Source organism: Manis javanica, chromosome 7, assembly GCF_040802235.1.
Source record: "Manis javanica isolate MJ-LG chromosome 7, MJ_LKY, whole genome shotgun sequence".
Taxonomy (NCBI): Eukaryota; Metazoa; Chordata; class Mammalia; order Pholidota; family Manidae; genus Manis; species Manis javanica.
In genome coordinates, this window is record NC_133162.1 from 118,487,819 (window position 1) to 118,776,176 (window position 288,358).

Here is a 288,358-nt window from a genome sequence, read left to right on the forward strand (position 1 = left end):
AGTCCTGTGTCAGATATATGATTTACAAATATTTTTTCCCAGTCTGTGTTTGTCTTTTCATTCTCCCAACTGTGTATGTAGTTTGTAGAGCCAACATTTTTAATTTTAATAAAGTCCGATTTATTTATTCTTTTATGGATTGTGCTTTGTATCTTTTAGTGTGGTATCTTAAAGTTGGATTTTTATATGTTAAAAGGCAAATTTATAGAAAACAGAAGAATAAATTATTTCTAGCAACAATAGATTATCTATAATTAGAACATGAGGTATATCTCCTAAATGTGACATCAAATGAGAAGAAATTAGATAATTTATGGTGGGAAAACCAAATTAGAGTTCTGAAAGCTAGGATCTAATGATATTAATTTTGAAAACACAGAACTAGATTTAGATTGTATACAATAGTAGCACATAAAAACATGAAATAAAATGCTTCATGGAAGTGGCAAATACCTGTCCATTTATTCACCCATTTATCTATTTAAAAAAGTTCAAAGTTATTACTATGAACCAGGCCCTGTGTTCTAGATGGGGATACACAGACAAGTATGATGGGAGACATCTTTGGGAAATAAATCGACAGATAATAATACAATGTGATAAGAACTGTGGTTGTCATACATTCAATGTAAACCAGGCTTCTTTTTGCACAAGTATTTCATCACACATATCTCAGTGTGCAATCATTTATTTGTGTGGCTTGATTTAATGTTTGTCTCTTTCACAGTGTGCTCTAGGAGTATAAATGTGATGCTTTCTTCATTGTGGCTGGCATATAATAGGAGCTAGACTGACAGTTGTTGGATAAGTAAAGTGCTTGCTATTGGAGTACAAAGAGAAATTGCTAATTCTCCCCCTGTCAGTTTTGAAGACTTCAAAACAGGTGACATTTGAAGTGAGTCTCTAAGCAGAGGTAGGAACTTGTTGTTAGGGGCAGGCCTGGAGCTGGGAAGGTAGAGTAGGGCAGAATGCCAGCACTGTACAGTCGTGGCCACCGGCACACGAAATCACATAATACATGTGGGAGAGACAAAATGTTCCAGTGAGGCAGGGGCATCCTGCACAGTGAAGTGTGGGGGGCAGGAGATGAGGCTAACATGGAAGGCTGGGGTTGGGCTGGGAAGGAAAGGCCTTGCCAACCAGGCTAGGTTTGAACTTCACTGCAGTGAAGTTGGGGACACTGAATGATCTTTAATCTTTCAAGTGAAATGATCCCCTTTGTCATTCTTAAAGAGAGATGGCAGCATGGTGGCTGACTGCATAGCAGTGCAGTTAAGGCTTTTGCTAAAATCTGGGTAATAGATGGGATGCGTGTGGCAGTGGCAGTAGAGATGCCGGGAACAGAGGGGGAACAGATCTGGAAGTTACTCTAGGAGACAGAATTTATGGGACTTAGCGATTGATAAGATGCAAAGGGTAGAGGGAGGATTTAATATTTTAGCTCTTCTGATGCCTGAAGAGTAGTGTATGTTGGGAGTTAACAAATTAATTTTTATTCCCCTGAATATGGGCATTTCTTATTCTTTAGATAGTACATTAAAGTATAAAGAAAACAAAAAATCATCTATTAGCACACAGAGATAACCACTGCTGACACTTAGAGTACACTATCATTCTTTTAAAATACACTTTTGAAAAGAGATCCTAAGGACTTCACCAGGAGCTCAGAGTCTCATGAACTGCGTTAGTATATTGAAGTGCACTTTGAACCCAAATATTAACTTTTGACTAAACCATGAGCTGAGCCAATTTCTCAAAAAATTTCTTAAAAAAAGAAACTGGATGAAGGAATCTCTTCCCTGGAAACTAAATAAGTGGCAGCGATGACATCCAGGACATGTCCTCAGTAGTACCAGATTCTAACTCGCATAGGTAACCTGCTCAGCCACGGAGAGACATTTCCAGGTTCAATTTGTTAATTCGTATTAAACTCATTCATCGCGCTGAGCCCTGCAGGAAGGCAGCCCTGCAGAGACCACTTTGCATGTCCAGAGGCTCTAACGGAGTCCTGATTGCTTTGCTCGCTTGAACCTTTGGTTTGTATAGACCTGTGCACATAAACTCCCTAAGGGAAAGGTCCAGGAGCTGTTAATAAAAAATACTTATCTGAGGCTTTTCAAACAGGGGGAATGGGAGGGAAATCTAAAAAAAAAAAGAGTATATAAGGATACTTTAATGTTGAGAGTAGATGACGGGGAGGGGCAGAGGCAGGAAGATTCAGAGGGGCTTGCCCAAAAAGCTCGAATAATAGAAAGTCCAAGGATGAGAGAAAGGGGGCCTCAAAAAAAAAAAAAAAAAGCCACTGGGGCAGGCAGTCCTGCTGACCAGATTCCGTGCTGGGGTGAGGTGGCTGGTGGTGGGGTCCTTGGTCCAGGCCTTCCCTGGCCATCCCCGCTCCCCACCAGCCTCCGGAGGTGCTCAGAGGGGAGGGGTGCAGGCCGTGCTCCGCCTCTGTGGGACCTTTGGATTGAAAAGCCAAGGAACGTCAAACTTGATTTACAACGAGGAAGGGAAAAAGCACTCTCTCTTGACAGGTTGGGGTTGGGGACGGGAATGCCAGTGGGTGGGAGCATTCTGCCCACCAGAACCCGCAAACGGACTCCCACTTCCTCACGAAGACCTGCCTCCCGGGCTCTCGCTCCCGCTCCATGTTCCGCCCCAAAAGTCCGGGTCTTCCAGTGCAAACCACTGTCAGGTGCTGTGGGTCTGCCCTGCGTTCGGAGTTCCACTTGCTCCAGTTTTTGGGGAGGCAGGTTTCGGCGGCCCTGGGGCTGGCGGGGAGTGAGATTAGACTGGGGCCATTCCACGCTGCAGGCTTTCCGTCCCGCAGCCGCTAGCCCGGGTGAGGCGGGCGGCGCAGGGGGCAGCCTACAGGAAGGAGTAGACGCGGCCTGCGCAAATACTCAACTGCTTCAAGGGCGGGCCTCTGACTCTCCCCGTTCCGTCCGCCGGACTCGGCTGACTCCCCGGCCGGAGCCGGCGGCCGGCTCGGGCAGGCGGGAGTTTGCAGACTTGGCGCTCCGGCCCACTCTCCGGGAGTTGGGTGTGGCGCGCCGGCCTATGGGCGCGTCCCGCCGAGGGCTCGGCTCCCCCCGCGAGCGCTGATTGGTCCCGGCGCCCGCGAGGCCGGGCCGGCGGACCGAGCCTGCGGGCGGTGACGAGCGCCCGGCGCGAGGGGGAGTGGCGCGCACCCTCCGCCTTCGCCCGCCCTCCCGCCTCCCCGCTCCCTCCCCTCACTGCCCGGCTCCGGCCGCGCGCTGGCGGGGCTCCGCATTGCACACTCTGGGGGCGCCGCAGTGTTCGTGGGATGGGGCAGCGGGCTGCCGCTGGCGGCCGGAATCCGCGCGCAGCCCGGGTGAGTAGAGGCGGGCTTCCCGGGAGAGCACGAAAGCAGACTAGGTGGTGCCAGCGGCCCGAACTAGTGCTGGGGCCTGGGCCAACCTAGGAGTGGGCTTAGTGCCTGGAACTACCCAGTGCCAGGACGGCACCCCCAGAGCCCAGCGGAGCTAGCGTCCGCCTTTGCATCCCGCTCGGGGGTTTTGCCCCCGAGGGGCAGCCCGCCCTGCGCGCAGCCTGGGCAGGTCCAGAGGGGCGTGTGTTTGCTTAAGTGTAGTGCTGGTGCGTAGGGGCTAGGATGGGAATGTCAGGGGCTGCCAAGTTCAACGCTGGAGGAATCTTTCCCAGGAGTAATTCAGCACCTTCCTAGGGCCAAGGAACTCCAGCCAGCCGAGTGGCTGCGCCCCACATGTTGCTGCGGGCATGAGGTGGGGGGTGGGGTGGGAGGCGGCGGGGGCCCGAAAGCGCTCACCGAGAGCCGCTGCCCAAGGTGCGTAAACCCGGGCGCCTCCATCCATTTCGACAGCGTGCCAGGCCCTCCGACCACCCACCCGGGCTCCTAGGCCAGGGGGCCGTCCGCCCAGAGCCTGGGCTTTGCCTGGGCTTAACTTGGTGACCTGGTTTTCTCTCCGGTAACAGCAGTTCGGTTGACTTACGTTTGGCTAACCAGTCCATTTTAGCCTAAAGCTTTCTGTCCGTGTATCGGACTCATTCTCACCCACACCACAGTCTCACTTGCCCTCCTGCCCTTCCCATTCCCCTGCCCCCAGTATCGGCCCTACTCTTCTCTTCGCTGTTCAAAACTTGCTATTTGAGCATGATTTGATTGCCTGCGGCGTGGTTCCCTGGCATCTTAAGTGTCAAAACCATTTGCCATTTCCTAGGGGACTACAGGACTTGTTATAAATCAGGGGAGTTTGAGGGGGGAGCAGAGCTTTGGTAGCGATTTGTTCGTGGAATAGGAGTGCCCTCCTAGAAAATATGACAAAAAGAACGTTAAGCTTCTCCCTCTGGTAACCTACCTTAGGTGTGACCTCCAAAATTCAATTTTCTTTGTGGGAGGCTAGGGAGTTCAGATTCTCCAGGGGGAAGCTTATTTCTTGTTAAATTGAACTACAGTGACATACACTCTGCTCTGACCAGCCATTGCAGATGCCCTGATATTATTAGAGCAATTTCCTTAAAGCCATTACATTTTCTTTGGAATGAGAGGACTTATGGTAGCTGCTTAAAATTTTGAATCTGCACCTTATTTCTCTAGAAGACATTAATGGTTACTGTATATGTGATCATATGTACCAAGTTTGCAAAAGATATTTGTGCAATCGTCCATGAAATGGCTTAATGCACATCTATGTTAAACCCATTTAAATGTAAAACATCTATCTGTTTTCAATTTTAGTTTCCACCTTGTCCAAAGGCACCAGGCTGAAACAGGACAGGTTTTACAGAACTCTAGTCCTCAGAGCGTATAAATAAGCTTTCTGAGCTTGTAGGAGCAGAGGTGGTTAAAAATTGTGGATTGGTTCCTTGGGTTAAAAAATATCAGAAATGCTTCCAAAGTGTAGACACAATTCATGGGTCTATATTTTGAAGTTGCTGACAGTTTGTAAGATGAAATTTGTATCACAGAATACATAAATAGGGCTGATAATAGGCAAATAATGCCAAGTAAAAAAAAACCATACCATATATTGTTCATAATGCACAGTTTACATGGTATGTTGAGGTCTGCTATTAAAGTGTCTGTGAGCAAGTCATATTTTTATCGTGCCCATTTTATAGGGGGAGCAACCGAGGCTCTCAGGGATTGACTTTTCCAAGGTAAATAGCAGAATTCAAGTTTTTTCCAGTTTTTTTCCCTCCTTTGCTTCCTCCCTCACTCCCTTCTTTCCTTCCTTTACGCTGGGCTACGTTTTGGTGTTTTCCTCCTAATATCTGCACTTCTTTTTATTGTTCAACCCTATGGTCTCAGGATCATTATGTCCCATTCCCAAAAGGCTTTGCTCTCTTTAAATATCACTAAGCTCCCACAAAGATGTAGGTTGATTAAGATTTAAGGAGAAAGATAATAATGATTTTAAGGAACTACCCTTTCCAAAGGGGCATACTATTTTTATTAATGAGTTGTTAAATGTACAAGTAATCAAACCACTAAAGAATGGGGTCCTAATGCTAGTGTTTCAGGAAAATCAAGTGACTAGCAGTGGCAGAGATGTTTGAGAAATATTTAAGTTTCCCACTTAAGGAGAAACACCTCATAAACTATAGACAATCACCATGAAGAACAAAAAAATGATTATTTTATTAGTGACATTCTTACTGTAAAAAGAAGTGACAAAACAGATTACTTAAATCCAGAACTACTTACCAAAAGTCTGGAAATCCTCATTAACTAGTATATAAATGCAACAAAAGACATTGGTTAAAGAGAAATCCTGTTTGTACTCGCATAGCTAGAAATGAAGAGCTTACAGATACCTATTTGATTATTTATTAAAAACCTATCATTTGCAAATCTTCTCTTGGAAAACTATTGCTGACAGTATTTATTTGTGACATTGCATAATATTTATTAAGATGAATAGAATTAATTTTGTTTGCAGTGATGTAGGTAGATGTTTGGGTTCAAGCCTTGGCTTCACATATGCTAATTGTGGAACTTCAGAACTTGACTGAATCTCTCTGTGCTTCACTTTCCTTCTGTGTAAAGCATGAATAATAATGACACCTACCTCATGCAGTTTTTCAGTTTATCTGTGTAGCAATATTTAGTGAGCACCTACTATGTGCCAGCACTGCTGTAAGTGCTAGGGATACATGGACAAAGTCTTTGCCAGTGAAGTTTACAGTCTAGTGCCTGAGAATTAACAAGATGTATATAAAGTGCTTAGCATGGAACATGACACCTAGTGAATGCCCATGACTGTTAGCTGTTGATATACATTTGTTCAGAAGTTCACTGAGTGCCCAGTACATGCAGTGCAGATGGGAGCATATAATGATGAATGATACACATTTCAGCTCAGTTCAATATTCTAATGCATGAGGGGTTCCAAAGAAAGACACCCACTACATAATCAGTTCTCTAAAAGAGAATTCAGTGTAGACATGTGAAAGAAAGAAATGGAAAGAAATACTTTAAAAATCAAGTTACCCATAAGAAAGTGGGAATTTGGGAACTTTATGTTAAAAGTAAAGGTCTTGTATTCAAGCTCTTCGAAACACTAAATACAAAGGAAAAAAATGCCTACTTAGATACATGTAATGAAAAAGGAATATTTGAAGGAATATTACTAAATTGAGCACATAAAGGGAGACAGTTCCCAGGTGCACACTGAAAATGAGATCGCCAAAAATGAATTGGAAAAAATCCTTGTAACGGATTCCCAAAACAATAATGTAAGACTCTTGAACACTATGAAATGACAATTGTATAAGTACTTGGTTTATATCATACTAAATGTATGCTCAGAGAAAAAGAGAACATTGTATAAATGAATTATTTGCTTATGCTTTTTCTAAGTAATATCCCTAAACCCAGGCTTTTTTCAAGCAAAATAAGCACACTGGAAGTAATAGCACAGGAAATGGCAAGTGCTCAGGCTCTTACAGACCTAATCAACACACTAGGTACAGATAAGTTACCGAGACCTGATGGCCATCACCCAAGTGTGTTGAAGAAACTTAGTGTGTAAATGACAGCTCTCCAGGGCACTGGCTGGTGTCCTTGGGGAGCTCCTGTCAGGGGGAAGGGTTTTACTGAGGACCCTTGGGCCATCAAACCAGATCTAGATCCTGGTGGACAACTGGGAGATCAGTATTCAAAGCAAACACAGATTTTATCAAATACAATGTATTTTGTAGAAAGAGGGAGTGATGTATTAGAGTTTAAGGAGAAATGCGTTTGTAGCTACAGTGTTGCAGAAAATGTGGTATTTTTAAACTATCAAAATGCCTGACGTGTTTCACATCCCAGTACCTTCCTATTCTTCACCTTTTCCTTTGGCCAAGAAACAAGAAACAGAGTGGAGACAAATAGACACTAATATGAGTGGACAAATAGGCTCTTCCTGGAAGTAGTTTGGGGATGGTTTTATTCAAACTTTTATAAATGATTACAGATGGTATGCCATTCTTTTGGGTAAGTGAAAACCAAGCTGATAGAGTTGAACCATAGGAACAACTTAAAAGACAACCTAAATGGGGAGAAAAATAATAGAAAGTTAAAGTCATAATGGAAGATTGAAGCTAAATGTACTTGGGAAAAGCAATCCCAAGAGCATTGCATTTGTAATCGTTTTAAATTTTATTCCCACCAGTAGTCAACAGCTGGATAATATTCTCTCTCAGTTGTGTAAAAAAACTTGTCCACCAAGTTAAAGTCAATATTAAGAAAAGCATAGGATATGAAACTCTGTTTTAGTGTGATACCAATTTTTAAAAATATGTAGTTGAGTGAACTTATATAAATCTCTACTTATCTCTTCATCTATCTAGAAAAGAAAAGCATCAACGTATTAAAGTGATTGTCCCTTGGGTATGAGGGGGTTGCAAATGTTTTTGTTGTCTTCTTTTACTTCAGTATTTTCCAAGAATACCACTGGTCACCTGTGGCGTCAGTGAGACTGGAAGGTAGTGGAATAGGAACCACTGCCTGCAGCATCTGTCCATATAGCACAGCTCAGGTGTGAGGAGATAAGATTCTCAAAGGACAGGGGCAGGAGCCCTCCTGGTATAGAAGCCTCATTCACACAACTCCATAGACAAAACTTCCAGTATCCCATAGGGATGTGCCCAGTTTCCAGAGTCATGTCCCTTAGAGATGCTGCAAGTATGATGTCCCCATCAGGTGATTTAGTTTTCTTTCAGTTTACCAACTGGAGGTCATAATATAACTAGTGACTAGTTACATAACTAGGAACCTGCTTGGTATTTTTATCCTTATCAGGTTGCTACAGAAGAGCTAGACAGATAGTGAAAGTCAGATTCTCATGTGCACAGTTACAAATAGAGTGAACTTGGATTATTTTTCATGAAAATGAAAAACTAAAACTAGAACACACCTGTTGATATTTGAAAGCAAGAGATTTTAGACACTAAGTACTAAGCTCAAAGACTATGTAATACCCCATCTCCTGCCCTACATTCCCACCTGCCCATCCTTACTCTCTTTGACCAAGAAGGGATACAGGTTAAAATTAAAACTACATTAAAAAAATGTTTAGGTGTATGTATGAATGATTACCACACAATGGGTGTTAGGTGAAACAGAAGTACCGGGTGTCAAATCTTCATTGTCTGATAGACCTTCTAGAAACCATAGATGTAAGAATTCTTAAGCCCAGGATTGTCTTATCTCTGCCATTTTTTTTCTTTTGAAATCGCAATTGTTACTTGAATTACTAAAACAAATATCTTTAATCATTCTAAATGATTAAATTAAAATACAGTTAATATGTTTGAGTGGTAGGATTTTGGGTGAACATTTAAAAAAAAATACACTTCTTAATATTTTTATGCCCTGAAAAGCAGGAGAAATACATTTGCATTATTCTCATTTCCCTTTTTTCATTTTTCAGGACCAAATAGTATAATAAGTTAGCAAATGTACACATTGAGTTTCCATCAAGACTTGTAGAAATACTAGTTCTTTATGCCATTAAAGCAATTCAGGTAATATATACACTTACTTGCACTTATAATAATAGCATTTATTACCCTCCATTTTTTATTTTGTGTGGCTTTTCATCTACAGGACTCTACCTGCTTGTGAGGGATTATGTTAATTTTCTATTGGCAGAGAGATACTGTGAAGGTGAGAGAGGCCAGGGATATCCTGGTGGTGTAATTCTGGCCCTGCCAGTTGCCAACTTTGTGATCTGGGGCAACTTATTGAGTTTCCTCTGGTTTAACTGGTTACCATTAACTAGCTGGGTGACCTTTAGCAAATAAGTCACCCACTGTCTGGACTTTATTTGCTTGAACTATAAAATCAAGAGACTACACTAATTAAATTTTAAAATCCAAGATGAGTAGAACAAACATACATTTTTTTGACATTTAAGCTACCTGTTAATGCTGATCTAATAAACTCATTTTGAGCAGCTGGTATGTAGTATAGTGTTGGTATTTAGACCAAACCAATTTAGATAAAGTTCTTGGTTTCTAGGAGCATGAGATCTATACTAAATAATTTAAAAGACCTAGCATATCTCCCTGCAATTTGTTCTTTTCTTGCTATGTAGATTTTGTTCTTTGACTTGATTATTCATGCAGAATACATTTAATTTCTTAGAATTCTTCTATTTGAAGAGGAAAAAAAAATCCACTTTCAAGTGTTCTAAAAATATTACCACTTAAAAATACTGATTTTAATACAAGTAGTATTCTGCATTTATGTAGTGTCTATTCATACAAGATCAAAAGAATGGTATTAGAAGTACATGGCTTTTCTGTTATGTATAACTTCATAGAAGAACTTTCTTCTGTGAAATTCTTTGAATTCGTATTCCCAGTCATCTAACTGAGTGAATTCACAGAAATTTTTGCAGCAGTCCTGACTCTTGGTCTGCTATGTCCTTGGGCAGTAGTGTCCTTCCAACCATTAGTTTCCAGTTGACAGTCCTCAAGTCCTTCAAGGCCTAGTTCAAATGCAGCCACCCCAAAGAAGCGTTTTCTCCTGATTCTCCCATCAGTGCAAAATTTACCTTTACTGTACCTGTGTTTTGTACTGCTATATTCTTTTTTAATTCTAGCTTATTATTTGCATGTCTCATTTCTTTTGAATGCTAGCATGAACATATTATCTTGCACAGAGTAAGCCTCAAGATATGTTGAATGGAATTACCACTTTCATAGAGAAAAAGCTACAAAGATCTGGGTTTGGTGGGGAAATGACAGAAATGTGGTTTAAAAGGAAGGGATAGGTTTTGTGGTTTATGACAATTGCTGCCCAATTTTAGTCTCTGTATTTCCACAAAGAAAAACAATACCCCAAGCTGTGACTGTCCTCAGAGACACTTCCCAAGGAATACCTTCTAGTGTCCAGGGTCTTTACAGAGCAGACTCTAAGCTATTAATCACCATGATATAGGACTTCAGAAAGTCGGGTATCCATCTTCACAGGTGGAAATAAAAAGCTGACTGCTTCATACTGCCATACCAAGCTGTACTGTGCTTTTTAAAGTGTATAGATAACATCTATTAAAGAAAAGTTCAAAGAAGAAAATGATCATTCTCCTTCACATCACCCAGATTTAATTATCCATATGTGAAATCTTAATAGTATTCTTTTTCTCTAGGTTCTGTGGTGACTACCTAGCCATGCATGTAGCATATACTCAGTGTGTTTAACCCTTAATCTAATGGAATAATGTAGAGGACAGTATATCAAACTTGCTGTATGTAGGTAAAGATATACAATGTCCTACACTCTTGAAAAGTTCTTTCAAGAACCATCTCCCATATGGCCCTTCTCAGACAAAAGAGTAACACACATAGTTAGGGCTGGCACTTTTTTAAACAGAGAACTAGACAAGGCTAGATCTGTTTAATCTCTACTAGCCAATGTTCTTCCTGTTCCATTGGCATAGACTGAAATCACAGTCATCTGACAACATGTTGTTTTAAGGAGTACCAGGTGAGATGCCGCTGGGTCAGCATCGACTCCACCCAGTGCTGAGAAACAAATCAGGGCTCATCTTCCACGGTTGCCAACATTGTTATTCTTGGGTATAGCCAAGCCAGGCAAGCGAGAATCAACAGGATACAAATGGTGTTTTTCCCACCAAAGCCTATTCAAAGGTTCAACTCTCTAAAATAAAGATGAGAGGTACCCTATAATGGAATAGTATTTTATAGAAAGATACTGTTTATAATGCTACTTTCTTCTTGGCTTGGGAACTGTGAAGGAGAGACCTTTGCTACAAAGGGTAATTCTCAGCTAGAAATATAAAGTGTTATAGCACCTGGAAGACATTGCAGGCAGGTGGGTAGAACTCCTTTCCTATAGCTTTTGGGCAGTACTTATATAGCATGAGAGTTTCAGATCTCTCCAGGAGAAACAGTGTACTGAATAAGGTTGAACATGGGAAATGGAAAGTAAAAGAGTATAGAAAAAAAGGACCTAAAGGACTTATGGGAAGGAAAGGATCACCTACTTTGTAATTGATTTGAGTACACTTTCTGAACCTGTCTGATTCCAATCTTATCTGGGGAATCCCTAAAATAAACAGAAATGAATTGGAGAAGAACCACAAAGTCTGTCTGCCTAATCTGCTGTGTTCCTGCCATGGCCTGCATTAAAGCCAGTGCTGCGAGCGGTCATTTCCCAACTCGAGTCTGAAACATTTTTAGATCGTCCCTGCAGGGAAGGACATGCTTGCTAATGAATGAATCCGTGCTGGTTAACAGCCACGTTATTAGTCAAGTAGGCGTGTGAAAGTTGAGTCTGAGTGAACCAAGACAGGGACGTGGGGGAGGCAACTATTTGTGGTGAGGTACAGATGGGTAAGAGAGATGCTGGGATCTCTGCCTATTTCCGACTTTTATCTACTTTCATCATGTTATTTTCTGATTTATCAATCACTGATTAATTACCAGGTTTTGGCCAAACCAGTTAATTTCTTTGAATGTCAGTTTCCTCAGTGGTAAAATGATTGTACAAGATCAGTACTTCTCGACCAGTGTCTGTAAGAACAGACACTGGTTCTGTGGGATGTTGAAGGAAGAAAAAAGTATGTGATGGTCAAATATTTCAGGAAACAATGGGTTAAACAGTGGGGTTTTTTTTTCCTTTTTTTTTTTTTAACTGCAGGACTTTCCAGAACTTATCATAACTGAATTTTCCCTTTAAATATCTAAAAGGAGGTGTACTATTCAGTGAATCCCAAATGTATTGGATAATGGAACCCATTTAGAAGGTGTGTCGTGAGGGTCAGAGTTCTGTCCAACACAAAATACTGATCTAGTTGATGTCCTGGGTTTGAAATTCTGTGAATCTACAATTAGAAACTTCATTTTCCTTCCTGTTTCTTTTCTAGCTAGCCCCTTGCCTCTTAGCTAGAAGAGTTTTTGTGTTGTGTATAAACCTTTTGATCAAGAATATATTCTGTTAGAAAATCCCTGCATGAATTTAAGAGAAGAGCGCATTGAGATAGTGCAAACCTGCAAGGCATGCTTTTCCCCCTGCTTGTTTATTTCAGACTATGTAAAGTTACAGGCAGTCAATACACAAATAATGAATTACCCCGCCACCCCCCCCACCCCCACATACACACACTAAAAAATATATTGGAATATTTATATTAATAAGAGGATAATATTTAAGGAAAAAACAATTTATAAAAGACTCACATTGTATCCCGACAGAGGCATTTCTGAGCAAAGCAGTGCAATTAATCACAGAGCTGCAACATGAAGATGAAGAAAAGATGAATACTGAATAGATGCAAAGTGTGCCCTGTTCTTCCCTTCTGGATTACAGAAGATGCTAATCGCACCTCGCCCTGCCAGTACCACTCTTGGGTTTTTCTATATGGCTTCTGCCAGAGTCACTCTTGCTTGATGAGGAGCCGGTAAAAGCTGGGGTGTTTTTGGAGGGAGTGAAGTCAGCACGGCTCGGTCTGGGTGTGTCGCCTCTTACTGAAATATCTCCACTTCCAGAGGTTTTTAGATGAGAGGATACATGATGGCCATCTGAAACCTCTTGAGTTAGAAAGAAAGAATAAAAATTCACACTGGCTATTTTTCATAGTGTAATCCTTGCCCTTTATGAATTCTCTAAAATTAGAGTAATCTGAATCTCTGCAGGTAGCTGCTGTCATCAGCCAGCAGACAGTTTACACTGGGCTATGAGTTTGGTTTTTTTCATATGGTTTTAAAGAAATCGTTTATTAAGTATATTATGATACAAAAACCAAAATCTGATATAAATTTCCCTTTAGAATGAAATTCAATTTACACATTCCTCTATTTCTAAGGCTTGGTTGTTTGTCCTCTGCTATTATTTAAAAATTTTAAGAATCTTTGTTAAATGTGTTATGTGAATTCAAGCTTATCTCTGATGAAACATCAATATTCCTATTTAGTTTTTCTTATTAAATAAATGGAATTAGTCATAAACTTTTAATTATCTTTTTAAACTCTAAATTGAATTTTTAAATTTGGCAAACACTTGATAACAGTGTTTTTTCCCCCCAAATATATGATAAAACATATGTTATGATATTGGCTTGATGTAGAAGTCTGTGGCTCCTGAGGACTTGAGTTGGTTTGGTGTGGATTCTACACCACACTGTCTTTGAATTCAGCTGTCTAGTTTTTGGAGGGCACCTTTTCTCTTCCTCAAGCATATGCACAATGCCTTAATTCATAACTCTTCACGAGCCCTGGCATAGAGAGGATGCTCAGGAGATATTTGATGAATAGAGACTCTCCCTGCTCAATCACTGTTGGATCAGTGAACATGTTAGTTAGTGAGCACTGCTTCTGATAATTGTCCCCACAGGCATGCTAGTAATGCAACTGTTACCTGGCTTATATATAACACTCTTTTTGGTACCCATGAAGAGTGAATTTTTTATAACCCACAAACATGATGCTCATTAGTATAATGCTTATTTCCTGTTTTTAAAGACGCACAGGTAAGGGAATTATGCTTAGGAATGTCTGTACAGATTTCACAAAACAGAAGAGCTTTATTCATGCAGTTGGGTCTATGCTGCAGCCACTCCATGAACTTTGGAAGACCTGAGCCCTTTCACGTAGGAATGAGATGCTTTCTATGGGATTCAACCTAAGTTCTGTAAAACCACTAGGTAGAGTTAGTTCGGTGTGTACAGCATTCCTCCTTTGGAATGCTCAGTCATTTTATGGATGAAGGATTTCCATAAAGCATTCTGCATAGTCTTCAAGTCATCTTAAGTGAAAAAGAAGGTAGTTTGCATTTGGTCTGTACTTGGTTGTTGATGTTTTATAGGCAATGCTCTGGGTGTGTAGAAAGATTGAGCCATTTCTTGACTTGTTGACTAGTAAGTCTCTTGTTCCAGGCTAGTTGTTTGGGAGATGACAGGGTACACACCCTTTTCTTTTCCAACAGGGGAGGGGAATGGCTCCTCCTTTCTCTGTTGCATTTTCCCTATTTCTGTAATTCCCTAACAATTTGTCCAGGTCATCACCAACTTAATTGCTTGGCAAACTGGGGTTGATGTATTAAAAGAACTTGTCCATTTTAATAATCAACCTCACAGCAAAAGAACTTGAAATGACTTTTTTCATGTTTGGTATTGAAATTTTTTATTTGCTATAATATACCCATTAAGTGACAGTATTCAGGCTTTCTTTCCCATAATTTTTGGGCAGGTATTTGTGTCACCTTTTTTTTTTTTGGCAGCACTTAAGAAACTGTCTTTAATTGATGATTTTGAGAATTGCTCATACTTGAATAGAGATTATGAGCTTAAGTTTAAATAACTTTGAATTCTTTTAAAAATAGTTACATCTTTTAATGTTGCCATCAACATGTCTACATTGAACATGTCCAACAATTTGAATGAACTAATATTTTACATTTGCCAATGCAAACATAGTAATAATTAGGAAACAAGTACTTTTTCTGGGCCCTATCCAGGGATATAAAAAGGAAGGGTTAGCCATGGCAGCTGTCCTCATAGAACTTGGAACTGGGTCCCCTCTCTGTCTCTCTCTTCAATATGTGAGGACCAACTTGTGCCAATCCCAGTTCCAGGTGAAAACACAATAGCAAATGAAACAGGCAAAGGTTTCTGGGGATGGAGCAGTGACTAAGGGTCACAAAAATCTGTGTCTTCGTGGAGCTTATATTCTAGGAGGGTGGAGACAGCAAGTACGGAAATATTAAGAAGTGAGACAGTGATAAGTGCTGAGGAGGAATTAAAGGGCAGAGGAGGTGCGTCTGAGGTGGGTGGGAGCTGTTGGTGGTCACGGAAGACCCCCTGTGACGTTTCACATGAGCCCTGGGTCAGGTGAGGGAGAGAGCCTTGGGGACCCCTGCAGGAAGAGCCCTCCAGGCAGAAAGGCAATGGTGCCGTGGGGCATCATGCCTCACTTGCCCTCAAAATGGCGAGGAGACCAGCATGGGGAGTGGAGTAAGTGGGGGAGAGAAGGTCATTCTTTGGAAGCAGTGCAGGAGACAGGATTTACTGAAGGGTCAGGTATTCGGTGTGAGGAGGCAGAGGCAACGGTGATTCCATAGTTGGGGTCTGATAACTGGAAGGGAGGGGGGTCATTTACTGAGGGAGGAGCAGATTTGGAAGAGGACCAGGTCAGCTTTGGACACCTTACATTTGAGATGCATTTTAGGCTTCCACTTGGATATATGGAGTAGGTGGGTGGGAATATGCGTTTGAGTTCATGGGAAGATCCAGGCTGAAGAGAGGACTTTGGGAGCCTCACAGAGCTTCTCTGTGAAAGCCAGAAAATGGGAGCGGATCCTCAAGCAGAGGGAGATTAGACGGGTGTGTCAGCACAGAATGAGGACATTCAGTTGCTGTTGTGTGGTTCTTCTATTATTTGTCATAGGAACAGAAGGAAGTAGGAATTTGGGAGCTAGAAGAAATGAAACAGCTTTCATGGAAAGTGTGAGGACTGGTCCTTGCAGATGGGCAATATTTGAAGGGGTAGAAATACCAAGAGGAGGGCATTTTGGTTATAAAGTCCCTGGATTAAACACTTTCCCTGAATAGGTAGGTAGTTAGGGAAAGCATACCAAGGTCCGGATAGAATTTGCTGACACGTGGAAGGGGTAGGCCTTCCCGGCTGTGTGCATTCTGTTTCCTGGGATCGTGCCATGCAAATGGTAAGAGACTTGGGCGCCATTAAAATCCTGAACATTTCCTGACGCTTTGCTAACAGCTTTTCCTCCTTATCCTTGCAGCTGGTGCCACTTTCTATTTTGTAGTAGCTTGAAACTGACACGTGGGGAATTTTAAGTACATATGTTATCAAAACAGATGTTTCACAGACTTTATAGACTGTCAGGGGGTCATCTCATCTTTCAGAAATTTGAATTTAGTTCCTCTCCTAATTTTATGTTCTCCAAAGTAACTATATGGGAAATTTAAAATTTATTAGCAACTTTCTCTTGTTCTTAGATTTTAAAGAGATGGCAATTTCAGTAAACCTGAAAAAAATTATATGCTGTGCTACCTAGAGGCAGATTATTGAACAACTTTACTTGCCTGGTAATAAATCTAAGGCACGTAAGTATTTTAATGCTTTCCTTGGAACTCTGGAGTCGTATTTTATAAAGGGAAAAAAAACCCTGCATTCTTTTTTGATGCAAAGTGATAGTTAAAGCAAAAATGAACTTCATAAAATAATATAAAGGATGCTGAACAGATGGTTAGAGAAATTTTGCCTCTTGTTCGCCCTCTCCCTATTTATTACTAGAACCTAGATGGGAATCAAGTCTTGTTTTTCTCCTGTGTAAAAGTTTCTCATGGAGTTGCAGAGGCTGAGGACTTTGGCAGACCTTTCTGAGGTAAGAGTGAGTTACGTGTTTCTTTGTTTATTTTACTTAAAGAATGCCTTTAAAACAATGTGGTGGTAATTGTTTGAACAACCAGGTATGACCTTTCCATATTCTCATTTTTTTCTTTGGGTTTCGAGGAGGTACAGAATACAACTCCAGCAGGCCTTGACAGCTTACTGGGGAAGACTCGTAGGTGTTGGTTAGAGAGCAACCATCAGTGAGAGGTGCCGCGGGCCCTCTGGCACTGTCCCGTAGAACTTTCTAATCTCTTTTGTGGGGACAGAAATATTCTGTATGTTCCCTGGCCAGTATGGTGGGCACTAGCCACGTGTGGCTACTGAGTATTTGAAATGTGCCTAGTGCAGTTGAACTGGATTTTTAATTTTATTTAATTAACAAATTTAAGTGGCCACAAATGGCTGGTGTCTCCTGTCCAGGACAAAAGAGTTGATGGTTCTTGTTGGGCCTTCTGGAACACGAATGGGCAGATGTGTAGAATGGTCCCCTTGCTGGGGTCTCTCCGCCACCTCAGTGAGTGTCCACAAGCCGATCTTTCGTGAAGGGATACAGCCCCTGTGGCTACTTTTGAAGAATGGATCTAGCACAGGACTTTGGGAAAGAAAACCTCCCTCCTGTCCTCCCGGGGAGTGGGGAGAAAGAATAAAAGAAGGTAAAATGACGTTAAATGAGATGAGGTAATTGTTATGGTCTTAGAGATTCTTTTCTCACTGGGATATTAAAAAAATAGCCTATTTGAATATTTTGCTGCTGATTATGAAAGAAATTATCCTGGGGAGTAATAGTAACATGCTAAGATACTCACTTCACTAGTACCTTGAAAGTAGGAATTCGGTGAGGGACCCCACTTCTTACCCTGAGGAAGATTGGTTGTTTGTCAGGGGCACGCTTAAGGTTTTTATTAATTTTTTCAGAGTACATTATTGAAAGCTTCCTGTGTGCTTTTGCATAAATACTGACAGTATGTCTATTGTTCTGGGTGGGGATCATTAAGGAGAGGGATAAATAGCACAGGTATTAAAATGACATAAACTAGGGCCACTGTAAGGCAAGGAGAAGGGGTGGTGTGTGTGACAAGGACAGACAGTGGGCCCAGCTTCTGGATTCTCAGTTGGAATGTCGCTGTTGCAGTGTCCACGTGGACATTTTCCTCCAGGATCCTGGGGGGTGGCAGAAGACAGAGAAAGGAGGCCTTGCCTCTCACCGCTCAGTTTTTACATCTGAAGAAATTTGACACACTAACAGGCCTACTTCTCCTGTGCTGACTTGTCCACCTCCTGTATGAGAAGTGGTCTCCATTGAATTTGTGGAGAAAGGTGTTTAAAAGATCTGTTGTTTGATATTTCTGTGGTCATCCTGTCACTCTTACTCGTAAAACTAAATGGAGTTGATGTGTCAGGGACTATGCTTCACTTGCCATATAAATGAGGAAGAAAAAAATGTGTACGCGGAAGATGGAAACCAACAGTAAAAACGCTCCAGGATAGATCCCAGATGAGTGGCGCAGACAGTGAATGCCTATCGCACCATCATCCTCACATACAGAAAAGGCTGTCAGTGGGGAGAGGTATTAGACTCACTCTCCGGGGATCCAGAGGCAAGACTAGTGGCATTTTCTTTAATTAAAAGAAGGGGTTTTGAAAGCCTACTTATGCAGAGCACCTTGGGGAGGGAGTCACTGAGGAAAGGACAGGCTGCCTGGAGGTGAAGCTGGCTGCAGGTTGCAGGGACATTCACTTCAGTCAGTAGGAGGGAAAGCTCCAGAAAATAGGAGAGGCTGCGATGAGGGGGTAGCCCCCTTCACTGGAGGTGTTTTCAGGGAGACCCCTGGGGGCTGAGTGGGAAAGAGGGCCCTGGTGCTGGCAGAGTGGGGGTCAGCAATGACCAACCGAGGGCCGAATCTGACTTCCTTCCTCCTTCTGTAAGTAGCTTTATCAGAAGCCAGCCATGCCCATTTATTCCATTTATTTCAGTCTTGTGCATGCAGCTTTCACACCACAATGGTTGAGGTGAGTAGTTATGATGGGACCTTATAGCCTGCAAGGCGCAAGGTGGTTTCTATCTGTTCCTTTATAGAAAAAAAAATGTTGGCCCTAAAGAGGATTGGATGCAGTGATGTGTAAAATCCTTTCTAATTCTCTGAATGGGAGGGGTTCCGAAAAGAAACAAGCCATGTGGGAAGTGTGGGGAAGGATTTCTGCCAGAGGTGGGATTTCAGTTGTACCTTGAAGGACACTGGCTGGTCCTGGCAGAGGGGTGCTGTTCCACTTGACCACTGGTTACATCTCAGGGGTTAGGTCAGTGTTCCTTGGATGCAGTGTACGGACTCACTGTAACATTCATTCATTCATTCTTTATGCCTCCAGCATATCGTTGGCCAAAGTAGACAACAATCTAAAACACTTCTCCGCCTGCTCTTGCTAAAGTAAGCACAAATTCTGGCATGAGCTGTTGGCATATTGATAATAACTTTGCTAGTATGGAAATGCTCATAGAGTTCAGTGTTTGTCATTGAGTTTTATGGAGTTATTTTAAGTATAATGGTCTCACCTAGACACAACTTTGAGTTTATTCACATGTTCTGCTTAATTGTAGGACGTAAGATACGATTGTTCAAAAATGAAAACCTCACTGTCTTCGCAGGAGATGAAGCTCACCCTGTTAAGGACAGGATGCACATTACTATTCATGCCTTTTTAATTGATTAGCCTTGAAGGCTTCTGAAAGCCTTTAAAAGTTGTTTTGTCAACATTAGACCAGCTGCTGTGTAATTATGGTAGCTCTTCTTGCAGTTAAATTCTTTTAATAACATGTTCAATCTGCCAATGCCAAAGTGCTTTGAACCTGTGATATATACTATAGAGAGCTTTTGTTTTTACTTACAGATGGTTGGTGCCATTTTCTGGGCAACTCTGTAGAATTTTCACAGAAATTTTAAAGATGAATTACTTCAAAATGGGAGGCAAGTGAATTTAAACATCAGGTTACTCCTCCTCCTTTAAAAATTGTTCATATGTGACTTGAATTTTGAACTTGACTCATAACAACCTAAATATGCTGATTAAAAAAAAAATCTCCACCTTGAAACCTTCTTAAGGCTTTTTTCCTCTGACTCTCCAGCTTGTAAATCAAAGCTTTCTGGCACCAGTTGGATCGTGGCGTAAGCAGTGGGCTGCTTAATGAGGAACCAGATGTGGTGGGTCTGCGTTCCACACTGGTGGGGGACCTTAGCCATGGAGTTTGCATTTTTTTCATTTTTAAAGGCGTTCTGTCCTGAAGTCTGGTGTGAGAAGGTATAATTAGGGATAGGGACTGTTGTCAGAAAGATGCATGCAGAAGAGATCCTGTGCTTCTTTCTTCCTGGTACTCCCACCCGCTCAGTCTCTACCTCCCCCCGCCACCTGCGCACACACACCCTTTGTGCAGCATTTCTGAAGATAGCCTGCACTGTTGCTTAAGGCAGGTGAGAGATGGGAGCAGTGATGATGGTGGCTATGGAGGTTGCTCCTGGTAGCTCAGGCCATCTAGTAACTTCTTCCCTCTGGCATTTTAAGAAAGGCAAGGATATTTCAACTAGGGGCACAGAACATAGCACCCAGAGGAACAGGAGACTAGATGGAGCTGCTGCTGGCCCTCTAGCCCCTTAGTCCAGTTTGTATTAAGGAATGCTCTGTTATTGGAAAACCATGAAGTGATTCCTTCAACCATTTGTGCTCATCTTTTCTCTGGGGGCTGGGTTAGAAATCAACCCTTTACTATGTGAAAAAGTCTGCTTCAATGTGGAATGGAAGTTCAGGAATATTACTGATCTGCAGAATCTAGAGAACAAGCTAACCCTGACAGTATTGGCTTGTATAATGGCAGGGCCAGCCAAAAATTGCACCTCTCCCACTTGCTCACTCACAGTCTGCAGGTTTTTTTTTGTCTTGGGAGCTTTTGAACCCTGAGAACGGAAGCATTTGGTAGGTTTGAGAAACGATCATGTGTGAGATGTAGGGTACTTGTGTTATAAAGCAGCCTTTAGACACTATTATAAAGAGAACTAGAATTTATTTAATTAAAAGGTGCCTAAATCAATTATATTTTTTCGGTGGGATAAAGTTTGTTCTGGTAAATGGCTTAATCTTTATAAAGTTATATTGAATGTTAACTAAGAGTGTTTTTAGTATTTCAGGCTGGTAGAATAGTCAACTTGGGAGTGACCAACAAAATGAGCATGAATCTTAGTGTTCTGTCTGTAAATATCAAAACTCATTAATATAATCATAAATTTTTTGGTAACGTTACCTTCTGCTAAGGTGCATAGTTTACATAATGTAAATTAAATTACATTACATTTAATTCCTGTAAATAGGATAGGAATTAAAGCTGTCTTCAAGTGTCAATTCTACTTGCTTGCATGAGACCTGATCTTCTTACCAACGTTATCACGAGAACATTTTATATGCTTTCACATGTAATACTTATCCCATTACCATTTTATATGCTTTCTCAAAGTCTTGCGTATTGTTCTTGAAAATTACAGACTTTCAAACTTCTCTGGGGGCTGCAAAATTGTTTTTGTTACTCTCCCACAATGATCTCACATTACCTCAATTTTGCGTTGAATCAGGGAGAGGACATGTTGAATTTAACCTCTGGTGCTAAGACCTGATAGTCGTAAACCTACATACATATGCACATACATATACCCATACATCTGAGTAATCAGTTCCCAAAGACCTACGCTATCAGAGAGGCCAAGGACTTGTGCACGCTCAGGTGGCTGAATGTCATGGAGGTCTTTGCTTCTCCAACAAGTCATCTCTGTAAGTGTCCTGTTATAGTTCCAGGTACTCAGGCATGAATCTTATCTTTTTAAATCAAGTATTTAGATTCTTATTTATAAGCATAAAACTCAACTCAAATTAACTTAAGAAAATTTATTTTTAAAGGATTATCTTATGTGTGGAGCAGAATGTATCTTTTTCTTGCCCCTAACTTTTGGGTTAACTTTTCATTCTCTTTGGACTCTGTAAAGACTGGCCTTTGCATTCTGGGTCTGTGTGCTTAACTAAGAATAAATTTTTATGGTGCTGGGCTGTGCTACTGCTCCCTTACATGATTAGGTATAGTATAGAAGGAAGAGTCAGACAGGAAAACTGGTGGAAGACCAGGGCGTTGGCTGGCCTCCCTGCCGTGCCTTGAATGCATGCAGTACTCTCTCCCTGTATTTGGCTTTCTGTCAGCTTGTTGGCTTCACTGTTTCTTACTGCAGGCCAGGTACAGATAAGATGGGAAAGATAACCTCAGATATTCCGGAGATGTACACATCTCACAGTTTATGGCACTATTGAGACTGATTCATGCTCTCTGTGGAGTCAGTAGTTCTGGGGAAGAGAGCTGACTGGCCAGCTCAGGACAGACATCAGCTTGGACCAATCAGCTATGGCTGAGGCCCCATAGGACAACATTGTACGTGTCACTGGTGGCCCCTTTCCTGGGTATTATTAAAGGGGGAATCAGTGTGCGCTGGTGAAGCTTGATACCACTAAGATGTTTTCCTTCCCCTTAGTAGACACAGCCCCTTTCTCTTTCCAGCTATTATTACTTGACTTCTTCCAGACACCTTGGGTCAGTGGTTTAGAGCAGGTCTCTTCTCGTGTTTTCCCTTCAGCCTCAGTGATGCTCCCCTTTCTTTTTATAAATTAGGGAGAAGTAGCAGTTTGGGGGAAAGCAAATGTAAAGGTCAAATGATAAAGCTCAGAATTTGCTTTTGGCCCAAGAGATAGATAGCATCCTTTTCTAAAGGCTGAATGTTTTCACAGGATGAATCGATCAGTCATGAGTCCAAAATTTCATGACTATCTAAGGAGATACGTGATGCTTTGTGTATGTGTAACATATGTATAAATGTTGGAGAAAATGCATTTATGGTTTTTCTTTACTTCCTATTTGTTTTCATTATACAAACCCATCTGCATATAATTTTTAGGCTAAGAAAGTTTTCCAAACCCATTTAACATGTAACTCTTCAAAAACTTAGCTGGGATTCTTGAGGTGGTTCAAAATGGCAGCATAGAAAGATCCTGAACTTATCTTCTCCTACAGATACAACAAATCTACAGGTACACATAGGATAATTTTCTCTGAAAAAGTCCTGAAAATTAGATGAACAGCACTTCTACAACAAAGGATAAAAGGCCTGTATCAAGATGGATTGGAAAGGCAAAGACATGTGCTCACTAAAAACCTCACCCCAGATGCAGCAATCTGCAATTGGGAGGGAATCTCAAAATAACGGAATTTTTCTCTGAGGAGCGAGGCATTTGTGCCCTGTATCAGCTACCCTAACCCCTGGCTCCTGTCCTGGAGAACTGAGCCCCCAAAATATGAAACCAATGTGGATTATGTCCAGGAGAACCATGGAACTGTAGGGAATGGACAACCTTCTCTTAAAGGGCTCAGCACATGGACTCATTCATGCCAGGATGAACCACAAAAGCAATAGTTTGAAAAGCATCTAGACCATATGGGAAAAAGGCCCACTTATTAATCTGAAGGTGGCTGCTGGAGAGGCAAGAAATTACCGAAACTCTCTCCAGGGATGGAAGCAAGCACTGGTGGGTACAATTTCCGGATCTCACTCTACCTTGCTAATGCCAGTGCTGGCAGTACCATTTTGACAATCTCCCTCTAACTTGCTAGCTTAGGCCGGTACACCCAGATTTCCCATGCTGCAGCTGCAGCCCTGTCACAGCAGGCAGGTGTATGTGGCCCGCAGAGAGGTGCCACCCCTGGAGCACCTGGCTCTGGGCCCCACAGGTCATCTCCTACACAAGGCCACCCCTGGGAGAGGTAGCTGTTTGACCAAAACATAGAAACAAACACAGATAATCAGGCAAAATGAGCAGACAGAGGAATGTGTTCAAAAGAAAACCTCAGAAAAGACTTTAATAAAACAGAAACAAGTAATCTATCTGATCAAGAATTTGAATTAATGGTCACAATGATGCTCACTGATCAAAGGAGAAGAAAGGATGAACACAGAGAAAAATTCAACAAAGAGAGAAAATATAAGAAAGTTCAACACAGAAGTCACAGAACTGAAGAATACAATAATTAACTGAACTGAAAAATACACTAGAGGGGTTCAGCAACAGACTTGATGAAACAGAAGAATGGATCAGTGAGCTCGATGACAAAGCAATTGAACTTACTCAGAGCAGCAAAAAGAAAAAAAGAATTTATAAAAATGAAGATACCTTAAGGGACCTATGAGACAAAGTCAAGCAGAATAACATCTACATTGCAGGGGTTCCAGGAGAAGAGAGAAGGGTCATAAAACTTATCTGAAGAAATGATGGCTGAGAATTTCCCTAGTCTGGGGAAGGAAACCAGATATCGAGGTCCAGGAAGTCCCAGTTCCAAAAAAGATGAACCCCAAGAGATCCACATCAAGACACATTATAGTTAAAATGTCAGAAGTTGAAGAGAGAATCTGAAAAGCAGTAAGAAAAAAAACCCCCAAACCTGTTACATACAGAGGAAACCAAGGTTAACAGCAGATTTTTCAGCAGAAACTTTGCAGGCCATTGGGAATGGCATGATATATTCAAAGTACAGAAAGGAGAAAAAGTTCGAACCAAGAATACTCTACCTGCCAAAGTTACCATTCAGAGTAGAAGGAGAGATAAAGAGTTTGCCAGATAAACAAAAGCTAAAGGAAGTCATTGCCACTAAATAGGCTTTGTAAGAAATGTTAAATGGACTTCTTTAAGCTGAGAAGAAAGGGTGCTAATTAATAACAAGAAAACATGAAAGTACAGGCTGTAAACTCCTTGACACTGGTCTTAGTAATTTTTTTTTTAATCCAAAGGGCAACAAAAGCAAAAATAAACTAACGGGATTGCATCAAATTAAAAAGCTTATGCACAGTGAAGGAAACTATAAACAAAATGAAAACGCAACCCACTGAATGGGAGAAGGTATTTGCAAATGATATATCTGATAAGGGTTAAATAAAGAACTCATACACTCAAATAACAAAAACCCCAATCTGATTAAAAAATGGGCTGAGGATCTGAATAGACATTTTTATGAAGAAGACGTGCAGATGGCCAACAGGTATGTGAAAAGACATCAACATCACTTATTATCAAGGAAATGCAAATCAAAACCACAATGAGATATTACTTCATACCTGGCAGAACGATTATTATTAAAAGAGGATGTGGAGAAAAGCGAGCCTTTGTTCACTGTTGGTGGGAAGGTAAATTGAAACAACCACTATGGAAAACTGTGTTGAAGTTCCTCAGAAAGTTAAAAACTACCAAATGATACAGCTACTCCACTTACAGGTGTCTATCTGAAGAAAACGAAGATGCTAATTTGAAAAGATACATGCACCCCCATGTTTGTTGCAGTATTATTTTAATAGCCAAGGTATGAAAACAACCTAAGTGTCCATCAATAGATGAACAGATAAAATGGATGTTATACACACACACACACACACACACACACACACACACACACACACACACACTGGAATACTACTCAGCCATAGGAAAGAATGAAATCTTGCCATTTTGAATAACATGGATGGATCTTGAGGGTAGTAAGCTAAGTGAAATAATTCAAATGGAGAAAGACACATACTACATTATTTCACATATATGTGGAATCTCAAAATAAAACCCAGGCTCATAAATACAAAGTTAGTATCAGAGATACAAAGAACAGAGTGGTGGTTGCCAGAGGGGAGGAGAATTGGGGGGTTGGAATGGGTGAAGGGGATAAATGGGTACAAACTTCCAGTTAAAAAATAAATGTCATGGGGATGCAAAGTATAGCAGTGGGACTATAGTCAATAGTTGCCTTAACTTTGTACAGTGGCAAATTGTAACTGGATGTATTGTGATGATCAGTTCCCAATGTATACAAATGTCAAATCACTATGTGTACACTGAAATGAATATTGTATGTCAATTATACTTCAGTAGAAAAATTAATTTACTGGGACTCTATGTGTTCAATTAAACTCTTTTTCCCTGTGAATGGTGCTGACCTGCGTTCTGCTCTGACAGCCATTCAGTAGTAATGCATTCCCAAAGGAGTTGCAGTGGATTTATAAACCTTGTGTTTTCAGCTGCTGCCTAGTTATCCTATCCTGATTGGCATATAACCATTGAATTAGGTTTTTCTCCTATTAAAGAGAGCTTTATGAGCTTTAACTTCAAGTGCCTCTATCAGTCTGATGTTTGCATTATAATTATCACCGAGTAAGTACTTTTTGCTGAAAAGGGCATTGTTGCCTAGAATTGAGGGAGGATTTGGACATTCAGTTACCTGACATTCTTTTTCAGGTTTCAATTTAGTGTGCTCAGAGGGGCTCCCTCAGAGAACACGTTAATAACAATCTTACCTGGCCAGGTTTACATGTTTATTTTATTTCTGCCACCACCAGTGGTGGTTACATTCCCTGAGAGCTGTTTCTCTGGGCTTATTCCCTGGTATTGCCATAAATATATCCCTGAAGTGTAAACTGTTTCAGCACAGATGGGAAAAAAAGTAAATGCCTCATTGTTTTATATTATAAATTATAATCCTACTGCTGCATGAAATTTAAAGTGGTAGTAGTGTTTCTATTCATTTTTTTTTTTTTGCATGATGGCAGAATCAATAGAATTTAAAAAAATTAGTCAAACAAGTTTTGCTGGCCATATTGTGCAAATGGTTCATTTTTTTGCCCACTAAATCATGGAAAATATTTCCAAAAGAATGCCACTTTTTTATCTTCTTGCCTTGAATCATTCATAATAAATAACAAAATTTGCCATTTCTAGGACCCCAGGGGGGTGGCCAGGCCCAGTGGGAGAAGCAGCTGGAGGAGAGGCTGGCAGGCATCTGATGATTGTTAGGGCCCTTGTTGTCCCTTTTCAAGCTCTAGCCCTTTATTTGAAAACCAGGACCCATTGGATTTTCTGTTAGTGGCTAATGTCAAGAGTGACTGGGGGAAGTGGTTGAAACTAAGGACAAAATCATGACTCAGATATTAGACTCATATAATGTCAGAGTGAGAAGGGAGCTTATTATCAATTAACCTCCAACCTCTCACTTCACGATGGGGAAAGACTGAGGCCCTGAGAGGATGAGCGACTTGTTCAAAAGTCATAAAGCCAATAAATATCAGAAAAGGACGAGAGCCCAGGTTCTCTGATTCCACATACTGGTTCTTTCCAGATTGTCAGACATGAAGATGTCATTTCTGCATGTGTTTCCTTTTTGCTAAACAAGCGAGTTAGACCCTTAAGGTTCTAATCAGCATTTCCAAATCATACCCCTCCATAAACTGCCCCATCTTTCTCTGTTCTAAGGGCCACTTACTGGCATCAGTGCTGTCTGAGCTTGTAATTTCAGCATCACTGTTGTGTGACTTTGTAGATGTGATTAAGTTAAGGATCCTGAGATGGGGCAATTATCCTGATGATTATTGCGGGCCCAATGTAATCACAGGGTCCTTAATGGGGGGAGGTCAGGGGTAGAGAATCTGATATGATAGGGGAAGCAGGGGAAGAAAGGAAATAATAGAAGCAGAGGTTGAAATAATGTGCTTTAAAGATGGAGCGAGGGGCCACCAGCCCAGGAATGCAGGTGACTACTAGAAGCTAGAAAAGGTAAGGAAATGGATTCTCCTTTAGAGCCTCCAGAAGGACTGCAGCTCTGACACTTGATTTTATCCCACTAAAACCCATTTCCTATTTGTGACCTGCAGAACTGAGATAATAAATTTGTGTCACTTTCAGCTACTAAGTTCATGGTAATTTGTTACAGGAGCAACTGGAAACTTAATGTAGCACCTAACACACACCCAATGTGAAGGAATCAATGTATCTGCATCTTATCTTGATTGAGCAGAAAATTGTTCCTGATCCTCAATCAGTGCCCCCCATAATTATGGGAGTTCATATTTACTGAACCTTTTGCTATGTGCCAGTCTCCATGCTCAGCACTTTATACATGATCCTCATATCAGCCTGTGGCTGGTGAAGTGCTATAACCCCACTTGGCAAATGAGGAAACTGGTGCTCAGAGTGTTTTAATAGTTTGCCCCAAGTCACACTACCCAGGTGAGGGCACTAGGACTTGAGGTAAGCTGTCCGCCTCCCGGGTCTTATTTGAGCCTTTCTATTGTTTAGTCATGTGCTCCTACAACATACATAGAATGTATGTGTGCCATCCTTGTGTGATACAGCGTGAAGAAAACTGGAAGAGCTAGATTTGAATATTGATATCTTTAATAATCAGTTGGCTCTGTAAATGTGGGCAAGTCAACTAACCTAGGTCTGTGTGTCTGTCTTTGTTAAATCTTTCTTTTTCTGTTCACCTTATGGGATTGATGTGAGGATCAAATGATAAGTCACGTGTAAAAGTACTTGGAGAAGCATCAGGCAGTACATGCTGTTTATCACTGTATATTTGGTACTTGTATATTGTCCACAGATTCCCTTGTACCAGGGTTACCTGGCTGATTAGCTATGATGTCCTACTCATTTGGTAAGTAGGTACTTAGAAGTACTTGACAAATGCATATGATAAAAATATTCATTTGTCTTGTTGGTTATCATTCTTATATTCTGGGTCATTGATACTAAAACCCTGAGAATTCACAATTGAGTCTCCTGTGTAGAACTTTATTTTTCTCTCTCTCTCTTTTTTTTTTTAACCATTGCTCATAATTTAATGTATTTTCTTACAGATTTTTTCAAACATATCAGTGTGTGAATAATGTGACATTTTAAGTGCTTCTTTCTTGTTTTTTCATTCATTTTTGTTGGGTACATGGAGTCTTTTTTTTTTTTTTTGAGAGGGCATCTCTCATATTTATTGATCAAATGGTTGTTAACAACAATTAAATTCTGTATAGGGGACTCAATGCACAGTCATTAATCAACCCCAAGCCTATATCTCAACAGTCTCCAATCTTCTGAAGCATAACAAACAAGTTCTTACATGGTGAACAAGGTCTTACATAGTGAATAAGTTCTTACATGGTGAACAGTGCAAGGGCAGTCATCACAGAAACTTTCGGTTTTGATCACGCATCATGAACTATAAACAATCGAGTCAGATATGATTGTTTGATTTTTATACATGATTTATATGTGAATCCCACATTTCTCCCTTATTATTATTATTATTATTATTATTATTATTATTATTTTAATAAAATGCTGAAGTGGTAGGTAGATGCAAGATAAAGGTAGAAAACATAATTTAGTGCTGTAAGAGGGCAAATGTAGATGATCAGGTCTGTGACTATAGACTAAGTATTAATCCAAGCTAGACAAGGGCAACAAAATATCCACGGATGCAGAAGATTTCTCTCAAAACAGGGCGGGTGAGGTTCTAAGCCTCCCCTCTGTTGGTCCCCAATTTCTCTCTTGATGGCCCCCCTGTGACTGTGCCTGTCTTAGGTTGTTCCTCCCTTGAGGAATCTTACCCATCTCTGGCTAACCAGTCATCTTCCGGGGCCATACAGGGAGATGTAAAGTTGGTGAGTGAGAGAGAAGCAATATTCTTTGAAAGGTTAGCTTTTTAATTCTTTGCAGATTTATGCCCTGTGGCTTCTATGCCCAGCATTTGTCTTGAGGTATCTTTACCACTTGGAAGAAATATGATACTCGGTAATTTTTGATATGAGGCACTAATTCTACTAAAGGGTTGTAATTAGGAAGAAAAGCTATAGAAGTAGCAGATGGAAGAAAACATGGGAAGATTGATTATTTCTTTGACATATCTTCTTGTAGAGTAACATAAGCATGTGTAAGTTTTAAACTACTAATTAAATTGTGCACATACATTAACATAATAATACAGCTCCATAACAAAAGCAGACCTATAATTACCAGCCATATCCAGTGAAACCAAGAAAACCAGTTAGGTACCCTAGGCATTTGTGAAAACTTATCAATGATATGATGGATATTGTCTAACTGAATTTGAATAGTTTGAGAAAAATCAGACAAATTAAAACAACACATTCCTGGGAACTGTTCATATCCCATGTGTTCTTTTAACAGTAGATAGTCTATAGTCGCACCATTTTGGAGCACTGCAACTTGCACTTCTCCTAATTCTTGGTTGAGTTCTGACAGTATAGATCCAGTCAAATATGTTGTTTTACTGTATGCACAGGCCAGCTTAGATATCTCCTTCTTCATTCCAATGGCAAGTCCAGGAACCGGTGGGATGAATGCAGCTACAACTGCAGCAGCGCCAGGATCTTTGTTGAATTATTTTGATGTTCATCTTCTGGAATGACTCTTCGGAGGATGTTGGTGTTGGAAGTTCTTCTTCATATCATATCTTAATTTGTTTTCTGTGTAGCCAAATTAGGCTTTGATCCTCTGTATAAACACAAACAAACCCTTTGCCCACACTTTGATATGACCTTTATACCATTGTGAAGAACCTATTGGAGATCACCACATAGGAACTGCTTTTTTTTTTTTAAGAGAAAGGAATATTATCAGAAAAATGTACTTCCATAGCTGATCATCTGACACCCTTTGAAAGATCAAAATTAAGGATATGTAAAGCATGCATTAATTGTTGATTTGCAGTTAGTTTTATCCTATCAGGGAGTAATCCCCCTTTTCTTTCTTTTTTTTTTGTTATCATTAATCTACAATTACATGAAGAATATTATGTTTACTAGGCTCTCCCCTATACCAAGTCCCCCCCACAAACCCCATTACAGTCACTGTCCATCAGCATAGCAAAATGTTGTAGAATCACTACTTGTCTTCTCTGTGTTGCCCAGCCCTCCCCTTTCTCCCACCCCACCATTATGCATGCTAATCATAATACCCCCTTTCTTCTCTCCCCTTATCCCTCCCTACCCACCCATCCTCCCCAGTCCCTTTCCCTTTGGTACCTGTTAGTCCATTCTTAGGTTCTGTGATTCTGCTGCTGTTTTGTTCCTTCAGTTTTTCCTTTGTTCTTATAATCCACAGATGAGTGAAATCATTTGGTATTTCTCTTTCTCTGCTTGGCTTATTTCACTGAGCATAATACCCTCTAGCTCCATCCATGTTGTTGCAAATGGTAGGATTTGCCCTCTTCTTATGGCTGAGTAGTATTCCATTGTGTATATGTACCACATCTTCTTTATCCATTCATCTATCGATGGACATTTAGGTTGCTTCCAATTCTTGGCTATTGTAAATAGTGCTGTGATAAACATAGGGGTGCATCTGTCTTTCTCAAACTTGATTGCTGCGTTCTTAGGGTAAATTCCTAGGAGTGGAATTCCTAGGTCAAATGGTAAGTCTGTTTTGAGCATTTTGATGAACCTCCATACTGCTTTCCACAATGGTTGAACTAATTTACATTCCCACCAGCAGTGTAGAAGGGTTCCCCTTTCTCCACAACCTCGCCAACATTTGTTGTTGTTTGTCTTTTGGATGGTAGCCATCCTTACTGGTGTGAGGTGATACCTCATTGTAGTTTTAATTTGCATTTCTCTGATAATTAGCGATGTGGAGCATCTTTTCATGTGTCTCTTGGCCATCTGTATTTCTTTTTTAGAGAACTGTCTGTTCAGTTCCTCTGCCTATTTTTTAATTGGGTTATTTGTTTTTTGTTTGTTGAGGCGTGTGAGCTCTTTATATGTTCTGGACGTCAAGCCTTTATCGGATCTGTCATTTTCAAATATATTCTCCCATACTGTAGGGTTCCTTTTTGTTCTATTGATGGTGTCTTTTGCTGTACAGAAGCTTTTCAGCTTAATATAGTCCCACTTGTTCATTTTTGCTTTTGTTTTCCTTGCCCAGGGAGATATGTTCAAGAAGAGGTCACTCATGTTTATGTCTAAGAGATTTTTGCCTATTTTTTTTCTAAGAGTTTTATGGTTTCATGACTTACATTCAGGTCTTTGATCCATTTCGAATTTACTTTTGTGTTTGGGGTTAGACAGTGGTCCAGTTTCATTCTCTTACATGTAGCTGTCCAGTTTTGCCAGCACCATCTGTTGAATAGACTGTCATTTCCCCATTGTATGTCCATGGCTCCTTTATCAAATATTAATTGACCATGTATGTTTGGGTTAATGTCTGGAGTCTCTAATCTGTTCCACTGGTCTGTGGCTCTGTTCTTGTGCCAGTACCAAATTGTCTTGATTACTATGGCTTTGTAGTAGAGCTTGAAGTTGGGGAGTGAGATCCCCCCCACTTTATTCTTCCTTCTCAGGATTGCTTTGGCTATTCGGGGTCTTTGCTGTTTCCATATGAATTTTCGAATTATTTGTTCCAGTTTGTTGAAGAATGTTGCTGGTAATTTGATAGGGATTGCATCAAATCTATAGATTGCTTTGGGCAGGATGGCCATTTTGATGATATTAATTCTTCCTAGCCAAGAGCATGGGATGAGTTTCCATTTGTTAGTGTCCCCTTTAATTTCTCTTAAGAGTGTCTTGTAGTTTTCAGGGTATAGGTCTTTCACTTCTTTGGTTAGGTTTATTCCTAGGTATTATATTTTTTTTGATGCAATTGTGAATGGAATTGTTTTCCTGATTTCTCTTTCTATTGGTTCATTGTTAGTGTATAGGAAAGCCACAGATTTCTGTGTGTTAATTTTGTATCCTGCAACTTTGCTGTATTCCGATATCAGTTCTAGTAGTTTTGGAGTGGAGTCTTTAGGGTTTTTTATGTACAATATCATGTCATCTGCAAATAGTAACAGTTTAACTTCTACTTTACCAATCTGGATTCCTTGTATTTCTTTGTTTTGTCTGATTGCCATGGCTAGGACCTCCAGTACTATGTTAAATAACAGTGGGGAGAATGGGTATCTCTGTCTAGTTCCCGATCTCAGAGGAAAAGCTTTCAGCTTCTTGCTGTTCAGTATGATGTTGGCTGTGGGTTTATCATATATGGCCTTTATTATGTTGAGGTACTTGCCCTCTATACCCATTTTGCTGAGAGTTTTTGTCATGAATGGATGTTGAATTTTGTCAAATGCTTTTTCAGCATCTATGGAGATGATCATGTGGTTTTTGTCTTTCTTTTTGTTGATGTGGTGGATGATGTTGATGGATTTTCGAGTTTTTTTCTTTCTTTTTAATGAATTCTTCTCAAGGCACGTCTGAGAGAGTATTTGTATCTTGAAACCCACAGGAGGGTACGACTTACAGAAGACTTGCCGGCATTTCTGCAGCTTTTCAGTGGTGTTTTTCAGAATAAGGGAACAATCAGTCCCTTGAGAATGCTTGTTTGTGGTGCAGAATCTTAGGCTTCTGATGAGCTGTAAATCCTGGTGAGTCTGGACTGAAGAAGATGGGGAGTTGAAAAAGAAAGCCAGTGAGGTGAATTTTATTCCCTTTCTCCCTATCCTGCCTTTGCCTACAATGTTACTTGTTCTTTTAAGATGCTTTAATTGCTAATCGCCTGCCATTTAATTTTGAAATAATTTGAGATCACCAGGATGATAGAAGGCTAAGATCCAACCTGACCAGACCTGAACTGATGGGCAGGTTCTGAACTTTTTGAAATATTCATGAGCTGCAGAGAGACTGGTTTTGGTTGAGATGACACCTGCCTTTTTGCAATTCCTTGTTTTGATTTACTGTTTCTTTCATTTACCTGTCAGATGTTCCCCCCACAAGATAGGGTCTACAGAGCACAAATGTTGTGTGCATGTTCCAAGAAAGTCAAGGCATCCTAAATGGTATGATAGCCAAATATAAAAGGATACTGTGATAGGAATCCTTATGTATATATTTTTGTTCTCTTTTTGATTATGTCCTTGGGTTGGGTTCTTAGGCGGAATTAATTGAGCAAGGGTATAAACTTAAAATAACAATAAAAAATGCAATAAGACAAAAAACTTCAATACTTATTAACAAATTAGTTTTTCTAAAGACTGTATTAGTTTACACTCCCACCAGTAGCTGATAAGAATGCTTATCTCCCTGCAGCCTTGTCACTGCGCACTTAGTAAATATTTATGGAGTTCTCAGAATCTTCCCGGTTCAGATATTTTTCAAGTTTTCAAAAGCGCCTCAGGGCATTTGAAGGGTAACCAGTCAAAACTGCAGGTTTGGTTGATGGGAGGATGATAAGAAAGGAGGTCTTCTCTCTTCTCTGTGGTCTGAATCCCTCTCACTATCCCTTTAAAATAGAGTGGATGATTCGCATGAGGTCATCCCTGTTTTGTTTTAGGACACATTAGTCCTCACAAGCAGCACCTTCATTCTCAGTCTAACACCACCCGGAAGCAGGAACTCACAGTAGTGTCAACTACAGGCTTATTAATATGATCCATCGCCCCTGCAGTGCTTTCCAGGGTTCAGATAATTCTGCTGGATGGTGTTACTTTTCAACTGAACAGCATCTTATTTGCAAAGTGCTTTGCTAGTATTATCTCATTTAACTATTGCAGTGACCTTGTGAATCTGACATTTTCGTTCTTTTACAGAAAAGGAAAAACCACAATAAGAAACTTTCCTCTAAGTTCGCACAACTTGTAATCATGAGTTAGGAGGTTACTCAACGCAGGTGTTCTGACTTGAGGGTCATAGTTTCTGATGTGTCATAAGCTGCCTTTGGAATTCTTCTAGTTCCTCTTTGGTCTTAATACATAAATGGGTCTGGTTATTAGATCGTTATTAGGGTTATTTCATCCAGTGTCTGCAGGTTTTAGTGAGCCTTTCTGATGCTAATTTTCTTCTCTATATGTTCATCTGGAATTCTAAGCATCCAGAGTAGTGTTTTTCAACTTCAGTTTTCATTCTCTCTCCCTCTCCAAGGAAAAAAAATTAATTTGAATTTTTCCTAATGAGAGAAATTAAATACTAAGGAATAAGATCTTGTCAAGTAGGATTGAGCTTTAGAGGGCCACAGACTATTTTTATGTGTAAGATTTTTTTTTTCGGTCTCCTAACAACGAATTTTCTTTTTCTTGGGGCTTACAAATGTTGTTAAAGGATGAACCAGTTCAGATGACTTTAACCCTGGCTGTTAAGGCAGAGAGGTGGGTTGTAGGATTTACACATGGAACTGGCATGTATGTGTAGCTAGTGGGATGCATGTGAAACTGACCTAACTCCTTAGCTGAAGGCTGTTCAGAAAGCTACAAACCAACTAATGTCTTAGGAAGCAGCACTGCTTTAGTATGCATCACTAATTATTTAAACATGCATTCTGCATGATCAAACCACCTGGAATTTCAAACTTGCCTTTGTTGTCCATAGACTGTATAGTCGCATAGATTATGTCTTTCCCCTCCACCCTTGCTGCTCTTTTATGAGCTTTGTATGGGCTGTTGTCTGCTTGTTACAGCTCTGCGCAGAACTTCCAGATTTATTAGTTTCAGATTTGTGGTAGTTGCATGTTTCCATTTCTAATTGTAGAGAAATAAATGCTGGGGTGTTCAGAGATAGAAAAACGCTGCACTGGTAGATAAGGGCCACTGCTTGCTGGATTTGACTGGCTGCCACCAGCTCTGACATCCTCTGACCCTTAGCATGGAAAGAATGTAAATGAACAGGAATCAAATGCCCCAGGTAGCTTCTGTTTGTTTTTGCAAGAGAGCCAGATCTAGGTGATCTGAGAGGATGCCAGATTTTATAAACCCAGAGCTAAAGAAAAGAACAAGGATGGTAGGGAGGGGCCCAGGAATTGGGGAGTTGTATTGCTGGCAGGGAGTAGAGGGTGGTGGAAAATGAAGTTTTCATTCATATTTCTATGGCTAGAATTTTTAACATGCTAATTTCTTTATTGAAGTCAAACAAGATTTTAAGTCATTTATCAGGACTCATAGAGTGAATGCCTATTTATAGAAGTCAGAATACGAGTAAATGAATCATGAATGCTAACATGCATCCAGCAAATTTAATAAGACTTAAAAATCAAATAAACTGATGGAGCCTGCAGTTTTCTCCAAAGCCCCTTTACAAGTTTTAACCTTGTTTCTTCCCCCGACCCCTTCATTTTACACACTGCCTTGTGTGGATTCTTTTAGCCTCAGCTTTTAAAATACTAACACTTGTTTTTAGAGGAAATACCATATTTTAGTTAGACTTAAAGTTGATGATGGCCTCCTATTCAACCTGATGAAAAATGGAAGTTTTTTTTTTTTCCAGGTAGCTGGACTTTCATTAGGGATAAAGGAGATTATATTGGATCCTCTGTTGCTTAGCAAATTACCACAAGTCGGTGGTTAAAAACGTTGACTGTGGGGTATGGTTTGGAGGGAGTTTTGTTTCAGGGTCTTTTACAAGGCTCCAATTAGTTGTTCATGAGGGCTAGGACCCTATCAGAAGGCTCCAGTAGGGAAAAATCCATTTATTTGTAAGTTCTCATGGTTGCTGCATAATTCAGTTTCTTAGGGGCTTTTTGGATTGTGGGCTTTGTTCCTACTGCTTTGGAGGCCATCTTGACTTCCTTATTACATGGCCTCCCTAACTTTGCAGTTTTGCTTCATCAAAGCCAGCAGGAGATACAGTCTGCTCTGAAGACATCCCATCACCTTTCCCATATTCTGTTGGCTTGAACAAGTCACTAGACCTGCCCACACTAAAGAGGAGGAGATTACACAGGGTGTTACTTCCAGATGGGGCCGCCCTAAGATCCTATGCCAAAAAGATACATGCCTCCATTCCAACAAGCTTTTAGGATCTTGGTTTTTTTGAGGAAAGAGACCTTATCTTTTGGAGTTAGAACCTTTGCTAGGTGGTGGTCAGCACTTTTACTGAACCATGTTCTGCAGTCCTGGGCCAGCACTGTGCAGGGTATGACAAAAACCACTCTGTACAGAGAACCACCTCCCAAGCAAGAGAAAGGAAAAGCTCCAGAGTGCTATCAGAACAATGGCAGAAAACATGCCCTCATCTTTTCCTTCTCATTTTCAAAGCTGTAACAGAAGGCAGAGAATGTATTCTTATTCTAGAGATTCTCAGTTTTTTTCTGTCATTAATTCTCTGTTGGGTGGCCCAGGACAAGATATCCAGAAAGCCTATTTTGAGTGGAGGCACTGTAAATACTAATATAAGAAAAATACCATCTCTTCCCTGTGGAAGTTCCAGTCTTGTGGACAAGTCATATATGGAAATGGATGATTACTAAATGGCATCAGTGGCCTGTGAAGAAGTTATGCACAAGAGACTGTGGGAGCACAGAGGCTGTAAACTTAATCCCAGCCTGCAGGTGGGTGGGTGTTAGGTGACATTCACAGAAGCCTTCCTGGGAGAGGTGATACTGAGCTGAATTAGTTGAGTTAGGCTTTGAAGAAATGTGGGCAGGCTTTATGGGGGGTGGGGAGGTGGGCATTGGTTGTGAAGGCTCAGAGGCTGGGGGAAGTTTGGGACCTCAGGGAACTGTAAGTCATTCAATGTGGACAGAATTTAAGGGCCCATTGGGAAGTGGTAAAAGATGCAGCTGGCATGGTCAGCAGGAGTCAATCATTATCAGAGTTCTTGGCTGTTGTTCCAAGGAGTTTGGACTTTACTTTGAAATAATCAGGAGATAATCCTACCAGATTTGTGTTTTAGAAATAGAGGAGGATAAGGGGTGTTAGGAGATAAGAAGGCCAAGGATGATTAAGTGATGGGGGTCTAAAAGACAAATGAAGTCAAAAGGGAGAGGAGAGGATGTGTTCAAGAAACACTAAGGATGCAGAATCAGTAAGATGGTGCCTTCAACTACTTGTGGAGTGTGCAGCAGAGGGCGAGTGAGGCTTGCCCCATACTTCTGACTTAGGTGGCTAGGTGGCTAGGTGGATGGTGGGGTGATTCCTCAACCAGTATAGAAAGTATGAGAAAAATGATAGGCTTGAGTTCAGCTTTGTAATTATTAATTGCAGGGGTCTGTGGGACAGCCAAGCAGAGATGAGCAGTGTTCTGGGGTGTACAGGTCAGGAGCTCAGAAAAGAGGTCTGGCTGGGTAACTTAGATTTCAGAGTTATTGACCTAGAGGTGGTAGTTTAAGCTGTGGGTGGGGAGATCATTGAAAGAGGATACAGATCCAGAAGAGAGAAGAGATAAGGGTGGAGTCCAATGCCACCTACAATTAGGAGGGAGAGGAAACTGGAAGAGGGGAGGAGAAGGAAATGGTATGGCAATCAGAGTTCCTCTGGTTGCAGGCCACAGGAACCAACTCAAGCTAGCTCAAGCCAGAAAATAATTTTTAATTATTTAATAATTTATCAGAAGGCCAACAAAGTATCTGAGTTACTTAGGGCTCTAGAACTAGTGACTACAAAGGCACTAGGAGTGCAGCCTGACTTGGTCACTCTTAGTTTCTGAGACCTCAGTAAGGCCATTTCTTTTTTCTGTCTAAACGCCATCTTCCTCTGCTGCTCTATGCAAGTGACAAACCCACATAGCTCTCAAGTTTAAACCTTTCCTGATGAGATCACCGGTCTGACTGCTTCTCAACTCCATTTCCACGATTTTGGGAGAGTTAATCTAGTTTTTCTTTGTATCTTGGGAAGGTACCCATGAGGCCATCCAGTACAAATATGGCTAACAAGGGTCCACTCCTGCTGGGGTCAGCCTATAGAGAAAGAGCAGTATGGTAAGAATTATGTATACTGGGATCTGCCCAAGAGACAGAAGACAGCTAGTAGAAGGCAGGGTCAGGAGGGCCAGACAAGGAGAGCCTTTCAAGGAGGATGACGTGTCCACAACATTAGATGCCACTGATCCCACAGAGCGGCAGAGCTGGGGAAGAAGATGACAGTGAGTTGATGACTTTGAGTAGCTAAATCTGTGAGAATAAGGGAAATCTTTCATTGGTTGGCTGGTTTTTACTTAGATGAGAAGGCATAAATACACTTCTCTGTGGAGGAAGAAAGCCATCAAATTGGAATTGAGAAGAAACAGCTGAAAGAGGGCTGTGTTACTGAGGGATGAGGGTCTGCAGAGCAGCTGGGATGGACCCAAAGCTCTCACCAAGGTGGGAGGGGAAGAGGGACACAATGTAGATAATTTGGTTGGTGGGAGGAAGAGGCTGGATTGCCAAGAAGTACAGATCCTTGTATTGTGAATTATTCACATGCCCTACAAAAACCAGGGTTCTTCTCTCTTACTCTTTAAATGCATTGAATGCCTTTGCCAGCATTTGTACATTTGGTATTGGAATTTGGTATTCTGTACACCAGGAGATATACGCAGAGAGGTGCAGCCAGGACTGGGGGTCCTTACAGGAGTTTCCAGGTGGGCCCAGTGTCCCTGTCCAGTGCAGATGCCCCTACATTCCTCAGGAAGCCCAAGAGGCTCCCCTGGGGAGCAAATATAACAATGCGAATGAAGATATGGTCAAGGGCTGGTTGCAACTGTACACGTTAAAAACCTTAGTTTGTCTTCTCCTGTCTCCTCTGCATGGTTTTCTCCCACACAGGGTTGACTCTTAATTGCATGAAGGCAGTACAGGGCTGGGATCCTGTTTTAGGTGGACTTGCCTCCAAGTTCCTCAACAGTCATTGTTAAAGAACATAGCTGAGGATGTCTGGCCCTGCCTGGGACTCACCCTCCCACCATTGCTTTATTTACTGAAGAATCTGCAAGGTTTTTTCCATGCATCTTAAGCCAGGCTAAATGAATTTACTAACATAGGGGTTCCAGGGAAATTTAGGCAGAGAGAAGAGAAAGCAGACTTATGTTCTATGTCATTAAATTCTTTAAAAAAATATGTGTATTTTTTCCTCTGGGAAGTTTTCCACTTTAGTTCATCAAAAAAGAATGGGATGATGGTGATTTCACCCAAATTACTTTCTTATCCTCTGCTTCCCTCCACCATCCCAACACTTCCAACTGAAGAGCGAACAATTATTTTTCTCTTTCACGTTTAGGAACCAAAAGTACAGTTGGTGGGGATTCCTTCACAGCAGCAGTCACCACCGTGTTTTTAGTGCCTTGCATGTCAGGAGTCATGCCACCAAAGCCCATGCTTGCCACTTGGCCGGTGTCAGCAGGCCTCCCAACTGATGCATTTAGTAGATGTTTAACTGTTTACTCTGCTGCCAAAGGGTGCAGAGTAGGACCCTGCAGCAGGGGGCTTGGTGAGGAGTGTTTTATCAGCTCTACAAGACTTCTGCTCCCCAACCCCCAACAAAGGCTTCAGAAATTCCAAACTCTGGGTGGTCGTCTCTGGATTTCAGGTGGCAGAAGCTCTCAGGAGGGGCTGATGCATTGCAGGGTCCTCTGGGCTGTTTATTGGAATTGGTTCTTATTCTGGACAGAGGGACAAAATCAGGGACTTTACCTTAATAATGCGCATTTGATACCCTTCCTCCAGGGTGAAGTTATATGTTGAATGGATACAGGTGAGGCTTTATCTGGCTTTAAGCTGCCTCACCACAGTCCATCATTAATTCCTAACACTCGTAACACAACTCTCCTGGTAAGACCGTAAGCCTGATAAAGTCCCTTTCCTCTATTAAGAATGTAACTGTACACTTCTCTTATGCTGTCACATTTTGGACACTTTGAAGTCTCTGTTTGAATCGAAAGAGTACTCTCTTTGACTGAATTGGCCTGGCAGATTAGTTACCAGATTGGCTGGAAGTCCATAGTAGCCCCTGTGTCCTCTTAAATACTTAGGGACAATTCATGGGGACTTAATCTGGAGTGCTCTGGGGATTTTATTCTCCCTTGTTAATTAATAAACTCTTTCGGGGAATTGAAACCCTAGACCTGGTTTCAGGTCAACTCCGCCTTCAGGTGACCCCAGGATGTTATTGTCTTAAAGTTGGTCTAATCATTAATTTTCAGGAGCATTTGAAAAGTTTGCTTTAGTTAAAAAAAATTTGTCTCTATAAGCCGATTTATATGATGTTCAAGAACAGGCAAAACTAATCTATTGTAATAAAGGCCAAAATAGTGATTCCCCCTGGAGAGGGTGAGGATGGGGCAGGGGCCTGAGCTTTTTGGAGTACTGGAAATGTTCTTGGGTGGGGGTTACACAGGGGCATATGCATGTGAACTACACCTCGGTGAAAAAGATACAAAGTGCTCATCTAGGAGTTCTCATTCTTCAAGATCACAGACTTTGTTATAGGTCCTCAGCCTAAGCCTCTGGAGGGTTTTAAGATGGTGCAGCATTTACACACTCAGATTTGTACTTTGAAGAGCTCTCTCTGATTGTTGCTGGAGAAAGGATGGGAAGAAACCAGTGTTAGAGCAGTGACCGTGGCTTGGGAGGCGGATGCAATGGTCCAGCAAGACACAGTGGGCTCTTGGATTGGAGGGTGGTGGGGTGGAGTACGGGATAAGGAGATGTTGAGGATAATCAAGAATTCAATGGGATCAGTAGTGTGGATGGAGCAGCTGTTGCCTGGAAATCAAGAAATTAGCTGGAGACCATGTTGTTTTAGATGACTTGTGATCCAGCCTTAGAGTGACAAGTAGGTAGTTCAATAAATGAGTCTGGAGTCAAAAAATAGGTCTTGACTGCAGTTATGGATTTGGGAGTTGCTGGCATAGTATTTAAAACAATGTGAATGCATGCGTTCACTTTGAGCCAGAGTGGAGAGTTGGAAGAGAAGAGGTTCCAGGACTCTACATGGGGAATTGCCATGTTTAGAGGTCAGACTGGGGAGGCTGAGGGGAGTGTGCAAGAGGTAGGCGGGCCACGGAGTGCCTGCATTGCCACTGCATTGGGAAGGAGTGTCCACAGAAGCAGAGTGGCCAGCTGTGGTGATGCTGTTCAAAGTCAAGGTAGCTGATGACTGAAATTCTCAACTGAATTTAGTAGAATGGAGGCTATTGGTCACCTAAACAAGAATGGTTTATGTAGAGATGTGGTGGTAGAAGCCACATCAGAGCAAGGCAAAGATGGATTTTTTTCTCTGCAGAATATTTATGGGTTTAGTTGTATATTAAAAACATCAACCCCTAATGTAGCATTTAATTGTGTAACATTTAAATTGAATCTTAATTGTACAGCACAATGTAAAAGGGATTAATTGAGGTCCCAGTTTCTTAGTTGTTTGAATCAAAGAAATTGAATTTAGAAAACACTGTAGGAAATTATTTTCAAGTCCATCTATTTACTTGGTAGGATCTTTAGAGATCATTTTCATGGCCCATTCCTGCCCCCACACAGAAATGAACTATGAGATATTTGATTCCTATTGCTTTAAAGGGCAAAGTATTGAGTGAACTTTTTTGGGAAACTGAGAATTTCTCTAGCTGATGTTGAGGCTAAGTATCCCCGTAGGCTAAAAGACCAGCATCTTTCCTTAAACCTATTACAGAAATCCTGATAATGGAAATAAGCCAGGGTGGTGAGTGCTCATGTCACATTTCAGAAGTCAGACCTACTGTTTTGTTGACTTAAACACACAGATTGAGAAAAAAGAAAAAGGAAAAAAAAATTCTCAAAATTATGCCCAGGTGTTTGGTGTAGCAAGCGTTTTGTGAATATGATGCCTTGTCTTGCTTTGGTTGATAATGATGAAAAGTACAGGGCAGACGTGTGACTCATATCCTGGAGAGAGTTCCAGGGACACCTGGCCCTGGATCTGAAGGGCTTGACAAGGCTGGGGATGAAGGCAACAATCTGAGTATTAGAGCCCAGCAAGTAGTGGATGCCCAAGGGATATTCAATTGAATAATATTAAACTGAATGGAAATCTGTCCTTGACACTCTCCTTCCTCTGTCTTTCTGAGTCTCAGGCTCTTAAGAGAAATGATCTGCATTAAATTTCTTATTCTTCTTTCACTTAGGAGGTTCTGCTGAGAATTACAAGGTCAAATCTAGAGTAAGGTTCTTTATACACTGGTGTCAGGCGGAGGAGAGTTAACTACCTGCTTGATGGGAAGGTGGCACATAGCCGACTTCCACTATAAGTGGTTAATATTTTTAGGATGAAATTTGATCTTACAGTAGTCATATTTATGAAATGTTTCATGTAGTCATATATAGGAATTCATAAATATATATATGAATTTCTATATATATGCATATACATGATTTTTTTCTTTTTTTTGCACATTCTAGAATGACCAAGGAGAGAAAGTAATAAAGAGCTTAATTGGTTCTGGTACTGTGCCGTGGGTTTGGGGGAGGTTGGATGTCTGGCTTGGTCCAAGTAAATGTGAGTCTTCAGGAATCTAGAGAAACTTAGGGGAGTGTCCGTGACCCAGAATACACAGGCCTCAGGGTTTAGTTTAAATTAGAATCATAGGACCTTTGTGCATCTTTCTGAAATGGGGGTGGTTACGTATGGATTTATTTTGGGGGTTCCCAGAGCAGGACTTGCTTTGATTTCAGGATTTTTCATCAGTGTGGAAGAACCTTGGAAGTAGTGCCCCTATGTATGGCATGTGCATTTTTTGTGTATATTGCCTTATAGGTATCAAGCTAAATTGTTTGAGGACTTGTCAGGCTGCATCATGGACCTGTTGGAGGTAGCTGTGGGTGTGGGTGGAGAGAAACGAGCGAGAGGTTCCTTTTACTCTGAAGGTTAGTTTATGAAAACAGTGTTTACTGGTCTTTGATCACCTGCTGAAGATGAGATGTATCTCTCTATCTTGGCATGAAGGAAATCAAGCCCAGAAAATTCATGTATTTGTTTGACCCCAGGGGTTGCAACAATTCAAACAAGATTTAAATAGCATACCTAAACATATTTAAACAACATATCTTAACAGAATCAGGAAAGTGGAGTTCCCTGCTATTTGTTCTTTTATACTCTAGTTTCTCTGCCTCTTCCACCAGGCTTTCCTGTAGGCTTGTGGCTCTAATACCGAGACATTTGAAGTTCCCTCCCAAGTGCTGTGAAGGGACCATTTTGTTATTATTATTGCTGCTGTTGTGATTACTACTGTTGGGGCAAGAGAGACAAGGAATTGGGGTTGAGAGGTGGGAAGGGATGCTCCCAGCAAGAGTGTGGCAGGGCTGAAGGGAAGCCCTAGGGCTGAGATAAGCAGGAGTCTTGTGGGAAGTTACAAAGGACAGCAATGTCATCAATATGCAAAGCACAGGGGATTGAGCTCCAAAAACTGGCAGAACTACCATCCCAGCATTGTCTTAGCACACACGCCAAGTGTTACTTTAGCCTGAGAGGAGGCAGGTGAACTGGAGATAGTGAACACACTTCAACAAACCTGGCCCTGATGGAGCTGCAAAAACAAAAAGGCTGCCTGCTGGCCAGGAAACCGCCTCAGGGCTGAAACAACAGAGGCTGGAGTTTGAACAGTGTCTGCTTGGCATGTGTGGTTAGCCCTGGGTCTGTTTGGGAGGCCTTGGGAAAATAGCTCTACAGATAAACTCTCCACATTTGCAATCCAAACCTGTACAAAAGAAACAGCTCTCTGTAGTTGGCAAGGTGGAAGAGTTTTCTGGCCATTGGTGTGTGTTATACAATCTGTTTGTCTGTCCTGTGGTTCATCTGAATACTATTAAAATAAATACAGTGGTCCCTCACCCACCCCACAACAACATCAGCAGTTTTTTCTCATTACCTCTGAACTCTTCTGCTTAGGAAGGGCCCTTTCAATTTGGAAAACTCACTAGAGGAAGGACTAAAGAACAAAGACATGGGTCAGAAGAACCTGGCCACCCCCCTCCATAAAATGCTGCTAATGGTAATGCTATTAGGTGGGGAAGTTGTGAGAAGTGCATGCAATTCATTGTAGTGCTAAAATGTAATGTAAAAATGTGTTATTAGATGCCATACATATGTAAAGGGTTGAATGACAGTACATTACCAGTGCTCACAGTGTCCTACCCACTGTCTGGCTGACTTCATATGCAGTACCTTTTTTGGGGTAAGCAACATAATCCAAGAACACACAGCTCATGAGGAGCAGAACTGAGATTTGAAAACCTGAGAACTGACAGCAGAGCCCCCATGTAACCACTGCAGCCATCCCCTAGTTTGGAATCGGACATTCGCTAGGTGCAATACTGAGTACATTCACTTAATTAGATTCAGAATAGTCCAAAGCATGTGTGTCCTTTTCTCTTGGTTTCTTACAAACTGTCTGCAGTGCAGTCCCCAAACACCGTTTCTTATCTCCTTTGTCACACTGGTGCCATGAGGTGGCATTAAATCAGACTTCTATTGTACATGGTTATGCATATATGAGCCATCCACTATAGGATTCCAGTATTCCAGTATCTTAAACTGGGTTTTAGACCCCTGCTGCTAAAAATGATGGCCTCTGGTATAGAACTTTGTCTATAAGAAAGATGAAGAGTCTGTTCTACTTTGAATTAGGCAAGTGATTTTTTCTGTGGCCAAGTAGGTGATTTACTTTCTTTTCCTCTTTTGGGAAATGTGCTGAAAGATGTAGTCTCTTGGTTCTGTCAGCAGGATTTGGTGCAAGGAGATTATGCAGAGATCTGCCTGCTTTGCTTAATGACATGAGAAAGCCACAGTGGCTGAACAAGGCCCAGGTTGCACACGGGAGCTGCTTCATTGGACATTAAGGGGTACTGCAGGACCGTTGGACTTTAAGGGGTACTGCAGGACACAGAGTCCCTCTCCGACGCGTGCACTCTAACCTTGAAGGCACACTGGCTTTCACAGGCCCCATAATGATGTAGAAGAGCAAAGCAAGGCAAACTATGTGAGGGACCCCCCATCCTTCCAGTCCTCGTATCAGTGTCTTTGTTTGCTGGCTTGGCCATTACTTTTGTCCCAGAGCCTCCCTTGGCCTCTGCATTCATTCATCACACATGCCTGGTCTCCCGTGAGAGAGGGAGGCCCTCAGCTGGACCCTGGAGATCTAATAGGACACAATTCCTGCCTACCTTTTGTCTCTTCTTTTTTCTATGCATCTTTTAAAGCTGGTGATGCCTCATTTTACCTGTTCTTAGGACTAACTCTCCTAGCTATATCTAATTCATAGTGAGAATCAAGGGAGCTTATTTGATCAAACTTTTCATAATTGTACTTGTCCTGTCATTCCACTTCTTGTTTTTAAGTAGTCAATTTAGCAGCAATATTTTAACTTATTCTAATGTTCATTGATTTATTAACAAATACTTCTTGAATGCCTAATATCTGCAAGATGCAATATGGTTCTTGTTTTTGATGAGTGGTTATTTCGATTTGCACAAAACTTTTAAATGGGATTTTGCACAAGGTAAAAGGGAAGTCTTGCACTCAGCAATTTGCCTTGCATTCAATAAGCCAGCCACCTTATTTTGTCCCCTCCAACCAGAGCTCCTTAGCTCACCCTGCAGTTGGCACATGCAGCCTTCTCTGACTGGCCCCGCGGGGTGTGACGAGGTTGTCTGCATCACGCAAGTGCACTCCTGCCCTGGTTATGGAGCACTTCTTCCCACCTTTGCATTCATTGGTTTGTCTTGCAAGGTATGTCTTACTCCCTCATCCAGGAATCTCATGCCTCCACCTTTGTCTTCTCCACAGTGTTTAGCAAAGTGTCTTGCAGAGAATAGAGATACACAAAAAGTGCTGGCTGCATGATTAAATGATTTTTGTAGGAGAGTGATTCTGTTTGAGATCACTGAGTATTAGTCAGCATTTTTGTGGTCATCGTGGGCCATTTGAAGAAGATGCTTATTCCCTGAATTGACTGAAACCTGCTATCTCGGGGGCTCTTAGGCATTTTGTAAATCAGGGTTGGTGCCCTGTTGAGCAGGCAGGAGGCGCTCACCTGTGCGTAGCGGCTCTCTCAGCTGCCACTCTTCCTTACATCAGGGAGTAACCTCAGGCTGTAGGTGGGCTGGTGTCAGGTGAGTAGCCAGGACTTGGGAGCCAGTGGGAGCTGGAAGGCTCAGGCCCCAGAGGAAGAGAAAGGTTAGTGAACAGAGACCTTCAGGGACCACCCAGACCTGTGCACCACCATCCGCCTTGGGCCTTTCATACGAAGCTGGTAAACTGTCAGAAGCCTAATCTTTACAAACTGCTCACCTTCAATGTTTAATAGTTAAAGTATGGGAATAAAAAATATCCTATCTAAGGATGGATGCCTAATGCCTGGTGGGGTGGAATAGATCTCCACTGAAAAACTGATATTTGAAAAAATTCTGGCTCAGTCTCATATCAGGTTTAACCAGAATCAACAGTGAGGCATTTATTCTCTGTTTGTGGTTACGCCTATCTGCGCTTCAGTGTCTCCTCTGTTTCTTGAGAGGCTGGGGCTGCAGGAGCGCTGCCGAAGCTCTGCTGTGTCCCCTGTCAGCTGGGCTCCTTGGGGGTGTGCTGTGGTCCTTTTGGAATCAGTTATATCATTTAGAATATGTGAATGCTGTCTTCTTACTACCTCAGAGGAAGGGCATTGACTAGATAGCTGAAATTCCTATAGCTAATAGCTGTGATTCTGTAATTCATTAATTCAACAAGTATTTATCAAGTATAACCTACTGAGTGCTAGGTATATAGCAAGGAACAAAAGAATCCTACCTTTGAGAAGCTTACATCTACAGGATGAAGGGAGACAGCCAGTAAGCAAAATAAATGATATGTGATGTTGTATTTTAGGTGAAGAGTGAACAGTATAGAGAACTACCTAGAAATAAAACAGCAGTGGGAGAGGGAGAGATTCGCAGCTTTAAGTAAGGTCAGGGAAGACTTCACTGAAAAGGAGACTGCATACAAATTTGATGGAGTTGAGGAAGCAAACCATCTCTGGGGAACATTCCTGACAGGAAGGAGCACATGCAAATGCCTGAGGCAGGAGCTTGTTGGCAAATTTGAGAAATAGCATGGTGGGGTAAACCAGGTGAGAGCGGTAGGAGATGAGATCAGAAAGGTAACGACACAAGCTCTATTACATAGTATCTTGGAGGCCTTTGTAAAACCTCTGGATTTTACTCTGTGTGAGAGAGCGAGCCACAGGAGGGTTCTGATCAGTGGGAGGACATTAACTGATGTATCTTTTATAAGAATCATGGCCTGCTCTGTTGAGAAGAGATGCACAGGGCAGAGGGTGGGTGCTGGGAGACCAGGTGGGAGGTGGTTGCAATATTCCAGGGAGAAGGAGATGGGGCAGCAGAGTGGTGAACAGAGGTCAGAATCTGGATGTATTTTGGAGATTTGCAGATGGATAAGATGTAAGCCTGAGACCAAGAGTGGAGTCAAGGAGGCAGAGTGTTTAGATACAGACTCAGACAGGTGGGTAGAGGTGGAGGTGAGAATGTGTGGGAGTTGTTTTCTGATTTCATCAGATTCCTCAGTGAAATGAGAAGACAGATCACCAATGGGGAAGGATGCTAGGGAAGAGAATGGTTGAAGTTGGAGGAGAAAAAAGATGGAAGATACGTTGTCACCCAGGACAGTAGGAGCACAGGTGGACTAATGTCTAATACTGTGGACTCATCTCTAATGCTGGTGGTGGTTTTCATCATCAGCTTAATGTGCATATTTCGGAGTTGTGCCATTGACCAAGTGTTTTCCCCTGTGCTCTCTGTCCCAACAACCCTCTGAGGGACAGAGCAAGTTCGGTGTTCCAAAATCATGGAGATTGAAATTGAAATGTGGGACTCAAAACCAGGTCATCTGAATTGCACTCTTGAATTCTTCTCCACTATTAAGCTAATTTTTTTTTCAGTTAATTAGTGGTGATTTCTAGGTATGAAAGTGCTTCACAGAATCTCTATTTATCCTGTGTTTTACTGCTCTGAATACGCCTACTGAGAAAAGATCAGATTAAATGTTCTTTGTCCACAGCTATCAAATGTTGAGTTTCACTGTCTATGTAGTCCAGTGTATAGCAAATTTAATGGTGAGAAAATCTTTGCAGAACTTAACAGTGAAATCTACTTAACTTAATAGGAAAAACATAGACTTGTTAATGGAAATTCTGGTTGCTTTCCAGATCATAAGTATATTTTTAGAAATACTTTTGTTAACATAGGAAGTTATAATTTTCTTAAATGCAAAGTCTTATAAATAGAAATGAGGTATGAAATTATTCTTCCTATGTTGCAGTCACATCTCATATGATGCTAATTGTGCCATATGCATAACTAATTTTGGGGTGAAACATCTCTCATTTTCCCTTAGGTCTGATTAGCATTTCTAAGGTAGAATTGATTATTTTCCTATTGTACTAGAAGTGGTTTAATCAATTTTAGCTGCTGTATCTCCTCCCCAAAATGCTGAGTCTTAAAGGAACTCTTCAGTAGCCTCCACCTTCTTTATATTTGCTCACTTCTTTTCACCCATTTTTAGACCTGATTCTGCAGCCCTCAGTCAGGTTTGTGAAGATCAATCACATGACATCAGTCAACATCTCAGCTCGGTGTTACTGATTATATTGGAAATCACTGGAGTTCCTAAATCTTTCAACAGCTTGGTTCAAATCTTGGATAAGGTGTAGTTAGTGTCAAAACAACTTAACTATGCACAAATTTTGGTCATACATTAAAACCATAGGAATGGGAATCATTCCAGAATGTCTGTAGAAGAGTAGTAGATACTCAAATTGATAATATGGTATAATGCTGCAACTTCACTAATTCAAGAGAAAGTTATGAATATATTGCAGACTAACCTCCTCTAGTATTCTTTAAGACAGACTAGGTTTCTTATATTGTTAACCCTTTACATATGGTTTTGCCTGTTCATAGGCAATAGGCTTTAACTAGAGTCTGATCATCTTTTAAAATATTCTCCAAGGAAAATGGGAACAATAAAAAATTTTGTCAATATCTGGTTTATAGAGAAAGTATTCTAATGAGTGCTTTTTTTAAATTGTGGTAAAATACCTGTAACAAAATGGATTTTAACCATTTTAAAGTGCACAATTCAGTGGTATTAATTACATCCACAATGTGTGCAACCATCAGTGCTATTGTACTTCCAAAAGTTTTCATCATCCCTAGCCCAATGCTTTTTAAATTACATGAAAATATTAAGTTTTCTGTATCTGCTCACTCACCGTGCAAAACATCTCAAGCTTTAATAGGTCTGTAAATGTGTTTGGGGTCATAAACTATCCGATATGAGTGTTCATTTTGTAATATGCACTTTTCTTACTAGGCTGACTTTAACCACATCTGTGGTCCTGTTGATTATTGTTAAAATTCAGTGTTTCAGTTCAGGTGATTGCTTTCATGAACCTTCCCCTAATCCCTTTATCAAAGTACCACAAAATTAAACTCTTCATCTGTTAGTTTAACATCAAAGAGATTTGACTATCATCTATTACCACAGGTACAGTCCAAAGATTAAAGTCGATTTAGTTTAAAGATACTGCAAATAATAGATGACTAAAGGAAGCATACATGGGAAGCAGAATGAAAGAAACATTTATCTTATTAAGTCATTATGAGTTGGAATCTTCCATGAATGGTATGACTACCATAGAAAGGAGTCGGTTTGGTAAATTACAGTGAACTGCATATACTTTGTGCAAATTTATACAATTCCAATTTAAAGCATTGGTGCCCTTGATTCTGGGTAACAGTGGTGATCATTCCTAGTAACTGGTCATACATACCAATAGATAATACAACTGAGTTTCTCCACTTCTGGTGTGCTTACTATGACCTACATACACTTCTTTCTCTACCTATAAAACATGTATTCATCTTTAAGGACCTAAATTAAATGCCATTTCTTTTGTGAAGGCTTCCCCAGTTCCCATAGACAGTCATTGAATCTTCCTTTATGATCCAATAATATTCTGCAAAAAATCCATATTGTGGCAAACATCACATTAAATTCTCATTTCTTCTACTCTGTCAGCTTCTCAGGAAGGGAGGCTATGTCTTATTCCTACTTGCATTCCCGCCATAGTTCTTAGCACACAATGGAAACCCATAAAATATTTGTTGACTGGCTGAAGTGAATGCATGAATGAATCAGTCTAAGCATCCATGTTGGAGTTTTCATTTTTTGACAGTGTCCCAGTTATAAGATATTTTTATTTTGTTTACTAAGACGGTTGGCAAAATATATATGCAGGCTCCAATTGTATGTGTCAAGGTAGCAGACATTTCCAATTGTGACATAAACTGAAGACAAAGTATTCTGATTATAAACTCCTGGACATTTGCCAGTGACTGTAGGAAAGCCTGTAGAAGTCCCTGGATGGTGGTGTTTGTTGTCGTGGAAATTGAGAAGGCACCAGGGGACATGTCTCCAAGTCCTCTGTGCCAGATGTGGAATCTCCATTGTCTGCTTTGTTCCTGTGTAAAGGCCCAACACTCCCAGTCAGGGGCACTGGTCAGGGAAATGTTCCACATGGCATGGCGCTTGCCACCGTTGGGTGGTTGCGTTGGAAGTGCAACTAGCACCAGAGAGGAAACAGTGCAGAGAGGACAGCCTGTCTTGAGGTGTCACCGTGGATTTCTGTGACTGACAATGGAAGTGCCCTTGCTGTTCATGAGGCTCCGTCCTGGTGCAAATACAGTATCCTTCTACTTTCAGGTGGCTTCTTGAGACCTATTCCTTTCATTTTCTCTCTCCTTTGCTTCTCTTTTGATCCCTCCATTGCCCTGAGGGAGAGCTCATGAAGTTCTAGGTAGTGGTGGCAGAATGTTTTACTCACTGTGCATAAACTTAACCAACCCATCTCACAGTCCCTCTCTGCATATGGCGTTCAGAGCAGAAGCATCTGAAGAGCACATTTTTTGCCCTAAGCCTCCAAGAGGACAAACCCAACAAGGCCACAACGGATTTATCTGAGTTTAACGGTATTAGTCAGAGATGAGCCCTGGTGTGCAGAAGAAACAGGTAATTTGGATAACTAGCAAGACTCCTAGTATCAGTCATGGTTGCATAGGGCTGCCTGGTGACCATTTTGTTAAGAATTCGGAGACTTAACTGGTCTTCTCAGCCAGGCAGTTGGGGAGATTGACTTTCTTTTTTTTTTTTTTTTTGGAAAAAGAATGCTTTTTTATTATTGTGTGAGCTTAATACATGTAAATTTCATTTAGCATGTTTAGAATTCTCAAAATATTTACCATCATTGCACTTTAAAATAAAACCATCCAATGAAAGTAGCTCCTAAGACTGTATTAATAGGACTGTATTAATGGCAACATACTTGTCTTGCCTTTATTGGATTATGTTAAGTGTATTTTGTAAGCTTCGGGCTCCATAAACGAAAGCAGGATTCGGTTCACTCCCCAGCTGCTAACAATTTCTAGGTGCTGATGTACTAGATGCTGGTGGGGACAGTAGGAGACAAAGGTTTTCAGATATTTATATCTGTATGTGCACTCATTTGAATTATTCATATTTTTCAAACGGACACCCGACCATGTCTCCTCTTGCCTACAGGGCAGCGAGAGGGCTCCAAACCCAGGCAACATTGCCGACAAAGCCACTTTGCCGGCTATTTACAGAACACCATTGTCCTCAAAATAGCTGCATAACTCAACATAACTTGCCTGCTGCTATGTGGGCACAAAAGGGGTTTTCTACACTTAATGTCTGTCTTTGCTTCTCAGCTAAACACTTGCCCTCAGTTTGGGTCAGATGCCAGGGAAATTTCGGATGAACTCAGCTGTTTCACTGCATCCGGGTGACCAGGCAAGCTGGCCTTTTGGTTTTTCTGATGAACAAAACTGACTTGAAAATGAGAGTGTCCCTCACTTCTGCACAAGTCCACCAGCGACAAAACAAATGACTAAAATCGGGCTTGTGGAACTGCTTATAAAATAACTCTGAGGAAACCTTTCTAGACCCAGCTGAGAAAAAGTTCTCAAATGCCTTTTCTTTTTCATTTAAAAAAACTGAACTAATCCAATGAATGGGCATCTCCCTTCTTGGGCCAAATTCCTCGCCATGAATTCTGTTCCTGAAGGGTGGATTCTCAGAACCTTCACTTTCTTCTTTCTTTTTTTACTTTAAAACACACTTTAATATATGTAACTTGACGGGTTTGGGGATAATTATATACTTGTGAAACCATCACCACAATCCATGCCATAAACATAGCCATCACCTCTGGAAGTCTCCTCTGTTCTTCTTCTTATTATTATTATTTTAATTTTGGTATCATAATCTACAATTACATGAGAAACATGTTTACTAGACTCCCCCCATCACCAAGTCCCCCCCACAAACCCCATTACAGTCACTGTCCATCAGCATAGTAAGATGCTGTAGAATCACTACTTGTCTTCTCTGTGTTGCACAGCCCTCCCTGTGCCCCCACACCACATTATACATGCTATTTGTAATGCCCCCTTTCTTTTTCCCCCTGCTATCCCTCCCTTCCCTCCCATCCTCCCCAGTCCCTTTCCCTTTGGTAACTGTTAGTCCATTCTTGGGTTCTGTATTTCTGCTGTTGTTTTGTTTCTTCAGTTTTTTCTTTGTTTTTATACTCTACATATGAGTGAAATCTTTTGGTACTTATCTTTCTCACCTGGCTTATTTCACTGAGCATAATACCCTCTAGCTCCATCCATGTTGTTGCAAATGGTTGGATTTGTTTTCTTCTTATGGCTGAATAATACTCCATTGTGTATATGTACCACATCTTTATCCATTCATCTACTGATGGACACTTAGGTTGCTTTCATTTCTTGGCTATTGTAAATAGTGCTGCGATAAACATAGGGGTGCATCTGTCTTTTTCGAACTGGGCTGCTGCATTCTTAGGGTAAATTCCTAGAAGTGGAATTACTGGGTCAAATGGTATTTCTATTTTGAGCTTTTTAGGAACCTCAATACTGCTTTCCACAGTGGTTGAAATAGTTTACATTCCCACCAGCAGTGTAGGAGGGTTCCCTTTTCTGCACAACCTCGCCAACATTTGTTGTTGTTTGTCATTTGAATGGTAGCCATCCTTACTGGTGTGAGGTGATACCTCATTGTGGTTTTAATATGCATTTCTCTGATGATTAGCGATGTGGAGCATCTTTTCATGTGCCTGTTGGCCATCTGAATTTCTTCTTTGGAGAACTGTTCAGCTCCTCTGCCCAATTTTTAATTGGATTTTTTGCTTTTTGTTTGTTGAGGTGCATGAGCTCTTCATATATTTTGGTTGTCAATCCCTTATCGGATATGTCATTTATGAAGAATATATTCTCCCATGCTGTAGGATGCCTTTTTGTTTCTCTTGGTGGTGTCCTTTGCTGTACAGGAGCTTTTCAGCTTGATATAGTCCCACTTGTTCATCTTTACTTTTGTTTCCCTTGCCCGGGGAGATATGTTCTTGAAGAAGTCACTCATGTTTATGTCCAAGAGATTTTTGCCTATGTTTTCCTCCAAGAGTTTTATGGTTTCATGGCTTACATTCAGGTCTTTGATCCATTTCGAATTTACTGAGATTGACTTTCTTGAGATAAAATGACCAGTGAAACAATTAGACTGGCTCTGTACAGACACTGAAATTTTTCTTTTTCCATGATTATCAAACAGAGAAATTGAACTTTGTGCTCTTTCCAGAAGAGAAGAGCTATGTTTCCAGGTGCAATGATGGGGGAAGGGTTGACTTTTCTCTGGCATTTAAAAAAAAAAGTACACATTTGTCTTTATATATACAGAGAGGGCACAGGAGATGGGGAGAGATCTGCCTCTTTGGAGAGTGGGGTGGCTTGGGATTCCCTTCCCAGGAGTTGGACGATTAAGGCAGCAATTGGGTCTAAAATATTGCCACTGTTCCCAAGTCACTCTTCCCAGGTGCGGCTGAGTGAACCCGTCTTGGCAAAGATGAAAAATTTACCCCCAAACATGTAATTAACCATTAATAATTGCCTGTGTTTTCCAAAATGAAAATGTCCTTAAAACTTAAGCCATGTATTTTAAGCTTTGAGTCTTCTGTAAAAAGGTAAGTAGCATGTGGGGAGGTTATCCCTTTTTGAAGAATGAAAACTAACCTCAACTTCATTCTGATTATAAGGAAAGGAAGAGCTTCAGAACAGTAATGTAGGGTAATAGGTCTTGCTTCCTATTGCACTTAGATTTAGAATAGTTTTGTTTCCACTACACATGCCAGGGATTTCCCCCTCTTCATAAGATGGTTTTCAGATTTCTTGTCTACCATGTGCTTTAAATTTTAATAGTGTTTATTGACATGGAAGGTCCTCTTTCTGCTTCACACTTACATCATCCTCTTGTTTTCAGCTGGTTTTCAAACTCTTCTCTCTAAAAGAAGCCTGACTGTAGTACTTAGCCTTTGGCACCCTCCCAGAAGATGGAAACAGATCCTTTATTATCGGACTCAGCGTTGAGACCTGAATACCTACTTCTGAGGTGGAAACTGATGGCTTTGCTTACAGATGTGTTCTCAACCACTGAAAACAGTGAGGCAGTTAGCACAGAATGATACTGGCAGGAAGAACCATGCCTTCTCATTTAGCAAAGAGCAGCAACTCAGAAAATAGGCATTTTAGAACAAATCTGAAGGCTAATGGAATTTCTGCAAAGGGAGAGAATGGGTGTAAGGTATGCTGTAGTCAGCCCTGAATGGGAGGTACTGGTACACCAAAAGTAATGTCCCCTTTCTGTAAGGCATCCTGATCCCAAGCAGCAGATGGCTACATGTTCTTCATGCACATTATAGCTTCCTGTTGAGTATAAACAATGAAATAAATCGAGAACATGGGAAGATGTTTTTTTATCAAGCTTTAGAGTCTCTTCCAATTATCTTACATGTTAATACACAAAGACAAGGCTTATCTACCAGTTTCCCAGCTATGAAGACCTTGTGCTCTGCCCTGGCCCCATCATAAGCACAGGACCTGTGTTTCCTGGAGAGGCTATGGGCTGCAGTGGAAACTGATGAGAAAATCTCAGTGCACCCAGCATGATAGCGACACTGTGCCTTCAGCAACACTGAGATGCTCCTCTGAAAAGCCAACTACTTCTTTACTTTGAGATTCTTTATTTTGGTATTAATGCTCAGTTCCCATATGAACATCTCAGTAGTACATTTCTTCAAAATGACTAAAATCAAGGACAGACAGATATTGGGATTGAATGTGGATAGTGGGAGAAGGAAGAAAATGGTTTAATACGTGTAATTCCATGAATTTAGTTGTCTTCATGCTTCTCTCTGGCCTCATCATTTTGTGTCACAGAGATCCTTGGTTGGGTTGCAGAGAGAAGGAAACAAACTGGCCTGTAGTCCGTGCCCTTTCTCACCTTGCCCTTTATTCAAGTAGCACTGACCAATGTAAGTTAACTTTACTGATTCATTCTTTTATTTATTTAATAAATATTCACATAAGTGTTACTACATGGGAGGCACTGTGTTAGGTGCTGGTGATGCAAAGGTAAATAGGACTGGTCACAGGCTGGAGGAGCTCCTGGGGAAGTTCGGGGGCTGGCACACCAAGCAACAGCTATAGCCCTGCATGCTCTGAGACTGGCCTTAGGGAAGAGTGTGCAACTCAGCAGGAAAAGATGGGATAATTTTCAAGGGGGAACCTGCTTGGGCTGAGATGAAAGGATGAAGTTCACTGGGCAGATAATGAGGATGAGACACTCTCAGCAAGAAGAGGTCAAGCAATAATGGCAGATGAGAGACTGTAGGGGAGCCGTAAGTATAAACAATGAAATAAATTGAGAAAATGGGAAGATTTCCTTCATTAAGATTTGGCACATCTTACCAGTCATGTTTGCATGTAGTGCACAAAGTCAGGGCTCATCCATCAGTCACCCTTCACCCGTGCAAGGTGGGGTCTAGGTTGCTGATGGCCTTGGCTCTATACTCAGGAGTTTGGATTCTTTCTAAGTCCTTGATAGGGAGTTTTGAAGGATTTGCATTTAGAAATTACAGGTCCATATTTTCATTTTGGAAGGTGTTCACTTATGAATGACTGAATCTAACTTAAACTGTTGTATGCTAAAAGAGGATTTTTTTTTCCCCTCTCATACAAGTGGGAGGTCTGAGGGTTATATTCTGGCTTCAGTGGAATCTAGGGGCTAAACTGGTATCATCTGAACACTATTTCTGTGCCTTTCTCTCCACATGTCTCTGTCATTCTCAATTCCCTTTCAGCACCTCTTTCATATGAATTGCTTGATTCTTTGGAGGCCTTCTTTACATGTTAACAAAGATGGCCACTGACTTCTTCAGATATATATATATGTATGTGTGTATGGGTGTATATGTGTGTGTTTGTGTAATAGCAAGATAGGAGCAAGAGCTTTGAGATAAAAGGTCCAAAGTGCTGGGGAGTTCTTTGTAGTTAAGGAGATAGATATTCCATCTGGGTCTGGGTCAGATGCCACCCCCTCTACAGGTGTTGGAGAATTAACCCACTACTTGTGATGGGTTTCCCACTTGGCACTGGGTTCTGTCAGTCACAAAAAAGGCAATAGGGAAGTAGCAAAAATTCTACCTTCTGCATTCCACTAGGGTGTAGAGAGGGATGGAGGGGAAAACAGGGAAAATAATTAAACTTGAAATACTCTCATTCTTCTAGATGTTCCCATATAATAACTTCAATTTTATTTAAATAATTGAATAGGGTGAACTATGTTTTCTCTCACCTTATTTTTTTTTTTAGCTGATACACAAAGACAGAGGAAATTGAAAGTTTGAGAGAATTTCCATGGGAATAGAGGATAGTGTAAATTGATGCTCATATTGCACCATGATGCACAAATCTGTAGGATTGACTTGGTACAGCTTCCTGAAGCCATTGTTTCATATGAATCCAGAAAACACATTGCTTTGTATGAAAATGGATGAATATTTTCTGGAGTAAAATGCAATTGACACCAAAAAATTAAACAGGAGGCATCAGGGAAATTTCTACTTTCTGCTTTAGGCTGGATCTTAAGCCCCTTAGGTAGGTATTTGCCCTCCTGTACGATTGGGGGTAGTTAAGAGAAGAAGGTTGAGAAGTAGGGGGCTCCATCTTCCTGAATTAATGAAGTCACACACAGTGAAGTACTCATGCAACAATGATGTGTCAGGAAAACATATCTGGGAATTGGTTAATGCCTGTGAAATTTTCACAGCTCAATAGCAAGAGTGAGGGGCTGGGGAGGTGGGGGAGTCGGGTGTGATGCGACAGGGGAGGGACAATCATGTAATTCTTGCCTGGATGCTTGGGTTTCTTTTTGTAAGGTGATAATGTACATTTGAAATCTGTTCTTCATATAGTCTTAGCTTCATTGAAGTCACATCTCTTTCCTCTTCTCTGTGTTGGTATTTTATGAATTGCTCAACTAAACCTGCTTTCAGTAACTTTCAAGTTAATGGTACTATGACTTACATTAAAAGGAAGATTAAAAATTCTCAACAGCCTGGTGAACTTAACCCTTCCTAATGCTAGGCACATTATCTTTCTTCTTTGCAGAAGGACTGGGAAAGTTCCACAAGGTTCCTTGCCAAACAGAGTGGTTTAGTGCTGTTCTGCACACTTTGTTAAACTTTATGTTGAACATGGTCAGATCCAGTTACAGCCTAGGACTTGAAGGTCAATTAGGCCATAAATTTAGGGGGAAGAGGGGAGGGTGGCTGGGAAGGAAAAAGTATCCTAAGCCTTAGCCTTTAAAGACTTTGAAATTGTAATTGCTTTGTGACATTTGATCCATCACTTTTCTTAATTTCCATTCTGATAACAATCTCCCTCACCTTTTCCTCTGAAGCTCTTTTGTGGCAGAAACACTGTCCTGTGTGCTCCTGAACCTGGGCCAGTTCTACAGGGTGGGGGACAGTGGAGGAACCCTGTGTCTTTGAATTGATTTGCAGGTGTTTTCCTGAATTTATTGAAATCAAGACACCTGAAGAAGTTAACATTTTAAGATGTAAAAATGTAGTCACAGCTAGGCATGGAACTGGCTTCAGAGAAAATGACTGAGTTAGGCATTTAGAGGATGAGAACCAAATTAGAGAAATATGAAGATTAGAACTAGAGAAGTCAAAATGGCCCCATACATTAATGAATGGCCTGAGGGCACATCTGTGCTTGTCTGCTTCTCGGCTTACAAACGAAATCAGGCACATTGTCATCACAATAGTTGCATGTGAATAGCAGTGAAGGTCACCTGGATTATGGGGTTTGACCTGTTACTGCAGTGGGGCTTTGCTTGGTATCTTTATTTTTCTTCTGTAAAGTCTTTTCTTCGATGCAAAGTTGATCTCCCCCTGAGACAGGCTTGAATGTAGGTGGGCCAGCTTCATATTTCAATTAGTCCCTATTTCTGCTCCTTGCTGCTGCTGGCCTTTTAGGACAGGAGCCCCAAGCCCCCCTCTTTGAGGCTGTGGTGCCAGGGGTGTACCCCAGGACTGGACTGGTGTATTTGCGGGGCTAGCACAGTGGCTCACCCTAGCACACTCCCTGCCTATCCCTGGCTCATGACCTGTTGTTAGCAGTTAACCTAGCACTTCCTCAACTGGAACAACATATATATAAACACTTTGAAAAGCATTCTATGCTGCTTGTTAATTAAATAGAACTGATCATAATTATTTTGCTTTGAATTCCTTGCTAGTAGACATTCTATCTAGATAGTTCACTCATATTTGGGACCTTGAGTAGTTTTCAAAAATGCTCTATGTTGAAGATTTGAAAGAAGCAATGGCCATTTTCGAAAATCTTTAGCCTTACAGCAACACTCTTTAGTCCAGCTTTCTGGTCTCTTTTCTCAGCACTTTCTTAGTTCACCTGTGATTTGAATAATCTCTTGTCCATTCTTAGGACCTACCCTTGTCCTTTAGGCAAGCCTGTACACATCACAGCTGTGAAGGCCGGTAGGGTCTACTTCTCCCTGGTTTAGGAGCTTTCGAGAGGCACAGCTGCTCTTCTCCTCTTCTGTCTGTCCGGCACTTCCTGTGGCTCCATTTCATTGCACACTTTCCCATTGGCTCATTCTTACCTTGCTTCGTGGCTTTCTGCACTCTTTTGACTTTTTGGAAAATTCTTGGGTCATTGCTACTTGAAATTGTTGCAGTAGTGCGTACCGCCTCAGCCAGGCAGGCGCTGGCTCTAGTGCTCTCACCCAAGACATCAGGGTACATATTGTAGCCTGTCTTTTAAATCTCAGGACCTGAGGTCTTATTATAGCCAATTCTACTTCTTCTAAGTACTGTGGATCATTGCTACCCAGCACAAAGTGCAACTGACCCTTGAACAACAGGAGTTTGAACTACGCAGGTCCACTTAAAAGCGAATTTTTTTTTCAATAAATTTGTAGTATCTGTAATTGGATGTAAGGCAGCAGATTCCATGGGTGAAGTGGTTTATAGAAATGGAAAAATGTTCTATATAGTGGCCATATACAAGATCAAACCTGTGGCTGTGGTTTTATTTGCTCTGCACTCTAATCAAATGAGCTAACTGGCCACTCTCTGAAGCACAGAGAAATACCAAGGTTTGGGAGGCGCAGAGGAGCTGAGGCCTTGTTGGGCAACTCAGAGGAAGGAGGTAGAAACCTTTGCTCCTTCCAAGTGCTCCTCTTCCAGCCCAGGCCTGATCCACCTGCAGGCAAGTGTCAACCCTGGTCAGGACAGTAGGGCAGCTAGTTCACCCTCTGCTGGCTCTCTTTCTCTACTGGACCTTGCCGCTCTCCCACTTCTTTTCTACCTCTCTACTCTTTGTTGCATCTGAAGTTAATTGACCTATTTTACAATATAGTAGACTATTAGTAATTAAGTTTGGAGGAATCAAAATTTATACTTGGATTTTCAGCTGTAGGGGGTAGGGATCAGGGCCCCCAACCCACACATTATTCAAGGGTCAACTGTATTATGAGCCATTAAGTTAGTAGACAGAAATTCAATGGAAGTATTGCTAGATGTAGTTTATAGGTGATGAAGAGGTTGTGACATGATGTTGTGAGTATAATTGGATTCATACATATACTCTTGTTTGGAGATTATCTTTAATAATAGCAACCTTTATTTGTTGAACTCATGTTGTATTAGCCAATACTCTTCCTGTTTTATGTTTATTTCCTCCACATTCACAACAAGCCTGCATGGTGAGTATTGATACCCACATTTTACAGATGAAAGATTTGAGATACTTGCTCAAGATGAGTGGCAGAATCAGTGTCATTGTGCAGGTATGTCAGACTTCATAGCCAAAGCTTTCCATTATGCCACCCTGCTGTGTATTTAAAAAGAAGAATATTGGAATGGTCATTAGTTACCCACTCTCAGCAGGAGAAAGTGTTTTTGGTCATTCTCTTGAATATGGCAACACATTTATTCATTGAATGATTGACTCTTTCCTGCTATGTGCCAGGCACAAAAATGGATTCTAGAGTTTTAAAGGTGAGTAGAACTTCTCCCTTGTCTCTCACAGTCTAGTGGGGGAACCTCTTGTTCAGTGTCACTGAATTGGTGTCTGGTGTAGAAAGTCTTTGAACTTTCTGTGATGCCAAACTTTTTTCCTGATGATAGAGAAAAACTCTTGCCCCAAAGTAATTTGATGGCGTAGGGGATGGCGAAGACTATTATGGACCTCTGTATGTTTGTATGGAACTTTAAAGAAATTATTTGTTTCTGGAGATGTTACTGGCTTCTTACATTTAAGTTAGGTTCCACAAAAGGAGCTAGGATAGCTTGATTATGTTTTACACTTATATGGCCTCTCACAACCTATAAAATGCTTTCCAGGCACATTATTTGCTTCAGTCCTTGTAAGGGAAGCCCTTGATCTCTGTTTCACAGAAGTGACTCTCAGAGGCCACTCAGGAGCGTATGATGAGCCTGTGTGAGCCTGCGCTCTCGGCTCGTGACACAGCACGCTTTCAACGGGAGGAAGAGGTGTTGCTGGTAGAAATAGACTTTCTGAAAGGAGAAAAAGATATTGAATAGCAGGAAATGTTATTATAAATATCTTGACTTGTGTGGGGAAGTGGAGAACAAGGAATCTGCCTTCAACAGGACAAATGCTCTACCTGACTAGAGTCAAGGAACTGAGAGAAGGAAGCCATGGAAGCAGGCTGTCTAACCTCGCTCGGGCTGCCGTACGGAAGTACACAGCCTAGGGGCCTCAAGCAACAGGATTTGTTTCACGACATTCCTGAGGCTGGGAAATCCAAGGTGAAGATGCCCGCCGATGCAGTTCCTGGTGAGAGTCCTCTTTAGATTGTAGGTGGCCCCCATCTTCCTGTGCCCTCACATGGGAGAGGAGGGCAAGCACTGCGGTGTGCGGTCTCTTATAAGGACACTCATTGCATCTGAAAGCCCCACCCTCATGACCTCATCTAAACCTAATATTCTCCCAAAGGCCCCACCTCCAAACACCATCAAGTGGGGATTAGGGCTTCAGCACAGGAATTTGGGGAAACAGCTCAGTCCATAGCAGCAGGTGTGATGGTGGAGAGGTTAGAACATGAAGAGAAGAGCTCAATCTAGGTCAGGCGGGGTGCAGTGTGAGTGGGTGAGTATGGGTGGAAAGCCTCGTAGAAAACCATTTCTCCGCGGTCATTTGGACTGAACGTAAGAGGAGGGTGGGGCACATAAACGCTCCGCATACTTAAGCCTTTCTTACAACGCCTTTGAAATCCACGTGGTGATTATCAGTCCCCCTGAGGAAAAGGAAAGCTGTGACTACATAGCAGTGAGGGTTATCCCCATATAAGCAGGGTGCACCCCTGCAGAGGTGTTACATCTTCTTTTTCAGGCTGTACAAAGGTCTTGACTATCCATTCTGTTGAAATCTTTTAGCTCCAAATTTGACCCCTGGGGAAACTTCTGTATGAATGAAAGAATGTTCCTAGAGGACCCCGCTAGAAAACGTGAGCACACTGGCTCAGGGGCCTGGCGAAAAGTGTATGGTCTTGTGTCCATTTGAGATGCCTGCCTGATTCAGGTGGAGTCTGGCTTAAGGCTTTTCTTACTTGTGAAATTTGGGTGAGTCAGTAATAGCTATAAAAACCCTTTCTCATGGTAATTATAATCAGAGTTCTGAATACACTTACGTATGCATCTGTAGCTTTTCAGTTTTACACTCACATAGATGTCATCAGAAGTATTTTGAGGGCTGATTTAGCTTGAAGAGTTTCCATTTAAAGTCCATTCTTATGTTTCTAGCATTTTCAGCAGCAAGGCCAGTGAGGTCTGTCTGGTCATAAATGACTGGTGAGTGGATGAATTCGATACTCTTCATAGTATGCAGATGGTATTATTTCCTACTCACAATTACAAAAGCATACATTTCCAAAGTATATAGCCTCATACTTCCTCATTTAGGATATCAGAAGGTACTCAATAACCAGTTCATTGAGAATTCAGGCTGGGTAGTGGGTATAGTGGATGGAGGTGGGGCAGGGCAGCCTCCCTAGGAAGGGGTTAGAGCCAGGTGTGGTCAGGGGCACCCTGTGCGGGCAGCTGGCAGACTGCAGACCTAGGGGTATGTCAGCGAGCTGCCGTTCTGGACACAAATTACTTGAACATCGGAGGGTATTTTGCACAAATCTGAGAAAGATTAAGGGATCTGGTTGCACTGTACCATGAGAGAAGATGAGATTAACTTTCCCCAGCTAGAAAGACTGATACATTTTAAAAAGTGTTTTAACCACAGGGATTTCTAAATTCTCCTGGAATCTATTACCATCTATTAGCTCCTGGGGCTTTGGAATGCTGACTGCTAAAGATAGGGCAGTAACAGGGTCTTTTGCTTTCCTCTGTGGTGGGGCTCAAATGACAAGGTGCCAAATGAGCCTGTTGGTGGAGGTAGAAGATGTTACACAAAGTGTGCCCATAAATCGGGTGGCTTGTCAGTCTAGAAAAAAAAAGTGCCGTCATCAGCTTACACCATCTTCTTCCTATCAGGATGACAAGAGTACTTAATACCTTCTGTTTGGAGTCAAAAGCAAATGTTTTTGCTTCAGTTCTTAATTCCCATCAAAATCATCTCTTCTCACTGTACGGTTGTGTTGAGACAATCAGCTGCTATTTTTTTCCTCTGTATGAAAGTGGTTTTAGAGCCTTTCGTGATTCTCTAGCTTCCTTTCCTTCTGGTCCCTGACGTTGAACTTTCACTACAACTAGACAGAATTGTCATCAGATGACCTCTAAACTTGTGGAATTAATGGTAATAATAGTGATCATTATCCTGTGTGTCAGGCATGTACTATGGGCTTTCATTCTCCACCTTAAGCTTCACAGAAAAAAATATGAAGACCATCTGACTTAGCATCCATTTAAAATATGTTTTAAAATTAAATTTATATCCCAAAACTGATGTTTCCTAACTTTGAGCTTTTTGATAATAAAATTAAGTTATTTTTCCTGATTATATAAAGTAAAAATCATCTGAAATTCATGCCTCTGTGATAACCACAAATACCATTTTGGTGCCCATCCTTTCTCTTTCTCTCCCTCTCCCAACACAAGCACACTTGTACATGTATGTGTGTGTGCAAATAATTCTTCCCAAGAGTCTGTCATGTTGTACATTCTGTATTTATTGTGGATACCTTTTAAAAACTACATTGTTTGTTCCTTCCCTCTCTTCACATCCACGACTCCTTCACTCTGCTGTCAGCCAGGGTTGAACAACCTGGCTTATGTATCTTCATATTTTTCTCCATATGTTATAACCAGTTGCAAATATATATATATATATATATACACACACACACATACACACACAAACATTTATGCTTTGTTTTGTACAAAGAGTCACCCGCCATAGCAGCATTAATCATGTGCTCTGGATGCATGTGCTCTGGATGCATTCGCCATAATTCTAAATGGCAGCCAAGACATTCCAAAAATAAGGAGATTATTGTAACATGTATTTTCTGAATTTTACTTTTCTTATTGATCAATACGTCACCGGCTTCCCTTCCTGAAATAGCATACAGCGAACTCACTCTGTGTAAGGAATTCGTAATAGGGTGTGGGGCAGGAGCCACACCTGTCTCTCTTCTCCATGGGCATTGTCAGTCAGTCGTGCTTGTGCCATTTACCAACAGCTGTCCTCTCCACAGGGGTTCACAATACTCACTTTGTCATCTAGAAGTTTCTATTCTAAGAATATTGACCATGATCAAATGGGATTTTCTCCAGAAATGATACTGGGATTCATTTCTGGGTTCCTCAGTCTGTTCCATTATGTATTCACAGGCCACATTTTGATTATAATGGATTTAAGTCCAGTATGCCCCACCCCTCATTATTCCTTTTCAAAAATTTCCTGCCAGGTTTTGGTCATTCAGTCTTGCTTAAATATTTATTATATACACTTAAAAAATTTTGGATTCTAATTGGCAATGCAATAAATGTATATATGAACATGGAATTTATATGCTTATGTCTAATTTTCCTTTTTATTTTTAATGCTATTATATATTTTAAAATTTCCATTGCAAATATGAAGAAAAGTTCTCAGCTTTTCCCACCACCTGATCAAACTCCTTCATTGATTCTGGTAGTTTTTATTTTAAAACTGGAGTTGGAATTTCTAGGTATATAAATGTACTATTAGCAAAAGGGAAAATTTCAACTCCCCGTCTATTCTACTTATATTAACTAATTTTTCCCCCTCAATTCACTGTTGAATTATAATGGTAATAGCAGGTATCCCATCTAATTCCTGGCATTTGATTTTTTGGAATGATGTTTGCAATAGCTTTTCAATAAATAGGTATTTGTACATTCAAGAGGTTTCTTTCTGTTTACGTCTTACTTGGAGTTTTACTGTTGAATTTCACTGAATGTTTTTTTAGAGCCTATTGATAACCAACCACTTTTCCTCCATGCATTCGTTACTGTGATGAATAATGTTAATGGGTCTGCTGGTGCAGAAGCTGCCTTTTTGGTGTAAACTTCATTTGATCATTGGCAATATTCATTTCATCTGATTTTGGGTTTACTTTCTAATATTTTAGTTAGGATTTTTGCATATATTTATAAGTAGGATTGCTCTGTAGTTTTCTTTTATTGTACTACTTTTATCAGTTTTGGTTTTAAGGCTAAATTGGTTTTATAACATGGATTTAGGGATATTCTCTATGTTTTTATAGTTTTGAATCATTTAAATAACATTTCTATTCTTTATAAGTTATATGGAGCTCACTATAAAATCATCTGTTCCTGTTCTCTAAAAAAAGAGAGGAATTTAACCTATGGTTAAAAAAACCAATAGGAATGTAACCACTTTCCCAATCTCTCCTGTGAATATTGATCTATTCAGTTTTCTATGTGAGTCAGTTTTGTTCATTTATAACTTGCAGAAATTCATACCGAGAGCTTTAGAATGCATTTACTTTTTTTTCTCTTCCTTTTGATTCTAGGCTTGCTCCTTCCCAGTTCCTATGTTTTCTTTTGTTCTTATCTATTACTATACCCTTGCAATTTGTCTCTTATTTCAGAAACCTCTAACATTTAATTTACGTGTTCCCAGTCATGGTGTCCTTAGTGGCTTAGATCCCACAATACATTTGCAAGATATACTTCTGACCACTGTTTTCTCTTCATTCCCTTTTCCTCTATCTTGAGGTCTGTGCTCTGATGTATTTGTGTTCATGAGTCTTTCTTAATGTTTTTTTACATATGAAACATGAGGCTTCTTTATTTTTGAATCTTTGCATTTCTCCAAGAATTTTCTTTCTAGCTATATAACCTTGAGGCAAGTGATTTAACTTAACTGGACCTCAGTCTCCTTATCTGTAAAGTGGATATACTAATAATAGCTAACTCATAGAAATGATTGAAGATTAAACAAGTTAGTATAAGCATTCTGTGTATCTATTGTTATATAATGAACCAACCCAAAGAAACAATGTAATAAACAATGTATTACCATATCTCATGGTTGGGTGTGCTTAGCTGGGTAACTTTTGTTTAGGCACACTCAGGTGATTGGAGTCAGATAGCAGCTGGGCTGGAACTCTCTGAAGGTTCAGCTAGGCTGATGCCCCAGATGCCTTTTTCACTCCCATGCTTCTTGTTTTTTTCATACAACCTCTCTCTCCATCAGAGAAGCCAGGTTCCCTTACATGGGAACTCATAGCTCTAAGAGATGGAAGGGCTGACAGACTTCACAATGTCTTGGCTTAGAACTGGTACCGCGATACTTCTGCCGGATTCTATGAGGTGGGAGTTGGAGGAGTGGCATGAATGGAGAGGGAGGGAAGGAATTAATGACAGCCGACTTTGTCTAGACAAACTATCACAGTAAGTGAAATGCTTAGAATAGAGGCTGGCTATGTGAGTATTAACAATACTATTGCTGTTATTAAATCACCTTCAGTATATCCTTTTACTGTAAAAGTTGAAATCACCTGTGAGTATAGAACTCTGGAAATGTCATTCCTCTCTTTCAGTCATGCACAGAGGAAGCTTGATGACAGTCAATTCTTTTTCCTTTATAGGTACCTTGTTATTTTTGTCTTAGAAGCTTTCAAGATTTTTTGTTAAAGTCTAAAATAAGACAGGTGTTACCATTTTTAACAGACTTTTGGAGAGTGTAGAATGTAGAAGACAAGAAAAGAAGAGCAAATATTGAAAAAAGTAAAGATAAAATTTCCTCTTTGAGCTGATGATTATTTTTAGAGAACCCAGGAGACTGTATTAAGAAGAAAAAAAACACAAACTTTAATGAAGGAGGAAATATGGTAAGATGAGTGATTACAAGATAAACACATAAAAACAATAGCTTTTCTCTGTTCTAGCAAGTAACAGAGTTTGCACTGATACATGTCTTTTGTAATCTTCTTAGCTTGGAACTGGACAAACTCTTTCAGCCTGCCAACTGAAGTCTTTTTGCAAAGTAGGGAAAATTTCCTCTATTGTTTCTTCAGTTTTTGCCTCTTCTCCATCTGCTTCCTTTTTCCTTCATGTTATTATTTACATGATGATGTGCCAACTCCCTTTTCTTGGAAAGATGTATCCTTTTATTATGAGGTTCTAATTTTCCTGTTGTGCAAGATTGTCCTTTATTTTGTGGTATGATAAGGATGGCAGAAGGTGGCTGTGTGGGGGGTCAGGGAAGGGGAAGTGGGGTGCTGTTTTTCCTTATGGCTGTCCTGAAAGTGCTTCCACTGGGACTTCAGAGGACAGCTGTTTTCTTCTCATCAGAATACTTTCTTTAGCTACTAAGGGGGCTGGGGGTGTGGGGGGCAGAGAAGTTATTCTGGGGACCTCAACAGAAGACAGACAGCTGTCCAACTGGACCTATCCCAGGCTCATAAATTGTCCAATAGCTCAACCTGAACTCAGATGTTGAAAGCAATGAGAAAGCCATGAAAACCAAGATAAGCAACGGGAGAATAATAAGCAGGAGATAATTGGTGCTAGTCAAATAGAATGGATGGAAGAGAAAGATGATAACTTTTTTAAAAAGTAAATTGCATGGAGTCCGTTGCAAAAGAAAGTTTTCTAAAATTTAAACAAAGTGCTTTTCAAAAGAAACATTCAGTCTATGGCAAGGGTACACAAGAAATTGTTAACAGGGATTGTCTCTGGAAAGAGGACAGTGGATGGCTATGGGACAAGGGTGAAAAGATGACTTCCTGATCATTGACATTCACCCGTAGGTCAAAATGGCACATCACATATGTTTGTAGTTATACAGTTGAATGGAGAATATCATGGGCTATAAAAATCAAGTCATGGTATTAGGGTGGAAATTTTCTCTTTCTGGTTTTATAGGAGAATATAACATTTAATTTGGAAGGAAAAATGCATCTTTATTTTCATTATCTTCCAATGAAACCATAAGAGGTTAGTGGTTCCTGTGACTTTGTCATCAATAGAAATAAAAAATATTTTTATATAACTTTAGAATTGTTGCAGGTATCTTAAAATATGTGTGTTTATCACAGCTTGAAATGATAACCATTATGAGTATGACCACTAGAGCTTGATACTTACTGTCATAATAAGCATATATATTGCTATATCATGAATTTGTATATTATAGTATTTCGATATTGGTATTTAAATGTAATTGGTTTTCTTTATATTCTTATGTATTTCACTTAATGCATTTAAAAATACTGTTTGGGAAAGAGTCAGTAGGTTTCCCTAGACTGCTGAAAGGATCCATGTCCCCAAAAAGGGACACAGGATATAGAGGCTGTTGGGATGAACTACTGGTCTGGAAGATCAAGTGGAAAAATATTTCAAAATATAAAATCATTAGAGGGACATTACACGATTTGGTGGATAGTACTAACACTTACAAAATGGGCAGAGTAGAATCCTTCATAAAAGGGCACATCTTCCCAGTAAAGGTGGTTGGAAACATTGTGTTTATTTTGGCTTTTGTTATTGCTTCGTTTGTGTGTCCTTCTCAAGGAAAGCAACACAGGTAAAGCTTTGTTGGACTGCAGTCTTTTGTTTTCTTTTTCTTTTTCTTTTTTCAAATTTTTTATTAAGGTATTATTGATATACACTCTTTTGAAGGTTTCACATGAAAAAACAATGTGGTTACTACATTTACCCTATTATCAAGTCCCCACCCATACCCCAGTGCAGTCACTGTCCATCAATGTAGTAAGATGCCACAGATTCACTGTTTGCCTTCTCTGTGCTACACTGTTTTCCCTGTGACCCCCCACACCATGTGTACTAAACATAATACCCCTCAATCCCCATATCCCTCCCTCCTGACCTGCCTCCCACACCCGTCTCCTTTGGTAACCAGTAGTCCCTTCTTGGAATCTGTGATTCTGCTGCTGTTCTGCTGCTTTAGTTTTGCTTTGTTATTATACTCCACAAATGAGGGAAATCATTTCCCACTTCTCTTTTGTCACCTGGCTTATTTCACTGAGCATAACACCCTCCACCTCCATCTATGTTGTTGCAAATGGTAGGATTTGTTTCTTTCTTATGGCTGAATAGTATTTCATTGTGTATATGTACCACATCTTTATCCATTCATATATTGATGGACACTTAGGTTGCTTCCATATCTTGGCTACTGTAAATAGTGCTGCAATAAACATAGGGGTGCATGTGTCTTTTTGAGTCTGAGAAGTTGTATTCTTTGGGTAAATTCCTAGGAGTGGAATTCCTAGGTCAAATAGTATTTCTATTTTTAGATTTTTGAGGAACTTCCATATTGCTTTCCACAATGGTTGAACTAGCTTACATTCCCACCAGCAGTGTAGGAGGGTTCCCCTTTCTCTGCATCCTTGCCAGCATTTGTTGTTCTTACTCTTTTCGATGTTGGCCCCTTACTGGTGTGTGGTGATATCTCATTGTGGTTTTAATTTGCATTTCCCTGATGATTAGTGATGTGGAGCATCTTTTCATGTGTCTGTTGGCCTTCTGAATTTCTTCTTTGGGGAATTGTCTCTTCATATCCTCTGCCCATTTGTTAATTGGGTTATTTGCTTTTTGGGTGTTGAGGCATGTGAGTTCTTTATATATTTTGGATGTTAACCCCTTGTCAGATATGTCATTTACAAATACATTCTCCCATACTGTAGGATGCCTTTTTGTTCTGTTGATGGTGTCCTTTGCTGTACAGAAACGTTTTAGTTTGATGTAGTCCCACATGTTCATTTTTGCTCTTATTTTCCTTGCTCACGGAGATGCATTCAGGAAGAAGTTGCTCATGCTTATATTCAGGAGATTTTTGCCTGTGTTGTTTTCTAAGAGTTTTATGGTTTCATGACTTACATTTAGGTCTCTGATCCATTTTGAGTTTACTTTTGTGTATGGGGTTAAACAATTATCCAGTTTCATTCTCTTGCATGTAGCTATCCAGTTTTGCCAACACCAGATGTTGAAGAGACTGTCATTTCCCCATTGTATGTCCATGGCTCTTTTATCATATATTAATTGACCATATATGGTTGGGTTTATATCATGGATCTCTAATCTGTTCCATTGGTCTGTGTGTCTGTTCTTGTGCCAGTATCAAATTGTCTTGATTACTGTGCCTTATAGTAGAGCTTGAAATTGGGGAGCATAATCCCCCCAGCTTTATTCTTCCATCTCAGAATTGCTTTGGCTATTCGGGATCTTCTGTGGCTCCATATGAATTTTAGAACTATTTGTTCTAGTTCATTGAAAAAGTCTGTTCATATTTTGATAGGAATTGCATTGAATCTATAGATTGCTTTATGCAGGATGGCCATTTTGACAATATTTATTCTTCCTATCCATGAGCACAGGATGTGTTTCCATTTATTGGTATCTTGTTTAATTTCTCTCATGAGTGTTTTGTAGTTTTCAGAGTATAGGTCTTTCACTTCCTTGGTTAGGTTTGTTCCTAGGTATTTTATTCTTTTTGATGCAACTGTGAATGGAATTGTTTTCCTGATTTCTCTTTCTGCTAGTTCATCGTTAGTGTATAGGAATGCAACAGATTTCTGTGTATTAACTTTGTATCCTACAACTTTGCTGAATTCAGATATTAGATCTAGTAGTTTTGGAGTGGCTTCTTTAGAGTTTTTTATGTACAATATCATGTCATCTGCAAACAGGGACAGTTTAACTTCTTCCTTGCCAATCTGGATGCCTTTTACTTCTTTGTGTTGTCTGATTGCCATGGCTAGGACCTCCAGTACTCTGTTAAATAGAAGTGGGGAGAGTGGGCATCCTTATCTTGTTCCTGATCTTAAAGGAAAAACTTTCAGCTTCTCGCTGTTAAGTATGATGTTGGCTGTGGGTTTATCATATATGGCCTTTATTATGTTGAGGTACTTGCCCTCTATACCCATTCTGTTGTGAGTTTTTATTATGAATTGATGTTGAATTTTTTCAAATGCTTTTTTAGCATCTATGGAGATGATCATGTGGTTTTTGTCCTTTTGTTGATGTGGTGGATGATGTTGATGGATTTTCAAATGTTGTACCATCTTTGCATCCCTGGAACAAATCCTACTTGATCATCATGGGTGATCTTTTTGATATATTTTTGAATTCGGTTTGCTAATATTTTGCTGAGTATTTTTTACATCTATGTTCATCAGGGATATTGGTCTGTAATTTTCTTTATTTGTGGTGTCTTTGCCTGGTTTTGGTATTAGAGTGATGCTGGCCTCATAGAATGAGTCTGGAAGGATTCCCTCTTCTACTTTTTGGAAAACTTTAAGGATGATGGGTATTAGGTCTTCACTAAATGTTTGATAAAATTCAGCAGTGAAGCCATCTGGACTATGGATTTTGTTCTTAGGTGGTTTTTTGATTATCAATTCAATTTCATTGCTGGTAATTGGTCAGTTCAAATTTTCTGTTTCTTTCTGGTCAGCCTTGGAAGGTTGTATTTTTCTAGAAAGTTGTACATTTCTTCTAGGTTATCCAGTTTGTTGGCATATAACTTTTCATAGTATTCCCTAATAATTCTTTGTATTTCTGTGGTGTCTGTAGTGATTTTTCCTTTCCCATTTATGATTCTGTTTATGTATGTAGACTCTCTTTTTTTCTTGATAAGTCTGGCTAGGGGTTTATCTATTTTGTTTATTTTCTCAAAGAAGCAGCTCTTACTTTCAATGATTCTTTCTATCATTTTATTCTTCTTGATTTTATTTATTTTTGCTCTAATCTTTATTCTGTTCCTCCATCTACTAACTTTGGGCCTCATTTGTTCTTCTTTTTCTACTTTCATTAATTGTGAGTTTCAAGTGTTCATATGGGATTGCTCTTCTTTCCTGAGGTAGGCCTGTATTTCAATATACTTTCCTCTTAGCATGGCTTTTTCTGCATCCCAGAGATTTTGTGGTGTTGAATTACTGTTGTCATTTGTCTCCATATATTGCTGGTCTCTGTTTTTATTTGGTCATCGATCCATTGGTTATTTAAGAGCATGTTGTGAAGCTTTCATGTGTTTGTGAGATTTTTCATGTTCTTTGTGTAATTTATTTCTAGTTTCATACCTTTGTGATCTCAGAAACTGGTTGGTACAATTTCAATCTTTTTGAATTTACTTAGGCTCTTTTTGTGGCCCAGTATATGATCTATTCTTGAAAATGTTCCATGTGCACTTGAGAAGATGAATTCTGCTGCTTTTTGGTGTAAAGTTCTGTGGATGTCTGTTAGGCCCTTCTAATGTGTTGTTCAGTGCCTCTGTCTCCTCACTTATTTTCTGTCTCGTTGATCTGTCCTTTGGAGTGAGTGGATTGTTGAAGTCTCCTAGAATCAATGCATTGCAATGTATTTCCTCCTTTAATTCTGTTAGTATTTGTTTCACATATGTAGGTGCTCCTGTGTTGGGCACATAGATATTTTTATAATGGTTATATCTTCTTGTTGGATTGACTCCTTTATCATTATGTAACGTCCTTCTTTGTCTCTTGTTACTTTCTTTGTTTTGAAGTCTCTTTTGTCTGGTACAAGTACTGTGACTCCTACTTATTGCTCCCTATTAGTTGCATGAAATATCTTTTTCCATCCCTTCACTTTTAGTCTGTCTATGTCTTTGGGTTTAAAGTGCGTCTCTTGTATGCAGCATATAGATGTGTCTTATTATTTTATCCATTCACTGACTCTGTGTCTTTTGATTGGTGCATTCAGTCCATTTACATTTAGGATGATTATTGATAGGTATGTACTTATTGCCATTGCAGGCTTTAGATATGTGGTTACCAAAGGGTCAAGGTTAACTTCCTTGCTATCTAAGAGTCTAACTTAACTCACTTGATATACTATTACAAACCCAATCTAAAGGTTCTTTTTTTCTCCTCCTTTTTCTTTCTCCTCCATTCTTTATATATTAGGTATCATATTCTGTTCTCTTTGTCTATCCCTTGATTGACTTTGGAGATAGTTGATTTAATATCTCATTTGCTTAATAATTAACTATTCTACTTTCTTTACTGTGGTTTTATTACCTCTGGTGACAGTTATTAAACCTTAGCAACACTTCCATCTATAGCAGTCCCTCCAAAATACACTGTGGAGACCATTTGTGGGAGGTAAATTCTCTGAGCATTCGCTTATCTGGAAATTGTTTAAGCCCTCCTTCAAATTTAAATCATAATCTTGCCGGACAAGCTATTCTTGGTTCAAGGCCCTTCTGCTTCATTGCATTAATGGCGTCACGCCACTCCCTTCTGGCCTGTAAGGTTTCTGCTGAGAAGTGTGATGTTAGCCTGATGGGCTTTCCTTTGTATGTGATCTTATTTCTCTGTCTGGTTGCTTTTAATAGTCTGTCCTTATCCTTAATTACTATATGTCTTGGTTTTGTCTTCCTTGAGTCCCTTGTGTTGGGAGATCTGTGCACCTCCATGGCCTGAGAGACTATCTCCTTCCCCAGATTGGGGAAGTTTTCAGCAATTACCTCCTCAGTAACATTGTCTATCCCTTTATGTCTCTTCTTCTTCTTCTGGTACCCCTATAATGTGAATATTGTTCTGTTTGAATTGGTCACACAGTTCTCTCAATATTCTTTCATTCTTAGAGATCCTTTTTTCTCTCTGTGCCTCAGCTTCTTTGTTTTCCTCTTGTCTCATTTCTATTTCATTTATCTTTTCCTCCACCATGTCCAATCTGCTTTTAATACCCTCCCTTGTGCTTTTCAATGATTGGATCTCTGACGGGAATTCATTCCTGAGTTCTTGAATATCTTTCGTACCTTCATGATCATGATAATGATTTTTATTTTGAAATCCCTTTCAGGAATATTCATGAGGTTGATTTCATTTGAATATTTCTCAGGAGTTGTATTTTTAATTTGACTTTGAACCAGGTTTCTTTGGTGTTTCATATTTGTATATGGCATCATCTAGTGCCCAGAAGCTCCACTCTCTGGAGCTGCTCAGCCCCTGAAGCAATGTTGGGGGTTGCAGGGGAGTGGTATTGGTGCCTGAGGGGAGGAAAGAGCTGCTTCCTGCTTCCTGGCTGCTATGCCTGCCTCCACTGCCAGAACCAGTGGACTGAGCACACAGGTATAAGCCTCTATGCTTTGCGTTTGTAGTTCCTGTAGATGGGGCTTCCTTCTGGCTGGCCTAATGCCAGGGTAGGGTTTGCCTGTTTGCAAGCCAGGTGGGGCTGGCCATAAAAAAGGCACAGTAGGCTGCGTATCATGGAGGGGGTCCTTGGAGCTGTGTAGCCAGCCAGGGAGCTGGAGTGCCTGAAGTTTGAGAAAGTCCCCAACCTGCTGGGAAGAGTGCACCTGAACAATTTTGTCTACCTGTCCTTTCTCCTGAGCACTAAGCTCTGTGCAAAACTTGCCCCTTTAGCAGCTCTCTTGCCTTTAGGTAGTCCCTCAGACTGCCCACCTTCCTTTTTCCCAGAGCAGCCAGATATGGATCCCTTCTTTTCACAAGTGGCTGGAATCTCAGTCTTTCCAGGTATTCTGCCTATCTTAGCTTTCCAACCCCCTAATTGCAAGAGTACCATGAAATGTAGGTTTGTGCTCCCAAAGCAGATCTCTGAAGCTAGGTATTCAGCAGTCCCAGGCTTCCATTCCTTCCCTACTCCATTTCTCTTCCTCCTGCTGGTGAGCTGGAGTGGGGGAAGGGCTTGGTTCCAGCTGGGCCTTGGTTTTGTTATGTTACCCTCTTCTGTGAGGTTTATTCTTTTCTCCAGGTGTATGCAGTTTGGCGCAGCCCTCCTTCCTGTTGCTCTTTCAGGATTAATCATATTAATTGTATTTTTGTATTATATGCAGTTTTAGGAGGAAGCCTCTGTCTCACCTCTCACACTGCCATCTTTGCAGTCTTTTGTTTTCAAGGTTAATGTTACTGGTCCAGACAACCCCCTGTTTCAGCATCACTGATGCAGGTTGGCCCTTTGATGGACAGGCCATGCCAATGTGACTGCCCATGGGGAACAGGCATGGTCAGGATCAGAGCCAGTGCTAGGCCATTCCTGCCCCACATCTGCTGAAGGAGGGTCCTGATATGCTCGTGGGGAAATCTTGGGACAACCACCTGATGCATTTATATGTGAAAGAACATTCAGGGCATTGTCCCTGAAGGGGCAGCGGCAGTGTGTTTTACTGGGGTGATAGAGAAACATATTTTAAAATACTTGCCTGGCTTCCTGCTGATGGTAGTTGTCAGATGCTGCTTATGGAGCAAAAGGGGAGCAACATCCATGTTTGAGACTGCAGAGCGTGTGTGAGGGAACAGGAGGTGTGTGTGTGTGTGTGTGTGTGTGTGTGTGTTTGTGTGTGTGTGTGTGTGTGATAGTCCATAGTTCTCTATCTGGGAAATGAGAGAGGAGCACATCTTGTTTAAACAAATCTTATGTAAGCCCTGGGATTATGCATTCATGTGAACTTTTTGGGAGGAAACTTCCAAGTTACTGGCCTTTGTAATCTTATTTTATCAGCTCTTGATTCAATCATACCTAAATTTTCTAGTAACACTATTGTTAAGTGTTTGCCACTTAATTATAACAGCATTTAAAAAAAAATTGTCAGGGTTTCCGTAATGTCATGTGTTGATAAAAGTAGAGGATTCAGAGAGTTTGGTTTTGGACACTAGCATTTGCTTGAAGGTTTGAGGTCTTCCACAGAATATGCAAAGAAAGAAATACTGTAAATACTAATGCATAAAAAGTGTTACCAATGAGTATGAGATAGGTTTCTTTGCATACATCTGGGTGCATCCTCACTTCAGGGACCTTACCCAAAGAGGGATTTACTTTTCTCCATAACAAGAAGACTGGAAGTAGGTAGTTGAGGGCAGATGTGACAGCTCTGAGGGGCCAATCATCTTCCGTCTTTCCGCTGGTCAGGCTCCCCAGAGCAACAGCCACACTCTGGGCTTCTTGTCCATATTGCAGGCAGGGAGAAGGTTGAAAGGCAGATAAAGAAAACCAAAAGCAAAATGTGAGCTGTTGGCTTTCTTAGAAGCACCACTGTGATTTCCACTTATATCTCATTAGCCAAGAGTGTGTCACATGATCTCCAGGGCTGTAGAAAAGTCTGGGAAGTATATTCTGATTCAGGCTAGATGCCTCTCTGAACAAAATTGAATTTCTATTTGTAACAAAAAAGGAGTGGTTGGATTTTGGATATGTAACCAGCAGCCTGGCACAGGATCCCTTGTCATAACCCTCTGCCTTCATTCCAACTGTTTGCTGCTCATCTGTCAGGTCTGTCTTTGTCTCCTCCTCCAGGAAGCCCCCTGGAAGCTGAAGAAGGGTTAAGTGGCTTTGAGCAGTGTTTAGCCACACCGTTAACATATCACCCAAATTATCACTGTCATCTGGAACTGTCTGTTTTATATAAGTGCCTCCTTAGAGGTACCATCAGAGTAGGGCTTATGTCCAACTTTTAGTCCCAGCTGCTAAAACAGTACTTGTCATAAAGTAGGTGCTTATTTAAAGTTTGTTGAACTAAACTGTTGTAAATGACTTAGACTTACTAAAATTCAGGGATCTCAGAACACATTTATTTTTTTAAATTCGTTTTTATTCCTCCCTTTTTTGAGGTATAATGTATACCTTTCTAAATGCTTCTATTGGATACATTTTTAGATGTTTTTTGTCTTGGCAACATATTGTTTGGTGGTGCCGATGTATGTGGGTATTATGTGTGTGTGCATATGTGTGTGTGTGTGATCATTACCTGGTGCACTGTTAAATATCGCAGTTATTTCCGTGGTACCAAGCATCTAGACAACCATGACGCAAGGAGGGTCTAGAGACAGTGGCCTCAACCATAGACTTCCAGTACTGTAACAAACGTGCGGTTTACCCCCAGCCAGGGATGTTGAAAGATGCATAAGGTGGTTTTTCTGAAAAGTGTTTTGAACTCTTACTTCTCCAGGAAAAAGGTCCTATGTTAATTTCTGGTATAGTTAATCCTCTATTCCCCAAGTCAATAGGGAAAAAAAGAGTGCAGGTTGTCTAAAGGTCATTGAGGCTTGCTTTCAGAATTGAATGATAATATAGTAAGGATGTTGGCAGGAGAGACCAGCCTCCTGCTTTGGGTGAAATGAGGTTATTGTTAATGCGAGTCAGTAGTTCATGAGTTTGCATTATCCCCTCTTATCTAAGCCCCGTTAGGGGCAGGCGATGGGAAATGCATTTATATCAAGAAGAGCCAAGGCATGTGCAGTGCATTTATATCTATGGCTGTCTCAAGTTCCATCATTGTTTTCTGATTAGAGCATAAGAAAGCTGTATACTTGGGCCCCAGTGACTGTATTAACACTTTCTCTGGGGTTCATTTCAATGTTTTACTAAAATGCTTATTTGGATTGTATCTCTGGATCTTCATCAGAATTACCAATGAAGTCATTAATCATTGAGGGTTAATGCGTAGTTGGGCTTCAATCCCAGGGTCCCAAAATGTGGTCTTGGATCAGGAGCATCTGCATCACCCAGGAAGCTATTAGAAAGGCATAGTCTCAAGCCCCACCCCAGACCTGCTCAATCAGAAACCATGCTAGTGGGGTCTAGCAGTCTGTGTTTTAACAAGCCCCTTCGGGTGATTGTCATGCAAGGTCGAATTTGAGAGCCTAAGGCCATAAAATCAAGATGTTTTCAGGGTGTCTTGCTTCATGTCTCTGAGAATTTAGCACCAGGTAAAAAGTCCTCTTTGATAAACAGGCATGAAATCCTTTTCTAAACAATGAGAATGATATCAACCATTGTGTTTTCATTTTCACCTTTTCTTTCAGGAAATTTTGAGCTGTGCTGAATGCTTGGTTATAGTCAATACCTTTCCTGGGCTTTTTATTTCCCCTTCCTTTCCATGAATTTTATTTGATTCTTTTATTTAACAGCCTTACTGTGAGTCTTTTATTATAGGCCTTCTCAAATCCATTTTGCTGGTAAGTGGATTGGCAGTGTGGGAGGGATATAATTTGACATAAATTGGCTCACTCACATAGTGATTGATGGTAGAAGTATTTGACTAAGAAATGTACTAGATAGTAGGGGAAGCTAGTATGGAATTAAACACATCTTTCAGAAAATACCATGCATCCCTTGAATTCCTTATATGGGTAAGAAAATGCAAAGCGTATAGGAAGATGTAAAGGGAAAGTAAAAACTCCCCTCGCTTTCCCAGCAAAGGCCCTCTCCCCAAAGATAATCATTAACAGCTTCTTGGGTATCTTTTCAGAAACTGAGGATTATGCATAGAGCCCATATATATATGTGTGTATGTACATATATACATATATATATATACACACATATATATGTGTATGTATATATGTACAAATATATGTACCTGTATTTATGCATTTCCCTTTTTAAAAATATGGAAAAGACTAGAGTGTACATTCTCATGTGCATTTTGCTTTGTTTTTTCCTTCATAATAGGCCAAACGGACTTTTTTTCTTTTTAAAAGGTATATAATATTCCTTTGTTATGTTTAATTTATAAACTACCTCTTATTACTAGATATTTAGGTTATTATGAACATTCTTGCCTATCTTATCTTGGCCCACTTTGAAATGTATCTGCTAGATACACTGTTAGAAATGGAATTTTTGGATTAAAGAGTATTCAAATTGAAAAAAAAATGGTAAATACTGCTTTATTACCTTCCAAAAAAATTCATTTACTTCTCAGATGAGATTGTCTCTTTTCCTGCATACTCATTAACATAGGGTACTATCAAATGAAAACATTTTTGTCAACTTCATAGGTAATTAATTATATTGTTTTGAATCATTGTTTTGATTCACCTTTTTAAAATTCTGATAAGGTTGAGCATTTAAAAAAGATTTAGTAGCCAATTTTTTTTTTTAACTGTGGTTTAGAGGTGACATTTATCCATGTTTTTGTTGACCTAATCCCAAAGTTCCCATACCTGGAAATCCTTAAAATCACCAGAGAAGTTTTTAAGTACAGACTTTCTAATTCTACCTTAGACTTCCTAAGTCTGTTTTGCTAATAGACTACTTTTTAAGATGATATTGATGATCAGTCAGGTTGGGACTGTGATCAGTGAATGCTGTAAACACAGTGTCCAGGAGCAGTCTCTCACATCAGCAGTGTTTCTGCTATTTTTATTCAGTCAATAGAAAATAAATATTGGATATTACACTGTGAGCACTATTATAACTGGAAGCCAAAATAGTCTGCCAACCTTTTCCTTTATTTAATCTAAAAAGGTATATGTAGAAAGTCATTCTACATTAGGATGCAAACTGTCTTTTGTGGTGGGCCAGTAAATGGAAGACAGCAAATAAATATTTCCGGGAGAATTTCTGTTTGTGAATTATGTGCCAGTGGAATTTGCTTCTTTCACAATCATTAGCTCAGTGTGCTATCCATACGGCCATTCGAGTCAGGGAGCCCAGGGCTCAGTTTTAAGATCAATCACGGTAACAGTATTTTTCTACATTTCTGGCATTTTTAATTTGCTCTGAATTGCTACTGTTTCTGACAATGTCACATTCGTCTCAGGAAATCTCTCCTGTGGCTTGCATTTTCTCATCTTTCTGACTTTATAAAGTATTGATATAAAGTAAATCATTAGGCTTCATCCAACAGTTAGTTTTCTATCTTCACACAAGTCAAACTGAGGATATTTAGGGCTCCAGTGAGTCCTCCAGACACCCGCCAGCGCTCAGGAACCCTTACCCCAGCGTCCTTGCCATGCAGCCTTTCTTTGCCCAGGTGAGACTGGGTAGGGGAAAGAAGAGGAAGAGTTTATGTGTTGCTAGATATGTTTTCTACCTTCTCATTTATCATGGCATATACAGGGAAATAGATGAAGAGAGCAAACCAGCCCAAATTTTACCATGTGTGAAGAAAAATGACACTTGATTAGGAAAAAAAAATTCATCTTTCTTCTATGTTACAGACTTACCAAAGCACAGTTTCTATGGCCCAGATTCTTTCAGTTGTTCATATCCCACTTAATTTTATTCTCCTTTCCTACCTCACTTCTCTGAGATTTGCACTTCCCATTTGTTTTTGAAATCAGGTAACAGTTAATCTATCCCCTGGCATGAGGGCTTCCTCTGGGAGTTTGCCAATTGTTCGGCCTTTTAATCCAGTTGCTAGAATTCTCCCAGTACTCACTGACACAGAGCAATTTCAGTTTGGGTGTTTTAAAGTGTTGGCCAGGGTCATTAGGAAAGTGAGGTTCACATACTTGCTTTGTGGGCCTTGCACAGCACCAGGCATTCGATCTGTAATATGACTATGGGCTTCAGGGGGAAGAAGGACAAAAGGTATTTGGAAGAGTTGCTAAGACCATTGTAATTCTGGGCTCCATCCACACACTACACTTTACCTCACAATAAGAACGCACTTTGGACCAGGTTAGTGCAGATGTGCATAAGTTAGGGACACCGGCCAAGGGATGGTCAGTTGTATCTTTACAATGTATAGATGGGGCTTCAGCAACCCCAGAATGTCTGGCCAAGTTTCCCCAAAAACTATTTCTGTGTTTTTACAAATTACTTCACTAGAAATAGGATTTAATAAGCAATAGAAACTTGGTGGGATAGATGTTCAGTTAATAAAATTATAGTAGACTTTTTGTTTTCTTTCTCCAAATTAGTTTGTTTTATGCCACTAGTCAGAAAAAGAAATCTCAGAGTGTGGGAATGAGGAACAATTTTCAAGTGATGTTTTTAATGTACTTACTAAGTATTTATTAATATTTAAAAAATGCTTACTATTCACATTTCCTCAATCTTTATTTACTTTCTGCAACATTGTAATGAAAATATTTCTCATCCATTAAAACCATTCAACTATCCAGGTTATGGTTTAAGGTCTTTCCTGAAATTCTATTTTCTTTTTGTTACATTTTTCTTTTTTAAAAAAGATGTTGATATTCTTTGAGAAATCAAGATGTTTGTCTTTAGTAGAGAATGAATGTATTAATAAAATCTACTCAAATAATATAACATCATACTTTTTTATACTTCTATATTTCCTATTTAATTATTATGATTTTCTTGAGGATACAGGCTGGCTCTTCAAATCTGAACCTCTGTACTTAGCATAGGGCTTGGCCCATGTTAGGTCCTCAGTAAATATTTGTAGAACAAGAAAGTGAATTAGGTGCTGCTTTGGTGAGATTACTATGCTCTGCAGTAGTGTGGGGGTTTTGAAATACTCCATGGACTGAGAGGATAAAATCAAAAAAAACAAAATGTTTTAGTTTCTTAAAAGACAGAGTAGCACAGCTCCTTTGAGGCATCCCCGTGCACTGAGCTTCCAGCATACTGCTGTGCAGGGTGTGGTCCATGAGGGTCATGGTCAAGGTCATTAAAGTGTTTTAGACCCAAGCTGGCAGGCAGGCATGAACCATAGCAGTCAGTGGATATGCTTTGTGTACCCTCCTGTTTTGGGTTTTGTTTTAATTTTGAATCGGTTAGTGACCTTTAAAATATCATAATTCACAATAAACATCTGCATTTCTTAGTTTTCTTAAACATTCAACAGATGTCACTTCACAAGCACTCATGGTAGCATCCAGCTGGAGTTCGCTGGTGGCTGTTCCTTATAGATGGACTCACTCTAGACTCTATCACAGTCTAGTGGGAAGAAGACACTTTGTGGAATACGTGTCATGTGGGACATGGAGCCGTGCCCCTTGGTATAGGATATGGAGGGATCTGTGCTCCGTGTTCAGGCAGATCCCTTTGAACTGGTCATGTGAAAACAGAAATAGTGAAAACAGGGCCAGGCCAAAGTCTGGTGCTTATAAAGGCTGCCAGACCTCAGTCCCTAGAGAGAGCCAACTGGAGAGGGTATGTTAGACAGACGTAGTGGTATGGACTTTCTAGGCTTCCATGCCTAGGAAAGGAGCATTTGCTTCTGTGTGGTGTCTGCGGGCACACAGCAGGCAGGGGGCGGCTGGCAGGAGGGAGGGGCTGAATCTAGAGAAGTGGTACAGGCAGATGATGAAAGATGATGGAGCAGGTACTCAGATGGGATTAACAGTGCAAGAGATCTATTGCACATGTGGGTGGGAAATGGAGCTGGAGCTGGGGGAGGCTGGAGGCCTGCACCATCCCGATGCAGGACAGGCCTGGCCCTTGTGAAGGAAGGAGGGAGGAAGGAATTTTAGACCAAATACAATTCCAAGGAAGTTTAGCAAGAAGATGGGGAGTCTTTGAGCCACAGTCACCTATCAGAGGACTCCCATGTCTTCCCAGAACAGCCTGCTTTAGACCCCTGCCATGCTCAGTCATTGGGTAGGAGCAGCCATACAGAAGTGTGGCCTCAGTACGCATGGTGATGGATTTTGGAGCACAGGAGCTGGGTCCATAGCCTAATTATGCTACCCACAGTCAGAAATAAGAATTCTTATTCTCATGGCTGCCTCAGGCTGCCCTATGTGGCACACAGACCTTCTCCACACAAGTTCAATGAGCAGCACCTCTATGGTTTCTGTGGACTGCTGCTCCTGAGAGGGGACTCAGAAGACAAAGGTTAGTGGGGAAGCTATATCCTGTCCTTGCTGAAGTTCATTTTGGGGCTGCAACTGATAGTCATTGTCTCCTTCCTACAATGTCCATTCTTAGTTCCTCCCATTCTTTACTGTCACCTTGGTAGGTCTTGATGGTTTGCCTAATGTATGACTCAAATCTTCTTTCCTGGAGGGTCTGGAACCTAGGTAATCATGCCCTTCAGAGGCTGGGATTGCTGCATATGCCTACTCACAGCCACAGAGGGGTAATGGGGTATCAGGAAGCACCTGTTTGGACCACCTGGTTTTGTATGGTTTTTTGGATCTTCCTGCCTTCATTGTGTAAAAACAACCCTGCCTCTTCTTCCTCTTAGAGCCAGTTACCCCTGGCAGTATGGCATTCTGTTGGTCCTTGGGCACAAAGAATCCAAGGTGCCCTGGTGGCAGCTGAAATTTGTAGTTCAGTGGGACCCTTGCCGTGTGCTTTGGCAGGAGTGTGCCCCCTTAGAGACTAGGACCTCCAACATTACAGAGCTCAGAGTGCATGGGCCATTGGGGGTGATGGTAAGAGGCCACTCCCACTTCTACTCCTTGTTTTTTGGACTCATGTTCTTCCTGTTTGGTACACAGCATCATAGGGATGTAATACACGAGCTACATCCTGAAGGATGGTACCCCATCCTTTCACAGTATTGCCTCTGAGCTGGTGCATCAGCTGCACCTGTAGAAGCTATTCCAGCGTGTATGCCTGGTGAGGCAGCAGCTGCTGGGTGGTGCTGTGTGCCGATATGACAGTGGGGCCCGTGATCTTGGGCCCAGTGCTGCACCCTGTTTCTGTGAAGTGGGTCCTGGTTAGATGCTGTGCTGGGCAGGATTCCATGCCTGTGGACCAGACAATCTTCCACAAGTCCCCATATACTGCCAGCTGACACTCTTGTTGGGTATGAATGAGTTTATGAATGGTCAGATCCAAAACAATAGAGCCCAGGCCATAAAGGGCAGTTCCAATGCATGAACCCTAGTTATCACATGAGTTGTAATACAACTGTGAGTTGTGCCATTCACAGCAAGGGAGCCATTCCTGTGAGGACACCCCCACCCCAATTTAGACCTGTGGATGCTGCCCCACGACCTCCACCAAAGTCCATGTAAAGACTAAGTCCTTAAAGACTGGAGAAAAGCTGTTCTCTGGGAAAACAATAAAATGGAAATTATACTTAAAAAAAAAAAGCATTCTGTCTTAAGCAGGTTTAGTAAAATGACAAGGGGCTGTTTTTCAACAGGGATATACATCTGTACTGCAGATGGCATGGCCTTTATCCAGAATCCCAGGGGCCTGTTTTGATTCTCCCACTGGAACTCTACGCTGCCTTGCGTGTACTAATAAAGAATTTAAACAATACCCTGCAAGCAGTGGGAACCATTTGCAGTTTCTAACTGTAGTGCTATATGATTAAATATCTGTTTTGAAAACTGTGGGACAGAAATATTGAAAAGAAATAGGAGGCAGATAGCCCAGTTTACAAGCTACTGCAATGCTCCAAGCATAAATTAAGGACCTGAACTAAAATTCTGGCAAATATGACAAAGAAAGTGGCACTGATTTGAAAAGTTATTTAGAAAGTAGAATCAGAAAAAATAGGGGAAATTACATGTTGAGAGGGAAAAAAAAAGGTCCAGAACAATTCTGTGGTGTTGGGATCTATGTGCTGAGTAATTAAAAAATATTTTCATGTGTTACATTTTTGTTGTTCCTTTCATGGTGAAGAGACTCCAAGGACTATACCACTAAAAGAAACTGCACTGTGCTCAGCCAAAAATGGGAATGAGCTACATTTAGTCAGCCAGATCTTGAACTGAACCCCAATATTAATTTTTGTTGAATCAGTTTTTTCTTTCAAAAATACTGAGCTGGGATAAAGCAGAAAGATACTGAGCCAGGATATCAAATATTGTTTTCATCTGTTTTGTTTACTCTGTAACCCTGTAATGTAGAACAATACCCAATACATATTAGATACAGTAAATATTTATTAAATGAATGAATTCTCTCAACTAAACCAATAATTACTTTGGAGTTTATAATGTGTGTGTGTGTGTGTGTGTGTGTGTGTCTTTTTTTTTTTTTTTTGCTACATTGAGAAAATGAGTGATGAGTGGGAGATTTGAACATGCAGTGCAAAGGAAGATTGGAAAAGTACCTCATGTTCAGAAGGCTTGTAATAAGTGGAGATGAGTTGTATTAAGTTACGGGAAACTCAATGTTTCCTTATTGTACTTGGGCTTGATATTTTTGGCTTCATCAAATTCTACAGGAGGAAAGAAGCACGAGAGATTTTTCTTTTTCCCTCTTGATTGCAAACAGAGGAAACCAAAGGATCCTGGGAAATAACCTACCTCATCCCTTTGTGACACAATTCCAGGGAAGGGAAACCCTCAGCCATCTTCTGGCCCACCCAATATAAGCCAGGGTCCCTTCATTTCCTTTTTTCTATGTCTAGGAGTTTAGTCTAAGAAATCATGGGGAATAGATCATGGAATGTCGTAGCAAAATGCTACTCGCAATATTAATTAGACTACAAAAATTTGGAACTCTCTGAAGTGGGCAATAATGGAGGATTGAAAGAGGGGGACATAGCCCTTTTAGAATTACCTACATTTTGTTCTGTAAGGATAAGATTTTATGGTTAAAACAGTCAGAGACCAACTCTTAACATATAATAGAAACACTTCCTTCCTCACGTTCTCTAAGACTTAAGTATTTTTTACATCTCCATCTGCGGTCCTTGCCACTGACTTTAGTGATCTGAAAAGAAACCAGGAGATTTAGAGAAGATTTGGGAAAATGGCTGATTGGCAAGTGGGTCTTCCAGAGCACTGGTTTCCAGGTCTGCTTCTGTCTCTTCAGCCTCCTCCTTCAGTGGCCAGTGCTCACATGCTTCCTTTATACTTCTTAAAGCTGAAAGGACTGTTTTCCCTTCATGGGCCACAGTCTTTGTGTGTCCAGGATACACTGAGCATGCCAGCCTCCTCCCAAAAGCAGTTCTCTTATTCACTATAACTTCTAAATTACTGGTGGCTCTCCGGAGCATGGCGTATGAAGCCAGACTGCCTGAATTCCGGGGTCCACTCCCACACTTTCTACCTAGGTGACCTTGGAGCAACGGACTTATCCCTTATCTTCTTACTTTACTCACCTATAAAAACTGTGATTAAAAGAATACTTCATCACTGGCAGAATCAAATACAAAGCATATAGAACGATTCTTACCACACAGTAATGTTTTCAGGCATCAACTGGAAATAAAATAAAGATGAGAGTAGAGTGTTTTTTTTGTGTGGAACTCCTCAAAATATGACACCTGGGTCTATTTCATTTCCTTTTTATCCCCTCTGACTTCAGCACCAAGGATCAGGCCAGGAGTTCCACAGAAGCAGTTGTGCCATGTTTTCTGATTTGATTTAATTAACACTGATGTGTTGGTACTGAGCTGGTTAATCATTCTGTTTCACCTTAATCTTAATTGGTCCAGAGGATACAACTTCAAATAACTATTTTTCATTTATTTATCATTAGTTTAGTCCTCTACTCTCCTATACTGTACTGTAGCCACTGTTCACATGTGGCTATGTAGTTTTGATTACAATTAAATTAAATTCAGTTCCTCAGTCACACATTTCCATTGCTCAATAACCACACGTGGCTATTGGCTCCCCAATTGGGCACACCGATATAGAACATTTCCTTCATTGTGGGAGGTCCTACTGGACAGTGCTGACTCAGACTTTTGCCTTTGCTGTGTATATAGAATCATTGTAGCATTTATTCTCACTACTTACTATACTCCTGGGCACAAACAGGCTGGCTAGAAACTTCAGATCCTTATAAGCATGAAAACAGGAATTGGAGTACCCTGTCATTCTGTATCAAATCTCAATCTTTTTCAGATCTTTGATCCAGTTCCTTTGCCTCTTGCAAAACAGTTCTCTACAATATGTGCTTACTTGATTTTGTTTGTTTTATACCACCCCTATGAAAAAAGACCTGGGAGGATACAGTGCAACTGTATAAGTTGTATGGTTTTGATATTGGAACTACGTTACTGTACCTTTACAGAGTGAAGTCAGGATGAATGTATGACAACCCTATTTCCAATTACTTGTATTTGTTCCCTTTTGCCTTATTTTCTGCCCTGCTTTCCTTCTATGAATAATGAATGAGTGACTAAAAAGTCAGAGAAGACAGAAAATTTGCCACCTTAAAAGGGATGAGGGTCAGTTAATCAATTAGCCTCCAAGTCTTAGTCACACTGGAAGAGCTGATGTGGGGCTCCCAGTGAACGGAGGCACCTCAGTGTGTCCGTGCAGAGGAGGAGATGGAACTGCAGGGGAATTCCCTTGCTCATGTTCACATGGCTCTTAGGAGAGCAAGAGTTTAAGCACAAGGCTGCTGTCTGCAAAAGCCATTCTCTTCCTATAATCCTGGGCTGCCTCTGAAAATTTTGGGGTATTTGTTTCCTTTATTAAAAACTCTCCCATCTCTCTGGCTACCATTGGAATATGGTTATGAGTATATCTTTGTCCCAAGAGAGGCCTCAAGACAACCTCTTTTGTTGTCATAAAAGTCAAGTGTGCCAGGTTAGAACAGTAGAGTGCACCTAACTTGGGAGCACTTGAAGGCTAACACAGGACAGTAACTTCATCAAGAGGATGAAAACCACTTTTAGGAAGTTATTACCAAAGAAGCCAGGAGACACCTGTCACATTTGGAGCCAGGTCATTGTAGAAACCAGGTGAGAAGCGTGGTCATTTTATAGGTCTTGGCCTGCTGTCTCACATGAGGGTTTCAGCCCCAGGCTGGTTCACTGTGGATTTGGTGATACCAAGAAATGACAGTGGAACGTTCTTGGGGTAAACGGGTTTATACCCAGCTTCATTCTCCTGTTGGTAGATTGAGCACTGGAATCACGTCTGCATCCAGCAGTCTGCAAGTCCATAATCCACTTCTGTCTTTGCCTCTGTCCAGAGCACAGGGAAGTGACTCAATAAATAATAGTTTATTGCCGATGCTTGTGGAAGCATTAGCCTAGCAGTAGGCCAATTGCATCATCAAATAGTTTAGGGTTAGGTGAGGATCCTGGCCATAGGGACTTCCTTTGCCCCACACCTGCCCACTTCCTTTCCCCAGTATTCTGAGGAGCCTTGGAAGGAGAGACAGAGAAGACCTAGTGGAATGAATTACACTAATTATGTTGCATTGCTTAATAGTTCCTCAGTTGAGTGCTCTGGAGAAATTTCATTGCTCTTTGCAGTGCCCATGGATGAAGGGAATTCATTTTTCTAGGCTCTTTCCTTCCACCGTCAACTTGCAGAAGCATGATCGTTTCCCAGGTTTTTCTGCAGCTTAGAATCACCTGGAGAGTTTTTAAAATCCCAATACCAAGGTCACACCCCATACCAATGACATCATAATGGGAGAGAGCCAGTGGTTCCTAAGGAGCCCAGGTAATCTTAATATGCAGGAACTTTAGAAACCTTGGCCCTTTTTTCACACCCTCCACTCTCTTACTTACCCTCTCTTCTTTTGTCATACTTTCCTCTTATCTGCAGGTTCTCACCTTAAGTATTGCTGCCCGAGCTGGCACCTGTCTTCCTGGGGATACTGACTCACAAAGCCCTCTTTCTGCCCCACCCAGAACCAAAACAAAAGGAAACCAAGTCAAGGTGGCCTTTGGTTGCCCCTTCCATCCGGGACCCCCATTTTGGCATCCTTCTAGTGCTCACTGACTGCCCTGAACTCCTTTGTGGGTCTGGGTCTTCGTCCATCACTCCTTCAGATGCCGCATGCCTTGTAGGTCAGAGCTTCCCATAGTTATATCTGCTTGCTCCTGGGTTTTTGCAGATGAACCCTTGGGCACCTGCCAGTTCTATAGGAAATTGTGAAATGTGTGGCTTCATCTTTTGGTGACCCAGTTTTCTCATCTGTAAAATGGGGGCAATAATGCCTACTTCACAGTGTTGTGGGATTAAAGAAAGCACTTATAGAGTGTCTCTCACATGTGGAGTTGAACCATATGAAATTGCCATTTTTTTGGGTCAAAATGATCCAAGAGTAGCAATTTTATACTGCTCAACCCTACAGTAAATGCTCAATAAATCTTATCACTGTTATTTTCTATTTTAATGTATTTAATTCGAGTGTAATTTCATTTATATTAGGTAATCTTTGTTTATCTTTAAAACGGTTACATGGGGCTTTATGCAAAGGCACTTAAACCTAGTTTTCTGTGTATATGTAAGCACTATGATGATGCTAATTAGAATTAGTTGACAGTAAGGGCAGGAGAGGTTCAGTTTGTGAGACGTTTTCTCTTTAAAGGGGAAAGTGTTTTTCAAATTTGAGGAATACTGCCCTAAACCTTCCCCAATCTGCCTTACTTAATTCATCTGCCCTGTGTTTTCATCCTCACTGTAGGGTGCTGGTCTTAGTTGGGGATTGTTGCTGGGCAGCTGTGTCTGGGGAGGTCTCTCTCTGTGCACTACGTGAGACCTCTACCCAGGGAAGGACTCTTGACTCTGATTCTCAGCCAGGTCGGGTCCAATGAGAGTAGTTAAGGAAGGAATTCATTAAAAGAAGAGTAGCAGGGAATGGCAGCAGCTGTGCAGACAGCAGAGCCCAATGAAGAACAGAGGGAGGAAAGGGAAGCTCATTGAACTCCTGCTCAGCATAGGGCACATCCCTTGCCAACTCCTGAAGCCAGAGTCACTTGGTGTCCAGTGTGCCCTTGAATCTGCACAGCATGGGAACTAAGCCCCTACCACCCTTGGGTTTGGGGGAGCTATGGAGCACTGGATGAAGTGAGATTATATTCTGAGAATTTCCACTTCCCTACTGGTCTGAAATAAAACAGGGAGAGAGAAAAGGATTGTGTTAAGACTAGAAAGCTGAATGAAATATCAAAGTGACAAAGACATTTGCCACCACAGGTGAAGGTCAACAAGTTCTGGTATTTATCATGGAAAAGAGTTCAGTGACAAGTGCAATGGGCTTATGCAACAAGAAAGTTTATTTAATATAAGATAGTACATACTCAGATGGGCGTGAGGGAGACCTCAGAGAGGAGACACGCCTAAGGGTTTAGGGTCTGGGGTTTTATATGGCCTTTTGTGTAGGAGTCAGCATAAGGCATGATGTATACTGGTGATTCATAATGCCTTTGAAGTTTTATCTTAAGAATAGGATTATTTAGGTGACTGTTGATGATCCGGATCTCAGCATTCTTTATCCACATAGGTTCATTTACACTTCAGAGGTCTATCTTTTGTCTTGTTACCAAGTTACCTAATTGATTAAGGGGCGGAAAGAAGAAGAAGAACAGCATATAGATTAAGTTGAAGAATAAACTGGGCCTTTTTTGCAGGCTAAGTAGATTTTACAATGGCATGACCCTTTTCCCATTTCCCTGCTCTATCTCAGGATCAGCTAGAAAATCTGACAAGCAACCTGGGCTTTTTATTTCTCCTAATAGAATGCGGCATTCCATACATGCGTTTTTGAACACCTTCCACACCTCCTTTCTGGGCTGGAGAGCAGGCGGTTCCAAACCAGCATCTTGACCCAAATGAGTAACTGGCTATCTTGTGAGGCCACTTGGAACTGATATTGAGAATTATATTAGGTAGCAGGGACGTGCTAGGTACGGTTCAAAGTGGTTTATGTGTATTACCTCCTTTAGTCCTCAAAAGAGCTCTACAACATACATGTATGATTGCAGGTGAGAAGCTGAGACACAGAGAAGTTAGGAAACCTGCCCAAAGTTATACAGCTATCAGCAGCAGTCAGAATGAGAGCCTGGTCTAGCTGCAGAGCGGGCTTTTAGGACTGCTTTGCAGTCTTTGCAGGCATTATCTGTTTGTCCTCACAGTGCCCCTGGGATGTAGGTAAAGGGGTCTATGGTATGCCGGGTGCAGGAGCTGGCACTCAATGCCCTCTCTGCACTGTTGCCCAGGGCCCGGTCAGCCCCGTGTGTGGCTTCTGGGTGTGGCCATGTCGCTCCCCTTAGAGTGGCCTCCTTTGCAGTCCCAGGGGCTCTGCACCTCCTTTGGATGATAAGATAAGGTGGTTTCTCTGACACTTCTTAAAATAGTTAAAAAAAAAAAACAGATGTTATCTAAAGCTAGGGCTTTTCTTTTGCTCTTAATTGCCCCTTTGCTCCAGGGGTGCCCCGGCCTCCTTTCCCCACTGAGTGGTCCTGGGAGATGTACCCATGGGCAGTGCTGGAGGAATGGTCCCAGGGGGATGGGCTTGGTCCTGGGAGATGTGCCCGTGGGCGGTGCTGGAGGACAGGCCAGAGGGGTGGGCTTGTTTGATTGGGTGGTTGTTTCCTCTGTCTCTGATCCCACTTACTCAGTTTTGAGAAGGCCTTCCTTTGTTAGTGGGCTGCCTTTCCCTTTTTTTACCCTTTCCACGAGAATGAAAGAATCTATTTTCATTTATTAATATAACTCCTCTCAGAGAAAAGGCAAGAATATTATTACTAATAGTAAAGATTGTTTTTGGATTATTATGGCCCAGGTTGGCTGATCCAGGCTTGAGGGAAGAGCTCTCCTTAAGGAACAGAATACAAGAACTACAATCCTAAAATCAGGAACAGGGCCTTGGCAGCAGGACCCCGAAGCTAACCCTTCACTACCTGATAAATCCATATCTAGCTACGACACTGGAATTTTTATCTTTTGTTTTCTCTAATCCCTCTTATTTCCTGTGTTCTATTACTATTGTACTTATTTGATTATTCCTATGAACCTAGAAGTTAACTGGATCTTTATAAAATGCAGTGGATCACCCCTGTCTGCATTTCTCCCTTCCTTTCTTTTTCCAGATAAGCTGTCCTGATTAATAAGAAGGAATATGCACCTCTTGTTGGGTTCCATTGATAATGGACGTGTGATCCCCTCCCCAGAGAGCCTGTGTGGGGTTGGTGCAGTCATTGAGTTTCCTAGTTCCTTTACTTGGCATCTTATAAATATGTACCATTTGTTGTAAAGACAGCAGGTCAAATCACACCATGATTACTCTTGACTAAATGACTCAGAAGTGCAGCATCTCTCCCCTGTAGGCTGGGCAAGTCAGCATTTCCTCCCACGTGTTTAGCCTTTATGGGGATTTTAAAGAATCACACTACTGCTTTACTAACAGGGATCAAGAATTTGGGTATTAAAGCTGGACTCTTAACAGTAACATGTAGAATAGATAATCTATACCTGCCTCTTAGAAGATGATGAATGAATGAACAAGTGAAAAAGAAAGCAAGGAGGACAACTGAGGAGCAGAAACAGGAAAACTCAGTAATAAGGAGGAAGGGAAAAGAATCTTAAGTGGCTCTTTCAGTTTCAGCAGCCAGAGAGTGGTTAGATTAGATACCTACATTTGTTTATCCACAAGAGGCTACTTAGTATTTTTTCTCCTAAGAAGAGAATTAATTTAGATGCAAAAACAAAAAGTTTCTATTATTAAGGACAGTCTTCTTGTATCAATAACTCCTGCATCTTTTTCTGCCTGAATGAATACTGTGTAAAATCTTATTATATTCTGTTTTGCTACAATAATAGACTTCTTCAATAACCATTATTTATGGGAACTTGTAAATGAAGATAGTGCATCACAGAAGAATTCCTACCTCAGTGATACAGAGTCAGGTCATCTGATACATTCCCTTGCCTTCAAACCTAGGAATATGTTCTTCCTCAAAATAATTGTGCTAATTTGTTAAGTGTACTTGAAAAGTCAAATTAGAATTTAGAATGTGAGTTTTAGCAGACCCTAACACCCTCTCACAAATGAAGTTGTGATGGGGTTTGAGCTGCCAGGAGACATAACATCTATAGCTCAAGGTATTGGTTGATCAGAAATTTGGAAGTTGAGTGCATGGATAGATTTTTTTAGAGCATGTTCTTTATTAAATGAGATACATTGGTTAAGATTTGGTAGTTAGCTACTAAGGACCCCAGTGATTTGAAAAAATACAGTTATAGGGTTTTACATAAGCCATTGTTTTGATTTGTTGGTTATTTGATTCTTTTTTTTCTTTTTTCATTTTTCCCCCAAGAAGAGCAAAAGCAAGGCAGGTCAGAATCCTGAAAGGGCTCTTCACGCCAGCAAAACTAGCAATTACAGATTTCTTGAACTTGAGTTTAAATGGCTAAATGTAAACAATGTTCAAGGTCTTTTGACAAAAAACTTGGTTAGGATTCTTGGAAGCATGGGCAAAATCTACTTCATGCAAGATAGGAAATGATATTTAATGTTGATTGGTTCTTCTCAGTCCTGAGTGAGAATTAAGGTTAGGTTAAGTGATTGTTAATAGCTAAAGGTTGGCCATATTGTTCATATTCTCCGAATACTTCCTAATAGCCACAAGGACAGGTGGTTTTAGCCTTTGAGGTGAAGAGAGTTGTTTGAAGAGGATGAGCAATGACTTCAAGCTGCAGTGGAAAGGGGAGGATTTTTGGTTTCCTGCTTCCCGGATGGATGGGACACCCTCCAGTGTAGATAGTTCAAAGGCAAGTGGTATTTTCCTATGAACCAGCTTGAGTCAATACACAAAGCAATGGAAGGAATATTTCATGAAGAGGTTAGAGATGTCCGAGTCATGAGTCATTTGTTTACATTTGGCTTTCAGAGAACTGGCCAGGGGCGGCAGGAGGTGCAGAAAGCACTCAAGAATGTGGGTGAAATGTCAGTGCTCAGGGGGTGATATGGAAGAATTAATAGGCCTCAAGGGCTCAAAACGAATCTTTACACCAGGTCTCTAAAACCAAAACAAAGTGGCCCAAAACACCATGCGGTGGTCTCTGCCAATAAAACTTAGTTTAAATACTGCAGAACATCTCTGAGATTCACAGAAGGCATGTCTGCTTTATGACTGATTATTCCTTGCACTTCTTTCTGGTTTTTGAAGTTTTGAAAACACTCCAGATTAGCTGAGGAAAGATGAATGCACCACTCTCAATACTACCTCTGTTAAAGTTCCAAGATAACTCTTGGAAGTTCCAAGATGGAAGGCATATGCCTAGTTATCTAAATGTTGGATTTGAATCTGGGTTATTTTGAACACAAGAACAAATGTGTTTGTGGTTTAATCCCCTTATAACTATCCTTGTTTCTGAGTACATTTTGTACTTCCGCATCTTTGAAAGTCTCTAGGATGAAAATTCCTAGAAATAACAAAATGAAAGCATGACATTCTTAAATATATAGAGGCATGAATAAAAGGCAAAAAAGCAAACTTTTCTCCCAAGTAAATAAAAAATGGCAGCTAACTGAAATGTACCCAGTGTTCTAGTCCTACCTGGAGGGCTCTTTGACTCCACCCCGTATGGCTGTTTGTACTTCAAAATGCCTTCTCATCAGTTCTCTAGAACCTTAAAATTATTAGAGGAAGAAAAGAAGATACAGCCAACAAGCAGAAGAGAGTACAACAACTTTGTGCATATACTGCTAGGCATACTCAGTCAGACATCATTTATCCTTCAGGAGTTGAAGCATTTTTTATGCAATTAACCTTTAAATCAGATAGAGGCAAGGTAGAAAGGCAGCTTTTCCTTGTAACTCCAGTCTTGCCATAAGGTTCCAGAAAAAGAAACACACATTTTTTAAAGTATTGATTTTATGCAAACAGATCCTCAGTACAGATTGCGAATATGTGAACATCTATCTCCCTATAGGTTATAAAAATGAAACATCAGTGTCTATGAGGTCTGAAAGAGGTCATCTTTGACTAGTTCTCTATTACTGACATTTTCAAAATCAACTCTTGTTTGATAAGCCTTAAATAAGTATTACACATTTGTTATAAAGGAGATTTTAAGCTGGTGGCTGGATGCTTTTGGAAGACTCTTAACTTCATCAGAGCTCCTAGTTGCCAGGGACAGAAAGCCACCTCCAATTAGCCTGGACAAAAGGGGTTTCTGTTGGATGGAGACTGAGGCCCCTAAGGGAAGAGTGAAAAATTGGCCCAAAAGGCAAGGGTTGCACACAGCTGGGGCTCTTCTCTACATCGCCCATCTCTTTCTTTCTCTGCCAGTAAGCTTCATTCTCTTATTTCTTCTCTTCGTGGGGAGGAACATGGCCTTTACATGTTCCTGAGGTTTATTTCCTGGGAACTTCTGTACCAGAGAGAGGTGATTGTATTTTTCCAGTTCTGACTTGAAAAATACCCAGCAAGAACTCTGATGGACCTTGCGTGGATCAGATGTCCAACCTGGTCCAAACAACACTGGCCTGTAGGACAGACATGTCAGAACATGTTACTCCCCTAAGGTGACACATGATGGTTGTCAGTAAAAGAACCATCCCATAATAAGAGGGGGAGGGTGTAGGGCAGAAGTGATTCTAAATGCCCAGTAGGACTGTTGTTTCAACCTGATATTTTGATCTGTAAATTTGTAATGGAGTGGTAATCTTTTTTTAGAGAAGAAAATAATGTCAGTAGGTTACTCCCCACCTCCTGGCATTTGCAGAAATATCTGAGCCACCGTTAGCTTTATTCTGTACTTCCAGGCTACTGAGGTTGTTTAGGAGCCTGCACTATTCATTGTAGGGATATCTATGGTTTTCATAGCCCAGCATCCAGTCCTTCTTCAGGTGACAACACCTAGACTTTCCTTTGGGAAGCCAGTACTTCCTCTATTCTCAAACCATGTGTTTTCCAAGAAGTTGACACTATATGCTTGACCCAGTGACATGCAAGTAACCCAGCATTAGTTGAATTGAATTGCCACATTCCCTGGCCAGTTATGGTCCAATGATGGACTACTCTCCTTTTTGGGGGGCTTTTTCTGAAACAGTTTTGGGGCAACAGTCTATCAATGCTCCTGAAGGGGCCAAAGGCCACAGCCTGAAGAGACATGAATGAGAATAACACAAAAGAGGGGACAAAGCAGAGTTGAATGGAGGATTCCTCATAATAGGGTGAAAAGTCCAACCCTGTCCAAACTAGAGAGTCAGGAAAAGCAGTAAAATTCCTCCTACTCATACCTTCCCTTCAGTTTTTGTTACAGCCATTTTGATTTGGATTTCCATATTTGCAATCAGTGTGAAGTAGAATTATCTTCATGAGCAGAACTGTACTTCCTAGTTAGCTGTCCTAATCGAGGTCCTTATGTTTCAGATACATATTGCTGCATAACGAATGTAGTCACGTAAAGCAGTAACAATCACTGTATCTATCTCTCTTAGTTTCTGTGGGTCAAGAATGTGGGGAGGGCTTGGCTAGGCAGTTCTTGCTTGGAATGTCTATGCAGTTACAGTCAGACAGTAGCTGGAGCTGGAATAGAGGGAAGAGGGGGCTGGAGCAGCTGGGCCCTCAGGTTAGCTCTCTCTCTCTTGAAGTCTCAGTAGCTCTGTGTCGACCAGTTGGGCTTCCTCACAGCGTGGCACCCACATCACTCAGACCACTTAGGTGGCTTCATTGTGAGTATTACAGAGCACTGTGTAAGTGAATTACCTTCTAAAACCAAAGCTTTAAAAGTCACACAGTGTCATTTCCACCAAAGTCTGGTTCAACTGGAAAATAAGGTTGACCTTGAATCAAGGGGAGAGGATGTAGATACCACTTCTCAATGGAGACATGTCAACAAATTTGCAAACATATTTTAAAACCACCACCCTATGAAGGGCAAATTTTAAATGGTGAGAAAGCTACTGCGGTCAAAGTGATATACTTAAGTAGACCTCGTTTTGGGAAGACATGCCTTTAGTTTATACTTTTTGGGACTGAATTGGCTTTTTTGGGTCAGTGAGGCACCACCAAGCTTGGTCTATAGATATTGAATATTAAATCAAGATTTGTCATGTTTCAGGCCTCAGAATTTCATTTTGCTGTTGTATCAGGCATTTCAAATTTCAATGTGAATAGCATATTGAAAAATATTTATGTTTGCACTCGTTCTTTACTTCATAATTGCTTGCATACTGATTTAGGACAGAGGTGTTGTAATTTAGTACTTGGTACTGTAGTCAGTGTAGCTTCCAGAGCTGCTTAATTGTCTTCCAGTGACCAGTTTGAGCTGGGAATATGTTGTTTTATGGACTCTATATAAAATAGCACTTAGGGTGTAGATTTGTTAAACTTGACCTAGGTTGTGGTTCAACACTTCAGCTGTCTGTCTGGTGTAGAGATCCGCCTTTATACTATCTAGTACTATGGAGTGAAAATCAAAATGCAACTCTTTTCAACTTTCAAGTGGAGGAAGTCTAATAGATCTCAAACTTATTTTTTTTTTTTTAGTGTTTCAGAATGTAGCAAGTAATCCATTGGACTAAAATCAGCAGTTGAGTAACTCATGCAAAGGTAATTTAGAGCACAAATTAAATCTGTCAGAGTGGTATTAGATTTGCAAAAGCTCGTAAATAACAAATGAAAGGTCATAGCACTGTGAAAATGAGAGTGTACTTCTTCATAAAGAGAGCCGCAGTCAGAGATGGAATCCTTAGTTCATATTCAAATAGCAGCACATAAAATGGAAACGCAACATCTTTTCTAAATGTCTAGGACAGTCCAAAGGCACAGTGGACTCCCGGGAAAGCATCAAAGTCCTGGAAAAGACCCTTCATGTTATCTGAGCATGTCCAGCATCGTATTTGTGAGGTTTAGGGATTAAAGCTCAATCAACTACAGAGAAGCTGCATAGAAAAGATAGCCCCCCTTAGCGGAGCCCATATTTCAGTAACTGTTAGACTAATTGTGAATGTAGGTCACTCACATTTCACTTTTCAGTCCCTAGAAAATATTAATAGAGTGAGTGATGATTCATGATTTACTATAGGAATGTAGGCAGTTCGTGACATTAATAAACAGTCCTGCCCATCCTGTTTTTTTCATGGAGAAAAGAGGTGGAAAATATAACCCTGGCTACTACACAGTAGACAAGTTCTTTTACTGTGCATTGTATCTGTATCTGTGTTTTAGTGCTTGACTTGTATAAAGGAACAAAATGTATATTTAGTCCTTGCATAAAGGAATGAAATCTGTATTTCTGAAAAGCAATATGTGGGCTTCATCAAAATTAAAAACTTTTGTGTGTTAAAGGATACCATCAAAAAAGTGAAAAATCAACGTAGAGAAAGAGAAAACATTTGCAGTTCATATATTTGAAAAGGGTCTAGGGTCCAGAATATAGAAAGAGTTCTTATAACTCCATAATAAAAGACAATAACCTGATTAAAAAGTGAACAATGGATTTGAATATACATTACTCCAAAGAAGATATAAAAATAACCAGTAAACATATGAAAAAATATTCAACATTATTAGTCACTTGTGAAGTGCAAATCAAAACCACAGTCAGATACCACTTCACACTCCCTAGGATGACTATAATACAAAAAAATTAATGAAAATAGATGTTGGTGAGTATGTGGGGAAATTGGGACACTGATATTTTGCTGATGAGACTGTAAAATCATATACCTACAATCAAAAACTAATTGGCATTTCCTCATAAACTTTAATATAGAGTTACCTTAAGACCCAGCAATCACCCTTAGTATGTACCAAAGAAAATTGAAAACATATACTCACAGAAAAATGATACATGAATGTTAATAGCATTATTCACAATGGTCAAGAAGTGGAAAATACCCAAATGTCTATCAACTGATAAACAGATAAACAATTATGGTATATCCAGATAATGAAATATTATTCAGCCACAAAGAGGAATGATGTACTGATTTCATTATACAACACGGATGAACCTTGGAAACATTACATGAAAGGAAAGAAGCCAGAAAACAAAGGCTATGTGTTGTATGATTTCATTTATCTGAAATGTTCCAAATAGGCAAATCCATAGAGACAGAAAGTAGACTAGTGATCACCAGGGGCTCAGGAGAGGAGGGAATTGGGAATGACTGCTAATGGATATAAGATTTCTTTTTGGGGTGATGGAATTGTTCTGGACTAGATGTTGGTTGTACAATACTGTGAATATACAAAAAGCACTGAACTGTATTATTTTTAAATGATGAATTTTATGTTGTATAAATTTTAAAATCAATATACTTTTTAAACATAAATAACAAGCCCTAAAAAAAACCACTATGTGTTGCTTCCAAGGATTAATAACACGTGCACTGGAGACAAACCTTGGGTATTTTCTCAGATTCCTGTGACAGGCACCATCTTTCTCTTGCTTGGTCAGAGGTTCATCCACATTGGGTTGACTCTCCACTCCAGCTGCTGTGATGTAGGGGAGTGAGATTCTTTGTGGAGTGAACCTTGATCAATGACAGGAAGACACCAGGCAGCTAAATTCTCCGTCCTTGCTTTCCTGGACTTACACTAGTGTGCAGGTCTTCCTTGCGATCCTCTGTCTCTTTGTGGTTTGCTGTGAAGTGGTGAGCAGCAGAGTGACCTAGGATCACATTGCTTTATATTTCTGCTTTCACTCTACCTCTCTTTCGCTTTTTCCTTTACCCTCATTGTCTTGGGCTTGCTCCTCCCAGATGAAGTCTTAGCATCTTTAGTCCTTGCCCCAGATTCTGCTATGAAGAGCTCCTGGACTAAGGACACTGAGAGGAGGGCAGGTGAAAGGAGAGAACAAGAGAACATCCTATCAAATATTGATTCTATTATTTTAGAAGAGACATGGGTATGTTTGAGGCCATATTCATTGGTTTTAGGTGAGAAGCTGACTTTTTATTTGTGCATTAAAAGTGAAATTATCTATTAAACTCATTCTTTGAAAAGCATTGTTTTTTAAAAACTGTTTTCCTCTTTACAAAAGTAAAATGTGCTTATCAAAAATTTTTGATCATTTAAATTAAGCAAAAAAACATAAAAATCAATGGAAATCCTACATCATTTTGATGACTATCCTTACAGTCCTTTTTCTAGTCATACATAAGGCTAGAAATACATACTTAATTTTTCTAAAGAAGGAACACTTTCATGTGTACGATGTGTTGGGATGATACATTTTCAGCTATTTTAAGAATTTAGAAACTGTCCTTTAAATATATGATATTCAAGGTTAAAAACTAATTGAACCCCCAGAATTTGAAAACTTGTGCTAAACAAATCAGGCCTACAGAATTGAGCTTGTGCTTTGCTGTAGTAACAGTAGAGCCAATCTCTTTTAATGTATGAAATGGTTGCTGTAACTTAATCCAGACTATTTCACCCTGCTGCTTGCATAGAGTATGTGAGTGTGAGCACCAGGGAACGTGCCTTCAAAGGGAAACAGATGATGCGCTCAAGACCTGTGCTCTCTCATCATCTTATATACAAGTAAATCTAACTAAAGTGGATATGTAAGTGGGTAGTCTTGGGGAGGTACAGGACAATATAGAAAGGCAGAACCCACCTGTTCGCTTCATTGATGAGGGATGGCAGGAAGTCACCTGGGGCTGTGTGAGCCTCAGCAATACTGGAATGTTGTGGCAAGAGATACCATTCCCTTCTTCAACTGCTTTGTCCCTGCTTGGCTGGCCTTGGGGCAGATGTTGGGGTAGAGGAGACGTATGGGTTGTGATTTGTCATTCTTAGTAGTTTTGGGACTTGTTATATTTTTCTGATTTAGGGAAAGACAGCTGGGTATTGAACCCAAGTAAATTGTACCATATTTACTTTCACTTAGAACTCTACATTGACATAATATTGACTTTCACTTAGGAAACTACATTGACTTCAAAACTACATTCAGAACAAAACAATAGCAATAAAAAAATTGGGAAATATTACACAGCACTCACTGCGTGACACTGTTCTCAGTGTTCTAATATGTTAACTCACTTAATTCTCATGATAAACTTTTGAGGTAGGTAGTGTTATGATCCCCATTTTTCAGATGAGGAAACTGAAGCACAGAATGTTCAAGTAACTGGCTCAAGATTGCACAGCAAGAAAACAGTGCAGCTAGGTTTCCAATCCAGGCACCGAGCTCTTTATTTTTGTAGGCTACTCATATATCGCCAACACAGGCTGCGAAATGAAGGGTAGCCATGCCACAGAGGTTTCACAAAGTTAATTTCAGATGATGTTAAATAATGTGTAATACTCAGTGCAAGGGCTATGCAGAGGGAGACCTTTAAACCAGTATCCACTAGGAATACTGTGGTTCAGAAATGCTTTTAAAAAAATGTGCCACTTGAATTGTGTGTGAAGAAGCACTGGTGTAGGTATCAAGTTGCATTAAAAAAAACTCAGGTTGGCAACTTGTTGATATTTAATGTTAAATTAAGTCAAAGTGAAACCAGATAGCTCTCCTCACTGAGCCGTGCTGCAGCTTTAGAGGAGGTGGGGGTGTCCATGTGGTGCAGGGAGTCCCCTCAGGGCACTGTGCCGACCCGTTCCTCAGGTGTAGCCACCTCTGACCGGAATGGTGTGCCCTGAACCACTGCTGCATTCACTTTCTGTGAGATACCGTTTGTCTCTGTCACTCCAGGGAAAGATATTGTTGATACTTGTGTGTTTTCTCATCCTATTTTTCAAACAAGTGCCTAGTCCCGTGCCTGGCAGTCACACTTATCAAGTAAATAAGCAGCCCATTCTCTTCTTGAATGCAAATTTGCTCGGGGAACCAAACTGTAAACAGAAGATGGGATAGTAAGCATCAAATTGTAAGGCTGGCATCATCCAGCTGATAAGAATTTTACTCTTATTTGCTAAAGTTTGCCTATTTTTTAAAACTAATGAACACACTGGAGTTAATTTTTAGTGTTCCTGCATTGTTTGGCTTTAGTTAATCTTTTTCACAATTTTTAATGACATTATAATACTATTCGTTTAATATTTTCCTCTTCTGTAATTTTGAAAAATTACTTGTATCATATAAATAGTTGGGTCCATTTCCAAGCTCCTTTGAGTCTCTGTTTTCTCTATTCATTTTTTACTTCCTATTATTCTGCTTTGATTAATATTATTCTGTAGTATATTCTAATATCTGATTAGTCCATATCAATTTTCTCCTTTTGTAATATATTTACTCTTGGTCTATTTGTTTTGATAAAATGGTTTAGAGTTATTTTGCTATGCTATTTAAAAATTCTCATTGAGTATTTGCATTAGAATTTGTAAACAAAATTATGTCTTTTTCAGCCACTTTAAGATAAAGTGAATATCTAACTTGACCCCTTGTGTGGGCAATAGAATGATGGTATTTGTAAAAAAGAACATGAGGAACAGACTCTATAGGAAAGCAGTAAGATGTCAAAGCAAATAGCACATACAAATTAAGATCCATATCCACATTCTAAGTAAGCTGGCAGTTCGACCCTAGTAAAAGATTTTACTTCCCTCAATATTAATTGAAAAGGACACAATCAGAAGAAAGGATAGAATGATGTTGCTTAGTGCTAAGTGATACTGTTATTTCATTTCCTCAGTTTCTGTTTATACCCTTGGAATCAGTCCTTGAACAACACAATATGACCAAGTGTTTAAAATGTAGACTCAGTGGCCAGACTGCCTGGGTCTGAATCAACTGTTCTACTTCAGTTTACTCAAAATGGGGTGATAACAGTACTTACCTTCGAGGGTTGTGAGGAGAATTAATTGATACATGTAAAGGACTTCAACAGTACCTGGGCAATAATGTTAGTTAAAGTAAGGAGATTTTGAGCTGTAAAGAGATTTTTTGCTTCAGGAGAGGCCAATTTACCTTTATTTCCCTTTTTCCCCTAATCTGAAAGTCTACCTTCTAAAGGTTTGCCTGGGCAACATGAGCCAGTAAGGCCCTCAGACCCGGACTTCACCATTAACAAGGAAACGCTTCTGAGCTTTTGTACCTGACTTACTTATTGTTGCATGCTGGCAGACATCCCCTGGCCTCCAGACAAAAGAAACTGGATTTCATTAAAATTCAATCTCTCCTGATACCATCTCTGCTGAATCCTAGAGGGGACGGCTACCAGTGGAGCTTTAGCAACCTGATTAAGAATAGATTTGGCCTGGAATGTTCTTAGTGCTCTAACGTGACTGTTTATGATGTTTCTCCCCATGTGCTCACTTCCATGTGTTCTGGGCTCCCTGTCCCTCCCCAGCCCCTCCTACCTACATAGGAGCACAGCCAAGGGGCTCGCTTCCTCCACCCGGACACTGAGATGCATCTTGCTTCCTATTTCAGGTGCGAGTTCTCTCCCATCGGCCCGTCCCGGCTCCCAGGCCCCCTGTATGAGTGACGCCTTGGTCTGCCATGGACCCTGGCCCTGCCCTGGCCTGGCTCCTGCTCCTGAGCCTGCTGGCCGACTGTCTGAAAGCTGCTCAATCCCGAGACTTCACAGTGAAAGACATTATCTACCTTCACCCTTCAAGTAAGCCTCTGTTCTCTTCGCTGCAGAAATGCCACTTTGAATAAGATGTGAGTTGAGAAACAGCCGGGAGAAGGCGGCCTTCAATGCAGGCCACGCCTGTGATTTAACTGGGGGGTGCAGACACTACCAAAGAGGCTGTGTGTTTTACCCTCACCTTTCTGTAAGGTGTTTATTTCTTACTTTAAGGCAAATTATTAGGCTTGTTTTCTCTGTTCCCTGCACATGGGCTCTGATTCTGAACTCCCTTTCTTTTGGCTCTTGCCAGCCCTCCGTTGGCTATCAAAGTGAAATGCCTGTCCCAGGGGGAAGGTGTTTGTAACAGATCAGTCCTTTATAGGCAAGATAATAGCTGGTCTTCCTGTCTGTGCATCTAATGCTCAGTGTCAGCATAATTGTCTTTCACAACTTCCCTATTCCTTATCCCTTTAGTTTCCTGTGTTTAAGAATTATCCAGGGAGTGCATAATAATGTAGATACCCAGATCCCTTCCCTGGGGTGTCTGATGGCATAAATCTAGGATTGCACCCATGGATTTTGCTTTCAGCAAGAACTTCAGGTACTTCTGATGTGATGTTCTAAGGATCACACTTTGGGAAACAGCAGTTTTATGCCCTCTTGGATCTCCAGCTCTGTATTTATCTCATCTCTTTTATTTTTGTTCAAATCCTCTTCTGGATTGTCCCAGTGGTAGTGAGAGCTGGGTATATTTTGTGTGCTTTGACCTTTAGCATTTGCCCCAAGGCATATTACTCTTCTGAAATGTTCTGTTCAACAAACATTTTCTGATTGTCTACAGTGTGTCTAGCATTTTGATAGGCATGAAAGGTCTAAAGGGAAAAAGAGCTAAGTTTCTCCTTTTGAGGATCTTAACAGCCCAGCAAGTGGGGCAGCCACTCAGACTCCTTCAATGCCACAAGATTAGAATATTTAACATCTCCATGTTCTGGTTTAGAGCCGAGGTGGTCCAAAGAATGCAGAGGGCTTGGAGTTCCCCTGGCTTTAGGTGGATCAGCTCAGCTGCTTTGGAACCTTCTGACTTGAAATGAATTCCCAACTTTGTGAAGATGAAATAATGTATACAAAGCACTTGGCACTGAATACCAAGCCATAGTACATGCTCAAGAAATATGAGGGGAATTTTGAAGCGTTCATTTCCACATGTCTAAAATGGATAAAATAATATATACCCTGTAACATTATTTTGTGGACTAGAAATAATATCTGAGAAACAGGCACATACATAATGGCAATCATATGCTGTTGTGCATGATCTTGCTGCAGTTGGCTTAGATGGTAAAATGAGGGTGATCAAATACACCACTCCAATTTTTTATCTCTGAATAATCCTTTTGAGAGGCAGCAGATAGTTCCTTTTGACTTACTGCTATTTTATGCTCTCCCCAGTATAGGCCAGTGCCTAATGGTTAATTGTGTAGATTAACCTTGCTGCTTGATTTTGCAGGACTGTTTCCTTTAGTAACACTCATGCTTTAAACTTGCTTTGTTTTCTAGGATTGTGTTTTGTCATACTTGGGAACAAAAACCCAGATTTCAGTCTCTTAGGTTTGATTGCCAGGACTTTCAGCTTCCATGGGGCCTCCAAGTCCGTTTCAGAAGGGGATCTGGGAAGGATGAGCTCTGCCAGGCCAGAGGCCCATCACTCTTGCTCTCTAGAATATGGTGAGAAAGTTCTGTTCTGTGACCTGCATTAATTAAGTAGAGCCATGGTCTGATTAAAAAGAACTTACAATGGAGAAAGAATTGGTGGGGTTATCTGATATGATTTTGAAATGTGGAGGATAGAAGATGTTGTCCCTAAACCAAATTATACTTAGACAATTCACCAGCAGGTCTAGGCTGACTTCTCTTTTAGAATCTCCGGGACTGGTCGTGGGGAATAAAAATCCTTAAAGTTACTGCCACTGGTTCCTACTTGGCCAGAACTTTGTTTACTCTGCCCACTTTCAAGCAAAGTTAACTTCACCTTTCTCTGCACTATTTCAGAAGCCCTTGGTGTTCGCTTGTTATCGCACTGATTTTTTAACTGGTCGTGGTCCTCCGTCCCTGAGCAGCATCCGGCAGACCAGGTTTAGATGGAGTGATCTCTCTTCAAATAAGCAGGTTTCTGTAAAATGTAGACTATAAAAAATAGATGAGGAAAGTGTGGGATTATTTTGATTCTGAGTTATTAACACAGTCGCCTCACTTTGTAGATAGATGCACAGACAGCTTTCTTAGAGTCAGTGAGTGAGCCAGATTCCATTAATGTGAGAGCTCAGAACCCGCCCGAGGAGAAATGCGATGGTGCTGGAGACGTAGGAAGATGCACAGGTTTTCTATACCAGACAAACACGTTTCTCACGGGCCCTGAACAGCCCTGAGAGATAGTAAGTGGGGTGTGATAGAAGCCCTGGTTGGGGAAGTTCACATCCCGTGACTAATCTGCTTTGCTTTCTGGTTCCCTAATCTTTGAAGTTTCTAAACCTTTAAAGGAAAAAAAAACTTTATGGCTTTCAAAGTTGAGGCACTGTTCTCAGCGACATACTTTTCTATAATTTGTATTTTTTTTGTTTTTTTCATGTGAAAAATGATTGATTTCTTCCCACCCCATTATTAAAGTGCCAAAGGCTAATAAAAACCTTCAAAATAGGAGTTAATGGTAAGAGAAATGGAGTGACTCTTTTGGTTGTTAGACATCCTCTGAGATCACAGAATTTAACATCGTAACTGGCTCAGCCTGTTCTTGGCTTCCATTTCTTTCCTGGTAATAGAAACCTTTCCTGAAAAATTCAGTTGTTATCTGTATATTCGGAATCTTTCCTTAGTCATGTGGATCAAAGAGCTATATACCTGCAGGAGGCTTCTTTACGCCCAGACTGAGAGCAAGTGAAGTTTTTCATAATTCTGTACTACTTAAGTCTTAGGGAGTAAGGGAACTTTCTGGAAAGATAACAGGAAATGCATTTCTATCAGAAATACATTCATAGTATTGAAATGGTACTGACATTATGTTTGTTGTGAAATGGATAGAGAAGGAAGATTAGTTTAATCAATTTCTAGAAATTTTATATTTGCATCCAGTTTACAGAAACAATGGGAATTAATAATTTGGCAAGAGTAAAAAAAAAGGATGCATTACATGTCAGCATGCTTTTTAAAACAGGATTTTCTTCTCACCATGGTTTTGATAACTGAAGGCCTTTGTCCAGGCAAGAGATCCAAGAGATGGAAACAAAGATGAAATCTTTTCCGATGCCTTACAAATGAATTATGGTGGGTTGAGCTATGGCTGACCATGAGGGTTAATGGACGGATTATGTTACAGGAAGTAACTGGGCACTTTAGCATTTCTTTTTTTCTTTACAATCACCTTCTCTTGAGGGACCAAGGACTTATGCTCTGAAATACAGAGTATTAAGCTTATTAACTCTGTGATCAAGAGCCAGATTAGATTCATTCACAACTGGGGCTACAATGATTTGAAACTCCACTTAAATGGATTTTCAAATACTTTGAAGTAACAAGGAAGAAAACAACAAATCTCTTAGGAAACTCTTTCCATCCTTTTTTTTTTTTTAAAAAAAACAACAACTTCTTTATCAGATGCAGTATCAGTTAGCAAGTTACTGAAGACAGTTGCTCATCTATAGTTCTTATTTTTAGTTCAATATTTGCAGAAGGAAGAATTTAACTATTTGCTTGTGAAAAATGATTGTGCTATAATCAGCCACTTAGAGCTAAGTCTGTCTGAGAGATTGGTCACTGAAAAGGGCTTGATTAGTCCCTGATCAGTACTACCTAACAAGATGCAAATGCATATTCCTATAAGCAAATATTACTGTGGCATTGTTGAGAAGGCACACAGTTATGATGTTGTAGCTTTAAAACTAAAACACTCCAAAAATGAGATTATTTGGTTAATTGCTGATGGTACTAATGATAAGACATTGACATAAATGATTTGAAACAAAGCTTTATTTTGCTACCAAAGTGTTTTAGCCCCATATCCTGTATAAATTCTGTATCCTCTGGGTTAATTTCAGAGTATAGGCCTACTTATGTAAGAAGTGACAGTGTTTAACTTAACATGTCACTATTCTTACAAAAGATAATTTTGAAGAGTCTATAAAATAATCCCAATTTGGTAACACTATAACTTGTTAGTGACAGATTCTCAATAAGTTTATTCTTGGAGTGGTTGGATCATCAATCTTATTCAAAATTCTTAATTAATCTCTTTGATGGGAAAGCTTCCAGGAAATATGAATCCAACATTCCAGCTAAAAGTTTCAACTGGCTGCAGTGACAGACAGGTAAAATTGGGTGCTCTAGTGAATGAATCATGCAAACTGAAGTAGTCTGACTAGCTTGCCAGTCATAAACCTTGGTGAATATGATCATTTTTTGAGAAATCCTGTTCTTTAACAAATCATTTACATCATTCTTTCAAAACTCCTGCTTTGATAGTTCTTCAGATTTTACAAGCTGTTTTAACTTCTGTCCTTTCAACTTATTTATATATTAGATATTTAAAAACTGATAGTGAAGTTATTTTTTCTGTGTCTCCAATCAGGAGTATTTTGTATGTTTTTTCTCATAAAATAAAAGATTAAAAAAAATAAGGCATTTTGAAAAATAAGCTAATTAAAAAGTCCATAAGAATATTGAATGGCTTGGGAATTTGAGAACCTATTTGTTTTAAGTTCTCCAGGCATGTACTTACCTAAATAGAATCTTTCAACTCAAATGTCATCCACCTAGTTAGGAGTTGAGATGTGGAGATATAAAAATTATTCGTATGTAGTGTTAAAAATAGTGTATTTCTGTTTCATTAGGATTATATGATAGAGCATGGTTCCTCAGACTGAAATTTCTTCACTGGGGAAGAAGTGGTTGGCTTGCTATGTCTAACCTGTTTTCCATCCCCCATGTTCTAAGACAATCCATGCCCTCACTAGCATTGGGTTGAAATTTGAGTCACCAACTACTTGGAGGAACTTGGAACTCTCAAACTGTCCCATAAAAAGGTCCAGTTACCTGTGTTCTTTAGACACTTTATGACGTTTGGTCATCGCAGGTGGTTGTGCATCGTCAGAGTCAGCTCTGAAATATTGCAAGCGGGCGCAAGGAGGGGCAGCTGTTCTAAGCAAGGTGAAAATCAAAGTTATATCTGGCCTATAATTCTGGCCTTAAGTTGCTGCCTCCTCCTTCATTTATTTTTGATAACATCCTTAATTGGTTCCATGTGGGCAAAGCCATTTACCCTGAGATGATTATTTCCACCAGTGGGATATGTAAGCTCAGCCATCTGTGAGGGAGAACAGTTGGCTCCCGCAGATGAAGTGTTTGAGTGTTTGCAGCTTTCAGAGAGGCCAGGTAATTTTACAAATGAAAAAAAAAAACCACACACAAGTTTTGTTTATGAAACTTGCTAATAAGCAGCGAGTAAAAGCATATCAGTGAAAAGGATGGAGACAACCCAACTTGACATTCCTTGTGGATCCTTGTCCTTAAATGCCACAAGGCCCTGGGTGTGCTGGGCACTCTCTAGAGCATGACCTCCACCACACACCTGCTTGCCTGAGAATAAATGCAAGGCAAGGTGACGAGTACCTAGGGGACAGTCCCTTCGGCAGGCAGGAAGGGGAGGGTAGGAAGGGCTTCCTGGAATAACACATCCCGTGGGCCCGCACCAGAACCCTTCGTGCAGCCACATCCATGTGGGCCTGAAAGACCCCACAGGACAGTTACCTCTGCAGTGGCAGCGCATGTTTTAGCAATGAACACTCTCTTCTTAGCAGATACTTAGTATCCCCAGGAATTTTTAACCATGGTCTGACCAGATAAAAGTGTCAGATTGAACTAGAGAAACTGCCCCTTTTATAGGTCAAAAATGGCCAGGTACCAGGAAATATTTAATGATTCAACATAATATTTATATTTACATGTTGATATGTCTATATAAGTTGACATATAAGAATAATCATTAGAAACCCAGAATGCCTTTCTTTAATTGAAATTTTTATTGAGATAAGTGTATATTCATAAGCAGATATAAGAAATAATCTAGAGATATCTCATGCTTACTTTACCCAGTTTCCTGCAAAGGCAACATTTTGAGAAACTATGGAATATTATCACAGCTAGGTTATTGCTCTGATGTGATCAGTTCTCACAGGTCTTATTCAGACTTTTGCAATTTTACTTGTGATCATTTGTGTGTATGTGTGTGTGTGTGTGTGTGTGTGTGTATGCATGCATACTTAGTTCTACAGTTTTATCCCATGTGTATGTTTGTGTATATACCACCCAATCAAGACACTAGACAGTTTCAACAGCACAAGGATTCTTCCTGTTGGCCTTCCTTGCACACAGCCATTCCCATCCCAGACCCCCAGCAATCACTAATCTTGCCTCCATTTCTAAAATTTTGTCATTTTAAAATTGTTATATAAATGAAATCTTACAGTATATAACTTTTTAGGATTGACTTTTCTTACTCAGCATAATTTCCTGAAAAATTCATCAAGTTGTTGAATGAATTGATTGTTTCATTATTTTATTTTATTGCTGACTAATATTGCATAGTATGGACATACCACAGTTTGTTTAACCATTCATAGATATTTCCAGGACTTCATAGGACTTCATAGATATTTCCAGGTTTTGTGTTTATAGGTAAGGTTGTTGTGAACATTTACATACAGATTTTTGTGTGAATATTAGTTTTCGTGTCTCAGGGACAAACAGATGCCCATAAGTGCAATTACTAAGTCATATGGTAGTTGCATGTTTAGTTTGTTAAGAAACTATATTGAGAATCCTCATTTTTAAAAAAAGGTCTAATGTCACAATGCAGGTTTCTGTGCTCAGTCTAAATAATTCATCTTTTCCCATGATTCTCTTTGTAGCTACTCCCTATCCTGGTGGATTTAAGTGTTTCACCTGTGAAAAGGCAGCAGACAATTATGAGTGCAACCGATGGGCTCCAGACATCTACTGTCCTCGAGGTAAACTCTCAGTAGACAGGTTGGGGTCCCCAGAGCTGTCCAGGAGTGGACAGCCCTGTTGACTTTGATGCATGTACAGAAAGAGGAATGCTTACAATCTCAGCTGCTCTCTTGTCTAAGGCTATTAGATCTTTTATTATCAACTTATCATCAAAGACTCTTAGAGATATAAACTGATCATAGGATTGCCCCTTTCTCATAAAACATATGTTGGCACTTCAGAAGAGGTAAGTGATACTTCCCACCCTCAGGCCCAGTCAGCTGCAGGATGAGAAGGGAGCAACGAGCCTGTTGTCCACTCTTGGAAGCATTAGTCATTGCATAGTAACTTCCTTTATACAATGTATGAATCGATGTTCATATAAAGATTCCATTTATTACATATCTTGCCAGAGGCTTCTATCCTGAGACTGCATGAAAGCCAGAATTCTAAATGTCATCACTGCACAAATAAAAACCCTGAGCTTTTTGAACTATTAAGTTCTCTTTGAAGGATGAGTTGGATGCCCATTCGAAGCATGACATTTTGGCCCAAAGACCCATTTCAAAGGGAAGTAGATGCTTCATATTCAGATTCACATCTCTTTTATCCTATCTAGTAAAAAAGATGGTTATATTTGGCTACAGAGTCACTGTTAATTGGCTGTATTAATTTTGGAGCAAAGTCAGTTCTTTTGATGGGGAGATGATGAGGTTTGGGCATTTCATTGACAAGTGTCTGAGTGAGTAGTTAGATGGGCTTTGCTGCTGATCTAATTCTCTTGTTAAAATGATTGAACACACCAGCACCACATTTGTTGTGGTATGAGGCAAGAGCTCTCATATTCACCAGGGGAAAGGCACTCTCGCAGAGGATTGTGCATTGGGAGAGCATGGAAACAGCAACTGAGAGAAACGTGCCGGCTGCCTAAGCCAGTGCTGTTTATCCCATGAATCTGTCTGGGTTGCCCAGTAGAAACACCTGTGTGTCTTTTCAAAGTGACTGGAACCTGTGTCCTGCCTGGACCAATGTTCTCAAACTTTAGCAGTCTCCTCATTCCCTAGTGGGCTTATTGAAACAGATTTCTGCCCCTACCCCTGCTCCTCTCCTTTGGTTTCTGATTCAGAAAGTCTGGGACAGGGCCTGAGAATTTGCATTTCTAAAGAGTTCCTGTGTGATGCACATGCTGCTGCTCTGGGGACCACGTGGTAAGAACAACAGCTGTGCACAAATGGAGCCAGTAGGTCTGAGATGAAGGCCGTGTTGTTGTGCTTAAATACCCCAGGTGATTCTTAAGAATAGTTAGGGGCAAGAGCCTCTGGGAGCTCCTCTTCCCACTAGTAGAAAGTGATAGCCAGTATTGTCATTTCTAGATTCCATTTGTTTACTTTTAGGTAGAGGTGCTAATGGGGTGCCAGAAGACCACAGGGAAAAGAAAAACATAGAGATGCTAAGGATTGGCTTAATCACAAGCTAGACATCCAGCCGTCTGGGTAGTGAAAGACAAGTCCTGTCCACATTGCCTTCTGCACCCATGTGCTCATTTCAGAATGAGCTGCTATTATTCTGACTTGACCACCACAGAATAAACACTTGGGTAGGTTCCTGAGGGATCTGGTTTAACCACTGCTTCTCCAACGGGGCAGCACGTTGAAATCAGTGGGTACAATTTTAAAACCCTGCTGCCTGGGTTGATTCCCAGAGATTCATAGGTAAGTGCTTGGGGGTATGGCTGAGAGAAGGATTTCTTTAAAAGCTCCCTAGATGGTTCTAATATGCAGCAAAATGTGAGAACCACTGTAAAGAGTCATTCTGGATAAAAACAGGATGATTTGCCTGTGTAGCCAATAAACTTTGGACTGGTTCCTGCTGGGACAAAACTGGCAGATTAGCTTTGAAACTCTTGCCGCTGGCCAGAGCTGAGGTTCAGGAAATGTGGCAGTGGTTCTCTGAGTATTATCCAGCAGAGATGCACAGAGGAGGAGGGCTGGGCACTGGTGCTCTCCCAGGCTACGGGCTCTAGTTCACAGGGGCCCAGTCCAAAGCTGGTGGTGTACAAGTGTACCCTGTCATGGAGACAAAAAGGTGACCAGTAGCATTCTGCTTGAATCCTCAGGAAAATGGGAAGATTCATCTCAGTGCTTTCTTTTGAGGTCAAATTTATCTTTCCAAAGTATAGTTATCTGAAATTATCACAAGTGTTTCCACAATTTCTCCTTTTCCCTTCCCCCCCGCTACTTTATTGTTTTGGTCTTCAATTTTATAGGGTTAAATGCAAAGTGATGCCCTGAGGTTCACGGGCAGAGAACAACTGTGCCAGGCCCTGTGGGGGTTCGTGCCATAAAAGATAGCAATCTGGTGTCTTCTTTCAAGGAGCGTTTTGGTTTAGCTGGGGAGATAAAATCTGAACATATCAAATGTCAGAAATAGCAGGACTGAGGCAAGCACCAAATGAAATGCAGCGTTAAATGCTATGGAAGCTGAAGGGGAGAATTGCTATGGGGGCTGAGGTGGCCAGTGGCAGCATTGTGGGCTTGGGGGGTAACAGCCCTGCAGGTGGGCAGTGGAAGCGGAACGCTGAAGGAGCACATCTTTCAGAAAGTCACCCGGGGCCGGGGCCGAGGTGAGGGAGACAGGAGTCCCACGTGGACTCAGCGGCAGGGAGAGTGATGGTGTCATGTAGGAGGGCAGTAGGAGAAGAGTGGAGCCTGGGTCCTTTGGGGACCTTGAGCTTCAGGCAAGGAGTGGGGAGTAAAGCTGTACATAAGCTGAGAAGAGATGAAGCCATGCAGCGTCCTTGACCAGCCTCATTTCCCACGAGCCATCTATCCTCTCCTCTGGGCTTTCTCCAGATTTTTCTGTCCTGGAAATGATGTCAGTATCATTAGAGTAAAAGAGAAAATGTGTCTACGGAAAACTACAGACTAACCCTAGGTTTGCTTTTTCTGTTTATGACTAGTTGGAAGTAGCCGTTGGACTCCCAACAGGCTTAGTGAGGGCAGTTCAGGAGCTGCTGTGGTAAGACAGCCGGACTTTCTGCGACATCCCTGGTTTTTGGTTTGTTTATTTTGTGACGTGTTTAGTCAGGTTTCAATTATCACCTGATGTGAAAATAACTTGTTGAAATGGAAAAAAACTCTTTCACGTAAATATATAATCATATCTCTCTGAAATAAGCCCACATCCCATACTGCTTTGGGGATTGCCTGATTTTCCAGAGTTTTTGAAAGCTACACTCAGTCATGTGGATGTATAGAGACATATTGTATTTTAGCAGCTCAGACAAGCTTGCTTATAGATTCAACAGCCTTACTGTGAGTCATTATTTGGTCAAATAAGCATCAAGGAAGCTTTGCCCTAACTGGAATCATTCTGATGGGCAGTGGTGGCATCAGCCAGCCACCTCTAGTTGACTGTTTCCTGTCACTCTTTGGAAATGTGTGTTACATCAGTACTTCCTCCTCCATTACTTTGTTATCACCTCTGGTGCTCACAGATTCCAGTACCATACTCCCTCCCTAGACCTGAGAATTTCAGGCACCCTCCATAACTATCTCTCATTGCTTCACTTGCTCGACTTCTGTTTAGCCTTTGGTCTGTGAGCGCTTCCTTTGCAATAGCTGAATGGACAAGGCTCTTGAAATCATATTATAGGAGGAACCAGTTCAAGGACCTGGTGAAGGAAAACAAGAAGTGAATGTCATTTACTGAGATCCATGTGGTGATGCCGGTGACGTTTCTTGGTAATGCCAGATTACAATCTCCTTGACAGTGGGGCCGTATAAGTGTTTAAAACAAACATCCTGTGGAATTAGATGGCAAGGCACAGACATTACAGTTTTGAAACAGGCTTTTGGTATGGAGGGTACCTAAGCCGCCAAGCATTTTGTTTCTCCTTAATAATGAAGTGCAGTTGCCTCCCTCTGAGGCAAAAATCTTCATGTGAAAGGATTGTTGGTATAAATGAGATCAAGAGAAATCTTGCGATAGAGGGACACATACCCTTTCGGCTCCAGCTCCTGTACTGCTCACTGCTTCTCCGCGGAAGGCAAGAAGAAGCGGGGCGTGTCCTTGGAGGACTCTGTGTCTGTTATCTGCTACCAGCAGGAAGTGTAAGTGTGATTCCCAGATCAACGGAAGACAAGCTTCATGGTTACAGATTTTCAGGAAAGACTTCTTTCTTGTTGACTTTTCTCCGGCAGAGTGCAGGTTGACACCAACAGCCTTTTTGTTTTACTTTACCTAAGGGTGGATTTTTTTCTCTTTTAGGCAATCTTACACTTAGGATCTAGCCCTTCAAGATTTCTGCCATTCTACAGAGGCCACTGTTCTAGCCCTAAACCCCATAAGGACCCCAGGTCTTGCATCTCTTTTTATAGTTTATCTACTAACCTCCCTTCCCCCAAGGTAGAGAAATTAGGATCTTACCCAGTATTGGCCCTTGGTATTTACCTTACTTTCTGGAGAGTTCATTTGTACATTTGCAGAAGGTACTAGTTTACGTTACCCAACACTTCTGGCTGCTGCATAATGAAGTGGTGTTCAGGTGACCTATCTTGTCCTATTGCTAAATGGAAGTCTTAGACTTCCTCCTTTTTTAAAAAGTGAAAGGTGAAATTACAACATATGTTCTAGAAATTGAATATCCTAAGTGTACAGCTCATTGGATTTTCACAGTGAACATGTTAAGCAGTAGAACCCTCGAAGGGTCCCCAGTCATTACACCCCACCTCCAAAGTCCAGAACTGTGGCTCCTGTCATTGAACTTTATTTAAACAGAATCATACAGAATACACTCTTTTCTTCCCCACATGCTATATGTGAAACTCATCCATGGTTTTTGAGCAACAAAGTCATTCTCACAGATCATTATAGGAACATACTAAAATTCCTCCATTCCATTCTTGATGGACATTTGGAGGGTTTTCAGTTTTTGAACACTGGGTGCATTCTTTTGCACACATCTTTGGTACATGTGTACGTGTGTTTCTGCTAGGTCTTCCCCAGGAAGTGGGGCTGCAGGGCCCACAGCATGTATGCTTTGGCTTTCGCGATATTGCCTAACAGGTTCCCAGAACAGCTGTACTGACTGACACTCTCCCAGCAGTACCCGGGAGTGCCTGCTGCTGCCCAGCCTTCCCAACACTAGTATTCACAGCATCAACGGAAGCTAAAAGTTAATGGAATGACATTTTTTAAAGTGCTGCAAGTAAATAACCTCCCCTGGAATTCTGTACTAAGACTGCCAGCTTCTTTCTCTATATTTCCCTCCTTTCTCGGCTGCCCACTAGCTCTGAATTCCTCTCTGTGCCTTGCAGTGCCCTTGAGACCGACAGAGGCTCCACTCCGCTTCTCTGGTAGCAGGGCTTTCTGCTCCACTTCTCAGCCTCCATCTGAGTGACTTTTGAATCAGCAAGTGCCTGAAGGGGAGAAGAGGTAGAGAATGTCAGGCTCAACTCAATGCGTTGTGCGTTTCACTGATATCTTGCTCGTCAAATCCTATCCGCCTTGGTAGCTGCCTACGCGTTCATAGCAAGGTTCCTTGTGTTTTAATTGTATCTGGTTATTTTACTTTTATTCTACTGTTTCTTGGTAAGGGGGTAATTCTAGTTCATTTTAGCTGGCATTATATTTCTCAGATTTACTCTTTAATTGAAACTTTTCTATCAGTTTTTAAATAAGAAGATCTTCTACTAGGAGCCTAAACAAGACATTTTTTTTTTTTTTGGTGCCTTGAGAGCATCTAACCTACTCTGATTCACAGTGTTTTTGCCCAAGTATTTTCTATTAACACAGTTGCTCAAGAAACACCTATTTATGCTTTTGCCTTAACACTCTTATTTTAACTACTGTCTGCTGTAAAATCCTGTTCATCCTCATTACCTTTATGTACCTTCCCAACCACCTCTTTGACCTTTGGCTGGGAAAAAGCACATTGCTTTCTGAATTTCAGTGATTTACTGTAAAAGAGAGTTTCCTCAAGTGAGTGTGTCACCTGTCCTTATGGATAGGTTAAAAAACAGGTATGGATGAGTTAAAACACAAAATGAAATGGGAAGTATCTGTTTGGCAGTTTCTTCAAGAGGTGCTGACTTCAAGGTAAAGGAAACATGAATCAATCAGGTTGATAAGTATTTATTATTTTTAATTTCTTCCTTGAGGAGTTTTACATGGTGCAGGAAAAGCAAAAAATGTCTTTTCAGGGGTGTGTAGGGAGTAATTGATGAGTCCCAGAGAACCAAGAGATAAATCTGATGCCTGGATACCAGAGACCGTGTGATAATTCCTGACTAGGGTGCACTTTAAATAACTGAGCTTATCTGCCACACGATTTGTAGCTCATCCTTTCCATAAGTCTATTTTCTTTAATCTTGGATTCTTCTTTGTTTCACTTTCCACTTTACTGAACTTATGATTGACGTATAACATGTATACAGAATAGTGCGCAGCATGATGAATTTTCACAAATTGAACTCACCCTGTGAGCTGCACCAAGATTAAGAAACCGTTTTCAGCAGCCCAGAAGCTTCTCACATGTTTGCTTTCAGTTGCTGTTCCTCCCACTGCCTGTTACAGGCTGAGCTGCTGCTTCCTACCACCCACCCAATTAATATGTTGAAGTCCTAACCCTCAGTACTTTCGAGTGTGACTGTGTTTGAAGATAGGGTCTTTAAAGGGCTAATTCAGGGTAAGTGATGTCATTGGGGTGGGCTGTCATCCAGTGTAACTGCTGTCCTTGTAGAAGAGGGATTTAGAACACAGACATGCCCAGAGAGAAACCAGGTAAAGATACAGGGAGAAAATGACCATCCATGAGCCAAGGAGCAAGGCTTTAGAAGAAATCAACCTTGCCAATCCCTTGATCTTGGACTTCCATCCTCCAAAACTGTGAAAAAATCAGTCTGTGTTATTTAAGTATCCAGTCTAAGGAACTTTGTTATGGCGGCCCTAGCAAACTACTGCGGTCATCCTCCTGATTTCCAGTGCATGGGTTAGTTTTGCCTCTTACTGGGTTCTTTATACAAATGGAATCCTACAGGATGTGCTATTTTGTATCTGACTTCTTTCACTTGATCTTATGGGAGAGTCAGCCACTTTGTTAGGTCTGCCTCTAGTCTGTTAATTTTCATTGCTGTGTGAGTATGTGCCCTAATTTATTTCTTCTACCATTGGGCATTTTTGTAGTTTCCAGTTTTTGTTTGTATGAATAGTTCCTACATGAGCTTCTTTTATCATTCCATGAACTTAATATTTATCATTTCTGTTGAGTATATATTTAGTGGTGGATTGTTGATTCTTAGAATATGAATAAGTTTAGATTTAGTAGATCCTGACAGTTTTCCAAAGTAGTTATACTGTGTGATAGTTATACTGTTAGTAAAGGTGGTATTATTTCCTTTTCAAATTTGATGAGGCTATTTGAAATATAGAAATGCAAGAGATGTTAATTTTTTGAACTAAATTAAAATTGTTTAATTTGGTTCAACTTTGAGTTGAACAGCTGAAATAGCTGACAAAGAAAACCTATTAAAAAAAACCCATTGCTAACATGCTTAATAGTGACAGAATGTTTTCCTGTTAAGATGAAGGACCTGTGTGCTGAAACTAAAAATGCCAATGAAAGAATTCAAAGAAAATCTAAATACATGGAGAGACTTATCATGAACGTGAATTGAAAGACTCAACATAGTAAAGATGCCACTTTTCTCCAAATTTATATACAGATTTACCACAATTTCAGCAAGATTGATGCTAGATAGAGACAAGATTGTTGCACAATCTATATGGAAAGGTGAGAAACCAGAATAGCTGAATCAATTTTGGAAAAAAGGAACAGAGTAGGAGCAATCAATCTACCCTCTTTCAAGATTTGATATATGGCTGCAGTAATCAAGGCTGGTTTTGGCAGAGGGTTAGAAACAGATGACTGAAACAGAATAGAGACCTAAGAAAGAGACCCCCAAGAATATATCCAACTTATTTGGACAAGAATACAGTCCAATGGAGGATTTTTAACAAATGGTGCACAGCCATTGTAAGTCCATGGACAAAAAAATGAACCTTGGCCTGAGTCCTACACCTTTTACGAGAGTTAACTCAAAGTAAATCACAGACTTAAATGTTAAATATAAAACTACATAACATTTTGAAAAACACACAAGAGAAAATCATTGGAATCTTGAGAGGCGAAGAGTTCTTAGACTTGATATAAAAAGCACAATTCATAAAAAGCAAAAATACTGGTAAAATGAACTTTATCAAAGTAAAAAGTTTTGCTCTGCATAAGACCAAGTTAAGAGAATGAGAAGAAAAACTACAAACTGAGATAAAATATCTGCAAATCATTTAACTGACAGAAGACTAGTTACTAAAATATATGAAGATTTCTCAAAACTGTACAGTAAACAAAAACCAGATAAAATAATTAGGACAAGGGTAAAAAACACATCAACAGATACTTCACCAAGGAAGATAAACAAATAAGCACATGAAAAGATAGTCAACACCATTACTCATTAGAATAATACAAATTAAAAACACAAGATATCACTATCCATCTATCAGAATGGCTAAAATAAAAAAAAAAGTAGCAACACCATAAAATTCTCATAAGAATTAGAAGATAGGTCACACATGCATTGCTGGTGGGAGCATAAAATGGTACAGTCCCTCTCAAAAACAGTATGGTAGTTAAACAACTAAACATTCAACTACCATACAAGCCCAGTTATTCCACTTCTGAGCATTTATCCCAGAGAAATGAAAAATTTTTGTTCACACCAGAATCTCTACACAAATGTTGATAGCAGCTTTATTAATAATATCCCCTACCTATATATCCTTTCAGTAGGTGAATGATTGAACCAACTCTGGTTCATCCATAGCATGACATATTTTCAGCAATAAAAATTAAACTGTTGGTAAACACAACAAGCTGGCTAACTTGGAATTAGGCTAAGGAAAATGCGCAATCCCCCAAATTTACATATGGTGTGGTTCCATTTTGATAACATCCTTGAAAAGATGAAATTATAGAAATGGGAGCACACATTGGTGGTGCCAAGGGTTATGCAGAGGGTGGGAGCAGGTGGAAGAGGAGGTGAGTATAAGGAGTCAACATGAGTGATCCTTGTGGGCACAAGTGTTCTGTATCTTGACTGCGTCAGTGTCAATGTCCTGATTGTGATATTGCACTATCGTTTTGCAATATGTTACCATATTTTTTTTCAAGGAAAACTGAGTAAAGGCTACATGAGGTCTCTCTGTATTATTTCTTACACATGCATGTGAATCTACAATTATCTCAAAGTTTAAAAAACAAAATCAACCAATAGAAAAAAATTGCTAATTGTGCCAAGGTTGAGAAACTCTGATCTTCTTAGAAGGAAAACCGGACATACCAAATAAGAAAACTGAGAAGAGCTGTGAATCTCTTTAGGAGGTAAATCAAGGAAGATTTCAGAACTCAAAGCATTTGGGTTGGACCTTGAAGAGCATCAGGTTTCTGTGAACAGAAGAACATCAAGTTTCTATGAACAGAAGATAGGAGAAAAATTTTGTTGTGAGGAGTTGTCAAAAGTGGTGGCATGGTGTCTTATCTAGTAGGCAATGATGAGGTAGCCTGGGGCCTACCTTGAGTAATAACAGTGCTGAGTTTCAAACGCTGCGCTCTGAGGAATTGACGCTTCTAGCCAGGAAGCACAGGTACTCTTACACTCTTGACACACAGCCTCTGGAGCAGAGAGAGAGCAGCAGACCACCTGCTGGTCACTGAGTTCGGTGCCATTCGTGCTTTCATAGGCAGTGAGTGGCCTGATCTGACCTTGGTTTCAGTCATCTATCAGTTAATTTTCCGGCACCTGTATTATAAAGGGAAGAGGTCAAAGACAACACAGGAAAAGATGAGGTCCTGCATTGGGAAAATGGAAAATGGAACAGGAAAGACTAGATGGACAATGGAGACATTTTAGAGGACTTGGAGACACCCAGCTTGGGAAGGGAAGTCTGAGCTGATTTTGAAGTTTCTAATCCAAGACAGAGGTGCCACATCTCAGGATGTCCCCTCCTGAGATAGAAACATAGGAAGATAGCAGATGGGAGAGGCACAGAGATAATGTGATGTGTGATGTGTTTAACACACATGAGGTGTGAGCAGTTGCTGGCAGTGTCCAGGAGACAGTTGGAAATTTGGTTCTATAGACAAGGAGAGAGAATCAGACAGAAGATAATGTCACTGGAGGTTAGATAAGGTCCCTTGAGTGAGAATCAGTTCAAGAATGTGAAGAATATTGACATTCAGGTTAGGGTAAGTTGAAAGAGAAGAGAACAGGGATGCAGGAGAAAATCTAGAAGACAAAACTATGAAGTCCAGAGTGGGGAATCCCACAGAGATTATACATAGTATAGCCCAGAGCTGCAAAGAAATCCTTCGGGATCAGACATGGGATAAGGGTGAGGGATTGGACACATGGGTGAACAGTCATTGCAGAGGACAACCTGGAAGGAGCAGGACAAGACATGAAGGAATCACACAGGGAGTGTGTCGGCAGATGCCACTAGCCTTTTATTTTTCACTATAATTTGTGATACTCTGATTAAAATCATTTTCCTCCCATTCATTTTCTTGCACCTGGTGAATTGTTCCCTTGCATCACTTTAATCACTATATATGTTTGTAAAGAAACCAGAACTAGCCGAGCCCCAGAGAATCACTGAGTGCTGAGAAAGCCTTTTACCAGAGAGTTGGTCATTTTTAATTCAAATCATTTTATGTGTATTTTCTTTAAATATAGTTTCTGTTATTGGAAACTGAATCTTGATGAGTAAATGGAAATTTACATTTTATCTTTGAATCTGTTTTTGGTTTCAGAACCAAGTTATGGAATTTGTGTGTGTATGTGAATTTCATGGAAATTATATCTTGTGTTTTCCAATTTTTGATTAAGCCCTTATTAAGCTCTGACTTTAGTTGCATGCCTATATGACTCTTACAGTAAAAGACTTTTCTTTCACAGCCTCTGGGAATACCATATAGTTGCAGAATATGAGATTTTAAAGGCCAAAACTAACCTGGTAGAAATTCAAATCCATCTTTTATCTTTTAGATAAAAGCCTTTGAAATCCTTTTAGTGTGAAGCTATCAGCAGGTTTGATTCTCATATAACCTCATTACTAACTCAAGGATTATTCAAAATGCATGGAGAGCAATGCTCTGTGGCTGAAACTCAGTTTTTATCAATTCCTCAGTCCACTGATAAGCCACATGCAGTCCACCTAGTTCTGCTTGGGAAATTCTGCCTGCTGTCCCTGCCCCTCTTGAAAAATCACAATACAAATTCAAGGCTCTCCTAAGTTGTGCTCTAAAGAAACCTGTTTGACTTTGAGTATTTTTCAAACTTATTTAACCACAGAACCTTTTTCCATATGAACATTTCATAACTCACCTAGGGGTTTTGTAAGATAAAAGGTGGAATGGATACTTTTAAGGAATGAATGCTTCGGATCTGAGTTCTGTACTTCTGGAAGTGAAGGGTGTTCTCAACCTATCTTTGTTTTATAGATTGGGCTTGATGAAGTGTAAGAGAAAAAATTCTTATCCAGCCTCATCACTTATTGCCCTTCTCCCCTGAGAATAGCAAGAATTGGCTTATTAGGTATTTGGTTTTTGCATACATTCCTGAAAAAAAATGTTCTTTAGTCATTGTCTCTACTTTTATTAATGGAATAAGCTTCCAATTAATAAAAGAGACTTTGTTATGGACATTAAGTATGAACAAGAAGCAATTCTATCAAGTTCACCAATTGTTATATAAAGGCTTACTTAAAACAAGAGAATTCAATACTTAGGGGACAAACTTAATTTTCCAAGCTGAAACCATGTAATAATGATTTACTTATTGCATAAATGTCTGATCTTATCTGCTCAGATTTACATTTGGAGCAATAAAACCTCTGGCAGCTACTCTTGGTTGTCTGCATGAAGAGGAGACAGGAGATAAGAACATTCCTGTTTTTATTGCTTTCTTAAACATCTGAAGTTGGGCCTGGAGTGGGAAAGGTGTATTGTGGCCATAAATGCCCGAGTCTGATACCAAAGAAGTAAACCAGTCCTTATAGGAAGATGTGGTAAATCTCGCAGGCCACTGGCCTCCATTTATTAAAAACTCCCAAAGGCTTAAAAAGATAAGAAATCAGAGGAGACCTGCCATCTCTTCTTCATCAGGAAAACAATCACTCTAATTTAAAAATATTAAGGCTTTAAGAGAATCATTGCCAGGTGTAAAACTTTCAACTTTTCTGATGAGCCCATAGGGTGACCTTCCTTACCCCACTCCCAAAGAGCTCTCTGGGACCCTGAGCAAGCTAAGACTGCCTTGACCAGGTCCCAACTAACAAAATTCTGGTTAGGGAGCAATGTGCGGGCAGCATTTGGAAGGGGTGTATTCACACAGGCTCAGCCCAGGTACACCCAGCAATAGTGTAACCACCGGGAAAGCCTGCTCTTAACGGGACTGAATTAGAGGCCACTCGGGTCCCCATCAGGTGGGGGTGTCTAAGAAAATTACTAAAACACCTAAATTTTCATGACCCCTAAGAAGTGTCAGTGTGCTTTCTATTAGCTCATTCTGAGGGCCGAAAATTTTTAAGCTTTTGTCTTTGAACATTAGTACTTTGGTTAAAAGCTGCCAAAGTTGTGACAAAAATCTCGTGGTGGAGGGGATTTTTTATTTCCTAATGAATAATGTCACAGAAGGTCATAATTCCTTGTTAGCCACTGAATATCCAAAATCTATAAAGCGTGCAAAGTTGATTCCAAGATATGGATGAAAAACAGCTCAGGGACATACCTTAAGAATTATTCATTTTCTTTTTTAATCTGAAAGTAGAGTAGGAACATTCTCCTAAATTCCAGTCTTAGGAAGCTGAACACCGCCTAGAGGCCTTAAAAATTACATTGACAAGGACGTTTTTCTTTAGTCTTTAAATTACAAATAGAAAATTTCTCCACGGAATTTTGGACAAGACTCCTAAGACTTAGTGGGACTTCTAGAAATTGACATTATCGTCTTCATCTGCCATCCTAAAAAGACACTGAAATCCTGCTATGGAGAAATGGTCTCCTCAGTTTTGAAACACCTTCATTGTTGGGTTAGTTTTCGTCTGTGATGAATTCCAGGATTCAGTTATACCCACTGGCACAAAGTTCTTTCTTTTGGATGAAAAACATCTATTTTCATTCCAGATAAAATTAACTGTTCTGCCCTTACTTGGGAATATCTGTTTCAACACACACACACACACACACACACACACACACACACACACACACACACACACACACACCATTTCCTTGAAGATCGTTGTTACCTGCCTAGCTTTTATCAACCCTGTGTTGTTTGTACTTTTTCAACCTTTCATCATCTTGAAAGTAGCCATGACACCCTAAATCATTCCTCCAAAACTCTGCGCCCCCAAAGAATAAAAATCAGTCCAGTGGCAAAATTTGTTGAACGGCGAAGAGTGGTACCACTGCATCTTTGTTTGTGGGGATCACAACAGGCAGAGACCGTTGTTGTTCAGAAGGCCCTCCTGCCACCGTGACGTACATCTCTCCAAGGACACCTTTGGGATTGGACGTGAACTCAACCCCATGTATATCCCATGTACGTCGGATCTTTCAAGACTTGTAGTGTTTCACTCCTGTTGTTTCCCTTTCAGGCAGGTTGGGCTGATATTTACTGTCTCAACTGAAATATATTTTCTCTGTTGATAGAGACGAGATACTGCTACACTCAGCACACAATGGAAGTCACAGGAAACAGCATCTCTGTCACCAAACGCTGTGTTGCCCTGGAGGAGTGCTTGTCCACCGGCTGCAGAGACTCCGAGCATGAGGGCCACAAGGTCTGGGCACCGAAGCAGCTGGTGCGGCAGAGTCAGGCTTCCTTCTCCCCAGACCCCTGCCCGAGCTCATGAGTGAATTCCTACTTCCCCTCTCCCACCCCACCCACGTAGGCTGGCTTTCGATTGTCTTTATACCATCATGAGAAGATGCTTTCTTTTCTGTTGCTCTGAAAGGTTAAAGATTTATACCAGAGCTTGGGACAGCTGCTGTAAATTATGTAAACCCAACAGTAAATGGGAATTGAAAATTACTGTAAGCCCTTTCTTCACTCCCAAGAAAGTGATAAAGCTACCAGAAGGAAGAGGAGCAGGGAGCCTCTCCCGTCCCCCTGGTAAAGCATTGCAGATGTAGTGACGATTCATGCAGCTGCAGAGGGCCAAGTCCGTTTAGCTTTGATAACTGTCTATAAAGTGAGGCTCATGTCTTCACTGGGATGCTGATTTGGAAGGTGTCCATTGGCTCCTAAGTCAGTTGAGCAGATAATGAGAGGACCATTTCCTTCTGGGTTTCCTTAACTCCATCTGGTGCTGGATAGAAGCACTCAGTATAAAACAAACTTTGTGGCCTTGAAAGAGAATATAAAAAAACAGGGAAAGGGGGCCCGACTCTCCTGCTGGGAAGAGCTGGCTCTATGTGTGGTCTTGTATGTCAGACCTTGGCCTTTATTTGGAATCTGCCCACCTGTCATGGAGCTGCCTTCCTGGTGTTCAGGGACAGCCCCGCTCTCAATACCCTGGAATGGCACTGTTAGTTGAGGCGTCTTTCTCCTAAGATACCTAATTTTCAAGCAACTTGTTGAATACACTAAGAAATAAATTAAAGATATAATCTGTCTACTTGTTCCTGTTTAGAAATATAAAAGGTAAACCAAAGGGTTTATGTGAACCCCCACCCCCAGCAAGCTAGGCTTTGCTCTCTGGCACCATGGTAGCTGCTTTACTAAGGAGGAAGTTACAGATCAGAGAAGTGACATCATCTGCTCAGGTCCCACAGCTCATCAGTAACAGAGATAGAATTCAAACTCACTTCTGACCTCCAGTTTCTCTCCTCAACATTACAATGTCTTCCTAGCCCATGTCTTCTGTGACCATACTCACATCTCTGCAGGATAATGACCACAGAGGATGTTAACCATTACAGAGTTTTCCAAACATTACTGTGCATCTGAACCACTTGGGGATCTTACTAAAATGCAGATTCTAATTCACTAAGTTTGAGGTGAGCTTTGAAATTCTGCATTTCTAATAAGCTCCCAGTTGATGCTGAAGTTGTAGATCTGTACTAAATAATTTCTGTCAATAATCTTTTGGGTTTCTTCTTACCCATGAATAAAGTGGTATAAAAGAGAAGTAATTGCATTAATGAAATCCCTTCAAACTTTAACTCATCCATGAGCATGGAGATAATTTTGCTGGCAGTTCTAATGAAAGTAAATACTTAAGTTTAAATTTCCCAGTTGTTGCCACTTCACTTTTACTGTGAAAACTTAGCAAGTGAAAGTTTACCCTCTTAACGGCTGCCTCAGGTAGGCAGAAAGGGCCTCTGAGCTTTGAACAAGGTAGGGTATTGTGATCCGCATTTCACAGGTGGAGCAGCTGAGACCTAAGAAGGCTGTAAAGCTGTGCCGGCCCTATGGGATGTCGGAAACAGAACCCATGCTCCTTAACTGAGCCCAGGTGGTTTTCATTTTGACCACACTGCTCCCTGTTGAGATTTCTATCCCCCAACCCCCACCCCGGCCCTTCAGTGTAGTGTTGGGGTCTCTTCTGTAGAACAGGTCCTGTCGTGAGGGGGTCCATTCCTTCAAAGCTCCTTGCTTATTGCAAGACCTGCCCGCTTCTCCTCACTCTTCTTTTTCTCTTCCTTTCTTTCAGGTCTGCACTTCCTGTTGTGAAGGAAATATCTGTAACTTGCCACTTCCCCGAAACGAAACCGATGCCACGTTTGCCACAACATCACCCATAAATCAGACAAATGGGCGCCCACACTGTGTACCACTGATAGTGACCTGCCTGTGGGTGTTGTTGGCAATCACGTCATAGCAGCTGAAAGGCGCCATGTGTGGTCACAATCCCAGGGGTTCTCAGTGGTCCATGTTGTGCATGAGTCGTTGGCCTGACAGTAGTCACACATGTGAACCCACAACACTTTGTCAATGTCTTCATGGCCCAGCTTTCCCACTTACGTGTCAAGCATTGCTTCAGTGCACTTAATTTCAAGTCCAAGACCTTGTCAAAGCCAACCTGCCCTCAAAATACCCCTGAGTTCTATACCACACACCTTTGGTTTTGCTCCAGGAAGTAGTTCTGCATTTATTGAGATCTGAGGCTTTTAATTTAGAATACATGCATGAGCCACAGGAGGTCCTGGGATCCTCAGAGATCTTATGCGATGTAATATGGACATGCATAGATGTGTGTTTTTGAGGTAAAAGATTAAGGAACACTAGTTTAAATACAATCATAATTCATTTATAGCTTTGGAATTTTAAAACTTTGATTTCAAAGTGAATGGAGTATTTCCTTGGAGATTCCGAGTCTCTGGAAATGTAGTAAGCCATTGTCCAATTTAATTTTCCCAACATTCTTCTACCAATGGAGGGACTCATATTCCCTGTACTCTGTGTGGGAGATAAAAAGGCAATCATAAAAGTTTTTTGTATGGGGGCAGGAGTGGCTGGAGAAGGATTTTTCCCAACTTAATGAAACTAGCATCCATAAAGTAGCTGCTTATCCTTTCATGTAATTGGTGAGATTGGCCTTGATTGGCACCTAATTGTGCTATATGAGAGCATTCCAGGATGCCACCTGGACCAATGGGTGGCCAAAGAGTTCTAAAGATGTGTAAAGTAAAATGGGGTTATTGTCTCCAGTCATAGGGTTCTATTCAGGCATAGCTAATCAAGATGAAAGAGAGGATTGCAGAATGGAAGAAAGGAGATGTGTGAAGGTTGATTCTAGTTCATCGTGAGGACCTAGAAAGTGGCTTAGCCAGGTTTTCTTCCATCTGCTGTTCATACTGCCAAAGAGCCCTCCCTGTTCTTCCTCTTTCAATCCCCAGTGACTTTAGGGAAAAGGTTCTGCATGAAGTTGTCTTGACACTGATAAAGAAGACAGTATTCTAGGATGAAAAGTAGGGATGGTGAGATTAGTAAGGAGACCCAGTGGGAAGTTTTTATTTCTCTTGGATGATTGCTTTTGAAGTAGATGATAAAATTTCCACCATCCTTCCTATATTTTTGGCATTCATGTTACAATTTTTCTTTTTCCTTGTAAGTCATTTATACAATATTTATTTTTGTATGGCATAACTAGAAAGTAAAATATATTGTAAAAAGTACTTTATTCTGAACAAAACAATCAAATTAGAATACTTATTTTTCAACAGTGGTAGAGCTTGTAATATATGTTTGTTGAAAGTATCTATAATACTTGCACCAGTGTTGAAAAAATTAACTTATGTTTGAACAAGAGTAATGTGTTGGGCTCAAGTTTTTTACTCATTGTTTTCCTCAATGGTGGTGTCCCAGAAGTATTCAGGTGGTCACCATCACTGATATGAGTTTCTGTGCAAGGTTATGCGACATATTTGCATGAAATTTGGTAGAGTCATTGCTGATGAGAAGAGTATTGTCAGGGTCTCTCTGCCCTGCACAGGAAAGTGTCTCTGGCTCATAAAATGAGACCCTCCTCAGAGACCAAATATGAGCTGATGGGAGGAACACTGATATTAGAATAAATTGCATCAAATGGCCTTAAATCAGAGTTTGAGAAATAGTTAACACATTATCAATATAATTGGGGTTGCTTATAATTGGGGTAGGGAAAGTAGAGGGAGAGAAACAAGACATTTATTCAGCACCTCTTATGTGCCAGGCACTATGCTAAGCACTTTACCTACATTAGGTCGGATATCCCTGCAAACACCCTGTAAGGAATATTACTAGTATTGACACTTTACAGATGAAGGTACTGAGGCTCTCAGAAGCTCAATAACATTAAGCCTTTTCGTTCCCCCTTAGGTTACATAGGATGAGGTGGGATGGAAGAGGAAGGGGAGGTGGAATTACTACCTCTAGGGAAACTTCCAGCCTAACCATGGCATGTGTCTGTCTTATCATGTGAAGTTTGTCTAGTCCCGCCTCTGCAGGGTGCCCTTTGCGTGTGTTCTCTAGATGGTATTTTTTTCTTTGGGGAGGTTGGGCGTGCAGGTATGGCTTCCTCATTCATTCCTCTTGCTAAAAGAGGAGATGGGTTAATCTCCCATCTAAAGAAGCTATAAAACAATGAAAAATTGATGTACATATCTACAAGTACCATTTTTCTGCATGATCACTCTCCACTGACACCTTCCACATATTGCATGCAGTTTGAGTGACACAAATGTTGGTTCTTACTGAGAAAGTGACCACCTCGAAGCCGGTGTGCAGGACCCAGGTCCACCATGATGTGGACATACCTGCCACCCAGGGGGTCACAGCAAGCTCCACACAGATGTGGCTGCATGTACCCTGTGTGTCTCTCACAATGGCTGGTGTTTCATTCTCTTGAAAGAAAGTGGTTTGCTTGCCATCCCCAGCTCAAGGAGCCGAGGCATGGCCATTCATGTGGAAGGCCCAGAACTTGTATGCATCTGACTTTTCCACCACATTAAACTTTCCATTAAATCCCACCACTGGGGGCAGCTCGAAGTGTAAAGAGCCGTGGTGTGTATATTAACCTATGTGCCACTTATTTATTTTTAGACTCCCCATAGCACTCATTTAATAAGGGATTAATGCCTAAATTTTGTAAATGTTGTATATTTTGTACATCAATGAATAAAGGTTTTAAGTGTATCTCACCAGGCTCCTCCCTGAAAATGTGCATGTCAATCAATGCTTAAGATGCCCAGGTTATATATAAGGCATAAGGCTTACCATCACAGCAAACTTGTTTCTAGGAGCTCACTGTGCAGTTGTACAGACAAGAAATACATGCACCAAAACATTCAAGACAATTCACCCATGCCAAATAATTCATATAGACAGTGATGCAGAAAATCAAAGGGAAGATTACCAGATTTTTCAATCAGGTTTGCAGTTTCCCTAGAACATTTTTTTTTTGTTAAATCGGGAAATAGAAAAGGCTGTGTGTGTGTGTGTGTGTGTGTGTGTGTGTGTGTGTGTGTGTGTGTTATCTATATATCAAATACTACCCTGTTAGCTCTTTCTTTTAAACTTTATTTTATTTTGGGGTAAATTATGTCAGTGATGATACAACAGACAGCATTTTGGTCTTGATAGTTTCTACTACAACAGGAAACAAACATTTGAATAGTATAAATGTCATTTTTATACAATGAATTGATTGTATTTTTCTTAGTGAGCTGATAGACATTGAGAGTAACCATGAAAATCTCCAGCTTGTTTGTGATCCCTGGTTATTCTAATTTATTTTTTTAATTCTGAAGTGTTTTAAAAATTGATGTATAATTGACATATAACATTATATTGATTCAGGTGTATAATATAATGATTTGATATTTGTATATATTGGAAAATGATTACCGTAAGTCTAGTTAACATCTGTCATCTTACCTAGTTATAAAAATATCTTTTTTCTTGTGATGAGAACTTTTAAGATCTACTCTCTTACTTTCAGTATGTAACATAGTATTACTATCTATAGTCACCATGCTGTACACTACATCCCATGACTGCATTTTATAACTGGAACTCTGTACCTTTTGACCCCATGTACCCATTTCTTCCACCCCCAGACCCATCTTTGGCAGCTATCAGTCTATTCTCTGTACCTATGAGCTCAATTTTTTTGGGTTTTGGCTTTTTTTTTTTTTTTAGATTTCACTTATAACTTAGATCACACAGTATTTTGTCTTTCTCTGATTTACTTCACTTAGCATAATGCCCTTGAGTTCCATCCATGTCATTGCAAATGGGAAGATTTCATTCTTTTTTAAAAGGCTGTATAATATTCCATTGTGTATATGTATATATATCACTGTTTCTTAATCTAATCATCCAATGGTATATACTTAGGTTGTTTCCATATCTTGGCTATTGTAAATATTCTGCAATGAACATGGGAGATACATCTTTTTGTCTTAGTATTTTTGATACCTTCCAATAAATACCCAGAAGTGGAATTGCTGGATAATATGGTAGTTCTACTTTTAATTTTTTTGAGCAATCTCCATACTGTTTTCCATACTGGCTACACCAATTTGCATTCCCACCAACAGTGCACAAGGGTTCCCTTTCCTCTGCCTCCTCACCAAAACTTGTTATTTCTTGTCTTTTTTATAAAAGCCATTCTAACAGATGCGAGACAATACTTCATTGTGGTTTTGATGTGCAGTGCCCTGATAACTGGTGATGTTGAGCATCTTTTCATGTACCTGTTGGACATTGGTATGTCTTCTTTGGAAAAATATCTATTCATATCTGCTCACTTTTAATTGGATTGTTTATTTTTTTGCTATTGAGGTGTGTGAGTTCCTTATATTTTTGGACGTTAATCTCTTACCAGATATACAATTTGCTAATATTTTCTCCCATTCAGTAGATTGCCTTTTCATTTTGTTGATGGTTTCCTTTGCTGTGGAGAAGCTCTTTTGTATGATGTGGTCCCACTTGTTTATTTTTGCTTTTGGTGTTTGATTCAAAAAATCATCACCAAGACTGATGTCAAGAAATGTACTGTTTATGTTTTCTTCTAGGAGCTTTATGGTTTCAGGTCTTATGGTCAAATCTTCAATCCATTTTGAGTTAATTTTTGTGTATGCAATCCAGTTTCATTCTTTTGTATAGAATTATTTGTTTTCATTATCATGTATAGAAATACAACAGATTTTTTTACAAGGTATCCTGCAAGTTTACTGAATTCTTTATTCAAATAGGTTTTTGGTGGATTCCTTAGGGTTTTCTATATGCAACATCATGTCACCTGCAATAGTGCCTGTTTTATTTCTTTTCTAGTTTGGGTGCCCTTTTAATCTTTTTTCTTCCCTAGTTGCTGTGGCTAGGACTTCTGGTGCTATGTTGAATAAAACTGGGGAAAGTAGCCAACCTTGTCTTATTCCTGGTCTTAGAAGAAAAACTTCGAGTTTTTCAGCACTGAGTATGTTGTTAGCTGTGGGCTTGTCTTATATGGCTTTTATTATTCCCTCTGTATCCACATATTAAGAGTGTTTATTATAAATAATGTTGAATTTTGTCAAATGCTTTTTCTGTACCTATTGAGATGATCATATTATTTTTATCTTCCATTTTGTTAATGTGGTGTATCATATTGATTGATTTGTGGATGTTGAACCATTCTTGTGTCAGTGGAATGAATCCCATATGATCATGGCCTGTGATAATTTTACTGAATTGTTGAATTTGGTTTGTTAGTATTTTGTTGAAGTTTTTGCATCTATGTTCATTAGAGAAATAGGCCTGTAATTTAATTTTCTTGTGGCATCCTTATCGATTTTGGTGTCAGGGTAATCCTGGCCTTGTAAAATGAGTTTGGAAGTATTCCCTCTTCTATTTTTTGGGAAGAATTGAGAAGGATTGGTATTAATTATTTGAATTTTACCAGTGAAACTGTCTGGTCCTGGATTTTCATTTTTGGGGGGGAGGTTTTGATTACTGATTCAGTCTCCTTGTGAGTAACCATTCTGTTCAGGTTTTCCATTCATGATTCAGTCTTGATAAATTACGTTTCTAATAATGTATTCATTTGTTCTAGGTTGTCAAATTTGTTGGCATGTAATTATTCATAATAGTCTCTTATGATTCTTTGTATATCTGTGGTATCAATTGTCATAACTCTTTGGTTTCTGACTTTATTTATTTGTGTCCTCGTCCTCTCTTTTTTTCCGTAGTGAGTCTAACTAAGGTTTTCAGTTTTGTTTATCTTTTCATATAGCATTTTAGTTTCCCTGATCTTTTCTGTTGTCTTTTTTAGTCTCTTATTTGTTTCTGCTCTGATCTTTGTTATTTCCTTCTTTCTACTAACTTTGAACTTTGTTGTTCTTCTTTTTCCAATTTCTTGAGTTGTAAAGCTAGGTTGTTTATTTGAACTTTTTTCTTGTTTCTTGAGGTAACATTTATTGCTATGAACTTTACTCTTAGAAGTACTTTTGCTCTATCCCATAAATGTTGGTATGTTTATTTCCCTTTTTGTTTGTCTCAGTTATTATTTTTTTTTACTTCTCTTCTCTTTTTGGACCTCTCAGTTGTTCAGTAGCATGTTGCTTACTCTTCACGTATTTGTGAATTTTCCTGGTTGTTTCTCAAACCTTTGTTATTGTCCAAGCAGTCTATTATATATATTTTAATAGCTCCCAGTAGTTGAGAATTTTCCAAGACCTGTCAGTGTCCCATGAGGGAGGATCTCACTCAGTCAGCATCTAGACACAGACCGAATGGAAGCTGGACCCCCTCAGGAAGCAGTTTCTAAAGTGTGTGTATATGTGCAGTTCTGTGGAACTGTAAGCATATGCCCCTCTGGCTACCAGAGCCAGGCAATCTGGAAGGTGTCTTCTGAGCAGCAGTCAGAAAAATTGGAGTGCCAGTCAAGTGTGTAAGCTCTTTTCTGGGACTAACCAGTGAACTGGAGGCCAAGTGGAGGGAGAATGCAAAGACCCTGGCCTACATTCCTTGGGACCACCTCCAAGCGCCTCTAGCGTGTGGCAAGCCTAAAGCCTGTCCCTTAGGGCAAACCCTCCAGGACAAGCAAAGAGGCTTCTTTCATAGAAAACCTGGGTGTGTATCTATCTGCGAAGTGCCCTGGAGGTGGTAGCCAGCCAAGATCTCTCTCTTTCTCTGATTGTTACAGTCCCATGGGACCCAGGAACACCAGTGCCCGCCGGAGGTCAAAGGGAATCCCCTCGGGGGCAACCACAAAAACCAGGACACCAGACATAAATCCTGGTTATTCTGTAATACCTTATATTTTGAAATTTTCAGTGAAGTACATGTTTTCCTCAAAGTTAAAGGTTCTCTGTTAGATTCTGAATCAGTGATGTGGTAGGTGCTCCTGAAAGTGTTAACAAACTTACATGAAGATAGCCCTTTTTACTAATCTCTGTAAATAGCTCTGTGTATTTAATGTACACAACACTGTGGGTAGTCTGTGCTTTTAGAAAATCTGATTTTGAAAGCAGACTTACATGGTAACCCAATTTGGGGGTTTGAAAGCATTCTTCACTTTATAAACACATTTTATATCTCTTTCCTAACACACTCATAAGACTGTATTTACAAACAACATTTAGGGTATATCAGGTATGAAGAGCCAGATGTGGTACCTTGGCTGCAATGTGGTAGCTCTTATCTGAAATTCCTAAAGTACTTGCACAAATGTTTGAAATAAACTACCTTTAACTTAATATGTGAAAAAGTTGAGTATCTGTTATTTATCTGCATTTAGCCTGGAGTATTCTCCATTGGAATCTTCTGGAAAACAGGTCTCTGATATTTTTTAAATATAAAAATACCTAAAATAATTTGGTGTTACAAAACCAATGCAGATTTCCAAAATGTCTTTGAAATCAAGCCTTCATTTTCAGCAGTTACTTTCTTCAGTTAATTTTAAAATCACAGCTTTTCCCATTAACAAATGACTATTGTTTTGCTATTGCCTTTGGCAACTTTCAATGCCATTACAGTTGCAGGAATTGGATGGGGCAAGCAGGAAAAATCTGTTGCTATATTATAGACCTAAACTACAGAGGATGAGTAATAATTCTTGAGATGGAGCCTCTTTGCTACTCCCTTAACAGGAACCCCTGGTTCTTTCATAGAATTTTGTTTTCAAGGGCCTTTCATGTCAACATGTCCCCATTTATACCTCTCACAGATAAAGCTTTGGAGTGGTTAAGGGAGGGCCTGCTGATATTGTCCACAACAAGGACTTTGCTTCCTGATCCAGGACTCTGTTCCACACATACTCTTTAACAGGGTGACAGATGGTTCCACCCTTCTCTGGCACTTTTACCAAAAAGCCATTTCTCAGGTTACAAAGTTAGAGGTGAATGGGACTTTTGACAACTTCTAGTCTACCTCCTGTATATTTTTTTTTATTAAGGTATCATTGATAAACAATCTTATGAAGGTTTTACATGAGCAACATTGTGGTTATTATATTCACCCATATTATCAAGTCCCCCACAGACACCCCATTACAGTCACTGTCCATCAGCATAGTAAGATGCTATAGAGTCACTACTTGTCTTCTCTGTGTTATACTGCCTTCCCCGTGACCTACCAATATTGTGAGTGCTAATCATAATGCCCGTTAATCCCCTTCTCCCTCCCTCCTGCCCCTCCCCACCCCCAGCCCCTTTCCCTTTGGTAACCGCTAGTCCCTTCTTGGAGTCTGTGAGTCTACTGCTGTTTTGTTCCTTCAGTTTTGCTTTGTTCTTATACTCCACAAATGTGTGAAATCATTTGGCACTTGTCTTTCTCTGCCTGGCTTATTCTCCTGAGTATAATTCCTTCTAGTTCCATCCATGTTGTTACGAACGGTAGGATTTGTTTTCTTCTTATGGCTGAATAATATTTCATTGTGTATATGTACCACATCTTCTTTATCCATTCATCTACTGATGGACACTTCACTTCCTGTATTGTACACAGGAGGAAAAAGAATCCCAGAGAACCCAGACCTTTTATTTCGAGAAAGCCACACTGCTTATGATACAGAAAAAATAAAACTCATCAAAATGTTCCTTCTTTGGCACTCAAAGTAATTAAGATATGCATAGTGCAGACACAGGTTAGAGGTTTTCTCTTGCTTCACACTCACTGTGGGATCGCTGGTACCACCAGCACCATCCACACGATGGTCTCAAGGGCGGAGAATGAATCTGGAGAGGGAAGACTCCAGCCAAGAGAGCAAGCCGCTGGCAGAAACAGTCATTCATTCTGACTTCAAAGAAAAACATTCAGTGGAAATAATCATCTTCAGAATCATGGCCTAAAAAAAAAATATGATTTGTCTAAATCAGAGATTCTCAGTTATTCAGTAATGGTTTTCTCAGGGTTATGGAATGTCTGTTATCAGAAACTGGCCTCAAAAGCTATATTCAGGCCTAGAATTCAGGCCTCCACTGAAGCCCTTATATATGGAGGTGACAGGGATCATTTTGTCAAAGCAGGGAAAGTGCATATGAAAAACAACTCTGTTGAGTCTGACTTTAGGCAAAATGGACAAAACATCCCCAGACATAGCCATGATGCAAAAGGAGGGGCTAAAAATAAGTCATACTCTCAATAGATCCATTTGTCTTTGAGAAGTATTCAGAATCGGCTTCCTGTCTGACTCCTCTTCTCTACGAAGGAGTGGTTTGGGTCACGGGGATGGGGAACCTGCTCCCAGAGTCCAAGCATGCCCCACAGTCTGTCTGCCTTTCTCAGATGTTCCCTGGGCAGTGGCTATTGGTCCAGCCTCACAGCTGCCCACCGACTCGGCTTTGACTCCACCCCAGCCTCTCCCAGCAATAAAACAGGGCTGAATGAGCAAGTAGGAGCTGCATCACACCCCGGCAGGTAGAGACAAGTCGTGTGAGGACGAGGATCATGTCTGCTGTGTCCTGGGTGGAAAGGTGCTGAGTAGACCTCAATGGTCTGATGGTCTGAGAGAACACATTTGGGCTTGCTTGTGACTCACTCCACCCAGCTTGGTCCTGGCACATGTCAGAACTAGGCTTATCCGTACCTTTAAAGTCTTTTCAAGGCACATCCTTGACTTTAATTTTGTATTTAATTAATTAATGGCCCTGTGTATGTTTCGCCACTGAACTAAATACGAAATGTACTGTGGAGAGACACACCCTCCTTGATGCAGAACAGCTCAAGACCAGTGTGAATATACGACCAGACCTCCTCGGAGCACTGTCTTCACAGTCAGATGACCTGAAGAACCACAAGGTCTATTTGGAGTGTTTTAAGTTTGGGAGGAAAGCATAGGTGGTGTGTTTAGACCAGGTTAGGGTTGAACATGAGTATCCACTCAAATTAACTGGCCCATGGCCACCTTCCTTTTACGGGGCCGGCACAGTGAGGGCCTCTCTATGTACCCACCTTGGGACCTCCAAGCCACCGAGGCAGCCTATTAGGAATCTGATTTGTCCTGGGGTCCTCAGGTCCCTCTGCAGTTGTTATATCCACTGAACAAACAGGGTAAATAAACCCTGCCTCAAATTCTCAGATGATGGGGAATTCACCCCGTGGTGTAGAAGGAAACGTTTGGCTTAGCCTGGAAAGTGTTTCTTTTGAGCATGACCGTGGATACTTTCACTTCAACATTTTCAGCCTGGTACCCGGGCGCTTTATTCCTGGCACGGTATCACATGAAGGGGATGCTAAAGTTGAAAGAACAGGGCAGAGTGTGAGCGGCCTAAGAGAGCAGGTTGCTTAAAAGGTTGTGGATCACTGTAAATAATAAAACTCTTGCAACTTCGGGAGCAGTGGAGAGAGCATCAGTGGGGGGGCAGCTGAGGACACACGTGACACACGCCCACCAGCCCTGCTGGAGACAGTGACAAAGGACTCTGCCAGGAGGGGGGCAGGGTGGATGGGTGGTTAGAGTTCTTGTAACCAGGCAGGGCTATGAGGCCCAAATTACTGAGATTTTGTGCAAATTTCACAGAAAGAAAGAGCAAGAGCCTGTTCAAACTCAAACGTTTGCAAGAATTGAATCTCTCTGACCTGGTGGAAGCAGGAGTGCCTGGCAGTACTTGAGGGAAGAGGGTGGGGTTGAGGGAAGCAAATGCTGCTGGCCTAATTCTGCATTCCGCCTCTGAGACCTGAGATCTGATATCCTGAGACCAAACACCAGGTCAGCGATTCTAGTCTAGTTGGTCTGGGTGCCATAAAGCACTACACAGTTTGTAATCACCCTCTGCCCCAGGCGACTCTAATGGGCAGCCATTAGCTAACACATGAAAGGCTAAACATCCATCAGGGATGATCAGTAATCTCAGAGGCAGCCTTAGTGACAACCCATCTAGAGAAACCTAGAAAAATAAACCATAAACTAGCGCACTGGCACCCAACTTTCAGGTTATTGTCATTCACAGCTAATTACCAACTTCTCCCAAGTCTGACCTCATAGCTTTCCTAAAATTCAGTGTTCACAACCCATTGATGCCTACCGCCTCCTTACAAGCTAATTCTTTTCATAGCCAAACACCTACTAATTTTCAGGTCTTGAAATAAACTGATTTTTCCTGAGGAGTCTTCTCTTACCTCTAACTGCTATAGTGCTCTAAACTTCTCCCTCATGATACTTTACTCACTTGTAGTGATTAATTATTATTATTATGACTCCCCACTTTATTATAAGCTCCATGAAGAGCTTATAAGTATTATATTATAATATAATATATTTATATTACTATAAATATATTTATATTTATATAAATAAATATAAATTTATCTAGTATCTCCTTAATATTTTCTGCTCTATTCCAAGTATCTGTTACACAGAGGACACAGAATAGACATTTACTAACTTACTTGACCAAACTGATGCCACAGGACCATGGCTATATAATATTCTCTGTGAATCTAATCCCTCCAAAAAAAAAATAAAATGATCTTGGCCAAGTTTATGCCACAAGAATTGGAGTTATCCCATACTGGTCCATCCTGCCCAATGATGGTACCAATACCAACCTAGCCTAGAAGGACGAAGTAAATCATTTAACCTGGGTTATTGAGCAACAGATCTAAGAAGTAGGCTGGGGAGATTAGAGGTTCTTCTTTCCCTTAAGTGCAAAGATCTTGTCTAAGAGGTTGAGTTGCCTTATAAGGACTGTCCTGTAGAGCCCACCTCAGTCCTCAGCTTCCACCAACACTATGCTTTCTCAGGGTCTTCTACTTGGAAATTGCAGGCACTCGGGGCCGGAGGACTTTACAAAGTTCATAGTCCAACCCCTTCCCTCCACTGTCTTCACCCTCCAGTGTCCCCTCATTTTCCACAAGTGGTGCTCCTACTTCTTTATACAGAGGAGAGAAGCAATAGAGAGCACCTCAATTTATTGCCGCCCAAGTACTCGCATCCCTGCACACTCACTGATGCTCTCTGTCCCTCCAATGACGTGGATGGGGTTAATCCCTCTTTCTGTGCACAGGATCCCCTGCCTCCACCCTCCTCACTGTATAGAGTACTCCCCACATCTTCAGCTTCTTCCATGCTACTGTCTCTTTCTTATCCACACTCAAATATAAAAGCAAAACAAAGCAAAATCTACTTGAGCCCTACTTCTCCAGCTACCCTGTCTCTCTGCTATGCTCCACAGCCAAGCTAGAACTAATCTAGGCTAGAGCAGAAATGATCATGAAGGGGAGAAACCCTTGCCTAAGGACCTGTGTGTTTGGGGCTGTGCAAGAGCATATGTTGTGGAAGAGCTAGGTTAGAGAAACCTCAAGGCTGAGCCCGCAAGAACATACCGCATATCACATGGGCTAGATGTCAGAAGGAGAGTCCATTTTTAAAATTTGTCCTGAGCCTTAAATGTCTGATGACTATGAGAGATAGAAGACGACTAGGCTTGTTGTCTTTGTTTTCTCACCACCCGTCACTTCTTGCCCCACTCCAGTCGGTCTTCCGAGCCCTCAGTGGATTCACTGAGGAAGGACAGTGTTACTTCTCAGGCTCTTCTCACCTAACTTCTCAGCAACAACATTTTAACTACTGCCTCCTTGTTGAATTGCTTCCCTTAGCTTCATGATTCACTCTCTCCCAGAACCTTTCCAACTACCCTTGTTTCTGAATCTCTTTTGATGGATTATCTTCTTCCACCAAATTTAAATGTCATAGTTTCTCAAGGTTTGGGAGCACAGAGGCCCAGCCCCCTCACCCCACCTTGGAATACCTCTGAAGGCAGATCCCATTTCCACAGCTGCACATGGGGTTGGCTGTGGCCGCAGCCCTCCTCCGCCCTCTGCCCAGTCCTGCGTTCATCTCCCTTCCCCATGCGTACTCTAATCACTCTCTTGCACACTAATTTCCATTTCAGAGTAGGCTTCCCAGGAATCCCAGCCTACAACACTACTGTATTCCCAGTGCTGAGCATTGTGTCTGGAACCCAGTAGGTGGTCATAAGTATTTGTGAATAAATACATGAAATGATGAAAAAAGATTAAAGGAAAATCTCAAAGCATCACTGCTGGTGAGCAATAGAGTAAGAGTTAAAATCACGGTTTCTCTCTGTCAGTCCTGACCTACTTCTGAAACATGTTCACACACTAAATTTGCAACTGAAAATTTTATAGTATCAGATACTGCAAAACTAGCATCTCTTGCTGCTTGCAGCATAAATTGTTAAAGCTCTTTTGCAAAGCAATTTGGCAGTATGTGTTGAGGGGCTATGAGAATGGACTTATCCTGACCCAATAACCCTACTTATTTAAATGGTCTAAAATGTGGAAACATGACTGTGAACAAATTTGTTCCCTGTAGCATTATTTATAACCCAAAGAAATAAAATAAAATTTCAGGAAAACCTATATGTGCAAGACTTAGAGGGATAGTTAAGTCAATAACAACCCACTGACCATAGCCACCAACATATCCATTTAGTATCATCAGAAGTGACTGGTCTGAGGACATTTTCAATGTCAAATGAAAACAGCAGCACTGAAGTCAGACATCCAGTATGTCATACTATCTAGGAAATCCAGGAAGTGAATATATGCATTAAAAAATACTTGGAGGAAATAAATCAAAATACTCATTGCATATTATGGTAATAGCTTTTTGTTTTCTTTTAAAAAATGTTTTCCAATTTTATGTAATGTGGTCATATTATTTTATAATGAAAACCATAAATATAATAGTTGAAACTATATATGGTTAGCATAATGGTTGTTATTAATCTGGAAGTTCTTTTCCAGTGTTGTTAACCCAGGGCAGGCCTCAGAGACCTAGAATCTGATTCTCAGCTTTGGCTGCCCACTGTGGTCCCTGGGGTCCTTTAAAAGCCACCGATGCCAGGATCCCACCCCCCGAGATTTTGGATGGTACTGATCTTAGATGAGATGATCTGGAGAGCATATTTTTTAACCTTTATTTTTAGCTGTTTATTTCAAAATAATTCCAAACTTACCGAAAACTGTCAAAGATTCATTAATTTTAAAATTTTGCACATTTGGTTTATCCTTCTCTTTCCAGTAATGTAATATTTTTACCTTCAATATTTTTTACCTTCAAACCATTTTAAGGAAGTTTGCATATATACATAGTGCTTCTTCACCCTTAATACTTCAGCATTTCCTAAAACAAATTCTCAACTCAGTGCAGTTATCAGAGTCGAGGAGTTTGACATGGGTACTGTCCTTTCATTTATAATCCATGTTCTGATTCTGAAATAAGCATTTGACAAAGAAAGCACTTGTTATGGAGGAACTGGTCGTCTCCTAATAGTAACATTGTCGATAAAATGAAAAGTTACCAGGCAGTGGGAAAAACTAATCCTTATTATGCTGGGAGCCAGCCCTAGCCTTTCTGTGGATTTCTACCCTCTCTCCAATTCTGTGAGCTCCCCTCTATTCTCATCCATTTGCTTTTGTTCCAATATAGTCCTTCTGGTAGCTGAGATCAGCTTCTGTCGCTTGCCGCCTGGGACCCCTGTTGGTCCCAAGTAGTTGAGCTGGGACTTTATGGAGTCCTTGGCCCTTTCTGAGGTTCTTCAGGCCTCTATGGGCTATTCCAGGACACTTCTCCCTCTTCTTTTTAGGACACAAAGGCTCCATGATAAGGAAACAGTAGTAGGCAAGCATTATACCTAGTCACAGGACAGCACATCTGTCTGGTCAGAGCTCCAAGGATCAAATCCTGACTTAAGAAAAATCCTGACAAGCTAGGGCTAGGAGTAAGCAGAAAGCATCGCTGAACACCTGCTTCTCCCAACCCCTGAGGAAGCCATAGCCTGGGACCCCCTCCAGGCTCATAAACTTCAAAATCTACTGTGTCAGCTTCTGGTGCCTGGAAAGCCCACCAGATGGGAGCCCAGCAGAGGTTTATCAGGTTGGGACTGTCACTGACACCCCCTTCTGGTCTGAGTTGGAGGGAAATTAGTGTCTGTGGGCCCAGGGGATGCCACCTGTCTTCCAGGCACGATGTCAGGAGCCTGCCTTTGTGTGTCATTCCAGCGCTCAGACTTTCAGGGCCAGGACTCCTGCCTGCTCTGTGACGAGGGAATGTTGGACCAGGGAACTTCTGTCTCAGCATGTCTGCTGAGTTCCTGGAGTTGTGAGCTTCATATTTCCCTGGAGAAAGAAAGGTGCTAAAAGATGCATTTCCTGCTTCTCTGCTTCTCACTCTCTAACCTGTGTTGGCTGAATATGTTGTGCTTAGAAGGAGGGGAGGTTTTAATGCTCCAATTGAATTCTAAAGCATTAAGCAGTTTCTCCCTCCTTTCTGCTCCTCCTTCTCTCAAAAGTTTGTAAACTCTTGCTCAAGAATGATTCAAAAGACTCGTTAAACAGAGAAAGACTTAGACTCAGATTTTGCAAATAGAATGTAATGGAGAAGGCAAATGTATGTTATTTGTAGTTGGTTTAAAATGTGGTTTCATCAATGGTACATCTTACAGTCATTGCTACAAATCCAGAAAATACAATATATGTAGCAGAAAAAGGGAGAATCATGAAATGGAGGGAGCATCTGCTGTGGGTCAACAGGCTTGGACCCAAATCACAGTTCAGCCACCAAAAAGCTAAGTGACTTCAGGCAAAGTTCTTCACATTGTTTTGAGAATCAGAAGAGATCACCGGAGGCTCTTGGTGCTGAACCTAGCACACAGTGAGCTTGTGACACAAGTTACTAGATTTGTCTGTGTGGATCTCTTCTGGCTGCCTTCTTGAGGACTGGGATCATCAACTTTAAACCTTCAGCATCTGGCATGTATTTGGCACACAGTGATTGCTCATGAAATTTTTGTTGACTTGAACTGAATAAATCTGTAGTAGTGTCATCTGATTTAGGTTTTAAGTTCAGAGAATATTTGGCTTGTTTCAAATAGCATGGAAATGGGTTAGACTAGGAGGGGACCTGACCTGGCTTTTCTAGTGTTCGTAGATAATTCCTAACTTTTATCTTATTGCAAAAGAAGTGATCTAGTATCAGTGTTGGTGGTCTACATTAGGGGTAGGGCTGAGGAATGTTTAATGTCACACAAGAATTATCATGATATCAGGGTTTCTGCCCAGTGGAAATTATGTTTTCAGACCGGACATCAAATAGAGGTTTAAAATGCCATTCGTGGGAAAAGAGAGCAGAACACTTGGATCCCATGGGAAGATCATAAGTGGCAAAGAAAATTCAGATACAAATGCAGAGTCTTAACAGATCCAGAGCTACCTCATAGTCCATGCACACCAGCCCAGCCCTGCAGAACATGGCAAAAACTTCCTTAAAAGTCAATGGGTCAAGGCTTACAGATTGTTCTTTGATTAAGTGTATAAGCAGGATTTGTAAATGTGATTAAAAATGGATATTCTAACTCAAACCAATCCTAGAGGGACCAGAACAATGTAGGATAGGAGAAGCACATCACTCATTTATTCATATAAATAATTGTATATTATTCATATAAATGAGTGATTTATGTGAGAAAGGTTGTAAACTGCAAAAGGTATTGCACTTTAAGCATTATTATTTCCCTACATCCCTCTGAGGATGTCGTAGCAAGCCAGTACCCAGAACACACATGTCTGGGCCAATAGTAAAAAAAAAAAGGTGGAAATCCAACAATCTAGCAACACCTGGCTAGCTTCTCAGTCTTGTTCCAATTTTGGCTGCTGGCATGTTGTCTTGGGATGTCTGACATCCTGCCACAATGTCTTGACTATGCTTGGCAGCAGATCAAATAGAAAGGAATCCTACTAACTGGGCCCTCACTAGGCCATTGGCTCAAGTCAAAAGGACCCATATGCAACTAATCACAACCAAAGGCTGAAATGTTTGCACCTTAGGCTGGAGAGGAGGAGGACTTTCCCTCTATTCCAGGGTAGAGAAAAACTTTTGTAATTCTGCAATGAAATAGTGCATTGGTAGACTAAAGAAAAGCAATGTTTTTCACTTTGCACAAAACTGAGCAGCGTAATGCATTGGATGGCATTAAACTGGGTCACAATGACCACTTTCTTAGGAATTTAATATACCTGCTCAGATGAAATATAGACAGTTGGAGCAAGAACTGGAGTTGAATTGCTTTGAGATGTGGAGAGAACAGTGATTTTGGATGCCCCACAACTACTCATTGTTGTATTGCACTGCTGATACTGCGCCAGAGGCTTCTCTCTCCCTACCTGGGGGGCATTTATGACTTGGAAATATTGTTCTTAGGCCATCAGCATGAATAGGCATGGAATTCTCACTTCCCGTGCCAAGAAACCAGTTTTGTTCCCCTGATACAGAGGCAGTGACTCTGGGTCCTGCCAGAGCTTTCCAGCTTATACTGTATTAACAACATGGTTAAGCCTTAAGGAGTGTAGCTTCCATATATTTTTTTATTAGTTTTATTTTGGTATCATTAATCTACAATTACATGAAGGGCATTATGTTTACTAGGCTTCCCCCTTCACCAAGTCGCTCCCCACATACCCGTTCACAGTCACTGTCCTTCAACATGTAGCTTCCATATTTATACTTATGTTATCTTCCCTCATGGCCTTGCCAGAATGGTGAGCTCAATAGCATTAGCCCCTTTGAAAGATGGGAATATTAAAATACAAAGAAAATAGGTGGGAAATACAAGGTGGTGTCAGGTTCTTCAGACAAAGAGCCTGTGGTCTTAAAGGAACCCTCGATTCCCTCAAGACCTTAAGGCCATCATCTACAAAGGAGTTGAGATTGACTCAGTGTTTTAAATCTTTTCTGACCACCATCTATATCTATACTAATATTTTGCAGTACAGCTCAATGCCCACATTTTTATATAGATAAAAATAGAACTGCCATGTTTCACAAAAACATTTGCACCTTCACAACATGCATTATGCCTAATATTTTTCTGCATTCTATTCTATTCCTACTCAGTATTTTTTTTTAAATCCTAATTGAGATTTGCCACATTGATTTCATGACCCACTCATGCATTACAACTTACAGGTTGACAGCAGTGACCTATGTGATCCCTAATGACCCTTCCAGGGCTTATTTCCTATTGTATACGTGAAGTCGAGAGAACAGGCCGCAGGCCCTGGTCTGCAGCCCATTTGCCTGCACTGCTCACATGCTGTGAAAGAGTAAGGATTTCTCCCTGAATTAGGGGAGTTTCCTACTTCCTGTCATACTAATTCAATCTGATGTAGGCCAATAATCTTTCTGTGATTCATTCTATCATTTTTTTAATTTGTTGATTAATTTACTCCATAAACTTTTTAAGGAATACAAATCTGGGTTTGAATCCAAGCTTGGCTAGTTAAACACCCTCCCTAATCTTCAATCTCCTTGCTTGTAAAATTAGAATAAATGAGGTTGTGAGGATCACCTATAAACTATAAGCCCTCAGCAGAGTGCAGCCACAGAGAGAGCATCAAATAAATGGTACTTTTTGAGATGGATGTGCTGGGCCCCTGGTATTATGAAGAACTCACCTGAAGTGTGTCCTTGAGATACTGCAGTGGTCCTCTCACTCACCCTTTTTCTCTTTTTACTTTGTAAACTGCTTTTTAAACTTACCAATCCATCTCAAATATTTTTCCATTGGCAAGTAGAGTTCTGGCAGATCATTTTATTTTATTTTTTTTTTATTTTTATTTTTTTTTGAGAGGGCATCTCTCATATTTATTGATCAAATGGTTGTTAACAACAATAAAATTCAGTATAGGGGGGTCAACGCTCAATGTACAATCATTAATCCATCTCAAGCCTAATTCTCGTCAGTCTCCAATCTTCTGAAGCATAACGAACAAGTTCTTACATGGTGAACGAATTCTTACATAGTGAATAAATTCTTACATGGTGAACAGTACAAGGGCATTCATCACAGAAACTTTCGGTTTTGATCATGCAATATGACCTATAAACAATCAGGTCAAATATGAATATTCGTTTGATTTTTGTACTTGATTTATATGTTGATCCCACATTTCTCCTATTACTATTATTATTTTTATTTTTAATAAAATGTTGAAGTGGTAGGTAGATGCAAGATAAAGGTAGAAAACATAGTTTAGTGCTGTAAGAAGGCAAATGTAGATGATCAGATGATCAGGTGTGTGCCTATGGACTAAGTATTAATCCAGGCTAGACAAGGGCAGCAAGACATCCACGGATGCAGAAGATTTCTCTCAAAGCAGGGGGGGTGAGGTTCTGAGCCTCACCTCTGTTGATCCCCAAATTCTCACCTGATGGCCCCCCTGAGACTGTGCCTGTCTTAGGTTGTTCCTCCCTTGAGGAATCTTACCCGTCTCTGGCTAACCAGTCATCTTCCGGGGCCATACAGGGAAATGTAAAGTTGGTAAGTGAGAGAGAAGCCATATTGTTTGCAAAGGTTAGCTTTTTACTTCTTTGCAGATTTATGCCCTGTGGCTTCTATGCCCAGCACTTGTCTCGAGGTATCTTTACCACCTGGAGGAATTATGATACTCGGTAAATTCGATATGAGGCACGAATTCTATTTAAGGGTTGTAATTAGGAAGGAAGAAGAAAAGCTATAGATGTAGCATATGAAGGAAACATGGGAGGATTGATTATTTCTTTGACATATCTTCTTGTATAGTACCTTAAGTATGTATAGGTTTTAAACTACTAACTAATTTGCACACACATATTAACATAATAGGAATACGGTGACATAAACAAAGCAAATCTATAAATACCATCCATCTCCAGTGAAGCCAAGAAAACCATTTAGGCACCCTAGGCATTTGTGAAAATTTATCTATGATATGATGGATATTGTCCAACTGTACTTGAACCATCAGACAAATTAAAGCAGCCCATTTCTGGGATCTGTTCACATCCCATATGTTCTTTTAACCATAGATAGTCTATAGTCATGAGATTTTGGAGTGCTACAACTTGCACCCCTCCCAACTCCTGGTTGAGTTCCAACAGTACAGATCTGGTCAAATTCGTTGTCTCACTGTATGCACATGCCAGCCTAGACATCTCCCTCCTCATTCTTATGGCAAGTCCAGGAGACGGTGGGCTGGATGCAGCCACAACCGCAGCATCGTCCGGATCCCTGTGGAGGCTTTTTGAAGATCATCCCCCGGCACGAGTCCTCCAGAGAGTGCTGATGCCGGAAGCTCCTCCTCATATCGTATCTTAGTTCATTTTCTGGGTATCCAAGCTAGGCCTTGATCTTCTGCGTAGAAACAAACAGACCCTTTGCCCACACTTTGACATGCCCTCTATACCACTGTGCAGAACTCATTGGAGGTCAGCACACAGTAACTGCTTTTTTTTTTTTTTTAATTAAGAGAAAGGAATATTATCAGAAAAGAGTACCTCCATAGCTGATCATCTGACACCCTTTAAGTGATCAACATTAAGGATATTTAAAGCATGCGTTGATCTTTGATTTACCAATAGTTTTATCCTGTTAAGGAGTAATCCCCCTTTTCTTTCTTTCTTTCTTTTTTTTTTTTTTTTTTAATTTTTAATCTACACTTACATGAAGAATACTATGTTTACTATGCTCTCCCCTATATCAGGTCCCCCCTAACAACCACATTACGGTTACTGTCCATCAGCTTAGCAAAATGTTGTAGAGTCACTACTTGTCCTCTCTGTGTTGTGCAGCCCACCCTCCCCTTTCTCCCTCCCCCCCATGCATGCTAATCTTAATACCCCCCTTCTTCTGCCCCCCCCCCTTATCCCTCCCTGCCCACCCATCCTCCCCAGTTCCTTTCCCTTTGGTACCTGTTAGTCCATTTTTGGGTTCTGTAATTCTGCTGCTGTTTTGTTCCTTCAGTTTTTCCTTTGTTCCTATACTCCTCAGATGAGTGAAATCATTTGATATTTCTCTTTCTCCGCTTGGCTTATTTCACTGAGCATAATACTCTCCAGCTCCATCCATGTTGCTGCAAATGGTTGGATTTTTCCACTTCTTATGGCTGAGTAGTATTCCATTGTGTATATGTACCACATCTTCTTTATCCATTCATCTACCGATGGACATTTAGGTTGCTTCCAATTCTTGGCTATTGTAAATAGTGCTGCGATAAATATAGGAGTGCATCTGTCTTTCTCAAACTTGATTGCTGCGTTCTTAGGGTAAATTCCTAGGAGTGGAATTCCTGGGTCAAATGGTAGGTCTGTTTTGAGCATTTTGATGAACCTCCATACTGCTTTCCACAATGGTTGAACTAATTTACATTCCCACCAGCAGTGTAGGAGGGTTCCCCTTTCTCCACAGCCTTGCCAACATTTGTTGTTGTTTGTCTTTTGGATAGCAGCTATCCTTACTGGTGTGAGGTGATACCTCATTGTAGTTTTAATTTGCATTTCTCTGATAATTAGCGATGTGGAGCATCTTTTCATGTGTCTCTTGGCCATCTGTATTTCTTTTTTGGAGAACTGTTCAGTTCCTCTGCCCATTTTTTAATTGGATTATTTGCTTTTTGTTTGTTGAGGCGTGTGAGCTCTTTATATATTCTGGACGTCAAGCCTTTATCGGATCTGTCATTTTCAAATATATTCTCCCATACTGTAGGGTTCCTTTTTGTTCTATTGATGGTGTCTTTTGCTGTACAGAAGCTTTTCAGCTTAATGTAGTCCCACTTGTTCATTTTTGCTGTTGTTTTCCTTGCCCGGGGAGATATGTTCAAGAAGAGATCACTCATGTTTATGTCTAAGAGGTTTTTGCCTATGTTTTTTTCCAAGAGTTTAATGGTTTCATGACTTACATTCAGGTCTTTGATCCATTTTGAGTTTACCTTTGTATATGGGGTTAGACAATGGTCCAGTTTCATTCTCCTACATGTAGCTGTCCAGTTTTGCCAGCACCATCTGTTGAAGAGACTGTCATTTTGCCATTGTATGTCCATGGCTCCTTTATCAAATATTAATTGACCATATATGTTTGGGTTAATTTCTGGGGTCTCTAATCTGTTCCACTGGTCTGTGGCTCTGTTCTTGTGCCAGTACCAAATTGTCTTGATTACTATGGCTTTGTAGTAGAGCTTGAAGTTGGGGAGTGAGATCCCCCCTACTTTATTCTTCTTTTTCAGGATTGCTTTGGCTATTCAGGGTCTTTGGTGTTTCCATATGAATTTTTGAATTATTTGTTCCAATTCATTGAAGAATGTTGCTGGTAATTTGAGAGGGATTGTATCAAATCTGTATATTGCTTTGGGCAGGATGGCCATTTTGACAATATTAATTCTTCCTAGCCATGAGCATGGGATGAGTTTCCATTTATTAGTGTCTCCTTTAATTTCTCTTAAGAGTGACTTGTAGTTTTCAGAATATAAGTCTTTCACTTCTTTGGTTAGGTTTATTCCTAGGTATTTTATTCTTTTTGATGCAATGGTGAATGGAATTGTTTTCCTGATTTCTCTTTCTATTGATTTGTTGTTAGTGTATAGGAAAGCTACAGATTTCTGTGTGTTAATTTTGTATCCTGCAACTTTGCTGTATTCCGATATCAGTTCTAGTAGTTTTGGAGTGGAGTCTTTAGGGTTTTTTTATGTACAGTATCATATCATCTGCAAATAGTGACAGTTTAACTTCTTCTTTACCAATCTGGATTCCTTGTATTTCTTTGTTTTGTCTGATTGCCGTGGCTAGGACCTCCAGTACTATGTTAAATAACAGTGGGGAGAGTGGGCATCCCTGTCTGGTTCCCGATCTCAGTGGAAATGCTTTCAGCTTCTCGCTGTTCAGTATAATGCTGGCTGTGGGTTTATTATATATGGCCTTTATTATGTTGAGGTACTTGCCCTCTATTCCCATTTTGCTGAGAGTTTTTATCATGAATGGATGTTGAATTTTGTCAAATGCTTTTTCAGCATCTATGGAGATGATCATGTGGTTTTTGTCTTTCTTTTTGTTGATGTGGTGGATGATGTTGATGGATTTTCGAATGTTGTACCATCCTTGCATCCCTGGGATGAACCCCACTTGGTCATGGTGTATGATCCTTTTGATATACTGTTGAATTCTGTTTGCTAATATTTTATTCAGTATTTTTGCATCTACATTCATCAGGGATATTGGTCTGTAATTTTCTTTTTTGGTGGGGTCTTTGCCTGGTTTTGGTATTAGGGTGATGTTGGCCTCATAGAATGAGTTTGGGAGTATTCCCTCTTCTTCTATTTTGTGGAACACTTTAAGGAGAATGGGTATTATGTCTTCTCTGTGTGTCTGATAAAATTCCGAGGTAAATCCGTCCGGCCCTGGGGTTTTGTTCTTGGGTAGTTTTTTGATTACTGTTTCGATTTCTTTGCTTGTAATTGGTTTGTTTAACTTTTGTGTTTCTTCCTTGGTCAGTCTTGGGAGGTTGTATTTTTCTAGGAAGTTGTCCATTTCTTCTAGGTTTTCCAGCTTGTTGGCAGATAGGTTTTCATAGTAGTCTTTAATAGTTCTTTGTATTTCTGTGGAGTCTGTCGTGATTTTTCCATTCTCATTTCTGATTATGTTGATTTGTGTTGACTCTCTTTTTCTCTTAATAAGTTGGGCTAGAGGCTTATCTATTTTGTTTATTTTCTCAAAGAACCAGCTCTTGGTTTCGTTGATTTTTGCTATTGTTTTATTCTTCTCAATTTTGTTTATTTCTTCTCTGATCTTTATTATGTCCCTCCTTCTGCTGACTTTAGGCCTCCTTTGTTCTTCTTTTTCCAGTTTTAATAATTGTGATGTTAGACTATTCATTTGGGATTGTTCTTCCTTCTTCAAGTGTGCCTGGATTGCTATATACTTTCCTCTTAAGACTGCTTTCGCTGCATCCCACAGAAGTTGGGGCTTAGTGTTGTCGTCGTCATTTGTTTCTACATATTCCTTGATCTCTATTTTGATTTGTTCATTGATCCATTGATTATTTAGTAGCATGTTGTTAAGCCTCCATGTGTTTGTGAGCCTTTTTGTTTTCTTTGTAGAATTTATTTCTACTTTCATACCTTTGTGGTCTGAAAAATTGGTTGGTAGAATTTCAATATTGTGGAATTTACTGAGGCTCTTTTTGTGAGCTAGTATGTGGTCTATTCTGGAGAATGTTCCATGTGCACTTGAGAAGAATGTATATCCTGTTGCTTTTGGATGTAGAGTTCTATAGATGTCTATTAGGTCCATCTGTTCTAGTGTGTTGTTCAGTGCCTGTGTGTCTTTACTTATTTTCTGCCCGGTGGATCTATCCTTTGGGGTGAGTGGTGTGTTGAGGTCTCCTACAATGAATGCATTGCAGTCTATTTCCCTCTTTAGTTCTGTTAGTATTTGCTTCACATATGCTGGTGCTCCTGTATTGGGTGCATATATATTTAGAATGGTTATATCCTCTTGTTGGACTGAGCCCTTTATCATTATGTAGTGGCCTTCTTTATCTCTTGTTACTTTCTTTGTTTTGAAGTCTATTTTGTCTGATATTAGTACTGCAACCCCTGCTTTCTTCTCACTGTTGTTTGCCTGAAATATGTTTCTCCATCCCTTGACTTTTAGTCTATGCTTATCTTTGGGTTTAAGGTGAGTTTCTTGTAAGCAGCATATAGATGGGTCTTGCTTTTTTATCCATTCTATTACTCTATGTCTTTTGATTGGTGCATTAAGTCCATGTACATTTAGGGTGACTATTGAGAGATATGTACTTATTGCCATTGCAGGCTTTAGATTCGTGGTTACCAAAGGTTCAAGGTTAACTTCTTTAGTATCTTACTACCTAACTTAGCTCGCTTATTTAGCTGTTATATACACTGTCTGGAGATTCTTTTCTTCTCTCCCTTCTTATTCCTCCTCCTCCATTCTTCATATGTTGTGTGTTTTGTTCTATGCTCTTTTTAGGGGTGCTCCCATCTAGAGCAGTCCCTGTAGGATGCCCTGTAGAGGTGGTTTTTGGGAAGCAAATTCCCTCAGCTTTTGCTTGTCTGGGAATTGTTTAATCCCACCATCATATTTAAATGATAGTCGTGCTGGATACAGTATCCTTGGTTCAAGGCCCTTCTGTTTCATTGCATTAAGTATATCATGCCATTCTCTTCTGGCCTGTAGGGTTTCTGTTGAGAAGTCTGATGTTAGCCTGATTGGTTTTCCTTTATAGGTGACCTTTTTCTCTCTAGCTGCCTTTAAAACTCTTTCCTTGTCCTTGATCCTTGCCATTTTAATTACTATGTGTCTTGGTGTTGTCCTCCTTGGATCCTTTCTGTTGGGGGTTCTGTGTAATTCCATGGTCTGTTCGATTATTTCCTCCCCCAGTTTGGGAAAGTTTTCAGCAATTATTTCTTCAAAGACACTTTCTATCCCTTTTCCTCTTTCTTCTTCTTCTGGTACCCCTATAATACTAATATTATTCCTTTTGTATTGGTCACATATTTCTCTTAGTGTTGTTTCATTCCTGGAGATCCTTTTATCTCTCTCTATGTCAGCTTCTATACGTTCCTGTTCTCTGGCTTCTATTCCTTCAATGGCCTCTTGCATCTTATCCATTCTGCTTATAAATCCTTCCAGGGATTGTTTCACTTCTGTGATCTCTTTCCTGACATCTGTGATCTCCTTCCGGACTTCATCCCACTGCTCTTGCATTTTTCTCTGCATCTCATCCCATTGCTCTTGCATTTTTCTCTGCATCTCATCCCATTGCTCTTGCATTTTTCTCTGCATCTCTGTCAGCATGTTCATGATTTTTATTTTGAATTCTTTTTCAGGAGGACTAGTTAGGTCTGTCTCCTTCTCAGGTGTTGTCTCTGTGATCTTTGTCTGCCTGTAGTTTTGCCTTTTCATGGTGATAGAGATAGTTTGCAGAGCTGGTACAAGTGACTGCTGGAAGAGCTTCCCTTCTTGTTGGTTTGTAGCCTTTTCCTGGGAGAATAGCGACCTCTAGTGGCTTGTGCTGGGCAGCTGTGCGCAGACAGGGCTTCTGCTTCCTGCCCAGTTGCTTTGGGGTTTATCTCCGCTGTTGCTGTGGGCTTGGCCTGGCTGGGGCTGTTCCTCCAAAATGGTGGAGCCCCGTTGGAGGGGGAGCGGCCGGGAGGCTATTTATCTCCGTAAGGGGCCTCTGTGCTCCCTGCTGCCCAGGGGGTTAGAGTGCCCAGAGATCCCCAGATTCCCTGCCTCTGGTCTAAGTGACCTGTCCTGCCCCTTTAAGACTTCCAAAAAGCACTCTCCAAACCAAAACAACAACAGCAACAATGAGAGAGGGAACAGACAGAAAAAAAAAAAAAAGGAAAAAACACGCGATTTTTTTTTTTTTTTTTTTGTCCTCAGGTGCCTGTCCCAGGCACCCGCTCACTGGTCCTGCTGCCCTGTCTCCCTAGCACCAGGGTCCCTGTCCTTTCAAGGCTTCCAAAAAGCACCCACCCACCAGTCCCGCAGGGAAGGAACGTTCGATATTCTTTGTCCTCAGGCGCTGGTCCCAGGCACCCGCTCACCAGTCCCGCCGCCCTGCCTCCCTAGCACCGGGGTCCCTGTCCCTTTAAGGCTTCCAAAAAGCGCTCGCCAAAAAGAGAGAAAAAAAGGGGAAAAACGTGCGATTTCCTCCGTCCTCAGGTGCCGGTCTCAGGCACCCACCTACCGGTCCCACAGGGAAAAACGCAGGTTATTCTTTGTCCTCAGGTGCCAGTCCCAGGCACCCGCTCACCAGTCCCGCCACCCTGCCTCCCTAGCACTGGGGTCCCTGTCCCTTTAAGGCTTCCAAAAAGCGCTCACCAAAAAGAGAGAAAAAAAGGGGAAAAACGCGCGATTTCCTCCATCCTCAGGTGCCGGTCTCAGGCACCCACCTACCGGTCCCACAGGGAAATACACGGGATATTCTTTGTCCTCAGGTGCTGGTCCCAGGCACCCACTCACCAGTCCCGCAGCCCTGCCTCCCTAGCACCGGGGTCCCTGTCCCTTTTAGGCTTCCAAAAAGCACTCGCAGAAAAGAGAAAAAAAAAAGGGGAAAAAACGCGCGATTTCCTCTGTCCTCAAGTGCCGGTCTCAGGCACCCGCCCACCAGTCCCGCAGGGAAAAACGTGGGATATTCTTTGTCCTCAGGCACCGGTCCCAGGCACCCGCTAACCAGTCCCGCCACCCTGCCTCCCTAGCACCAGGGTCCCTGTCCCTTTAAGGCTTCCAAAAAGCGCTCGCCAAAAAGAGAAAAAAAAAGGGGAAAAACGCGCGATTTCCTCCGTCATCAGGCACCGGTCTCAGGCACCCGCCCGCCGGTCCCGCAGGGAGAAACGCGGGATATTCTTTGTCCTCAGGCACTGGTCCCAGGCACCTGCTCACCGGTCCCGCCACCCTGCCTCCCTAGCAACGGGGGCCCGTCCCTTTAAGGCTTCCAAAAAGCACTCGCCAAAAAAAAAAAAACCGCTCCGGTTTCTTTCCACCCGCCGGGAGCCGGGGGGAGGGGCGCTCGGGTCCCGCCGGGCTGGGGCTTATATCTTACCCCCTTCGCAAGGCGCTGGGTTCTTGCAGGTGTGGATGTGGTCTGGATGTTGTCCTGTGTCCTGTGGTCTCTATTTTAGGAAGATTTTTCATTGTTATATTTTCATAGCTCTATGTGTTTTTGGGAGGAGATTTCCACTGCTCTACTCACGCCGCCATCCTGGCTCCGCCCCCCTCTGGCAGATCATTTTTAATGGTTGGTCAGTATTACATTTTTATGGTTGTATCAATTTATTTCACCATCCCCTCTTTTTATTTAGATGTTTCTAGTTTTTTACTTTGAAAAATTTGTACATGAAGCATGATCATTGAAATGTGAGGTAGTTAAGTAGGAAAGTTTTTAAGGAGAAAAGTAATATCTTCCTTTTGACTCACACCTTTTTCCATTCTGCACAATAGCCTCTACTAATAATTTCTTGAGTACACTTTTATATATTTTCTAATGCATATACAAGCAATTTAAATATAAACAATTATGTGAATGGTACTATATGTACATGTAGGAAACAATTGCAATATGCCTTTTAAAACAGGTGCTCCTGGGGTATCTTTTTGTTGTCAGTACATGTGGATCTACTTCATTAAGTGGCTGCATAAATTCCATTGTATGGATGGATAGAATAATTTGTCTAACCCACCCCCTTTTAATCCACATTCAGCATATCCTAAAAGCTGTTTCTAGATTTTGTTCTCATAAACAGTTATGCAATGAACACCTGTGCACCCTCCTAAGATAGCTCTGGGGTAACTGGTAGAAGAGGACTGTTTGTATGCATTTAAAACATCTATAGTACCAAATTTTTCTTCACAAAAGTCTGTCAATTTAGGCTTATACCATCAGTATATGAATATCTATATCTGTATATTATCGCTAAATTTGGTATTATCGATATTATATCTTTGTATCTCTCCTTTTCACTTATTAAGAAATATTAAGAAGAATTTTTAATTCAGTAAAGGAAAGTAGGAGGTGTGTGGATAAGGGGGATGGATGCCCTTGCCAATCCTAGGATAATCTGGAGGGAGAGCTGCTCATGGGGCAAGTCACTTTACCTTTCAGGAGACATTTGACTGGCCATTGGCTTCCTGAAGGACACACTGTTCTCTGAAGCTTTGAGGCACCCACCATGTGTGAGACCGTGCCTCTAATGGCATGAAACAAGTTTGGATACCAATTCTCAGCTCTGTCAAACTTGGTCTATGCTGACTTTGATGTGACTGATTTTATTTCCTCCCCTTTATTCCACTAGCTGAGAGGTAAATATAACACCACCGCTTTTTGTTGCCTAGGACTTGGCTTCAGAAGAAAAGAACTTGGGGAACACAAAGGGAAATTGACACTCTTGCCTTTTGCAGAACAGATGCTGAAATTCTGTTAAGAGTAGCGTACAGTCCTCTGGCAATGTGGATTAACTTACTTGCCATTTACAGTCAGAAGAAAACCCACCTCCCACCTCATATCCCCTACCCTGCAGCCCTCCACTCAAGTCTGCAACCCAATATTATGGACTTTCTTTTTTTTTAAGTCTACAAAGTAGGATCATTATCATAGGGGGAAAAAAGGGCAGCTGTTGGATAAGACAGAATACATATTTTCAAAGCCCAAATTTCAGTAATAGTAATAAAAAGAAATGGCAAAAATGGCTTAAGAATGCTAGAGCACAGTGGGTGGGAGGCACGGGCAAGGCAGTATAACAGAGAAGACAAGTAGTGATTCTATAGCATCTTACTACACTGATGGACAGTGACTGTAATGGGGTATGTGGTGGGGACTTGATAATGGGGGGAGTCTAGTAACCATAATGTTGCTCATCTAATTGTACATTAATGATAACAAAATAAAAAAAATAAAGAATGCTAGAGCAGATTCAAATAACCAATTGATATGTATAGAATCAGGAAGGTCCAAAGTTTCAATGGACCTTAGAAATAATTAAACAAAAATTCCTCAGTTCATTTTACAGATAGGGACATACACCAAGAGGTTACGTGACTCATGCCAAGTCACACTGCATGTTGGTGGCAGCACTAGACCTCAGCCCTAACCCCCGTTGATTCTAACCTCAATGACCTTTCAGCTGTACCACTGGCCCTCTTAGGGTTCAAGAAGTCAGATGGATGGTGGAGGTGGCAAACATATACCAAGCAGAGAAGATCGTGGCTGTCCAGACCAGAGGGTGAGGGATAGGAGAGAAGGAAAGGAAAGAAAAAGGGGGAAGAAGAATGCAAAGGATGCAAGTGGAGGAAGCCCAAAGGAGGGAGGCGGTGCCAGAGGCAGATGATTTGCCGTGAAAGAGCACGTCCTACCTCAATTTCTAAAGAAGCTGAGGTGCTATTTGTTATTTAGAGTCTAATGATACTAAGTAAAATTCTAAAGAGCAATCATGTTTCTGCTTTTTGCTTAAAATAAGACCCTATGTTAACAGCAAAGAGGAATGGCTTGTTGAAATCTCAGCAGCATATACATGTTTAGTATTGAGAGACAGTTATTTCGATACAAAGGATGTTACTATGAATAAAATGGTGTTGTGATTCTACTAAAATTAAATGGATACAAGACCTCACTCATTCCACATTTTCAGTGTATATAGAGCATTTTTATCCCCTTCTCTGGTCAGTCTGTTTCCTCCAGAACAGCACACCTGCTGAGCACCATGTCTCCGTGAAACTCTGCTTCCCCACCTCTTTCTGTAACTGTAAAGCTCTTCTTTTACTCCTATACAAAGTGGATGACCACCGGCAGGCTCTAGATACACCCACGTTCACGGAATATTTGATGAAAAGCCTTCTATCTTCCTGGAGAAAATGCTGAGATCAGTAATGGCAAAATCAATAGGAAAAAATTACCCTAATTTGGGAAATTCTAGTTTTTCCAACTAGTGATGCAGAAAAGATAGGAAATAATCTATTCTGCTCAAGCAGCAGTGGTCACTTGCAATTGGGTTAGAATTTGTTAAAGATCTCCCCTCCTCAGGCAAGGGAAACAAAAGCAAAAATAAACAAGGGGGACTACATCCAACTAAAAAGCTTCTGCACAGCAATGAAAACAAATGAAAATGCAACCCACTGAATGGGAGAATGTATTTGCAAGTGCTATACCTAATAAGGAATTAATATCCAAAATATAAAGAACTCATACAACTCAACACCAAAGAAAGCCAAATAATCCGATTAAAAAATGGGCAGAGTGGATTAATACTTAGTCTATAGGCACACACTTGATCATCTACATTTGCCCTCTTACAGCACTAAACTATGTTTTCTACCTTTATCTTGCATCTACTTACCACTTCAGCATTTTATTTTAAAAAAATAATAATAAGGGAGAAATGTGGGATTCACATATAAATCAAGTATAAAAATCAAACAAATAATCATAATTGACCTGATTGTTTATAGTTCATGATGCGTGATCAAAACCGGAAGTTTCTGTGATGACTGCCCTTGCACTGTTCACCATGTAAGAACTTATTCACTATGTAAGAACTTGTTCACCATGTAAGAACTTGTTCGTTATGCTTCAGAAGATTGGAGACTGTTGAGAATTAGGCTTGGGGTTGATTAATGATTGTGCATTGAGTCCCCTATACAGAATTTTATTGTTGTTAACAACCAAATGATCAATAAATAAGAGAGATGCCCTCTCAAAAAAAAAATGGGCAGAGGACCTAAATAGACATTTTTCCAAAGAAGACACACAGATGGCCAACAGACACATGAAAAGATGGTCCACATCGCTAATCATCAGGGAAACGCAAATCAAAACCACAGTGAGTTATTACCTCACACCCATCAGAATGGCTAGCATCAAAAAGACAAGAAAAAAACAAGTGGGTGAGGCTGCAGAGGAAGGGGAACCCTTGGCACTGTTGGTGGAAATGTAATTGGTACAAACACTAGGGAAAACAGTATGGTGGCCCTCAGAAAATTAAAAATAGAAATACCATATGACCCAGTAATTCCTCTTCTGGGTATTTACCCAGAGAAAACAAAATAATTAATTTGAAAAGATACACGTACCCCTATGTTTATTGCAGCATTATTTACAATGGCCAAGAAATTGAAGCAACCTAAGTGTCCATCCATAGATGAATGGATGAATAAGATGCCATGGAATATTACTCAGCCATAAAAAAAGAATGAAAGCTTGCCATTTATGACAATATGGCTATCATAGTAAGTGAAATTAGTAAGACAGAGAAAGCAAATACTATGAAATTTTGCTTATATGTGGAATCTAAGAAAATAAAACAAATGAACAAGCAAAAGATAAATAGACTTGTAAATACAGAGAACAAGCTAATGGTTGCCATGAAGAGGAGAGGGTGCCAGGAAAAACAGGTGGAGAGAATAAAGAGGTACAATCTTCCAATTATAAAATAAATGAGTATGAAAAGTACAACATAGTGAATACAGTCGATAATTTTGTAATATCTTTGATGACAGAGATTAACTGCACTTATTGTGGTGAGCACTTCATAATGTAAATAATTGTTGAACCACTATGTTATGTACCTGACACTAATGTAATACTGTATATCAACTATACTGCAATAAAAATCTCCCTACTGAGTTAGGTGAAACACTGGAACTTGTTCTGGACTCAGAAAATTCTAGATCTGTGAAGTGAATTAAGGAAAAAAAGAAAAAGCCCCACAAGGTTTCTTGGCAGCTTGTATACCAGAAAGAGAATATTTGCTACAACTGGCCTTGCAGAAGAGCAGAAGCACCTATGGTAAAGTTCCCTCTCACCTTCTACAAGGCACCTGCTCTTGGTGGCAGAGAGGAGGCTGACCAGCATCCTGGTGTGGGGCATGTTTTTAATTTGTTCTAATTTTTTTATTGGCCATCTGTTATCTCTCAGTAGGTTATGCCACAGTAACGAAAAACCCTAAAATCTTAGTGGCTTCAAAAACCAAGTGTTTTTGTTTTACTTTGCTTTTCCTCTTGGCTCAACATATGTCAGCTGTCAGTTGGCTCCATGGATTTTCTGTATTCTGGAATTCAGGCTGAAAGAGCAGCTTCTTTCTGCAACAGGCTGATTGCTTGGTAGAGGAAAGGAAGGTAAAGATTGCTGAAGGACAGCTGCCACGCCTCTTAGTGCTTTCTGCTGGGATCACAGGCTGTCACGTCCACACACATTTCATTGGCCAAAGTGTCTTACGTGGCCAAGCATTGCCCATAGCAGAAGGCAGTATGCTGTGCCCACATGGCTCTGCAAATCTGTGACTCTGTAAGTCCATGGCCCCACAAGGGGAGTGTGGGAAGAGCAGTGAACCCTGGGAAACCACGAGGCAACCTACTGCAGGGTCTTAGAGTCAGCTGTATGCCTGAGTCCCAGGAATGTTGTGATCCTCAAAAACCAGAATGCAGCTCCTGCCTTTAGATATGTTCTGACCTGTAGCTCTCAAGCCAGGGGGTATCAATGTTAAGTTATGGTTTCAAAAGTAGGACTGGGTGAAGGTCAAGCTTGATGGGAGTATGGTTTTCATCTCCCATGTTGTGCTCATTACTTACAACGGGTGGTCTGATGTCGTTTCTACATTTTCCAAATTTGGACAAGATGGGAAAAACAGGAAAATGTCTATAGGATGTTTTCCACAGGCTGAGCCTTGGCTTTTTTTATGTGGAAAACTCTTTAGTGAGGGATTTTGGGTGGTTGTTATAAAAGAAAAAATCCAATTTTGAATGATTTCTGGGCCAACTTTCCCTACTTGTGTGTTCAGATAAAATGAGGAAAGGCAAGCCTGATGATAAGCTGCTTTTTAAAAATTGAGTGTGCCCTTTTTTTTCCCCATAAAAATTAGCTTCAGACATTAAAGACTCTGAAATGCAAGTTCAGCTTCAGGCAAAAGGTTTGTCTTGAATATTTCCTACTGGTACCTTCAGGCATCCGGTACCCTCTTTCTGCCCTCTGCCAGCAAAGAGCCTCAAGGCAGTACCCTCGCTGGACTGAGAATCTACAAAATTCAGCAAAAGTGTAGGAAGCATGTTCTCAGCTGGGTGCAGACTGACAGCTGGAGTTGCCAGAGCCTAAGGAGTCAGCAGTCTCGGAGGAGACACAAACAAGGAGACAAGAAATTATAGCAGGTGATAAATGCTGCTGGGGTGCAGCACACACAGAGACCTTTCAAGTACAAAGAGGGGAAGTATAACTCATACAAAATAGGAAGGACTTCCTTGGAAGAATGATGTATAAACTGAGACATGAGGATGAGGTGAAGCCAGCCAGGTGATGGACAGCAGCAGAAAGTCATGCAGCCTGCAGACCCCTGAGCAGGAGAACAGCGAAGGGCCTTGGCGTGTTCCTGCCCACCACTGGGCTTCACGGAGCTGTTCATGATGGTGGATGCCATCCTGTCAACAGTCTTAAAAATACCCATGCCAGCTCCAGATGTAGTACTTTTAAAAATATTTATGAACTCTCAGAATGTATTTTTTGTTTTGAAAAAATAATTTAAACATCACAAAGTTCTTTAAAAAGGATAAGATAAATACTCCTGCAGCTACCACTCAGAAGTAACAAAGATTAATATTATGTCCTATTTTATCTAATATTTTAAGAGATAAACTATCACCAATAAAGCTGAAAGTCCTCTATAAACTTTTCCCTGGTCACATTTCTCTTCATTCCCCTCTCTTCAGCGTTAACTGCTACTATGAATTTTGTGATTCCAGTCCTTGTTTTTGTATGTTTTCTAAATATATATTAACAAACAACATAGGTTATTTTATGTGACTGTAAATTTTATGTAACTGATTTGCTGTACTATAAATAATCAACAACTTAAATGTTTCTCAATATTAAGTTTTCAAGGTTACTTCTCCACTGATGAATTCCATCATATAAATATACTAAAATTCATTTGGCTGTACCGCTGCTATGCACACATGGATTGGCTTCAATTTTTTGCTCTTAACCAAGAGGACTGCAATAAAAACCTTTGTATGAAATTTATCTATTTACTTATGTTTACATATTTCACTTGAGTTTTTACCTGAAAAAGTAGTCTCTGGGTCACTGAGAATACACATTTAAAATTTTGTTAGGTGTTAATGTCTCTTATTGTAAATTATTACTTTTTAGTTATTTTCTAACACTCTGGGTGGGGATATTCTTTTCATTTGATCTTCAGTGATTGTTTGAAGGTCCCATGTTAATTTCCTTTAATTTGCAAATTCTCAGGTGCAGGAAGACCTATACAGATACACGTTTTTGTCAAATGATTGCGTATGTCTTTTCTCACCAACCCCTTCCCTTTGGTTTTATTGAATTCATTTCTCACATCTGCAAATCCAACACTCTTGCCCCTCCCCACCTTCCATGGGTGACTTCACTTCTTTTTCACGGAGGGAACAGAACAAACTGATATGCCACCTCCAGATTTACTGACACGCTGCTGTTGGTATCCTCCACCTTCCCTGCGGTTGCAAACGGAAAGTGTCCTGCTCCTATTTAAGGCTGGTGCCTCCACCTGCAACCTGGGTCCCTTCTCGTCATTTCTTCAAGACCATTGTTCCTCCAATTTTCCCCTTATCTCCTTTATCGGGACAGCAGGGTTTTTCTGTGAAGGGCCAGATTGTAAGTATTTGAAGCTTTGTGGGCCTAATGATATTTGTCACTGTGTTCCAATGAAACTTTATTTTAAAATGTAGTCAGAAGTCTGATTTGGCCAGCAAGAGTAGTGTATCCGTCCCTGGCTTATACATGACCAATAATCGCTCCAGCTCTACTGCAGTTTTGCCCTCAGTCTACGAGTAATAGCACCCATCTTAGTAAATGTTCTTTCCACTGTGGAACTTGTCACACTTTCTCGCCTGAGTGAAAATGCACTGAAAATCCACATGGCGAAAAGGAAAGGAGGAGAACTGGCCCTCCCTTCTACTTCTGATTCAAAAAGAAAAGAAAACCCACAAACCTAGACCGCGTCCTCATTGGCTACCACCCCCTCCTCCTTCGTCCACAGCAGGGCTTCCTTCCAGGTGGCCTGTAGTTGCTGTGCCCACGGCCGCTCCTCCCTTCCTCCCTTGGAGCTGCCCTCCCACCAGCTGCGGGGCAGTCTTCCGCGGACCATTCTTTCCAAGGTCCGTGGCCTCTGTGTTGCCATCTCCAAGGACCACTTCCCAGTCCTTGTCTCCATCTCTGAGCAGCCTGTGGCACCCGGTCTGCCCTTGTCTTCTGGAATATTGCCCTCTTCCCGATTCCCTCCCTACTCCCCGCCTGTTCCCGTTTCCCTCCCTGACCAGATGTCAGAGTGCCTGGGCTCAGGCCTTGGTCTCCTTCTCCTCTAACCTGCCCTGCAGTCACATGGCTTCAAATCCCAACTCTACGCTGGTGACCACCAAAGTCATGCCTCCTGCCCACATCTCTCCCCTGAGCTATATTCTCTCTCTCTCTCTCTCTCTCTCTCTCTCTCTCTCTCTCTCTCTCTCTCTCTCTCTCTCTCTCACACACACACACACACACACACACACACACACACACACACAGCCTTTGAATGGATGACTTAAGGAGAGCTCAAATTAAACCGGAATCCAAACCAGAACCTTCATTTCTACCTTCTAAAGTGCCTTCTCCCGCAGATTTTCCCATCTTAATATATGGCACCGCTGCTCCCCCAGCTGCGCTGGGCCAGAATCAAGGAGTCATCCTTATAATACATTTCTTTGCTTATCTGCCACATTCAATTCGTCAGCAAACCTTCTCACCTCTGCCTTGAAAATGTACCCTGAATGTAACTACTTCTACCACCTGCATCAAATGCTAGTGTTATGCATGGTGCCTCTATCTCCTGCCTAGATCACTACAGTCGCCTCCTAAGTGGTTTCCTTCTTCTACTTTTGTTCCTGTTCCACAAATTCTCAAAACAGAGGCCATGATAATCCTTAAATGACATAAACTTGATCATTTCATTCCCCTTTTCAAAACCCATATCATACATAGAATAACATCCAGGCCCACCATTACCTGCTGCTCCCTGGCTGCCTATCTTCTCTCTTCTCCTGCCATCTCCCCCTTGATTATTCTGCGTCACCCACAGTCTCTGAGGGTACCTCTGCTTCTGTGTTTTTGATTTTGCTCTTCTCTGTTATGCTCTCCCTTGGCCTTCACAGTGGCCTCCTACCTCATTTATGTCAAGTTTCCTCAGATATCAACTCCTCAGGCCTTTCTAGACCCTATCCCCAGTTCTTTTTTCAGATGTACTTTTCTTCACTGCACTTAATGTTAAGTAGCAACATTTGTTTTTTATTTATTTGATTTTCCACTTGCAGGTAAGCTCCTTGAGGGCAGGTGTGTACCCAGTGCTGAGGAGAGTGTCAGGTACATAGTAGCCACTCAATAAACATTGGCTGAATGAATGAATGATTTTACCCTTGAAGGATGGAAGGATTTTTTGCAAAGCTCCAAGGCCAGTTCTTCATATCCCCCATGTTTCTGTCCAGTGTGGCTCTGCTGGGCTGTAGTAACGTGCTCTGACACTATGCATCTCTGGAATCCATGAAATCCACCGCTCCCTGCATGCACAGCTCTTACTGCCTTCATCGCTGTTAGTCGCCCCCGGCCCCTTTTATTCCCACCATGTTTGTGGCACAGAGACAGTTCCCTATTTCTCTGGCTGATTCAGCCCTTGCCTGCTGGGCCAGGGACAACCAGTAGGGATGGTCAAAAGGGCTGCCAGATTTGTTCTCTTTCCAGAGGTGAAGAGCTAGAAATGTGTTTCTCAGTCCAATTCCAGCATCCTTAAAAGGATAGTTCATAGAAATTCCTCCTAGATTCTGGCAAGAGCTTCATTATCAGTACTAGCTCTGTCCAGTGTAAAACATTCACATTTCTCTCTGGGTTTTCTGGGATTTTAGTGGAAACTTAGAAGAGAATGCATGAGCGTTTTCAAGCCATATTCTGCTGTCAAATGGAATTTCCTTTCTCTTTATTTAGAATCAGTAACCCAGTCAATGAATACTTTTGCTGTCCTCCCCCAACATCTCTATATCTAGAAACTAGAATTCAAAGATAATGGCTAATTAGGCAGAGTTTATAATTTTCATTAAAATGTTTACTTATCCACACTTTCAGAAGTATGAGGTGTGCACTAAAAGGAAGTTAATTCTGAAGCTCATGTTTTTATGATTCTAGGGTTGAACCGAGCACACTTAGATGGTAGGAATGTGAAGTGACAGGTGTCACTTTCTGGGGAGGCAGGCTGCATGTCTGCCTGGTTGTCCCTTGCCATTCCTACCCCCAACCCTAAATAGAGCAGCTCTGTCCTGTAAATATATATGACAAGCAGAGACACTGCCTCTTCTAGGCCGTGACCCTGAGGATTTCTCCAGCCATGGGTGCATTTCTGCAGCTGCGGCACCCAGCACAGGGAAAGGCAGCTCACTCAAGGGGAACAAGTTCTTCTGTTATAATCGGTCTGGAATGTAGACATGGGATCTGTCAAAGGAGCTTCTCTGTTCCCCACACTGACAGCTCGTGCTTGCTCCATGACACGTGTGCTGCAGAAACATGACCTGAAACTGATGTGTTCGGCAGAAACAAGCTCGGAGAATTCAGGCTCTTTCTCTGCTTTTTCTCTTGCCTGAAATGTTGAAGGGGGAAATGGGCATGTAACTGTCAGAAGAGGCTTCCCAGCCCCACCACGGAAGCCAGCTCCACAGCCCACTAAATCCACATGAAGGGTGTTGCTGGGATTCTTGGGAGATAATGCAGCTATGTGCATTGGAATTGTATTACATAGCAAATAAACTCTGGAATGAGATAGCTGCAAAACAGGGACTGAAAGAATGGAAAAAACAAAACCAACTTTGTAGACACAAGCAAATGCGATAACTAAGATAATAAGACAATGACCCGGTGATTCAGTTCAATATACACAATCAGTTTTGATGTTGGAAGATAAAGAACTTATTATGGTCAGGCTTGATTATCTATATTGATAAAATTGAACTGTCTCTGTACAGCTTTACAATTTCTTTCTGGGCGTGAGGGGAAATGAAATTTTGCTTTTAAGAATTCTATGCAGGTCATCAAGCATTATGTTAATACATTCATTCAACAGATGTTAAAGAGTACTTGCTCTGTGTCAGGTACTGAGGATGCAATGGTGTAGAGGAGAAGGATGATACCCATGGGGCTTATCTTTATCATAGGCAGACACGGATCAAAACAAGTACACAAATCAAATAATTGCAAAGTCTGATAAGTATATGAAAAGAAACAATGAGGGGCTGAGAAAGAGAGTATGAATGAGGGGTAGGAACTTCTTGAGTGGACCTTCAAGATGAGCTTCAAAGGATGTGAAAGGGATAGTCACATGGGGAATGGGGGAGGGTATCTCAGGAAGGGGAGAGTAAACTCAAAGGCCCTGTCTTAGGAAGGAGCATGATTTGTTCAAGGAACTGAAAGAAAAGCAGTGTGGCAGAAGTTAGGTGAGAGAGGTAAAGGGGGCTGGAGACATGATCAAGGGAGAACATGCATGTATGCATGGTAGAGAGTTCGGATTTTGTTCTAAGTGTTATGGAAAGCCCATAAAGAGTTTCAAGCCATGACATAACCTACACACACACTTGTTTTTAAAACAATGTCAAGCTACAGCATTTATTCCAAAACCACTTGAGATTACATTGCAATATGATGCCCTATGTTAATCACTTATTGCTGTGTAACAAATTATCCCAAAATGTGGCTTAAAACAACCTTTACCATCTTAGAGTTTCTGAGGGCCGGAATCTGGGTGTGGTTTTGCGGCTCCTCTATGTCTCTCAGGGGCTGCAGAGGAAGTGTCAGCTGGGGCTCCGGTCTCACCCGAACACTGGAATGTAGGAACAACACTTCCAAGCTTGCTCAAGTGGTTGTTGGCAGGATTTGGCTCCTCAGAGGCCTGCAGTTCCTTGCTAGGGAGTTGGTTCTTCACGGGCTGTTGGTAGGAGATCTCACACAGTTCCTTGCCACGTGGTTCTCTCCAAAAGGCCACTCACAACATGGCTGCTGACTTCTCTCAGAGTCAGTGAGCAAGAAAAAGGAGAAGGAGCATCCAAGAGAGGAGCCACAGTCTCTTTATAACCTAGTCTCATAAATCCTATGCTGTCACTTTTGCCATATTCTATCAATTAGAAGTCAATCACTAGGTATAGACCACACCTAATGGGAGGGGATTGTACAAGGGCATGAATATCAAGAAATGGGGATCATGGAGACCATTCCATCCTAGAGGTTACCTACCACATGACCCAGCACCCCACACCGCTTACAACAAGGTTGTTCTCCTGTTAACCACAGTGTAATCACAAAAACTAGGAAAACAAAATGGATACATTACTATTATCTAAATATCAGACCCTTTTCAAGTTCTGCCAGTTTTTGCAACATTCTTTGTAGAAAAAGCATCCAGTCCAGAATCATAAAATCATGCTTTGCTTTTAGTTGTCATGTTTCTTCAGTTTCCTTGAATTATCTGTAGTTCCTCAACCATGCCTTGACTATCATGATCTTGACACTCAAAGACTGCAGGCTAATTACTTTGTAGACACACTCTCAGTTTGGGGTTTTCTGATGTTATTTTATGCTTGGATTCAGGTTCTGCATCTTGGGTAGGAATATCATAGAAGTGAGGCATTTTATCCTATCAGGTGGCACATGGTTTTGATCAACCCATTCATTGCTGGTGATTTTAACTTAATCACCTGATGAAGGTGATGTTGGCCAGGCATTTCCACTATAAAGTTACCTTTTTTCCTCCTTTTTAATTAATATTCTGTGGAGTGGTACTTTAAAGCTATGTAAATTTCTCATTTGTCATGAAACATTCAGTCTATCCATTAATGATTTATATCACTATGAACTAATAAATTTTCATTTTATTCAGTGGATAATTATTTATTACTATCACTATTTATTTTGATGTTAGATATTCCAGATTTGGCTGATGGGAACCCCTTCAAGCTGGCTTCTATGTTCATCTGATATGTCCCCATCATTTTTTGAGCACTTCCTTAGTTTCTGACACAATACATGTTCCAGGCTTATCTTATCCTTCTGCTATCTGAGCCTTGGGATCATCCATTTCACTAAGCAGTTCCTGATTCCTTTTAGTGGAGAATGGTGTTTAGAAACCAAGAGATGTGCTTATTATTATGTGGGTGTTACTGCTCCCAGGCTTTCAATGGACAGAGCTAGGGAGGTATATATGTCTGTACATGTATGTTTATACACATTTACATCTGTGTTTATTTTTATGTCTACTGATATATACTGGAAATCATGAATTCATACTATCTCCAATTCTAATGCAATAACACAGGATAAATTTGATTTTTCTACCTTTCTATATCTACAGCTCCCTTCCCCCACAGTGAGAACCTGACTTCCATTATCCTTAATATATCTTCTTGTTTGGTCAGTGTCCTTGCATGCCACCAATTCCCCATTTCTGCTACCAATCCTCACCTCCCAGATGGATGACCTCCTCCCTCTGCTCTGGCTCCAACAGCCATGCTGGGTCATCACCATCTCTTCCCCTCCTGTGCGGATGTCCTCATTCATCCAGGCTGAGGCACTATGTCCACACCATCTCCCTGCATGGATGCCCTCCTCAGCCCTGCTTAGACTGTGATCCTCAGTCCTGGGTCATTGTGGCTGATCCCCTGCCGTGGATCCCTTCCTTGTTCAGCACCAATGAATGGCTTTGGGGCTGAATTTTTTTTCCAGTTTTATTGAGATGTAATTGACATATTGCCCTGTGTATGTTTAAATTGTGCAGCATAATGACTTGATTTACATATATCGTGAAATAATTGCCTCAATAAATTTAGTTAACATCCATAATCTCATATAGATAGAAAGAAAAAAAGAACATGTTTTTTCTATGTGATAAGAACTCTTAGGATCTACTATCTTAACAACTTTCAATATACCATACAGCAGCATTAACTGTGGTCTCGTTGTACATGACATCCCCAGTAACTTAACTTAAACCTGGAAGTTTGTACCTTTTGACCATGGTCATCCAAATCCCTCACTCTCAACCACCTGCCTCTGGTAATCACAAATCTGATCTTCATTCATTCACGAGTTTGTTTGTTTTGTGTTTCACCTGTGAGTGTGATCATACAGTATTTGTCTTCTTCTGTATTATTTCATTCAGCATAATACTCGTGCGGTCCATTCACATTGTCACAAGTGTCAGGATTTCCTTCTTTTTCAAAGAGCTGAATTGTTGAGGAAAGATAGGGGAAAAGCAGAGAAAGACAAAGAACCCTAGCCAGTATCTCTTATCATTATATGGAGTATGGATTGGAGAGGGCAGGAACTGCAGCAAATAGACCAGTCGAAAGATTCCTACACAAGGTTAGGTGAGAGGTGATGTGGCGTGACTTAAAGGAGCTAGCAGTGGGGTGAGAAAAAAGACATTTGGGAAGTCGAAATCACTTTCTCTTGGTTGTATGTGGGAGGGGAGAAAGAGGTAGAAACCTAGGCATCTTCCTTGGTTTCTAGCTTAAGCAACTAACTGACACATGGCATCCTTAGTAAAACAGGAAGGAATTAGGGTTGAGGGTATAATGCACTGAGAAGACTCAATCATTATTTTTCAAACATGTCAAGCTTGAGCAATATGTGAGACATTTAAAAGATGTTAAGTAAGCACACAGATATGGGAGTAAACTCAGAGTAGCTGTCTGGGCTGACAGTAAAAATTCGAAAGACATGGACAGAGAAAGAGTAGGGAGAAAGAGAGCGTCCAGGACTGACCCTCGGCCAACTCCAACAATCAGACTCCGGAAAGATGTGGCAGCCGAGCAATAGAGCTTGAAAAGGAGGCCGGTGGGGTAGGAGGAATACCAGAAAATCATAAGTGCTACCAAGAATTAAGAGTGGAATGGCTGGGGAAGACACCAGATTGGATTAAATAGTTAAAGAGATCAAAAGAAACATAAAAGTTGTGGGAGACAAACTCTTTTGAGAGGTTTTCTCTGAATGATAAGAGGGATGGTAGCATAGCTGGAAGAGCATTTGGGGTCCAGAATGAGTCATTTTAAGATAGACGATGCTGGCATCTGTTTGTAGGCTGAGGGCAGTTATCTCAGAGGAAGAGGCTGATAACGCAGAGTGGAGGGGAATAAACGACACAGAAATCCTTGAGGGTGACAAGGGCTGTTGTCACAGGACAAGTGGAGGATTGGCCTTCAACGTAACTGTCTCAGTGGCAAGGGCAGCAGAAAGATATGATGGATTAACAGATATATTTGAGTGGAATAAATCAGATATTTATAAAACAAATCCTGATATATTTTTTCTTCTCTTTCATCTTCTGGTGCTGACACTACTAGAAGGTTGTAACTACAGGAGGAAAATCCTGAGGCAACATACCTTTGAAACCAAAATCAGTCAAAAGGAGAAATAAAGTGGGAGCTTACAAGCCATCCACTTCTGCTCCCCCATGTCTCCCATGACCGGGCAGAAGAAGAGGCCCCCACCCAACCCCTCCGGTCCAGATAAGCTCTCAGCTCCTCCTTGTAATTACCTATTGATAAGGAGATACATGGACTACTCCTCTCCACGTCCTGGAAACATCCATTGTATGGAGATGCACTAAAGCCAGGAGAGAGATTCTGGAAATATTGCAATTTTACCCACAAAGATTAAATCACAAATCTTACTGACCCCAGAAGAGGAAGGTACTCTAAGAGGGGAAGAAGATGATATGAGGGGAATTCCTGCCAGGCAGACAAAGGAAGTACAAAGGGAGGAGAGACCAGAGAGAAGGGGAGGTTCGAAATAAAGAATCAGCCACCGACCCCTCTCGAGGTCTAATATGACAGTAGGTTATATTGGAAAGCTTCAGATAGATTTTCAGGAAACAGTCTGAATGGCTGGTCCTTACCTTCCTGGGGGATAGCTGGGGTGGCTGAAATCCTCTCAAGTAAGCCCTGTGTTTGGTGCAGTATCACATCCAGCAAGGCACAGGAATGGAGAGAAATCAGGCTGCAGGAGACGCTTTCAGCTGCTTCATGGAGCCTCTCCGCCTACACAAGCCCACTCCCCAAGTGGGAGAAAGCAGCTGTTTCCAGCTCCCTGGAGGGACGGAGGTGCTGAGAGGCACAGAGGCTCAGAATAAACCTGAGGTTGGGATGAAGAGCCTGTGATGTGGTGAGAGTCCAGGGCGTCGTCTGCAGGTGCCGCAGGACAGCCAAGAGCGGATTAGAATGAGCCAACCCCTAGCAGGGATCAGCGAAGGCTCAGAGGACGGCTAGTGGACCAGAAGCTTCTCCCCCACTGCGGTAAATACACATGAGCTTCCACATGGCCAGATACTACCCTGGGAGAAGAGAAAGACAACAGGAAATGGAAAACATCTTGAAAGACTGAGTAGTTACTCCAGAGAGAATATGTAACCAAAACTTCTTTTAAATGGAAAGAAACTAAGTGACTTTTAATAAAGTTTTTTTCATTTTCCCCAGGACAATGGGAACGCTGGAGAAAAGAGAAATCAATTAGCAAAAATTGAAAAAGTCACTATTTCTCCAAATGTTGTCTGTAGAATATATAGTTTGACAGCAATTGGGTAGGTTTGTTGGTGTGAAGATGAGTGAGGTTGCATCAGATGGCTTCCATGTTGCCCATGAAATAGGAGAGTGAGAGTTAAGAAGGAGATGTGTGCATTTGAGAAAAGAGGAGATGGTATAAAATGATCTCAGGAGGATCCAAAATGCACATCAGTATCAAAAAATCTCTAAGATGCCCTGTTTTATAAAAAGACACCTGTTCACCAAGAATGGACTAGTGGTTACCAAAGGGAAGGGGGTGGGTGAGGGTGGGTGGGAAGGGATGGATAAGGGGATTAAGGGGTATTATGATCAGCACACATAATATAGGAGGGGCATGGGGAAGGCAGTATAGCACAGAGAAGACAAGTAGTGACCCTACAGCATCTTACCATGCTGGTGGACAGTGACTGCAATGGGGTGTTGGGGGGGACTTGATAATATGGGTGAATGTAGTAACCACAATATTGCTCATGTGAAACCTGAGCATAAGATTGCAAATCAAAGATACCTTAACAAAAAAAAACAGACACCTGTTCAAATTTATAGAGTAGCTGGAGCAAATCCAGGTTTGGTTGTTCTCAAGCTTATACAATTTGAAGGCTCTCTTTAAGAAAAAGGAACACACAGTTACAAATGCAAAATTCAGAAAGCAACTCATGAAAACAGGGGTCTCTGAAACTCTAATTTGTTAGCTCTACCTCTGTCTACATGTTAAGTGACGTATTTGCTCATGAGAAAACTTGTCCCTGCCTACGTGCTGGCAACACCCAGAATAGGCTTTTAACATCAGGCTGGGCTGGGTAGATGTAGACTCTGTGGCTTCTCCAGCTTGCCTCTCTTCTTCCATCGCTCACCTCTCTACCTCAGACACAAATACAGCATTCCACAGCTGCTCGTTAATTTCCTAAAATGCCAGCCTCATACCCACAGTACATATCTCTTCACGACTTAGCTTCCAACCTCTCTAGATGGGTGCCTTTCTGATTTCTTAGACCACAGACCATGAGGAATACATTTTATATTGTAACCCAATACTACCCATTCATATCACTAAAAAGGTTTGGTAAAAATGCATTTTAGGTTTTCTATGTGCAATGCACTCTAATATTTTCTAGCTTATGCATTGACATTGCATATTTAAAAATAATTCTGGCTGCGTCACTCTCAAATGATTCTCACAACCGGCAGGCTAAGAAACACACTCCGGCTAGCGTTGTTTCCAGCTCTTTCATGCTACCACTCCCTGCTTATGCGGCTTCCTCACTCTGGATTGCCCTTAAACTCTGCTATGGTTTGGGAGATCATTTTCATCAGTTTCAAATACAACTCTACCTTTTATATAAAGCCATTCTAAGAGGGGAAGAAGATGATGTGAGGGGAATCCCTGCCAGGCAGACAAAGGAAGTACAAAGGGAGGAGAGACCAGAGAGAAGGGGAGGTTTGAAATAAAGAATCAGCCACTGACCCCTCTGGAGGTCAGGTTGCTATGGCAAATACTTTATTCTGCTTTTGATTAGAGTTAATTACTTAAAATCCAGTCCTCTTTACTCGATTGTGCAGCGCGTCAGGGCGAGACAGTGCCTGATTCTGACACGGCTACTTCTATGACTCTTAGAGCACCTAGAACCTGCAAATTTGTGGGAAGTGGGAGAAAATAATGGTGGCTCAAAGCTTTGCTGTGAGGATTGAGATAATACATTTAAATAATAATGGGATAACTAAAATTTATTATATCTTGTTTTACAGTTGAAGTAATTGGCTTAAGGTCACATAAGTAATAACTGGTGTAGGCAAGACACAAAGCAAGCCCCACACTCTCAGCCACCAGGTTGTTCTGTCTTAGTTACTTGCTTCACCCATAGGAAGCTTGTCTGTAATTGGTAACTATTGTCATCGCTTAACAAAAGGGTGTTGGACCAAACCTGAATGAATGACTTGGCAGAAATGGAGGATTATCTGTAATTGCCTTTGTGCCTAGAGGGTAATTCTGTTCCTCATGCTGCTATTAGTTTGCTATGTAATCTGCTGTTTTATTTTTCTGTGTGAGTGGCAGAAACTCTAGGATTAAAAATCACCAGATCAGGAAAATGAATTTGCTGTCTTCAGTAGTGTGAAAGACCACACCAGATTAACTGCAAGCCGGATTCAACTATGCAGAAATTAGGTACTTAAGTAGATGAAAAGAATCCACTATGACCAAAAAATGATTTTGAGACTGCATAGATCAAACTGATTTTCTTCCTTTGTGCAATTCAGTTCAATTCAAACCTTCAAATACAGAGTGAGGCACTTCAGGGGATAGCAGGAAAAATAAGCACCATCCTTTGTTGCCAAGGAGTTCATAATCAAGTATGAGTATCTTGGGGGTAGGGGTGGAGGGAATAAGACATCTATACGAATAACCCTAATATAAAGCAGGCTAAGATCCGTTTCATGAGGTTTCAATAACTGCTGAAGTTCCAGAGGAATGGATGATTTCCCCAGTGAGTTCACTGTGGAGAGGAGAGGTATTGAAAGGCTCTAGCTCTCAAAATGAAGGTGTTGAGGCTTTTTCTTCACTGAGATTAGTGTTAATTTCAATGATTCTTAGTAAGATTCTAGGATTACTTATTAGCAGGATGCTGGGGAGAGCTTATATACAAAGAGAATCTGTTGATTGCTAAACACTGAAGAAGTGCTATCAAACTAATCTTTTTCTCAGAGGGATCATGGTTATTTAATTGGTACAAATGAGAAATATGATATATACATATAGAGCAGCCAAATTTCAAGGAGAGCCTTGGGGACAAAACAAAAGAAAAATGAGGTACATTAAAATTGATGAATTGAACAATTGTATCCAAAAGATGCTGATTAATAGAGAGATGTTACCCTGAAGGGCACTCTTTAGTGCCTTTTCATAGGCCTCTAACTTTAACACTCTTATCCATATTTAATCAGAAACTTGAATAAAGACATAGAAGACATGTTGATTAATCTGCGGATGAACTGGATCTGGGAAGAATGACAAACAGTGACAAAATCAGGACCTACCTTCATTAGGTTGAAATGTAGCTCAAATCTACCAAGATAAAGCACAGTAGTCTTAATCTTGGTCTAAAAGCCAACAGCACATGAAAAAATTGGTGGAGATAAGATTTAGTGACAGCAAAACAAGCTTCCAGTCCTAATTAGTTGACTGTGATGAGTCAATAGTATTACATGATCACTGAAACAATCACCACCTTTACCATCTTCACCACCACCTCAACCACCGTCCCCACCATCATTAGCGCCACCATATAACAACAACGTAATGTGTTTCAGGCTGTGATCATGGAAAGACGGTCTCTGGAGTGAGAGGGGTAGTGCCATGAATCACATCACACTTAGAGCAATGTGTGCAATTCTGTGTGCCAGATGCACGACCTAGAGAATGTTCAGGGGTTTCCAATGGTTTGGAGAGTTTCCGAATTGTCCAAGGGCTGTCATATGGGGAAAGCAATTTAATTTACTTCTTCTGTAAAGCTTCAAAAGGCAAGGCTAGAACCAGTAACATTATTGTGGGAATATAGATTCCTGCTTAGTAAAGAATTTACACAGAGCAGAATGGTTTAAAAATGGAATGGGTGCCTCCTGCTGTCGTTTCTCCTACTGCCTAAGTATGAAAGTATGGGAGGGTCACTCACCAAGAGTTCGGCCCAGGAGTTCAAGTACATGATAGGTAGCTTGAGTTTGGCATTTTTAATCCCTGGACTGGTATGACTGGTCACCGTGGGAACGTGGAGGCTCTCAGGGAAGGTTGGTGAGAAGATCTGGTCCTTAGACGGTGGCCCCACCAACCGAGGCATTGAGGAGGAAAGGCGAGGGGATGCTCATGTGAAGGTGGCTCGTGAGGAATCTGTGGGTCCTGCTCAGGGCCTGGTGACGGTGTGCAGGATGGGAGGAGGGGACAGAGTGGTGCCACCGGAGAGATTCCCCACTGTCATGGAGGATAAAGGGAAAGGCAGATCTTAGGAGAAAATATATATGGAGGAAAGTTTGATAACCCCGGAGGCTGCCGGAGAACAAGGCACAGGAAGCGGCCTGAGAGAGACAGGAGAGGTTTGAAGCGGGGTGTTGTCCGACGTGGAAAGCCTGGGAGTCCTGGAGCAGGTGCAGGGGAGTTTGGAGCTGGGGCAGCAATCACAGAGGATGAGAGTCACAGCGGGGTTGGAAGGCCAGGCTGAGTGTTATGCAGGCAAGAAGTGGGGTGTCAAGAGGCAGGATTTAGTTTATGGAGATGCCTATACAACTATTTCCCATTTCCCTTGGTGTCCATACAGCAGGAAGGTGGGGCCTAATTGTACCAGGTTGTAAAGTACTGTGAACTTGTGGCCTGTGTAAATACTGGACCAGAAAGCTTCAGGGGCTTCCCCTCCTTCTCTTACAGAATCCGTATTGGCTGTGCATGAACTTGCCATTCCCAAAACCAGCCACCTTCTGGCTGTCTCCCCTTATCCCTTTCCCACTCTACTTCCAACAGACACAGATCATATGATCTTAAGTGCTGGACTTAAGGCAAATTTCTATGCCTGAAGCATAGATTCTGAAACAAGAACTCACAAGTAAACAGGATTTTTCTTTTCTTTGCAAATCATGAGAAATTCTGTCCTAACCGTAATTGGATTGAGTAGCAAGTAGGGGATGATTGTATCCTGCCCCTCTTAGAGGGGTGTCTAAAACCTCTACACTTTAACATATACATAGCTTCAAAAAGCCCTCATGCAGTGTATGGCTTCGTAAAATAGCAGACAGGGTGCTAGAAACTGCTCAGATGGCACTTACTGGGAAATGGAATTTTCCTCTCATATTTGATTTGAGCTCAATTCTTCCTGGCCATAGGGTAGAATTTGCCTACTTTGCTAAATAGCCATGTTTTGCTTGTCACAGAATCTGAAATAATATTACTCTGTGAACGACTGTTTTGCAGTTGTCTTTGACTTTACATTTTCTTTAAGACACTGTTTCTTACAGATTGTTCCCATTATTCCTGTGTCCCCAAAGAGTCAAGTTTAAAAATACAGAAAATTGTATGAAGACCTTTTGTCATTTTAATTTGTCTTTGGAAGTTGTTTACATAAACACTTCACAAGGATATTCTAGTCTCTGTACAGAGCTGGCTGGGATCACCATACCTGCTTGGCTGTTTGGAACAAAACATTTTTCCTAATGTCACTGCTTCCAGCAGAGCAAGGACAGCACAAAAGATGACTTCCTGTCTCCCTTCCATGTGGGCGTTTTTTAGTGACGGAAGGTCATTTTCTCCTGTGTGGCCCAGACTATGCACACTAATAGGAGCAGCCTGCACGTATTCTACCTATCACTGTGTGTCCACCACCTGGCCTGGGGCCTGGCACGTAGGAGGCCTTGAGTAATATTGTTTATGTACAGGGAATCCTCTAGATCAGGTTCTACCCAGAGGAGCTTTTTTGACTAATTAAGAAACTATTTCCATTATTAGATTTGTATGAAAACTCATGAAACTTCACTGTGAGAGCGAGACTTACTTAATCAGAATCAGAGAGGCCTGACTTGGAATAAGCCTAATAAATACTGTCCCACACAGCACATGGCCTGGTGGGTCATTACGTTGAATCACGTGTGACTGCTGGGGAGCCTGAGCGGCACATGTGGGAAGAGCCTAATCAGACAGATAACAGGGGAGCAGGCAATTTGATTAGACAGACAACCCTGTCTAATCAGAAAATAAGCACATAGGCTGAACACCAACCTGCTGTTCTCAGCTGATTGCTGTTGGAAGTCCCTCCCCATGAGGGTTTTTTTCCCCACTTCATCTCCACCTATTTTCTTTCTCTTCCATTCCCTCTTTCTCTTAATATCCTGGTCTTAGATTTCTCTACCCAACTTGGCCTGTGATCATTGTGATTTTGTTACAAGATGCAAATGAAATCCTGGCTGTGTGCGGGGCTACAAAAGACACCTGTGTAAATATGTTGGGATTTGTAATCACATCCCACCTCCAGCCTGCAATTTTGATAGGATTAACTGAAAGACTAGTACCCAGGTAAGCTGGCGCTGACCAAAAACTGTGTGAGCCCCTTGTGCATTAATCAGACAATTTTAATCAGGTCCCCAAGCAGGAGTGCTGTGTACTGTAGAGAGCACTGGGACGTGAGCAGGCTCTTTGTGCAGAGGGGGTAGAAATAACCATAGACAAACTTCAGTCTTTTATCATTGGATCATTTTCTGAAATGAACCGTGTGCAAAATGATCCAGAAAAGCTGGGAACCAAGCTGAACTGTAGGTTAGATTGTAGCCAGGGCTGAGGGTGGTTTAGCATTCTGGTAAGTGCAGGAAGCCTATAGCTGAGGCAAAGCTGTTGGCCAATCTTCTCCAGCCAGAGATGGCAGCGATGGGCTTGCTGGCACAGGTGAGCCTTTCTGCACCTGCCCCCGCTTACTTAGTACATCTCCCACTGCAGTGGGCAAGCAGTGGGAGGGCACAGGGCTTCCTGGCATTGAAGAGAACCTGGGTCACAACAATATCTTAATGGCTTGTCGTGCCTCTGTCAACACCCATCAGGAAGGAAAAGCAATTTTACTATTCAGATGTATCAAAGCCCCCGGGGTCTATTAATTGCAATATCCAGTTAATAGACCACCAAGAGGGATCAGGGTCCTGAGTTACCTGGGCAACTGCCCCTTCTCTCAGGATGTACAGATGTGCTGATTGGAGGGCACATGTTCTAAGCTGCCCACTCAGGCCTGGACTGCAGTGCTTGTTAGAGAGCTGGCGGTGGTTGCCAGCAGGACCCCGCACCCCAAGAGAAGACCTGCCTGATGCCTTTCATAATCGCCTTGTGTGTTCTGACTTAACTCACTGGAATGGGATTTCTCTGTGACTTTGGACTCTTGATTGAAATCCTGCTTGTAGAGTGGATTCAGCTTAATAGGACCTGAAGCTTATACAATTGCAAGGATTCTCTTTAAGAAAAGATTACAAAATTGAGTTCTAATAAAGATAAACATGCCCCTACTCTGATTTAGCAATTTCACTCCTAAACCCAAGAGGTTAGCGTATGTCCATAGAAAGACTAGTACCAGAATATTCCTGGCAGCTTCATTCTTAATAGCCCTAAACAACCCTGGGAAAATGACCCTAATGGCCATTAGCAGGCTAATGCATAAACAAAAGAGGCATATCGCAGTGGAATCTACTCAGCAGTAAAATAGAATGAACTACAGGTACATGCAATGAATGGCAGGAGTGAATTTTGCATATGTTATATTAAGTGAAAGAAGCCAGACAAATGATTCCATTTATGTGATGTTCTGGAACAGGCAAAATTAATCTATGGCACTATTAGAATGAATATATTTTTTAAAAATCTAGAACTCTAGTGGGAGTGCCAAAGGGAGTAGGCACTTTGGAAAATAGTTTGACAGTTTCTTATAAAGTAAAACACAGACTTCTACACAACCCAGCAATCCCACCCCATGCTACTTACTCAAATGAAATGAAACCTCTGTTGACACAAAATCCTATACATGAATGTTTAAAGTAGTTTACATAACACCTAATAACTGAAAACAATCTAAATGTCCCTCAGTTGGGGAATGGACAGGCAAACTCTGATACACCTATATAATGGAATGCAATTGGGTAATAAAAATGGACGATATGACGGATTTGTGCAACAAAGTGGGTGAAGTTTACATGCTTTATGTTAATGAAGGAAACCACATCCAAAAGGCTGAATACATACTCATGATTCCATTTATATGACATTCCAGAGAAAACAGACGCAAGAGGCTGAGGGAGCAAGGAGGGGCTGGTTATAAGGGCCCTGGGGGAAGTTTGAGGAATCGAAGTGTTCTGTATGTTGATTGCGTAGTAGTTACATGACTCTGTTCATTTATCAAAACTCACAGAAAATGTGGCTTCAACTTTCTGGATGTGTCTCCTTCAGCTGAAGGTTGTATGTGTTGAAGAGAGCATGAGTTGAACAGCCTGGAGAGAAAAATCAATGAGTTAGATACAGGGCAATATTCACCAGGACTCTGAGACATGGGCATCCATGTAGAACTCCTCATCTCTTAAAATCAGAGACTCTTGGGGCTGACAGTAGTAAGGAGCAGTTTCCTTTTCGCTCCAGGAATTCTACCATGTGACTCAGCAGATGGGCATCTGCTTATTAGCTGGTGGGAATCATCCCTCTTGGCTGAGAGGCTTGGCTCTAAAGGAGATCATTCCCTCTTATGAGTCCTCTTAGATTAAAGTGAGGTAAGAAATAGCTCAAATACTGAATGGCTGCATACAGTGGAAGTCCCCTAAAGCTCACCACATGGCCACTCTGAACCAGAAGGGACACTGTGAAATGAAGTCTAGGTGTGTGCCAAGAAAATGAATTTCGGTGGACAGCTAGTGATCACTTTCACACTCTGAAACCATCCAAGTTGACACCTTCAACTGCTTTGCTTTTCAAGGATTTGGCTTAAATCTGAGCAGCTACTCACATCTCTATTGATTTTCTCAGTTTTTTGGTAAAAAGATGAAGGAAAGGGCAAAGAAAGTGAAAAACCATAAACAAGAGAAGGTTTAATATCAAAGAATCTAGCAATTATGGGCTTGAATTATTTGTGGGCTTAATGATGACATAGGTCTCTTTATTCTTTATGATCACAGATAAGTGAGGGGGATTGAAAATTATTGGCAAGGCTACATTTTTGTGATACAATACTGAAAAGGCAAATCAAGAACTCCTAGTTATAGCTGCCTTTGAGTTGACCTGAGCTCAGATGGCAGAATAGGACGAAATCTTCCTGACAGTATGATGCTAATCACTGAGATCTTTCTAGTCTTTGCACATGGTTTTTAAAAATGTCAAACACATTTCAGTATGAGCCAAGGGAAGGTAATGGCCTTGGGGGAAAGTTCTCCCAAGGAGTGATATAGACCTAAATCCTCAGGCATTAATTTGGAACAATTCTAATAACAACTACTGTCAGTGTATAGTAATCAGGTATAGTTGAACCAAAGACCAACAAAATGTAGGCCATCGTTAGCCAGAGCTGCGGGAACAAAACACAGATTGCTACCCTATCTTTGCGTCAAAATATGGAAGTTGGTAGCTGGGGCCCTGTGGAAAGTTCTAGATGCAAATCATTGAGAAAGACATGATGCTGCCTGGGTTGGCACAGGTAAGAACCAGCAGTAAACCAGGAGAGGCAAGTGTGGCCCTGTGATGGGAAACTGCCACAGCAGAGTGCAGAACTTCTTAGTCATCAGGGAAAGGTGCTCAACAAATGTTTATTTAATAAATATGTAAATGAATCAAATCCTGTAGGGTATAGAACACAGCTTGGCTCACCAAATACTGGAAGTAGGGATTAAAGAGAGAAATTGAGCATCACGAAGCAGGAAGAAGCACTTTCCAGAACAGTAAACCTAAGGAACTTGTTTCCGTAAGAGGCAGGGCGTGAAAAAATTAGTAGACTGAGAATAGTTAAATAAACTCGTGGGTAATTTATTGCTAATGGTTACTAAGGGAAGCAAGGGATACTAGAGGGTTATCTTTTGAGATGGCTGCTAAAATGTAATGTAACCTGGGGGCAATGCTCCAAACAATGCCTTTCTACAAATTGTCCCTTAATGTCACCTTCAGGAAGAGGATGATGGGATGAGTGGCCCAGGTGTCCGCCATGCTTGTTCCTTTAAAAAAACCAGCATTTAAAGTAAAACCAGACATGAAAAATAGGCAATCGTTTCTCTTCAGCATTCTTGGATTGAGCCTGCCTGCTCGGACATGCCGAGGTGGTCTGTGATTGATGACCCCCAATCTACAAAGACATCTATGATAATGGAGGGGTGGGGCCACTCAAGAATTGTCTGGGTGCCCGTCTGTGTCACAAGACAGTCACAGAGATAATTGTGATGGAGTTTCTCCGGCCTGGGGGTTGGGGTGGTGGTGATTAATTAATGTTCAGAAGATTGAGAGTAATTGCACAGTTATTTTTGGTTACTCTGTCTTTCTGGAGTTAGAGGGCTTAATGGGGAAGAAGCAGGAGGTGGAAAGAAAAGGGGAGCTAGCCCCTCAGGGCAAAATGCTAGATTGCCTACAAACAGGAAAATGCACACAGCGTCTGGGAGCACACACGCCGATGCTGGAGGATCACAGCCACGGAAGGTCCCCATGGCATCCTGGAAGAGCCGCGGTGGGACTGTCAAAGTAAGGGAATGAAGCTGGCCTAATCTGCACAGCTCTGGTGACATCCTTTGAAATCTGGTTTCCGTTCTGAGATTTCCTCTTTGATCTCTCCGTTGAAAAGTCCGGTCCCGACAATGCCCAAATGCCCTCTGTGGGTAGACACTGTGCCATTTATCCAGTTCTTCAGGGCACCTTGTCTGGGACAAATGTGTTGGCAATGACTGTTAGCAGGCTGACCCCCAGGCCTTCCTGGCATGAATGGCTACGCCTCACTTGGATACTGTGTCGGGTAGACAAATGTGCTCCTTTTCTCCTGCTCGGGGGCTTACTGCTGTTTGTTCTCTGCCTTTCTCTCTGCGCACCCGTGTCTCCTTCTCCCTCCCTCCCCTTCTGCCTGCCCTCTCTCTACTGCTTGCTCATGCAGGACATTTTTCAGGCTACGAAATGTAGCAACACATTTATTACCCCTAGGTAACTCCACAAACAATCAAGAAAATGCATTTCAGCATGATGAAGTGTCACGAACAATGAATGTATAGCAGAATAAATTACTCTATAAATGAAGAAAAACATTTCACTAATGTGGAGTCCAGGAATATCTGAAGGTAACAATTTACTTCAATTAACAATGATTTGAAGAAAAAAAAAACATGAGTCAAAACCAGCTATTTATAAAAGGTTTTAGACTGGTAAAGGGCAATTATTCAGCATGTGGGCTTGTTAGGAGGGAGGCTGGCTGCCATTGTTGAAGGCTTGCTGGTCTGTCGTTTATGGCAGAGAGACTTCTGGGACCCCAGACCTGGGATACCCTCTGAATTCTCATTAGCCGGGTACAGAACTTTATCTTGGGCACATCATTTTGGGATTACCCCAGTGCATGCACATGCATCTCTGACTAGATTGCAAGAATCCAGGGCAGTAGGTAGGCCCTCAGAAGATTGAACTCTGCATCCTGGGCACCTGGCCCAGGGTCTTCAGCATGGTAGACAATTAATATATGTTTGATGAATAAATGAATGAATGAATAACTGATATTGACTCCACAATTTTGACTGATCTCTGCAAGATGGCAAGATGCAAAGGCCAGTGTGTGACTTCATGCCTCCTTGTGGTATGAGAAGCCCGCCAGGCCAAGTGTTCAGAATGATCCACTACCTGTCACAGACTGCCATTCTGCAGCCTCACATTGGGTGGGGCTCAGCAGCAACCTTTTACCATGTGTCCATGTAGCACTGGGTCACCTTCTAGTCTGCACTTGAATGCCACCTCCGTGAGGGCCCCTCTGGTCACCCTATTTACAGTCCACCCACACCAGGACCCCTGATTGCTCTTACCTGCTCTTCATTTTCCTCTGTAGCTCTTATCTCCTTCCAATATCTGATATAATTTATTTACTCATTGTGTTTATTAGACACTGTTGGTCTTTTTTTTTTTTGAGAGGGCATCTCTCATATTTATTGATCAAATGGTTGTTAACAACAATAAAATTCTGTATAGGGGACTCAATGCTCAATGCACAATCATTAATCCACCCCAAGCCTAATTCTCATCAGTCTCCAATCTTCTGAAGCATAACGAACAAGTTCTTACATGGAGAACAAATTCTTACATAGTGAATAAGTTCTTACATGGTGAACAGTACAAGGGCATTCATCACAGAAACTTCCGGTTTTGATCACGCATTATGAACTATAAACAATCAGGTCAAATATGAATATTCGTTTGATTTTTATACTCGATTTATATGTGAATCCCACATTTCTCCCTTTATTATTATTATTATTGTTTTTAATAAAATGCTGAAGTGGTAGGTAGATGCAAGATAAAGGTAGAAAACATAGTTTAGTGCTGTAAGAGGGCAAATGTAGATGATCAGGTGTGTGCCTGTAGACTATGTGTTAATCCAAGCTAGACAAGGGCAATAAAACATCCATGGATGCAGAAGATTTCTCTCAAAACAGCGGGGTGAGGTTCTAAGCCTCACCTCTGTTGATCCCCAATTTCTCACCTGATGGCCCCCCTGCGACTGTGCCTGTCTTAGGTTGTTCCTCCCTTGAGGAATCTTACCCGTCTCTGGCTAACCAGTCATCTTCCGGGGCAATACAGGGAAATGTAAACTTGGTAAGTGAGAGAGAGGCCATATTCTTTGAAAAGGTTAGCTTTTTACTTCTTTGCAGATTTATGGCCTGTGGCTTCTATGCCCCGCATTTGTCTTGAGGTTTCTTTACCACTTGGAGGAATAATGATACTCGGTAAATTCGATATGAGGCATGAATTCTACTTAAGGGTTGTAGTTAAGAAGGAAGAAGAAAAGCTATAGAAGTAGCAGGCGGAAGAAAACATGGGAAGATTGATTATTTCTTTGACATATCTTCTTGTAGAGTAACTTAAGCATGTATAAGTTTTTAACTACTAATTAAATTGCGCACACACATAAACATAATAGAAATACAGTTACATAACCAAAGCAGATCTATAATTACCAGCCATCTCCAGTGAAGCCTAGAAAACCAGTTAGGCATCCTAGGCATTTGTGAAAATTTATCTATGCTATGATGAATATTGTCCAACTGTACTTGAACAGTCTGAGAGAAATCAGACAAATTAAAACAACCCATTCCTGGGGACTGTTCACATCCCATATGTTCTTTTAACAGTAAATAGTCTGTAGTTGTAAGATTTTGGAGCGCTACAATTTGCACTTCTCCTAATTCTTGGTTGAGTTCCAACAGTATAGATCCAGTCAAATTTGTTGTTTTACTGTATGCACAGGCCAGCTTAAATATCTCCTTCTTCATTCCCATGGCAAGTCCAGGAACCGGTGGGATGAATGCAACTACAGCTGTAGCAGTGCCTGGATCTTTGTTGAGGTTTTTTTGATGATCATCTTCTGGTATGAGTCTTCCAGAGAGTGCTGATGTTGTAAGTTCTTCTTCATATTGTATCTTAGTTCATTTTCTGGGTAGCCAAATTAGGCTTTGATCCTCTGTATAAACACAAACAGACCCTTTGCCCACACTTTGATATGCCCTTTATACCATTGTGTAGAACTCACTGGAGGTCACCACACAGGAACTGCTTTTTTTCTTTTTTTTTTAAGAGAAAGGAATATTATCAGAAAAATGTACCTCCACAGCTGATCATCTGACACCATTTAAGTGATCAAAATTAAGGATATTTAAAGCATGCATTAATCGTTGATTTACAGTTAGTTTTATCCTATCAGGGAGTAATCCCTCTTTTTTTTCTTTCTTTTTTTTTTGTTATCATTAATCTACACTTACATGAAGAATATTATGTTTACTAGGCTCTCCCCTATACCAGGTCCCCCCTATAAACCCCTTTACATTCACTGTCCATCAGCATAGCAAAATGTTATAGAATCACTACTTGTCTTCTCTGTGTTGTACAGCCCTCCCCTTTCTCCCACCCCCCATGCATGCTAATCTTAATACCCCCCTTCTTCTGCCCCACCACTTATCCCTCCTTACCCACCCATCCTCCCCAGTCCCTTTCCCTTTGGTACCTGTTAGTCCATTCTTGGGTTCTGTGATTCTGCAGCTGTTTTGTTCCTTCAGTTTTTCCTTTGTTCTTATACTCCACAGATGAGTGAAATCATTTGGTATTTCTCTTTCTCCGCTTGACTTGTTTCACTGAGCATAATACTCTCCAGCTCCATCCATGTTGCTGCAAATGGTAGGATTTGCCCTCTTCTTATGGCTGAGTAGTATTCCATTGTGTATATGTACCACATCTTCTTTATCCATTCATCTACAGATGGACATTTAGGGTGCTTCCAATTCTTGGCTATTGTAAATAGTGCTGTGATAAACATAGGGGTGCATCTGTCTTTCTCAAACTTGATTGCTGTGTTCTTAGGGTAAATTCCTAGGAGTGGAATTCCTGGGTCAAATGGTAAGTCTGTTTTGAGCATTTTGATGAACCTCCATACTGCTTTCCACGATGATTGAACTAATTTACATTTCCACCAGCAGTGTAGGAGGGTTCCCCTTTCTCCACAGCCTTGCCAACATTTGTTGTTGTTTGTCTTTTGGATGGCAGCCATCCTTACTGGTGTGAGGTGATTCCTCATTGTAGTTTTAATTTGCATTTCTCTGATAATTAGTGATGTGAAGCATCTTTTCGTGTGTCTCTTGGCCATCTGTATTTCTTTTTTGGAGAACTGTCTGTTCAGTTCCTCTGCCCATTTTTTAATTGGGTTATTTGTTTTTTGTTTGTTGAGGCGTGTGAGCTCTTTATATATTTTGGACATCAAGCCTTTGTCGGATGTGTCATTTACAAATATATTCTCCCATACTGTAGGGTTCCTTTTTGTTCTATTGATGGTGTCTTTTGCTGTACAGACGCTTTTCAGCTTAATATAGTCCCACTTGTTCATTTTTGCTGTTGTTTTCCTTGCCCGGGGAGATATGTTCAAGAAGAGGTCACTCATGTATATGTCTAAGAGGTTTTTGCCAATGTTTTTTTCCAAGAGTTTAATGGTTTCATGACTTACATTCAGGTCTTTGATCCATTTTGAATTTACTTTTGTATATGGGGTTAGACAATGGTCCAGTTTCATTCTCCTACATGTAGCTGTCCAGTTTTGCCAGCACCATCTGTTGAAGAGACGGTCATTTCACCATTGTATGTCCATGGCTCCTTTATCAAATATTAATTGACCATATATGTTTGGGTTAATGTCTGGTGTCTCTAGTCTGTTTCACTGGTCTGTGGCTCTGTTCTTGTGCCAGTACCAAATTGTCATGATTACTATGGCTTTGTAGTAGAGCTTGAAGTTGGGGAGTGAGATCCCCCCTACTTTATTCTTCTTTCTCATGATTGCTTTGGCTATTTGGGGTCTTTGGTGTTTCCATATGAATTTTTGAATTATTTGTTCCAGTTCATTGAAGAATGTTGCTGGTAATTTGATAGGGATTGCATCAAATCTGTATATTGCTTTGGGCAGGTTGGCCATTTTGATGATATTAATTCTTCCTAGCCACGAGCATGGGATGAGTTTCCATTTGTTAGTGTCCCCTTTAATTTCTCTTAAGAGTGACTTGTAGTTTCAGAGTATAGGTCTTTCACTTCTTTGGTTAGATTTATTCCTAGGTATTTTATTCTTTTTGATGCAATTGTGAATGGAATTGTTTTCCTGATTTCTCTTTCTATTGGTTCATTGTTAGTGTATAGGAAAGCTACATATTTCTGTGTGTTAATTTTGTATCCTGCAACTTTGCTGTATTCTGATATCAGTTTTAGTAGTTTTGGAGTGGAGTCTTTAGGGTATTTTATGTACAATATCATGTCATCTGCAAGTAGTGACAGTTTAACTTCTCCTTTACCAATCTGGATTCCTTGTATTTCTTTGTTTTGTCTGATTGCGGTGGCTAGGACCTCCAATACTATGCTAAATAGCAGTGGGGAGAGTGGGCATCCCTGTCTAGTTCCTGATCTCAGAGGAAATGCTTTCAGCTTCTCGCTGTTCAGTATATTGTTGGCTGTGGGTTTATGATATATGGCCTCTATTATGTTGAGGTACTTGCCCTCTATTCCCATTTTGCTGAGAGTTTTTATCATGAATGGATGTTGAATTTTGTCAAATGCTTTTTCAGCATCTATGGAGATGATCATGTGGTTTTTGTCTTTCTTTTTGTTGATGTGGTGGATGATGTTGATGGATTTTCGAATGTTGTACCATCCTTGCATCCCTGGGATGAACCCCACTTGGTCATGGTGTATGATCCTTTTGATATACTTTTGAATTCAGTTTGCTAATATTTTATTAAGTATTTTTACATCTACTTTCATCAGGGATATTGGTCTGTAATTTTCTTTATTGGTGGGGTCTTTGCCTGGTTTTGGTGTTAGGGTGATGTTGGCTTCATAGAATGCGTTTGGGAGTACTCCCTCCTCTTCTATTTTTTGGAACACTTTAAGGAGAATGGGTATTATGTCTTCTCTGTGTGTCTGATAAAATTCCGATGTAAATCCGTCCAGCCCAGGGGTTTTGTTCTTGAGTAGTTTTTTGATTACTGTCTCAATTTCTTTGCTCATAACTGGTTTGTTTAACTTTTGTGTTTCTTCTTTGGTCAGTCTTGGAAGGTTGTATTTTTCTAGGAAGTTGTCCATTTCTTCTAGGTTTTCCAGCTTGTTGGCATATAGGTTTTCATAGTAGTCTTTAATAATTTTTTGTATTTCTGTGGAGTCTGTCATGATTTTTCCGTTCTCATTTCTGATTCTGTTGATTTGTGTTGATTCTCTTTTTCTCTTAATAAGTTTGGCTAGAGGCTTATCTATTTTGTTTATTTTCTCAAAGAACCAGCTCTTGGTTTCGTTGATTTTTGCTATTGTTTTATTCTTCTCAATTTTGTTTATTTCTTGTCTGATCTTTATTATGTCCCTCCTTCTGCTGACTTTAGGTCTCATTCGTTCTTCTTTTTCCAATTTTGATAATTGTGATGTTAGACTATTCATTTGGGATTGTTCTTCTTTCTTCAAGTGTGCCTGAATCACTATATACTTTCCTCTTAAGACTGCTTTTGCTGCGTCCCATAGAAGTTGGGGCTTTGTGTTGTTGTTGTCATTTGTTTCTATATATTCCTTGATCTCTATTTTAATTTGTTCATTGATCCATTGATTATTTAGGAGCATGTTGTTAAGCCTCCATGTGTTCGTGAGCCTTTTTTGTTTTCTTTGTAGAGTTTATTTCTAGTTTTATACCTTTGTGGTCTGAAAAATTGGTTGGTAGATTTTCAATATTTTGGATTTTGCTGAGGCTCTTTTTGGGAGCTAGTATGTGGTCTATTTTGGAGAATGCTCCATGTGCACTTGAGAATAATGTATATCCTGTTGCTTTTGGATGTAGAGTTCTATAGGTGTCTATTAGGTCCATCTGTTCTAGTGTGTTGTTCAGTTCCTGTGTGTCCTTACTTATTTTCTGCCCGGTAGATCTATCCTTTGGGGTGAGTGGTGTGTTGAAGTCTCCTAAAATGAATGCATTGCAGTCTATTTCCCCCTTTAGTTCTGTTAGTATTTGTTTCACATATGCTGGTGCTCCTGTGTTGGGTGCATGTATATTTAGAATGGTTATATCCTCTTGTTGGACTGAGCCCTTTATCATTATGTAGTGTCCTTCTTTATCTCTTGTTACTTTCTTTGTTTTGAAGTCTATTTTGTCTGATATTAGTACTGCAACTCCTGCTTTCTTCTCGCTGTTGTTTGCCTGAAATATGTTTTTCCAACCTTTGACTTTTAGTCTGTACATATCTTTGGGTTTGAGGTGAGTTTCTTGTAAGCAGCATATAGATGGGTCTTGCTTTTTTATCCATTCTATTACTCTGTGTCTTTTGATTGGTGCATTCCGTCCGTTTACATTTAGGGTGACTATTGAGAGATATGTACTTATTGCCATTGCAGGCTTTAAATTCGTGGTTACCAAAGGTTCATGGTTAGCCTCTTTAGTATCTTACTGCCTAACTTAGCTCGCTTATTGAGCTGTTATATACACTGTCTGGAGATTCTTTTCTTCTCTCCCTTCTTATTCCTCTTCCTTCACTCTTCATATGTTGGGTGTTTTGTTCTGTGCTCTTTTTAGGAGTGCTCCCATCTAGAGCAGTCCCTGTAAGATGCCCTGTAGAGGTGGGTTGTTGGAAGCAAATTCCCTTAGCTTTTGCTTGTCTGGGAATTGTTTAATCCCACCATCATATTTAAGTGATAGTCATGCTCGATACAGTATCCTTGGTTCAAGGCCCTTCTGTTTCATTGCATTAAATATATCATGCAATTCTCTTCTGGCCTGTAGGGTTTCTGTTGAGAAGTCTGATGATAGCCTGATGGGTTTTCCTTTATAGGTGACCTTTTTCTCTCCAGCTGCCTTTAAAACTCTTTCCTTGTCCTTGATCCTTGCCGTTTTAATTATTATGTGTCTTGGTGTTGTCCTCCTTGGATCCTTTCTGTTAGGGGTTCTGTGTATTTCCATGGTCTGTTCGATTATTTCCTCCCCCATTTTGGGGAAGTTTTCAGCAAGTTTTTCTTCCAAGATACTTTCCATCCCTTTTTCTCTCTCTTCTTCTTCTGGTACCCCTATAATACGGATATTGTTACTTTTGGATTGGTCACACAGTTCTCTTAATATTGTTTCATTCCTGGAGATCCTTTTATCTCTCTCTGTGTCATCTTCTATGCATTCCTATTCTCTGGTTTCTATTCCATCAATGGCCTCTTGTGTCTTATCCATTCTGCTTATAAATCCTTCCAGGGTTTGTTTCATTTCTGTAAACTCCTTCCTGGCATCTGTGATCTCCCTCCGGACTTCATCCCATTTCTCTTGCATATTTCTCTGCATCCCTGTCAGCATGTTTATGATTTTTATTTTGAATTCTTTGTCAGGAAGACTGGTTAGGTCTGTCTCCTTCTCTGGTGTTTCTGTGATCTTGGTTTGCCTGTAATTTTGTCTTTTCATGGTGATAGGAATAGTTTGCAGAGCTGGGACAAGTGACGGCTGGAAGAACTTCCCTTCTTGTTGGTTTGTGGCCTTCCTCTCCTGTGGGAACAGCGACCTCTAGTGGCTTGTGCTGGGTAGCTGCATGAATACAGGGCTTCTGCTTCCTGCCCGGCTGCTATGGAGATTATCTCCACTGTTGCTATGGGCATGGCCTGGCTCAGGCTGCTGCTCCAAAATGGTGGAGTCGCATTGGAGGGGGAGCGGCTGGGAGGCTATTTATCTCCGTAAGTGGCCTCCATGCTCCCTACTGCCCAGGGGGTTAGAGTGCCCAGAGATCCCTGGATTCCCTGCCTCTGGACTAAGTGTCCCACCCTGCCCCTTTAAGACTTCCAAAAAGCACCTGCCAAAACAAAACAACAACAACAACAAAAAAAATGGCCGCTCGTTTTTCTTTATTCCCCGGCGCCAGCCTCAGGCACCCACTCACCGTCTTGCTGCCCTCTTTCCCTAGTATTGGGTTCCCTGTCCCTTTAAGACTTCCAAAAAGCACTCAGCAAAACAAAACAACAACAGCAACAACAACAAAAAATGGCCGCTCGCTTTTCTTTGTCCTTGGATGCCAGCCTCAGGGACCCACTCACCAGTCTTGCTGCCTTGTTCCCCTAGTATCCAGGACCCCCTGCATGCACTGTGTCTGTGCTCTGGTGCGGATGGCTGGGGCTGGGTGTTCAGCAGTCCTGGGCTCCCTCCCTTTCCTGCTCCAACTCCTCTCCTCCGGCTGGGAGCTGGGGGGAGGGGCGCTTGGGTCCCTCCGGGCTGGGGCTCGTATCTTACCCCCTTCATGTGGCACTGGGTTCTTGCAGGTGTGGATGTGGTCTGGATGTTGTCCTGTGTCCTCTGGTCTCTATTCTAGGAAGAATTGTCTTTGTTATATTTTCATAGATATATGTGGTTTTGGGAGGAGATTTCTGCTGCTCTACTCATGCCGCCATCTTGGCTCTGCCCTATACTGTTGGTCTTTCCCACCATGTAAGTTCCACTGTTTGCCTGGCGCATAGTAGCCACCCAACATATGTGTGCTGAATGAATGAGTACTTGTGGCACTGGCTAGGATATACAAACTGCAGCCTAAAGCAATGGAATTTTTGTCTGGGTCCTGTGGAAAATAGAGTTCCACCAAGATATTTCTGGCTGAGGGAAGCTGAAAGGGAGACTAAGTGGGTGGGATGCAGGGGATCCTCCCTTGATACAATGACTTTTCTGTGTTCCATTTATTGAAGTTTTACAAAATATTTCTTTCGAGAAAGGAGTTGTACTGCTTCTAAGAAAACATGCTTGACAACTCTTTGCCTCCTGAGGAGGTAGCTGAGATTTTTTGTCCTTGTGCTCTGTCTGAGCGGGGCTGGGGGGAGATCTGTGCGGTCTACCTGCCCAGGCTGTCATCTCTGTCTTCCTCCAGGCAGACAGACTATGCCGAACCCATCAGAGCTCCAGGCCTGGAAGCACAGAAGCCAGTTCTCTGGGGAGCGCCCATGGGAAAGCTGGGGTGCTAGATGCACATACCAATACCTTCCTTCTTCTAGGTGAAGCCAAACACTGTTCAGACTTTAAATAGAAGGAAATTCTGCCAGCTGGGACAGTATGGTGAGCCTTGAGGACATCAGGCTAGGTGAAAGAAGCCAGTCACAGAAAAATAAATACCACATGATTCCACTTACATGAGGTATCTAAGGTAGTTAAATTTACAGAATCAAAAAGGTAAGGGTGGTTGCCAGGGGCTTGAGGAAAAGTGAAATGGAGAGTTGCCTGCTAATCAACAGGCATGAAGTTTCAGTTAAGCAAGATGAATAAGTTCAGAGAACTGCAGGACAGCACTGTGCCTATAGTTACACTGTAGTGTACTGTATGAGGCTAACTCTCAGGCTAAGTGTTCCTATCACAATAAAATAAAAAAAATTTAAAAAAGGAAACATGTTTGAAAACCCTCCAATTTCTAGCAAAATATACATCATTTTGTATTTAAATAAAAATGCACCATGGAGGAACTTTATTACCTACACCCTGAACCTTATGTAAAAATAGAATGAGTTCTTATTTATTGCATGTCAAGGTCCACCACAGTTTTTCTAAGCTTTTTCTGTCTAAAACACGGGGGTGCAAAGACCAGCAACAATAGCATTGTGTGGGGGCTTGTTGGAAATGCGCAGTTTCAGGCCCCACCCAGACCTCCAGAGTCAGAATCTGCATTTTAACAAAATTGCCAGGGGATTCTAAGCTACCTCCAAGGACTGCGTTTTGGCACTGTGATTTGTTGCTCTTCCCAGGGTGCTGTGAATACAATGGGCAGCGGGACTTGGCTTGTGCTGTCTTACTTTTGGTAGAGTTAGTGACGCATGGGACTGCCGACAAAGTTGGGTGGCAGGCAGAGAAGGGGGAAGCAGGGAATGTAGGCATCCCACACTTAGAGAATTAGACTTAATAGTTGACTGCATGCCCAGGACTGGATTACTTGGCTAAAGAACAGAGTGGAAGCCCAAGTAATTGAAATATACCATTTTCCCTGAACTTTATTTCAGCCAATACTTTCAATCTCTTCCTGTAATAAATCTTCTATCACTGCAGCTAGCAAGAGGTAAAATGAATGGAATTAAGTTTTGGCTCCCTTTTTTTCCTCCCCTGCCAAGTGGAATTCCTAACAAGGGATGACATATCTAGAAAATAGGCAACAGAAAAAAAAGTAGAAAAAGAAAGAGAAGTAGAGGGCCTCTGTAATCCAAAAACCTGATAACCAGGCTAGGGGCTCTGAGAAAGGAAGGGCTGACTGCACGTTAGTCTGAAATCACACACACCCTGAAAGTCAAACTTTGCTAATTAATGCTTGGAAAAAGAAGTTTAGTAAGGCAGCCCTTGCTTTCACCCACAGGATATTTTTAAGCTGTATGCAATCAAGCAGAAAGAAACTTTAACATATTTTGAACAATTGCAAAAGATCCTATAAATACATTTTAGCTCCATTTTATCTTCCCTGTAACTTAGGGTTGTGGTTCTTGGTGATTTTGTACCTTCCTATACGATTTTGATCATACCATTTAGCAGCACTGTAGGCGGGCACTTACGTGGTTTAGCTCTGAAACTACCCATTAAGAGATGAATAAAAAGTCAACAACATTATCCACACCATTAGCTTATGTAATAAAGAGTGATTAAATACAGCTAGCTTTCAAATGCATGTAAAATAGATCTAGCTGAAAGTGTAAGTTTTTATAATGTTTGTGTTCTGCTTGCTTTGAATTACCTGAAATACAGAAAATCACCATCCTACCTCACTGATAGCCATCAACACCGAAGTCACTGTTGGGTCATGGAAATTTTTGCAGAAATGGCTGGACAATGCTAGAATTTACATTGCTAGTATTGTAACACATCTTACTGAATAACTGCCCCCACCTAAACTGACCAGTTGTGTCTTCAGCACATGAGCTTTTGGGTTGCAGAGGTGGGTGTGGGCTGTGAGAGAGAAGGAAAGCTAAACTTACTATTTAAGAAATACATATGTTTTTGTATGACCAAAAGATTTGGCAAGTAAGATGTGGGTGTTTCCCTTTCGAGTTTAGGGACTGCCAGAAGTTATGGGGCATTCCCCACTTGTTTCTACATCCCTAGCCTGTGAACGGAGGTTCTGGAGAGGGAGGGCCCAGGGGACTGTGGGTTTGGAAACTCCGCCTCTGGGGCGCCCGAGGGTGCTTGAGTCATGCCTCATTAGAGAAGCTGCTTGGAAGGCCACCAAGCCTCAGTTCCCTAGTCATCCTTGGGGACTCCTTTTAACATCCACAAACTGTCTTCAACAACAGTCAATATTCAGACATTGTGCTCAGATGGGCGTTTTGTAATTTAACCTACTTACGGTTCATATTCACCATGGAATCATATCAAATTTTCCCAGTCAACAGCTTCCAGTCTTTATCTTTAAATGGCTTTATAGCAGATTCCCAACCATCCCTCTCTGTCGATCGCCCCCTTCTCTTTGAAACACTCCCGTTCCGTGGTTTTCAGGACAGAGGACCATCCTGGGGCTCCTTGTGTCCTCTGACCGGCCCTCCCTCTCTTCTTCTCTTACGGTGACTCATTCTTCTCGATCTGACTGTTAGGCATCCATGTTCACAAGTTCATTGTGGCCATCTGTAGTCCTAGCCTGGTGCTGTGTGCCTCTTACCCCCGTCTCTCGCCCTAGGAGGTCTCATTCACCCTGTGACTTCAGTGCCTGTTTGTATGATAGCGACCCTGATACTGTCTTCAGCTCGGAGCTGCTTACTGGGCAGCAGTCTCGTGTACACAGCTCTCTTCTTCATGGCTCTGATTGGATTTTGACAAACACCGTTTCCTCCTCACAGTGGACTTCTCCTCCATCCCATTCAAAGCATCACAATCCAATAAAGTAAGCCAGAAAATAAGGCATGTGCCTGGCCATCTGCCCCTTCCTCACCATCCCTGTTCAAGTACCACCAGGTAATAATTTTGTCTAGGAAATCTCTCCAACTACACTATCATCGTCCTAGTGTAACATTTTAATCTCCTACTTATATTATTTTGATGCAATCCACATCATTCTCCACACTATAGCTGAAGTGATCTTTTACAAATGCAAATCTAATCATGCCTTTCCCTGTTTTATAGCTTTGTGTTGTTAGGTTAAGGACGCAGCCTGCTTAACTGCCCTTCCGGGGCCGCCTCTGCAGCCTCGGCCCGTCTCAGCTCCCCCCAGCTTGCCTCTGGACCCTGACACACTGGCTTATACTACCGTTCTTTGTACATGTCACACTCCTTCTTTCCTCTGGCCTATTTCCAAATGGTTTTTCTTTCTGGAATTTTGTTCTCTCTCTTCCTGCCATCCTATTTCTTAAGATTTTCTCTTCAATGTGACTTATTTTCTTTTCACTTTCTCACTCAGTGTTTATCCATTTCTATGGCTCTCACAATCATTTCTAGAATAATACCCAGGTATACCTCTGCTAAAGCTGCAAATGGGCAGTTACTATAACGGATATTTACACCTAAATGTCTCATAAATGTTTTCACTCCGATATGTACCAGACCCATCTTCCCCCCAGATCAGTTCCCCCTTATGTCTTCTATATCCTGGTAATAGTATCATGGTCTTAAAGGCATTTACTTTTAAAAATAACATCTTTATTGAGATATAATGCACATGCCATAAAATTTACCCTTTTAAAGTGTGCAACTCAGGGATTTGCTATGTTCCTGGTGTTGTGCAGTCATCACTGCTATCTAATTTTAGAAAAACTTCATCACCCCAAAAAGAAACTACAAACCCATGGACATGCCTATTCTAGACACTTCAGATAAATAGAATTATATGGTATGTGGCCTTTTGTGTTTGGCTTCTCTCATTTAGCATAGTGTTTTCCAGGTTTCTGGGTAAACATATTTTTTCAGTTCTCCTGAGCATATTCCTAGGAGTGGAATTGCTGGGTCTCCTTCTCCTTTCCCTGTTTCTCCTCAGTTTAGCTCTGCCTGCATCAAATCAATAAGAGCCAAATTAAAACTCTAATTCTGTCACCCAAGTGGTCAAAAATCCCTCAATGAATGTCCAGTGCCAATTGAATTAAGCCCACTCCTTGGATGGATATTAGGAGCCCCCCATACTATGGTCCTGGCCTCATACTTTGGTCTGAATTTACTCTTTGTAAAGCCTTTCCCAAACAATCCCAAGCATACCCCAAATTAAAACCAGATGGGCTTTACTAATCCTTTCCAAACTAGAATACATAGTAGGTACTCAATAATTAGGTGGCAAACAAATGAAAAAATATGAATGAATAAATGTTTGTTTCCATGTCTCTTTCCCACGTGTTCACTGAATTCATTCAAGACCATTTCTCGGGCAATAAATCTGAAGGAAAGAGCTGCATCTCGGATACCTCTGAATCCTCATCTGGTAACATAACAGTTGGCATATACCACGGTTTCAATAAGTGCCCACCGAGTGGCTGCATTGGTCAGATGACTGCATCTCTAGGATGCCCTGGCAGGCTGTGTGGAGGGGCCTTGCTGTCCAGTAAGGCTGTCTGATTAACTGTAAATCAAAGGGGAAAAGGAAAAAGGGAATGACTCGTGCCACCATAATGTTGATGTCACTCCTCTCTCTGTAGGAATCATTTCTAAAATTGCTAGATGACAACAACAAAATGTCGTAATGTTATGCTGTAACGATTTATCATGTTCAAACAGATGCATCTTCTGAGGCCAGGAAGATGAAAGGAAGTGCTTCATAAAGTATGTAAGTGGCTGAATTAGTCTACTTTCCTTTTAATAAATGAGGATTTCAGACAGTCCCTGAAGTGACTGCTGCTGGTTCACACATGCCATGTTGATTTATTTTGCTGGCATATTAATTTACTAGAAAAAGTTTATAGTTCCTTTCTTTTATTAAACACCTTTACTTTGTTGGGTGGAAGGTGTATTAGTTTTTTTATTGCTAACAATTACCACAAGCCTGATGACTGAAAACAGTACAAGTTTATTTTCTTACAGTTCTGGAGGTCGGCAGTCAAAAATGGGTCTCCCTGGGCTAAAATCAACATGTTGGCAGGGGTGATTCCTTCTGGAAGCTCTGGAGGATGGTCTGTTTCCCTGCCTTTTCTGGATCCTGGAGGCTGACTGCATTCCTTGGCTCCTGGTCCTCTTCCCTGTTCAAAGCCCGCAGTGAGGGGTCTGAGCCTTTCTGACTTAAACCTGTGTCATGATACTGACTCTTCCCCCTCCCTCTTCCACTTTTAAAGGCCCCTCATGATAACAGTGTGCCCATCAGATGATCTCTTTATATGAAGTCAGCTGGCGAGCAACCTGATTTCCATCTGCAGCCATAATTCCATAATTCCCTTGCCATGGCGCATACCATATCCACAGGTTCTGCGGATTAGGATGTAGGCATTCCAGCAGGACCATTATTCTGCCTACTACAGAGAGAGGGAAAGATTTTCACCAATATTTCTTACTCTTCTTGTGAGTTTCTTATCCCCATCTCTGTCCCCAAAGAAAAGTACTTTTTTTTGTGGCTGGAATGCCAAGTTCAACACTCTTCTTTTAAAAATGAATAAAATGAATCCGAGAGAGGGTACACAATTTGTCCAAACACAACTGTGTGAGGTCTCCAGGACTGAAACCTATGCTTTCTAACTTTGAACCCAGTGTCTGCCAACACAGTAGCCATGAGGCTGCTACTATTCAGCTGGGATCCACTACAATTCTACTTCTATGTTTGACATTCAAGTCTTGGTCTCTTATGTGTTATAACTCACTATTTAAAGTGATACTTACTTAATCATGCACATAGATTTAAAAAATATGTTTTTAATTGAATAATGAGTAAATCAACTATTTGAAATAAAGTTGCACTATTCCCTGGTCCTTGGAAATGCTCTGAAATGTACCATTTTTCAATAAGTATTTGTAGAGCACCTGTTATATATTTAACAATAGGCTAGATAAAAAAGAGGATGTGAATAGATACAAAATGCTGCATCTTTGATAACTTAGGACTCATGATTTTTGTGGGGGAGACAAAACAATAATACTTTAAAGAGTTACATCATAGTGCAAGTTACATAATACTTCAGTGACTTACATCATAGCCTAAGGCAATGTGGGTTTAGTTGCGAAATGAAATGATCCAGTCAAACGTTGGTATTGATGACGTTCAGCAGAATATAACAGTATGGCCTCTTTACAGAGGGTTGTTTGTGAGCTGGATCTTGTTGGAAATGCAGATAGGAAATGCAGAAAAGGAGGCCTGGGTGCACTCAGTGAGGGAACTGTGTGACCAAGGCCTGGATGTTAAAGCTTACGTATTGGTTGGAAATCAGTAAGAAGACTGTCTGGCCTGGAGGGAGAGACTGGGAAACGGTGGGTGACAAAGTTGGATGGAGAGCATAGGACAGTCAGTGAACTCTGAAATCTGTAGCTTGACTTTTAGTCAAGGAATGCTAGGCTTGTTTTTGTAAATTTGGGGGCTGATTTTCATTTTTTTCCCAGCAACAGCAAAATGTTTTACTTGCATTGAGAAATTCCAGAAAGGCTCAAGTTTTGACAAAATCTGTCTCTCATACACACCATACAAAACACAGAAAACTATACACTGTTAAAAGAACACAAAAAACAAAACGGTACACTATATAAGTATATATACATATTTCTAAGCACCAAGCAGCATTGAGAAATAAGGAGTGGGGATAATGGATATGGTATATTTTAGGGAAGGTTTTTTGAGATAGACCAACTCATGCCTCCCCAGTTCTTGGAATCAATATCTCTGGAACCTTGTCTTTACTGAGTGTGGTACTCATAGCAAGGGGATTGTTAGGGGGAGGGAAGATTATCTGGAGGGAGCAATATCTGTGAATATGAATATGCCTGATGGAAAAAGCAGGAGAAGAATTCCAAGTAAAGGGGAGTAGATAAGTCAAGGAAAAGCTCTGAGATATGAATAATTAAATTAGGATTGTCAGCATAAAGGGTGGCCTGAAGGCTTTTAGAAGATAAAACTGAAAAAGTAGGCAGGAGGCAGGTGGTGGAGGGCCTTACGCACCATGCCAACCACTCTGGATGTCACCATGTAGGGCAGTGGGGCTGTGGCCCTCCTATGGGGGTGCTGCGCAGGGCTGTGAGGGAACAGAAGAGTTTGCAACTCTCCTCTGCTGCTAACCAAGGCTTAAGATAAGAGTATTTTATTTGTGTGTGTATGCTCCTACATAAGTGAGTGAACAAAGGTTTGCAAGGCCAGATGATTAAAAACTACTCAAGGCAAAAAGGAAGCCACTGAAGGATTTTGAGTAAGAAAATCAAGCGAATTTTAGGAACATCACTCTGAATCCAGAATAGAGCATGAGTCTCCACCCTCGAACAGCAAGTACATTGTGTTGGATCGGTTGTTGTCAGCTGGTACCAAGTCTAGTCTCTTCTAAGGCTGGGAAATACATTTCCCTTTAATTGCCTGCCCAATGGTTATGCATTAGTTTTCTGATGAGAGGAACCTGGGGAGATTTGGCAGGCACAGGTGAAGCCAAACTCATTTGATCAGAAGCTCGGCCTGGGGATGGTCCCACCCAGCAGCCTCCTGCCCCTCCTCAGTGGCTCCCATTTCGGGCCTCTGCGGTGGTCAGACTTGCTTCTCAGATCCCTGCAGGCTCCGGCTTTCTACTTCAGTTGAGGCGGTGGCTGTTTCTCCAGTTCTCTGATTTCGCCCTTGGAGATGACCTTCCTAGGTCCTCCCTTGTTCAGGTAAGCTGTAATTCTTATATTAGCCCCCTTAGTCCTGTATGACTTGCATCCCTTATTGTGACAGGACCCACCCAGACTGGTGCATGTGCTTATGGAACAAGTCACTGGGCAGGGAAGAGCATTTAGAAGCCCCATTTACAGCTATGTCTTAACCCCTCCATTTCAGACCATGTTACGATACCTGTAGTGGTGAAAGAGGAAGTACGCGTAACATAAAGAAATCAAAGTGAGTGTATTGAGGGGTGTGCTACAGTTTTTTCACTTTTAAGTGAAATTTTAAGTTTCAGAGTATTGGGAGAGGGACAAAACTGAAGGCAGAAGGTTCAGTAAGGAGCTGCCACAGAAGCAGCCCAGGACAGGATTTATGGAATCAGCCAGTGGCAGGGCCAGTCCTGATTTAAATGGTATTTATGATGTAAAATAAACAGGAGGCAGTGCCTGATCACTTTGAGGAGGAAAGAGGACACTTCAAAGATGCCTCTTAGGTTGGCAACTCAGACACTTCCATTCACAGACCAAGAGATCCTGGGTTTTCTTTTTTCTTTTCTTTTTTTAAAACTTTCACCCAGCTCAACAATTTAGAAAACAACCATTCACTCAAACCAAGTGGGAGTCATCTCAGGAATGTGAAGGGTGGTATGAGGAAAACTGGCACCCCAATTTTTTGTATAAAAGTTCTGAGAGGAAACTTGATTACGGTGGGTACAGCTGTCCACCCACTTCTGTGTTTCCCATTCCACCGTAGGGAGCTGATGCCCGGGAGTAGCACCCAGATGGCCCACATGACTAGTTCTTGCCACAGGAGTGTGGGTGGCGGTGATGAGGGTCACCTCTGGGCCAAAGCTTTTTACAAGGCAGGGGTGCTTTTTCCACACTGCCTTCCCCTTCCATCAGCAGAATTTAGACAACAGGGAGGCCCTACAAGCTCGTATAGCCACAAGATTGAAGGCATCTGGGTGGGATTACCTTATGGAGGAGCGCCATCTGCCTTAGTGTTACATGACTGAGAAATAAGATTCCATCATGTTAGACACCAGAATGTGTATCAGCTCAATGTGTTATAACAGTTCAGTCTACTTTAAGCACTACAAGGATGTCATAGTAGCAGCTCCAAAGCATGCAATAACAGTAAGGAATCGTTGCTGATATAAACCTGTAGAAGGCAGATTAGTTACGGCTTTCTTAATGTGGGGTCCATGGACCCCAAGGGATCCATGCACAGAGTAAATTTGGCTGGGAAAAATTTTTATTTTCACTAACATTCATCTGAAATTTAGCATTTCATTTCATTATGAATACAGGCAACAAATCAAGTGTTATTAACAGTTCCCGTGGCTTGTCACCAATAGAAAACACCCATCTTTCCCTATCACATTACAGATCTTCCTCAACTTATGATGGGGTTATGTCCCCAATAAACCCATTGTGAGTTGGAAATATCATAAACCAAAAATGTGCTTAATACATCTAAACTATCAAACATCTTATCCTCCCTTGGGTACCTTAAATGTGTTCAGCACACTTACATTAGCCTACAGAGGGGCAAAACCATCTAGCGCAAAGCCTATTTTATAGTGAAGTGTTGACTATTGTGTGTAAGGTACTGGGTACTGCATGGAAGGAGGGAACACAGGCCGGACGGGTCCCGAGTGGGCATGAGCGTAGGGGTGTTTGTCCCCCTGATCGCGGGGCCGACTGCGAGCTGTGGTTTTGCAGTAGCAGCGTCAGGAGAGGATCGTCCCATGTATTGCTGGCCCAGGAAAAGATCAAAATTCAGAATCTGAAGTACGGTTGCTACAGAATGTGTATCATTTTTGCACCATGGTAAAGTTGAAAAATGAGTAAGTGGAACTTCTACTAAGTCTGCCTAGTTGTGGCAATTGTCCTTTAATACCATTTACAGTTACCATGAATTCAAAATGATAGCACCTATTAGACCTGCGAGATCTTATAATTTAAAGCATTAATAAAACACACATATATTCTACCACAAATTTAAAAAATATTTTGATAAAGGTATTTCTAAATAATTGGCTTTTTAACACTCTATTTTTTTATGCATTTAAAAACATCCTGTAAAGGGGCCCATGGCATGAAAAAAGGTTAGAACCCCTGATATGTATTTCCTCAATTTAACAATCAAATACCTACTTAGAAACAACAGGGCTGCTACTCCCAAACTTTATATTTCTAGTTTGAATACTAGCTAAGATATGATAAACACAGATAAAATTATAAGTTAAAAAAACTCATAGTATTAGTATTCTTAGGCATCAGAATATTATTAAACAATACCAGCAATAAAACACACTTGTATATATTTGCATATGTTTGGACACAGGCACATAAATGTTTGTAATCTTTTTCACTAAGGGCAACCTGACCATTTAAACCTACCAAGACTACCTTTAGGATGTTCGTTTCTAATTTATTCATATGATCATTTTATAAACAATAAAATTCTGGTTGAGGTATTTATAATCTTGATCTTCACTCAACCATGTAAGCAGGTGCTCTGAATAATATAGGAATTATGTAAGAATAAAGATATTCCACTTTATTCATAAGTCATGCTGGGGATTGCAATATTAAGAATTTTAATTTCATTTAAATCTTATTAGTCAGTTTAAAAATAGTGCCCTGTTTCTAAAACTAGAACTCAAAGGCTTCTTGAACTTTTAGTTTCCAAAGGCAGCAGAACATATTCTGAACCACCTGTCATATAATCTTGTACCATCAAGTCTTTCCATTTATGACTTCTGGGTACCTAAAAATAAGTCATTCCCCAAATCACTGTAAAGTACATTTAAAACTGAACAAAATGGCAGTAGACTCCTAGACACTGAGAAGTGACTGATGGTTACCATGGGGGGGGGCGGGTAAGTGGGTGGGGAGGGTGAAGGGGACAAAAGGCACAAAAATTCTCAATATAAGTTGATCATGGGGATGGTAGCGCAGCGTGGAGAATACAAAGATTCTGTAACACTTGCTATGTTGACAGATAGTAACTGTACTTGGGGGTGAGGATTTAATAATATGGGTAACTGTGTTGTATAGTTGAAACCAATATAAGATTGTGTATCAACAATACTTCAATTAAAAAAATAAATCAATTAATAAAATTTACATTTAAATAATTTCCCTATAATCAACAGCCCTTCCAATAAAATATCCAAAAGCTATTTCTAAATGTGAGAAACCTGACTAATGATTTTCACAAGGCAATGCACTATGAAAGACTGGGACCCTCATATGAACAATACACAGGTTTGGGTTCCTAGTCCATTACTTGAAAGCTTTGTGATCTTAAACAATTTCTTATATTTTTCTGAGTTTCAATTTCCTTCTCATGAATTGGAGACACTGTCACTTTTACCCCATACTGTTTTTGTGAATACTGAGGAATTTATGTAAATTTCAACAGATTACATCATGCAAAAAAAATAATTCTAATCTTTTACTGACCTATAAATGGAGTCTTCATAATAAATGTGCAGTCTGACCTTTACAATGACTTGGCCAAATCTCCACATAGGGAACTATTTTGCACCAGGGTAAGGCTTTTTAAGACTTGACTATGCAAACACATATCATGTCACTATAAATAGTATTTTTAAAATCTCTACTTTCCTCTCTATGTATGTAAGTATCTTTCCACATTTTTGAGGCTGAATTCTGTTGGATCCAGTGTTTTTTGAGTTTTGAGTTACTATCCACCTAACTTAAGGAAAACTATTGCAAATGCCAATAAAAAGTTTCTGACAAATGTTCCTGGGCATGTAATGGCTGATTAAGTCTGAAACAGTGAATCCCTTGATTACCTAAGTTAACACACTATGTATGTAATAAAAGCGAGTGGGAGTATTCCATATATTTGTTTTGGATGTTGTGAATTATGATGTATTCTTTTTTCTTCTCCAAAGTTGTGGTTAGATTAAGTACTAGAATGTTCCACCAAACACATCTCCTCTTGAAATGGATTGCATTATAGCTTTAGGGAAATACATCTTTTGGGTTATTTTTGCTGTTTAGATATCTACAAAATTTGTACAGATTCAGAGATCAGATTAACCACTAAAATTTACTGACTTTTTCCATAGGAAATGGTAACAAATGACTTGCTTGTTATTTCCCCTAAACCTTAGAAACTCCTCATTACATGAGTGTTATCAGAGACAGAATGTCACTTGTCGAAGGCTAGAAAACTTGTAAATGGCAGAACTGAGATCCAAACCTGGTTTTCCAAAGGCCGTTCTTTTTCTGTTTAGTCACAGCGCTATACTACTCTTTGGTTTCCTGATGAGGGTCTGGATATCTCAACTCAATGATATTTCATGGTGTGTTGTAACGTTGAGAATTTAGAAGCCTGAACAGGTTGGAACTTTTTGAATGAGAATGAAAATATTGTAAGCCACCTTCTAGGAAACCAAAACCGCTGATTTCCTAGAACGAAATGGCAATGAATATAGTACACAACTAAATAGCAAATTATTGGAATGCACATGAGAACAAAAGTAGAACATTACTCCTGAGAGTTCTGGTAAGGATGTCTGTTGGCACTATTTCCCATGTGGCTGAAAAATATTGTCTTGATCTTACCCCTAACATACATATCCCCTCCCCTGGACTGTGGAAAACCAGCGGACTAAATTCTGATTTCAAAATCAGTAATGGGGCATTTCAAATATTCAAGTTAGTTGAGTGAGGTACACATAGCATTCAAATCTGTATCCTCATACTGACTATTCTCTGAATTCTAGGTGCCCATCCCCAAATACCTGCTAGATATTCCCAATTGGCTATTCATCACCACTGCAGTTCAACACATCTAAATTTAAGAGGGATTTAACCCACGAATTAATACTTCTTAATGAGGCCATCAGGAGAAGCATGTGACTCTGGGGTCAGGTGGCTCATCTTCCCATCCTGGTGTCTCTCACTCCATGTGTGACTAACCACATCAACTAACCGCTCTCTGCTTCAGGTTTCCCATCTGTGCAATGGAAATACTACTACTTATTCTGTGGAGTTGTTAGGAAGATTAAATCAGTTACTACATGTAAAGTACTTAGCTAAGTGCAGGGCATATAGGAAGCACCATGGACATGTTGGCTATTACTATGATTATTATTATATTACTATTCTTAATCAGCCTGGCTAAAAACTGCAGTGTTTTGTTTAGATTGCTAAAAGGGGGGAGTCTGGGGGGGCAAGGGAAAGGCAGCAGCTATCAGCAGCTCCTTTTAATTCTTTGGAATATTTCTCTCATGTTCACCGGCCACCACCCTAACTTAGGTCTCTAATCTTTGATCTCCATTCCAATAGATGCCTCCTTGTGGCCAGTTACTTCTCTCCAACGATTTGTGTGCTATACCACCAAGAAAGCTACCTTTTTGGATGTTGATTTAATAAATTTATTCTCCTACTCAAAAACTCTCAATGTCTAATGCTCTAGAATATAGTGCAAGCTCCTCATTCTGGGACAGAAAAAGCCCTCCACTCCAGCCCCAGCCTATTCCCTAGCTCATCTCTCATGTATGTCAGGGAAGCTCTAGGCAAACCAGTCCGCTAGCCACTATGTGTTCTTCACGCACCATCCCTCAGGCCTGCACCGTCCTCTTTTTACTGTCCTACATGGCCCTCATGTGCCAGCGCAGAGCTCCTCTCCCCCAAAGACTGGACATCTTAAGCTCTGACTTGGAGCAGACATAAAGGGCATCAGAATAAAAAGTGCAACTTTACTCAATCAGAGTGCACATATATTGGGGATAAGTAAAAACCAAAGGAAGGGCATGGGGTTGAAAAATACTCAAAGAATTATAAAATATTAAAACTTCAGTTATTTTTATATTTAGACAGTGATAAATATAGTCAAGCAATGATGGAAATAACTAGCAAAGGGTTTCTGTAACCTACCTTAATATATCTCCCTGTGTATAAAAAAATGTTTGAAATCACTGTTCAAGAACAAATTAAAGCCCTCATCTCACTGGTCCATTCACCTACAGTGTGACAGTTCCAGGCTTAAGAAATCTTGCATGTTCAAAAAAAAAAAAGAAAATTCAACGTAAAACAGGAGTTTCAGATTCATAATGTTTGTTGAGTAAGGAATTTCAACAATAAAGGTGTTTTACAGCCATAGATGTGTAATTATAAAGCCTAGACATTACCTAGCAAATCCAGTATTTTATTACATCAAAGGTATTGGCCTTTCTTTTTCTATTACTTTTACCACCACTGTTAGACAGAACTTACCATTCCTATCATCACTGATATGATAAATGTAGCAGAGCTGCTCAGATAAAGCAGGGGTACTGGTTTCCTCGTTGAGAACAGGGAAGGTTCCTAATTAAGACTGCATTACAAATAGATGACTATGTAATGCAAATTGATTATTATAAAAGCCCATACTGTACTTGAAGATACTCTTATAGAAAATATTAATTTCAAAGCCACTAGCTGAATTATCTGATATGGCCAATGAGAAAAGTAGTTCAACCCACATTAAGACTCAGGAAATCTGGATTCTAAAGTGACCTTGGGTAAAATCACTTAACTCTAAAGCTTGAGTTTTCTCATCTGAAAAAAAAGGGTAGGGCTAGAGGATTTTGAAGACCCCAAACATTTCAATATTTCTATGTCTTTTTCTTTTCTTACCTACAAGGCTATAAATTATTTGTGTAAGGTTTTGCCACTCACTTACCAAACCTTAAAGTCAATGAATGTCTATTCCCATATACCTTACTTCACGAGGAATTAGAATATAAATTCTTAATAATTATAAAACTTGAACTTTCCTTTATGATTCAAAAGACACTTTGAACTTTGAATACTGTTCCAAACACTGCAAGGTAACATGAAAAAGTTCAATCTATTCATTTTCTTTTTTTGTATTTCACACAGTATTATATATTTTTGGTGACTCTAAAACCATAATGCATCACTACATTTCCAAAGGTCAATAGTTTACCTTTATTAACTTTTTACTTACATAATATTCAGGGACAGAGTCACTTTTATTGGGGACAGGAAGCATCAAATAATTGTCCAATAACTGGACATTTGAGACTGTATCAGATCTTTTGGATAAACCTTGGATTCCCTGACTATTCCGTGATTTCTGGTTGTGTTGTTGGTGAGGATAGATTTGAGCACCTCACACCAGGTCTCACTGCTGTGCTTTTCTTCAGAGTAGCTAGGAGTCCTTCTCCCCATTCATCTTATGTGATTCAAGCCACTAGATTGCATGGTGACATATACATTTATAGGAATTCACAATTTAAAACATGGAAAAAAAAAGAATGTATGTATGTATTGAACAATGTGACTCACTGCAATGGAGATTCATTTTCCATTTTAAAGATAAATATAATCAATTTCATAGAACAAATAATGGCATATGGGTAACAGCATTAGAAAAAAATTAGAATACAGGACATGTATTAATAAACAGAATAGTTTTTAAAATTTTAAACTGCCAAAGTTGGTAAGGTAGGATATTCTTCACAAAATTAGAAGCCCCAAATTCTCTGCAAAACTACTAGGTCCAAATCTGAGGAATTTGTAGGTAATCAGGTGGTGACATCTATTGGTTAAATGTTTTACTGCAGCCTATCGTTTTAAATGGTAAGCAGAGGGTTGAATAAAGTTGGCAAAGTCCCGTGTGCAAAATTAGAGGTTCTTATCTTGAGATATTTACATTGTGGATAAATTCCAATGTAGTATTTTAAATTAATTCATACATTAGATAAATGTATCTCACGTAGCAGTTATTTTGTTCTTAGAAGTTTTGTTCACAAGATATAAACACACACATATATACACATACAAGGTGTATATATGTGTGTGTGTGTGTATGTATGTATGTGTGTGAAAGGACACTTCTTATTAGCATTAGCTTATTCTGCATTATGAAAAGGAGTGGTATAGAGGGAAGGCCAGCAGCTAAAGGCAATCCTGGACTTGCACAGCTCCTGCTGCTGGTTGGGACTAAACCATCCAGTATAAACAGTAGATATTTACTACCAGAAATACTGTAAAGTAATGAGATTGATTTGTACATATAATTTATGGAATTAACTAAATCTCAGTGCTTTTCGGTTATCCTTCATAATTCAATGTCTAGGAAAGTGGCTATATTAAGTCTTCATAATTCAATGTCTAGGAAAGTGGCTATATTTACAGAGTCTTTAACTTGTGAGAATATACTTACTTTTAAAATGGAAAACAGGATTAATCTGAGAAGCTGGTCATGAGTTCTGATTGCCCTAAATAGTGTATCGCATCTTTTTCACTTCATTGCCAGACCTCTGATTTGCTTGGAGGAACTTGTGTTAACTGCTATAAACAAAACTCCCATAACAAAATCCATAAATCTTTTGATAGTCTCAAATTTAATATTAGTTGTGTCTCCATTGTACTTTCCTTGACAGACTTACAGGTTTTTTTCTAGTATGTTAAAACGACTTTTGCCACCTAGAGAAATTATCATCTTGAATCAGTGCGGAGTTTTGGGCTTACCTGCATATGATTACGCTGCGTGATCTACATTTCATTCCGAGGGAACTACAGAGAGCATCTAAAAGCCAGTGCTCATCCATTTAAGATTCATTCCGTCTTCCAGGTCACTAATTCATATTCCAGTATCCCAGGAGAATTAATTTATTTCCCATGAGTAATGACTTGACTATGAGATGGTATAGGACAAATTACTGTAACTTAGTTACAAGGCAATAAACATAGTTTCCTCTTTCCTTTCCCAACTTGTTTACTCAGTGCAAGAGTTAAGTCTTCCTTTTGACCCTGCTAGTGACTGAGGTGTTGAAATGGCTCCAAACTGGTCATTTAGAATAAAGTTTTATGTGATATTAGAAATGGAATTTGTATTATTTGAAACAAATTTAAATAAGGGCAAATGAAGTCATATGCTGTGTAAGTAAATGACAAATGGATCTCATGTCCTTCTGTAATCAAATAGGAATGTGGAGAACAACATTCTTCTAAAAAATACTGATTACAATGTTAAGGAGCTAACTTGGTTTTAAAAATGAATAGGAAAAATTTAAAAAAAAGCAGTCGATTAGCAGTAACCAGAAACATCAAAGGCAAAAACGTGAAATAAAAAAATAATTATGAGTCACGGAGGCATTCATTTAACCCTGAAAGTGCTGATTTTTCAGTGTCCTCAAAGCTTGTACCCTTTTCAACTTTAATAGGTATTTGTATGTTAAAAAACATTTAGCTTCGTATTCTATTAAAGTCTCTCCACTATCTCAACATTAAAAATAATTATTACAGTGATAACTATTACAATGATAGCAACCTTGTCATTTACAGAGTCACCAAATTTAGCAAATAAAAATTCAGGGGACATTCAGATAAAGTTGAATTTCAGATAAAAAGCAAGTAGGTTCTTAGTATAAATATGTACTATGCAATATTTGGGAGACAGGCAGTGTATTTTGCTAATTGTTCTAGTTGTGCAGCAATTGTAAAACAGGTTGAACTAATCTGAAACTTACTGGGGATCCCTCCTACACAAGATTTTTGGATTAAAATGGACACAAAGTTCCTTTTCTACTCCATATCTGGATTACTGTTCTGCACCGTCATTGTATTAGTGAGCACCTGTTTCACAACACCTGTTACTGAACATCCGTGTGACACTGTGCTAAAGCATTCTTCCAGTAATAAAACTGAACCTTTGACAGGCACTTTTTCATGAAGTTTGTAACAAGGATAGCTTTTTACTATTCAAAAACTGCTAAAAGCTCAGTTTACAGGAAAATGGTCTAAGTTGAGTACAAATCAGTATTTAAAATGTTTAATGCCTACTTTTGTATCCTTAAATTGCCACTCATTTTAAATATAGGAATACTGCTTTTTATACTAGAAAATGTAAGAAGTTGCAACTTAAATACAATCTTACACAAAACGAAATTAAGGTAATTAGACCTTCTATTTTTATATAGGACAGCAAGATCAAAGCATTGCAACCTTATCTGTTTAGCCTGTTTGCATTTTAAGGAAACAAATTCAATGACTACAGCATTTCCTGAAAATACACTGAAGTAAAATTGCAAATGTGACAAAAATGTTAACATTTCATGAAATAACTAAGTATGAAGAAACAACTGTTAGACTGATCAATGATCAAAGAGAGAAAAGCTACAAGGATGCCTCAGTGTTAGGAACTCTAAGAGAATGATTTAACTACCCATGGATTAAGAGGTTCTTGGAAAACCAAGGTCTTGGCAACACTCATCATGCTATACAAAGTGTACAATGTATCTAATAATATAATATTGTAAGAAAAATGAAATGCTTTGCAAACTTGCTTTGTTTAATCTAAGTATTAGTGCATAGTTATTTAAATAACTGAATATGTAAAATATTTTAAAATATTTCAAAGAAAAACCATAATTTGGTTTCAAAATTTTCTTCAAGTAACTATACATTTTATTTTATTTTTTTATTTTGGTATCATTAATCTACAATTACATGAAGAACATTATGTTTACTAGGCTCCCACCTTCACCAAGTTCCCCCCACATACCCCTTCACAGTCACTGTTTATCAGCGTAGTAAGATGCTGTAAAATCACTACTTGTCTTCTCTGTGTTGTACAGCCCTCCCTGTGCACCTCCCCCATTATACATGCTAATCGTAATGCCCCCTTTCTTTTTCCCCACCCTTGTCCCTCCCTTTCCACCCATCCTTCCCAGTCCCTTTCCCTTTGGTAACTATTAGTCCATTCTTGGGTTCTGTGATTCTGCTGCTGTTTTGTTCCGTCAGTTTTCCTTTGTTCTTATACTCCACATATGAGTGAAATCATTTGGTACTTGTCTTTCTCTGCCTGGCTTATTTCACTCTCTAGCTCCATCCATGTTGTTGCAAATGGTAGGATCTGTTTTTTCCTAATGGCTGAGTAATATTCCATTGTGTATATGTACCACCTCTTCTTTATCCATTCATCTACTGATGGACATTTAGGTTGCTTCCATATCTTGGCTATTGTAAATAGTGCAGCTATAAAAAAAGGGATGCATCTGTCTTTTTCAAACTGGGCTGCTGTATTCTTAGGGTAAATTCCTAGAAGTGGAATTCCTGGGTCAAATGGTATTTCTATTTTGAGCATTATGAGGAACCTCCATACCGCTTTCCACAATGGTTGAACTAATTTACATTCCCACCAACAGTGTAGGAAGGTTCCACTTTCTCCACAACCTTGCCAACATTTGTTGTTGTCTTTTCGATTATGGTGATCCTTACTGGTGGGAGGTGATATCTCATTGTGGTTTTAATTTGCATTTCTCTGATGACAAGTGATGTGGAACATCTTTTCATGTATCTGTTGGCCATCTGAATTTCTTCTTTAGAGAACTGTCTTTTCAGCTCCTATGCCCATTTTTTAATAGGATTATTTGCTTTTTGTTTGTTGAGGTGTGTGAGCTCTTTATGTATTTTAGATGTCAACCTTTTATCGGACCTGTCATTTATGAATATATTCTCCCATATTGTAGGATGCCTTTCTGTTCTATTCATGGTGTCCTTTGCTGTACAGAAGCTTTTCAGCTTGATATAGTCCCACTTGTTCATTTTTGCTTCTGTTTCCCTTGCCCAGGGAGAAGTTGCTCATGTTTATGTCCAAGAGACTTTTGCCTATGTTTTTTTCTAAGAGTTTTATGGTTTTATGACTTACATTCAGGTCTTTGATCCATTTTGAATTTGTGTATGAGGTTAGACAATGGTCCAGTTTCATTCTCTTACATGTAGCTGTCCAGTTTTGCCAGCACCAACTGTTGAAGAGGCTGTCATTTCCCCATTGTATGTCCATGGCTCCTTTATCGTATATTAATTGACCATATATGTTTGGAGTCTCTATTCTGTTCCACTGGTCTGTGGCTCTGTTCTTGTGCTAGTACCAAATTGTCTTGATTACTGTGGCTTTGTAGTAGAGTTTGAAGTTGGGGAGCGAGATCCCCCTGGCTTTATTCTTCCTTCTCGGGATTGCTTTGGCTATTTGGGGTCTTTGGCAGTTCCATATGTATTTTTGAACTATTTGTTCCAGTTAGTTGAAGAATGCTGTTGGTAATCTGATAGGGATTGCATCGAATCTATAGATTGCTTTGGGCAGGATGGCCATTTTGATGATATTAATTCTTCCTAGCCAAGAGCATGGGATGAATTTCCATTTGTTAGTGTCCTCTTTAATTTCTCTTAAGAGTATCTTATAGTTTTCACGGTATAGGTCTTTCACTTCCTTGGTTAGGTTTATTCCTAGGTATTTTATTCTTTTTGATGTCACTGTGAATGGAATCGTTTTCCTGATTTCTTTCTATTAGTTCATTGTTAGTGTATAGGAAAGCCACAGATTTGTGTGTATTAATTTGGTATCCTGCAACTTTGCTGAACTCCAGTATCAGTTCTAGTAGTTTTGGAGTGGAGTCTTTAGGGTTTTTTATGTACACTATCATACAGTTTGACCTCTTCTTTACCAATCTGGATTCCTTGTATTTCTTTGTTTTGTCTAATTGCCGTGGCTAGGACCTCCAGTACTATGTTGAATAACAGTGGGGAGAGTGGGCATCCCTGTCTTGTTCCCGATCTCAGAGGAAAAGCTTTCAGCCTCTCGCTGTTCAGTATGATGTTAGCTGTGGGTTTATCATATATGGCCTTTATTATGTTGAGATTATTGCCCTCTATGCCCATTTTGTTGAGAGTTTTTTCATGAATGGATGTTGAATTTTGTCGAATGCTTTTTCGCCATCTATGGAGATGATCATATGGTTTTTATCCTTCTTTTTGTTGATGTGGTGGATGATGTTGATGGATTTTCGAATGTTGTACCATCCTTGCATCCCTGGGATGAATACCACTTGGTCATGGTGTATGATCCTCTTGATGTATTTTTGAATTTGGTTTGCTAATGTTTTGTTGAGTATTTTTGCATCTACGTTCATCAGGGATATTGGTCTGTAGTTTTCTTTTTTGGTGGGGTCTTTGCCTGGTTTGGTATTAGGGTGATGTTGGCTTCATAGAATGAGTTTGGGAGTATTCCCTCCCCTTCTATTTCGTGGAAAACTTTAAGGAGAATGGGTATTATGTCTTCTCTGTATGTCTGATAAAATTCCGAGGTAAATCCATCTGGCCAAGGGTTTTGTTCTGGGTAGTTTTTTGATTACTGATTCAATTTTGTTGCTGGTAATTGGTCTGTTTAGATTTTCTGTTTCTTTCTGGGTCAGTCTTGGAAGGTTGTATTTTTCTAGGAAGTTGTCCATTTCTCCTAGGTTTCCCAGCTTGTTAGCATATAGGTTTTCATAGTATTCTCTAATAATTCTTTGTATTTCTGTGGGGTCCATCATGATTTTTCCTTTCTCGTTTCTGATTCTGTTGATGTGTGTTGACTCTCTTTTTCTCTTAAGAAGTCTGGCTAGAGGCTTATCTATTTTGTTTATTTTATTGAAGAACTACCTCTTAGTTTCATTGATTTTTTCTATTGTTTTATTCTTCTCAATTTTATTTATTTCTTCTCTGATCTTTATTATGTCCTCTGTTGCTGACCTTTTTCCAATTTGTTCTTCTTTTTCCAATTTCGATAATTGTGACATTAGACTATTCATTTGGGATTGTTCTTCCTTCTTTAAATATGCCTGGATTGCTATATACTTTCCTCTTAAGACTGCTTTTGCTGCGTCCCACAGAAGTTGGGGCTTTGTGTTCTTGTTGTCATTTGTTACCATATATTGCTGGATCTCCATTTTAATTTGGTTGTTGATCCACTGATTATTTAGGAGCATGTTGTTAAGCTTCCATGTGTTTGTGGGACTTTTTGCTGTCTTTGTACAATTTATTTCTAGTTTTATGCCTTTGTGGTCTGAAAAGTTGGTTGGTAGGATTTCAATCTTTTGGAATTTACTGAGGGTCTTTTTGTGGCCTAGTATGTGGTCTATTCTGGATAATGTTCCATGTGCACTTAAGAAGAATGTGTATCCTGTTGCTTTTGGATGTAGAGTTCTATAGATGTCTATTAGGTCCATCTGTTCTAGTGTGTTGTCAGTGCCTCTGTGTCCTTACTTATTTTCTGTTGGTGGATCTGTCCTTTGGAGTGAGTGGTGTGTTAAAGTCTCCCAAAATGAATGCATTGCATTCTATTTCCTCCTTTAATTCTGTTAGTATTTGTTTCACATATATTGGTGCTCCTGTATTGGGAGCATATATATTTATAATGGTTATATCCTTTTGTTGGACTGAGCCCTTTGTCATTATGTAGTGTCCTTCTTTATCTCTTGTTACTTTCTTTGTTTTGAAGTCTATTTTGTCTGATACTAGTATTGCAACCCCTGTTTTTTTCTCCCTATTGTTCGCATGAAATATCTTTTTCCATCCCTTGACTTTTAATCTGTGCATGTCTTTGGGTTTGAGGTGAGTCTCTTGTAAGCAGAATATAAATGGGTTTTGTTTTTTTATCCATTCTATTACTCTGTGTCTTTTGATTAGTGCATTCAGTCCATTTACATTTAGGGTGACTATTGAGAGATATGTACTTATTGCCATTGCAGGCTTTAGATTCGTGGTTACCAAAGGTTCAAGGGTTGCTTCTTTACTACCTTACTGTCTAACTTAACTGACTTATTGAGCTGTTATAAATGCAGCCTGATGATTATTGCTCTCCCTTTTTATTCCTCCTCCTCCATTCTTCATATGTTGGGTGTTTTGTTCTGTGCTCTTTTTAGGAGTGCTCCCATCTAGAGCAGTCCCTGTAGGATGCCCTGTAGAGGTGGTTTTTGGGAGGCAAATTCCCTCAACTTTTGCTTGTCTGGGAATTGTTTAATCCCTCCTTCATATTTAAATGATAATCGTGCTGGATACAGTATCCTTGGTTCAAGGCCCTTCTGTTTCATTGCATTAAATATATCATGCCATTCTCTTCTGGCCTGTAAGGTTTCTGTTGAGAAGTCTGATGATAGCCTGATGGGTTTTCCTTTGTTGGTGACCTTTTTTCTCTCTCATGCTGCCCTTAATACTCTGTCCTTGTCCTTGATCTTTGCCATTTTAATTATTATATGTCTTGGTGTTGTCCTCTTTGAGTCCTTACTGTTGGGAGTTCTGTGTACTTCCGTAGTCTGAGCAACTATTTCCTCCTCCAATTTGGGGAAGTTCTTAGCAATTATTTCTTCAATGACACTTTCTATCCCTTTTTCTCTCTCTCCTTCTTCTGGTACCCCTATAATGCGGATATTGTTCCTTTTGGATTGGTCACACAGTTCTCTTAATAATGTTTCATTCCTGGAGATTCTTTTATCTCTCTCTGCATCAGCTTCTATGCATTCCTGTTTTCTGGTTTCTATTCCATCAATGGCCTCTTGCATCTTATCCATTCTGCTTATAAATGCTTCCAGAGATTGTTTCACTTCTGTAATCTCCCTCCAGACTTCATCCCTTAGCTCTTGTATATTTTTCTGCATCTCTGTCAGTGTGTTTATGATTTTTATTTTGAATTCTTTTTCAGGAAGACTGGTTAGGTCTATCTCCTTCTCAGGTGTTGTCTCTGTGATTTTTGTCTGTCTCAGAATCTGCCTTTTCATGGCGATAGAGATAGATTGCGGAGCTGGGGCAAGTGACAGCTGGGAGAATGTCCCTTCTTGTTGGTTTGTGGCCTTCCTCTCCTTGGAGAACAGTGACCTCTAGCAGCTTGTGCTGGGCAGCTGCATGCAGATGGGGCCTCTGATTCTTGCCCGGCCACTATGGAGTTTAGCTCCGCAGTTGCTGTGGGCATGGACTGCCTCGGGCTGCTGCTCCGGTATGGCGGAGCCACATCAGAGGGGAAACAGCTGGGAGGCTGTTTATCTCCGTGAGGGGCCTCCGAGCCACCCTGCTGCACAGGGGGTTAGGGTGCCCAGAGTTTCCTGGGATTCCCAACTGCTGGGCTAAGTGTCCCAGGATGCTTCCATTCAGCTGTGGGGTCCCTGTCCCTTTAAGACTTTCAAAAAGCACTCACTTTTCTTTGTCCCCGGGGTGCTGGCTGCAGTGATCCACTCACAGGTCTTACTGTCCTGTTTCCCTAGTTTCCAGCACTCCATGCACGCACTGTGTCTGCACTCTGGTGCAGATGGCTGGGGCTGGGTGTTCAGCAGTCCTGGGCTCACTCTCCCTCCCTGCTGACTCCTCTCCTCCCTCCGGGAGCCGGGGTGAGGGCCGCTCAGGTCCCGCCGGGCCAGGGCTTGTATCTTACCCCCTTCGCGGGCGCTGGGTTCTCACAGGTGTGGATGTGGTCTGGCTGTTGTCCTGTGTCTTCTGGTCTCTCTTTTAGGAAGAGTTGTATTTGTTGTATTTTCAAAAATATATGTGGTTTTGAGAGGAGATTTCCGCTGCTCTACTCACCCTGCCATCTTGGTTCTGCCCCAAGTAACTATACATTTTAATTCCTTTTTAAAAAAACGGATTTAGCTCAAGGGCCTTTTTATGGTACTAGCTATCTTTGAATATGTTCTATCACTATTGTAACAGATCTGGTTATATTTAAAAATTTTTAATTGAAGTATAATATACATACAAGATAGTGCACACTAAGTGTACAACTGGAGTCTGCATAATCAAATTACCCATGCAATCAACACCTAAATTCAGAAAAAAGAAATTACCAACACCCCAGAAGCCTTGTCCTTCCTTTTAGTCACTACCCTTCCCTTCCCAAGGGGCATCATCCTGACTTCCAGCAGCCTAGTGTTTTTGTACTTCATATTAATTGAATTATGTAGTATGTACTCTTTTGTGTCTGCCTTCTGTCACACATTATGTTTATTAGTGTCAGTTTTGCTGCAAGTAGTCAGAAAGCATTAATTTTCATTATATAGCATCCCGTTATGTGCCTATTCCCCAACTGGTAACATCCATTCTTGTGTTGACAGGCATTTGAGAAGTGTCCTACTTTTAACTATGGTGTGTGTGTGTGTGTTTGTGTGTGTGTGTGTATATATATATATATATATATATATATATATATATATAGTAATGGTATAGACTTTTATAGTAGTACATGCCTTTTGGTGAACAGATATGAGCACTTCTGCTATGTCTCTAAGAGTGGAATTGCTAGGTCCTAAGGTATATTAAGCTTTCACATTGCCAAACTGTTTTCTAAAGTGTTTATACTATTTATTTTTCCATCAACAATAGCTGTAGTTATTCTACATCCTGGCCAACACTTGCTATCTTCATTTTCATTTTAGCCATTCTAGGGGCATGTTGTGGTATCATGGGTTTAACTTGCATTTTTGATGACAAATGAAGCAGAGCACATTTTAATGTCTACTGGCCATTTGGCTATCTTTCTTGTAAATGTCTTTTTGTAAATGTTTTATTTTTCTATTTTTTTTTTCTTACTGATTTTGTAAGTTCTTTATATATTTTGGATGAGTTCCTTCTTGGATATACATCTATTGCTGGATTGTTGGACATGTATATATCATTAGCTCTTTTGGTTGTCTTCTCTTTCATGTCTGTTGATGAATTAAAAGTTCTTAATTTTAATTTTTAATAATTTAAAATTTTCCCTCTTGTGTGGTTAGTGTCTTGTCCTGTTTAAAAAAAAAAAAACCCTTGCCTACTCCAAGGTCACAAAGATCTTTTTTCCCCTAAAAGATCTAATTCTTTACATTTAGATTTGCAACCCATCTGGAAATGATCTTTATATAAGGTACAAAATAAAAGCAAAGATACATTCATTTCCTGTATGAATATCCAATTGACCAGCAATATGTAATGAAAAGATCCTTTTCTCACTGTCCTGCGGTGTTCACCTCTGTCATAAATTCAGGAGCCACTTATGTGTCTGTTTCTTTGACATTTTTTTCCTGTTCATTGGTTATTCTATTCCTAAGCCAATACCTCTGTTAATTACTATAGCTTTATAGCAGCAACATGGTTTTAAGTGGCTATACCATCTAATAACATGATTGGAAGCCATATGTCAAAGCCTGAATTTTAATCTTCTGGATAATTAAGCTATAGCTTACATATACGATATTGACACAAAGGAGGGAAGGCAAAGAAAACTTATGAAAAAATTGAAAATTATCCTGGCTAGTACCAAGATAAGAATGAAGATTATTAGTGCATGTTTAGTGCTGTATTTGTTTAGTAGGGAATTGGACACCTTATTTCCAGGTATGGGAGGAATAATTTAAGACAAGAAAAATATAAAAGAATTGTGTACAAGCATGTAATCAAGGGTAAAATGTTGATGTAAACCAAATGCTACACAAATGAAGGGAAAGAAAACATCAGTGAGGAGTGTAGTAGTTAGGAAAGGCTTCATAGAGGAAGTGGGCCTCGAAAGAATCCTTGAACTGATTTGGGTTTGATTAGGTCACTCTTAATGCAGAACACAAGCACCTTTATTTTTGTTTCCTGTATCTCTTTAATACATTAAACCATTACCATATCCTTCTTACTTCCTTAGATGTCTCTTTAACCTACTGAGTTTCAAAACAGACTGGTTTTAACCTTGACTACACATCTGAATCACCTGGAAAACTTCAAAAAAATACTGATACCAAGCCTCATCATCCTAATGAAATCAACCTTTGGGTGTGTTGGGGTTGGTCAAGTCATGTGCATGTTTAACTGATCTTTCAGGTGATTCAAACAGACTAAAGTTGAGGAACACCGAGTTAGGAGATGCCTTCAATCAGTAGTTCTCAACTGTGTTTGATTGTCAGATGAAATATGGGAGCCTGGTTAAATACTTTTCAGATGAACATTTTGCCTCCAGGGGAAATCTGGCAACGTTGGGAGATACTTTTGTCATGCCCAGGGGTTGCTATTGGCATCTAGAAAGTAGAAATGTCAGTAATTGCCAAGGTGGATAAGTCCTGCTTTGGAGCAACAAGAGAACAAGTCAGAAGAGGAGGAACAGTTGGAACTAAGCAAGATTTTGTTCAAACATAAGGATTATATTGCTGTTACAAGAATCCCAAGGAAATGAATGTTTTAAACTTGAGGCCAGAGGACTACCATTTGAAGTGTAGCATCTGTAATTAAATTTTTAGACATGTCTGAGTAAATTATCAAGAATCCAGGGCATGCAGAATTCAGTGGAATTAGTTCCAAAGTTTATCTATGAAATGTGGCAGCATGTTCTTTCAGCTTAAATTCTAAGACTCTAATATTTTAAATCACTTAAAAAGCTTCTACATGACTATGAAGAGTCAATACAGATATCTATATCTATATCTATATCTATATCCATATCCATATCTATATCTATGAGTATCACACCAAGTTCCAGCACTGGGTCTAAACATGAGCTGTGTGACTTAATGCAAACTCCGATGTGTTTCCCATTTTGTCTCCTATAAAATGAGGGCTGTGGGTCAAATAAGTTGACAGAACTATTCTAGCATTTAACTTCTATACAGTAACTACTAAGTTCTTGTCAAAATACAAATTTTACAACAAAAATGTATTTTTCAGTGACAGGTCTAAAAACTACTTCAATGGCTCAGCCTAATTTCAAAAGGTAGCAAATTTATGTTAACAGTGGACAATTTTCCAAATTCTTTTTTGATGGGGCTCCTGATCAATGGGATACAATGAAACTGATACCCAAGTTGTTTTCTTACTACAGTACGTAATAGTCAACAACTGTCTATAATGATCAGTAAGAGTCCCTTGGGTTTTATTTCCTAAACCTGAATCTTGCCATAACATCTCAGAAAAAATATTTAATTGGCAGTTACTACTACTCATGCTCTTTGTTTCTGGAAATCCCATTGGAAAGCAAGATGATAAAAGGAGCCCCATCACCATGTACTCTACCCCGACCCTGTCCCTTGCAATATAGCACACAGACATAACCACCTGTAGGGAGTAATATCGTTTTCAACCAGTACATGGAAGCTCAGAATTGTTAAAGCAAATGGTGAAATTTCAAGAGATCATGGCTTAAATAGTGGTGTAGGGTAGAAAATGCAGAATATGGAATATGCACATTAGAAATGGTGAGACTGGCGTAAGGCGTTGGCCCAAATCATTCTGTGTTTCAGAGATGACCTTTGCACTGTAGGCTTACTCAGCAGCATCCTTGGCCTTTACCTTCTAGATGCCAGCAGCACCGTCACTACCCCAAGGTGTGACACTCAAAAGTATTTATCTTTGACAAATTTCCAGAGGCAAAACCGCCCCAATTCAAAACCACTGAGAAGGCAAAAGCTATGCAAATAGGTGATCTTTAAGTATGCATAGCAGTAAGGGTTAATCTCACATTGCTGAGTAAAAGAGTCAGACACAAAAGTGAATATACTATATACGGTTTCATACATATAAAGCATCCAAACAGACAAAAGCAATTATGTCACAGGAAATCAGGACAGTGGTTACTCTCGGGAGGGTCAAGTAGAGGGACGAAATGCCTGGAAGGCAGCAGGATTGGCCTCTGAGGTGCCTGCCGCTAATGTTCTGTCTTGATCTGGGTACTGCTTACACAGATGAAAATTCAGTAAGTACTTATGGTCGTGTACTTTTCTGCATATATACGTAAATATGTTTTTTTCAAATTGCCATGGGAAACACATTTTTCATAAAGAATGAAAACTTTGTAGCTCTTAATCTATATATCAAGGTACATGTTAATTAAACAGTTTTAAATCAAGTTGTGAACAAAATTAAAAAATTTCTCATGTTCCTTTCAAAAACAGGCATTTAATTTAAAATACACAGAAGAAATCCATTTCAATTAATTAGTTTGGTGGAAATTACTTCCTGAGATTTGTCTCTATTTCTATTGGCAAAAGCCTAACTAATCAAAGATGACTTTTTAAATATAAAATGCTGTAAAAACAAGCTCTGTCACAAACGAGGCATTTTGGTAAAGTTTTGCAGTTTCCATCTATTGCTAAATTGGAGAAATATGAGTTAGTTCAGGCAGTTTTGTCTGAAAATAAACTACATTTATTTGTCTCAACACAGGTGTTCAAAATTATTTTTTTAGCAAGTATAATGATGAGATTTATATGCTTTTATATATAAAGGCATAGTATTTTTTTTGGTATCATTAATCTACAATTACATGAAGAACATTGTTTACTAGGCTCCCCCCATCATCAAGTTCCCCCCCCCTCATTAGTCACTGTCCATCAGCGTAGTAAAATGCTGTAGAATCACTACTTGTCTTCTGTGTTGCACAGACCTTTCCGTGCCCCCCCCATTATACATGCTAATCGTAATGCCCCCTTTCTTTTTCCCCGCCCTTATCCCTCCCTTCCCACCCATCCTTCCCAGTCCCTTTCCCTTTGGTAATTGTTAGTCCATTCTTGGGTTCTGTGATTCTGCTGCTGTTTTGTTCCTTCAGTTTTTCTTTGTTCTTATACTCCACATATGAGTGAAATCTTTTGGTACTTGTCTTTCTCTGCCTGGCTTATTTCACTGAGCATAATACCCTCTAGCTCCATCCATGTTGTTGCAAATGGTAGGATTTGTTTTCTTCTTATGGCTGAATAATATGCCATGGTGTATATGTACCACATCTTCTTTATCCATTCATCTACTGGACACTTCAGTTGCTTCCATTTCTTGGCTATTGTAAATAGTGCTGCGATAAACATAGGGGTGCATCTGTCTTTTTCAAACTGGGCTGCTGTATTCTTAGGGTAAATTCCTAGAAGTGGAATTCCTGGGTCAAATGATATTTCTATTTTGAGCTTTTTGAGGAACCTCCATATTGCTTTCCACCATGGTTGAACTAATTTACATTCCCACCAACAGTGTAGGAGGGTTCCCCTTTCTCCACAACTTTGCCAACATTTGTTGTTGTCTGTCTTTTGGATGGTGGAGATCCTTACTGGTGTGAGGTGATACCTCATTGTGGTTTTAATTTGCATTTCTCTGATGACAAGTGATGTGGAGCATCTTTTCATGTGTCTGTTGGCCATCTGAATCTCTTCTTTGGAGAACTGTCTGTTCAGCTCTTCTACCCATTTTTTAATTGGATTATTTGCTTTTTGTTTGTTGAGGTGTGTGAGCTCTTTATGTAATTTAGATGTCGACCTTTTATCGGACCTGTCATTTATGAATATATTCTCCCATATTGTAGGATGCCTTTCTGTTCTATTCATGGTGTCCTTTGCTGTACAGAAGCTTTTCAGCTTGATATAGTCCCACTTGTTCATTTTTGCTTCTGTTTCCCTTGCCCAGGGAGAAGCTGCTCATGTTTATGTCCAAGAGACTTTTGCCTATGTTTTTTTCTAAGAGTTTTATGGTTTTATGACTTACATTCAGGTCTTTGATCCATTTTGAATGTGTATGAGGTTAGACAATGGTCCAGTTTCATTCTTACATGTAGCTGTCCAGTTTTGCCAGCACCAACTGTTGAAGAGGCTGTCATTTCCCCATTGTATGTCCATGGCTCCTTTATCGTATATTAATTGACCATATATGTTTGGAGTCTCTATTCTGTTCCACTGGTCTGTGGCTCTGTTCTTGTGCTAGTACCAAATTGTCTTGATTACTGTGGCTTTGTAGTAGAGTTTGAAGTTGGGGAGCGAGATCCCCCCGGCTTTATTCTTCCTTCTCGGGATTGCTTTGGCTATTTGGGGTCTTTGGCGGTTCCATATGTATTTTTGAACTATTTGTTCCAGTTAGTTGAAGAATGCTGTTGGTAATGATAGGGATTGCATCGAATCTATAGATTGCTTTGGGCAGGATGGCCATTTTGATGATAGTAATTCTTCCTAGCCAAGAGCATGGGATGAGTTTCCATTTGTTAGTGTCCTCTTTAATTTCTCTTAAGAGTATCTTATAGTTTTCACGGTATAGGTCTTTCACTTCCTTGGTTAGGTTTATTCCTAGGTATTTTATTCTTTTTGATGTCACTGTGAATGGAATTGTTTTCCTGATTTCTTTCTATTAGTTCATTGTTAGTGTATAGGAAAGCCACAGATTTGTGTGTATTAATTTGGTATCCTGCAACTTTGCTGAACTCCGGTATCAGTTCTAGTAGTTTTGGAGTGGAGTCTTTAGGGTTTTTTATGTACACTATCATACAGTTTGACCTCTTCTTTACCAATCTGGATTCCTTGTATTTCTTTGTTTTGTCTGATTGCCGTGGCTAGGACCTCCAGTAGTATGTTGAATAACAGTGGGGAGAGTGGGCATCCCTGTCTTGTTCCCGATCTCAGAGGAAAACCTTTCAGCCTCTCGCTGTTCAGTATGATGTTGGCTGTGGGTTTATCATATATGGCCTTTATTATGTTGAGGTTCTTGCCCTCTATACCCATTTTTGTTGAGAGTTTTTTTCATGAATGGATGTTGAATTTTGTCGAATGCCTTTTCACCATCTATGGAGATGATCATGTGGTTTTTGTCTTTCTTTTTGTTGATGTGGTGGATGATGTTGATGGATTTTCGAATGTTGTACCATCCTTGCATCCCTGGGATGAATCCCACTTGGTCATGGTGTATGATCCTCTTGATGTATTTTTGAATTTGGTTTGCTAATATTTTGTTGAGTATTTTTGCATCTACATTCATCAGGGATATTGGTCTGTGATTTTCTTTTCTAGTTGGGTCTTTGCCTGGTTTTGGTATTAGGGTGATGCTGGCTTCATAGAATGAGTTTGGGAATAATAAAGGCATAGTAGTATTATTACTCTTCTTGCACATAAATTATTTCAAAGTAATACTTAGAGTAGAACTAGAATACTTAAGAGGTAATAAAAAAGAAAACTGAAGTTCAATCTACATTGAATCTAGAATTCTCAATTGCACTTATTTAAAAAGATTGTATACGTTTCTTAGGAATAGTAAAGAACTGTATTTTAAAAATACTGCAATGAAAAAGCACACATTATCATAACCAAATGTGTGATTTATTGTCAGAGAAAAATAGTAGTATGAGATCATACCCTGGTTACATCTTAATTACTGCATTCTGTACATTTTGGATGTGCTCAGCATGTAGTCAATCATAATATGAGTGGACATGTGAGATTTAAAGATCACACACCACCTGCCAATGCTGTAAATTCATTGATATTGAAATAAATACCTAAAAATAAGGAAACTTTAAAAACTGAAGCCTTTGACAGTATTTAAAGATCAAACCAAATAGTACATACACTAGTATGCCAAATAAACTGACATTATTGGTAGTTTCCACTTAATTTCTTCATAATGTGACTGTCCGGTGTTGCATTAGTGAAGATACTTCCTACAAACACATGGGTACCCCAGAAACTATGACGAATCACTTTGCAGCAGCCAAGATCATCAACAGAGAATCCTAAGTGTCGATAGCGTTCATCTGTCTCAAAAAGAGTGTTGTTTGTATATGGTCCAAAAAACTGGAGGAAATGAAAAGGGAAGTCATATTTTCATTAGCAATAGAGACAGTGGAGTTACAATTTTTTTGCTAACATGAACACTATCTATTTTAATTCTCCAAATATTTAGAAAATCAAGTAAGAAATAAAATAGTCACATGTAACACCTAAACAAATACTTCCTCGCCAACCAATACTTATGCATAGTGGAAATGCAAAATGATTTAGCACATTTCATGTTATCTAGGACCAAATGCATAATATTACAAGACCTTTAGAAATGGAGTAAACCTTAGACAATCATTCATGGTTTACCGTCAATCACTTTTTAGGTAGGGAAACTAAAGCCCAGAGGTTTTCGTTCTAATCTATTCTGTATCTTATTTGACTTTGAAAAGAAACTGTATATATTCCTACCTTATGATCCAAAAAATAAAGTTATTATTTATAACTGAAAAAAATACTCAGAATTTAAGATGTGACAATAATGATTCAGGTATTATCTTCGAAGTATAACTTTATAAATGTTAATTTCCAAAAGTTACTTTTCTAAAAATTTATTTTCCCATACATAATTTCTTAATTCTAAAAAGATTGTTTCATTGTTAAAGTAACTACTGATGGCCGATTTGTCACTAAAAAATAATAAACACACTAATTTAAGGAAAATCAAATAATATCTACTAGTGAAGATGGTAAATTTTTACTATTTATAATAAAAAATTTTTAGTGATAAACTTAACTGTAATAGTGTTCCCTCAAAGTTGTGAATGCTTCTTTGGGTAAAACTGTGAGGATTTAAAAAAGTCTTAAACAATACAGTTTTACCAAGGTGTAATTATAAACATTTTGTAATAACAATTCCTAGTTCAAATTTTATAATCTAGCTTTCAAAATTTATTTAATTACTCACTGCTGAACCAGATGATGGGTCAATAAAGTCAGCCCAATAGCCTTCAGCTCGAAGAGCATAGCAAATTTCCTTAGCACCAATGATGAACTGCAGAGACACAAATAATCTCAAGGTAGTATCACTACAGATTCTTTTGCTGCAGAGAGAAGACTCAATAAGGTTAATAAAAAATTAAAACAATGATAAATTAGACTGTAAAAAGCCACTAGATTATTTTCAACAGTTGAAAAGATTAATGGTTCATATAACACTTTCATTTGTTTCAAAAAGACTAAATTATATATTTTTCTTCTACATTATTTCCTATTTTAGGAACTATTTCTAATCATTGCTGTGCTATTAAGTCCCAAATTGGTCATGAATTATACACTATAGTTGCTATTTTGTGCCATTATGTTAATATCAGAAATCAGGTAAGAAGGTGAAACAAAATATTCATAATGAAAAATACATGAACCATTCATTAGTTTGAATAAAAGTTGCTTAAAAACATTTACTTCTTTGTGTGTCCTTCAAAAACTACTCAGTCATGAAACGTCTCTGAAAAGACACATAAAAATACTAGGATAAATGGATAGAAGGGGTACAGGGTTGGAAAGGGTACATCTTACTACATATCCCCCCCGTGTCTTCTGTATAGTTTATAATCCTTACAGAGCATGTATATGCTATTACCAATTAAAACCTTAGTTTTACCATCCTAATTCCTAGGATGTCCTTAGTAGCTTCATCAGAAGTCTAAGCAGTGAGAAAGACAGTAACAAATATTAGGATGTTAAAAAAAAAAAAGGACCAACCATAAAAAGTTAAAAACAAGGACACAGTTCCACTTCCAGCCATAACAGTTATAGGTACCAAACTGCCATCTGCTGAAAACTATAAAATTGAACAAAATATATGAGGCAGTTGTTTTTGGATCCCAAACAGTAGTCAGACAAAACTGTAATCTTTGAGAGAAGGGAAACAAATGAGGTGATTCCCATATTGCTAGCTTTCTGTCTGGTGACACTTTCTTGCTGCAAGGCAAGGAAGTGGAGTCCAAGCAAAGGGATGGTGTCACTGTGCAGAGAAGGGAGGAAGCAAGAGTTCCTGACTGCTGATGCACCTGTTGTGGGGTAAAGTATGGGAGAAGGGAAAGACATATGTGCAAATGGGGCTCCTAAGTAGCTTGCAGAGCAATCTGCCCTGGTCTGGTAGTCTAGGGCTGACCTATGCATGCAGAAGGTGAGATTCCATGGGTGTCAGCTGTGGGGCTGAGAGCTGAATGGTGCTATTAGGGGTCATGCAATTCTAGGTTAATATGTATTTCTGGCCTGCCAAGTTTCATGAGACCTCGCTGAGCACCTCTGCCATACAGCTGAGATCCCCAAAAGTCCAATTTTAGGAATTTTGGACATATCCTAAAATATGGGGTTAGCAAGCTACTGCCCAAGGGCCAAATGGCTGGCTGCCTATTTGTGTAAGTATAGTTTTACTGGAACACAGCCATGCCTGTTCACTTATATACTGTCTATAGTTGCTTTAACAGTACAAGGGTAGAATTGAGTAGCTGAGACCCTATGACCTAAAAAACCTAAAAATTTATTATTTGGCTCTTCACAGAAAAAGTTTGCTGACCCATGCTATAGAGGTATATAACTTATGCTAACTTACTTTTTCTCAGTACTTTCTTGTAAACTAATGAAAAACATTAATAATGTATTCTTTAGGTGTTTTCATACTTAATACTTTTTGCTGTATTTCATTAATTCTCATTAATTTTAAGAATAGGAAAACTACTGAATATGGTCTAGGAAAGTCATTAATGAACAAATGTACCATATACAAAAGCTACAAGGAGAACAAAACAGTGCAATCAAATGTTTGCAAAGGTTAAATAAAGGAATCCCAAATTATCACAAAAAACCAGTTTCAAGCATTTTGCTTAAGATTTCTGCTCATCAAGAGCAACACTGACATCTGGTGGAAAAATTAGAATAGATTTAAACCATAAACAAAATATCTACTTCAACAGTAAGCTACATGTGGTTCTAACATAATCACTATAATCAATAATCAATAATTGAATTAATTAAAAATTAAAATAATAGCATTTTTAAAATAGAAGGACCTGATTTTATCATAGAAAACAAAATAGCTTCAGTCATTATAAAATTGAGAATCATATGATACAGCATGTTGCCATTTTTGAAAGCTCTGAAATTTGTTACAGAAAATTGACTTTTCACTATATTGGGATCAGTATCAAATGATATGCTCAAAATTTTTAACATCAAATATTAGGACCATTAATGCAATGCACGTGTGTACTCTAGCAACTTCATGATAAGTATACATTTACCAAGCACTGTCTAAATAACTCAGTAAACATTTTCTATTTACATAGTGCCTAATTAAATTTCAACTCTCTAGATTCAGGTCTCTTTAACATCTGAGGGAATTTCTAATGTATCTCTGTAACTTCCTTGTTAACTAGCATATAATTTGCTCATGATTGTTAACTACTATTTGAAATTTACTATCAAAGCTGTGTGTGGGACATAAAATATGAAGTCATTATCATAAAACACTATGTTCAGTATGTAAGTTACATCTTCAAAAATGAACAGAACCATATATACAACCTTGAAGAAAATAGAAAATATTCCTAATATTATTCTGCATGGAAATTAGTAAAGGGAATTTTTTCAACCATCGTTTGCCAAGGTTCCTGAATGAGTTAATCTTGACCTGTCATACAGGCAAAGGAATATTCCATTTTATCATACAAGACTTAAGTTACCACTTATCATTTCTCAGGTTGGTAAAAATGAAAAGAAATGCTAATATTTAGGGTAAGCAGGGTGACAGCATATATACTAGGACAATCTTTTTAGTGGGAAAATTGGCAGTGTCTACCAAAACTTAAAATGAATAAACCTTTCGAAACCACAATTTCCTATTTAGGAATCTACAGATTTAACTATGTGCATAAAAATATATGTGCAAATATATTCTATGCCTGTAATTGCAGAAGTTGATTTCCAACTTGTAAAATACTAAGAAAATTTACCAATAAAAAAAATTTATGGATTGCCCATGCAACATTAATAGTAGGCAGATTTTATAAAGAACAAAATATATCAATGTGTAATGCTATGGAAAGGTGTCAAACCCACCTTCTGGTTAAAAGTAAAGGACAGGAAAAAAATGTAGGTATATAGTAGTATTGTACTATATACTGGTACTATTACTCCTTGAAGAAAGATGGGATAATTTTCACTTTTTATCTGACATGCTTCAAAGAGAGGAAAGGAGATAGGGAGAGAAGAGGATCAGAGAATGAAGGGTATGAAGAGTTAATTTTACTTTTTTACTGTTTTTTTTTCCCCTTTATTGTCCAAATTTTCTAAAACAGACAAATTCAAAAAAAGAAACTGAGGAAGGAACTGGACAAAATCTAAGTTTTTCAAAGATATTAAAAAAAAAAGGCATTTTTATTCTCAGAAAAGATCTAAGTCCTTTAGTACTGAAATATGTTAGCAGAGAATTAATAAAGGCTAGAAAAGACACACATCATTGTAAAACACTGGTTTATTGGTATTTAAGTAAGATCTTAAAATTGTCATTAACTGAAAAAATTACCTTTTCTAAGAGCATTTCTCTTTCATTTTCTACTTCTTCACTCCAAACAGTCATGTCATTCTTAGTTTTCTGTGTCACAGTCAGAATCATTAGTTTCTTGGTGGTTACTTCTGGAAACAGTGATTCAAAATCTATAAATGAAATAAGAATAAAAATTTCAGGGAGAAAATAATTTGTTTTTTAAAAAAAGATACAGAACATACAAATACTTAAGAAAAATGATTAAATTATTGTGGTATCAAGTTAGGGTTATAAATGCATATTATTTTTGAAAAGGATGAAATGAACTTAGTTTTGGTTAACTTACATTGCTACCAGTTATGAAAAGTTGGGTTCTTGTTACTGCTAAGACTAAGATTTTTCTCAGTATTGCATGTTAGCTCATGAAAATTATAGCTGTAACAATCACCCAGGAATGGAATTACTTTAAAGAAATATTTAGGGAAATAGTTATTAAAAATTCTATTATGCCAATCTAATGGCAACACGAGGACAGATGTTGGGGGACATTTAAGAGCCTTTATCTTGGCCATGCAATCATTTCCAGCCAGACATGTTAAAATATTTAGTTATAAAGCATTACAATTCCTTATGGGGTACATTATTCAACACATTTAAAAATTAGTGACGTCATCTAATATGTATTAGTGTGAAAATGTACAAAGGACAATATACCTCTTCGCAGCAACTCTGGACACATCTGGATCGCACACTCTACTTTGGCGCTTTCAAAATAAGTTTCTGCACTGTTGACTTCTTGTTCAACAGGTGCATCGTTACCCTACGGGGAATAAGAAATGTAAGTAAACTGGAGTTTATTATTTATTATAAAATCTGGAGTTCAAATCAAATATCTTGCCATATGAATTTGTCAGCTCTAAATTAAAGTTTCTTTAATAATCCTAATTTAACTGGAGATGGAATAACAATGTTCTTATTTACTCAAATTTTTCTCTCTGATGATTTGAAAATTTTAAGAAAGTTAAAAAAATATGAAGATATGAATATATTGATATTCTAAGACTTGATATGAATAGAAGTTGGCTAAGAAACTAACTAAAATGCCATAATTGTGTTTTACAATGTCCCCTCTTCTGAAATTGAGATATCTTGTTATCCTTTTTCTTTCATTCTGTAATCTGTAAAATGGGGATAACAACACTAACTTACAAAATAACATGATTCAATATACAGCCTCTTCTACAACAAGAGCTTACAAGCTTCTACTCAGATGAAGTTTACAGGACACCTACTATACATCAGACAGTGACAACAGCAGGCCCAACAATGATAAAAATAATCCCATCTTTACTCTAAAGCATCTTGGAGCCAGTAGAAGAAAAATAGCATGAACAAATAAATGTAATCCAATTATGAAAAGTGCTACAGAGTAATGAAAAAAGTCTTTTGGTGATACAAATGGGTAAGAAACTTGCTTTGCTGGGAGAAATGAAGAAAGGGTTGAAATCATCATATTTGAGCTACATATTAACAGGTATGTTTGATAAGTAAAGAATAGGTGGAATGTAGATTAGGAATTCAGGAGGAAAAACAGTTTAGCAAGATATAATAACAGCAAAAAGGCATGCAATTATCAAAGAGAATGGTATAATTACAAAAAATGAAAAGTATGATGCAATTGGGGTGCAGGAGTACAAAGTAGTACGAGGTAAAATGGGAAAGGCAAGGGATCAAAATTGTGGGAAGCCATTTATGCCACCTTAAGAAATTCTGACTTTATAATATAAATCAGGAATAGCAAGATTAAATAGAAAAAGCTAATGCTAGTATTACCATGGAGGATGTGTGGTAATGAGGAAAAGCAGGTGATAAACCAGTAATAGCCAACATTTATTGATCACTTATTGTATTTAAGTGCTTTACATATATTTTCACATTTAATCCTCATAGCAATTTTGTGGGCTAAGGGTTATTACAATCCCCATTTTACATATAAAAGAGGCTCAGAAAGGTTAAGTAACTTTCTCAAGGTCACAAAATTAAATGGCAGAGCTTATCTTTGAAGCCAGATTTATCCCATCCGCACAGTCCATCCTACTATAAATGCCTCTAAGAATCAAGGTAGGTAAGGAGCCTTGAACTCTGGCAGTATCAGTGAGAGTTGAAAGGGTACAAATAATTTTAAGAGCTACTTCACAGATGGAAGCAATGCAACTTTGTCACCGTTTATGGGGTTATGATGGAGAGAGGAATTAAGTTTGGTACTAAAGTTTTCATCTTGGGATAGTGGGACAATGACTAAGTCATTATACTGATGATAATATAGGAGTATGGCCAGGTTTTGAAAGAGAAAAGGACTACTTCAGTCATAGACATGTAAATTCTTCATTCAGTACTAGACATAAAAAATCCAGGGACCTGTGAGACATCCAGATAAAGATGTCTGGCAGGCAGATAGGAATACTGAACAAGGTATGTCAGAGATAGAAACAGTTAAGTTAGGAATTATAAAAAAACATAGCCTGTGGAGAAAGCCAAGGGATTAAGTGACTAGGGGGTAATTCAAATGAGAGGATGAAGGGCAGAACCAAATGGGAAATATGTATTTGGTAGGCAGGAAGAATAAAGATGAAGAAGAAGGAATTATCTATAAAAGGTCAGGGGAGGTCCCAACTGTTTCAATGTAAGGTTATCCAAAAAAAATCCATAATAATTTGAAGGGCTGTTGCATTTAATAATATGGCTTTGATAAAAAACCCAGCCTAAAACTATGAAGAAATGCAAAAAATGATAAGGATCAGGGAAAGAGCTGACAGAAACTCTGAATTGCATTTAAGTTTCCACTTGAGTGATGCAAAACCAGTTTAAAAACTCATTTAAAAAGCTCACAGAAAAAACTGCTGTTTTAAAAAATACCTATTTATGAGTCTTTTCACTTTACTGTATCTGAAGAATTTCAGAGATCTCAAAATTTTCGTACATTTTTATATGGCTACAGGAGTATAAAGCTCAGTAGATTTTGGTCCATATATAAAAATTATAACTACCATTTGTAAAAGGGAACCTAAATCTTCAGTAATACAGAAATAATTAAATTACCTATATTTGAAATGAGTAGTTATTAACAGATATATATATTAAAAATTTTTATTAAGGTATTATTGATAAACACTCTTATGAAGGTTTCACATGAAAAAACAATGTGGTTACTACATTTACCCATATTATCAAGCCCCACCCATCCCCCAGTGCAGTCACTGTCCATCAGTGTAGTAAGATGCCGCAGATTCACTTTTGCCTTCTCTGTGCTATACTGTTTTCCTCGTGATCTACCGCACCATGTGTAACATAATACCCTACTAAAAAAGATATTTTTGAAGAATTATTTAATTACCTAAAAGACTGTTATCTAAAGTTAAGTAAAAAAATTATATAGTAAACACTATATATAGGACAATGACAAGTTTTTAAAAGCCATATATGTTGTCTTTGTATATATTGGAATTACACAGATTTTTAAAAACTCTTTCACAGAAAGTAATATGCTCTTAATTATGAGAAAGTAAAAAATCACAATGATTAGAAAAACAGAATAAATGATATTAACAATTTACCTGAAATTCGTTAATGTATTGTGCCATCACAAACTCATGTCTTTCACTTGATAAAGGTTCTGCTAGAACATCAGGTAGAGTTTTTTGGACCTGGCTTTTATTCTGTGGTGCAGTCCCATTGAGGTGACAATCAAAACCTATGTTCCCAGGAAGCTGGAATCTCTGATCTTGAGGTCCAAATGGTCCCATAGTTTCATCAGGCCACACTGTTTGAGAGCCTAAAGAACAACAAAATTTTTTCATCTTCTCTTAAACAGTCAAGTGCATTGGCAGACTGAAAGAATGCTCTTCTTCCAAATAGGTATTTTTACCTAACTGACAGATCTTTAGAATTTGCTTTCCTGTGTGAATATTAACTAGTTTTAGTCATTTCCAAAACACTAATCAAAGCAAGCAGTTGCTAGCTCAAAGGCAAGTTCATAATTAGGGGATGGATTCAATAAAGTGCTTTAATTCATATTATGTAATGTTTGGTAGTCTTTAAAAAGAATGTAGTAAATCTTTACTGATACTGAACAAAGTATTACATATTACATTAAAAGAAAAAGCTGTGTCAGAGAATAGTATATATGACACTTATTTTATATCCTTATGTTTTTAAATACAGAAAAAAGATGTAAAAGGAAAGACAATGAACTTAACAGTGCTTATCTCTGGAGAGGGGTATTCAACAGCTGTTACCCAGAACATTAATGGGCTGAGAAAAATCTTGTGTGAACCATTGTGACTTAATGCCCTTTTTACCATTCACATGGGTTAATATGAATTAAATGCTTATAGAACAGACCACATTATATATAGGCACACCTGGTTTTATTGTGCTTCGCAGATAGTGCATTTTTTTTTTTTTTTACAAAGTAGAGGTCTGTGGCAATCATTCATGCAGCAAGTCTGCTGATGCTGGTTTTCTAATAGCATTTGCTTACTTCATGTCTGTGTCATATTTTGGTAATTCTTGCAATATTTCAAACTTTCATTATTATACTTGTTATAGTAATCTGTGAGCAGTGATTACAACTCACTAAAAGCTCAAAGAATGGTTAGCATTTTTTAGCAATAAAGTATTTTTTAATTAAAGTATGTACATTGTTTTTATAGACATGCTATTGCATACTTGAAGACTATAGTATAATGTAAACATAACTATTACATGAACTGAGAAACTAAAAAATATATTTGACTTGCTTGTTATATTCCCTTTACTGCAGTGGTCTGGAATTGAACCAGTAATATCTCTGAGATATGCCTGTACTTAATTCACTTAAAAAAAATACCCAAACTTTGGAAAACCAGACAAAAATATCCAGATAAGAATAAAGCAGAAAATATAACAAAGAAAAAACTGAGTAGGAGTTTTGTTTAGAGAAAGGGACAACTGTTTCAGACATTTGATGGCAATAAAAATATTAATAACTCTGCCAGAACTGAGTGACTGAAAATGCCTATGTCAATATGGCTGCTCAATCACAAGATCACAAGTGCCATCATATCCCTCTTCCAGACCTATGACCGATATCACCGTTCAATCATAAATTCTTTCTTGCTGAACCCAGACACAGTCTCATAATATCAGTCCAAACACTCTAGCCCAAGAGTTCTCAAACTTTTAAGTACTTAAGAATCTTCTGAGATCTTGTTGAAATGCTGATTAGGATTTAGTAGGTCTGGAGTACGGCTCAAGATTCTTCATTTCTAATGGGCTCCCAGATGATGCTGACAGAACTGGTCTGCAGATTATATTTAGCAAGGCTCTAGGTAGCCACTAATGATTGACTGGAGTCAGTTTACAAGCTAAAAACATATTAGCTATTTTGAACAAGATGGGTTTTAATGACTATTCAGATCTAACAGTTGAATAAAAAAAATCCCTTATTAATAGTGGATTTGAGTGTATTTTCATCTGTTTACTGGTCATTTAGGTTTTCTCTTCTGGGAATACCCTATCCATATTCATTAAAAAAATTTTTTTTGTTTGGTTTTCCACTGGGTTGTCTTTTCCCTATTCTTCTATAAACAAATCTTTATATATTCAGGATATAAGCCCTTTACATTATTTTGAATGCCAAATCTTTCCTTTCATTTATGAAACATACATATACTTAGCCTTCAGATGATGTAAACCAGGGAGTAATCAGAGATGGAGTAATAAAAGAAAACCACAGCAAGAAAACTGGGGAAGGCCTTGCCAAAGCCCAAGTGAACTTACACTGCATTGTAAATAATGTGGTGTGTGAAAAAAGGATTCCATGTGCAATTCCTTTAGGATACATTAGGTTAAGATTCTAAGAGTCCTTACTTAATATTTTAGTGTGCATTATAAATCTCCAAGATAGAAATATGGTAAATAGCATTTCTCAAACTTACCTAATCACAGAACTTTAAAAAGAAGTTTTTTAGACATTGAACAATGACTTACAGCTTGAGGACAGTTTGGGAACTGTTATGAAAGCAGTGGGAGATAACCAAAGTTTATCAAGGAAGTGACATGATTAAAATATTTTGGATTAGTATGTTAATATGCTATCTTATCCACGTGTGCAAAACGGGTAAGAAGCAGACTTTGTAGATTAGCGGGTAAGTTATTGTTCAATAAACACTATTATCTAAAAAGTGGCAGCTACACTTAAGAAATTCAGCAAAGAATGGTGCTAAGTAGTAACAAAGTTTAACAAGATCAAAATAATATATGTTTCAGAATTGTGTATGTTTGAAAATATTTAGGAAAAAACTAATATTTAAGAAAGTAAGTTTCAGAAACCAATATTCACTCTTTCTTTTCTATACTGTAGCTTTCTGATATATTTAGGCAGAGCTCTGATTTTTATTTTCAATGGCATAAACTCAACTTCAGAAAACACACATAACTCAAACAGTTTTCAAATGATTGTAAGTCAAGCAATAATAACTTTTACTTACATATATCTGGGGGTGCAGTGGTCAAATGAGATTCATCAGAACCTGAAGATCCTGCTGTTGAAAAGGCTTTGGGATTGACCACCTTTTTAACTAAAGAGCAAAATCCTGGGAGATAGGAAACCAGTCTGGCTCTGTTACAGAGCACCTAAGAATGACACAAAAATTAAAATCATTTTTTCTGGATATAAATGTTTTACATACATATACAACCTTTGGCAAATCCTTACAGTGCAATGTACGTTTTAAAACAAACATTTATTCTATTACTAAGTAACTACCATATGATACACATTATGTTTATACTTTAAAAATAAACATGAATATTGAAAAAAAAATCAAATAAATTACTTTGGGTAAAAGTATATGGTTTTTCCAATAAAGGCCAGAATCAAAAGTGCCACATTAGAGAGAATGGGAACCTGTAAAAGTTTTCCTCTTATCAACATTAAGTTGATAAGTATTAAGATTTTTCTATTCTCAAAATAAATAACTTTCAAAATTTCTCTTAGAACCAAAACCTGTTTACTTTCTCTTTTCTTCTTTTACTTCTAGTAAATGTGCTAATTATCTCCCATGCCATCTTTCCTCTTGGTTTTGTGGCAGTGCCCACTTTCTTCCATTTTAGCACATATTGTGGGACATTTTTTGCTTATTTCATTTCCTAGACTCTGAGGTTAGTTATGATGCACAAATGTGTAAACATCTTTCATGCATAAACTTTCAGCCCAATACCTGGGTCATAATGATTTAATGCAGGAGATGGCAAACTATAACCAAATACAGCCTGTTGTTTTTGTAAATAAAATTATTCTGTAATGTAGCTATATCCATGTATGTATGTATGTATTGTCTGGCTACTTTCATGCCATAATGGGTGAATTAAGTAGTTATACTGAGACTATGGCCCACAAAGGCTAAAATATTTACTATCTGGGTCCATTATATTAAAAAAAATTGCTTCTAGTTTAGTGAAAGATGTAAGAGCAAATATCATATCATCTATGAAATACTATTAAAAGATTTGAACAACTGAGAGATCCTTGAGGGAGTAGGAAGAAGTTTCATGGAGGGTATGTTAGGTTTTGAAGAAAATAGAAATTTTCAGGGCAAAGTAGTATTTCATGAATGACTTTCAGGAACAAAGACATATATACATAAAAGGTATATTCAGTGAGGCTGGATACAAGGGAGTGTAATAAAAAACAGGCTTCAAAGTTAACTTGTGGGCAACTATAAAGGCTTTATACTTGACACAGTAAAGGGCTGTTATATCAAGATAATTTTATATCAAAATAATAATCAGAACTTTAATCTACAGGCAGAGGAGAGCAAACTAACAAAAATAAGGGATATTTTAAAGAATGTACTACTAAGGGCAGTATGTAGAGAATGGATTGCAGTGGGGTCAGAGAGGTGGTATGAAAACTAGTTACCAGGATCTTGAAAGATTCTAGTCCTTTGATCCTTTAGAATCATTCTTTTTCTCTTTCATATAGTATTCTGAAATCCAATCTGTATGTGTTGTATTTCTTAGAAGTATAAGTCAACCATCCTAAATGGTCTTTCCACCTCTCTGGCATACTTTCTTACTTTCCCTTTACCTTCCCCTTCCTTCCTCTCCTCTTTAGTTCCAAAAAATATCTACCCAACATTTCCCATATTTCTCTGCCTTCTTTTATACTGCAACAAGATTCCTTCTGCTAAAATTCCCTTTTCCCTTTTCTTCTGTGCCTTTAAATTAACTCTTTCTTCAAGACTGGGAGAAGCAGAACCTCCTTCACATGTTCCATAGTGTAAGCCCTGTCTCCGGAGTACTTTGCCCACCTGAAAATTTAAGCATCCTCCCTTTGGTCTGTGCCTAACCTGCTCAAAGAGACAAATGCAGTGATTATCAGGCTTTTTACCTACTAGACAAACTCAAGACTTTTGAGTGTTTCTGTATTATAAATTTACCTTTATAATTTGAGGACATTTAACAGAATATGCCTCAGGAGCTAAAGGTAATTGAAAAATTTAAATTCCAAAAATATTTTGAGCAAAGCCTCAGAGTAAAAGTCTCAGTAAGATATTATCTGAAGGGGGTAATACTAAATAGTAAATAATTTAATTTAAAAAAATCAATATGATGTTAGTTACTATGGGCCAGATCCTGTGATACGTTGTTTACTTAATTTCTACAACACTTCCATAAACCATTGTTAACATTACTTTATTAAAATATTGTGATTCTTCACAAGCAAAATGGAAGGAAAATGAAGATTATCCAATTGTTTTAGCCACTCCCTAATATAATCAATGATTATTTTAGTCTCTGAATACCAAAGCCACTAAATTCTATTTTGATATTTTTTATTGATGGTAAAACTTTTAACAAAAGTTACGTGATAAAATGGCAGTTTGTTCTCTAAGAAAATCTAATCACCAAGTTTCATTTTTAATGGCAAAATAAACCAGTATCTAATTTGTTCATTATAAGGGATAGCTGATGACTATACTAATTTGTTTCAAAAGTTTACCCTTTAACCTGAATGATCCTCAAATCCTTTACTGTGGAGGTAGAATATTTTGTACCAACTTGACAGACTTTATGACATTAGATCAGTTGGTGAATTTATTAAAAATGACTGCCAATAAATAGCTCAAAAATCAGATCAGTTTATTTTAATTTCAGAATAAGTGTATTTTATATATGATTTATTGACTTGGGAAGATGACTGGCTGTTTAATTTAAAAATCCCTATTAGTGTATGAAGAAAAAGTCTTTTATGAACTAAGTCCTGCTTTTGGTCATGTGAGGAGAAAATATGGTCTATACCAGACTGAAAGCTGGTTGTCTATGAAGCTCATCCATATCCATCCACAGATGTTTTTGTGGAATTCACAATATTACCAAAAGTTTACCAAACTAGATACCAACACAGAGAAATTGTGAGGTTTCACACAAAAGGTCCAGGTTTTTGGCTGATCTTCAAAACTCAATCTGGCAACACTAGATTCCCATTCCCAAATGGCATTAGTTAGCAACAAATGGCTGTAGCTAAGGAAAGGCTGCCTCCTTTATATCAGAAGAGTGTTTCAGTTTGTCAGTCCCCTCCAAGATCTCTTATTTTACCTGTTCCAGCCTCTGAAGCATGGGCATTTATAGCTATGTATGTAACTAAACTGCTGAAGACACACATCTGCATATTTCATTACAAACATCCATTTAGCATTTACAATGAATATAAACTAACACAAATTTTTAAAAGTTTATTTGAATACTGAAATGAATATTTTATATGAACTTTTAACAATAAAGGATTTATAAAAGTATCTTTCAAATGCTGACCCTACTGAATTCTTTATTCATTTTAAAATAAAATAAAGCCAGGGCAAATATTAGCATTCCATTGATATTCCCATCTCCTCTGAGAGCACCACGTTTCTTTTACAACATTGCCTTCACGTGGGCATGGATAGGCAGACCTTCATCTTAAAATGTGGCCAAGACTAGTGGTCTACTTTTTTGACTTGTACCTATAGTCACATCATTAGACTCTTAATATATTCTGCTCAGTTAAAAAGCAGACTGTCCTGGCTAACTGTTGCCATATTAATCTTCCTAACACACAGCTCTGATGAAGTCATCACAATTTTAATAAGTCTAAATTACTGAGTTTGGCATTTAAGTCTATTACTTGATCCCAACTCCACAAACCACCTATCTCTTTCACCCATTTTACATTCAGGAAGGCAGACGGCTTCAATTCCAAAAGGGGAGGTGGTGTTTTTTGACTATACCTCATGTTCTTCACCCAAACCTCAGATTATCTAAATCCCACCCATCTTTCAAAACTCAAATGCTTCTCTAAGTGATCCTGAGCCCCAACTCTCCCTTCTTCACAAAGCTTTGAATCTGCATTACTCCTCTGCGTAGCTTGTACAAAATTACTACTTACTACTTTCATTGTAGCTGTTTTATGTGTCTTATGTCCCTTCTATATGAACTTCTTACATTAGTGTGTGTCTTCTGTGTGTCTGATTAATCCCAGGACAGTTCGAGTCAATAAATATTTCTGGTCTGTGTAAATAATATTACTTGCTCTCATTTTATAAGTTTTAAAAGTTACTTCCTGTACTGAAACTACCATAAAACCTTCAGTTTAGCTAGCCAAAGAAATTTTTAACACGCTTAAAAATAGATTCTAGATATTTACCGAAATATTGTCTTTAAAAATACTGAAAGGATGCTGGTACTGGATGCATTTCCAAAAGTGAACTTGTAGAAACAAGTACACGTGTATTAAAAAGAATATTTGTCTTCAAAAGCACAATACGATGATTTCACACCCCTTGCCTCCCTTGACATTTTTCATACATTAAGTCTAAGCCCAAGAAACATGATGCCATCAACGCCATCATAATTAAGCCCGTCCCTCCACTTCCGAACAAGTTCCCCAATTATTTGACTATGGTGCTGAAGAGACTCATTTACTCACACTGGCCATTTCTAGCGAAGAGGGCAGACGCAAAGAGTCTTTCCGTTTGTGAAGTTTTTCCTGGGAAAGGGCAGAACAGAAGAGGCGAGTGCCTGATTAAGCTCTTAACATCGGGCAGCGTGCGTAACTTACGTCCATCGTCTTGCACTGTGCGTCCCTCCACGACGACAGGCCAGTCTAGGCGCTCCCCGCTCCCCGAGGCGGCTAGAATTCGCCCCCAGCCCCTCGGGGCGCACAGACCCCGCCCGCCCAGTTTGTTCCCGTAAACCTCTCGGACCAGATCGGGGCGGGGACAGAGGAGCCGGCGGCCAGCGTCAGAGTCCCGAGCAACAAAGCAGCTGTTTCAATAAAGGCCGGGGCTGCGCGACAAAAGCTCCAAGCCAAGCTCCAGCTGAGCGGACGGGAGAATAAGAGAAAATAGTGACAGGACGACAGGGGAGAACAACTGGGACCCTGGGGGAAGAGGGGCAATACCGAATGCCGTGGCTCGAAGACGCGCGAAATCGGACGGGCTGACGCGGGCGGAAACCATCCGTACCAATCACCGCCGCCGCCGCCCGCCGTCCCAGACCCTCAGTCTTCCCGCTGCCAAAATGGTGGCAGCCGCGGCAGCTGCGGCACGTCCCCGCGGGCAGCGACCAGGCTGAAGGAGTTGCTTCCGAGCGCATCGATGGGAGGGATCGTCGAGTCGATGATTGCGCACGCGCAGAGTGAGGTGGTGCGACGCCCGCGGGAAGAGAAGTGGGCTCCGGAGCTGGGTCGGGCCGGTCCGTTTCATTCCTTTTCTTGGCTCGTCGATCCGTTTGATGGAGTCCTCCCACCCCAAGACTGCCTCACTGCCCCTGGGAGGGACAGTCTTCCGTTCTTTGTCCCAGTTTATTTTTCACGAATCACTGTTTTTGAGCATAGAGCACTTACGTTTCTTCTCTTTGACTACCAAGCCCGTAACAGGATCAATAAGTATATGTCACACAACTTATTTATAAATAATCTATCATCTTGTGTCAGTTGTATTTTTTTAAATTAACAAATTCATACTTTATTCCTATTGATATTTCTGGTTAGGACATGTTGGGCAAGTTACTTAGTTAGTCTCTTTATGCTTTTGTGTCCTCAGTTCTAAAATGTGAATTATAAGAATGCCTGCCTCATAGACAGAAGTTTAAATAAGTTTATATATAGCGAGCAACACACACACACACACACGCACAGCTTGGGAGTCACAGATGTCTTACACACACACAGACACACACACCTTGGAGCTTGGGAGTCACAGATGTCTTACACACACACACACACACACACACACACACACACACACACACACCTTGGAGCTTGGGAGTCACAGATGTCTTACACACACACACACACACACCTTGGAGCTTGGGAGTCACAGATGTCTTACACACACACACACACCTTGGAGCTTGGGAGTCACAGATGTCTTACACACACACACACACCTTGGAGCTTGGGAGTCACAGATGTCTTCTGAGAAGATACCCCTGAGCTGAGTGTTGAAGTTACTTACAATTCATTACTTTTTCATGCCTCATAATTTCTCTCGGTTTGGCTCACTTGCTCAGGTTCTATAACAAGATTCGTGGTTGAGTGATGATTATAAACTTTTTGAGACCGAAAACATATGCTATTCATCTTTGCCACGACAGAAAATCATGTCAGGAACAGGCGAGAGAGAAAAGGAGTCATGATCAGCGGCGTGGCAGGAGGCTGTCAGGGAATAACTTTGCAGCATAGGTGATGCTTGCACCGTGTTTTGAAAGATGAGTCGGTGTTTGCTTGAATGCCAAGAAAAGAGGTGAGGAAATTTCAGTCAAAGGATGAAATGGGAACAGAAGAATGAAATCCATAATACTATGAACAGTTGGGGAGATCCACAAGTTAGCAAGGGATTGAATATTGAATTGGAAGTAGACAGGGAACAGATCATAATCAGCCTTCAGTACAGTACTAAAATAGATGTAATCCTGGAAGCAATGAGAAGCAACTGGGAAGATTTAAGCAGAGTCATGGCATTATCAAGTTTGACTCCTGGGAATATCCTCTGGCTGCAGTGTAGAGGAAAGATTGGAAGGGTGTGGGACTGGAATTGGATCAACCTGATAGGAGACTATTGCTGTATCCATGAGACAGAACATGAAAGCCTGAACTAAGGGCAGGGGGAGGTTAATGAATCAACACAGCATAGCTCCATTGGTCGCAGGTGAGGAAAGGGGAGAAGTTGAAGATGTGCTTTTAAATTTTGACTTAGGATATTCGGTGAAGGGATTGCTTTTGCTGACATTGGGAATCCAGTAATATTAATATTTGTGGAATGTATGCTATGTGGTGGCACTTGGGCAGGGATTTTCTTATTATCTCTTTAATTCTCCTAATAATCTAGAAAATGGTGGTATTAACTTCATGTTAAATAAGAAATTAAAGCACCAAGAGGTTCAGTATATTACTGAAGATTCTAGGGCTGGGTTTAAATCTATGAGGCTCAAAACAGTGTTCTTTTTCCAACAGGTGTTTTAGGAGAAAGACAAGTTTGGTTTGTGGTATCTTGAGTTTTAAGATGCCTAAGGGCATTCATTTGAAGTTGTCCTTAAATTGTTTGAAAGTAGGCCTATTGTTCAGAAAGTGGTTTATGTGTGGGAACAGATTTGAGAATCATTTGGGTAATGTTAAAGCCATAAGGACCCCTTAGTCTGAAGTTCAACAGGGGGCTTTATTGGAAGGAAGGCAGGTCTGTGAAACTTCTGAAAATATATGCAAAATATTGTGTATTTGTAAGTAGATCCATTTTTCCCCCCTAGGGAGAGGGTGCATAGCTTCTACAGATTCTTAAATGAGTTCATGACTGAAAGATCAAGAGCCACTAGTGTAGAGTATAAAGAAGGGCAAAAACCAGAACACTAGGAAATATTAAAGGGGTAACAGAAGAAGAGAAACTAACCATGGAGACTGAAAATTTTCAGAGGTTAGAAGGAAATCAGAAGAGAATTTTAGACATCAAGAAGATGTTAAACAACAACAAATGTTGGCGAGGTTGTGGAGAAAGGGGAACCCTCCTACACTGCTGGTGGGAATGTAAACTAGTTCAACCGTTGTGGAAAGCAGTATGGAGGTTCCTCAAAAAGCTAAAAATAGAAATACCATTTGACCCAGGAATTCCACTTCTAGGAATTTACCCTAAGAATACAGCAGCCCAGTTTGAAAAAGACATATGCACCTCTATGTTTATTGCAGCACTATTTACAATAGCCAAGAAATGGAAGCAACCTAAGTGTCCATCAGTAGATGAATGGATAAAGAAGATGTGGTACATCACACAATGGAACATTATTCAGCCATAAGAAGAAAACAAATCCTACCATTTGAAACAACATGGATGGAGCTAGAGGGTATTATGCTCAGTGCAATAAGTCAGGTGGAGAAAGACAAGTACCAAATGATTTTACTCATGTGGAGTATAAGAAAGAAAAAACTGAAGGAACAAAACAGTAGCAGAATCACAGAACTCAAGAATAGACTAACAGTTACCAAAGGGAAAGGGACTGGGGAGGATGGGTGGGAAGGGAAGGATAAGAGGGGGGAAAAGAAAGGGGCATTACGATTAGCATGTGTAATGTGTGTGGGGGGCACAAGGAGGGCTGTACTACACAGAGAAGACAAGTAGTGATTTTACAGCATCTTACTATGCTGATGGACAGTGACTGTAATGGGATTTGTGGGGCGGACTTGGTGATTGGGGGGGGGCGTCTAGTAAACATAATGTTCCTCATGTAATTGTAGATTAATGATACCAAAAAAAAGAATATGTTCCCAAAAGGTCTTATCCATCCTATTTGGTAAATAGGGACTTGTGACTTTGCCAGAGGAGTTTCATTTCATTGGAGTAGCAGGGGGATGGAATTTTGATAATTAGGTTTTCAAAGGATAAAACATAAACCTCTTCAGGACAGACTTTATCTTTTTGTTCACTGTATTCCTGCCATAGAGAGGTGATCAATAAATATTTGTTGCAAGTTGAACAGATGAAGTCGTGACCATTAACATCAAGTTATTATTAATGACAGCTGCTTTTTGTTGTTCTATTTCTAGGCACCATACCTCCTCCACAACATCTACCTACCCAACAACTGGGCTGGGAATAGCAATGTCTACACTGCAGAAATGAAGAAGCTGAGACCCAGAGAGGCTGAGTAAACTGCCTGATGCCGTGCAACTACATGTAGTGATGAATGTGACATTCAAACTTGGATTGATTGGTCTGATGCCAAAATCTGTTTCTTCCACAACAGTAAAACTAAGGAGAAGAAGGGAGAGGTGAGTACCTGTCTCTCAACAGTTATTTAAATTTTCCCCTATTTGCTTTCTTTCTTTCACTCTCTCTTGGAATGTTTTTATTCTCAGAGACAAAGCAGGGCCTTCATAGAAGTATAAAGATGGATCAAAGTACCAGATTAGAAAGATTATTCAGAGGCCAATATATAATCCTTGGGGTTTTCTTGTTTCACTCTAAAAACTGCCTTCATTCATGCTTTTTGATAAATGTACAGTTTTCTTTTTATTTAAGAAAACACGCATTTTCAATAACAAAGGATGAGTACTTAAGTAAGCTAAGGGATATATAGTCGTCCATAAGTGTTCATCCTGGAAAGACCAATGTCCTGCTGCTAGTTCTTTCTGCAAAGACAACAGGATTATAAAAACAAAAGAGACAAAAGGGAATATTTTCTGCTCAACCAAGCACATCTAAAGCATATTAGAAGTTTGGAGACAATACTCTTATGTTATTTTAAGAAAGGTTGTATGGAACTATTACCTGGTTGCAAGAAAAAAACATGTAAAAGAAGAATCATAATAGGGCTTTTAACAGGGTATGGAGAAAAGGGAAAGTATGTGAGTACTTGGTTTTTATTCTTTGACTTGGTCACAGAACTCTACTGTTGAGAGCACGTCTTTTTAAGTTGCCCTCATCAATGCTGCAATAACTCTTTAGTATTTGGTACGTTAAGACAGGCATTTTAGAAGACTCAGGATTATCCTGGAAACCCCCTACATGCTCTAGCCATCCATTGTTAGTGGCAACACATGAATGTTAAGAGAAATGTTATGCTTCTTCAATGAAATGAAACTCCTCTGGCAAAATCACAGGGCCCTATTTACCAACTTCGTAATTGCTATCACACTATTCTTACACAGTCTTAATGGAATACCCTCGAAATGATATGTTCTCCCTGGAACCTGCAAAGCCACTCCTCCATAATCATCAAATTTTGTTGATTTCCCACATGAGAAGTAATTGAGAAATATGTTAATGCTTTATAAAATACAGGGACTGAGAATCTTGTGTTCTGTATCACTAAGGTGTAATGGAAAAGGAGCCCTCAATTCAGTATTTTAATGTTTAGTTTGAATGTGATTCATTCAGTCTATTACTGTACTTTTATTGGGATATTAGATATAACAATAACCTATCTGCTCTTCTCTCTGTCTCCTTGTCATTACAATGGAGACAATGATATTATCTACTTCATAGATATTTCAAGGATTATATGAAATAATCCATGGCACTTAGCAAGTGCGCAATAAATGTTAGCTGATACCATCTTCCTCATCATTATCAACATTATCATCATCACCATTGAGCACCTTTGAACTCCATTCTTGTAGGGAGGTGATCATGTGATAAGGAGTTTTGGTTCCCATATATGAACAGTGCTTAACTGGGAATGATACTGCCCTGGGCCTTCCTGTTTCTTTGCTACCAGGAAATGGTTTGGTGTCAAAAGGACCAGGCAGGGGTACAGGCAGGACTTCCATCAGGATGTTGGCCTGCTTCCTCTTTGAGGCAACTGTAGTCATCTTTTAGGCCTCAAAAGACAGAGCAGGGAGCAGAAGTGGGGAGAAGATTTAAGCAAAATCTGTTTAACCACTGCGTGAGAAGCATCTGTAAGTGACATTTTGTAAACTCAGGATTCAGACTGTGTTTATCTGGCCACATAAAGAAATGGAAATAATTAAGTTTAAAATGGGAGCACACAGCCACCTGGAGGCTTATTAGAAATGTAGGCTCTCGCTCCATCCTGAGACGACTGTCCCAGAATCTTTTTTAACAAGATCCGCAGTGATTCATATGCACAGTAAAGTTGTCTTGAATGAGATTGTCCAGGATGTTGTAAAGGGTTGGTAGCCCTGGGGCTGGCATAACCCAACACACAGAATCAGAATCTATCAGCGGCTTAAGGGAGGTGCATTTTAAGAAACTCTTTAGGACATTTTTCTGAACACTAGAATTTGAGGACCACAGGTAAAAGATAAAAATTGCTGAGAAATGCAGTACATACTGTGAACACCAGCTGTCACTACTCTACAATTTTAAAATGACCCTGAGAGTTAACAGCCAAAAGAGTTACTGCAAGAACATTTTCTAAATTTGAGATGTAAAGATCTAGGGAAAAATGAACTCTTAAGTTAAACAGATTTGGATTATCCTGTGATTTTATTAAAGATGTCTAGGTCATATAGATGGATTCCAAGAGTAGTGAGTGGTTGGAGAATTAGAAATTTGGGGTTCATGTGAAGAAACCTATGTCAGAAGAATAAAGAATAAATTTGGGGTACATGTGAAGAAACCTATGTCAGAAGAATGTATTTAGGCAAATAAAATGAATGTTTTGTGGTTTATAAAAACCAACCTGGACTCTATAGCCTGAAAGTATGTAAAGCAGCTTAGTGACTTTCTGAGGATATCTTTTCATTTCTTGGCATTATGTCACATTGTTAGTTTTATACTGGGTTTGCCAGATTCTTAATTTTCATCTGCTGCTCAGGGACTGAGAATCTTGTGTTTCCTTGTTTGAATGAGCATTTTCCTTGTTTGCAGACACTGTGCCATACTGGGAGACTTGGGTTCAAATTCTGGCTTTTGCATACTGCTCTATGTGGACCACCATGGCAATTCCTTAACTGTGAGCCTTGAAGTGGGCATAAAAATTCCTGCATAAGGGTTATAGTGAGGAAAATCCAGGTAATATAATACATGTGAAATGCTTTATAAATTTAAAATATTAAGTAAATGCAAATTATTATTTGAATGCTCACAGTGTTGGGCCTTTGCTTTGATATTGTTCTTTGGAGCCCTACCGAAGCATCATTTCCATAAAAATGATGGCAGATTTGCTAGGAGCCTGGTTATTTTCCCCACTAGCTCTTTTTGTTCCACCTGAGAAGGGTTGCCTGACAAAATACAAAACACTTGGTTAAATGGGAGTTTCAGGAAAACAATGAATAATTTTTAAGTTTAAATATGTTCTTAATATTGCACAGCAATGTAGCAAATCTAACTCCAAGGCAAACCGAGAAAGCTGCCCCATGTCCATTTCTTACACCCAAACTTCATCTGATTGCTCAGATCTTCTGTTTTGCTAGGTATGGGAAAAGGCTGGTGGAAAGACTGTAATGTAGGTCTAAAAATTCTTTGAGAGAATTATTCCGATCTGTAACCTCACATCTTCAAAAATTTTCACACTTCCTATCTAGAAATGGCTTGCTCAGGTTATATGCTACAGATTGCTTGGAAGCAAATAGGGTCTCCAGTAATTAATTAATCCTTAGAATTATTTTTTATTTCTGTTATATTCTGTTACTCTGTTCATTTTTCATTATTTATTAACCTTGCTTTCTTTCTCTGACTGTGAGGTTGAGGGACTGGAAGGAGAGTCAGGGTAAATCTCCAAAATGAAATGATTCTAAAGCCATTCAAATGTTGATATTATAAACAATGCAGATGCATTTCTGGGGCAGACCTCTCTTCCCGTTATACTTCATGCAGCAAATAATACTGTATAGACCATATAGAGAGAGCCCCCACCCCAGTAATGGAGGACAGAGGGGAAAAGGAAAGGTGAAAAAGTCAAATGTATGCTAAGTGTTGAGAAAGAATAATCCTGGGGGATATTGGCAGTTTTAAAGTACTTAAGGATAATATACAAAAGAGGAGCTTAGCTACAATAAAAGAAATCCATAATTATACTTTCATGGCGATGCCCTGAAGTAGAATAAGGATCACCCCAGGAATCCTGAGCTAGTGAAAGACCAGGTCTTAACAGGAAGCGCTTGGAGGATGACGCCAGAAAAATGGCACTTTGGGGCTCAGCTAATTTAACAAAAACTGCATGGACACTAGGTGGCGGTACATGGTAATGTGATGATTATGAAATTTGTGGTGCATATGCTGAATTAGTGGGGGGAAACTGAGATGGGTTTTTGTTTCCTGCTGTTAACACAGAGCCTTTCAATTTATGGTAGCATGTTCTGTCAGCTGTGATCTTATGAAACTTCTATAGGGACAGGAACCTTGTCTAATCCACCTCTGGGGATATCCTTTTTTTCCACCTTGTTTACTAGGACTGATTACCTCACATTTCTCATCAGGCATCCAAACTTGATACCTATGTCCAAATTTAGATACGGAAATGGTGAGGCTGTTTAATTGGTATTTGGAGCCCTTAGAGGGAGCCGGGAGAGGAATGACATTGCGTTGAGGTGATTTGAGACATGAATAGAGTATATTTCTAGGCTGTGTGTTCCTGTCACTAAGAACATTTGCTAATCTGCTGACAAATTGCAGTGGGAATATCCTCTGGATATGCTGAAGGCCCAGTGCCCTGTTATTTGAGCAGAGCAGGCACTTCCCCAGCCCACAGGAGAATTAGTGACTGTATGACTTTCTGGTATAAGGTTCCTTGTTTTCAGTATGGCTTGATGATGTTTTATGACATCAATGGTGCATGTTTATTAATTTTATAAAGAAGTTTTTGTCTTTAAGAAAATCAATAAAATCTTAGATTGGGAAACTTTTTTTCCCTATTTTAATTGTTATTTATATTTGAGTTCCAAGGAAATTATATGCATATGAAATGATCATTGAAACCCTTTTCTCTATTGTTTTGGGAATTTGCTGCACCCCCTCTTGTATTTATGCCCTTTCTTCTGGCTAAGTAAAACAATTATTTAGGTAGACTTTGGGTATGAAACTTATCAAGTCTATATTCCCAATGAAAATCTGGGATTTTCATGCCCCAGTTTGTACCTCTTTTACCCCCTTTACATGTTCAACTTTATCTTTAGCTGTCTTCTAACATTACCTACCTTTGGCTAAGCAGTCCATACTTATTCCAACCTAATTTTTCTCATCTTATCACCAGCTTCCCCTTTTCATATATGTACATGTAACACACACATAAATACATATATTAATGGTTTTTGAATTTTCAGCTCCAAGGCATTCTTTATGAAGCTATCTTTGGGTAATTCACACTAAACTCCTGCTTTCTTGAACTCATATGATATTACTCAGCTTAGCTCATGATTATAACCTAGTCTCAGTTGCTTTCTAATTGGTTTACACAAATGCGCAGGCACACATACACACATAGCAAACTAGATTATGTGTTTTTTGAAGGTGAACACTATATGCCAGTGACATGTAACTGTATAGTGCATGCTGTATACACATACTCAATTTATCCATCCCTATGATCCCAGAGCCTACAGCATAGTAGGAGTTCAATGAATGTTTGTTCAAACAGCTAAAGAACTGATATAAACTACTCTGCTGAAGTACTAGATCTCTGATAATATGAGAGTTGTCATCTAGTGTGAAAAACTTGGCAGTCATTAGCATAGACCTTGATTGAGCCAAACCTTATCTCTTCAATGACAAGTTCCCAAGTCCAGTACAATCTTCATTCCTCCTGCTGGTCCTGATTCTACTTCCTGATTCTGAATTACTAAATTTTTGTATTTACTTTGGGCAAGTGCCTAAAGTTTGTATCTGTAGAATGGAGTTACTAATGGTGTCCACCTATTAGGGTTGCAATGATTAAATGATTTAATATATATAAAGTACTTAGAACTTTTCCTGGCATATACCAAGTGATCGATGTTACCTATTGTTATTATATATAAAGTTGCTCATTGTTTTCTGTGCATAGAGCCTGTTCTACCAACTAGATTATAAACTCTTCAGGGGCAGGCATCTTCCTTTTCATATCTTAGGCTCTGTAATGTTGTGTTTGTCATTCCAAATATTGGTAATTTGGGTCTTCTTTTTTCTGATCAGCCTGACTAGAGATTTATCAATTTCATTGATTTTTCTCCTAGTAATAATTTTTGGTTTCATTGTTTTGTACTGTTTTCTTGTTTTAAATACTATTGACTTCTGCTCTTTATTATTTCCTTCCTCACTGCTTGCTTTTGGTTTAATTTTCCATTCTTTTTCTAATTTCCTAAGGTAGAAGCTTAGATAATTGATTTGAGACCTTTCTTCTTTTCTAATATAAGCATTTACTATAATTCCCCCTTAAAACTCTGCTTTAGCTAGGTTTCATAAATTTTGAATTATATTTTTATTTTCATTCAGTACTCAATATTTTATTCAAAATATTTTCTATTTTCCCTTGTTATTTCTTCCCTTGTTTGTGAGCTCTTTAGAAATAACAATACTATATATTATATATATCAATATGTATATTAAATTCATAGAATAATAATAAGTGTTTAATTTTCAAATACCTGGGGATTTCCCAAATATCTCCTGTTGATTTCTAGTTTAACTCCTTTTGTAGAGTAACTCTGTGTAGAAGTATATCATACTTTATATGATTTCAATTCTCCTAAATTATCAAGAAATTTTATGGCCCTGAATATGATCTAGTCTGGTATATGTTCAATGTGTGCACGGCAAGTTTGTGTATTCTTCTTTGTTGAGCATAGTATATTATGAATGTTATTTAGGTCAAGGTAGGTGATAGCCTTGTTAAAATTTTCTATGTTCTTTAGACTTCCTGACTCATTCTATTAATTACTGAAAGAGAGGTGTCAATCTCCAAATATAACTAAGATTTGTACATGTCTCCTTTTAGTTCTGTCAGTTGTACACTTTGTATTTTGAGGTTCTTTTAGTAGATACATACTTATTAGGATTGTTATGTCTTTTTGATGAATTAACCTCTTTATCAGTATGAAATATCCCTCTTTATTCCTTGCTCTGAAGTATACTTTAATATTAACAGTGCCACTCAATTTTCTTTTGATTAGTAATACCATGGTGCATATTTTGCATCTTTTTACTTTTAAGCTACCTATGTCATTACATTTAAACAGTATTTCTTATAGTCAGTTTTTTGTTTCAATATAGCAATCTCTCTCTTTTAATTGGAATGTTTAAACTATTTATATTTAATATCATTATTCAAATGGTTGGATTTAAAACTACCATCTTGCTTTTGTTTTCTATTTGCCCTACCTGCTCTTTGTTCCTCTTTCCTGTTCCTTTTCCTTTACTGAGATTGACTATTTTTTTATAATTACATTTTATTTCCATTGTTGGGCTATACTTCCTTGGTTTGTTTTTTATTATTTTTCTCTTGGGTTGCCAATATCATATATAACATTAATTTATCATAGAACTTTCAAATATTGTATCTTTTTTGTGTATAGTATAAGAACCTTACAATAGTATACCTCCATCTCTTTAATCTTTATGTTATTGTTGTCATGTATTTTACACATATACTATACTATAAATCTTAAATAAACTGTTATCATTTTCACTTTAAAAAGTCAATTATATTTTGAAGATAGTTTTAAGAAACTTCCTTGAAAATTTTTGGAATGTTGGCAATGAATTCTCTTTTGTTCATCTGGAATTATATAGTTATTATCATTTTTGAAAGGTATTTTCCCTGGGTAAAGAGCTGTAGGTAGACAGTTGTGTTTTTTTCTTTTAATACATTTGGCTTGCATAGTTTCTGAGGAAGAGTCTGCTGTTACTCTTCTCCTTATTGCTCTCTGTGCAATGTGTCATACCATACCTTATTTTCCTGGATGATTTTAAGATTTTCTTATCATTACTTTTCATCAGTTTGGTTTTGTTCTGCCTTCACATGAAGTATTCTGGCTTGTGGGAAGACAAACTATTCCTAGCCTTCTGTGAACCACAGGGGTTTTTCTGACTATTTTATTCTTGTGGGTCTTTCTCCAGCCTATGCCATTTTCTCTTATGCATGCACAGATAAGTAGACAAAGTCTCAAGCAGACCCACAGCTGATTGCCAGAGCTCTTTTTTTTATGCAGCTCCTTCCTCTGTGGTACTATGCTCCACAAGTTCTATCTTTCTTGGCTTAGTTGAATCATGATCTCTGCTTCTTCATTTCAGAGATATTGCTTGACTCTGTTACTGCCTTGAAATTGTCTCCATGAAGTAACCTGCTGAATGTTGAGGTTCTATTGTCTGTTTTCTTTTTCTCAGAGGTCACAATATTATAATGCCTCTGTTCTAATGTCTATAAGCCATTGTTTCCTAATTTTGTATTGTTTTCCAGTTGTTCATAACAGAAAGGGTGATGGTGGTGCTAAATCCATCCTTTCTCACTCCATTTTGGCTTGAAGCAAAAGTGTCTGTGGGTATGCTGATAGAGCTTGAAGGTGATTCCTAGTTCCTAACATACTGCTACTAAAGACTAAATAAACCTAGGGTTTATGATAGAACAGCAAGTAGGTTAATGATAAGAGCAGTGCATACGTATAATGTCTAGTAATTCCCAAGTAGTGATAAATAAAAGGATCACAGAGATCCTCTGAATTAGAAGTTCTTTAAACTGGGCATCAACTATAGTAGAACAATATCATGCAATGTAAAGTTCTTTTATGCTACAATCTCTGCAAAATCTTAGTATTTTAGAAAATATTGCTTTCCTTATTTCAGATGGCGTAACTGAAGTCCAAAGAGGTCATTGCTTTCTCTGTAGCAGACAATTGCCAGGAAGGGCCAAACGAAGACCACTATGCTATAGCTCTGGGGCAAAGACCGCTATGCTACAGCCCAGGGCGAATAAACTGGTGCAACTGAAATCAGTCAAGTGAAAGGCTAGATTGGGAGAAACCCTTTTATTGCTCACAATGAGGCTCTGCTCCATTTGTCCCCTCTGGCCACTGCTCTTGCTCTCAGTCTCTGCAGACCTGGCACGTGCTTGTGCTCATTTCAGGTGCCAGACCAATTATGCAACAGAGGGGAGGAAAGAACAGCTTCTCTCCACCCCTTGCCGCGGAGACTACGAGAAACTGCAGTGGTATATGTAAATGGGCTAAAGCCAGGCAGGGGATTCTAGAAATTTACCCCACGTATGCCAACTGCTTAAACAGTTTGTGTACTGGCATGTAAATAAAAGGTAACTTGAATCTTCTGACTTCAAATTAGAAGATTATGTTTAACTTCCTACTGGATAAACACTTTATTGCCTTTCAATTCATTTTGTTTAAAAACAGCTCTTCCTAGAATTTTGCTTTGCTGTATTGCTTTAGATACAGTATAAATCCTCAAAGATTCAGTGCAAAATTGAGAATCTAAATCTCTCTTAGATAGAATACAGCATTTTTAGGAGCACAGTAATACCATTCAGAAATGAAATAAATGAAAACACACTGGAATGTATGTCTATATCTTCAAACTCTCAAAAGGATTGTAATTTTAACATTTTCTTTTATTAATGTTTTAAAGTGTCTTGAATTTTCAAATAAAATTATTCTCTACTATTGTGCACTTAGAGATATTTTTCCAGGCAATGATATGTAAATTCTTTGCTTCTTAAGTCTTTGCTATGGTTTTCCAATAGCAATTTGAGAGAAAGAGATGGTATAAGTTACATAAAATAGTATGTTGTGAGGATTTTTCTGGTTTATGGCAGTTTTAACTATCCTTAAAAAAATGGTTCAAATCCCCAGTTACCTTAATATTAAATATGTTTTTAAATGTTCTGCCAAAAATATTTTGGGATCAATACAAGAATTTTCTTATATTGGCCAGTTGCAAATTTTAATTATGATTCTTAATAAATTTCTCTTTGACGTGGACTTATAAATACTAATTATAATAAACCTGCTCCTTCAAATCAAAGGAGCTGTTAAAACAAAATGATCCAATTATAGGTTTATTTTAAAATGAATGAGTGAGGAGAGCTTTTTATCTCCTTAAGATGCTTTTATTTAAAAGAGCTATTGCTCCTTTTACAGACTGTCAAGAAAGTAATCAGTCTTTTGATTAGGTTTATGCCATCTCTTTCTCTCAAATATCTGGAGACTTTTCATTTGTTAAGGGAAAAATTAAAAAGTTATGGGGCAGTGAGAGGTAACAGCTAACAATTTTCAAAGGATTTGATGATAGAGAAACAGGAATGACTCAGATCGACATTGCACTCAAAATTCCATTATGTGGGCTGTGCTCCTAAAGTCTTACCATTAGCTGGTCCTGAATTATTAAGTGTTGGATTCTAGGTTTGCTCATAGTAAAGGTGAAGATGTTAATGTGTTTAATAAAAACAAATATTCATAAATAGAACACTGAGATTTTCAATAGCTTTCATACTGACTTGTTTCTCTATTTTACTTGACCACACACTGGAAAACATGGACAGATGATATAACCTTTTAATTATATTTAAAGCTTTTGTTTTCTTATATATTGTATTAGAGGATGGTTGTTCTGTAAGGAGAATGCCATAAGCTGAATTGCAAAAGGTAGTTCAAAATGTTAACGTACACTTTCAAAATACTTCCTTTGCTCCAGAACTATTTCTGAGGAAACTTTTATGTAGAATATAGGCCAAACATTTCCATATTGCCTGACTGTCAATATATAATCCTCTGCAAATGACCACTGGCTACTAATCTACTATAAAATGTCTTCTTAAGCATCTGTTATATACTCAACATTATGTTGTAACTACAGGAATACAGATAAAGTGTTAGCATTTATAAAGTCAGCAAAATGAGACAGTTAGGTGGAAAATATTTTTAGCACTACATTGACTTACCGCTCTGGAGGATGTTGATTTAATTCTTTTCAACTACTTGTCTTGACTATACTTAGTCTACTTCTGGTCTCACCCACGTCCCAAGTTGACTATTTGATTAGGCTGCTAATCAAGATCTATATTTTTGTGACTCTGTCATTGTTACTCATGGATGGGCTAAGTAGTGTTCCATGATCAGTTTTCTTTTCCTGAGCATTTTATTCTCCCTGAAGTTAGTGTCTGGTTTTATTGCTGTGATTTTATTTTTTATTTATGTTCTTATTGCTATGCTAGACCAAACTCTCTCCTAATAGTGGAAACACCAACTCAAAACTTTCAGGCACATTAAGTTTCCATTAGAGTCATCTTGAAGAAATCTGATCTCTTTTACCTGCTGCAGTTTTAGACCAGTTGCTCTCTAGCTCTGCTGCACAGCTGTCACCCTGGGATTTTCTTTCATGAGCTTCCTCTTTCCTATATAATATCCCTTGTTTCCTGAGTTCCATATCTTCTTCTTTCTTAGCTTACTGTCATATCAGAGGAACATGTTCTCCAGTAGCTTTTTGAGAAGGCTTGCATCAAAAAATTTCCAACAAGGAAAATCCCATGATGTGGTGGCTTCCCTTGTAAATTCTACAAAATATTTAAAGAAGAATGAACACCAATATTTCTCAAACTCTTCAAAAAAATTGAAGAGGAGGAATACTTCCAAACTTATTTCATGAGATCAGCATTTCTCTGATGCCAAAACCAGATAAAAACATCACAAGAAAAGAAAAGTACAGGCCAATATCCATGCTGAATAGAGATGTAAAATACTACCAAAAGAATTCAACAACAAATTACAATGATCATACATGACAATCAAGTGGGATTTATCACTGGGTATCAGGAATGTTTCAACATATGAAAAATCAGTTAATGTGATACCTCATATTAAGAATGAAGGATAAAAATCACCTGATCATTTTAACAAGTAAAGAACATGTGTTTGGCGAAATTCAACACCTTTTCATAATAATGTCAACAATCTTGAAATAAAAGGAAATTAACTAAACATAATAAAAGCTATATATGGAAAGTCCATATCTAACATCATACTATAGTGAAAAACTGAAAGTTATTCCCCCTAACACCCAGAACAAGGCAAGGTTGCCCCCTGTCACCACATCTATTCATCATACAACTGGAAGTCCCAGCCAGAGAAGTAAGGCAGAGAAAAGAAATAAAAATTTCCAAACCAGAAAGGAAGAGGTTAAATTTTTTGCAAATGGCATGATCTTACAGATAGAAAACTCTAAAGACTCCATTAGAAAAATTGTTAGAACTAACAAATGAATTCAGTAAAGTTTCAGGATACAGCATCAACATATAAAAACCCCAAATTATCTGAAAAGAAAATTAGGAAAACCCTTTTATACTAGGAACAAAAATAATAAATACCTAGAAATAAACTTAACTAGGGAGGTGAAAGACTTGTACACTGAAAACTACTAAAAATGTGATGAAAGAAACTAAAAGAGGCACAAACAAATGGAAAGATATCTTATGTTCATGGATTACAAGTCTTAATATTGTTAAGTGTACATACTACTCAAAATGATTTACAGATTCATTGCAATACCTATCAAAATCCCAGTGGTAATTTTTTAGATATGCAAAAAACAATTAAAAAATTCCTGTGGAATCACATAGGGCCCCAAATAACCAAATCAAACTTTAGAAAGAAGAACAAAGCTGGAGATATCTTACTTCCTGATTCCACAGTATGAAATGAAGTTATAGTAATTAAAACCATATAGTACTGGCATAAAGAAAGACATGTTGACCCATGGAACAGAATAGACAGTCCAGAAGTAAATCCATATGTGTGTCATCAACTAATTTTTGATGAGAATGTCAAGAATACAGAACGAGGAAAGGACAGTTTCTTCAAAAAATGATATTGGAAAGACTGAATGTCCACATGCAAGAATGAAATTAGACCTTTACCTTTATGCATAAAAATCCACCCAAAGTGAATTAAAGACTTAAGAGTAGGGCCTGTAGCTATAAAACTCCTAGAAGAATATATAGGGGAAAGCTTCATGACATTGGTCTTGACAATGATTTTTTTCGATATGACACCAAAAGCAAAAATAGACAAGTGGGACTACAAAAAAGTAAAAAAGCTTCTGCACAGCAAAGGAAACAAATCAACAGAGTGAAAAGACAATTTACGGAATGTCATAGAGTATTTGCAAGCCACATATCTGATAAAGGGTTAATTTTCAGAATACATAGGGAACTCATACAACTCAATAGCAAAAATACCCCTAAAAACCCAATTTAAAAAATGAACTAAAAACCTAAATAGCTATTTCTCCAAAGAAGACACAAATGGCCAAAAAGTATATGATGCTCAAAATCGCTACCAGGGAAATACAAATCAAAACTATGAAATACTACCTCGCACACATGTTAGGATGGCTATTATCATAAAACAAAAGACAGCAGGATTGGCAGGGATGTAGTGAAATTGGAACCCTTTTATACTCTTGGTGGGAATGCAAAATGGCACAGCTGCTGTGGAAAACGGTATGGGAGTTCCTCAAAAAATTAAAAATAGAACTACCATATGATCCAGCAATCCCACTTTGGAGTATTTATAAAACAAATTGAAATCAAGATCTTGAAGAGATATTAGCATACCTATGTTCATGGAAGGACTGTTCACAATAGCCAAGATGTGAAAACTACCTATATGTCTGTTGATGCATACATGAATGGATAAAAATTCACAGACATACAATGGAATCTTAGCTTCAAAAAAGAAGGGAATTCTGCAATATGCTATGACATGCATGAACCTTGGACGTTATGCCAAGTGAAGCAAAATAGTCAACAGAAGGAAAAATATTGCATTATCCCACTTCTGTGACACATATAACAGAATCATAGAGTCATAGAGAGGCATATTGGGTGCCAGGGGCTGGGTAGAGAGGGAAATTGTGAATTGCTAATCAGCGGGCATAACATTTCAGCTATGCGAGATTAATAAATTCTAGAGAGTTGTACAATACTCTGGCTGTACTTAACAAGTGCACTCAAAATTTTAAGAAGGTAAATCTCATGTTAAGTGTTCTTACCATAATAAAAAAAAAGAAGAAAAAAAGAACAAGTCTATTTGCAGATGTACAGAGAGCGGAGGCAGGCAGAAAGGATTGTTTGCTGATTTTGGAATGTGTTGCAAACATTTGATGTGAGGATTCTGTCTTGTAAGAACCACTGGAGGAACTCTGAGTGGGATGTGGTTTTGACAAATCACTTGTACTTGTTTTTCCTCTTAGTTGGAACCCTTGCCAGGGAGTGGAGGGGAAAAAAGAAAAGGAAAGCTCAGCACCTGGGCTGCTATTTTAATAGGCCTCAGGCTGTCCTGCAAACCGCAGGAGAAGTTACTTCACTTTTCAGATTATCCTATGTATCAGAATCCAGCCAGAAAAATAAAAGTCACTCTGGGTCTCTTAGTAAATGAAGTTTCATTCAGAAAATATATTATGCAGAAGATGGAGGGGGAGCTTGAGGGACCACAGGTGGGGCTTTTGGGGACCTAGAACCGTGTAAAGACCAGCTACCTGACAAGAGCAGCAGCTTGTGGAGGCGTCACTGGAAACAGAGAAAGAAGGGGGAAAAGTTATTCCCTTCTCCTTCCCTTCATTTTGCAGTGGTATCTCCCATTTGCTAAAGCCGGAGGGCAAAAGAGCCTGGGCGGGTGGTTCCCTGACACTGAGAGCAGGGCGGGGCGGGGCAGGGAAGAGCCCAAGTAGCAGGAGGCACATCTAACAAGGTTTATAAAATTGAGATTGTGTGAAAAAATTTATTCCCCCGTCCCTCTGACATGTTCCATAACGCACACGCTCACTCACATTTTCTGTGCACGTGTGTACATGTGTTTGTGTATGCATATCTTAGAACTTCACAGAGCTTATGTCCCAGTCATGAGAAAAGTGCAAGATGGATCATTTTAAGATTGAATATAAAATGACAGCTAACGGTCCTGGTTTCAATTGGCACTTAACATTTAACAGTGCCGAAACATCTGGTCTTTTCCATCTTTCCAGGCATGAAGTTAGTCCAGTTGATTGCTTGGTGTTATGTATAGTAAACAGCTGGCTGGTTAACTGGAGTTTTGATTATGACTGGACTGGTTGGATATTCGGTGTCATGCAGACTGATGTTATGACTGGCTGCAGATGGAACAGAGCCAGAGACAGTGAACACCAAAAACAAATACGTGAAATCAAACTTTTGTATAGGATTTAATTGGAAATGATAATTATTCATTTCTAAGACTGATTCTCAGAAATGCTGAGAACTGAATTTATTCTCTGGTGTCCTTCCATTCCCATTTTAGCTTCTTGCACCCAGGTGGCCCCTGCTGTGTAACCAGTATCCTTAGGCAGTCCGTAGCCCTTCACCTGTAAGGATCCCGGTCCTAGGACTTTCCTCCCTGGGAGGACCTCCAGCTTCTCAATTTTTTATCTTTTACGTCTCTTTCCCCTTTGCCTCTCTCATCAAATCTCATTTGTCCTATTATTCAGGGATCTGTTCTCTGCTGAGTGGCCAATTAGTTTCAGAATCTAAAGAATACTATGTTAAGTGATATAAATCAGACGCTGTGTAATCTTACACAAGGAATCTAAAAAAGTCAAACTCATAGAAGCAGAGAGCAGAATGGTGGTCGCCAGGGGCTGAGGAGTGAGGGAAATGGGAAGATGTGGGTCAAAGGATCAAATTTTCAGTTATAAGATGAGTAAGTTCTGGAGACGCAATGTATAGCATGGTGAGTAGAGTTAACAATACTGTATTGTCTACTTGCTAAGAGTGTATCTTATGTGTTCTCACTGTACACCCCAAAAAATAGTATGTGAGGTGATGGATGTCTACCTTGATTGTGGTAATCATTTCACAATGTATATATGTATCAAATCATCACATTGCACACCTTAAATACTCAACAACTGTTACTTGTCAATTATACCTCCATAAAGCTGGTGGGGGGAAATAACCTAATTTTTGTGATCATGTTTATGGATGATATTGTGTTATTATTTATCTCTTCATCTTTCCATATGTGGATGTGGTCTCAACCAAGACCAAAATTCAGGCATATCTGGCAAATTTTTATCTTGTGTTTGCCAGAAGCACAGTTGCAGAAATATTGAAGAATGTCTTGGGAGAATAAAAGAGTGAGGCTGGGTGAGCTTTCAGCAGACAGACTTGGCTGTCAGGGTGTGCTGGGCCAGTGTGCACAGTGGTTCCTGTCACCTGGAACTGTCCCCCAGCCCTGCTGGAAAAACATCTGAGCTCTGTGGAAACAGAGGGACTCTAAAGTTTTATGGAGAGTTAGGGAGGGAGGATAGAGAAGTGGGGTGGGGGAGGGAAAAAGAGGGAGGCTGAAGGGACATACTCTTTAAGTCCTGGGATCAAAATGGACATGACTAGTTCTTTGCTGTGACACACTGCTTGCATAGATTTGATTTCTGGAGGGCTCTATAAGGACTGGGGTGCTTGCAGGAACCGTGGCTGAACCTTTTCGAGGTCACTGCAGGAGTCAGCAGAAATATGGTTCTTTAAGAGCAGGTCTGAGATACCCTCTGAAGACCCAGAAACACTGGAAATGAATTTGCAGGGGGTGGGGAGTGGAACATTGTGGGAGGTGGTGGGAGAGGGCCAGAGGGCTGGGTCAACTAACACATGTGGCTGTACAAGTCAGAAACATTTAAGTTATTCTTTAAAATAGAACTACATTTTAACCTGCCTGTGTTAAGGGATAAGGAAATTCAGGTTATACCTCTAACATATTTTCATTTTCACAGAGCCTTTGAATGCTTTGAGTCTAAAAAGTAGTTTGATAGCAGCAATTTCAGATCACACCAATGGTAAATTGGTGAAGGAAAAATACTTCTACGCAATATTTTACCTATCCTTCAAATAGTACTTAATAAATTTGCTTCTTACCCTGCTGGGTTTATTTATTAGCTTGAGATGTGAGGACGTGAAATGTCACTATACAATTATTGACTTAGACTTGGCTGCTGCTGGAGAAGAGAATGGTGTGAAGTCCTAACACATTATGAAGTCTAAGCAGAACTTTATTTGCTCACAACTAGAAATATTAAAATGGAAATTATTTAGTTTACAGAAATGATTAACATAAAACTTCAATTAAGAAATGGTTTGCAGATTAATCTTACTATATTAATTAATTCACTCAATAAAAATGTGCTCCATGCCTACTATGTATCATGCCCTCTGTTGGACTCAGGGTAAGCTTGGATAAATTCAGCAGGTTTAAAATTTCCCTTGTTGTCCAATTGAGATACCAATTAAAAAGTATAAGACATCTGACAAGACTGTGCCATACTTATAAATGAAAAAATATAAATTTTCCCTAAGGAGGATTATATTTTATATTATCAGAAAGCATGTTCCTGCTCCCAAGATCTGGATATATGAGCATATGTCAATGTTTTTTTTTTTGTGTGTGTAATATTACTTGAGTCCATATCCAGCAGACCCTTATAAGGCTTAAGAAAGACTTCAGAAATGCAAACACCAAATATATGTTTCATCTGTAGGAAAGAATTCCAGCTTTCATTTCAAACCACCAAAATTGCAGTCAGCTGCTGGGAAAAATAAAGTGAAAGATCGTGTTTACAAGGCATCTAGAGTTCAGCTATCAGATGGTTTTGGTTAAGATGTAGTTTCTCTTCATGCTGATGTTTCTCTAAGACCTTTTCTGTGAGATGGTGATGACCGAACTGCCTAGTGTCTTCCTCTTCCTTGTGTTTTTATGGTGCCTTTATAGTGATACTTTCGATTTTTGACAAACTGTACTGAATACTTACTCCTTTGCAACTTTTCTGCCAATGTGTAGAATTGCATTCTGTAAAGTGCAAAATTCTGATTTTTTTGGTGTATGGTTTTCCCATTGCTTCTTGGGGGCTTTTTTCTGCCCTTCTCTGACTTCTGCTGGCAAGGAGCTGGTATTAAATCTTATTAAGTGTTTAAGCTTATTATGGACTTGCCCTCTCTACCTTGTCTGTACTTTCCTGGGGTGAGAGTGCGTTAGAATATTTACTCCTTGGAGCTCCCCTGCCATGCCTACAATAACTCGGTGATAAGTCATCTCATGCCAAGTTAATATTCTGCTCCTTGAGAAGTGTGCTATCGGGCAAGGTGGGCCCCACCACACCAAAGGTGGGGGAGTTAAGCTGTTCACAAGAGGGGCAGAGCTTTCCCGTATATGCGTGCCAGGACTTGTAGACAGAGAAACTAGTCTCGATGAGCTGCATGCCTTCTCTATGCCTCTGATGCTAAAATACCCAATGACAATCTTTGTGTTCCCACAGTGGCAGTTTTAGATTTCTCAGCGGGTTTGGATTTAAACCCATTGTCCTCATTGTCTAAAAGTAAGAACCCCTAGGCACTCATTGCCATAAAGAACCCAGTAACCCTCTATGAGTTATTTTTTTTTTTGCACATTTTCTATGTAGAAGTAAAGCCACTCAAAATACTTAGATTAACCAATATTTTAGAGGAGGAAAAAAAATCCCTCTACAATGTGACTACAATTGTACATCCATTGTATTTGCCCTTAGTTATACTCTCTGAAGCTCAAAGTGATTCATTGGGGATCTTAGCTGGGGTACTTGTTCCCTTCTCAGTTGGGAAAATATGTTGAAATTAGGGGGGAATGAAATAGCACCCTCAGCTTGAAATCCCTCTTGGTTCCTTTCCTTTTAGGGGAGAGAGGAGGGAAAAAACCCCGCCTAAATCCCAAAACAAACCTCATGAACTCTTTCTCCACCTTCTTTCCTTGGATTAATAGAATATTAACTGAAATAAACTTTTTTTTCCTTAAAGAAAACCACATTCATCTATAAAAAATTGTGTTTGTCCTGTTTCTCTCATTTTTCTTTAACTCTGGAAGGTATTAGATAGAAAATATATATATTCTTTTCCTTACCTAGTTTGTGAATAATTCAAATAAAACTCTGTGCAACACATAATTATGTTCTAGCTTGCGACCTTCTACAGAACTCAGTACTGTACATTCTTCAGATGCATTGTATAAATATTTATTATCACCATGTAGTTCTCTCTCATGGCCTTCATCCCTGACAGCAGGTACTTTTTTGTTAGATTTGCATTAAATAACAGATAGAATGCTACCTCTTAGCAGGTATTTTGCTACAATTTAGATATTTTATTTATTCAGTGCTTCTTAAAACTTGATTTTCTTTGAGTCTCAGCTCCATATACATTTAATAAATGTTAAAACAGGAGCCATTGTCTCCATTTTACAGATGGCAAATTTGAGGCCAGAAAGTATTCATGAGTTGTTGGAGATCACATATTAGCTTTGTGGAAGAGCAAAAATTAGAATTATTGCTTTCTACAAACGTTGGCTACGTTGACTAGAGAATGTCAGAGGGTAGGCCCTGGACATTGGCTCAGTTAGAGCTTGTCTATTGCCCCAAGTACAATTATCTTCTCCTCTGCTTCTCCATGAAGACAGAAATCTTGTCTCCTGTTCACAATTTCAGCTCCAGCAACTTTCACAAAAAGTGGAATGTAATAGCTAATATCAAGTTGTGAATAAATGAATAATTGAATGGGGTAAGTGAATAAAGTACAGGAAGATGCTGGGGGCTGCTTTGAATAACAATGCAATATCTCTCCTGTCCCTCTTTCCAGGTTTCTCTGATTATGTCCAGAAACAATAATTTAATATTTTAATATAAAAGAGTAATATAAAATAATGTAAGCACTTGGTATGGTTGTGAGGCAAAAGGAATTTCCTTTAAAAAACCCTTATTTCTTGAGTTACTCTGTTTCCCTAGAAAATCAAATTAATCTCTCTGGGTCTTGATGTTTATCTAGAACTTGGATTTAATCTGAGAATGTTTTGTGATCAGGTTCTTTCTTTGTATTTGGGGTCAGCTTTCGAGGGCTGGGAATGGATCTTAATGACATTTTTTTAAACACATTGTGAGTTTTTCGTAGAGCTAGATCTAACATAGAGTTAGATTCTTCCCCCGAAAAAACTACCCCTGGGAAGATGTGGAACACTTTTGGATATTACTTTTTCTTTTATAGGGACCCCAGAGAACCATTCAGTGGATATACACCATCACACTCAAATCCCTGCTCAGCCATTCTAAGTGCTTTTAGTTATCATCTAAATGCAATGATATCCCATTTGCAAAAGCCATACCTGTGGGAAAGTTTTTCTGTCTGTTCCCTATTCCAATCCCATGTCATTGGAGTATTTCAGGAAGGCAGGAGACTTTTCTTTTAGAGGTTTTACTTGAATCATTAGTTATGTCCTGGGAAGAGGGGAAGCAGCCAAGGACATGGCCTGCTGGCCCTTGAGAACCATGAAGACAAGCAGACACTGGATTATTATTTCCATCACTTCTTCCTACCACGCTGGGTGTGGTAGATACTGCGATAAATAAGACCTCTTAAAGAAGGGAGGACAATTCTCCTCTTTCTCTCCTACCTCACCTTTCCACCCTATGAAGTTTTTGTAGACTCAAACCAAAATTGGCTGGGAGCCTGAAGGGATTCTTCATCACATGGCAGCTGCTGTAGCACTTACATGATAGCTAGTGTTTCTTTTGGTCTGAAACCCAGATATGTGAAGTACAGGTCAGGTTGAAATTAATGCTTGCTTGTCATGTGACAAAAAGTAATAGTCATGAAATGCAGTAAAAAATGCCTGCCATCTTTGGCAGTGTTGGCTCATTTTTTTCTATTGGTTTTGGCTGCTGTTCCATAAAATAATGGGCAGATTCATGATTTTAGAATATATCTTTATTAACTCTGTCACTGTGATATCTCGGTCACCTAAGAGATAGTCAGCCTGGAAGTCTTTGCCTGGGCCATTTCTACCCAGGGTACGTGACTGTACGCACCATACCAAATTCACAGAAATGGAGTAATGAGTCTCTCTTATCGCCATGCCAGACTGCTGGGGAAACATCTACATCCTTTGAGAGATTTGGGACTGGTATACAACTTCTATACAGAGATTATTGTTTAGAATAAGGACTTGTATTTTACCCTTACATGGACAGTCCCCACTGGAGTGTGCACATATTTCGGGAAAAATCAATCTCCAAATGGGTTGTGTCCCAACCATTGATTTTGGAATGATGTGAAGATGCATATTGGATCCTAGAACTAGCCCACTAAAAAGTCTGTAGGATGATAGGAATGCACTGTGTCTTACCAATGAAAAGCAATAGAAAAAAAAAAAACACAGTCTTAATACTAGTAAGTAGGCCAGACAGAGGAACAACAGAATTGAAGAAGAAACAGCGTTTACTTTTCTTAAAGGCAGGTACTTAAGGTTTAGATAGGGACAGGTGAACTGATTCTTCTAGGAGTTTAAGAGTGGCTTTGGAAAAATTCAGTGGTTTAAGAGCTAGAGGCCAGTCTTTCTATTAAATCTGCCAGCACTATATTAAGAAAGCTGGATTCATTAGAAAAAATAAAGCAACATTAGTTAATTTTCAATTCTTTGGACTCAAAGGTTTTATTGGTTGGAGATTATTAATGCTTGAAGAAGTGGTTTTACAATCTTAGCAGTTCTGCATAGGGCTCTTCCCACCTCACTCTTTTATGATCCTTGGCCTTTGGAGTCTTGGCCAAAGCTGAGATAGAAAGAATCCCACTCATCATTCTGCTGACTGTCCAGTTTTATTTCAATATGTATCATCTTCTTGTACTTTCTGTATGAGTTTAATAATGGTACCCCAATTCAAGTTCTTTATGCTCACAAGGAGCATTCTGAGAAAAACAGAAAGAAAGGAATTAGTAAGAGAAAATATACTATTTTCTGAGATAAATCTGGCAGAGATATATGACAGGAGAAATACAAATGGCTAAAAAAAAACAAGATAAACACAGTCTAGTGTTTCCTGAGAATGGAAAAATGATGATGAGGAAGGAAAATTTCTACAAATGCAGATGGGTTGGTGCCTGTTTAGGGTGGCCCCTGAAGGGAAGAGAACCAGCAGACATGGTGTGCAGCTAAATATGGTATTTCCCATCCATCTGTTACCAACCTGGAAAAAATCCGTATTCATAGAGAAAATTATTCTTCACATTCATCACTTGATTCTTGTCTGCTCTTGAGCATTGACAAGAACTGTGCTAATATAATCCCATACCTCATTCTCTTCCACTGACCCACCATCTGCCTAGGCTACCTGTAATGTCACCCAGGCAAATTATTTATTGGCTAAGTATTCGTGAAGCACCTGTTATGTGCAAGGCACCATGCTTGGTGTGTTGAGGGCATAGTAGGCATAGCCTGCTCTCAAGGAGATTTCATTTGAGATGGGTGATAAAGTATCTGATTGTATGAATGGTTACTTATTGATTCATAGACTCATAGACTTGTTAGTGTTAGAAGGTTATTTGGTATATTCTTCGCATTTATAGATGAGAAAACTGAGAGTAGTTGGTGAAGTGGCTCTAGAGTCACCTAGTCAGGTGATGGCGGAGTTAGAGCTGGAAGCCAGTTCTCTCTACTTTTCTCAGTGGTGCTTCTACCCCAGAATCTCACCTGTCTTAAAAATATATTACCTTGACACTGTGTTACAAAGTATTGAACATTTAGTCTGATACAACAATTGTGTGCTGGAGGCAGCTCTCATCAGCTCTCAAGTGTGGACTGTAGGTTCAACTTTCTAACTCCCAAGTTTTGAAATTGGCCATGTCATGGTAGGAAATGTTACACTGCAGAACTTGGCAGACACTACAGATCAAGTATTCCCTCCCCCCTTTTCCAGGGAGAGTCAGTTATTAAACATTTACCAGTACACTGCTGCTTATAAATAATAAATATGACAAATCCTTTATGAAGCAGTTGTCATTAATGGATTTTATGCAGAAATGGAGTTTAGACAGGGAGGAACTGAGGGGGGCTATGTGAGATGGAATTATTGAGTGAATAGTGTTCTGTGGGTGCTCATAGTGTAGTTTGGCTGGGTGGGGGAAATGTGGGACAGGAGTCCCAAATTATGTGCCTGCTGAGACCAGGTGGTTAAAATCAGGATGAGGCTATGAATAATAGGAGGAGATGGAGTCTGGGGTAAAGTGGGAAGTAAAGTCTGGCTAAAGGTGATATTAAAAAAAAAAAGTGTGCTCTATTCTACCCGTTTTGGATTTCCCATAAGGAACTAACAGGAATAAACCTGTTGAAAGCAGAATCAAATAGGGCCCGGAGAAGGGACAATCATTTGCCTTCTTAATATAGCACTAGTTTCCTTGACATAATGAAGGTAAAGTTGAGCACCCTGATTTATTTCCTTCTTTCTTCTTACTTGTTTCCATGTTCTCACTTGGAAATAACTGTGAATTAGTTTTTTGTTTGTATACTTAAAATATCATTCAATCAGCGTTTCCCTTCAGTAGTATGGATAATTTAGAGTTGAGTTTTTAGCAAAACCATTCTCAGCTTTATCCTCACATTTCAAGGGTAATAATACCCCCAAAGAGATAAAGATTCAGTTATATTTCCATAGATGTTCTTGTATATATCTAGTCTTCAGAAAAAAACAAAACAAAAACAAAAACAAATGTCTTCTATACAAAATAGGAAGTTCACATATTTAGGGAAGGATCTTGAAGCATCATTTAATTGGTTTTTCTTTCAGAATGTCTCCAAATAAATTTCACATAGTTTTTTTAAACTTGTTTTCTTACATTAATCTGTAAGGACAGCCCCACACATTGATTAGAAGCCATATATATTTTTCAAAGTGGGAACTGCCCCTTTCAGAATTATCTTTATTCCATAGAGGTTTATTAAAATTGGAAAATCAATGGAGTGCATGATCACGACTCCCAAGGAGTCAAAGTTTCTTTGTATAAAGCAAATCCCATAATTCTTACATGAAAGTCTTAATAATTTCTTAAAATTCCCTAAGTGTACTCATACCTCAAAGAAGACCAACAAAAATCACTGAACAGCTGTTTGCAGGTGTTTCCCAAGCCCCTCTAATGATAATGACACCTTTGAGTCTGAGAAGCACCCCACTGATGTTTGCTGTCAGCAGTGTACATTGTTGTCTCAAAGATGAATTTGACTGAGGTTCTTCCCTGGGATAAACTAGTAAGGAATGGACAGGGATGGGGTAGAGATAGATTGTGCATTGAAACCTTGGAAAGTAAGTGACAATCTAAACATGACAATCTAACCTACAACTTTGACATCCGTAGCACAGATGAACTAACTGACATATATGGCAAGAGGGGTTGCAGCTCCTGGCTTGCTTGGCCCTATAGCTCTGCGAGAGATGTAAGTGTGAGAAGAGTAGATGCTGCATAAATGTTTGCTGAAGAAACCAGGAAGGAGAGGTTGTGCACTGCAGGTGTCTCAGTTTTATCTCACAGTTTTAGGTCTGCTTCTACCTGGTTCTGGGCCTTGGCCCACAGCCCCAGGCTTCTCTCTGGATCCCTACTGTAGGGCAGGATAGCACCCAACAAATACTGTGCAGCAGGCCAGGGAAATGCAGAAAATGTCATACCAGCAAGCTGGGTGTCAGTCACCAAATGACTTATGGAATCAAGAGATGTCTGAATTCTCCATAGAGAGGAAACATCAGGCCTGAGGAAGAATTCCAAAGAGAACTCCTTCAAAGGCTCTGAAAAGCGTGATTTGATATGTACTTTCAGAAGTACCACATAGCCTATAGAACAGCCAGTCAGGTAAAAACAATGCACCCTGTCTTGCCAATGCATTTCAGCCCTGGGCAAGTTCACCATGGATTCAATAAGACCAAAAAATGACAACGGAACGTTCTTGGGGTGAAAGGGTTTATACCCCACTTTATTCCCATGGTGGCAGGTCAATCACTAGAATCCTATTCACTCAGAGTGAATCTGCATGCAGCAAGCTGGTCTTTGCCTCTGGGCCTCTCTGCCCCCGCAGCCATCTCAGTCTCTGTCCTTGGCACTGCAACCACTCCAGCCTCTGCTCTGCCCTCCTGTAGCCATGCAGCCCTGCAGTAGCCCCAAGCACTGGGCAGAGTTCTTATAGGGTCAATAACAACGTATTGCCCACACGTGTGTAGTGAGCAAGCCAGGGCCAGGTGAGAATCCCGGAGGCCACAGGAACCTTCACTTTTCCACACACCCAAAATCCCAGGTGTGCCTATGTAGTAGGAGGATTTATAGCACCAGGAGTATTTTGTGAAGGTACAAATGAAACTGTTTGGCCGGCAATGTGTACCAGGCCCCCAAAGCCAGAATTCCAGCTTTCTTTGGGCTGCTGGCATTTCCATCCCACAGAATCTTCAGGCCTTTGTTTCCTGCTCTTAGATTCCTTTCACATAATATTGTTACTCTAGGGAGTTCTCCTGTCACAAGCTATGGCTTGGTGTTAGCTCTTCCTCCGGTGTGATCTGGTGCTGGTCTGCAGCATGTACCATCGGTGACCCCTTTCTTCTGTTCTTCTGGTCATTCATCGCTTCCTCCTGACGTACATCTCCCAGCATTTACATTTCAGTGTCTAATTTCCTTTTCCTCAGCACCACAGAAAAATAGCTGTGCCTATGATCTGTGATCAGTAGGCCAGCAGACCAGGGAATCAGGAGCCCCTGGGAGCAGCCCTCAGCTAGTGAGCTCAGGAGTTGGTGCATAAAGACCACAGCTCCCTTGCCCCTTGTGTGCCCTAAATTAGAGGTACGTGCTTTGCATCGGCTCCTAGAGTTCCCTCAGTGAGCTTAAGCTCAGGCCACCTGCACTGGTAGTTGAACAGATAAAATAACCTTCTTTGTATCCCTTCCTCACTTCCCTACCATTATTCTAAGCATTCCCCCCCAAATTATTTGCAGTCCAATCCTTGTCTCAGGTATCCTCCTGGGAGGACACAGACCGAGGCATACTTATCATGTTGAGGGCTCTCTCTCTACCCCCCTTACCATTTCAGACATTTTAGATCCTCTTGCCAAACAACATAGATTCCATTTCTAAAAAAGGATGGGCATGATTCACAGATATAAAATAAAGTTATATAAATATGAAAAAAATTTCTACTCATGCTAAGTATTCCATGATATTGAATTATTCCATCAACTCAAAAGAAATGACCTGGGAAAGCCAGGATAGTGTAAAAGAGAGTAAGTAGTATGGTCAAGGTCTAATGGATACCAAAGGATAGCAATAACTTTTTAAGAAATAATAACTAACCATTTATTAAACACTTATGTGCTACTGATGATGCTAAGCCACACACACTTATATATCTCAAACTTATCCCCATAAAAAAACATGAAATAGGTATAACTATTGTCTTTTTACTGATGATAAGATACGAAGGGTTAAGTAATTTGCCCCAAATCAGACAGTTCATGAGGGGCAAAATCCAATGCAAACTCAGGTCTTACTTCGCCAAAGTTCATCCTGTTAACTACTCTACTCTCTTCCTTAGATGTTTTCTTTTAAGTAGATGGGAGATTTATGATTGATCCTGCTGACTGATTCAGAATCACTTGATACAATAAAAACCTATAATAATACAATTATAGTTTTTCTTTAGTAGGATTGAGGTGGGTGTAAGTTATGATTTATCCTGAAGTATTTTTTAATCCCTGCAAGAGACTGCTTATATTAATTCTTTTATTTTAGCATTATTGGTAATATGCATTAAGCTAGAGAAACAGGTCAAAGTTGTAGACATATTTCTGATGGAGCATTTTGCTATTAGTCTAAAAAGATTAGAGCCGATCTGTATCTCTAAATCACATTGCAACTTAAGGCCCAAGTTTGATGATCCTGGGGAAGCTGAAATTCAGTGCTCCTTTTTGAGATTAAGCTATGGCTGCAAGTAATTTGCAGAAAACTGACTTCCCGATAAACTTGGAAAAAAAAGGAAGAGGAAACAAATTGGATCGTTCTATCAGGCCTCTCTGGGTTTTAGAAATCTTAATTTAATGTGAACTTGAAGGTGAGTTAAGTTAGGAATAGAAAGAGTAGATAGAAAAGAGAAGGAATTGACCAGGACAATGAATAAATTATTTCAGCAGTTTTCCATCAGAATTCAACATCTCTAACTTTCATTTAGTAAGTTCTCTTGCTTTTGGATGTTATGTACCTTATGATTTTAAATTGTAATGTTATACTTTAGATTGTTGAGAGTTGGAAGTGAGAGTATATCTTTCCAGCTAGCTGTAGCAGTTTATGAAAATATTTTCTCTCCGTTAAGATACAAGGTGTTATTAAGTGGAATAAGTACTTGAACTTTCAGTGTGACCATATAGTATGTGTGTTAAATGGGTGTGTCTTCAGGTTCCAGCATAAGAAACCCTGAGTTAAAGTCCCTCAGGACTGATGGGGTTTACTTTTCCTAAGTAATAGGAAGTCTAAAGGTAGGTGGCCACTAGTGGTGTTCTGTTCAGGAATGTGAGGGTCAGCGTCTGTGATTCCTGGTTGCACCATTGTAGCTATAATCAAGGCAGAAAGTAGGGAAGAATGGATGAAATAAGCTTTTCCAGAACCCTGTTGTAAACCTTTCTTATGTCTCATTAGCCATAACTGGGTTCAGTTGGCAACCCTTAGCAGCACTGGAAACCAGAAAAAGTGTTTCGTTATTTTGCCTGTATGGTGGAAGGTGAAAGGAAGAAGGGGGTGGGAATGCATGTAGAATCAGACAACCAAGGGTTCCCTTGTAATGCCAGTGTGTAAGTAGGATCAATAAATATTAAGTATAAAAAAATAGGTTTCAGCAGGGCATACCAAGAAGGACTTACGAATCATCATAGCTTCCCAGAGGTTAAATGGGCTGCCCCAGTAGGTAACCCATTCCGGGTCATTGCATGTGTTTAAACACCGAGTAAATGAACATTTGACCAGTCTCCCATGGAGAAGGTTTAAGCATTAGGTGGATAAGTGGTTGAATTAGATATCTTTTAATCCTCCAATCCTCAAGACTTGATGATATTCTGTAAGTACTCCAATTTCTTGCAATCTGAAAATTGTTTTCTCTTTGTAGTTCACTTCCCTGACATGTCCACTGGCACAAATCTGCTTTACTTTTATCTTAGCATGAATATCCAACAGTGAAATATCTAGATAGTCTCTATAAAGAAAATATTTTTATCCCCAACTTTGTTCATATCTTAAACCCCTCCCCCCAACTGAAATATTGACAAAATTGATGCCAGATGAGCTTTTTTAATGGATGTGTTTTAATGTGATGCATTTTAAATCTTCAAAGGCTTGCTAAAGCTCTCAAGTATTGTCCTTAAGATGCACAGTAGAAATGTCACTTTCCTTGATAATCTTTAAGCACTTCTCTTGTTTTTTGTTTGTTTCCTTTTGAAGTACAAATTTACACAAAGAATCTCTCTTTGGGTTTCAGTCTGTGTTCATGAAAGAAATTGTTTGAAGAGAAAATCATAAATAATGAGTTGAAGTTTTAAATTGGACAATATTGAAAGTTTTGAATTTTTGCTGAATATAGGCCAAGTTAAAATTTTCCCCATTCCTAGGGAATATTATATAAAGTAAAACTGATTTCTGCTTTGTTTGATGAAAGCTAAAGCAAAGATATAAGAAAAATGCTGGAATTCATAATATGTTCGGCACTGAAATATATTTGCCAATCCTTGGAGTCAGATGAATGTTTTCAAATATACCCTGTTAAGTCTCAAGATAGTGAACTTTCATTCTCATTTTTCTTTTCACAGGTAGTATCAGGAAATAACAATTAAATTAGGGAGCAGAGGATAAAAGATAAACATAGACAAAAAGAACTCTCAACTTTGATCTGTCAGAATAAACCAAACTGAGTAAAAACTGATAATTTCTTCCTCTTTTATGAAGCATGATTAAAACAGTTATGAAAACTCAGTGTTGGTTATAGTACAGGGAAATAGGCCCTCTCATTTATTTCTTGTGGGAATGTTAATTGATTCAAATGATTTGGAGACTAAGGCTTACAGTAGTTACCCAGAGCTCCCCAAATGTAATAATCTTTGACTCAGAAATTCCACCTTTAGGAATCTCTTAATCTAAAAGTCTTGTATAAGTTGTAAAATATAAGCCAAAGAATAATATTGTAATTGTTTGTAGTAGTGAAAAAATGTATATAATCTAAATAAATAGCCATTAATATGATGGTGGTTATGAACTATGTGGCAGTCACACAATGTTCAACTGTGTAGATTAGAAAAAATAAAGTACTGAGAAGGAAAAGTCCATGGTATGCCAAAGAAAGAAAACTTTAGGATATTATATACAGCCCCAGCCTATTTTCATTTTTAAAAAGTACATATGTACATTTTATAAAATGTTTTAAAGGGTGTATCATTACTATTTAATAGTAGCCACAGTTTGGGGGACTAGTTTAGCATGATTTTGTGGCACAATGTCTTAAAAGTTGAGCTTGATTTAAGGGTTATATATGCATCTGATTTATATCTATATAGTGAAATTGCTATTAGGATTATTTCCTTTATGTTAGATCTCTTTAAAGGCATTCATGTTGTCCTAAGAATAGTGGTTTTATAGTCAGGATATGGAGAGAAAGAACTATTTGAGAAACTAGTTAAAAAAAAATCAGTTGGAAATTTAATTTCCTCTAGTTCTGGTCCTTCCATGGGCTAGTTTTAATTTTGGTAAGTCAGCTACATTCAATGCTTTGACCTGTCTGTTTGGAAAATGAGAAGCTTGAAGATGAACTAAAATAGAATAATGCTAAGTGCTCCTGGCCCTAAATGGTGAGTAGCCTTTAGTTATCTCTTCATTTCCTTCTTTGTGAGTTTTTCTTTTTTTTTTAATATGGGTGTCTTTAAGATTAAGTTATTCTAAGTACACTATCTTTGCCTTATTAAATCCATTGAGTGATTTTCTTGTTAAGTTTCTTGTTATTAAAACTGGTGTTGGGAAAAAATAATTTTCTCCCTTTTTGAGTATCTTGTCACAGCTATGGAGTGCATTTCTTTAGTGAAGGGTAGGAAATTATACAGAGCAATTTTCCTAATGGAGCTATTCTTTTTTGAGTCTTTATCAGCTTCCTCTGTCTTGCATGCTCTCTGCAATTTCCAGGCTTCTATTTCCTTTATGCAAACGGCTCATCTTTGGGCTTTCCTTCCTTTGACTTGGTGATGCTTACTTAATAAAGCCCTCACTATATAGTCCACATTAGCAGGACATTGTTGTTTTCTCATGGTTGAGCTGTTTTCTTATGATTTTTGCTTTTTAATTCAATGGATGAAGCCAGTGACAGGGAGTGGTTGATGAACATTTCTTTTTTTTTTTTTTTACTCTAGGCCTTTTCATCTCTAATTATTTCTCTTAGTTTTCTTAAAGAAAAATTTTTTTTTCCACTTTATAGGCCACCAATATAGTTGTCACCCATTTAAAAAAATACCTCCGATGTATGAATAGCTGGTCATACATCATACAGATATACTACATACATACTGGAAGCTGAATTTGTGAATAAATCACAAGTACTAGAAACCAATCTAGTTTTCTAATTTTTTGTATTCTATTCCATGATGGTGCTTTGGAAAAAGTGTTGTGACATATGCCAATGTATAGATCAATGTGAGGGTCATTACAGTATGTGTCACTTGCTGTTATATTGTCATGCTCAGTGGAGTTCCAGACTGAGGCAGTGTCACCTCCAGACAAGAACAGCATTAGCATATTTCTGGTTCATCACTTGGTATCACTAGGCATGACAAAAAGTCATTAATGCAGGTGTTTAAAGGACTTACCAAGCCTCTTAGAAGGTCAAGGTCAGTGTCATTTAAACATGATTAATGATCATTAATTAATTTTATTTAATTTACCTTTTATATTCTTGTAAACTCTAGAAGAAAGATAATAAACAAATTTTAAACAAGCCTGTAAGAGAAAGTGACTTAGAATTAATTAAATTAGCAAGACTATTTTGGATCATTAAGAATGAAAATCTCTAAAAAGACTCTTTGAGCTTCAGTGCTGTCTGTAGAAATATATGTAAACCACATATGAATTTTAAACTTTCTAGTCACTACATTGAAAATGAAAAGAAACAGTTGGCATTAAGTTTAAGAATATATCTTATTTTACTCAATATAATTAATTTATTATTTCAGCACAAAATCAATTAAAAATTATTTAGATATTTAAAGTTCTTTTTGTCTTAATTCTTTGAAATCTGGTGTGTATTTTATACTTACAGTGTATCTCAGATTTGGGCTAGTCATGGTTCAAGTACTTACGAACTGTTTGTGTCAAGAGGCTACCACGTTGGACAGGGCTGGTCTAGATTTTTAGAGTTGAAGCTAAACCACTAGTGCATTTTTGTTTTATCTTGATGAAAGACATAGAATGACTAGTATGTTGTTCTAATTAGATTAATTAATAAATGTTTAGAATGGTAACCAAGTCTAAGGACATTGAGGGAACCACTGCTTAATCTTAAAGAAAATGAAATGGATACACTGCTGATTGAATGCCAAGGGGGTAAAGAAAAACACAAGCTGCTAAGGCCTTCTGTTACGCAACAAATAAAATTCTAGCCCACAAGTCTATGGGGAAAACTAAAACTAATGAGCTTTGGTTGGAATGAGACCAATGGCGGAACCAGTTTGACCACACAAGCATTTCTTACAGTCTCTTGGGGAGATGGATTGAAGGGCCACATTGTAGACCTGAGGGCACAGAGCCAAAGGGCAAAGACCAAGATCTTCCAAATGTCATTTTTTTTTAATGTTGCCCATCTGTTATTTTTTTCATGAAGGCTGGTGAATTGACAGGCAAACTCCATGGTAGAAGGTACAGTAGGGCTGTTATAGTATCATGTTCAGTTAATAGTAGGAATATCTTGCGTTTATACACTATGCAATTTTTCAGAGGGCACTTGCATTTGGTTTTCCAACAATTTTAAAGGTTTCACTAATTATGGTATACCGGGCAAACTGAAGCCAGAAATTTTCAACAAATGATTTTGAGCTATTAATTAAAAGGAATTATGGTGGCTTTCAAGAAATAATGTAGCAAAACCATACATATCTAAAACTTGGAAATAACTATTGGAATCATTTGATTTCAGGGTGATATATTCATATCTGCTCCAGATAAATGCCCAAATCTATTGCTTAGCTTGGTCTTTCAATTGTGCCTAGTCACTTTTGAACCAAATTTGTAATCTTGGACTATATATTTTGCACCACACTTATTGCAACAAAATAAATAATATACTATTAGTAGTATAAAAATGCCTGAAATTTGCTATCAGATCTTTTATAACGTAATGTTATGAGAATTTATCTTCACTTCAGATCAATTCTTCATCCTTACATATGCATGAAAATCCCTCCTTTTGTACAAAAATGCTGAATTTCCCCCTCTGACCCTACTTGGTCCAAATTAGAATGCCTTTCTTCTGGGGTTTGATTAGAGTTTCTGGGACAAAATATTTTTCTTCAGATTTTCTACTTTTCAGAGTCATTAGAGATCATCAGGAATCCTGCACCAATCCTAGTCCTGAGGAGACCTTGTCACCAGTGATGTTTGCCTTTGAAGGTAAGGAAAGCAATGAAGAGATGCCTTAAGAGTTAACAAAGTTTTGGGAAGGACGTTTTGTCTTTTGTTTTTATTTTTAAAGTGAGAGAGATTAAACACGGTTGTGATCGGAAAGAAAAGGTCCACTAGAGAAGGGATGATGGTTTATCATTTTTATCTCCAGTAATCCAGATGAGATGGTGGTAACAGGAAGAGGAGAAAAGATGATGGAGCTTATATTAGACTCCCATAGCCTAAATTAGGTAGAAGACATGGTTATAGTGAAAAGTGGGTTTGGGGGTAAGTAGTTTTTTGTTTGTTTGTTTATATAGCATGTATTCTTTTTAAAAATTGAAGTATAGTTGATATACAATATTATATTGGTTTCAAGTATACAACATAGTGATTCAACTGTTATCTATATTATTAGATGCTCACCCCAACTAATGTAGTTACTGTCAGTGTAGAAAGATGTTACAGAAGTATTAACTATATTCTGTATGTTGTACTTTCATCCCTATGACTAATTTATATTGTGATTGAGATTTTCTGCCTTCTAATTCCCTTCACCTATTTCACACACCCTTCTCAACCCATCCCCTGTGGTTACCACCAATCACTTCTCAGTGTCTCCTAGTTTATTGCTATTTTCTTCATTTTGTTTTGTTTATTTTTAGATTCCACTTCTAAGTGAAATCATATGGCACTTGTCTTTCCCTCTTGGGTTATTTCACTGAGCATAATACCCTGTAGGTCCATCCATGTTGTCACAAATGTTAATACTTCTTTCTTTTTATGGCTGGATAATATTCCATTGTGTAGTATGTACTACATCTTCTTTATCCACTTATCTATTGATGGACACTTAGGTTCTGTCATGTTTTGACTGTTGTAAATAATGTGGTACTAAACATAGGAGTGCATGTATCTTTTTGAATCAGAGATTTTGTTTTCTTCAGGTAAGTTCTTAGAAGTAGAACTACTGATTGTATGGTATTTCTATTTTTAGTTTTTTAGGGAACCTCCATACTGCTTTCCATAGGGGCTGGACCAATTTACATTCCCACCAACAGTGTAGGAGGGTTCCCTTTTCTCCACATCCTCGCCAGCAGTTCTTATGTCTTGTTTTTCAGTAGTGGCCATTCTGCCTAGTGTGATTTTTTTTATATCATTGTAGTTTTAATTTGCATTTCCCTGATGATTAGCAATGTGGAGCATCTTTTCATGTGCCTGTTGGCCATCTGTATGTCTTTAGAAAAGTGTTTACTCAGGTCCTCTGCCCATTTTTTTAATGGATTGTTTGTGTTTTTGTTGTTGAGTCATATGAATTCTTTATATATTTTGGATGTTAGCTCCTTATCAGGTATATCATTTATGAATATATTCTGGGGGAAATAGTTTTGAAATAAGTGTGAAGATATTGAACCTCTCTGCTTTGTAGGATTGGTAGTGGTTTTAAACTATGGCTTCATGTTAGAATGAGCTGGGAACTTTTAAAAACTCTTGATGCCAGGGCTTACCTCAGATTAATTGTTCAGAATCTCTGAGAGGTTGGACCTATGCATGATATTTTTTAAATCTCTAGAAGTTTCTAACATGCAGACAGGGTTGAGAACCTACTAGGGTGGTATTGTACTAGGTAGGATTGTATTTCCCCACTCTATACCAATTAAATCAGAAATGAAAAAGGATCAGTACTTTTTAGAAAGCTCTCCAGGTGATTCCCATGGGTAGCCAGCTCTGAGAATCATTGCATTAGGGCACCAAGGTTAGAGACTGAAAAAGCCTGGATGGTGAGAGATGAAAGGATTTGCCTCTTAAACTCAGGATGTTTCTTTATGTTCTTTGCACTCTTCTCTTACTTGATCTCTGCTTTCTTGATGTTAAGGCTTAACTTCTCCCCTGTATTCCCATCATGACTACCTATGTATGTACCCAGAAACAAATATATTCTATATTATCACACACCTATTGATCTAGGCCAACCCATGCAGTCCCTCATCCAATTCTGCCTTAAAATCCTAGATGAAACCACTCTTTGTTCCCCATGGTATCCTACGAACTTGGGAAAGGATATTAGGCCATTATTATCTATGATTCTAGGTTCATAGGAGTTTGTTCTTGTGGCGCTCATGATGGAGAAGGAAGCCCCCTCTTATTTTTGACTAGGACTTGACCAACAGTTGCAATTGACTCTCTGTTTAAAAGGAAGTCAGACACCATTAGATGAACCAAAGGTATTTCACGATCAAAACAAGTTTCATTCCTATTCTTATATTCCTTACCTCATTGAGTGGCATCACAATTCAACAATATGCCTAAGTTTGAACCTCAGTTTCATCCTTACAGTACAAAATTTATTTTTCACAGGACATTTAGAATGTTTGCTTAAACTGAAAGTGAATTGATTAGCCTTATGTAATTTTAAACTCTTCAGAGATTCTCTTGATGGTTCAAAAACTATCACACTTAATCAGTTCCCAGATTCCATTAATTCTTCCTCTTAATATTTGTTTCATAGTTTTCTTTCCATTCTGAACATCACTGACACAATTCAATGCACTCTTGACTAATGCATTAACTCCTGTACTTGTCTGCTAATCTCTGGTCTCATTCCAATTACTCCTTCTTTTTCCTTCTCCCTAACCCATCAGACTCATCGCTGCCAAAGTGGCCTGCCCCAAATGAAAATGTAATCACCTTATTTCCCTGATCAAATTCTTTTAATGACTCTCTGCAGCCTCAAAAGTAAAGTTCCTCTGTGGTGTGCAAAGCCATCATGATGTAGTCCCTGTCTAGCTCTTCTGTTTTATTCCTGTTGTCTTTCTTTGCCCCCTGGAAATACTGAGCTATTCATGGCTCCTGGAACAGGCTGTGTTCTCTCCTCCTCCATGTGTTTGCCCTTGTGGCACCCTACACCATTAGTCCCCCTGCCCCACTGCTCATCCTTCAGGTCTTAGCTCAGCCCCTTCTCTCTGAAGACTGCCCTACTTTTCCGAGGCGGCCAGAGGCTGCTCCTTGGTTACTACCACCATCATTCTTTAGAATATCCTTCCATTAAGACATTTTCTCCATTCTAATTCTAATTACACATACACACAGGCATGCACACACACACACACATAAACACACACACACATACATACGTACATACATACAGCTCTAACCCCACGAGACTATGTGCTTATGTGCTTCTTGAGAGAATGGAAGAATGAGGCTTTGAACTGTGTTTGGATTTGAAGCTTTAAATGAACTCATTACATAATTTGAATTTGTCAAGAGAAAACTGTTGTAACTAATAACAGAATCTCCACAGTATGTTTAGTACCACATTAAATTAACACAAGGTTTGTGAGGTCATTATTAAGTGATAAATCTAATTTCCTGTGACAAATACATTCTGCAACTTGAGTTTCACTATTATATTACCATTTTTATTTTTTTATCAATGAACAGACCTTGTAACTAAGTGAGTGTGCACACTTTAATCTGAAAAGTGATTTCTTGTTTCAGCGTTCTTTTTTGGACCTAACCCATGGTCCCATGGGCAACCATTTCAAAGTATATTTGATAATATCCTAAATCCTCTTGACTTGGTAATTAATTCATTTATTTGGCACATATTTATTGAGTGTGGAATATGTACAGAACACTGTGCTAAGGGCAAAAGCTATACAGATTAATGTGAACCACGGCTTTTTCCCTGTGGGATTAGAAAGTGTAGGTTTTAGAGATGTTTGTCTCAACCCTCATAAATGTCCCAAGGCAGGTTTTATTGTCTCTAACTTATAAATGAAGATATTATAAATTCGTACTTATCTTCTCAAAAGTGTCTTAAAACCCTGGTGTTTTTCTAAATATATATATATGGTTTTCTAAACATATTTTCTAAAACATGTAAGCCTCATACTTTTGGAGATTTTCTTGTGGCTTACAACTGTGTTTCTTAAACTTCAATGTTCACACAAATCACCCTAGGATGTTGTTTAAATATAGATTTTGATTCAACAGGTGTAGGTGGAATCAAAGATTCTGGATACATAAAAATCTCTGAAATGCCAAGCAATTGGTCTGTGAACCACACTTTGAATAGGAAAATTTTAGAGTGCATCATGTGTAGAATTCCATTGCATCAAGCACTGTTCCTTTATTGAGTCTTTAATTTTGAAGATGGAGTCATCAGTTCCTCTTAAAGTTTAAAAATGAGAGCAGAATCTTAAGTTCTCACATCCTTGATCCTCCTCAGCCTTCTGGGACCAGTCAGTAGATGTGTCCACCACAAATCCTCTTCAACTCTTCTATCCCACAACAATCTATTTCTTCTTCTAAATACTGCAGTGCTTTTCAGTAGTTATGTTCTCATATCTGCTAGCTTTTTCCTGGTCTATGCTGAAGCTCTTTTAAGGGCAGGAACTGTGTCTTCTTCATTTATTAACCTCCCTCACTGCTAGCATACTGCTGTACACTTGATATCAGTGAATAATATGATCTGTTTACAGAGGAATCTAGTTTGTCTCTAGGACTGTACTCCATCCTTTATAAATATTTTCTCATTTAATCTTTCATAAAACCTGTGAAGTTCTTCCCATTTTGTAGATACATAAACTGAGGCCCAGAGATTAATGCTTAGATAAATTAATTTAGCCAGTACCAGTGTCGGGATTTGAACTCAGATTTAATTCCACAGTCCATGTTCTTTTCTTTGTGACACGCCATACTGCTCCTCATTACAGTGAACATTCAGTTATATTCTGACAGATCAATCCTGTGACCTAATTATTGTTTGAAGCAGAATTGAACTAAAGACTTTGACTTTGTTTTATCTTTTCTTTATGTTGAGAATCCCTGTATTAGGAATCAACAAGAAAATTTCAGGAAAGGATTCTGATCTAAATATATTCTTATCTAAATATATGTGGAAGTCTAACTTCCAGTTATTTCACAGTTAGACCAGTTTCCCTCACTGGGCGGCCTTCAGGCTGGCACTGCCAGGAGCTTTATGGAACTTGATGAAGGGCTGATGGCTCCGCCAAGGCTGTTGTCTGATCCTCACCCCCATTTCTTTACTTCATGTACTTCGCATATGGCTTTCTGCCCTGTCACATGGAAGAAGATGGATGTGGTGGTTGTATAGTTGTTGTACTGAGGTACCAGTTGATATGGAAGCAGTTGTTTTATAATTCAACATATTTTTGTGACTTTTAGCTTGTGTTGTGTCAGCTCACCCTTAAGACGAAATGTCTAGATAGACTACAGTGTTTACTGATGCTTCTTAATCCATTATTTTCAAATAAAAATAGAAATAGACAACGTGAGTAAAATTTTAGGAGAAAAATACCTGCTTTCTCCTTCTCACCCTTTTTTTTCTGAAGGTTCATAAATAATATACTGGGTCTATAAGTGGCTCAGGCTTCCTGTAGCTCATTTTTCTAGCATCTTCTATTCCTGTAGGCCTCTTATTATGTACCTGTTCCACTGAAGACAGACATTAAGAATTTTGCATGCCCAGTGGGAGTTTATCTGTACAAAAATACTCAGACATCATTAGGTCTTTCTGATAAATCTTGTAATTGCCAAACCAGGATGTTTCTTAAAATAGCTGTTCTAGAAGAACACTATAGGAGGAAGCTGCTCCCATGGGTGGCAGTCAAGGATAGTGGTTCTGAGTGTGGGCTCCAGAGAAGAGAGACTGGATCCACAGCTTCCTATCTGAGTGGACTTGGACGGTTCACTGAAATATCCCAAGCCTTTTTTCCATCATTCGCAAAATAGGTTATGCTAATAGCTCTTATGAGGATGAAATTACATGACCCAGGTAAAGTGCTTAACATTCAGTAAGAACTCAAAAAATGTTAGCTTTTATTATTTCACATTTTTGGGGGACTCTTTTCAAAGTGAATTTCTAGAGAAGTAGAGGTACTAAAGTGCTGGTTTGCTTAATTATTACTGGAGTTTGTTAAGGGAGACGACTTGGCAATAATGGTTAATATTTTGAAGCTAGGATCTGATTTATGACTGTATCTATTTTCTTTTTTAAATTTTGATGTCTGTTTTTAATCTGACTCTCATTGTGGTTTGGCTATTTCTTTCCCTCATGCACAATTATTTAATTATGGCTGCAAAACTAACTTTATTGTATTCTGACTTTTATAATTTTTTAGGATTTGATGTTCTCACTGGGGAAAGGATTTTGAGTTCCTTAGTCACTTTTATTTTTTGAGCTTCCCATCCACAGATGGGCACAGTTAAAATAAAGTAGGAATACACTAGCATGACAGGGGCTAGAATAATAGTACATTGCTTACTTGTACTATTATTATGCTTATGCTTAAGAAACTAGAAATAACACTTGGTAGTGTTTTATACATTTCTACCAGATAGATTTGGAGTGTCTTATGCCACACTATATTTTCTTGGAAGCTTAATAAATAACCACCTCAAGAAATTTATGTCTTTTCAGCATATATATTTTTTTCTTAGACCTAAGATTACATATATAGCACTTAAGTTAAACTCTATTCTCTTTATGTGCATACTTAGACATTGAAGCATAGACCATTTATTCTTATGGGTCAAGAACCTGTAAAAATTAATGAGATGTGTCAGAATAGTGCCGCTGGGGATGACAAACCTGGTGGTGCTATTCCAGATGGGCGACAAGGCACATTCTGCCAGTGGGGGGCATTACCTCCTAGTTCAGTAGGAAAGCTCTTGCTATGGTTGCCACAAGCATGGACTCTGCATTTTTCACTACAAGCTGGGACAGAAATACAAGATTATGTTAAAAAACACATTTAGAGTCTTTCTACATTGTTCCAAGCCCCTTTCCTAGGCTTTTAGGAATTTCAAACTACAACATTTAGGTATAGAGAATAAGTGACTTGCCTTACCAAAAATGTTTCTGTTCACTGAAGTATTTTGTGCTGGAATCTATTAAGTGAAGATTCTCGCCCCTAGTGCCGCCAGGGGTCAGGTGGGATATGTAAAACAGTACGGTGGGCTGGGTAGAGGACCAGAGCATGCAATCCACTGGCCAGAACTGGTCTCTTAAATTCATTCACCCAAGTCTTTGACTGGTGTGGTAAAAACAACAATAGGCTCAGAGCCCGCAAATTTGTGTCAGTTTGGGCTCTCCCGTTTATTGGATCTGCAATCTTGGGCATCAGCATCTTCACCAACAGCATAGGGGATTGAAACAGATGTTCTCTAAGGGAGTCTGGATTTGAGTGGCGGAGGTTTGTGGATACCAATCGTTTCCGCCCTCTATCCCGTAAAGTTCTAAGTCATAGAGAAGAGTCACAGGAGTCAAATGGAAAGAAGGTATCAGTTTTATCACAATTGTCTGTAGTCTAGGTGGGAGAGCACTGAACAGCTTTCCACTTTTCTCCCCTAATAAAGACCTAAAGACCATCCCCTCTCCCTGCCCTTCTCTTCAGAAAAGGAAACAGGCTAATGCCAATGAGGTGAGGAGGCCCATATGGAGACTTAAGTACAGAGTATGTAAAACTTGAATAGAGGCATGTGTTGGGTAAATGGAATTTTTCAACCAGAATTTCTCACCAGGCCCTGATAGTGACATGCATGTAAGGGACTGTTTGCATATAGAATGTTTACCATGGCAGAGCCACTGGTCCCACCAGGGGTAAGGGGTGGAGACTAATGACCATTCTCTCCTCCCCTCCATTCCTGGTATGTAATCGGTCAGGTGCCTGCCAGTCACCAGGGACTGGCCCATGGAGTTTCTCCCAGAAAGGGGGTTGGGGGAGATTGGATGTGCCTGGGGCTGGAGAGACAGAGCTTGGGGAGTGGAGCCAAGCAAGAGGGGGTGGAGAGCTGGCCGAGGCCAGAGAGGGAAGACTTGGGAAAGTGCAAAGAGAGAGACTGAGTCATGAGAGAGAAAAATCCGTTTCCCCAACCTCTCACCCTTGTCTTCCTTTGGCCTCACTGGATTCATAGGGAACTTGCTCTGAGCAGGAATCCCCTTCCTCCCAGAGCCACAGCAGGTTTAAGAAGAAGCCAGGAAAGAGAAATTATGCTATGCTTGAAGAAGGATCTTTTACGGTTAACCTGACACTGAAGTACAACGTCAGTTACCCCATACATGCTGGCCTCACACTAATTTCTCAAATTAGACATGATGGGGGCAGTATTTTCCAGTATTAACTGAAGCATTTGATCCTCCCTCCTTCCATTCATAATTCATACATACATACTAGTCAGGATTCTTAGTTGCAGAAAATAACATCTACTCCAACAACTGCCAGCTCTAGAGCATGCTTCCTTTGCCAGGGTTTCTGTCAGCCTTGCACTCGACTTCTTTTCCCACGGAGCTCATTGTGAAACAAAGTTGTGTGCTAGGGCATTAGATGACTAGACCCTAGATCTTACCCAGAATCCTGGCTACAAGGGAGACTGGGAAATGTAGAGTTTAGTTTCTCAACAACTAACGTTGTTAGGAGGCAGTTAGAATGAGGGTTGCATAAATCAACCCGTCATCCAGTAAATCATGTTGCCTTACAGCCTTCTGCTTCAGAAGAATACATGAAGCTTAACACCACAGAGAGGACAGGAGGGAGTGGGTTGGTATTTGATGTATTTAACAAAGCAATAGGCTTATAGCCAGCCTTAGAAGTTCTTTAAAATTTTAACATATTAAGAACCAAAATGAGAAGACATATAATACAGTTTCTCTCAAAGTCTGGAGAAGATTAAAGCCTATTAAGTAAAGCTTGGCCAAAATGCCTGCTGCCCAACATAGAAGGCAATTATAATAGAAAAACCGAGAGAGAAAGAGTGAGACAGGAGGTAGAGTGAGGCAGATAGCAGAATTCTTTTTTCCCTCTACCATTAGAATTATCCAGACAAACAAGAGCAAGCCTAAGGACAGATGGGGTATTTTGCCCCCTTCTTGATTGGGAATCTGGGATTCAGTTCCCTGGTAGGTTCCCCTGTCACCCAGTAAGCTCAGTAGGGCAGTGTGATAAACAAAGGGACTGCTGGAGTTAAGCCTTTCTAAGACACTGAGCTTCTGTGTATTGCATGGGTGACCCTGAGTGGAGAGGGCTTGGAGGGCAGGTGAGTTCAGTATCAGCAGACATGTCATGTTGACCAGGGCTATAGGGATGAGTGAACATTGCAGAGCTTAGGGCTGGCAACCCAGGCCATGGGACCAGATGGAAAATGGGGATTCATTCAGAGAGGCCCAGGCCAGATAGGTCCTCCTCCATGAATTCTCTAGCCACCTCCCCGTCCCCCATCACCCCTGCCCTTGAGGTAGAACTCATTTCTGTCTCTGTCAAGTCCCATCGGCCACCTTGCATACTTCTGTTATGCCAGCACATATCATACTGTGATGGTCGGTTTGCGTATCTGTCTTTTTCACTTGATTGTGAGCTCTCCAAGTGGTAGGCTTTTCATACAATGTCCCTAGTTCTCTGCATATTTCCTTCCACACAGCAGGGGTTCAGTAAAGTTTTATTTGATGTGTTAAGACATATTTTTATCCTATGTATACTTTCACTTGCCCTAATTATGCCACAATTCAGATTAGACAATATTTTCAGGGGAGGAGGATATGTAGTATGATCATAAATCTTGTAATGTGGGTATAGAACCAGGAAATAAGAGTGTAGAAAGGGTAAATAATAGGAATTTGAAGGGTCAAGAAGAAATAAAATGAGAAGAACTAAATATCTGGAGGAGGTGTGACTTTTTTCTTCTAGGGACCTCAAACATTTTAAGAAGTGAGAAATGAAATTATCTTTCTTGTTTTTATTGTAAATTATGTAAATAGTATAATTAATATATAAGTGTATTGTAATTGTGTTATTTAAAACCTATACAAAAAAAACCTAAAATCCTTGGCCTCTGTGGCCTCAGTGGCAGACTGGATAATGGCCTCCCTAGATATGTCCATGTCCTGATCCCTCCCTGGGTTCTGTGGAGAGTCACCTTTCATGGAAAAAGGAACTTGGTTAAAAATCTTGAGATGGAGATATAACCTTGGGTTCCCCATGTGGGCCCATGGTAATGATAAGGGTTCTTACGGAGAGGAGACAGGAGAATCAAAGACAGTCATAGATGTGATGGTGAAAGCAAGAGATTGGATGGATTCACAGAAGGGGCTACAGTCCAAGAAGAGCTGATGGCCTCTAAAAGCTGTAAAAGCAAGGAAACAGAGTCTTCCCCACAGGAGAACAGAGACCCCAAGGAACCAGCCTGCCAACATCTTGACTTTTGTCCAGTGAGATTGATTTTGGACTTCTGACCTCTAGAACTGCAAGATAATAAGCTCATGCTTTTTCTTAAAGCCAGTAAGTTTGTGGTAATTTGTTACAATGGCAGTAAGAAATTAATACAACCTCTTCAGGATATTAAAAAAATCTCAAAAATTCAACTATATGTGATCATAATTGGAAATACTTTATTTCTCCCAAGTGAATGATTATAACTGACTGTGCCGTGGAGAAAGCGATATTAACAAATTCTGTCTAATTCAAGATTCTTATTGGTGATTTGATTTACTTTTTTAGTCTTAATAGTTTTGTGAACCACTGTATATTTCATTCTCAGAGAGAGTATAGTGTTACCAGATTAAAAAATGAAAGTGAAAAAATACTCCACCTTGCAAAGCAGTCTTTTTTGATACACACTTGTCAGAGCAGGTTTCGACATATAATGAGATGTCACAGACTGGTGAGACATGCAAAGCAGGTTTTTAGAAACTGCCAATACTGCATAGTGACTTTCATACTGGGGATGGTAAATATGTGGAAGAAGAAATCCATTTGCTGTCATCCTATTTAAACATCTGAAAATATGTAGTTATCTGATCACCAGTAAATGTCCCCTGTAGGTCAAGTTCTTAAAAAGAAAAAGCACTATGGTGTTAAAGAATCTCTTTGGAAAACTGAATGCACTTTGCTACCTAAGACCTGCTCAAAGCGCTTGCTGTCAGTCAGTAGAAAAGATTCGGCTACCACCTTGGTGTTAAATATAAATATAGTCTAAAGGTTTAATGGATTAAAACTGCTATTTAATATGAAGTGGAATTTCTCACACTCCTGTCTTAGGAAGTAAGGTTTCTGTGGGTTTGCTTTTCATTCCAGCCTTTATAGGCATAATAAAGAAAAGGCAGCTATGGGTTCAGAATGCAAGTGTGTCAAATTGAGGAGACAGGCCTCCTTTTGGTGGAAAGAGAAGGGAAAAGCACCCCATTAACTCCAACTTGTTAAAATTTACCAAGTCTCTGTAGTTCATTAGCCTTTTTTTCTCCCTCTTCACACCAAAAGAGTAGATAAAAGGTAAGCAGCAACAAAGAGAGACATTATATCCAGAGGTGAACACGATATGACAAGGTCTTTTTTTAAATAACAAACAGTGTTAGCTCTCTAGGAGGCAGACAGTATGAAGCACAACAAAAACTGTAATTATGCTCTCAGCAGGAAACCTGTATTTAGAGTGACAGTAAGAGTGTCTCTAAAAACCTGCTAGGGTAAGGCTGCTAGTTTTAATTATATGTATTAGGAGTTTGTGTCTTTGCTTTTTTCCTTTTAAAATTCAAAGAAGAAACCTAATTATAACTTGGACCCTGGTAAATTGGGCCATATTTAAACAATGAACATTTGGCAATCTCATCGTGCACCACGAAGTGTCTGACTGGTGCAGCTGCTCTGGAAGCCAAACTGGCTCCCCCAAATAATTTGTTTTTGCTGCCTCCATGACAGAGGAAAACAAACAAAAGCTAAGCAAGGGAAATGATGAAATTATGCTTTTTTTCAGTCTATGACACCAAAGCCTCCTAGAGGGGAAGATCATTCCTTGGGTAGATTCTTAGATATATATTGCAGGTTGTATGTTTGTTAACATGTATTTTTAGGTAGACTATGATTAGGTAAATCTTCTTGGTTTGATTTTTGCTTCTATTTTGTCCCTAGAAGTAATAAAGCTTACAATTGCTTTTAGTTGGCTTTAAAATTGTATGATGCTGAAAATTTTAGTTTCTGCTTGGCGTGCAGCAGAATGTTTTATAGCTGAACAATAAGCTTCAGAGTTATAGAGATTGGTTCTACTGCATTCATTATAAAGATGGCCCCTGAGCATGGATCTGACCACATGTAACTTTTCTATATGTTTGCACTTCACTTGGTATATTCCATACCACTTGCTCAATTTCTTGTGGTTCATTGTAATATTTGCTGAACTTCAATAAAGAACAGCTTTAGTTATTCTGTTAGGAGTAGATTACAATCATATGAATAAATGAATGAATATGGGGATTATGACCTACCCTTATTGGGATCACTTATCATTAAGATGGCACTTTAAAATCTTGCTAGTGTCACAAAGTTATGGAGTGAATTGAACAAAATTAATTTTTAATGGGCAAAAGTCATAATGATATGACTGAGCTAATGAATCAAGTTAAATAAAAGTGAACTTAATTTATTTTGATACTGTTCTTTTCTGTGGCTCTATTTCTCAATGTTTTCATGGGTTCTGTGGCCAAAGCAATTTTCAGATGGTCTGCATAAAATAATGATGATTGACTGATTTGGTCCTGTAACATTTGTTTCTCTGTATATTCTCAAGTAGAAATAGAACCCAGAGCTACTACATTTTCTTCTCTTTGGAATTTATATCTAATTAAATTGAATTATTATCATCTGCCTTCAAATTACCACCAAAGTGAAATAAGAATGCTTTCGAAAGGATTTAAATAAATACTCAAAGTTTTGGAAACTTGATGCATGTTTATTGATACTCCCATTGAAGTCTGGGCAATTCAACTTACAATTTTATTGAAATACTGATTTAGTCTTCATTATTGTAGGCCCAAGGAAAGCAATCACTGGGTATAAAATTAATGATAGTTTTATAGTAGAGTGTCATGGATTTTTACAGTGATAGGGATCTATAGCCTGAATAATGGCATTTTTTCTAATTAAGTAGCAATTGAATAAACACAATAAAAATCAAGGATGAACTATTCATTAATTTTGATGTGTTTAGTTCAATTTAGGTTATACTTAATAGAGTTTTTGTTATTTCTTTGTTGAATAATTTATAAAAGTAATGGGTAGTATGAATCATCGGGACAGTTTTCTATAGATTATCAAAAGAAATTAATAAAAAATGGAGCAAGGCTTACAGAGGAGGCATGAAACATTATTGAATGTTACTAAGAACAAACATTAGGTAGTGAGCAACAGTCTTTATGCTACATCCCTAAAGTGTGATCAGTCCAAGCAAAAACCAGCTCAGGTGGGTATCATTAGATGACCAGTCGCCATATTAATAGAGTTGCGCAAAATACAAGAGGGCAGGGTCCCATTGCATTAAACATGACTTTTAAAAGTGTTACTAACAGGAGTTAAAATCCTTGAGTATAGATTAGCCACACAAAGTAGTAAACTATTTTACGTCTTCCCTAATTGGTCTGTGTAACATTGAAAAGAAATCTTCAGATTTGAATAGCAGGTTTCCCCCTTTTTATATAAATGAAATGATAAAAATATTAGTATCTGGAAAATCTAAATAAGCAAGTTGCATAGTCATATCAAGGAGATCTTAGAACTGAAATTCAATCCATCTATTTCCCACATCCTATGTGTATCCATTCTTGAAAGAGCTGAATGACCAGCCCTTCTGTATAATCTTAAATAATATGTTACTGTGTATTCTTAGAGTTAAAAGGAAACCTAAATGACTATTGCATCAAGTTTCTATCCTTTAAGCAGAGTCACATGTAAGTTAGTTCATACCAGAGAGATAGTACCCAGTTTTGAATTTTTTTTGGCAAATCCTTCCTTCTGTTACCCTATTTGCCCTGAGTTTAGCAAATCTTTCAGTCAGGAAGACCTTCATAAATAACTTACATTTCAGCATGGCTCATGTTTTGGTTGTGTCTTTTACAGAAATAAATGAGAGCTAGTCTGGGATTCTTGGCTAAATCTACACTTATTTAGGAGACTTTGCTTTAGTCTTCTTTTTTCTTTCTTT

General features: G+C 39.6%; 2 protein-coding genes across 6 annotated transcripts; one reads left to right on the forward strand and one right to left on the reverse strand.

The window, feature by feature from the left end:
* Positions 1 to 3,207: 3,207 nt before the first annotated feature.
* LYPD6 (LY6/PLAUR domain containing 6) lies at positions 3,208 to 128,932 on the forward strand. Of its 3 annotated transcripts, XM_017673549.3 has the most exons (6): positions 3,208 to 3,355; positions 103,013 to 103,199; positions 104,712 to 104,879; positions 110,111 to 110,209; positions 123,964 to 124,094; positions 125,970 to 128,932. In XM_017673549.3, exons 2-6 carry the CDS (start codon positions 103,082 to 103,084, stop codon positions 126,135 to 126,137), a joined length of 684 nt encoding a protein of 227 aa, XP_017529038.3. In that variant the 5' UTR covers positions 3,208 to 3,355; positions 103,013 to 103,081; the 3' UTR covers positions 126,138 to 128,932. The 3 variants fall into 3 exon arrangements, with proteins under 3 accessions (XP_017529038.3, XP_073097517.1, XP_017529040.3); XM_017673551.3 differs by lacking the exon at positions 104,712 to 104,879 and having other exon boundaries at positions 3,211 to 3,355; XM_073241416.1 differs by lacking the exons at positions 104,712 to 104,879; positions 110,111 to 110,209 and having other exon boundaries at positions 3,209 to 3,355.
* Positions 128,933 to 221,951: 93,019 nt separating this feature from the next.
* MMADHC (metabolism of cobalamin associated D) lies at positions 221,952 to 238,547 on the reverse strand. 3 transcript variants are annotated; one of them, XM_073241417.1, is made up of 8 exons: positions 238,471 to 238,547; positions 237,933 to 237,992; positions 233,455 to 233,599; positions 230,539 to 230,756; positions 227,639 to 227,744; positions 226,964 to 227,094; positions 223,340 to 223,426; positions 221,952 to 222,447 (listed from the first exon to the last, which is right to left on the reverse strand). In XM_073241417.1, the coding sequence occupies exons 2-8, from the start codon at positions 237,939 to 237,941 to the stop codon at positions 222,247 to 222,249; spliced, it is 897 nt and encodes a 298-aa protein (XP_073097518.1). In that variant the 5' UTR covers positions 237,942 to 237,992; positions 238,471 to 238,547; the 3' UTR covers positions 221,952 to 222,246. The 3 variants fall into 3 exon arrangements, with proteins under 3 accessions (XP_073097518.1, XP_017528631.1, XP_017528632.1); XM_017673142.3 differs by having other exon boundaries at positions 238,407 to 238,544; XM_017673143.3 differs by lacking the exons at positions 237,933 to 237,992; positions 238,471 to 238,547 and adding an exon at positions 238,065 to 238,391.
* Positions 238,548 to 288,358: the final 49,811 nt, after the last annotated feature.

Coding starts and splice junctions, on each gene's coding strand:
- LYPD6 (XM_017673549.3), top strand. CDS start 103,082: ATGGACCCTGGCCCTGCCCTGGCCTGGCTCCTGCTCCTGAGCCTGCTG. Junction 103,200..104,711: donor TATCTACCTTCACCCTTCAA/GTAAGCCTCTGT, acceptor TTTGTTTTCTAG/GATTGTGTTTTGTCATACTT. Junction 124,095..125,969: donor CCGAGCATGAGGGCCACAAG/GTCTGGGCACCG, acceptor CCTTTCTTTCAG/GTCTGCACTTCCTGTTGTGA.
- MMADHC (XM_073241417.1), bottom strand. Junction 230,757..233,454: donor CACTGCACCCCCAGATATAT/GTAAGTAAAAGT, acceptor GTTGTTCTTTAG/GCTCTCAAACAGTGTGGCCT. Junction 222,448..223,339: donor ACCCATCATCTGGTTCAGCA/GTGAGTAATTAA, acceptor CATTTCCTCCAG/TTTTTTGGACCATATACAAA.